Genomic DNA, 288,358 nt, shown 5'->3' on the forward strand with positions numbered 1-288,358 from the left:
TAGAATTTAATGTGGAAAATCAAAGGCTTAATGAGAACCAAGATTCTCCCAAAGAAGAGTAAGGTAGGAGATATTTTATCACATATCACCAGATTTTAGTACCTATTAAAACCTAAAATAAAAGCCATTAACTATTAGCACAAATAGGGCAAAATAGAGACTCCAGAAATACTCATGCATACATAGAAACTTGATATATGACAGATGACTGTGGGAAAGGAAGGTCTATTCATTAAATGGTGCTGATATTATAACCAAACTCTATAGAAAAAATTAAGTTTGTTTCTTAATTAAAAATGAAAAAAATATACTTTTTAAAGATTTATTACAAGTTTAAATATAAAGGGAAATTAAAACAGAAGAAAATAATGAATAATAATTTCATGACCTCAGGGTGGGTAGGAATTTATTAATTCCAGAAGGTGCTAACTATAGAAGAAAAGATGGCTAAATTAGAACACATTAAAAATTAAAAATGTTCTCCACAGGGCACCACAAAGACACTGAAAACATAAGCCACAAAGCAGGAGAAAATATGTACAATGCATAAAATTGATAAATGTTTGGTATCAGCATATATAAATAACTCATAAATCAAAAGAAAAAATTTAAACAAACCTTTAGAAAAATCTGCAAAACATATGAAGAGGCATTTTATAGAAGAAGAAATGACTGCTTAGTGAACATATGAAAAAAATACATATATTTTTTAGATAGAGAGAAAGCACAATAAGGGGAAGGGGCAGAGGGAGAGAGAGAATCTTTTTTTCTTAATGTTTTTATTTATTTATTTATTCATGAGAGTCAGAGAGAGAGGCAGAGGCAGAGAGAGAAGCAGGCTCCCTGCCTAGCAGTGAGCCCCGATGTGGGACTCGATCCCAGGACCCTGGGATCATGACCTGAGCCAAAGGCAGACGCTTAACCATCTGAGCCACCCAGGCACCCGGGAGAGAGAGAATCTTAAGCAGACTCCATGCTCAGTGTGGAGCCCAATGTGGGGCTCCATCTCATGACTCTGAGATCATGACCTGGACTGAAATCAGGAGTCAGACACTTAACCGACTGAGCCACCCAGGTGACCCTGAAAATATTTTTAATTGTATTAGTAGATAAATGCAGATTAATATAACACATTCTTACTCTCATGGCCCAGAGTGACAAAAATTTTAAAGTCTGAAAATACCAAGTGTTGATAATGATGTAAAGCAATAAGAAATCATTTGGTATATGTGTGAGCTGAATTAGGTCAATAACATTTTAAAACAATTACTCACTACCTACACATGGACTTACACTAAGACTCAACAAATTTACTTCTCGCCATAAACTAGAGAAAATTCTACAAATGAGAATATTCTGCATACAGAATATCCTGTACCAAGAGACATGCATAAGAATTACCATGCTTGTAATATTAAAAACCAAAAGGTGTGAGTAAAATCTTCATTGACAAGAAGTTAAAGAATTCCTCCGGCCTGACTACCTTCAAACTAAGACATTGGCTTTTCCTACCTTCAGATGTGAATTGGCACAATGGATTATCTAGTGCTTCAAGTGGGCCAGCCTTTAGACTGGAACCATATCATCTACTCCCCAGGATCTCCAACTTGCTAACTCACTCTGAGGATCATGAGACTTAACTTGTCAGCCTCCATAATCACATAAGCCAGTTCCTTTCTCTCTCTTTCTCTATCTGGTTTGTTTTTCTGGGCAACCTGACTAATACAGTTATTAAAGGTATCTGTTTGATGGTATTGGAGAGATAATAAGTAGTGAGGAATTACTAGACCAGAAATGGGTAAAAGGGGGAGGACCAGAAATTTTAACCCAGATTTGGGGTTACTTGATGTTGCTGGAAGGGGTAATTGAGAGGGCAAGACAAAAGAAAAAATGAAACTATTAAAAGGAGACAAAGAGGGGGAAAAATTAAATCATGTTCAAAGAATAGCTCAATCTAGAGCTCTATACTATGTGAAAATATCCTTTGGGAATTAATTTAAATAAAGATAATTTCAGTCAAGTAAAAACTGAGAAAATTATTATCATTAGATACATAATACAGAAAATAATGGTGTTCTTCAGGTTAAAACGAAAGTTCAGAAATTCAAGAAGGAAAGAAATAAAACAGATAAATCTGAATAAATACTAAATAATAATGAAATATCTTGAGTTTTAAACATTCACAGAACTGGAACACATGGAAATAATGTCAAATAATTCAAATGGAGGACAATCGAGTTACACCTTTTTAATGTCCCTTGCATCATCTGGAAAGAGAGTAAATTACTAATTAATATTAGATTTTGATAAATCAAGAATGCAGGTTATAATTGCCAAGGTAATAATTACAGAAATTGAAAAAAAAAGTACACCAAACTAACTGGAAAAAAAAGGAATAAGAAAAAAATAATACAGAAGATGGCAAGAAAAAGAGAAACTTAAGAGAGGAGAGACAAAAAGAAAGCCCACACAAAGATATTATATTTAAACTCAAATATATCTGTGATCATACTGCATAGAAATTGGTTAAAAGAGACTTAAAGGACAAACTTTGTCAGACCAGATTTTTAAAATCCCCAATATATGCTACTTACATAAGACACATCTAACATATAAATTTATAGAAAATATAAAAGCAAAAGATAAGAAAAAAATGGATCATGTATAAACAACTAACGTAAGAGAGCTGGCGTAACTATATTAATATCAACCAAGTAGAATTTAAGAAATAGGGGCACCTGGGTGGCTCAGTTGGTTAAGCGTCTTCCTCTGGGTCAGGTCATGATCCCAAGGTCTTGGGTTCAAGCCTCATGTTGGGCTCCCTGTTCAGCAGGGAGTCTGCTTCTCCCTCTCCCTCTGCCCCACCTCCCCCAGTCATGTTCTCTCTCCCTTGCTGTGTCTCTCTCAAGTAAATTAACAAAATCTTAAAAAGCAAATAGGAAACAAAGAGGACACTTCACAGTAATAAAATAATAGTAAAATTATCAAGAAATATAAAAATTATTATTATTTTTTTTTAGAGAGAGAGATTAAGAGAGCATGTTAGGAAAAACAGAGGGAGAAGGAGAGAAAATCTTAAGCAGGCTCCATGCCCAGCATGGAGCCCAATGTGGGGCTTGATCTCATTACACTGAGATCATAACCTGAGCCAAAATCAGGAGTCAGACATGTAACTGACTGAGCCAGCCAGGTGCCCTAAGAAATAGAAAAATTCTAAAACTGTGTTCAGTTAATAACATAGGATCACAATTTATGAAGTGAAAATGAACAAAAATACAAAGAGAAATGTAAAAATCCACAATTGCCAAGGGAGATTTTTAATAGAGCTCTCTGAGTAACTGAGATAAATAGATAAGTAAGTAAATAAAAATAGATTGTATAAACAATGTGTTTATTCTAGTAATACATTTAAAAGGAGAAAAAATAGAATAAATTCAACCATCAATGTATTTTACTACATTAACAGAAAAAGAAGAAAAATTAAATGTTTATCTCAATAGATTAAGAAAATGTGGTACAATTTAACATTCATTTATGATGCAAATTCTTTGCAAATTAAGAATAGGTGGGTCCTTTATAAATTTTATAAAAGATGTCTACAAAAATCATAGAGTACACATCATACTTGACGAAATTTTTAAAGTGTTCTTTTAGAGGTCAGAATCAAGACAAGAGTACTTGCTATCACCCTTTGCATTCAACATTATACTGGAGGCTCTTGGCAATTAATTAAAGCAGTAAAAAGAAACTACAGGAAATAAGCATTGGAAAGAAGAAATAAAACTATCATTATTTTATGCTTATGTACATAGAAGATCAAAACAATATTCAGATATAATGTTAGAATTAATAATTGAGTTCACCCTAAACAATTAGATGCAGTCATGCTAAATGTAGTGGATTGCTCAGTTAGTATGCCTAAAGCAGAAATATGTGTTCTTCCACTGTTTGACACTATCTAGTTCTTTGGATGTCATAACAAAATTCACACTTTACCCTTTTTCACCCTGCTTTGCACCTGGGAAGGCCCAACTTTAGAGATTGCATCAGTAAGTTACCCTGTCCAATGCATCACAATTAGGTTAACCAATGGTAAACACCAGTAGAAAATCAGAAGGTGGGAAGAGAGTGAAGTTTAGGTATTTATTCTCCCAAATCTATGTGTATTTCTCCATCTCCTCTTTTCTCAGAGAGGCAGTGGCTACTTTTCTCTATTGAAGGCCATGGCTACTATTGACATCAGTCTCCCTGAATAACTATGTTAACTATTTTCGTTGGATAATTATTTCCATTGTGATATGCTGAATTTGAAATGTGACTATATCAAGCAGGTAATTGGATATATGGCTTTGAATCTCAGGTATGACATAAGAAGTATAGAAAAAAAATATGAACATCATCAGTTTAATGATGGTAGCTAAAGTCAGTGGGGTGATGGAGGACACTCACAGAAAGTGTATACCATGAGAAGAAAAGAAGGCTAATGAGTTTCCTTGGGGGAAAACCTCATTCGGTGTTTAAGTGATAGTCTCAGGAGGCACGATATGCAAGGGAGATTAAAAAGGCATGGCCACAGTAGAACAAGAAGAACCAGTGCTGATAGATGCCAGAGAAGATTTCTAAACTAAGAGGGTTATATGTATTATAAAATGTTATAAGATCAAGAAAGGTAAGAACTCAAAGATATTCAATAAATTTAAAAGTAAGGAAGAACTAGTGACCTTGGTAAGAACAATTTCAATGAATTAGGGGAGCCAGAATATTGCCAGGTGAACCGGAGAGATCCTGGGCCCTGCAGCCTTGACCCAACCAGACCCAAAGGAGTTGCTGAAGGTTCTTGGTCTTGTCATGAGAATGAATTCAAGGACAGACGTGCAGCACAGCAGAGGAGTAACACAAGTGGGAAACTTTATTAAAGTGAAAAGTAAACTGTTGAGAGTGGGCAAGCTTAAAAGGGATAGACAGCTGTGCACCCTGGGAGTTGGGTTTCTATCTTTTATTGACAGTTGTTAACTAGAGGGCAGAATATTCATCGTCTCAGGTGGGAAGTAGGGTTTCATGCTTTTTCTTCCTAATTTGGTCAGGGGATTCCTGTCATGGCCTTTGCCATCTTGGGCCTGTCTTGTTTGATCTGACTTCTTGTGGAGTGCTGCCAAGACAGGCCTCTGACCTTCCCGATAGCTGGCCATGACTTCCTCATTGCTGACCTCCAGGTATCCTGTTAGAACCTAACTAGCCCCCTACACTAGCAAGAATACAGATCCTAATAGTTGTCAGGAGCAAATAGATGGTGAAGAAATAAAAACTAGGCATGTTTATTTCATGAACCTTCTTTGTGAACGGGAAGAGAAAAGAGGATTGAAAGATTTATTGGGGATGAGAGGAGGATAAAAAATATGTGGGGGAGGAAAATGAATTTTCCTTTACCCTTCTAGTTTCTTGGCTGAGACCCTCTTGTAATAAAAGACAGATTGGCTGGAGAAAAACAAACAAGTTTAATGACATGTATACATCCTGTATATGTGGGAGACACCCAGGAAAAACTAAGTAATGACCCCAAACGGCTCAAGCCATCACATTAAATACCATCTTCAGTTAAAGATAAAAGATGCTGGAGGGTGGGGGAGCCATTGGTCTATATTTTGACTTTCAACTTCTTTCCCTGTTCTTTACTATTATTTTATTACCTAGATCTCTGAGTTTATTTGAATATCCCTTGCTAAATCAGTTTAAGAGTGTATTTGTTAACTTTAAATTTTTGGTGAAGTAATCCTAAATTCCCCATCCTAAGCCAGAAAAGACAGGAGAGGAGAAAGATTCTACAATCCTTCCACAAATTCTATCATTTATAACTGTGGAAAACGATATCTCCTTTTATGAAATGAACTCTTAAATTATGCCTGTAATCCACCTGTAATCTAATGATTCATTATAACAGAAACCAGGCATCTATGGTGTTAAAAAGAAAACTATTCTGATGATTGTTAAAATGGTAAGGAAGACTTTCTTCAAAACTATTGCAATAGGGGACAACTCTACTGCAATAAGGAAGAAAAAGATTGTAATAAAACTCCAAATACAACAAAGACAACTGGATATTTATAGCCAAGGAGCAGCGTAGGGGGTCAGTGAATGGAAAATAATTTAAGAGCAGGTTTCAAAGGGATTCTTGCTAAACAGACAACAGGATTCTTGCTGAAGTCAGGCAAAGGCAAAGGTGATCTAATATCAAGGGTAGAGGACGAGGAACTTGAGCAGATATCAAGGGTAATCAAATATCAAGGGTGGAGGGATTCTTGCTACACTGACTGAGTAGTATCCTTTATTAAAGGCAGGCTGAAGTTAAAGCCTAGATGAGAAAAGGGCTCAAAGGAGCCTAACCAAAGTTTGGTCAGGAGGAAGTTTTGTCAATGATTGATTATGGTAAGATAAACTTGTTGGGTTGAGGCACCTGGGTGGCCCAATTGTTTAAGCATCCGACTCTTGGTTTTGGCTCGGGTCATGATCTCAGGGTCATGAGATTGAGCCCCATGTGGGGCTCCATGCTCAGTACAGAGTCCGCTTGAGATTCTCTGCAGAGATTCTTTCCCTCTGTTCCTACCCATGCTTGCTCACGTGTGCACATATGTTCTCCCTCTGTCTAAAATAAATAAATAAATAAAATCTTTAGGATTAACTTGTTGGGTTGACTTGAATCTGATAAAAACATATTTGCTAATGAAAGCCAAACATTATTTATTTTTTTATGATTGAACAATGTAAAAAATTATCTTATGTATTGAGGACTCTAGCATTATGCCGGAGGGAGTTTATCTTACCAAAGAAACAAGAAAATAAAACAAATTAATGTACCATCTAATGCAATTGCCTTTTATTATTTACTAGGCTAAACAGAACTATGCGAAAAATAATTAAGAAATACATTGTCTCTGGTAAGAAATTTCTCCTGTCATATTAGTTACTTAAATAAGCTCTTTGTACGTGAACTTGTTCAGTGAAATATTTAGTCAAAGCTATAACTATAACTTTCTTGCTTGCTTATTATTTATTTTTACAGAAAACAAAACAGAAATAAACTAAGAAAGTAAGGCACAAAAGAAAAAATAAAAACTCCAGTCAACGAAAATGAACTTTTTTATTCTTTAGAATGTTATTCTTTCCAATATATTGTTTGGTAGTATGGAATATGCAAATCAGCTCTTTCAATAATTTCATATTGACGTGCATATCCTACTATTTAAAATCAATGAGAAAGAGGACCTCAAAAACAAAGTAGCAACAGAGCTTAATAGGTTTTTCTATTTTTCTAGTTCTTACACTTACTACACATTTTATAACCTATTTATTTGCCTGACAAATGCTAAAAGCATAAAAAAGAGTCATAGTATTTTTTTATAACATTGCAAGGTGGACATCATTGTTCTTAAATCTTTTTTATATGATAGCCACTAAGTGCTCTTAAATAGGAAGATAATAGGAACTTAATTAATCTTTCCGGTTCTGATTAAGGAAACAGCCATTCATTAAAGTCAGATTAGCTCTGACCTCTATAAGTATTTTGCTGCTTAGTCATATTCAATCTTTTATGTACATCAGTGTAAACAAACCAGCTAGTAAAAAATATTAAGGGATCTTTTACAGGAAACCCAGCAGAATCTGTCAGCTTTTTATATTTTCCCAGTTAAAAAAAAAAAAAATCCCGTCTGGTACTTTCCATTTCTTTTCTTCATGGAGACTACATTGCATTTCACAGAATTAAACCAGATGGGTGGTAAAAGGAATTTATCACCAAGTTTAACTAGTGCATTTCATCAAAGTCTTTCAATTTATACATGGAAATTTTATGATGTGTTTCTTCTTCAAACTCGTCTGTAAATTAGCATGGGCCCTGAGGCCCGAAGTTTGAAAAAAGTTAGGTCAGATTTAAAAAGCATCAGGCTGTGGAGAGATAAGAACCATAAAGTAAAGCCAAAGCATTAATCTATACTCATGCCTTCAACTGGCATTAACTGTACTGGCTCATAAATGGTCATGATTATGCACAGAGATATGTAGAGAAGGTCATAGACTGAGAAAAGATAACAAAATAATAATCTTATCTGAATAACTAGCCTAAAGCCTTCTTAATCATTATTGTCACAGCTTTTTCATGTAAGCAGATAATTTAAGTAGTTAGGGTCTTTATCCAGTTCTTGAGACCTGGTCTTTTCTCTCCATTGCTAGTTACTGACTTTTTCTCTTCCTCTAAGTTTCCTTGCAGTCACTTCTGGAATTAATATTTATAGCCCTGATGGCATGAGTGTTCTGATGACATTCAATTTTCAATCTTCATTTTATTGCAGGGTGCAGCTTTAGAGGGTGTGGAGAGTGTCAGGTTATGGTTAACTCTGTCAGGAATTTCTATTCATAGATTTTCTTTAAAATTAGGATGTGAGAAGGACATTGATAATAAAATGCATTGTTTCCTTCATATTTGACGATGATACTGTGACTGGTATTATCATTCCAAGGTTTGGGGTATGGCTGAAAACCAGGAACCTTTTGTAGCAGTTTTTTCTACCCTGTTTGAATGTTAAAGAGAGCCCTTTGGTCTGCCGCTGCTGTTATATTTCACTAAGCCTGATTCAGCTTGGAACTGTTGCCTATTTCTTTTTCAGAAATTAATTCAGAACATGGAAGGCTTTTGGAATTAACCTATGTGGGTGCATACATGTTAATAATGTATAAGTGAGAAGCCTCTGGTTATAAGTAACAGAATATGACTCAGGCTACATTAAAATAAATTTATTATCAGGACACTAGGAATCACAAAGAATTTTTTTTTTAATTCTGATCATCTATATAGTGATGAGGATAACCCAGATTGAAAGGAACTGAAGATGAGTCTTGTTCACATCGATATTGTAAAGACGGATGTTCAATGGCCTCTTGTTTTTTTGCCATGGTGCTTGAGATTCAAATTCTAGGGAGGGAGAGAATTTGATTGACATCTTTGGAGGGACAGCTCCACCAAAACACCTTGGGGTTGCGAAGGGTGGTAACTCAGGATTAACTGATACCAGAAGAAAATAAAAGGTATGATCTTTGGGCTAGTGGTCTTATTACATTACTGCTACTGGTCTCACATGGGAAAAGGAGTAAAATGCACTTAAGAAATAATACAGTGAACAAGCATTGAAATCTGAACTGACTTTTTCCCATGTGAGATACATATTATGATATAAGAATACTGAAAGGGGTTTGGGGACCTATAATTTACAATAACATTCCCAATTATTATGATACTTAATGCATATCATATTGAAAATGCCAAAACACTTGTGGGAAAATAAACTATTTATTTGAGTCCTAAAATTTTTAAAGACAAAGCTGTATGCATTTTGACATTTTCCCATTTAAAATTGGGCAATGCTACACAATGGGTATTTGTGCCACTGTAGTCATGAAACTGGTGTATCTTTCCATTGTGACTCATTGTGTTTTTCTGTGATGAGAACATACGCAGTGTTAGGCAGCTGAATTAAATTTTTTTCTTCTTTATTTTTATAGCTACCAAATGTCCATAAAGAATCTTCTTAAATGCTCTGATAGAATAAATACTAATAAAAATAATAATGGTAATGAATAACATATGTAGTGTTGACTGTATGCCAAAATTTTGGAAGTACTGTTGTTGCAGGATTTTTTCTCTGTTGGTGCCCATGGTTCTTGGTCATGCTGCTTGGAAGAATGAAGAGGTAGACCAGACTGAGCGATTGGCAGCGAAGCAACATTTATTGTGCAATAGCAAAGTGATAGTACAAAGCTCCCAAGGGGGGAGGGGACCCCAGGGGGTTGCCACCAGAGTTTCTAAGTCTAGGGGTTTTTAAGGGCTTGTTGGTGGGCAGTTTTAATCCGATTAACCTTCCCTGCAGCTGTAATCCAATCAAATTTTTGTTGGCTATCTATCATATGGGAAAGGGTGGAGGACTCCTTCCAGGGTAGTGTAAAATCCTCCTAAGGGTGGTTTCCTCTTGGGGGGCGGGGCGGGGGAGGGGGGCTTGTCCCTGCCTGCCTGCCTTCCAACTATCCTTCATCATTGTCTCATTGAATCTTCACAACAATCAAATGAAGTAGATCAGAGTGTCTCAACCTCACCATTACTGATATTTTGGACCAGATAATTCTTTGTTGGGTTGGGGAAGGTGGAGGTTATCTGATGCATTAAGATATTTAACAATATTCATGGTCTCTACCATCTAGGTGCCATAGATGTAGATAAGCCAAAAAGATCTCTAGGCATTACTAAGTGTGCCAGTCGAGACCAATGAAATAGATGTTACTGTAGTCTGCCTCTAGAAAAATCTGCTAATCCAGAAAAGTTTATTTCATTAAATTGACTGCAGCAAGGGAGAATACCACTTCAACAGTAGTATCTCAACAGATAGAAATTAGGTAAATTTATTTTCAGAGTTTTCTTGGTTAGGCTCCAGAAGTTAACAGTAAACCTTTTAAAGGAGGGAATTGATTAGGACTGGGTAAGTTCACAGAAAATAGTTCAGGATTGGAGGATACAGAAGGTGTTAAGGTGAGTCTTGATGAGTAAATTGTTTTATTAAAAAGAGAACTGCTTCCTGAAATGAGCAAACTGTTTGCCCAGGTATATTGGTTTCCAATAATTTCCTAACATAAGCAGTAAAGTTATATATAGGTTTGATGTTTCATCTTCCTGGGCAAGAATTTCCTGGTGCAAATTGTTAAATTATATTGATATAGGTGGTCTCAGTTTTCAGTCCCACCAGTTTAGTTACGCTGATGCAAACGGTCTCAATTTGCAGACCCTCATTTTAATCCTTCTTTAGCCTAAACTGCAGGATAGATAATTAACACGTGGGGCATGATTATTCCAGATCTGTACTGCTGTTTGAGGCATTATCACCATGTATCATGTTTTGGAGAGTGTTTGTTTTAGTCTCTGTTATTAACTATTTCTGTCCTCTCCTTCTCTCTCTGTCTCAATGATCATTTGATGGAAAAAATTGTGTGCAACATTTTGATCACTGTAATTATAGTGGACTGAATGTTTGTGTGCCCCCCCATTCATATATTGTTCTCCCTAATCCCTAATGTGATGGTATTAGGAGGTGGGGTCTTTGGGTGATAATTACATTTAAGTTAAATTATGCTGGGGGAATTTCATGATGGGATTAGAGAATCTGCCAGCACCTTGATTTTGGATTACCTAGTCTCCAGAACTGTGAGAAATAAATGTTATTTAAACCATCCAGTATTTTGTAATAGCAGTGTGAGCTAAAACAGTAATATCTACAAAATTTAAGAAAGGATTATGACTACAGTTTGTTGTGTACTTTCAATTAGCAGACTAACACGTCCAAATTAATCTAAGACAATGGATCCAATTCCCAGTTTGAATAGCACAGAAGAAAAGAGTTTGGAGATATTAGCCAAATTACCTTTTTCTTGATTTCTTTATTTTCTAGATCTTTGTAGTAATGTTAAAGATGTTAGAATGACTCTAGGGATTAAGTACAACATTCTTTGACTAAAATCACACATATTTTACCTTGAAAGTACAATATTATGTTTAGGACTCCTCTTTTTTGAAACATGACTGTACAATCTCATGAGTCTCAAGGGCAAGAAAATATATAGTATTAGTAACATTGTCTATATTCTATGCTATTCTCACATAGGATTCCCCACCCCCAATTTTGAGACCTCTTATAAACATTAAAGGGTCTGGAAGACAAAAGACAGAAGAAATTGACACTAAATTTTGATTTTTGAGTCTTAAATTGAGACTAAAATATTATCCTTCTTCAGTTGTCTTAAGATCTTTTTTTTTTGCCAAGAGGGAAAGTTGATGGGCCAAAGTGAACTCTAGGTAAAATCAGAGATTGAACTGAATGCACATACCAGTTTGCTGAGAAAACAAATCACTGTCCTATTTGTGGAGTTTGGCCAATGGGGCTTTTGTGGAACAAATATAACAGCACTTAATGAGGTGGGGGGCAAAAAATCATCTGATTTCACCCAAAATACCTTTATGGGATTGCTGAATCATATTATATGAATAGAGTACCACTGAAGAGTGGATTGGCACATAGGTGGTGAGATGTATAGTTCAGAGATTATCAGGTCAAAGTAGAACATGAGATGTAGCTTGAGTTATGAGACTTCCTTGTAAAGTCTGTAAGTGAGACAATTTCCACATATATACCATTTTCCTAAGGAGACTTTCTAATCTCTATTTCTGTGCAAGTCAGTTATAAAGGCTGCAAAGTCTAGTAGGTGCCCAAGTATAATTTTGGTTGGAGACATCACCCTCTCTTTTCAAGAGTGGCCTGATAAGAGATTTTAGAATTTTGGATGTCTGGCCTATTGTGGTATTTTCACACAAAAATCGTATTTCACAGAAAATGAGGAGAGAAAATCACATTTGCTTCAGAATATACACCTGAATTATGTCCAAATGTGTTCAATAATCTATACTTTTCCAATGGATTTATCCTTTTTTTTTTTCTCATACAACTATATTGGAATGTAATGTAATCGTAGGAGTATCTTTGGGATTAACCTCCAAATGTTCTTGCCTAACATCTATAACTTTTCTTTTTTTTTTTTTTTCCTCTCAAGATTTTATTTAAATTCAAGTTAGTTCACATACAGTATAGTATTAGTTTCAGGGGTAGAATTTAGTGATTCATCAGTTGCATATAACACCCAGTGCTCATTACATCAAGTGCCTTCCTTAATGCCCATCACCCAGTTACCCCATCTCCCCACCCCCCTCCCCTCCAACAATCCCTATATTTAAGAGTCTCTTATGGTTTGCCTCCCTCTCTATCTGCATCTTATTTTATTTTTCCTTCTCTTTCCCTATATTCATCTGTTTTGTTTCTTAAATTTCACATATGAGTGAAATCACATGGTATTTGTCTTTCTCTGACTGACTTATTTTGCTTATATCTATAGCTTTTCCAAACCCCTCTGGTTTCCTTTACTACTTGATGTCTTTTAGGTCATGCTCAGGGTCTTCCTGATGTGGGAAACAAAGGCAGAAGAAAATTACTAAATTTCCTTACTACCTACAGCCCATTGACAAGTCCTTGAAACAGACAGAGTGACATTCCTCTAGGGACTCAACTGCCTTGATGTTGATACTTTACTAAGGGCAAAAGGCAATCTTAGCTCAACCCCTGGACCCTGTTGAGTCTAATTTAACATATAAAAAATTCCTTTGGAAACTTCCTTTATCTCTAAACCCCCCAAGGTACTTGTTGACAATCATCCCCCAAGCATATGGCCCACTGATATACATCTGAAGGGTCTCATAACTATCATAACTAAGGTTTTATTAGACAGTAATAAATGACCTTTTCCCAACAATAGCTAGCCCCCTCAAGGTCCTGGAAACCTTGCTTCCAAAATTCCTTAGAGACTTATGCTATCCCAAACCCCCTCCCAACTTGAAAGTGGGCCGGCCACTCCTCATGACCTCCAGTGCAGCTCTTTCTGCCCCATGCTTTAATAAAACCAGCTTTTTGCACCAAAGATGTCTCAAGAATTCTTTATTGGCCTTTGGCTTCAAACCCTAATGTTCTTTCCTACATCACTCCTGATCTGCCTTTCCATATATAACCTGAGTTATGTTTAGCTCTCCCTTTCATTCTCAAAACTTTTCTAGTTTGAATAATAAAATATATGTTCGTCTTCTCTACCTCTCATTTAAATACCTCTCAGTCTTCCATCTGGTTCTCTTTATTTTTATCAGCCCAGCTCAAATCAAAGCCACCAATATTTTTTGCTCAGATCACTGAAGTAAACTATTTGGTTTCTTTACTGCTCCTGCCTCCTTCTCCACTGCCCCCAACAACATCCCACTCCACTCTAAGGGATACCTTATCTATTCTGCATCCAGAGAGATCTTTTCAGATTGCAAGTCTGGTTATGGGCCTACCTATTTCCCCTGGTTTATCTGAAAAACCTCTCCCTGTACTCTATGCTAGCATTATCTGACCAAACTCCTTTTCTTTCACCAATACATAGTAATCTCTTCCATAAAAAGTATTTTCATATTCTCTCCCTCCTCCTCTCGCTCTGATTCATATCTCATCCATCATATCTAAACCCAAGAGTCTTTCTCACAGGGTCAATTTTCTATTACTTCCTGTGGTAGGCTGAATAATAGAGTCCCAAATATGTCTACATCCTAATCTCCGGACTCTGTGAATGTTTACCTTATATGACAAAAGACACTGTAAATGTGAAGGAATTGAAGATCATGAAATGGAAAGATTATCTGGGATCATTCATGTGAGTTTGATATAATAGCAGTGGTTCTTCTAAGAGGAACAAAGGAGGAATCAGAGTCACAGTGGAAGGCGATTTGATGACAGAAGCAGAGATTAGAGTGACTGGCTTTGAAAAGGGACGAAGAGGCTGTATCCAAGGAACACAGGAGGAGACCACAAGAAACTAAAAAAGGCGGGGAAACAAATTCTCTCATTAGAGCCCTCAGAAGGAAACAACCTTGCTGAAACTGAATTTAGCCCAAGTGAAATTTATTTTGGACTTCTGACCTCCAGAACCATAACAGAATAATTTTGTTGTTGTTGTTTTAAGCCACTAAATTTGTAGTAACCTGTTACAACAGTAATATACCTTGGTACATTAGATCTTAACTAATGGTATCACCTGATTCTCCTTTGTCACACTCACAAAATCAGCACTTTTACATTTGATTTTTTATTTTTAGCTCTTTGTTTCATAAATTGTAAGCTATATATATCATAAACTCTTAAAAACTTGCTTTTATATCTTCAGTGTCCAGGAGAATTCCTGGCATATAGCATACATAAAATAAATATTTTCGTTATGAATGGATACATTGATAACTTTTACTTCTTAGACAAACAAGAAGTTTCATAATAACATTAAACATCTCAATTATTGTACATCTTTTTTTTTCTGCTTTTTAAGCAATGGTTGTTTCTTTAGAGACAGATATGAAGTACAACTATTTCCAGCTATCAGAACTGTTCTCTTCCATTCTCTTTCAATATATAACTCAAGGGAAGCAGAATTTATCACCCTCAAATAAGAATAAGGCATGAAGATTATTTTGACCTGATTTTTTTTTTAAATGGTTTTTGGAAAGAGTAATTTTTTTAAGGTGATACGGGTTTTTTTTTTAAGATTGATTGATTGATTGATTTGACAGAGAGAGACACACCGAGAGAGAGAACACAAGCAGGGGAAGTGGGAGAGGGAGAAGCAGGCTTCCCATGGAGCAGGGAGCCGGATGCAGGGCTCCATCCCAGGACCCCGGGACCACGATCTGAGCTGCAGGCAGACGCTTAACGACTAAGCCACCCAAATGCCCCTTGACCTGATTTTTTTTAAGAAAGAGCAGTCACAGGAGAAGCTGTGAAAATCACATCAAAATTACCCTTTTGTAAGAGAACCGAATCCTTTTTTACTGTGCTTTCCTGGTAACTTCTCATAACTGGTCTCACCCCGTCCCAACATCTTTTTTTGTCTTTAGCAGAAGATGGTACTCAAAGTGATGACTTGGGCCATTTGAGGGAGTTAGTCAGTTTTCCTGGGGTATGTACATTATTAAACTTCTGTGGGTTTTTCTCCTGCTAATCTATCTTTTATTACAGGGGGAATCTCAGCCAAGAACATACAATGATAAAGGGAAGATTCATTTTCCTCCCCTACAATGATAATGGAGTGTTTCATCTCATCCTTATGGGTATTACAGACAAAACTAATAGGTCACTCAAAGAAGGTACTTCCTAAATTTTACGAAACGAAAAATTAGTTTTACTTTCAGAAAACTACATACAAATGTGCTTCGGTTATTACAAAATGTATACTCCAAAAAGTAGTAAATAAAATATTTGTTAACAAATAATTCTTGCTTTGAAGAATCATATGGAGTTCTTTTATAAAATTGAATATTTATCTTTCTTCTGCTTTGCAAATACTATCATCATTCTTGGTGACTTCCTTTTAAAAATATACTATGCTTAAAATGCACATAAACTACAGATGAAAGCAGGAAGTTTCAGAGTACTTGCTTATGAAAATGAGCTCATTTTCTCTAAAGTTTTCAATGGGACATTATTTTACAAAGCCATCTCCTCTAACACATTTAAAATTCTGTGCTTGATTTAAAAATCCCAATTTATACAATTTCATAAAAAGCATATTTTGTATATAAAGACTAAATATTTTAGTGTTATTTGTTAATATTTTGCTTTAGATAGTTCCATCTGTTTATATTACCATTGTTTTAGAATTGATTGACCTTTCATTTTGCCATAATCTTTAATGAATTGATTATGATAAAGAAAAACCTCAGATTATTATTTTATGGAATGGGTAGGGCTGTCTTCTATTTTTTTAATTACAATATTTGAAATATTGCAGAAACACCAAAATAGCCCAATAACAGCACTTATAGAGTTCAGGAAAGCCTGATAACTATGGTTCATGCACTTTCAATTTTCAATTTTCCTCTGAGAGATTGAGGTCTGCTCAATGGTGTGTATTGAATTGAATCTCTTCTCTGCTATCAGGTATATCTAATTTTTGCTTTTAAAAGATGCTTCTTGGCTAGATGATTATTAAACATAAGTATATGCCAAGCGATCCATTCGAAGATTTAAAATGAGGGTTCTTATGTTAAATTACACTTATAAAAGAAATAAGGGCTCACTTTCTAATATAAGGAAATTGAGTACTGTTTTTCTTCTAAGTTTTAATTTTTCTGTTTTACTCTTCAAGGCATTTCAACTTAATGATTTGTTAACCAGAGGCTTGACAATATGGTTACATTATTAAATTTAGAGAAAACACTACATGTGATACTCACAAGAGTGATCCTATCACTAGGTTGCTCATTAGTACCAATGTTTTATTTTTAAGGTGATTATACCATAATGTTTGATGTCACTGGATTTCATATCATGCTATTTTTGGAGACATTGATAATATTCTTAAATTTACCATCTTCTCATAATATAAAAATTCTTTAACTGCTTCAATGTATTAAAAATAATAGGCCCAAAATGGAGAGACTATTCTAAACTCCACATCACCAGAGATTTAACTAACTGACAGTTTTGGCTGTCCCAGAAATGGAATGTTAAACCAATCAATCAGGAATCACCTTATCAGCATTAGTTAGGTCATCTGCCTGATCAACCCCTGCCATCTCTTTTAAGGAAAGTAAACTTGCAATTATCAATTTGCCTTTTTGTCTACTACAAGGTCTTTGTTCCTGCTTTCTTCTACCTGTAAGATCTCTTGCTTTGTATAGCTCTTCAGGGCTTCTCTCTACCTGCTAGATTGGATGCTGCCATGAATTGCTAAATAAGCCAATATGATCCGTTAAATTTCGTTTTCTGACAAATGGAAGACAGATACATCTAAGAAAGGATTATGATGGATATTTAAAGCAAGGCTTATTATTTGGGGGTCGGTTGACCTTTCATATATGTAATGTAAGTAGTTTGTCAAGCCTTTGAAACTATCGTCAAATTTCTATGTGCGTGTACATTTCTCTGGAGAAAGAATCCATAGTCACCCCAAATGTTAAGAACAGTGCTAAGTTAGTGATCTTTATAGCTTAAAAGAAAATAAAGGTGACCACAGATATAATGTAAAAAGAATTTGATTTCGACTGATAGCAGAGAAGCTTTGGTTTTATTTGCTATGCTAAGTGATTTCACATAAGAGATATTTTGAAGTTTAAGAAAAGTGGAATCTTTTAATAAGAATCGAATTTTAGCTTAATGAACTCAATGAATTCCATGCCTAAATGTAATATGCATTTTTGAACAGTGAGTGTTACATTTTCATTAGTAGGAGTTATTTCAGTTGATCAGAAGATCTGGCACCTGCAAACTCTTGCTTTTTCTGATTCCCATCTTTCCAACACCCCTGTCTTTTCTTCACACAGCAGTCAAAGGGGGGTTGTAAAAACCTTCACTTAAAGCCCTCCAGTTGCCTCCCATTCCAATTACAACAAAATCTAAATGTTTATATATGGTTTGCAAAGCTATGTGTGATCCCTGCCTACTTCTTTAATTTCATTACATACAGATTGTCCTGTTGTCCTTTATGCTTCAGTCATAGGAGCCTTTGCCAGTTTCCAGAGCTTGTTCTTTTTTTGGAGCCTTTGCATCATTTATTTTCTCTGCCTAAAATGCTCCTTCTCTAGATCTTTGCATGGTTTACTCAGTGTTCAGGTGCCTCTGTGAACATTGTCTCCCAGGAGAGGCTTTTCTTGACTACCAAATGTGAAGTTCTTTCTTGGTTTTCTCCATCACTTCATTTTGATTTGTTCTCTTCCTACTACTTAGTATGAGTCATTAATAGCTTACATATTTGTTTGTTTGCTCATTGTCTGCTTGTGGACACTTGAATGTAAAGTTCATGAGAGCAAGAGTGTCATCTTTCTTGTTTACTGCTGTATCTTCAGTGCTTGGAACTTGCCTGAAATATGGGGAAAACTCTATGAAGTATTTATGAAGTAAATTAAATAAAATTTCATTAAATAAAGGTTTATATTTGTCTCCTAATTGGTATAGTTACAGGAGCTTGGTGACAGGGAATGAGAAATAGCCTTTGACGATAAAGTGCTCAGCTATGGTCATACCAGATGAGCACCACTCTGCAGGTATTCCTACCTTATATCTTTATTTTTCTCTTCATTCGGATGTCTGTAAAAAAATGAAAACAAATAGGAGTCATTTACTTTTCTCTGAATGACCTCGAAAAGGCACTGATACATGATGCCTCTTAGTCTCCCCTTTACTTTCTCTCTATGTGGACGTAGGCCTGGTTTTCCAATTTGTTGTTTGACAAATGACTGAAAATCTTGCAATTTGATGAATAACCAATACTTATTCAGATTTGAAGATTGATATTTTGTACTCATTGTACAAAGGTTGATAAACTTTTTTAAGAATTTTATTTATTTATTTGAGAGAAAGAGAGAGAGCATGCAATTGGGGGAGGAGCGGAGGGATGGGGACAAGCAGACACCACACGGACTGTGGAGCTTGACTTGATGCTCGATCTCACCACCCTGAGATCATGACCTGAGCCAAAATCAAGAGTCAGATGCTCCACCAACTGAGCCACCCAGGTGCCCCTCGTTTATGATCTTTTAAATAAAGACCTAGGAGTTTATATCAGAAGACTGGCTTTTCAGCACAGCATAGATGATACTGGAAGCTCCTGCATATCAAGCCAACTTGCTACAGAGGGACTCTGGAAGAACATGAGGGTGTAAACTAAAAAAACGTTTTAAATTTGGCACCAACAGGGAGCACTGCTATAATCTGAGGAGGGATGGACGTAGAGGAGCTGCCATAGATGTACATGTCTGTAAATCTGGGTTTGACCACATGGCACTGTGTGTCAGCAAGAAGGAAGATCATCACTAAAGACATCTATGCCCTCCAGTTTGCTCTTTCAGTTTGCTGTTTACAAACAGGCTTAATTGCCATTGGTTCTTTTTTTTTAATTATGTTATGTTAATCACCATACATTACATCATTAGTTTTTGATGTAGTATTCCAGGATTCATTGTTTGTGCATAACACCCAGTGCTCCATGCAGTTCGTGCCCTCTTTAATACCCATCACCAGGCTAACCCATCCCCCACCCCCTCCCCTCTAGAACCTTCAGGTTGTTTCTCAGAGTCCATAGTCTCTTATGGTTCATCTCCCCCTCCGATTTCCTCCCTTCATTCTTCCTAGCAAGCCTCTTATTATCATACAGCCAGCCACAACCTCAAAGAGAAGATGTGAGACTTCGAGCTAGTAGGCTCAGTAGACACAAAAAAATGCTCTCTTTCTATATAACATCCACATATCAGATTTGTACTCTGCATTAATAAATAGGCTTATTAATTATGTATTTCATTATGCAAATTCCAAAATTGTTTTTAAGATAGCTGCTCAGTGAAAAAAATTATGTAGATAATATTGCATTAGAGACTAAAGTGTGGTGGTAAAAAGATATTGAATTATCTTATTCTGAATAATGGTATTTATAAGAATGTATATGAAAGAATGTTTTAGGAAAGTAAATATGAATCCCTAGTATATCCTTCCAAAACACTGAAGAGTATATAGGCCTTAAGTCAAAGCACAAAAACTGAAGTAAACGGTAAGGAAGTATGGAAAGCTAAAGCAAGATGACAGAAATAAGACAAACTATTATAAAAGGTAATAATTTTTTATTACAATGGACAAGTAGGTAAGAACAAAGAGAAGAAGAAATACAAAAATGTAAATGAACATTTAGCTAGAAAAGTTAGAAAAAGACTAAATATGTAAAAGGAAACAGGAGAGAAACATTGATGAAAGTAAAAAAATGAATTACAAAAGATGATTGTATCATAAACTTACTAACTAAATTCAAAAAGTAATATATTATTTTTCAATAGCCAAATTACCATTAACATTTATTTAAGGAATAAAGAAATAAAACACTTAGAAGTCCTGAAGTAGATAATGGCATAATTGTGGGTGAGGTTAAAAATAATAAGCTATATGTCAAATACAGTTATATGTTATAATAAAGATAAAATGATTATCAAACAAGGACCCTGTTATCAAGAATGAGACTGGGGCACCTGGGTGGGTCAGTCAGTTGAGCGTCCACTTCTTGATCTCAGCTCAGGTCTTGATCTCAGGGTTGTGAGTTTGAGCCCTACGCTGGGCTCCATACTGGGTATGGAACCTATTTAAAAAAAAAAAAAATTATTAGGCTGTATCAGATTTACATAGGTTGTAAATGCAGGCTATCTGAAGTGGTGACATCTAAGCTGATGCCTAAAAAGTGGGGGAGGGGAGTAAGGTCACAGGCAAAGGAAACAGCATATTCAAAGGCCCTGAGATGGGCAAAAACTTGGAGTGTTTGGAAACAATTAGCCATGTTTAGTAAATTTGAGAAGATTCAAGATTATATTTATAATAATATCACTTTTCATCAGTTTTGATACTAATATGTATATGACAAATGATAGAATTATGTTAGGATTACTTTTGATAAGGACATGCCTATGGAGATTTGTTTTATGTGTGAAATTCATCTGCCATATGTGTTTCAGCAATACAGATAAAGGGAAAAAGTAGAAAACCATCTCTCTAATCATGTGTTCCTGCTCATACTTTTACAGCAGTGGATTTTAATTTTTTGTCTCAGGTCTCCTTTCCATTCTTAGAAATTATGCTGTGAATCATTGAATACATGCTCTACAATTGTTCTTTCTATGTTGAACCTGTTTTTCTATGAAGAATGCAGTCTTATCTTTATCTGGACAATTTAATTTTTCCCCTAGTTTTTCTGATGTGCACTCTTTTTTTTTTTTGCTATAATTCCTTGTCTAGAAAATCAAATTTTATTATTTTACATCACCACATAACCTGCTATTTATTTTTCACTTATCATGATACTCAGCTGCAAAGAAAAATGAATTCCTAGTCTAAATTTCAGTTTATTATATATGAAATTCTATTCACTTGAAGGGGATACTGAGGTTATTCTGTCTTTGGTCATTTGTTGCCAAGTAAATCAACAGAACTGGTATCACAGTTTTTCTAAGTCTCAGAAGGCTTTCCATTACTTCTTTGATACAAACATCAGGAAAACCATATTTGTAAAAGATGGATGTCACATATACATGGCTGGCTTTGTACTTCTCCACAGAGTCACTGACTACCACTGTCATTTAGGATTAATGATTGAGTATTTCCAATAAGCTCTTTTCCTTGATCTTATTTATGGCTTTATAGAACACTTTATGTTCCTTTATTTTTGTGACTCAAGGTTACTCTTATCGCACTGAGTGTTAAACCCATTGTCCTACTTCAGGGTTTTAGGATTTTGTTTGTTTCCTCATCTGGGCTAGAATTCCTCTCTTGCCATACGTTTTCTGGCTTCATTTCTGGTTAACGCTCACTACATTCTAAAGTTGTATCGATCACTACATTCTAAAGCTGTATTCCCTTGAATTGTTTCACCACTTCTAGTAGGGAGACAACCTTACAATTATAGTAAATATAGTACATACAATGCATAAATGCATATAGTACTTTTTAACTGCCTTAAGAAGAAAGCCAAGCATTTGTATGACCAGCAGGGCACTGTAAGAATTCCAAATATAAGAGCACATGGTTGGTGCTCACTTGAAACATACGTATTTATGCAAATTCTTCTGTACTTTTGTTAACCTAAACTTTTTTCTGCCTGTATGCAGACACAATACTTTCATTTTTCGTTACATACTTCTGCTAAAATGGCAAATGTTCATAAATAGCAATAATTTGTCCCAGCCATTTTTCAACAGAAGCTTGTTTTAGCGAACAATGTCATATCGAAAGACCCTTGACCACACTCTTTCAAAATGAGCTATTCATGTCTTTTTGTATTTCGTGCTGACTGTAATAGTTTTGTTCAATGGAGAAGTATGTTTTAAATATGCTAAAATATGGGGCGCCTGGGTGGCTCAGTCGTTAAGCGTCTGCCTTCGGCTGAGGTCATGATCCCAGGGTCCTGGGATCGAGCCCCGCATCGGGCTCCCTGCTCCGCGGGAAGCCTGCCTCTCCCTCTCCCACTCCCCCTGCTTGTGCTCCCCCTCTCACTGTGTCTCTCTCTGTCAAATAAATAAAATCTTTAAAAAAAATTAAAAAAATAAATATGCTAAAATGTGTAGAATTAGTATCTCATAATAGTCGTATTTTCCAAATATGAGATAGAAACTGCAGAGTTGTAGAGGAAATCTGTAATAAAACTGCTTTTTACATTCGTTATTATTTGTAATTAGCCGGTAGTGATGTATGGGTTTGTATACTTCTTTTATTTATATTTATGTCCTTTTCCTGGGTTTCTCTTATAAAGTCAACTGTAACTGCTTGAAAGAAAATAAGGAATGCTTTAATATTTGTGCACTTTCAGTATTCATCGACCTGAAAAGAATCATGATATAGTGGAGAGAACATGACCTTTAGAGATAATCAAAGGCAGATTTGAATCCTGGCTTTTTCCCTTTTGATATGTGTGTGTGCATGTGTGTGTGTAATGTTAAAAGCATTTTTATTTTTATTTTTTTATTTTTTTTAGTTTATTTTTTTAAAGATTTTATTTATTTATTTATTTGAGAGAGAGAGAATGAGAGATAGAGAGCACGAGAGGGAAGAGGGTCAGAGGGAGAAGCAGACTCCCTGCCGAGCAGGGAGCCCGATGCGGACTCGATCCCAGGACTCCAGGATCATGACCTGAGCTGAAGGCAGTCGCTTAACGACTGAGCCACCCAGGCGCCCCGTTAAAAGCATTTTTTCCAATTTTATTTATTTACTTGAGAGAATGAGAGAGAGAGAGAGCGAGCATGAAAGGGGGTTGGGTCAGAGGGAGAAGCAGGCCACTGAGCCACCCAGGCGCCCCTGTTAAAAGCACTTTTAATGATGGAATTTAAGTCACTGTTGTCAGGGAAATATTTTTTTATCAGAAAATACTATAAGCTCTTCTTATATCATACAATTCATCAAACTGCCTCAAAAACCCTTTAAAAATACTCAAGTGTGTGTTTTCAGCATTGGTTTCCATTTTTTTCTTTCCCGTCTCTTCTTTTTTTGTCATCAAGATTTTTTTTTAATTTAATTTTATTATGTTATGTTAATCACCATACATTACATCATTAGTTTTTGATGCAATGTTCCATGATTCATTGTTTGTGCATAACACCCCGTGCACCATGCAGTATGTGCCCTCTTTAATACCCATCACCAGGCTAACCCATCCCCCACCCCCCTCCCCTCTAGAACTCTCAGTTTGTTTTTCGGAGTCCATCGTCTCTCATGGTTCGTCTCCACCTCCGATTTCCCCCCCTTTTCATTTTTCGCTTCCTATTATCTTCTTCTTCTTTTTTTTTTTAACATATAATGTATTATTTGTTTCAGAGGTACAGGTCTGTGATTCAAGTGTTACACAATTCACAGTGCTCACCGTAGCACATACCTTCCCCAATGTCCATCACCCACCCACCCCATCCCTCCCACCCCCCACCACTCCAGCAACCCTCAGTTTGTTTCCTGAGATTAAGAGTCTCTTATGGTTTGTCTCCCTCTCTGGTTTCATCTTGTTTCATTTTTCCCTCCCTTCCCCTATGATCCTCTGTCTTATTTCTCAAATTCCTCATATCAGTGAGATCATATGATATATGTCTTTCTCTGATTGACTTACTTCGCTTAGCATAATCCCCTCTAGTTCCATCCACATCATTGTAAATGGCAAGATTTCTTTCTTTTTTTGATGGCTGCATAATATTCCATTGTGTGTGTGTGTGTGTGTGTGTGTGTGTGTGTGTGTGTGTGTGTGTGTGTGTATACCACTTCTTCTTTATCCATTCATCTGTTGATGGACATCTTGGCTTTTTCCATAGTTTGGCTATTGTGGACATTGCTGCTATAAACATCAGGGTGCACGTACCCCTTCGGATCACTACATTTGTATCTTTGGGGTAAATAACACAGTAGTGCAATTGCTTGGTCGTATGGTAGCTCTATTTTCAACTGTTTGAGGAACCTCCATACTGTTTTGCAGAGTGGCTGCACCAGCTTGCATTCCCACCGACAGTGTAGGAGGGTTCCCCTTTCTTCGCATCCCCGCCAACATCTGTCATTTCCTGACTTGTTAATTTTAGCCATTCTGACTGGTGTGAGGTGGTATCTCATTGAGGTTTTGATTTGGATTTCCCTGATGTCAAGTGATGTTGAGCACTTTTTCATGTGTCTGTTGGCCATTTGGATGTCTTCTTTGGAAAAAATGTCTGTTCATGTCTTCTGCCCATTTCTTGATTGGATCATTTGTTCTTTGGGTGTTGAGTTTGATAAGTACTTTATAGATTTTGGATACTAGCCCTATATCTGATATGTCATTTGCAAATATCTTCTCCAATTCTGTCCATTGTCTTTTGGTTTTGTTGAATGTTTCCTTTGCTGTGCAAAAGCTTTTTATCTTGATGAGGTCCCAATAGTTCATTTTTGTCCTTGCTTCCTTTGCCTTTGGCAATGTTTCTAGGAAGAAGTTCCTGCAGCTGAGGTCAAAGAGGTTGCTGCCTGTGTTCTTCTCTAGGATTTTGATGGACTCCTGTCTCACATTTAGGTCTTTCAACCATTTTGAGTCAAAGATTGTTGAAAGAGACTTAGTGTTGTTTGCACTTTTAATATACCTCCTTTTACAAATGTCACTCAGTCTCTTTTCAAGCAGCCTAACTTCTTTCTGCTACCATTTCAAGATATATTTTTGAATTTCAGTTCCTAAATATAGACTTCCTTGATCTCCACTTAGTTTCTCTTGTGAATGCTCATAGACCTTATCCAAGACACCTTGATTCTATTTCAGGTATAAAAAAGGAAGCTCTTAAAATGTTTGATAGCACTCTAGTAGTTGGCCTTGTGTTGCTTAACTGCCCATCATATGCTTGTTCTTCTCCAATTGTTTTTATCTTCTTTCTTAATTTAAAGCTTTCCTTGTGTTATTCTTTATGCCTGGGACTCTCTTCGTTTTTCATTGCTTTCATCTGCCATTTCTAAGTCATCCTTAGACATCCTTTTCCCTGGGAACTTCAGTGTTCTTTGCATGATTCAGCTGAATTAGATGTTCTTCCTATCGTGCACCCAGCTCCTTCTACTTAGTTAGCACAAATAACCCCATGTGAGCATTTGTCACATTACAAATGTACTTGTTCATTTATCTGGTTGTCTTCTTCACCATAATGTAAGCTTTACTAGGGAAAAAAATATCTTGTTTACTATTGCGAGCTTGAATGCCTGGCATAGTTTCAAGCTCGCATACTATTGCGAGTTTGAAACCCTGGCATAAGGTACACATGAATATTATATAAGCATCCAATATATATCTTTTAAATAAAAGAATAATTTCTATTTAATAAAGTGATGACTTTTTATATTCCTATTTGGGACATGTTTTGTTGTTGTTTTTTTAATTAAATTATTCCCATTTAGATCTTTATTTTTTTAATTCAAATTCAATTAGCCAACATATAGTACATCATTGGTTTCAGATGTAGAGTTCAGTTATTCATCAGCGTTGCATATAACACCCAGTGCTCATCACATCATGTGCCCTCCTTAAAGCCCGTCAGCCAGTTACCCCATCCCCCCACCCACCTCCCCTCCGGCAACCCTCAGTTTGTTTCCCTCTGGATCTTTTTTTTCTTTTTTTTAAGATTTTATTTATTCATTTTAAGAGACAGCACGAGCAGCGGGAGCAGTAGAGGGAGAGGGAGAAGCAGGGAGCTGGATGCAGGGCTTGATCCCAGGACCTTGGGATCATGACCAGAGCCGAAGGCAGACACTTAACTGGCTGAGCCACCCGGGCACCCTGGGACATGTTTTTATTTACACTATTTTATTGCAAGTTCCTTGAAGTCAAGGAAGTTTTAAAATTCTTGACTTACCATGCTCAATTGACATCTTTTGATGATTTATTTATGTTCAAGGGGTTTATAAATATTATTTTTGTAGTTATGAAAAACACTATCTTATATCTTATAATCTTTTGAATTATGAGAAAATATCAGTGCTTTTTATTTTTTATTTTTATTTATTTTTTATTTTTTTGATATTCAGTGTTTTTGAAATGGGTATATAAGAACGTGTCTTTTAGATTCTGTGATAACATTCTGAGCAGTTGGTATATAAAGAGAGAGAGTAGACTCCATGACTAAACCTCATTTTTTTAAACAGGGAAAGAATAAAGATGTTTGTTTGATAATATTGATGCCTAAATTAAAGTGAGGAAATCTTTCAATTATTTGGAAGATTTAATTTAAAAAGTCAGAGAGGGGTGGTCTGGGTGGCTCAGCTGGTTAAGTGTCTGACTCAATTTCTGCTCTGGTATGATCTCAGGGTCCTGAGATCGAACCCTGCCTGGGGCTCCACACTCAGCCAGGGAGTCTGCTTCTCTCCTTCTCCCTCTGCCCCTACCCTGCCCACCTGCACTCTCTCTCTCTCCCAAATAAATAAATCTTAAAAATATTAAAAATCATATAGATTAATGTGTATTTTTATTGCTTAAATAAAACTGGATTTATAAGTAAATATTAAACTTTAGAGCACCCAAAATTAGAAGTTCAGGGGCACCTGGGTGGCTCAGTCAGTTAAGCCTCTGACTCTTGATCTTGGCCCAGGTCTTGATCTCAGGATCTTGAGTTCAAGCCCCAGGCTGGCGTGGAGCTTACTTAAAAAAAAAATAAAAAGTGTATAACTGGATTCTAGTCCTGGCTCTACCAGTAAATGTAAATTCCATGGCAAGGCACTTATTTAATTGTTTTATATATAAGCAAGAATGATATCAAAATAGATTTTTAAAATCCTTTTCAGTCTAAAATTATGATTCAATGTAAGAGATCTAAATATGAGCATGCAATGAACTCTTAAATCACACAGTTTAATTTTAACTGTGTTTCAATTTCAGTTGACTAAACTCCTATTTGGTGGTTAGAGGAAAGAGGTGGATTATAATTATTAAAAGCATAATAAATGTTAAATAATAATTGATTTAATTATAATTGTATGCATTTTAATGACAAATTATTTCTCATATCAATTTATTTATTCTTATTTTGTTTATTTATTCTTATTTTATTTTTACTGCTCCTTTCACATGCCTGAGTAGAAATGTTAGATTAAATTAGTTATCACCGGGTACCTGGGTAGCTCAGTTGGTTAGGCGGCTGCCTTCGGCTCAGGTCATGATCCTGGAGTCCCAGGATCGAGTCCCACATCGGGCTCCCTGCTCAGTGAGGAGTCTGCTTCTCCCTCTGACCCTCTTCCCTCTCGTGCTCTCTATTTCTCATTCTCTCTCTCAAATAAATAAATAAAATCTTTAAAAAAAATAAATTAGTTATCACCTGCAGAGTATAAAAGCTTTAATAAATAAGATTACCTGGAGCTTACTTATTTATTGGACCATTCTAGATTTTTATAAAATCTGCATAGTGACTGCGCAAGAAGAATCCTTTATTCTTCATTCCCCCATGGTGTGTGTGTGTGTGTGCGTGTATGCGCACGCACGCGTGTGTGTGTGTGTGTGTATGTGTGTGTATACACACAATTTCTTTAAACCCCAGCTATTATACCCTACAATACCCTATTATCATGAAACAGTGAGAGAACAAAATATGGTAGGAACAATATTCTCTGAAAAGCAATTTAATAACAGGAATGCCACTTCTGAGATCTTACAAATTCTAACAGTAGTTATATCCATTTTTGCTAATGTAATCAATTAAACAAGAGAAATTGAATTATTCAGGTTTATTCAATTTCAAGTAAGGAAGAAAAACAAAAATTTTGATGCTGAAATGTTTCCTAGTAACTTGTATTAAATGTAACCTGGTCTTTTTGAAGATGGCATCTTGATGATATAACAGAAAACTCTTTATTTCTCCATCTGTATATATCATAAAACATTTTACAAGCTATGGACCAAATATGTTTTCAGTGGATCATTGAGGGCAGGTAATTCCTGTTCAGTTGTGTAATAGTTTATTTTATCTCTGTTTCAAATAGAAATAATCTAGTGAATTATTCACTCCATGTTAACTTCCCCTGTTGAAGACTATCAACAATCTCAAAAAAAAAAAAAAAAACAACCTTTTTGTGATACTATTCCTCTGGAAAGGTTTCTGCTGAGTGACTTCGTTTTCACTTGGAAAAACAGTAATTCACAGATTCTAAGGTAAAATACACCATGATGCACTTGGTAAGTAATGTCAAAATATTTGCCCTACTAAGAAGCCTCTCTTATTTGCCTCTCAGAACTGAGCCAGGGATCAATAAACTCTGTGATCAGCTCCAGGGCGTTCACTCAAAAGAATTAGTAGCAGAAGTAGCTTCAAGAGTCAATATAACTGCCTAGAATCTGAGTGTGAAGTACAGAAAGATTTAACACAACTTTTTTGTCACTTTGAAATTTTTTTCAGTACCTGATTATCGCAATTATCATAAAATTCTCAGCTTATTTTATTAAGTCATATAGATAACTCATCCTCAAACTCACTACAGATTTTAACTTTTTCTTGATTTATGAAAATATTAGAGATGGATGTTAGGGAAATTAATGTTTAGTAACATTAATTGCTTACTAAAATAAGGTAAAATTTTGTATTGAGTTATAATTCCAAAATAAATTTGTAGACTTTAAGTGCCTAATTTGATTAGCTTTTACAAACGTAAACACTCATGTAGCCATGTTCCAAAGATCAAGATACGGAACATTTCTCTTACCGTGACATTCCCTCATGCTTCTTTCTAGTCAGTAGTACACTCTAGGACCCAAGCAATGATTGTCAGAACAATGAATTTTCTCAAATTGCATATATAGCTGAAATCATGCTATGCACTTTTCATGTACATGTACTGACTTATATTGGTCAACTTGATGTTTTGAGATTTATCCACATTGTTGCTATATCAGCAATTGTCTCTTTTTATTTGTGGAATATCATCCTATTAGTTGATAACACCCACTGTTTAATCATATTTCTCTCTATAGATGTTTTGAGTTGTTTCAGTTTTTGCTCATTACAAAGAAAGCTTATATAATTGTTCTTGTACAAATTTTTTTGTGGAAATACTTTCATTCTGTTTAGTATAAACCTGTGAGTGGAATTTCTGAAACATAGTGTGGTCATATGACATAATTTGGAATTTGATTAGGTTTTTTTAAAGGGTCATATAAACTGAGAAATATTAAAACTACGAAGTCAAAATAACCAGCGTTTGTTTATGTTCCTATCTATATTGAAATCCATGGGTATTACATATTCGACAGTGAAATTGAGGTAGTTTTATGGGTAGAGCAATTGTAATTTAAACAAATTACAGGAAATTAGAGTTCATGGCAATGATCAGAGCATTGACTTTGGGTGAAGCCAAATACTTATTTGCAGGGACATGAAAGCAATTTGCTTTCAGATGGTATTAGATTAACATACTTATGTGCTATTGAGAAGTTACTTGATGTTGATCAGCCCACTTTTAACTCCCTGAGTTTTGGTTTCATTGTGTTTTTAATTGAGAACCCTAATAACCACAGTGCAGGGTCACTGTCATGCTTTGAGATGAAATATGTAGAGTTTGTAGCAAATTCTAATTAGTAGTATTTATTATAAAGTATGTGAAGAATACACAGCTTGCTGGTTCTCAAAGTTGGAAGCAGTTCCAAAGTGGAAGCGAATGAAGGGACAGGACCTTTTAACAAACCACATGAAAGTTCATCCAGCACGTTGGAAAGAGAAGGGTTTGGAATTAGTTTACCTTCCTCAGGAAGGCATGTGAGTATCCTCTGAATGTGTATAAGTCTGAGTAACAGGTCAGGTAATTTTATTTGGGAGTACAAGCGATAATATCCAACCCTGTGTTCAAATTGAGCATTTGTTAACCTTGCTGTATATTAAATATAGGGGAACAGCACAAAGAGATGAACTCTTTACAGTAACAAATCCATGGGTACACACTGAATTGTATGTGTACATGAAAACATGTAAATTTTGCAATTAAATGTGAAGATTCATAATGCAGACCTTATAGAGTACAAATAAAAATTTAAAAAAAGAAAAAAGCTAGGTTCCTTTTATTCAAGATCTGGAAACATTGTTTAAGAACAGAGGTTCATACTATATTTTGATGACTACTTATATCTTTTCCCAATAGTTTTGTAATGAGAATCTGACATTGAAAGTAATGTAAAATTTTAATACAAATTTTGATTATGTGGATTATATAGTTGGACTTATATAATGATACTCAGCATGTTTTCAAAGTAAAAATTGCTCCTTCTAGCCCTCCTTTTTATTTCTTCTCACCAGAAACTCCTTATGAGGTCAACAGTGGCACAATTGCCCACTTGTTTATTTTAAAACAAACGAACAAACATAACCATAATGAAAAAAATCCAGAATAGTTCATTTAGTATAACGAGACTAAAAATTGATCATCTGATTTATTATTTTTAATTATAAAGTTTATTTTATACTTTCAAAGGTACAAATTCACCTTTCTTATTTCTTCCTCAAAATTATTTCTGACTGAAAAACGTGTTATGCTAGAAAGATCACCTAGCTATCCATACACATGGTTTCAGTTCTCCTGTTGACTTCTGGGAGCTCAGAAAAGCCTGTTAGCATATGTATGCTTCAAATTTTTGTTTCCTTTTTCTAAATGACTAATTTAAAACATTGTGCCACTGGGGTGTAAAGATAATGTTTTCCAAAGCATTTTAGAGTCTTAAATCTGAAAATTTCATGGACAGGAAAATGGTTTTGTATAACCACAGCTTTAATGCTTTTTTCCTAGGAGAAATTACCAAATTATTATTCTTTCATCAAGAACTAAATATATTCTTTTATATCTCCAAAGCTGGTCCCTATGGACAAGGACAATTGAACATAGTTAAAAAAGAAGCAGCATTTAATTTATTTTCAGCTGGCAACCACAAGAATGGGTTCTTTCTCTTATTTATTTTTATTTAATCTATGAGGCTGATGGCTCCCTCGTGAGAGGATAATATGAATTCAGCAATCAGGACATTATTTTAACATTCCTTACGTGCCATATTAAGTTTCTACATAGCCTTCCCTTGTATGAGGCAGAAGACAAAACAAAAAATGTTTTGCAGCATGGTCTTTGAATGTTCATTTATTCTTCAGATACATCCGAGGCTCCAAGATGACCTGCAAATATAACCAGTCAGATAATACATGTTCCAGAGACGTTAAGTGGCGCTATCTGGCACTGTGTTGCATGCAGAATTCTACAGCTATTTTACTGCATTTCATGATGTTAGAGAATACCAAAAGAACTTGCAGGTATAACCAACACAAATAGACAATGAATGTAATGAAAAAGCAAGGAATGATCTTCATCTTGTTTTGTCTTCACTGGTGTTATCCTCATTTTGTTTATGATGAATTACCATAGGCATATTTTAGTGAATTAATGGAATTATTGAATTAGTCTTTGATGTATCATTTTCATGCGCCTTTTCCCACTGTACTGTCTACAAGTGAATTACGTCTTTCCAGACAACTTAGCAAAACAAGCTATGAGTATTCATGCATTATGAGATTGGATGATAAAAATGGCTAATTATAGGAGAATCCCATGGAATGTGCTGCTTTGTCATTGTTTTTGTAATTCTGTCCTTTTATGTATTGATGACAATCTAAACTATTACCTTGTTACTAATCCGAGATTTGAAGTCAGCATGTAAGATTCAAAATAATTATGATGGCCCGTTTTTGATGCATGCAGTATACAAGGTTTCACTAATGCTTGGTGGAATTACATCTTAAAAGAATATAATAAAAAATGGCCTTGCACAAATATTCTATTTGATTTTTTAGAAAAGCAATTACTATGACTGTCTGGGTGGCTCAGCCATCTAAGCGTCTGCCTTGGGCTCAGGTCATGATCTCAGGGTCCTGGGATCCAGCCCCACATTGGGCTCCCTGCTCAGCAGGGAGCTTGCTTCTCCCTCTGCCCCTCCCCCCAGTTTGTGCTCTTTCTCTCTCACTTACTCTCTCTCTCTCAAATAAATAAATACAATCTTAAAAAAAAAAAAAACTTCTAGCCCTCTCCCTCTGCCCCTCCCCTCCCTCTCCCCACCGCAGGTGCGTGCTCTCTGTCTCTCTCTGAAATAAATAATCTTAAGAAAGATATCACACTGAAGAAAGGATGGAAATGGAGAAGACGAAAGGTTTCTAGCTGGCTTATCTGTTGGTTGGTACACAGAAGAGAGATGTAACCACTATTTTATCTGAATGTAGCTTCAAGATATGAGATGTGTACAGCTGAGATAACGTGCCAAGTGTAATAAAACCACACAACTGACTCTGATTTTACTGTGTTAGCATCAAATTTTACATCCTAACCATTTGTAAAGACATAACTTTTAGATATCCTCTCAAACTTAGCTATGTATTTTTTCTTTCAAGTAAGTTTTCTGTCCAATGTAGGGCTTGATTTCAAAACCCCAAGATCAAGAGTCGCATGCTCTATGGACTGAGCCAGCCAGGCAGCCCTTAGTCATGTATTTCTAGCATGTACTGTTAAGATGTCCCACGTGACCGGCGAACACAATGCTAATCTGTGAAGCTGTTTAAAATCATGCATTTATGTTATATGCAACTAATGAATCGTTGAACACTACAACAAAAACTTATAATGTACTATATGCTGTCTAACTGAACATAATAAAAAAAATCATGCATTTATTGGTAGATGTTACTTTTATTCTGAATAGCAATTAGAGTGAGAGAACAAATAGTTAATGACCAAGCTGCCATGTTTTATTATGCCTACATTTTTGTTTGCAGAAATATAGCTTAAATAATTTTGAGGAGATGCTGAATTCATTTGTAGAAATGTAAAACTAGACTTCAGGAGTCTGTTTTGACTCATTTTGAACTTTTAATCACACACACAATAATACATTTTAAAAATAATTGCTTTGTATTTTAAAAAGGAATTTTAGTAGATAATTTCCTAAATTGCCAAAAAAATTCGGTAACTTTCTGCCACCGAGATATCATCATGACTAATTGGAAATGGATTAAAATGAAGTCATATTAATTTATATAACTCATATACCCTCACCTTACCAGTCTACTACTTTAATGCAAGGTTTCACTGACTTTCCTTCAAGGCTATCATTCTGCTTAGTTGCTGAAAATCCAGTCTTTTTTCCAGATGCCTATTCCTTTTCGGAAAAGATTTGAGAAATCCCTGGGACAGTGTTTCTCAAATTTAGCATGTATTGCCGTCACCCAAACAGCTAGATTGCTGAGTCCCTTCCCCAGAGTTTCAGTTTGGTAAGTCTGTGCCAGGGCTCAAGAATTTGCATTTCTAATGTTCCAAACTGATGCTGATGCTGTTATTCTAGGGCCCACACTTTGAAAACCATTACCTAAAGGAATGCCTATAATTACATGGCCCATTTTGTCTTTCTTTTGATCACCACATTAGTGAACTAGCTGATTACAATATTCTGATGTTTGACCTCTTGCCAGAAAGAAAACACTTGAGACAGGTTTCTGCAGCTGCTTCCCTGGGGCTGATGCTGCTCGACTCAGTATCACTTCATCCTCCTTAGGAACATTGTAATTTTGGACTCTATTTCATTTATGTCCACTCTGACTTCATTATTTTCTTCACACACACAAAAGAAGAAAATTACAGACCACTCTCCCTGATGAACACAGATGGTGCCATTTGCAACAGCATGGATGATTGTTTCCATGGACATTAAGTATTGTGTCATCTCACTTATATGTGGAATACAAAAATACCAAACTCACAGAAACAAAGCAGATTAGTATTTGCCAGAGGCAAGGGCAGGGGTTAGATGAAATGACTGAAGGTGGTCAAAAGATACAAATGTATGGTGTTAAGATCAGTATGTTTTGGGGATACCATGTACAGCATAATGAATATGATTAACAGTACTGTATTATGTATTCGAAAGTTGCTTGTAGAGTAGATCTTGAAAGATCTTATCACAAGAAAAAGAATTTAGTAGCTATGTGAGTGATGGATATTAACTAAACTCGTTGTGGCAATAATTTTACAATATATACATTTATCAAATCATTATATCATGTACTTTCAACTAATACAAAATTGTATATCAATTATATCTCAATAAAAATGGAAGAAAGAAAATAGAGTTATCAGATATATATATCACATGAAATGTTCAGAAAATTGAGAGGTAAACCTAAGAAGAGTGAGCAATAAGCAAATATATCTTCAAACCACGAGGCAAATTTGAAAAAGAACAGAACAAAACTTTTAAAAGTAAAAATTTAGAAACAAATTAAGTACAACACAATGATGGGTTAATTGATAGATCATGTACATATGAAAACAATTGTAAACTAGAAGAACTACTGGAAGAATCTCCGTAGTATGCAGACGAGATAGAAAATAAAATGTAAAATATGACAGAGAGGTTAATGGATTTGATGAATAGATCTGCTTAATATATTATTAAGAATTGTATTTGGCCTTTTGTGACAGAGATCTAAAATAAATGTTTTAAGCAGGTTAGGGGTATATTTTCTATCACATAAAATAAGACAAGAGGTAGAAAGTCCAAGGCAGAGATGGCTGCTTCTTACTGTTATCAGAAATCCAGACTCTCTGTCCTGTTATCTTTTGCATTTGGTTGAAAGTCAGTGACCAAACCTTTTCCCATCATGGCTACTTGCCAAGTATCAAGACAACAAAATAAGGTAGTAAGAAGTGTCAAAGGCAAATGGCCTTCCAGTTAATTCTGACCTCTCTTTAAAGGAAGCCTCAACCCCAAATTTCTACCTATATTCTCTTTAAACCTAATCAAATTTGCTGAAATTTCACAGAAAATTGAAGAGTGGGGTTTTCAAACAGTCTTCAATTAAATCAAGATTCTTTTGGAACAAGAGACTAAAAGTATGAATATTGGTTAGAAATCTAGCAGTCTCTATTTCTAGTAAGTGTAGTAAAATATCTAGAGCTATCCCAGAGATAAAAACTAGAGACAACTTCCAAACCAGTAGAGGGAGGGAAATGTTCTATTGTTGAAAACAGTATCCCTACTCCAATGAATTATCTTGGAAATTTTGCCAAAATCAATTAACAAGAAAAGTAAGAGTTATTTTAGGAAGGTCAATTCTGTTCCACTGATCTATATATCTATCCTTATGTCAGTACCATAGTATCTTGATTACTATAGTTTTGTAATAAGTTTTAAATCAAGAAGGCAAGCCCTCTAATTTTGTTATATTTCAGGACTATTTTAACTTTTCTGGGTCCTCCACCTTTCCATGTACATTTTAGTATCAGACTATGAATTTCAATAAAAACATCTGCAACTATTCTGGTAGGAACTGCATTAAATCTTTTTGGGGCGAATTGCCATCTTAATAATATTGAGTCTTTCAATCTATGAACACAAAAATGATCCTCCTTTCCTTTAGATCCTTTTTATATTGTATTTCATTGTATAAACTTTCACTTCTTCTATATATTGATCAGTATCCTGCAACCTTGCTCAGCTTGTTTATTACTTCTAGTGTGTGTATTTCTAGACAGATATTTCTTTGGATTTTCTAAATACAGAGACATGTCATTTGTGAATAAAAACTATTTTAATCCTTCTTTTACAACCTATATAACTTTTTAAAAAGATATCTATATTTCTTTTTTCTCCTGATTGTCTTGGATAGAATATTCAGTAAAATGCAGAAGGAATGAAAATGGTGAAAGTTGATATCCTTGCCTTGTTCTCAATCTTAGGAAGACACCATTCATTATTGTACCATTAAGTATGATGTACAGGATTTTTGTAGGTATTTTTATCAGATTGAAGAACTTCCCTTCTATATCTAGTTTGTTGAGAGTTTTGTTCCCCTATTTTAAAGAAATGAAGAATAGGTGTAGTTCTGTTTCTTTGAGAGTATTCTCATTGATAGAAGCAGACAAGGTCTTTTTCTACATTTTTTGTCTTTAAGAATGAGTAAAACTTTCCAAGAGCCACCCCAGCACACCTTTTCTAGTGATAGCTCAGGATATTGCTTACAATTAAGCAAAATCCACTCTCTGAGATGGGATCAGTTTGGTAGGAAACACATGGCCTCATGGGCTGATGTTGGATACCTATTGTCCAGGCTAATGACTCTGAGGTCCAGGTAGCCATCTCTTAAAGATTCTTTCTCTCTGTTTGCTTGCTGCCCTTATTTTTGGTTTAAGCCTAAGTCTAACTTCACGTTACACTTAAAAGATAGCCGCCAGTGGCCATGATGGCTACCGGCGTCCCTTTTCATGTTCTGTTGGCAAAAAAGAGAGGAAAAAGAGAGAAAGAGATGGAGAGAGAGACAGAGAAATGGAGTTAATATATTTAATAAATAGCTTTGCTGTTTGAACTGTTTTTATTTTTATTTTATTTTATTTAAAAGATTTTATTTATTTATTTGATAGAGAGAGTGAGAGAGCACAAGCAGGAGGAACAGTAGAGGGAGAGGGAGAAGCAGACTCTCTGCTGGGCAGGGAGCCTGATGCGGGCTCAATCCCAGGACCCGGGATCATGACCTGAGCCAAAGGCAGACGCTTAACCATCTGAGCCACTCCACAGATTCAGGCGCCCCTGAACTGTTTTTAAACAGTCATTATTTGCAAATGTGAATCTTGAGAAACACTTGGATGTAAACATGATTGGGTGTGATGACGGCCACAAGCAGAGGGTGTTTCTGACTTTAGGATTGTCTAGTCAGGTATGATGTAAAGACAGGGAGAAGTAAGCTGCATGAATGGGGGAGGGGCTTTGGAGAACCTGAAATAACTCTTGTTAGAAATGGGAGAGGGAACTGAATAAAGTTATGGCTTGAAAAGGGGTGTTTTTATAAATGAATGAAAGAATGAACCTGCTAAATTGTTGCCAGTTTCTTTGAAAATGTTCTAATGTCCTGATAGAAGTTTTCAAACTAATTTCCATGATTTCATTGATTTGAAAGACGTATTCTGACCTAAAATCTCATCCATTTCAGTTTTAGGATCAATACTACGGACTGCTTGTTGAAAATAGTTGCTATGAGTAATGTGGTGTCGAACATGATAAGGTTTCTGAAATTGCTAGATTCTATCGAGATTTGTGCCCTAAGGCTAAGGACCGAAACCTTAAATTATTTTCAGAATTTGATGGGTATCAGTGCAGGGCAGGAAGTACTGATGTGATGTGACCTTAGTGTTCTTGTCCTCTGAAAGGACTATAACTGCTCCAGAAACTTCTGTTTGTAGTAGAATTGGAAGTTCATGCAGTAATCTAAACTAGCGGCAAGGATGAACTTAAAAACCTAAATTATAGTAGGAGTTAATGCACACTTTAAATCAGAGATTAAAGATGACACTTATTATTTTTTAATATTAAGCATTATTTCTATGTAGGAATTGAGAAGAAATTAGTCTTTAACGGGCCCAAGAATGTGCATCACCTTGACCATCTGTGCACTACTCTCCTCAATCAAGGGTGAGGGAATATTTCTTGTCAGAATTTCATATTCTATTCCCTAGTCACTTAGCAACACTTTGGATTTTTATTATAATTGAGTGTGAGCCAGCTGGATTTTAGGTATAGTGTTAAAATGAAACAATTTGAAGACTGGTTATGGAGAAGATGTCAGTTGGCTAAGGATCATTTCAATTTAAGTGGCTTTGCCCAAAGAAATCTGAGTAGAATCCTGACGTTCATAAGCAAAATCACTTATAATCTTTTTTAAGACCTCACATTTGTGAATTACACTTAAGCACACACATAATTGCAAAATCATGTTAAAATAAATGTACCATGATGCAAATTTTCTAATAGACTGTCTGGATGGAAGAAGGAGATTTTTCTTTGTTATTGTGAATTGAGATTAATGGTATCGTAGAGTAGTCATGACTCAAACATCCCACGTTGCCACCATATAAGAATCAGTATATGCATTGTTGCATTTAACCAGGATGCTCCCCTTCTGTAGACATTTTGTTATAAAACCAGGTGGATTTTTTCAGTGTTGAACACTTGTTTCTGCTCACAACCCTTCCTTTCTAAGTCATGCCCTTTCCCCAGCTCCTCAGGAAGAAATACTAATGCTGTGTCTCTTCTCTTGTACTTTCACACATACAGAGCTCTGAAATAGTCCTCTGTTTCCTCAGACTATATAACTTCAAATGTAAGTTACCTGATTTTTCAAATTTCACTGAAGTTCTATCTCTATCATTGAGCAAACTTTGCCCTGGTGTTATCACTCCATGAACTGTTTGTATTGAGTAAATACATATAATAATTTTGAATGTCATAGATCTGGACCTTTTCAGAATTTGCTATTCTATTCTTTACTCAAAATTTTCTTCTAGATAAGAATCATTTTATAGACCTCTTAACTTTATATGCAAGACTTTATTAAATGTCCTCTTTTAGCATATAAACATAAGATTTTATTTTTATTTTCATGAGTTACTGATACCATGAAAACCAGAGAGAGCAAGAGGACTGGATGGAAAGCTAGATAGTGCATGGCAGGCCAGGCTTGCTCTCCAGCTGTGGGCTCCTATGTCATATTAGCCTAATGATTCATTTATTTCAACAGCTTCCAGCAATATTAAAAATTGTTACATGTCATGAACTTTTGGAGTGGTTAGCATTTTTTTAAAGATTTATTTATTTATTTGAGAGAGAGAGAGAGAGTGTGTGTGTGTGTGTGTGTGTGCATGTGTGCACGTGATCAGGGGGAGGGGCAGAGGGAGAATGAGATCTCCAAGCAGACTCCTTGCTGAGCATGGAGCCCAACCTGGGGATCGATCCCACGACCCATGAGATCATGACCTGAGCTAAAACCAAGAGTCCATGCTCAACTGAATGAGCCACCCAGGTGTCCCTGGTTTGCAATTTTTTTAAATATGCCAATTCTATACCAAAGTCATAGTTTTCTTAAAGGTTTTTAGAGCTACTGATACACATACTAACCTGTTTAACATCCTCAGACATAAAAATGAGACTGTCAAGTCAAGGTTTTAGGACTTATCCTCAGGCCTGTTTCAACCTTTAACTTAATTTGATCTAGACTTTAGAATAATATTGTTCTACTCTTACCTTGAGTCCAAAGGGAAACAACATGATAAAGTGGAAAAAGTATGGAGTTAAATATATGTTTAAATTTTAGGTTCTTACTTACTTTTTGGTTGTCTTTGCCTGTAATTTGTCTTTTCCCTGTAAAATGTAAATAGTGAATTTAAAAAGTCATATTTAGGATTAAATGAGATAGTGTTTCATTTTTGAGTGATTATATATTTTCCTATCTGCTTGTTCTAGAAGAGATATCAAGTAGCATATAATGCTACATACTTGTACTATAAATTAAAAGCAGAGCAAAACAAGATTGCAGTGAAATGGAACTAAGGATCTAGTAAGATATTTACAAAAATGATATATATGTTTTCTAAGTTGAAGCATACATGTGTCACAACCTGCAAGCAGTCAATTTGAAAAAAGAGAAACTTTATAATTTACATAATTTAGTACATTTATGAGAGAAACCAATTTTTGAGAAAACAGAACATCACTAGGTGGCATGATCATTTCTCTTGGTAGAAATGAATGCACAGTGTGATAATGACATAATGAATAAACAACTTGAACAATATCTTTATAATTGACCAAATTAAAAATCTCATAAGACTAAATTTACAATATAAGTAGATGTCATTATTTAAAAGGACAATTAAAGAAAACTATTTTTTTCTTTAAAAATTTTTTTTCAGTAGTATCAACTTCTTTTTTTGTTTTTTTTTAATTTAAATTCAATTAGCTGATATATAGTACATCATTAGTTTTTGATGTAGTGTTCAATGATTCATTAGTTGCTTATAACACCCAGTGCTCATCACATCATGTGCCCTCCTTAATGCCCATCACGCAGTTACTCCATCACCCCAACCACCTCCCTTCTGTAGCCCTTGGTTTGTTTCCTGCTGTCCAGAGTCTCTCATGGTTTGTCTTCCTCTCTGTTTTTTTCCCATTCACTTTTCCTTCCCATCCCCTATGATCCTCTGTGCTATTTCTTATATTTCACATATTAGTGAAACCATATGATAATTGTCCTTCTATGAGTGACTTATTTCACTTAGCATACTACCCTCCAGCTCCAAACATGTCAATGTAAATAGTAGGTATTCATCCTTTCTGATGGCTGAGTAATATTCCATTGTATATATGAACCACATCTTCTTTATCTATCATCTGTTGAAGGACATCTCACCTCCTTCCTCACTTTGGCTATTGTGGACAGTGCTGCTATGAACATTGGGGGTGCAGATACCCCTTCTTTTCACCACATCTGTAGTGAATATCCAGTAGTGGAATTTCTGTATTGTAGGGTAACTCTATTTTTAACTTCCTGAGGAACCTCCATATTGGTTTCCAGAGTGGCTGTACCATCTTGCATTCTCACCAACAGTGTAAGAGGGTTCCCCTTTCTCCGCATCCTCGTCAACATTTGTTGTTCCCCGTCTTGTTAATTTTAGCCATTCTAGCTGGTGTAAGGTGGTATCTCATTGTGGTTTTGATTTGTATTTTCCTGATGGCAAGTGATGCGGGGCATTTTTTCATGTGCCTGTTGGCCATTTGTATGTCTTATTTGGAGAAGAGTCTGTTCGTGTCTTTTGCTCATTTCTTGACTGGATTATTTGTTTTTTGAGAAAACTATTTTACATGGGGCTAACAACATGCATTTTTGATATATGTGAAAGTTTCTGCTTTCAGTTGGAAAAATAGAGTGGATGTTTTCTATGACACAATCTGTTTCTTTGAATACCCAACTCTCCATGCACTTCCTTCCTTCTCAAAGGCATCCTCTCTAAGGCAAACAAAGTTCCATCTGCTTACTGTATCCGTGATCTCTGGTAGATGTGTAATCTGTTGCCTTAAATCTAATATAGTTATTAGTTTAGGAACAAGTCATTTGCTCTTAGCATGCTCAATATAAAAATATGATATAGACCAGGGGTCAGTAAACTTCATTTGTAAAGGGCCAGATGGTATATATTTTCAGCTTTCTGGCCATACTCTCTCTGTTACAACTATTTAATTGCCACTGAAGGGTGAAAACAACCAGAGACAAAAATGAATGTGCATGTTATGTTCCAATAAGACTTTACTTGCGGAACCAGGTAGCAAACCAGATTTGGCCTGCGGACCATATTTTTACATCTCAGCACATACACAAAATAATCATGAGATACTTATTTGCAGAAAAGGAGAATGAAGAACACATGGTAATTATAGATCTATAGCAATGACCAAATCTTAGCTGTATGTGAGGATAAAATCAAGTTGTTTGGTTAGCTACTTGGAAACCCATAGCTCTCTGGGAGGTTCTTCTTTGACTATTTTCTTCCATGTTCATATCTTTTTTTTAAATTTTTTATTGTTATGTTAATCACCATACATTACATCATTAGTTTTGGATGTAGTGTTCCATGATTCATTGTTTGTGCATAACACCCAGTGCTCCACGCAGAACGTGCCCTCTTTAGTACCCATCACCAGGCTGACCCATCCTCCCACCCCCCTCCACTCTAAAACCCTCAGTTTCTTTTTCAGAGTCCATCGTCTCTCATAGTTCATCTCCCCCTCCGATTCCACCCCCTTCATTCTTCCCCTCCTGCTATCTTCTTCTTCTTTTTTTTTCTTAACATATATTGCATTATTTGTTTCAGAGGTATCGATCTGTGATTCAACAGTCTTGCACAATTCACAGCACTCGCCATAGCACATACCCTCCCCAACGTCTATCACCCAGCCACCCCATCCCTCCCACCCCGCCTTCCATGCTCATATCTTAAGTGAATGTTGTCAAGAATGCTTTTCTCAGGGACTATACGATTTTTGTAGCCATCCTGGAGGTGCAGTTTGTTTGTGTGTGGAGGTGTTACAGGGAAGGGCTGTTATTCTTGGTAACTCTACAAGTTAACAATTACTGTCTTTTGCAAGGCAAGATTGGTTTTCTGTCAAAGTGATCTTCTGAAAACTTAGTTTTAGGATGATGTGCATATAGTCAAAGCTAGAGATCTTGCCCAGATGTAGTGTTTGTGTCTGAAGACAGTGATCTTTTCTTATTGATTGTGATTTATTTCTTCCCCTCCATCCCAGTCCTTCTTCTTCCACAAACAGTAGCAGATTTTGGGGGGTCATCTGATAAAAATGGCTTGGGTGTGGTGGCAGCATAGTATTCTCATCTTTGACTGTAGGCTTGTATCTTTGTGTGGTGAAGTAGCTATTTTATTCTTGCAAAGCTATCATTAAGAAAGCCTCTATCACACAAGCATACCTAGAGCAAAGGGAATAGAAAATACAGCATTTATCCTGGGTAGTGATGTATCCAGCTAAAAATCGGGGGGGGGTATTTTTAATTTTTTATTGGGCAAAATGATTAGTAGAGAATGAGTAGTTGCTGTCACAGTGTTCTATTCTTTGTAAGTATGGCTTCATCTAGAATATATTTCAGAATACAGAAAGACAGATATGATATATAAAGTTTATGTAACATGAATATTGTTTCTATTAGCTAGGATTTTGATTGTTAGTGAGTTCAAAATCATACTCACTAATGGATACCTAAAGTTATTCTATATTACTAGTTGAACAGACACATACACGTCAACAAATAAGCTAAAAGTAGGTTACTTTCATGGTATTTATTTTGCTTTTTTTTCCCCAAAGATTTTATTTATTTATTTGACAAAGAAAGAGAGAGAGAGCACAAGCAGGGGGAGCAGCAGAGGGAGAGGGAGAAGCAGGCTCCCCACTGATCAGGGAGCCAGATGCATGGGCTAGATCCCAGGACCCTGGGATCATGACCTGAGCCTTCCCGACTGAGCCACCCAGGTGCCCCAACATGAAGCACTTTAAAGTTCTTGGCAAACACTCACTAGGTGCTCAGTAGTCATTGGCTACTGTTATTCAGTAAAAGACACTTGCCCTTGGAATGTGCATGTAATAAAGAATCGCTCTGATGGATTGAGCAGTTCCATAATTGCGAGAGGGTGGGAGAGAACAAAGTGCCCACTTATACATTTATTGCTATAATAACTAGAATAAAATTGCCTGTGTTTTGCTGGAGGAGTCCCCTACCCAGTGGCAGTGTTTTTAATGGAAGACAGCTGCCTCACAAACATGGGTACCACAGTACAAGTTGTCTCTTCTTTTAGTCTTAGGTGAGCTGAGGGCACAATCACAGAAAGTCTTGATTCTTTTTACATAATTGTTTGGCTCTGTTCCAGTTTATAAAGGATAAACAATTAACACTCTAAAGTTCTTTTCCATTCAACATTGCTGATTGGTTTTGTTCAGAAAGATTTTTAGGTCCAGGGGTAATCCAGTATCAGCTGAACCTAAAGAGAATCTGCATAAATTATTGTTGGTTCATAACCCTAGGGGCTTCTGAGGCAAAATCTGAAATAGACCCTTGTTCACAGAGTGCAAGGAGAGACTGAAGAAAGAGGTAAAGTGCTCCAGATTGGTGGGTGACAGGTTTAATAAGCAAAGGAACTTACATAGGAGGCTGGTCTTGGGTGGCTACAGGAAGAGTAGATCTCTGCACTCATAGGCCAGAATCTTAAAAACGTTTACATAGAAACCTCAACTGAGTTCAGTCACATATTCAGTGAAGATGGTCTCAAAAATACCTTACTCTCTTAAGGTGATGTCCTTAAAGCAGCTCCTAGTGTGGGAACAGTGGGCAGAATGTACAATCCGGGAATAGGGGTGGGGGTGAGAAGCTTCTGATTGCTCGGGTCCAGCTCAGAGGTCAACTGGCAGTCCTCTGGATGACCTCTTCCAACAAGTATCCATCTAAAGAGTACATCACTTTGGGCAATATTATTTTATAACAATTCTGGGTATGCTTTTGGGAAATACATACCAAGGAATACAAGTAAGCTATCGTATTGTAATAGACTATAGTATTTTTAAACCTATCACATATTTAAAAATATATAACAAGATTTATTTTGGTTTTGGAATACTTGATATATAGCCCCTCTCTGCCAATTGTTAGAAAATAAATTTTTAGTTTTATTTTCAGATTATATCTACTTCTAGAAAATATATATGTTTTCTATTATTACCCTGAGTTAGCCAGACTTTGAACTTAAGGGCATAGTCCTCCAGACTGCCAAGTTTGCCCAAGACAGAAATTTGGAGGATTTCTAAACCATACTCAGTTTTAATAATTCACTAGAAAGACAGAACTCAATGTAAATGATTGTATTATGGTCTTATTTATTATAGGAAAAGGGTATATTAAAATCAGCTAAGAAAAGAGATGGATAGTTCAGAGTCTAGAAAATTTCCAAACACAAAGCATTTTTTATCCTCAAGATACATTACTTTTGATATTGATAAGTGATAACACACACAGTATTGTCAGCCCAGGAAGCTCACTGAACTTCAGTGTCCAAAGTTTTTATTGGGACTTCATTATTGAGGCATGATTGATTGATTAATTGTCCACATAGTAGAACTCAATCTCTAGCCTCCCTCACCTCCCAGAGACAAGGTGATATCACATAATCCAGAGCCCCCCACTTAAATCATATAGTTGGTTATTTCAGTATGTCCAGCTTCCATCCTAAAACTATCACATTGGCCAGCCTCACCTTCAGTCATCTCATTAGCATAAAATATCAGGTGTGCTCTGAGGGGACCAGCATGAAGAAAAAAATGTACTCTTATCACTGGAGAAATCCAAGGTTTTAGAGTTTACCTCCCAAAAGTCAGAAGAAAAGGTTTTCTTATTTTCTGACTTTTCCTTAAGTAAAGCCAAATTCTTTACTATACCATTATCTATACACAATGATTTGCATGTAGATGACTCTGTATTGATCTGTAACTTATAAGAGGACACCCTTACACAAATTAGGCAAAATATGGTTAATATACAACTTTTAAGAAATAAGGAAGAGATTAAGAATCTGTTTTACACTTCTAGAATTTTTACCTACTCTATCTAATTGATGTTCCTGGCAAATCTGATTCTGCATAGTAGTATGATGCAGTTTCTGAGTACTGACAATGATCATGTCATAATTTTTGAGCTTGTGCAGACTGGGATATAAATATCATTTCTAGCCACAGTTGTTAAGGTCTAGGAAGGATCAATATGAAAGATCAAAAATAGCTATTGTTCCTGGGAGATTCCATAGTAAGGTAAAACAGTGATCTGTGTGGAAAAGCAGTAACTAAATATATCCTGTTCCTCAGTCAATATTCAACCAGTAATTCCAGATTACCTCCTGACCAGGAAAACAGCTGGCATTGTATTTGGATGGAATATCCATAAAAGAAGTAAATCAATGTTTTATAAGAAGTAGAGGTCACCATTTCAGAGTTGGTCCAGATTGTAGGAGATATGTGTGAAGAGCATGGTATCAATAATTAGAGCTTTCTTGTGTGATTTCTCAGAATACTTTAATGGATTTAAGTTTTTAAATGAACTGAACACTGAAAATATTAGTAGCCCACAGTCAAAATATTCTTTGAAAACTATAACTGAATGGTTTCTAAATGTGGGATGAGAGACCCTTTCAGGAATCGATAGAGGTCTGTACCTCTATGACTTCATTTACCAGATTTGTGCTTCAACTAGCTGATATTTCAGCATCTGCCCTCTGTACCAAGATGGATAGCCTAGCTCAAGTTCCCAGTTCCCAGAACTCTTTTTTTTTCTTTCTAAGAGAATGTGTAAGAGAATATGTATCTGGGTGAAGATAGATCAACTGCAGCACATCATTTGGACAGGCTGTACAGGTTACTGGTTGAATGATTGGAAGGAACATTGGTTTGTTGGTGTCAAAGGAAATCCCCAAGCCTTCACCCAGGGTCTGGATTGCGATGTGATTGTAGGTGAGGTTCATTCTACCAGCCATGAACCAGATGAAATCTATGTCATGATAGAGACTATCCTCTGGCGCTCTTAAGATTGAATTATTTGGATGACCACACAACCTGCAGCCCAATTGGATCACCCTGGGCAAACAACTGGATAGGATCCACCTACTAGAACCAGATGTGGTTGCCTGGTTCAAGCCAAGGTATCCAGATGGTGTCATCTCTAAACCTAAAAATCTATAGAAGCACTTCCTTACAGAGCTAAGCATCTATAATCATGGCTCTGTGGCCTGCACCTGAAGAGTAATATTTGTACAGTAGCCTTTTTCCTTATTTAAATAAAAGTTTGTATTGTGAATAAAAAGTATATAAAGTCAGAAAACACTTCAAATATTCCAAAACTTAAAGGCAATTATACTTACCAGAGACGATAGAGCATCAGTATTTTGCAGTATTGGGTTAAAATCTCTTGTCTATAAAAATAAAAATGTTAAAAATAAAACTAAGATCCACACAAGCATCTTTTTCACTTCCTCCTTTACTAGATGTAAACACTATCCTGATGTTTGGTAAGATCCTTCCCATGAGTATTTTTGCATTTTACTTAAACTAAATTTAGTTGATCCTCATTCTTCATGGGGTATATCTTTGCAAATTTGCCCACTAGCTAAAATTTATTTGTATTGCCAAAACCAATGCTCATGGCACTTTTTGTGGTCATTCACAGGCTTGCACAGGGCCACAGAAAATTCAAGTTGCCCAGTGCACCGGTTTCTAGCTGAGGTTGAACAAGGCGATGCTCAGACTTCGTGTTGCAGCTCTTATACTTTAAGTAACTAGCCTTTTTGCAATTTATTTAGTGCCACATTTTTTACATCTTTGTTCTTTTTTACATTTTTGGTGAGTTTGCTGTTTAAAACGGCTCACAAGCATAGTACTGAAGTGCTATCTATTGTTCGCAAGTGTAAGAAAGTTGTGATGTGCCTTATGAAGAAAATATGTGTGTTCAATGAGTTCCATTCAGGCATGAGTTATAGTGCTGTTGGCCAGGAGTTCAGTGCTAATGAATCAAAAGCATGGAATATTCAGAAAAGGGAAGAGGATATTTACTGAATGTACATGAGACCACTTTGGAAAGTGCCAAAGTAACATGCATAGTGTGTAATAAAGCTAAAGAAAAAATTGAAATGTAGCTGAATTTATGGATTTATGAGATGGCAATCAAGTTTTAAAAAGTGTCGTGGATAGTATTGTTGTGACGCTGAAAGCCAATGAAATTATGGTCACGTTACCCAGGGTGAGAAAAACGACAAACTCTTCTCAGCTAGTGCTGCTGGCTCGCATGTTTCAAAAGGCGATATGACATGAAAAACATTAAACTTGCAGGTGAGTCAAGTGAGGCAGAACAAACAATACTACCAGGAACATCATTTTACAAGTCTCCTCACACACACACACGTGCGTGGATTTGTCCAGGATAGATAGAAATGGAATTCCCAGGTCATAGAGTTACGTACATCTTCCACTTAAGAAGTCATATTAATCGCTCATTTACATAATAATGATGTGTAACAAATCATTGCAGAATTGAGTAGCCTGTAACAGAAGACATTCATTTTTCACTTATATGTTTGCCAGTTGGTTGCTGTTCAGCTGATCTAGGCCACATTTGGCTGGACTTTGCTGTAAGCTGAGGCTTGGGTGAGACTCGTCTCTTATATCCTCCTTGCTCCAGCCGCTGCCTTAGGCATGCTTTTCTTATGGCAAGAGATAGGAGCACACCCATTTGAAGTCTCTGCTCATCTCACATTTGCTAACTTCTCATTGACTCTAGCAAATCATTAGCTATGCCCAATATCAAAGTTATGGTTGGAGGGGAAGGGGGGATAAATATTTGTGTAACATTAATCTGGTCTATCACATTAATTAGTCCCGTGTTTCTATTCAAAAGAATGTGAATATATCAATTTACATTTTCAATTTGTAATTTATAACAGCAAGCACATGAGTTTCTTTTGCCTACATCTGTGCCAATAATAACAGTTATCAGCATTTTAATTTTCACTCATATTCTGTTATTAGATAATGCATGGTATTTTAGTTTAGCTGTTTTCCTGGGCAGTGTGAGAGTGAGGGGGCTTCCTTGGCAGTCTTGCGAGAGACGCCTTTCCAGCATTTGCACAGTAGACAGAGCTGCATATTAATTTTAGGAGTGGCAGAATTTCAAAGAACCTTATTATGTAGACTAGGTAAATCAGGGATCTAAAACGACTGTGGTCTGATGTGCGATTTGGGATGAGGATCCTGGATATATGCAATTAAGAACCTTGAACTCTCAGAATCCCATACTTGGGGCAAATCTTATCGGAACTCAAAGGGAGTATTTCTAGACCTGTGTTGTTGTTGTTTTTTTTTAAGAGCATTATATGCTAAATAAGCTGTAGGATCTAGCAAACATTACTAGCAGGAAATGTGAGAATATGTCTGAGAATCTGAATGAGGATTTTAAGAGGCCTGGATCAAAAAAAAAAAAAAAAAAGTAGATATGGAGGAGTTTGTTAATAATCCCAGCTGGGCTATGTTGAGATTTTCCCCTAAATTATGAGTTTGTTCATTTGGGGGCTCTTTCCTGTGACATAGGATTTAAGTTCTGGAATGGATCCAGATTGCTCTAATACACCACTTAGATGAATCTTGGAGACTTTATAAAAGTGAAGGCACATACTAAATGATTCCAGAACTGCTATGACAGACTTGGAAGGAAGAGGTAAAATAATCAGAGAAGTAAGCATGCTAGAATGGGTCTACTCTACAGGACCCCAAACTCCCCAACTGATTATATTCCATAAGAGGGCTGGAGGATAGTCCATTTACCAAGTCAATAAGGAGAGGTGCACACACTATTGAGAAGTTCATTAGGTGTTGCCCTCTGTAGGCCAAGGTGATGGTAGGAAAATCTATTAAAGAACTGGGTTTTCTAGTAACAATAGAGATAATAGGATTTCAGAATTGTGGGGCTTAGTGGAAGCACTTAACTATTAGAAGCAATGTTAAGTGTAATTACCTTAATAATTAAGTAGAATGGTTGAATAGTAGCAAAGGAGCCTTATCTATAGCATCTTTGGAGCTGGTTAAGAGAATCAGGTATCCAATATATGGGCATCCAGCAAGGAGTCTGTACCTGTATCTGTATCTGTCTACATTTATATACCCGATATCGTTCTATATTTTTATATTTCTCTATATCCATCCATATGTGTGTGTGTGTGTGTGTGGGTGTATGTTCTTTTTTTTTAAGATTTTATTTATTTATTTGTCAGAGAAAGAGAGACAGAGAGAGAGAGTACAGGCAGAGGGAGAAGCAAGCTCCCTGCTGAACGAGGAGCCCGAGGTGGGACTCGATCCCAGGACTCTGGGATCATAACCTGAGTGAAGGCGGACGTTTTAACCGACTGAACCATCCAGGCGTCCCTATACACACATGTGTTCTTGATCATATATGTATATATACACACACACAGAAAGCTTACCTCAGCCTTTGGCTCATCCATTCTTGGTCTTTCCTGTATGTACAGAATAAATGAATACAGGAAAAGATGGAAGAGAAAGCACCTAGACTTGTGAAGGTTATTGGACATAAGGTCTGAGTTGATACCTATTCACAGGTAATTAGTATAATCATAGCCACATGCTACCTGTGGGTATTTGGGGGTCAGGAAATATTTGGAGTTCTAATAGAAGTCCATCAAAAGGGTCCATTGTATTTTTGGCACACCAGTTGTTCTTCCAGGTCACAATAGTATAATTGCAATAGATATACTTAGCATTTGGCCAGAGTCTTCACATGGGTTCTTCAACCAGTCAAGTAAATACCGATGCAATAGAAAAAAAGCAAAGTAGAAGCATTGATATTTCCCTCCATCGTGGCAGAGGAAATGACCATCGAAAACATTGGTTCTATCATATACTACACAACTCTGAAACTGCCACCAGACAGTGCAGTTAAACAGCCTCCTTTAGGTGTAGCTGAGGTGCCAGCTTGAAGATGATACCCTGTGAGAATGGGACATTATCCTTCAAGGCACAGTGGTCATTTTATGTTGTTGCGTCCCTAAGTAGATTACATGGGTCTGGAAACCAGGTCATAGAAGTAGGAATTTCCCTACTCATTATTACTTCCAAAGACCAGAATAGGTGATTTGTATTCCTATCCCTGAAACTTTGGGCTCATGACTCTGGTGGATCTGGGTTCCAAAGAGGTGATACTTTCTCCAGGCATCAGAAGGGAAAATAAGAATCCCACCAAAATTAAGGCCTTAGCTTCTGTCCATTCATGTAGAGTTTCTGTGGGAGTGAACCATCAATCACAGAAAGGAGTTATTACACTGTCGGAGACAATTGAGTTTGGTAGTCATGAGAGGTAAGATACTGCCTCATAATGGGGACAAGGGAGGAATATTTTGGTACTTAGGTTGTCCCCTGGGTCCTCTTCTGGTAGTCTCCTGTTCTATTAGTTTATTCTGTTTTTTTTTTTTTTTTCACATCAGAAAATCTCATTATGAACTCAAAGGCACACACACATGCATGCACACACCAAATTAAATTTCTAAGCAAGTTTCTTCAATATTACTATTTTAAATGATTATACTCTTTTTTGAGGGCCAAGAAAACTTCTCACTTATCAATAATTGCAGTTGACATTTGAATAAATAGCTACAAATGTTTTAGTTCTTTCCTGGGGTACTTAGAATTAGTGTACTTTAAATTTTCACAAAAAGAGCCCATGAGCATGTCTAAGTAAAATAAATCCATCTTGCAGGTGAAAACACATACAGTAAGTCAAACTAAATCAAACTTGCTAGGCCTCTGAATCAAAATAAGAAGAAAAAGATCCTTGTTTGAGGAGAGGAGCAGGGTAAAAAAGATAAGGGAAGTCAACAGAAACTGAACTGGGACAATGTTTTTCCCTGATTGCCAAAGAACTTAAATTTCTGAAGATGGGAAAAAAAATACTTTAAAACTCGGGGATTTTTTTTGCAGGCATAGCCTATTTTAACCTATTAGTTATTATTTAAAATTCAGACTTAAAATATTTACTTAGACCTGCATTGTTCTAATTATCACTATAAAGTTTGAAATAGTATTCATTACAAATTCAACACAACTTCCCTTTCTCCCTTTCTTCTGTTTAATTTTCTATTGAAATATAATCTTAACTTTCAGATGCAGAATAATATTATTAATTTTGACCACAATTTTTCCTCAAAGAAATTGTCTTGTTATTGATATTGAAATTTAACAATGATTATTTTAGAATTCATCCTGTTTTATGGGCTTTTTAATATGCATTTTTGGTAATCACCACTACTTTTGTACCCTGATTTCTCCATTCTTGAATTGTATATCTGATTAAAAGGATTACATCTTTAAGCATTTTTTTTTCTACTGACAAGTCTTCATGTGTGTGTGTGTGTGTGTGTGTGTATCTTTTCTTGTGCTTGTATAGGAAGGGCAATTTGCTGAACATAAAATTTTTGAGTCTTAGCCTTCTGAGTAGCAGTTATTCCCAGAGATAGCAGAGGCAGAGGGTTATTATAAAAGTTATTTATATTAATATACATTCTTCTTTATTATGACCTTTATACTTGTTGAGAAGAATGAAGGCAAAATGTTTTCTTGTTTTGTTTTTGTTGTTCTGGCTATAGGATTTTTTTAAACCTTTGAAATTAAAATTTCACAGCAGGACATGTTGAGGTTCACCAATTAATGTTGCCAACATGCAAAATAACTTTTCTTGCTTTAGCAATTGCTTTATGAATCCTTAACAAAATTCTAGTACCATAGATGACATGCCTTGTTATCTTTTGGAGATCACAAGTTAAAAGTCTTATACTAGCTTTCCTACCACCATACAATAATTCTATTACATAAGAAAGTATTTTCTAATTATTCATATAGACACCTTAAATTTATGTGTATTTTCCTGCTCATCCTTGTAATGGAAAGACTAGGCTTATCTGGCACGGGGATAAGTTTGTAAATCCTAATCAGTGAAGGAGAAGAGACTACAATGAAGGAGAAAAAAGTTTAGATTTGTCATTATGGGACTTTGCTGGTTCAGCACTAAAAGCAGCCCTAGCAGAGAAGAAATGCACCCACGTAGAGGAAGCCACATCACTTAGCTTTGGCATTGCAATAAAGAAAACTTCTTCTCAATTTCAAGTGGTAACCAGCAGTTTGTTGGGGTGATGCTCTCATTTTGCCTAATATAACCTCCCTTGTTAGAAGTCAGTAATAGTAATGTTTTGTGTTTGGCACAGCCATCTAAACCAGTGGCCTTTAACCTATGATGCCCTTTCTAGAAAAGCTGGTTCTACCCAAATGCACCTTCTGACTATCCCACATTTGTCTTTGTTTTTCAGATTAGCGAGAATTATTGAGATTTTGTGAAGCTATGGTTTCTGCCATTTAACACATAGACAAGCTCTTCCTTCCCCGACAGAAAGTTATTATATTCAAGTTGCCCTTCCTTCATTAGCGTCAATTAAAAAATACATATAGCTCAAATTATTTGATTTTTCCAGGAAGTGGTTGCTATCTATTGCTGTTTTCTAGAACAAATGATTCTCCCCCCATGATTTCACTATTCAATTGGTATTCCAATAGAAGTGTTAGAAAAGACAAGATTAACACCTTTGCAGAAATTTGCATTATACTCAGAAATTCACTTCTAAAACCATCAGACTGAGTGGTGGTTCTTTTCTTCAATTGTCCTTGTGAAATTACTTTGTGCCAGGGAACAGACATACCTATGATGATTTTCGTTGAAGTAGAAGTCAGTAAGTAATTTCAACCACCAGCTAATTAACCTGCAATGCTGAACTTAAACTGTCAGCTAATTAGGCTGTGGGTCTGAGCTGTAGATTATTGAAAGGATCTGGAGGGCAACAGGCCAAAAGGAAATGTATCATCCTTCTGTTACAGTGAGGGCTTTGGGGATGGGGGTAGGGTCCGGTACTCTTTTCTTAACAAAAATACAGTTAAATAAACTGAAGGTAAGTGTTAATTATGATTTGGTTTATAAATATATTTATTTAAAATCAGGAGTTATTCGCATTTCTTTTCATATAAATCCTTTATCTATATCCTTTACCTACCTTTCTACTGGGTTAATTGTTTCATTCCTTATTGATGGATGTATAGAGGTTCTGAAAATTGATATCACCTCTATGGGCAAATATATTTTCCTAGACTGTTGCTTGTCAACATTTTTTGGAGTCTTTTCTGTACAGTTTTTAAACTTTCTCATCGCTCAAATTATCTGTTGTTTCCTTTATGGCATATGCTTTCTTTTTCTTTTTTAAAAACTTTATTTTATTTATTTTTAAAGTAAATTCTACCTCCAACATGGGGCTCAAACTTATGATTCCGGGATCGAGAGTTGCATGCTCTGCTGACTGAGCCAGCCAGGTGCCCCTGTGCTTTCTTTTTCTTCATTAGGAAAGTTTCTCTACCTCAAGGGTCATATGTTGTTTTACTTCATTTTCTTTAAGTTGTTATAAAAATTTGTTTTTCACATTTAGGTCTTTGATCCATCTGGAATTTACTTTTAGTGCTGGAGATAGTGATCTAGTTTTATTTGTTTTTCCCCTAAGGAAAGTCAATTTTAAAAAAACATGATGTACCATATATCTGTTTTCTCTCATATGATATCAACCTGTCCTATACAAAATACCCACAAATACACAGGTCTGTGTAGTGAAGATTTTGGCCGTGACCAAAAAGAGTTTAGCTTTGGTCCTGGGCTTCTTGAAGGTAACTGTAGGTTAGTGATAGGAATAGGTTTTATATTTTTTGTTTTTATTTATGTTGGACCCCTCGGGCCACACCTGATAGTTTATGCCAACGAGATATCGAATCCTCATTTGATATGAACCCAAATCACTGGGGAGAGATGCTGCTGGATGCTGAATTTAACCAATGGACAATCAATTAATGAACAGTGCCAACATAAGTCAGACACACATGCTCATGTGAGCTTTCTGGTTGACAATATTTTGTTAGTATTGTCACACATCCATGACCTCACACGGAAAGGACCTCAAGTTCCATATATAGACCTCCTCCTGGACTCTGCTCTATGCATCTTTCTTTGGCTGGTTCTTATTTGTACCCTTTCCCTGTGATAAACCCTGTAACCATGAATATCATGGCTTTCAGTAAGTTTTCTGAAATCTTCCAGCAAATTACCTAACAGGAAAGTAGTTTTGGGAAACCCCCAAACTTGTTGTTGGTGTCAGAAGTGAGGACAGTCGTGTGGGGACTGTATCTCCAAACCTCGAAGTTTGTCTAATTCTGGCTATGGTCTTTTTCTGGACCTTGTCTTCTGCTTCAATATCTACTATTCTATTTCTGCACCAACATCAAACTGATGTAATCAGTTTAAGCTTGATAAAATTAAATATAAAACACTTTGATATATGATAGAATTATTCATCCACTCTGTTCTTTTTTTCGAAATGGTTTTAACTATTTATATACATGTAATCTTCTAAATAAAATTTAGAATCAGTTGGCAAACTAAAAAATAAAGCTTTTGTTTGTGTTTGTGTGTGTGTGCGGTAGAATTACATTGAAATTACAAATTAATTTGATAAACCAACTAACTCCTAATTGCCACATAAAACTTGGAAATTAATTTGACCTTTATAATGTTGAAACTCACCATCTATAAAGTGTTATTTATAAAGTGTACATTTATATATCTACATATAAATGTTAATTAACTCAACAAATACATATTGTGTATGTCATACTTTTTAGGCATGTTCTATACCCTGAGGAATAAAGAGGTGAATGGCACAAACTGAAGGTTTATTTTTGGCAGGAGAGAGTAAACACATAAATATGTAAAATAATTTCAGGTGATGGATTAGTGCTATGAAGAAAAGTAAAACAAGATAAACAGATAGTAGCTGACAAAGAGAGTGAGCCTTTTATAGATACTATGCTTGGGAAGGATCCTTCCAATAAATTGGTATTTGATTAGAGTTCGGAATAAACTCAGGGCATACTTCTATGTGGAAGAAAGAGCAAAATCAAAGACTTTGAGATAAGAAAGAGTCTGTTATGACCCTGAGACACACAGGGTGGCTAGTGTGGCTGAAGCCAAGTAAGTGAGCAAGGTGAGAGATGAGTTGGGGAAGGCAGGGACTCAGTGGTGAAGGGCCGAGTTACAACGTTATCTTAACTAATTTAAGAGCCCATTGGGGATTTGGGGATGGAAGAAGGATGTGATCTGCATATTGTTTAAAAAAGAAAACATGATTCTGAAAAATAGGTGACAGAAAAATGAGACCTACAAACTCATTTTTATATAAATGAATAATTAATACAAATTAAAATATTTTATCTGTAATGAACTTATAAATATCTTCTTCATATTTCTCAGCTTTGCCACACATCTCCCTTCAACAACCCATTCATTCTTTAACTTATTCATCCATTCACTTGTTTAAAAAAAAAACTGAAGCTTTGCTCTGGTCTGGCACTGTGCTGGATGCTAGAAAATCAACAGAAAACAAGAGCGATATGACAGATTTGGAGAAAATAACAAATAAGTATTTGTAGTACCAATGAAAGGAGCTATAACAATACAAATTAAAATGATACTGAACAAATACCAAAAGGAAGAATAGGTTACTACATTTTTATTTTATTAACCTCTCTTTGTTCTACTCAAACTCTGTATTCTACTCTGGATGGAAATTGAACTTTCTCCCATTCAGTCTTAGGTTATCCAAATACCCCAAGCATTCTGCCTTTATTTTGAATTCCCTGCTTTGTCTACTTCAATCTGTTTGGGAGGCTTTGGAGCATTATTAAAAGGATTTAACTGTGTGTTTGCAGTTTATTAGAGAGAAAGTGTTAATTTGCTTCTTAGCATTTTTAATTAGCTCTGGAAACCTCTAAGCATCTTTGCAGTAATTCCAGAGAAACTCAGGCTTTGTAGTGAGTAGAATGATCTTCTAATTACCCTTTCAGATTTTCTGGCCTGATCTGCCTCTTAAGGTAAAAACAGAAAATGAAAAAAAAAAAATCAGGGTTCTCCTTTGCCTGTTTGCATTTACAGGTTTGCTTTATTCCATTCAAGAGAGAATTCTCTTGATAGTAAAGATTATATCACCCCAACAGATGCCTTCATCCATCTGATCTCCGAGGCTTGCATTTTTTTTTTTTTTGTAAAAGTGATTGTTTTTTGAAACACTGAGGATTATTCATTAGAGAGGCTACACATCTTCAATAGTTTATGAGTTTATTCTCTCTGTGTTTGAGCAAAACAGAAGTTTTATAACAATAAGGTGATTATCCTTAACTAAATCATCTTAAATATGATGTTCAATTTGTAATGTTTATTTGGAAGCATTTATTATGTTAAAGAAATATTGTTAAAATAGGGTATAACTGTGGCTCTTGAGTTTACATAGAGTGAACAAAGATTTTGCTTAACTTATTATTATTAACTTTTTGTTATTCCCTTAATGAAGGGAACCAGTAATATAGTGCACACAGCTGATACAAAGGAGAATTCAGAGCAGAAGCATATATTGGGAATAAGAAATTCTGGAATGCATTCACAAACACATGCAAAATAGATATCTGCGAGGCAATAATCAATGGTATTCCATAGGACACAATTAATTTGAAGTTCTGTAATCAAACATAATCTGCATTATTATCAGTTTGTTCCAATTTATAGAGTCATAAAGTAGCTGATGACAATTATATGCAGAGATAATGAAAAGGCGGTCTGGTTAGTACTCCATTCGCCATATTTTATATTTTTCAAAATCTTCCACACCCACCCAATCCCCATTTTGTGATTATAATAATCTCCAAAAAATGACTCTTGATCACAAAATAAGTCTTGTCACGTAAGATTTGGCCTGATTAATTGCATAGGTATAGAAAAGTGTCAATTTACCACATAGGGCCTCTTTAAGTTTGCTTTGTGAAATCTAGAGCCATACCGTATTGGACAATTACTAAGACCACAAAATTAACCTCTATCCGAAGGTTTTCATAAGGAATCCCATACTGGACAGCTAAAGCCCCTATTATTTGGTATCCTGAAACTAGAAAATAAGCCCAAGAGAAGGCCTCTGCCACATTTTACCTGCTTATCAGTAAATTACTCTCTTCTAAAGTCTGTAAGTAAAACCAACTAAGTTACTTGAAAGTGACTTATCATACATACATGATTAGAGGAGCATGATTCTCAAATATGACATTCCGGGTCAAGTCTACTACTATTTTTAAAATTTTTAAAATTTAAAAAATTCTGGTGAAAGGAAAACAGATTTTTATTGATTGTTGCAAATAACTATATTGCATGAAAAGTAAATACTTAAAAGGTTTTAAATTTTGGAGAATTGGATACAATTGTAGTTTATAAAAGCAGGATCTAGGGGCACCTGGGTACTGTCAGTTAAGTGGCTGACTCTTGGTTTCTGCTCAGGTCATGGTCTCAGGGTCCTAGGATAGAGCTCCACTTCAGGCTCTGTACCCAGTGGGGAGTCTGCTTGAGATTCTCTTTCTCCCTCTCCATCTGCCCCTCTCTCTGATCGCACTTTCTCTCTCTCAAATAAATAAATTAATAAATCTTTATTAAAAAAGGCCGAATCTAATAAGATGTCATGAGTTAAAGAATAGCTTAAGAATTAACAGAAAGGGCTTTCTTAACTAATCTGGAAAATAAAACATTGAAATTACATCAAATATGTCAAACAAATTACCACAATAAAATTTTCCTCATCAGGTCCTATGTAAAAAATTACATTCCATTTGGTCTTTGGTTAGCAATCTCATGAAACTATTTCTTGAATTAAAAAGGAGGAGGGTTGGTGTCCTGGAAATCCTGACTTGGCATATTTGTATGGACTGAGTACCATCTAAGCAGTGCATCTAAGCAATGTCAACTCAAACCCTGTACCAGAAGTCTATTCTCTGAAAGGTAAACAGTTTAAAGTTCTTGGTCCAGTTGTTTACCATGGGGAAATAGTGTTATTTGAGAGAAGCAACTCCACAAAAAATTAAAAGAATTGCTCCTGTGATGATTTATTTATAGCCCATTTTTGCACATTTTAGTTAGCTAACCAGAAAATACATAACACAAAAATTAGTTAAGAGCCTGAGATATTGCCAGTCAGATTTGCATTTGAATCACAGCTTTGTTAGGTGTATGCGAGGGAGTATTAAGTTTAATAGCAATACAGGTAAAATGATAACACACTGACTAGCACATAGTGATATCTCAATACACATTAAATATTGAACATATAATTGTGTTGGTGAAGCCAGTGTGTTAAGAACACTGAGGCTCTAGAATAGTAGCTTAAGAACAGATAGACATTGGCTGGGGTATGATGTCTTAAACAATTATTAATATAGTAGAAATATCTTTAAATGTATACCTGTATTAAAAGCAAAGAGTGAGCATAACTTTTTTTCTCACCCTTCGGTGTAAAGGACATAAAACCAGCATTTAATTCCTTATGAGTGTTTTTTGAATCAATTTTACAAGAAATCTGGAGTTTGGTGGTATTTTTTATTATTATTTTTAAAGATTTTATTTATTTATTTGTTAGAGAGAGAGCACAAGCAGGGGGAGTGGCAGGCAGAGGGAGAAGCAGGCTGCACAAGGAGCCTGATTCAGGACTTGAACCCAGGACCTTGATCATGACCTGAGCTGAAAGCCCAACTGAGCCACCCAGGTACCCCTATTATTTTCTTTTTTTTTCTTTCCTTTTATTTATTTATTTGAGAGAGAGAATGAGATAGAGCATGAGAGGGGGGAGGGTCAGAAGGAGAAGCAGACTCCCTGCTCAGCACGGAGCCCAATGCGGGACTCGATCCTGGGACTCCAGGATCATGACCTGAGCCGAAGGCAGTTGCTTAATGAACTGAGACACCCAGGCACCCGAGGCACCCCTATTATTTTCTATTTTATTTGTTTTTTTTTCTTGTTGACTGTTATATGAAGTTGGTAATACAAAGTCACTCCTATACTTTTCTAGTTATTTTCAAACAAAAATGATCAATTTGTGTAAATACCATTCTGTCACGTAAAAAAAAAGAATCATTCTCAAGGCTGAGTCACATTTGGGAGATGACTGTCAAAATTAAAAATATAATTGATAGTCAGGGAAAAGAGAATATTTTTTAATAATTATACTAACCCCTATAAAACACATTTCTTGAATATATTATTTTAACCTTTTGATCTTGATTTTATTTTCAGACTTTTATGTTTCTAGATGAACACAATAAATTGGTTGTTTTCACTCACTTGATTGTTGTAATTATTCAATCCCCTGTCAAATTAATTTGGCTAAACTTACATCGATTTCCTCAGCTGGCATAGTCAAGACAGTATTTCGGGAGACTATCTTTTAGTGTTTTATTTAGGGAAAAATCATCTTATGAATGTAAAAATATAAGAAAAAGCCATACTGGGAAAGACCATCTTAAAATATGTCCATGGCTGGAGGCCAGTGTTTACCTGAATTGGCCGCTGGTGTCATATGGTTTAGGTGACTTGTTGCAGATGCACAGGAGCTGGGATATTAGAACATGTCCATATTTTATACAAAAACATCTCTCTGTGTGTATAATTCCATTTAATAATTTAAAAAATAGACTGTTCATCTTATTCTAAACTGTCCATCTTATTCTAAACTGAACCTGGAATGATATAGTATCTTATGACATTTGTAACCTAAAGTTACAATTTGCTTATCATTTAGAGCAAGGGATAACTAATCTTGAGCATTTTTTAGAATAAAGTCATCTTCTCCCTTTTTTCTCACTAAATTTTGTTCAAGTATGGAGACAAACTGGAAACTAACTCTGGGGTGTGCTATGACAAACGTATAAGTTTAATCTTACTAACTTTGGAAAAGGGCCATCATCTGAGACTTGAGATTATGACGGTAGCATTTATATTTACCGAAGAATAACAAGTCCATTTTTCACTGGCTAGTATTTGACAAGGCATGCAGTGTGGTCTTTGTGGTTGGCTAAATAACAGCCCTCCAAAAATGCCCATGTCTTTGTCTTCAGGTCCTATGAATGTTAACTTCCATGACAAAAGGGACTTTTTCAGATATGACTAAGTGAAGGATCTTGAGAGGGGACTTTATCCTGACTTACCAAGGTGGGTCTCTGGTAATCACGAGGGTCTTCACGGAGGCAGGAGACTAAGAAAAAGAGATGTGATGATGCAAGCAGTTTGGAGAGATGCAGTGCCTTGAGCCAAATGCAGTGCAGAGCATCTAGAAGCTGGAAGAGGCAAGGAATCCAATTCTCCCATAGAGCCTCCACAAGGAACACAGTTCTGCTGACAGTTTACGTTTAACCGAGCGAGACCAGTTTTGGACTTCTGACCTCCCGAACATATGGTAATAAATTTGTCCTGTTTTAAATCACTAAATTTGTGGTTATTTGTTGAAGCAGCAATACGGTCTTTTTGATAGAACTCTGTTTTTCATTCAGTGAGTGGTTGAATTGTGTCTTTCCCTGGGTTTAATATAGCCACTGCTGTGTTAAGAGTTGTAAATTTCTTATCAGTCAGATTTTTGAGCTATAACTATAGCCCATCCTTTCCTAGTTTATATTTGATAATTCAAGCTATTTTAATTCAATTTAATTAAAAAATTTTATCCATCCATTTATTTGAGAGAGAGCTTGGGAGTGGGGACGGTATCTAGGGGAGAGCAGAGGGGGAGCAAGAGGGAGAGAGAGACTCTCAAGCAGATTCCACACTCAGCACGGAGACTGACTGGTGAATCCCATGACCACAAGATCATGACCAGAACCTCAACCAAGAGTCTGTTGCCCAACCGACTGAGCCACTCAGGCACCCCTCAAGCTATTTTTGTAATTCTTTTTTAAAGTGAAAAAGTATTTAATATTTATGAATTCATTTACAAGTAACAATGATAAGCTCACTCCATATTAACATAAATATCTTTTATATGGAAAGTAACTGTACCTTCCCCCAAAAAATATTAGTGAGAAGGGTGATATTGTTTTTATTTATTTTTTATTTTTTTATTAACATAATGTATTATTTGTTTCAGAGGTACAGGTCTGTGATTCATCAATCTTACACAATTCACAGTACTCACCATAGCACATACCCTCCACAATGTTCATCACCCAGCCACCCCACCCCTCTCAACCCCTTCACTCCAGTTCAAGCTATTTTTTAAATAAACACAATGCTTAGCACTTAGTACTGATAAGTCTGAGGGACTTGAACTCATGACCCTGAGATCAAGACCTGAGCTGAGTTCAACAGTTGGATGCTTAACGAACTGAGCCACGCAGGCACCCCTAGTAACTAATGTCTCAATAAGAATAATCGCTTTCTAAGATGATGAGAATCAGACTTATTCAAATGCTCTTTCTGGTCTACAAAGAATGCATCACTCACTCTTCAGGCTCTTCTCTTGATAAATTTATTTCTCCCATGTAGCCTGTACATTGCAGTTTGTCAGGAATACAGTGTATACAGTGAATACATGGCAAAGTCATTTTAGCAACTTAAATTAAGTGTTCACTTGCAGTTCTCTTCTCTGCTACTGTGTTATCTTCTGCATTATAAGGGCAGAAAGAGGTACACTTGGGTGCCTGGGTGACTCAGTCTGTTAAGCATCTGCCTTCAGCTCAGGTCATGATCCTAGAGTCCTAGGATTGAGCCCCATATCGGGCTCCCTGCTCAGCGGGGAGTCTGCTTCTCCCTCTCCCTCTGCTGCTCCCCCTGCTTGTGCTCTCTTTCTCTCTCTGTCAAATAAATAAGTAAAATCTAAAAAAGAAGAAGAAGAAGAAGAAGAAGAAGAAGAAGAAGAAGAAGAAGAAGAAGAAGAAGAAGAAAGAGGTACACTTAAACACTGCGGAGATACAAACTAGAGGGGAATTACTTTTATTAAATTGTGAAGGCTTTTGAAGAAGGTTAAAAGTGGAAGACGATAACCAACAGGAAATACAAGCTAGCTGTGTCCTCAGATGTCTCACAGATGTTATTATCTTATTAAACTTCCCGAGGGAAAGATCTGGCCATAGACATTACCATATAAGTAAATTTGGCCACTCTATAATTTCTTTAAAAGGAGGGACTTTGAGGGAGCAATCTCTGGTGGGCTTGGTGGGGTCTCTAGGACTTATCTTTCAGTTGAGGCTTGCATGGCAAAAACATTGACTTTACTTAGATTTTATGTTTACTTGGGGTGACCAGGATGGAAAGTTCTGAAGAGTAGGCAAAAAATAAAACCAACACTTCCTAAACTAACTTGGGGTGTAACCTAGATCAAACACCTGCAATTGAGAATGGAGTGCCCCATTAGATGTAAATTCAGATTTAGCAGCCTCATATAACTAGTTTTAGAACCAAAACAGATCTTTTTTACCAGAGGTATACAGAACAAAATAGTGTGGTATCAGTCAAATCTTGGTGGCTTGAGATACTTCTGTCTTTCCAAGGTGACTTTGTCTTACACTTTTTTGAAAATTCTGTTTTAATTCTCAGAGCAAATTTACTTTCCTTATTTTTATTTCTTTGAAGGGAACACATGACAGCTTTTATATACCAGCTGCAAATTTGTTTTGGGTCACTAACATAGTGAAGTAATTAATCCAATTATTTATCACCATCTAGTGTTTAAAACCAGTAGAAGTTGGCTTGGTCACCAATGATACTACATCTCAGATATATTTTTCTTCCAGGAATGACTCAGGGAAGATTGTATTGACAAGTAAATAAGGTAGCATCTACAAAATAAGCTGCTGGCATTCAAATCTGATATATCCAATTACTGAAAATACCTCAACATCTCTCCAAACTGCTTCTCTCCCGTCCCCAGTACCATGACATAGCTCAGGCCTCATTATTTCTTGTCTGGATTAATGCAACAACCTCCTAATTGGCATTCTCTGTCATCAATCTTGTCCCTTCTCTTCTAATCTAACCTTCTTTATGGTCACCAGTGATCTTTCTTATACAGAAAATGCAACAGCATCACTTCTTTGCTTAAAACTCTCCAATGCCTATGACAGCCTTCAAGACTGAGTCATGTTCTTTAATCCCTAGGTCCCATAAGAAGTCTGATGGATCTCTCTCTGACTTCAGAACATACTATTCTTAAAGCTCTTAATTACTTTCAGTTTTTGGAAAATACCCTGCTCTGTTATTGTTTTCTTGACCTTCACACTTGCATAACCCACTGTCTGGAATGCCCTTTACATTCAGTCCCTCAGGATTCATCCGTTATAGCACCTCTCTCTCATTTCCAACTCTTCTCTTCCTTAAGGTTTGCCTTTCCCAGAGTTCTTATCACAATGTATTATGTTTAATTACCTTTCTACCTATTAAATTTGATTACATGACTTTTTGTCATAGAAGTTTTATCTTCAGCCTCAAGAAAGCACAGGGCTCATATTATTTATTTTGGGATTAATAAGGAGAATAGGAATATACAGGATTTCTGGAAATGTGTCAAAACCACAAAATCAGAGTAACCTCCTATATGTCAGATGCCTATACCCTTATAAACATTCTTCTTTCTCAAGTTTCTAACAAAGTAGCACAGGGTAGTTAGGAGAGATGGACTCAGAAAAATAATGCATCCCAATATTTTATTTTTATTTTTTTAATATATATATTTTTAAGTTTTTATTTTAATTCTGGTTAGTTAACATACAGTGTAATATTAATTTCAGGCGTACAATGTAGTGATTCAACACTTCCATACATCACCCGGTGCTCATCACAACAAGGGCTCTCCTTAATCCCCATCATCTATTAAACACATTCCTCTACCCACCTCCCTTCTGGTAACTATCAGTTTGTTCTGTATAATTAAGAGTCTGTTTCTTGATTTCTCTTTCTCTCTCTCTCTCTTTTTTCCCTTTTGCATCCCAATATTTTAGTGGTTTAATATAATAGGAACTTATTTCTTACCCATACAATTAGTTGAGTGGTCAAGACAGAGGCATAGCTTTCCTTCATGTTGTGATTTGGTAACTAAAGCATCTTATATTTGGTGACTATGTCATCTCCTAAGAACACATAATTATTTGCATGCAGCTGGTAGATGGGGAAAGAAATGGAGGAACTACATATTAGATTTCATTGTGCCAGAAATTGTCGTACATCACTACCAACCACATTCCATTAGAGAGAATTCCATATAGCCATATGTAACTACAAAGAAGGGTGAAAAAATTCTAGCTATATGCTAAGGGATTGGAGACGGATTTCAGTGGATGGCATAGATGTCTCTTATAAGAGGACCAACAGTGAGTACCCATCTACCCTATTCCTCTTGTGTTGGCCCTTTTTCTTAATATATGCAAATAAAGTAACATGGGCTTTTATCCCATGGGCTTGTTCAAAGCCCAGGCTTTCCTTAATGGTTCCTAGAATCCACACATTCTTGTTTTATAAATGCTTACCCTCTCTTGTTGCTACCTATTGCATTTTGTTCTGCAAGTTTGCTTCAGGTTCATTTATCAGTCACTTCAAATTCTCTTATTCTTCCTGGTTTCCTTTACCTGGGTGTGAATAAGGATTGTATGCCATCTCCCAAGTCACCATTAAACAATGTGTTATGTGATAACAAAAAATTTGTGAAATTTTTGCTATAATGAAAGGAAATTAGAGCATAGAAGAGTAACCAGTTTGAACAAGCATCCTCATGACTTTTCCTAAAATTTCTCAGGCACATTCATCTTTACTGGTGGCCAATTATCTAGGTCCCTACCTCATTTTATGGCCCTGTGAAAAACTTCTCAAATGCCTTCCTCATCCCCAAGGCCCTTTATCTATTCAGAGCTCTCCAAGGCAACAAACTAGAAAACATAAACATAAAACTCAAAATTCATTTTCTCCAATGCAATGATCAATTGAGCTCAACCTGTTTTCTTAAAATTATTGTGCAAATGAAACAAAATCCTGCCGTATTACAGAATGCTGAATCACTCTAGTGAGTGTTTTTGTTTTTGTTTTGTTTCAATAGCAGTTACTTTTTCCTACTTTTAGCTCCGGTGGTTTATTGTGAACCTCAATAGTGATTTGAGTTAGAAGAGGGATTTGCTCTACTGGCCACGCAGTTATCTTTGTCTACTGCTCTTCCATATCTGAGATAGATAATGAACTCCCAGAAGTAAGTCAGATGCTTGAGAAATGTTGCTCAGGTCAGCAATTTGATCTGATTGATTTACCCTTCTCTTTGAAATTCTTGCATTTATATTTTGAAAAGTAAGATTTATATTGGTTTAATTTGGTGCTAATCAGAGGAGTATGTCTCTGTGAGTTCTCATCATTTCTTTCAGAACTTAGGACTCTCTCCCATGCCCTGCTTTTATATGTTTACTTTCCAGCCAGTGAAACATTCCCCAGTACAGACCTTAGCAGCTTCTGTAGTGGAAGTGCTTCAACTCCTAAGCAAAGCACATGGTATATGAAATAGAAAATTAACCAAGAAATGGAGAAACAATGGCAGCAATTGAAATACAATTGTTGGGGACACTTTCCTTACAATTATATCTGACAGGCATGGAAAATTCATAGTCCATCCATATATTCTCACATATTCAGAGAAACAATATCAAGACTATACAACACAGGCATTTTTTTTCTCTATCAACTAATTCAATAATATCTGGGGTTGCTTTGAGATTGGGAAAATGGATTATCATAGACATCTTCATCTCTTTGGTCATCAGGATTAATTGTGCTATTCTGATATGCCATCCTATCTGGCACCAGAGAGAAGAATGCCTTGTCAGAAATATAAAAGTAAAATGTGTGTGTGTGTGTGTGTGTGTGTGTGTGTTGTATATATTGTATAATTTAGAAAACAAGATTTTTTTTTCCACAGTAGAAGGGAACCGGGAATCATAGTCATAAATGTCCTTAGAAAAATATCCTTTAAGTTATTCTCTCTTCCCTTTACCATGCCTATCACATTCCTTTGCTTCTCTACTTATATTTGGAATTATCTACATCCATGTCCATGTGTGCATGTGCACAAGCATGAATATTTGTGCCAGAGGAACTACTATATCAGTTAATGCTTTTCTATAATTTCAAGCATTTAGCTTTGCTAGATAATACACTGAGACATGGTGATTCAAATTTAGGCCTTTTCCCCACCTTAATTTAGTCTAAGTCTTTCATGCCTTTTTAAAAAAAATTACAGCCCTATCCCTGCTTACTTTCTTCTCTCCCTCATCTCTCTCCCCACCATTTTTACCCCCAAGAGAGGGAAGAAGATAAATAGTAAGGACTGGGCAAAATCTACTGTTGAATGATCATGGTTCTCACAATCTTTTTGCTTTTCTAATATTTTCTGATTCTTTACTCAAGTGGTAGGGATAAAATATGCTTTCAAGAAACATCTTTGGAATAAAGATGTCTATGTCTAAAAGTCCATGATTAGATTTTTATCACTACGTATTAATAAACCTACAGAGACAAATACCTAATAACAGGGGTTAATGGTTTTAACTTAATATTGGGAATAATTATCTCATAAAACTCTTATTTGTGTAATAATTCTTAATACTAAAGTGCATTATGATAAAAGTCATTTATGAGGTTAAGAACTAATTTAATTATTTCATCATTTTATTGTAATGTTTTTAATAATATTAGAAATAATTGTGTTTTTTTGAGGAATAAAAACTGTTGGAAAGAAAATTATCTTTTCCTTTACAAACTTTTTTAAACAAATATTGTACCCTTGGACTATTTCAAAGACAATATTGAAAAGCTATTTTTTAAAACAAAGACATACAGATAAATTCTCTTTATAGGTGTTATTAGGAAACAACAAAGTTTTCTTTTTAACACAAACGTTCAACAAAGAAAGAATCTTAAAGGACTATGATACTTTATACATGCTTGTGCCAGTGATGTAAAGTTTGTGGATTTCAGGAATCAGAGTGTTGAGTGTTGCATGTGGGGTGGTAGGAAATGTGGTGTATATGTGAGTGTGGTGAGTAGTATGTAGAATGTGGTTTGTGTTGTGTGCATGTGTGATATGGATGGATATGTGGTATGTTATGGGTGTGGGTTTTATGTGTGTGGTGTTTGACTATGTGTATGTGGATGGTATTTATGTGTTTGGCATGTGTGTTCCTGGGCATGCTGTGCTAGTGAGTATATATACACATGTCCTATGTATATGTCCTCTAGTGTACTTAATATCCTTAGCTGTTTCTCATTTTTGATAAAATATTACCACATTATATTTGCATGTTTGTGATAGGAAGAGAAATAATTATAATCAAAAGATTGGAGTATTGGAAATAAGGATGAAATGTGAATAGCACATTATTGCCTCTCCTCTTGACTAATGGAATGAGTGTATCTATGTCCTGATGCCCAGTCATGTCCCAAGCCATTTTTCTCCTGGATACACTGTATTTATTCTATGCTGTCCTGCCCAGCCACCTCTCACTCATGTCTAGTTTTCCCTACAATCCAGATTGTACACTATGTTGTTGTTGTTTTTTAAAGATTTTATTTATTTATTTATTTGAGAGAGAGAGAGAGAGAGAGAGAGAAAGAGAGAGAGAGACAGAGTGTGTGAGTGGGGGCGGGGTAGGGAGGCAGAGAGAGAGAGAGAGAGAGAGAGAGAGAGAGAGAAAATCTCAAGGCCGGCACCGGGCTCAATCTCATGACCCTGAGATCATGACCTGAGCTGGACACTTAACTGACTGAACCATCCAGGCGCCCCTGCACATTATGTTTAACAGATGAAAACAGAAAACTGAAGGTATAGGAAGACATTTAATACTTACAAGCACAAAACTAAAAAAATCCCCCAAAATACTGAACAAGTGTGATGTACCATGAGGACAGGAGTTAGAGTGAGGCAAAAGACACATAAATAAAACTTATTAAAGATAAAAATGAACTGTGCTGATATCAGGTAGAATATACTTCCACACTGTTTTTAAAAATAAACACGAAGAAGTAAATTACATAATGCTTTTGGCAGCTGACTTAGGGAAACAGGGAGGCTTAAAGTAAAAACAGATTGAATTTTACAATGAGCTAATTATTAGTGAAAGGAAATAACAGCTGTGCAGTAACACCTTCCATAAAAGTTTCCCCCTCAAGGAAGAAAGGAGGAATGATGATATATCAAAAACAATCAGGAGTAGTAAATTTAAGTTAATAAATATGCCCCCTTTAAAAGTCTTGAGAGCAGGTGTCTTTAAGCTGACCATAATTTGTTCCAGGTTTTCCAGCTCATATCACCTTCCCTGAATTAATAAAAATAAATTAAAAAGCTGAGTAATAGAAATGTTGGATATAAAATGATCATTGGTTTATTAGGTGTTAAGGTGACAATTATTAAAACTCAACAAAATTCTAAACTTTACAAAGAAGCTTTCCTATTTGTTGGGAAGGGGAGTTAACATCTAGAATCTAATTCTGATTTTTGTCAAAGAGTCCACCCGAGCTCAGTTCACTGTAGACATAAACATATTTTTATTTCTGCTTCAGTAATGACGACTAGGCCAGTGGATATAAAACTGGAATCATTACTATTTGGTGGAGAAAGAACACCAGTTGAGGCATTTCTATTCCATCCCATCCTTTGATCTTTTTAATGTGAACGATATACCTACTATTAGATTTCCAAACTCTACTACCGTGAGTACAATTAGGTCACATTTCCAGTATCACACAGCTTGATACTCTGCCTTAGACGCTTCCACTGTTCAGCCATGACTTCCCATTGTAGTTAGACAGTGTCATGTGGCTAGAATTGGCAGTCTTTGTGAATGAATGTAATGGTTCATTTCAGGGTCAAAGCCTTTAATTACTGCAGGGAGACATTCCAGGACTGTTTTTCTCTTCCACATAGATTGGAGAGAATGTGTGTTCCAGATAGAGCAGCTAGAAAGTGTTGGGGACTTCATTAACCTGTATTGCTGAGTAGCAACAAAGAGAACAGTTGCTCTGGATTGTTGCTCAGAGCCTCAGCCAACTTGGCATAAACTAAAAATAAACTTTTATTGTACTAACTCACTAAGATTTGGGGGTTATTTATGACCTCAGCATGTCTTCTAGGTTATCCCAATTTGTAAATGTTCCCAGTCCCCCATCTTGACTAGGGGGAACTCCAGGCATTTTCTAGGACTTCCAAGGACGTCTAGAGTTTCATACATTTTTTTGTCTGTTCTGGTTTTATCTAACCACACGTGATGGGATGGGAGTCCTTGAGGGCAGATCCTTCAACTTCTGCTCTACTGCAAATCTTGAGAATGAGTTTTCTCAATATATTCACCCCTATCTTTTGACCTGGGTTTGTCAAGCGCCCTGATACCTGTGGTTCAGGTAGGGAGTTTGAGAACAGATGCCACTACTTCTACCACCACACCAAAAGTGGAGAAATAAATTTGTCCAGGTTTATGCCTTATAGTCCCACATTTTATGGATTAAAGCAAAAGAGACCTAAAAGGAAGCTATTTTGGTCACTTTCTCGTACTTACTGGCTTTAATGTAACTGAGGATTTTAGTTGAATTGCCCAGGCACTAGTTGTTCCATAAAATGAGAATGCTCCTCCTGCCCCCAACTATCAGTTGAGGAATATACTCAAGTGGCTTGTGGGCATTAAGTATTGCAGTTAATGGAAATGGCTCTTTGAATTCACACAGAAAGCTGTCGTCTGAGACCATTTTTCTGAGTCCTACAGTACTCAAAACAAGCATCCATACTTGGGATCACCTTAACCTATACAAGCTTTTCCTTAAAGTTGGTTTAAAGATTCTGTCCCCAGGCTCTCACCTGTGTGCAGAACATTTTTACTCAAGTTTTTCAGCTGCTCTTTGGGGGCTTCCAGTGATAATTGATACATCAGTACTACCTTTCTTGGAGCCCTTCATATGAGACTGATGCACGCCTACTGCGCTAAGGAGGCACCCTTCTTGGAGCCCTTAATAAGAATAATGTTCCCCTGGGTGCCAGTTTGATGACCATCCTCATTTTATAGTTTGCCAAACTGTAGGGGGTGGGAAAATGACTCTTTCATGTCTGTGATTCACTTGCCTCCAGGAGGCTGAAGCAAAATTATTGTTCCCAGAGTACCACATAATCTCCGGTGGCAAGAACTTTCTTGAGTTTGGGTCCAGGCCAAGATCATATGTATGATGTTTCAGGCCTGACCACAGCTAATTATAAAGCCTTTGTCTAACAGGCTTCAGGAGGGAAAACTGCCTTCCCCAACTCAGACTCGGTTCATAGCAAGTGCAGTGCAGTCTCCTCAGGGAGCTGCAGCAAGGGCCCAGGCTGTGTGCCCCACCTCGGGTCTGCCATGCTTATACAGAAGTGAGCATTTCTATCTCAAGCAACTGATTTCCAAAGCCTTCTTTATCAGGAGGCCTTGACCGAGGCACTTTGCAGCAACTCTGCCTAGACCTCTCTGTTGTGTGGCCTTAAGACATTGTTCTCCATTCTGATTTTGTACTTTGCCACTCCTAGGCCTCCCTCTTTGCAGTCTCCCCAGCTTCTCCAGCTCCATAAAGCAGCAGGAACCTTTTGGTCAAGGTTCTTCTGCAGTGACATTTTCCATGCCTGCTCTGAATGTCATCAAATTGACCTATACCTGATGGTGTTCTGTGGGGAAAGAAAATGGAACATTTTTTTTTTTCTTTGCCTTTTACCTGCACCGTCACAATAAATGTGTATAGTTCTTGATCGTTACTTTTTGCTTTTGGTTTATCCCAATTGTCTTAATTAGCCACCTTGACACCTAGCAGGTCAGCCAACTTTTTCAGATGTTTTCTTCCAACCTTTCTTCTTTAGAGATACAAAATTATTAGTCTGGTTGTGTTGGGGCAGAGGAGGATTGAATGCTCTGTCCCTTCACATTCCTTTATCCCCTTCCTGTTGTTGGTGGTTTTTTTCCCCAAAACAAACATGAACAAAAAGAGCCAATAGTTATATCCCTCATTAGCAAAAACACAACATTTCTACAAAATAAGAGGCTGCAAATAGCTATAGCTATTATATATTAAAAGGCCCTTACCTGTCAATCAGCTCTTACTATTTTTTCAGAAAATTAGTTTTAATGTTGCTATCTGTTGTAAATTCAGTACTGTTCACTATTTCTTTGTGAACTTCATCAATTGATCATTTAAATTTGGGTGGCTATTTTCCATCAAAAGAGTCTGTCTCTATAATTACTGGGCAAAATTATTTTTTTTTTATCATTAGCTAAAATCAGCTCTACCTTTTTAGGACTCCCTATAAATAGATGCATACATTAACAAATTCAGGTGAGAATAAATGATAGGTTTAAAAGATATAAAACCTGTGAACACAGTCTGTTGCAACCAAAAATTTTGGGGGGTGAGCTTATATTCATAGCCAAGGGAAGCTCTTAGAAATAGCAGGGTTAAGTTAGAAGGCATGTCTCTGGGGATGTGATTGCTCGGTTGCCATGTTACTAATGTCCATTACATAGTTTATATTATGTTACTATTTTAAAAATGAATAAATGAAAGAAGGAATAAGTACATATTCAGATGTCTGATAGCCTAAGGTGAATGCTCCTCTTAGCATTAAGAAATCTTTCCTTGACATGAAAATCATTCCCTATTGTTCCTCTGAAAGGAATACTAAAGAATATTAAAAAATAAAACACCATTTCCATATCAAGCAATGTGGTTATTCTATGGAGCCTTATGTTTAAAAAACATTATGAAACATTATTTGTCATGGAATATTATTTGAAAATTGGTTCAAAAAAGGGCAAAACAGGGGTGCTTGGGTGGCTCAGTCAGTTGAGCATCTGACTCTTGGTCTCAGTTCCGGTCTTGATCTCAGGGTCATGAGTTCAGGCACTGTGTTAGGCTCCACACTGGGTGTAGAGCTTACTTAAAAAAAAAAAAAATCAGAAAAAAGGTCAATACAATGAGATTTAAAGATCTATGGAAATGCATCTTGATGGTCTGAATTACACTCTAAGTATTTTTACAGAAGCAAGTTAAGATTATTGACAGAAGAAAAAATATATTAAAAGTTGTACCATAGGGACTCATATTCAAATAGACTATTTACCTTCAAATGTCAATTATGACAGGAAACACATGCTTAACTAAACACATTTCTCACCTGAGTATTAATTACCTTCTCTAAAGATATGCAACAGACTAAAATTTCTACTGAAGATTTACTCTAAAACAACATGTTTGCCTTTAATTTGGACATTTTATAAATACAGACATATTACAAATTGTATTGTTAAACATGTATGTCATGGTTTATTATTCTAAAAGAGAAATGAAAACAGTTGACATGAAGATTACTAGCATAGCATAAGAGTGTATCTAAAACCTAGAAAAAAGAGATTAATAGGTAAAATGAAGAATAAAAGCAAAAAAATGAACTTTCTTGCAGGTAATGGTAACATAACTAAGAGATCACTAAAGATACAAACTATATAATTTAAATGCAGTCATGAGGATCAAAATCAGCCTATCACACTGACACACAGAACATGCACACACACAAATACAGTAAAATCAATATATAAAGGCAAACATAATTCAATGAAAAGATTCACTACTTTATGGAATAGCATGAGTGTTGTGGCAAGTCTCTTTGAGAATGTTCATTTTATTAAAAAATCAATCCTTTGTAAAAATTATTCACAGTTTATATGGAACAAATTATGGATTATATGAAATGATGTTGTATAAGTAATATGTTTTTAGCTTAAAATTCTAAGTTTGATAATCTAATCATTTGCTTGCCTTTGGAGTTTGAGTACCTTGCCAGATAGACCATATTATTTTCTTTATCAAAATAATCTCATAATTTACTATGATCAATTTATTTGTTTCTTTAACTTTTTTGTATAAAAATTTACAAATAGACATGAATTTTGTGATAAGGAAGCAATCGTAGAAGCTGAGAGGTAGGAGTCATCTTTGTTTAGCTGATGTTCAAGACAAATATTTTAGCTATTACAGAATTGCTATGCTCCATTTTAGGTGCCTTTGGTTTCACTTCTATCCAAGACATTAGGTCACAAGTTCTATCCCTGGGTAATAGTTCAGTGACAAAATTTGCATACGCCCCAAGTGATTATCTGAAGGCACAGTCCAATAATAATCACCCATACCCATGTTTCCTGCTTCAGGCCTTCCTGTTGATATTAAGTGCTAGGGTGCTATGAAATCCTCTGGTTTCATAGTAAGAAACTATAGGACAATTTTAGCACTCAGTGAAGCAAACTATCGATCAAAAGGAAATTTGAAAGCTAGCAAATAAGTCTTTTACTCCTTCCCCCAATAGACTATTCAGAGAAGTAACCATATATATAGTCTGAAGGACAAGAGTTCAGAAATTTAAGCAATTAGTTGCACTTGATACTAAACAGTATTCAGTTTGGTAAAACTCCCTTCCGTGGTCATTCTCTTTTCTCTTTTGTTTCTCTTTCTTCTCATTTCTGTTATTTGGCACTGCAAGCCCTGATATGGTAGAGCAGAAAAGGCTCTGTCATGTGCTACTGACATAAAAACTAAGGCTGTGATGGTTGGAATCAAGATGAGCCTAGAAAGCAGCCCCTTTGGATGAGATTGGAGCCAAATTTTTCAGTAACCTGACAATTAGGATCTTCTCTCCAGTGCCAAATGAGGTGGTAATAATATTTTGCATATAGTGGCTTCACAGTTATCAAGGTTTTACTTTGCGGCTAACTGGGTCTGTTTACAGGTGCAGGGTGGGATGTTACAAAATGGTACGACGTGGTAACTGGAAGGTATCGGAGGAATGATAATTAAGACACATAGATCAGGGTGGCTGCTATTGTAAATACTGGAAGCTTTGGAAAAAATAAAAAAGTGGGTCCAGGGCAGCCAAATGTCAATTCTAAGATCTTATAAAAACTGTGGGCTACAGTGGAATATTTGAAAGGCAAGCGCCAGAAAATAAGGCCAAGTGTCTAACGGTAAAGCTGGCAGAAACTATCATTGGAGACCAACTACATATGTCCTAGATCTGAGATAGGAACAACTGGGTTCATGAGCCTGAAAATCTAGCACCTCATGTAAAACCTATCAGAAGAAAGAAGAAAAAGTTGTGCTTAAGATAGGAAGGATTAAGAGGAAAATCCTGAAACTGCCCTTTTCCACCCCAGACAATACAGTAATTAGAAACAGCATTGCAGAAAGGAGGGAATTCAGAGATTAGTGTCACCATAACACTTAAAGGTGGAGGTCCCTATCATATCCCTGTTTAATCTATTTTTTAATTTATTTTGGCCAGGAGAAACTAGATGGATCGTGAAAAAGAGAGGCGGACTGCCACAAAGTTAAGCAGATGGTGGCCCCAACTGCAGCTGCTATGTTGAATTTTTTTTTTTTTTAAGATTTTTTTATTTATTTTTTAACAGAGAGAGAGACAGCGAGAGAGGGAACACAAGCAGGGATTGTGGGAGAGGGGTAAGCAGGCTTCCCACTGAGCGGGGGGCCCACGTGGGACTGGATCCCAGGACCCTGGGATCATGACCTGAGCTGAAGGCAGACGCTTAATGACTGAGCCCCCCAGGCGCCCTGCTATGTTGAATTTGAGATCTTTACCAGAGCAGATAAAACACAAACTTCTAGTTCTTCATATTTGCCATTGATGAGGCAAGTAATTTTTTCTCAAACTCCATCAGTAGGGAGGATCAAACACAATTTGCATTTACATGGCAATAGCAGCAATCTACAGTCAATATTATTCATGGATAGTTTGCTCATAAATTACCTAGCAAAAAAACAGGGATTACGGTGAGTGCTAAATAGAGTGACTGTTTTCTTATTTTCTTTTCAAAATATAACATTTTCTGATTATTTCATGATGCCATGAAAAGTCCTGGTCTGTCATTGCTTTGATGGAAAATATTACATTAACAATTTTGGATTTCCATGGAACTTCTATAGTTGTAGCCACATAAAAGACCCGGAATAAAATTGAATTTTAACTACCTTGAAGCACTTTTGTGTTTTGCTTCAAGAATTTCGTCAAAGATTTCATTCTCATTCAGAAACACTTTTCTTGTCAGAATTAATCAAAGACCTTTATGTATATTTTTAACTCTATCACTGCGGTAATCATTGACCTTCTTAAAAAACCTATTGCTGCTAAAGGTATACACGTGTTGGTATGATTAAAAAGTGGTCTTTACCAGTTACACTTAGCACTGTAGAGCAGTAACCTATTAATTAATTAATTAATCAACAATCTAATTATTTATTTTTATAAGTATTATTTTTAGCAATAATCAGTGTACTAAAGATTCTCCAGATTTATTTGTCCAAAAGTTCAAGCCTAAAACCAATTAAATAATGAGTTACCCCCTAAACTATACTTCTTTTTTTAAAGTTTGCGTTTTGGTTGAAAGGAACATCAACATACACCAGGGGGAGGTGGGGGGAGAAACAAAAGGCAGAATCGTTCAGCCTAAAGGCATGAATGTATAGAAAAGCATGGTGAATAAAAAGGAGATGTGAAATGTAAAATATTTCAGTTAAATTCTTGGCCCTATCTATGGAACTTGGGAAAATCACTTCAACTCTATGAAAGTTGGCTTTCTAGTCTTTAAATAAAGATATGCCTACATAATAACTTAGTTATATGGAATTTTAAAAAAGCGTGTGGGATGCATAACAAATTGAAAACTTCTTCAGACACTCTAACGTGGCCATGGTGACTGGAACTTTTTTTTTTTTAATTTTAGACATTAACTAGCTGTAGCTATCATGGTTTTTGATTATTATTTTCACTTCTAACACCAGATGTGTAGAATGCCTGTGTGGGATGTAAATTATAGATGACATGTTTTTATCATGATAGCACTCTCAGTATAAGCAGTTGCTTATTCAACTGACATTCTCTCTTTCCTTACTAGTTAGAACTCTAACTAATTTCATAGAGTGAAATTAGTTTCATTAGGTGAAAATGTGCTAATTAAAAATATTTACCTTCTCACATTAATTTGAGGCCACAGAAGGCCATTATGATGCAGTTTTGGCCAATGGACTTCAAGAAGTTGCTGGGTTAGACTTCCAGGAAAGTTTTTATGAAAAGAAATACAACATGTTTGCCTCCTTTATTTGCTCTTCATCCTTTCCCTTTTATACTTTTTCTGTTTTGAAATGAAAACCAGATATCTGGAAATGTGACTGCCATGAGCCAAAAGTGATCGAGCAGGACAAAGGAAGGGGCACAGGTGCCTGGGAACGTGGATGAGCTTCCATACCAATGTGCACTGTCCAACCATGACCTTCTTGTTGTACAAAACAAATAGACTTATTTTTTCTAAGCCACTGTTTATAATGTTTTTTATTAATTTGTGGCTTAACATATCTTAATTAATAATAATGTATATGTAGTATAGCATTTGACTAGGCAATACATCATTGACCCTATGAGAATAAGCATGTATGGGAAATCATTCTTTAAGGCAATTTATGAAAAGGATTATTAAATTTGAGTGAGTTAAATTTGATTTAAGGGTAACTTATATAAGTGTATTGAAAAAGTAATTTAGACAATTGATGTCTATACACATAAAATGCAGAGAGATATAAATAGTTGTTAGGAAAGAATGTCTACCTTGAATTTAACATTAATCTAATTTCTTTTCTGCCTTAACCCTCCTTGTTCTCTTTATTACTCCCACTGTCCTTTCACGATCATCATTTTTATGTTATATTGTTTTTCAGTCTGTAGTTTGAAGGAGAAGAATATATTCTTTGCTGAATAAGGGATTTTTGCTCTAATATATACATTTATATTAATATATGTTAATGTATGCATAATATACAACATTTTATGCTCCTTTTACAGTATATATATATATTTCTCCTGCTTGTTGATACTAGTACTTTACACCCCAAGGCAATGAGGCTTTTTCAGGTCAAACTTTTCTTCTATTAGAAGGTGAAAAATTTAGATTCTTAATCACTCACAGTGATAGTCAAATGACCCCAGCCTGGGACATTTCTGGTATTTCCAATACCTGGTTGTGATCATTGTTCTAGGGCTGGTGAATTAATATAACTTAGGGCAGTAAGAAACTGTCCTTAGGAGTTTCTATACTGGAGATGGATGATTTTTCTTGTGTTGTGTTGCTAGACTTATTTCAGCCCAGGGCTGTTTGTAGGCATGATTCTAGCTCTATGGAGAAAACCAAATGGAAAATATGAGATTGACAAAGAGACACATGGATCTCAAAAACATAGAGGTTTCATAGGGTCCATGTCTCTCTATTCAGTGGTCGCTGCCACTAACACCATTTTGAAATAGTCAATTCCAAAGTTACTTGAGTTGGGTTTTAGTTGTTTTAAGACAAAAACAACTCCTCTTTCTTTAATTGGAATTGTTTCTTTTTTAGTTGTCTTTGGTCTCTTTCTATGCTTTGTGAAGCTGAAATTGCGCTCACTTTTACATGGGAAAAGTAACTGCTACATAAACACACGCAAAAAATTCCTCTCTACATGGAAGTAAGAGGCATTTTTGTCTAATCTTGAAGAAATAAGATTCCATTTAGGAAATAGGCCATTTAGAAAGCTCTCTACCCAGCATAACCTCAGAGAGGGTGTCTAAAAGGTTCTTCATGTTTGATGTACCTTTAAGATCAAATGGGGCTTTCTGATATGAGACTGGAATTGTTAAACTAGTCTCATTATTATTTAAACTATCTTCATGTTCATTTTTATCATTGTAATAAATTAAAAATAACCAGGAATGATGTTATATAGTTTGTAAAAATTGCTCTAATCCGCCCACCAAGCTTGCATCATTTGAAAAATGATGAAACTGAAGGATAAGCAATATAAATTATAGTCACAGTGTCACATTGCTAGTAAGAAAGCAGCAGAGCACAAAACTGAACCCAGGGCAGTCCAATCTTAAGACTGAGCATTTTCAGGTCACCTAAAAAATGAGAGGTGGAGAGGGAATGACCCTGATTTTCCATATCTCTGCCACAGAATATTTGTTTGGCAAGTTGACCACGTTTCACAGACTAGTCTTTCAGTTTTCTTAGAGTGTAATCTCTTAATAGTTCCACCGTATGGAGTTTGTTCATCTGGCTTATTTGCAGTTCATAATCTTGTTGATTTTTCTCCATCAACTTCCCCATTAAATTCCTCAGAACATCAGCTTCCTTTGAAGACATAAAATCCCACGGGCTTTATGAAGCTATCAAGCAATGTTTAGACTCAGGTTTGAAGCTGCCCCACATTTGTTTTATCCTCACTGTTTATTGATACTTTTGGATAATTCAGCCAATTTGCTTTTAAATGTGGGATTTTTTTGGAAAATAATTACTTGTCATATACGTCTTATTGCTTCATACGTATATACGTCAGATACTTCATCATTAATGAAAACAGGCAAGACTTTCTTTTTTTGTTTTCCTGATAAATGCAGTTTTAAGCAGTGATGTTCAGGCATAGTAAGTGCTGATCATATAATAGCTTCACTGAAGTAACTATAGAAAAGACGCTCTTTCTGCAGTATTGTGATAGATGTTGACAGGAAAATGATCATGAGCCGATATAATGCAAGGTTCATCACAGTGCTCTTTTGAGCTTGACAAGAAGAGGACATGCTTTATAGTAGAGGTGACAATAAAAATTGGGTATTGGCAATATGACATTGAAAGCTAAAATATGAATCAGTCTTTATTGTAGCAAAAATGAAAAGAATATTAACTCCTTTCAGAAGGGAAGTTAGCCTCAGTCTACTTTAGCACTTTAACTGAGGCAAATCATACATATGGAATTTATCTGATACAATTGGTTAACTTTAGGCACTGTATAAAAAGTATTCATGTGAAATATGCTGATCTTAATTTACCAATTTTTATTTTAATGGTATTACTGCTACAACTTTAAATTTCATTAATATCTTTGACTATGGTAAAACTTACAGGATCCCACAGTCTCAAACTATAGTCAATTCCTTCAAATAAATGTTTTATTAAATTGAAACATTCAAATGTCCATTATTTAGTGCTACACATATATTTCTCTCAAACAGATTATATATTTTGTTTAAATGTCTCAGCTTCTAAATTCTTAAATTTCATTTTTTAAAATGTTTTCTAGGGAAAAGAAACTTATTCTAATTTTTTTCTTCAACATATTTTTTTGTTAAAATAATACACCTACATGCTCTCACTTTCCATCCGTGGCTGGTAGTACAGATAAATCAGATTCTAATTTAAATATTGTCAATGAAATTTTACTACTTTGCCTTATCATTTAACTTAGTTTTATTAACTAGGATTGAATTTTCTAGAGATTTTTTTTTTTCCTTTGCAGATCTAGACTGGCTAAATCAGGAATCATTAAGTCATGAGGAAGGAATGGACTGGGACATTATTATTACCCTTTAGAAGGACATATAGAAGTGGCAGGGTCAAATAAGTTTCACTATGCCTTTTCATTAAAACTGGTCATTATTCATTGGGTAATCTATAACACCATGACCCGTTCCGGGCAGTCATTATTTTAGATTTGTGAAGGTCATTTTATAATGTATTATCAACTTACACTATATCTTCAGATGTGAAGGGAGACATAAAAAGGAAAAGAGTCATCAAAAGTTTTCCTAATGTGTCAAAGACATTTTCATTTTAATATTAGGCCATCTTTAACAGAGAGTGCCTCTTCAGTATTAACTCTGAGATGTTTAATTTGGCTTTTAATCACTGCACTATGTAATTTCTCACATAAATAATTTATCATTGCACTGAGAAACAATAAAGATGGATATATACTATATAATGAGAGATATTTTGATATCCATTTTTCTTTTCAGCAAGCCAAAACATAATCTTTCTCAGATAGTCATCCAGTTAAGCTCTGCTGGAACAGTCCCCTCTTTATGAAAGACTTCCTTCTTGCTTCTAATATTAAGTAACTGCAGAATAACATATTAGTGAATTGAAAAAAAAAAAAACTAAACCTAGCCTACTCTCAAGAAAATGTAGAATCAAAGGAAGGATTCCTGTGTTGTTGTATTTGTACTATTTGAAAGAATTGACGCTGTTTGTAATCTGAAAAGAGCAAGCTGAGTCGTAGAAGTTGACATAGCTTATATAGAGTCAAACTACTAAATGTGGGGAGCATGTAGTCTTATGTGTCATTTGTCTAGGCAGGAAACTTTGGAGATGGCTCAGGATCCTGTCCACAAGGTACTCTCAGGTCTTGCAGCACTCTGTGTGTCATCTGTCTATTCTTGCAAGCTCAGAAATCATTCTGCTGCTTTGCAGTCAGGCAGGAGGACAGAAATCCCCAGGAAGGCTGTCCAAGGCCCTGTCTCAGAAGCACATCAAACAGCATTTTCTGTTTCCGGAATATTGTTCCTTCCCTGGTTATCTACCTAGAAAATGAGGTTACCTTCCTTTATTTTGGAAATTTGTACAGAATAGCTTTCTGCATGAATGGGGACAAGACTATTGGGAGAAAGAAATATAGGGATAATTGTTAATATTTTAAAATATTCTCTGGAAAATGGTCCCTCTTGTTAAGATGCTACAATAGTTCACAGGGGATAGTATACAAAGCTTTTTATGATCTGGCTTCTAGCTACCTGTTCAGCCCTGTTACTCCCCATATCTAAGCAGTTCTAAACTTCACTCTACTTATTTTTAAGATTCATGTCTAATATTAATGACTCAGACTTTTTCTTACTGAAAATATTTTTTTTCCACAAAACTTACAGTGTTTTGTTTTTGTTTTTTTTTCCACAGTACATAAAGGGTATGCTTTAGTGCACGGATTCTGTTACATAGCTATTTCTCCCTAAAATAAGAGTATCTGTTTCTCTCCAAATAGGATACCCTTGAGGGCAGTTAACTTGCAGTAAACTTTCCAGTGCCTACTATTTCTTTCAAATAGAAAACATAGTACCTTTTGATTGTCCTTTGCATGCCATGGCGATAGCCCTCAATCAGGAAGAGCTGCTGCTTTACTTTCCTGGAACTTCAATACATGTGTTTTGAACAAATGTTACTATGGTACTCAGTATTATGCAAATAGTTTTATTTCCAAAGCCCTTTTTTAAAACCTCCTATACACTGATTTTTCTACAACTTTTATCCTTGTTGTTCATACTCTTCTTCCTGAAATTCTCTCTTCTCTTAGTTTGCCTGGTGCTATGTTACCTTTTTTTGTGATTGCTGCAATGTTTTGGCCCATAGCAATACCTCTTTTTTTTCCGACACAAATGCAGTCACTCTCTAGGATTCTACTTGGTCTAAGATACTCTCTCTAGAGGACCTTTTCCATTTATAGAACATCCACCATCAGCTTTAGTAATCTCCTAATTTTTGTTTCTTGCATGACTTCTTTCTTGAATATCAGAATTAGTTTTATAATTGCTTGCAGATTTTTTTTCACAGAGATGGCTAATGGATGCCTTTAAATATGAGATAAAATGAACCAACCCTTTTTCCCTATTGGAGTGTTCTTTTCCTATTCAGCCAGAGTGAATATTTAAGCAGTTTTGCCAAGTCCTTCTTTTCTTTTTTACTCACACTCCAACATTCACAAATCATTTTATATTGTGTTTTATAAACTCTTTAGAACCTTTACCTCGCTTTACATTTCTACCCTTCCCATTCCGCTTTAGGTCACTGATTTTTATGCTAATTTTGTGTCCTAATATTTCCCCATCTTTCTCGTCTTCTCTGTCTCTCTCACTAATTTGTCCATCATAAACTGATACTTTTTCTAGAGCATATATTCTATCAAGTAAGTATCTTCATTTGAAATTTTTGATGATTTTTCATTACGTATTTAGTAGCATTCAAATTTCTTCACTGGCATGATCTTCCATAATCTGACAGCAAACTTTGTTTCCTTATTTTTCTTTCAAGCTTTTCCTCATGACAAATAAGTAGTCCAGCAAATGTGGGCCATTAATCCTTTGTCAAATAAACAACATATTTCCCCAGAAACTGGGAAGAGAGAACTAAGCCAGAAGTACAGATTTAGAATTCATAAAAATGTAGACAAGAGTTAATATAATAAAATTATATGAACAAAATGTGTATATGAAATGAAATAAGAACTCTAAGGCAGAACATGGTAGGATAACATTTGATTGAGGGGTGGTAATGGTGGTGCTGCTGAGGGAGAGCACAGCAGTAGGAAACTAAGAAGTAATGTTATTTCAGGGGCCAGGTGAAGGGAGAATAATAAGATATCATTATTTCAGAGATCTTTCTTGATGAGAACCTAACAATGTATTGGATTTGGAGGTAGAAAAATATAGGTTAATTGGGCTAAACAATTTCAGTGTTTTTTTCTTAAATATAAACTTATATTCTGTAGATTTGAAAGGTGGTATCTTATAGCTAGTGAAGTAGCTTGTCTGTAAAAGGAGAGGAGATATTAGGGGATAGAGTACATAATAGGAGATATGGGGTCCATGGAGAGCTATAGAGGATCTGCAAGACTGGGAGATTTTCTTATCCCACTGGGGAAGAAGTGAGTCTCTAACTCACTTAGGGAGAAGTTAAACATACAAGAGAAAGCAGAGTGCGTAGCTAAGGGAGCATGTCCCTGTGATACAGATCTGTATCCAGAACACGGGTGGGAGGATTTGCCTCAAACAGAAGACAAGATTCCTTGGTGTCCAGAAGAAGAGATGATGATGGATAGAGATGTAAATATGTAGTATTTATACAGAATGAGTGATTAAATCTATGGTTTATAGTCTGTTTTCAGTGAAATCTGGAACACATTCTTCCATGAGAAAGTTGTTTTTTTTTAAAGATTTTATTTATTTATTTGACATAGAGAGAGACAGCAAGAGGGGGAACACAAGCAGGGGGAGTGGGAAAGGGAGAAGCAGGCTTCCCGCGGAGCAGGGAGCCCGATGCGGGGCTCGATCCCAGAACCCTGAGACCATGACCTGAGCCAAAGGCAGTCGCTTAACCAACTGAGCCACTCAGGCGCCCGCGAGAAAGTTTAAGAATTGTAAGAGTTTCACAGTTTCAATCATGCCCCCAACTACCTGAAAGGATGGCTCAAGCCTGCGGGATGGTCTAGAACTCACTCCTCAAATGCTCACAATAGTCAGACTAAAATATCATTATTCTTTGAAGTTTTAAACAGACAGTTGAATCTAAAATGTTAAATAAATATTACAAGCTAAAAGAATATTTGACTAAAAATATTAATTTTTACAAAATAGCATTTAAATTAAAAAGGGTAATAAAAATAAATAGAACAGTGTACACTAATGAACAGTACATCAGGATGACACCCTTGTGAAGTGTGTAGCTTCCATTACAAAAAGCAAAAATAGAATTACAAGGAGAAATTGAAAAAAAATGCATAACTATAATAAAGTTTCAATACTTTTTTTATTAAATGGAGGATTAAGAAAGGCAAAAACTAATAAAAATATAGAATATGTTGGCAAATTTTATCTAAAAGATGTATAGAGAAATCTGCCTGCAATAAATCCAGAATATACATTGATTTTAACATTTATAATATTTATAAAACATCACACAACATTTACAAAAATTGACCATATTGTAGGTTGCAAAGCAAGTTTCAACAAATTTCCAAATGATATTGTGCAGTCCATAATATCTGGCCACAAACAAAAATGTTTTAAATAATATAAAATCTCATATATTTCTATCTACTCACACATGACTCATGGGTTAAGAAGAAATTATTGTGCAGCCACTATGGAAAACAGTATGGAGATTCCTCAAAAAGTTAAAAATAGAACTATTATAGGATCCAGCAATTCCACTTCTGGGTATTTATCTGAAGAAAATGAAAAAAAAACTAATTTGAAAACATATATGATCCCTCATTTTCATTGCAACATTATTTAGAATAGACAAGATATGGAAACAACCTAAGTGTTCATTGATGTATGAATGGATAAAGAAGATGTGATACACACACACACACACACACACACACACACACACACGACTACTATTCAGCTATAAAAATAGAATAAAATCTTATTAACAACATGAATTGATCTTGAAGGGATTATGCTACGTGAAATAAATCAGAGAAAGACAAATATCATATGATCTCACTTATACATGGAATCTAAAAAAAAAAATAAAAACAAAACAAATAAACTCATAGATATGGAGAACAAATTGGTGGTTGCCAGAGATGAGGGTAAGATGAAATGGGTAAAGAGGTTCAAACCGTACAAACTTCTAGCTATAAAATAAATATGTCACGAGGATGTAATGTATACTACAATGACTATAGTTAACAATACTGCATTGCATATTTGAAAGTTGTTAAGATAGTAGATCTTAAAAGTCCTCATCACAAGAAAATAACCCATAAGTGTATCATGAGTAAATGTTAACTAATCTTTCTTTTTTTTAATATCTTGCTTTTTTAAGTAATCTCCACATACAACATGGGGCTTGAACTCATGACCCCAAGGTCAAGAGTCACATGCTTTACAGACTGAGCTAACCAGACACCCCAAATGTTAATTAATCTTATTGTGGTGATCATTTTACAATATGTACAAATATTGAATCATTACAGCTGAAACTAATATAATATTATATATCAATTATATCCCAATAAAAAAGAAGAAATTGTGGTGGAAATAATACAATATCTACAACTAAATGAAATAAATTCACCAAATATCAAAATTCTGGAATGAAATGAAAGTAGTAATTAGAAATAAATTTATAGCATTAACATGACTTAGTTTTAAAAAGTTTGAAAATAAATGAATTTAGCATTCATCTCAAGAAATTAGACACATTTTAACAGAATAAATATAAAGAAAGTAGGAGGAAAAAATAAATTCTCAATGAGATTGATACCAGGAATCATTGGAGAGGATAATCAAAACGAAAAGCTGGTTCTTAACAAAAAAAGTAATAAAATTGACTTGCTTCTAGTAAGAATGATTAAGAGAAAAATCAGAAAAATAATCATGAAAAAATTATATTTAAAAAGATGATATGGTCTTTCATATTAAGAAAATAAATCACAAGAATATATGATTCCTTAATAAACTAATAATCATAGAAGTTGAATTAGTAAATAAATCTATTTGCACCAATGACTCATGTTCCAGCTAGTATTATATGTGGGTTTGCAAAGTTGTTAAGGAAAAAAGAGAAGAAAATCACTTCAACACAATTGCTAAGGCCAAAATAAACTTGATCAAAACTATCAGACTCTCTAAACTAGGAGAGGACATATCAAATAGGAAACTTTTAGATCTATCTTTGTGTTAGTATATGCTGCTATAACAAATTACTACAAATTTAGCAGTTTAACATAATTTAGTATCTAAAATTTCTATAGGTCACAAATCCAATATGGATCTCACTTGGCTAAAATCAAAGTGTCTCAGGACTACCTTCCTTTTCTGGAGGCTCTAGAAGAGAATCTGTTCCCTTGCCCTTTTCTGCTTCTAGAAGTTCATCCACATACTTTGGGTCCTAGTCTCCCTCCTCCATTTACAAAGCCTGAAGGTTCCTTCTTTCTGACCATTCTCCCATAGTCACATTTCCCTCTGGCCATAACTGAGAAAGTTCCTCCACTTTTAAGGACCCATTTGATTACTATATGGAACACGAATCTCACAAAAATAATGTTGAATGAAAGAAGCCAAACGTGAAAGGGTAAATAGTCTGTTTCCATATATATTAAGTTGAAAACCAGGCAAAACTAATTTATACTGTTTAGAATCAGAACACTGGTTATCTTCAAAAAGAAAATTAAGGTTAGTGAGAGACTGATTATGACAAGACCTTTTCAGTACCACTTTTCAGTACTTCTTCCTGATCTGGATGGTTGTTACACACTTGTGCTCATTGTAGAAATGCATCTTGCTATTCAATAAGGCTGTGTATACTTTTCTGCATACATGTTTTTATTCAATAAAATTTTATTTAAAGTAAAAAAAGAACCCATTTGATTAGATTGAGCCTACTTGGATAATCCATTTCAAGATCCTTAACCTAGTCACACTTGCAAAGAGACTTCGGTATGAAGTAACATATTCATATGTTCTAAGGATTAGGATGTGGATATCTTTGAAGGGGGGACATTATTCTGCCTACACAATCTAATTTTTGTGGTTGTGTGCAAACTTCCTTTAAAAATGTCATCAGTCCTTATTCAACTTTGTGAGTATGCGTGTGTATCATAAATATATTGGGTTCAATATATGCTTAGGAATGCAAGCATACGATGACATAAGAAAACCTATAACTGTAATGCACCAAACCAATAGACTAAAGAAAAAAAGCCATAAATAATAATCTCTTATTCTTGGCACAGAATTTTAAGAACTTTTCAAAGAAATCAACAGTCATTTCATTTAAGAAAAAAAAAAGAAAGGAAATATTCCTGGCAAACCAGGAATAGAAGGTAATTTTATTTCATATAACATGTTTACAAAAAGTCTTGTAATATGTGTGTCAGATACCTCTGGTGCTCTGCATTGTATCCCCTTGATGACAACCCTAGTCTCACTGGAGATGGGGTAGACAGAAAGGTTTTTTTCCTAATGTTGTAAATATTGGTGGGCTTGGAAAATATGAATCAACAGGATTCTCAGTGTGTAGTTTAGTAAAGAGAAGAGACTCCATTAAGAGTGTAGGGTAAAGGAATCTTTATTAAGTTCTGAGACATAATTTTTGAAGTTTGTTATAGAGCAAAGGTCATAGATCAGTAGACAGATAAATACTTTTTGTTAAGAAGATTTAACAAAAAGCCTAAATGAATTTTAGTCACTTGGTGACTTCTTCTGCAAATATTTGAATTTTGGTCTTAATCATGGATATGGAATGAAAAAATGTTTTCATTCTCTTACATGAATTATGTAATGCAACCCAATTGCTACTCATAAAGCCATTTAGTAACATTAACCAGATTTATTCTGTGGGATGTTGGATTTTTTTTTTTGATAAGTCTAAAAGTTCTTCAAAGTAGACTAAAAATAGTGAAAGACGAGAGAGAGAGAGAGAGAGAGAGAGAGAATGATCTGTGGTTATTTCTCCAGGGAGTCAGAAGAAACAAAGAAACTAGAAGCAAGAAGAGAGGATAAGAAGGAAGAAAGAGGAAAACAGAGAAAAATGAAAAATAAAAGAACTTTTAGGCAAAGGTTTCTGATCATTGTAGAGGATAATTATGCTCAAAGATGCCATATTCTACCCCCACATGCTCACTGCGTAGGAAATTTTTCTTGTCCATATGTTCTCCCTACTAATTCTTCCCGCAAAGGAAATCTAGGCATAGTTCTTTAGTTGTGGACAGTGGATAACATGGGCTTTGTCAGTCCATTCTTCAGTGAACAAAGAGACTACTATACCCTTTCAGGTAAAAAAAGTATTAAAAAAATCTAGATATATTATTTTCTGTGTGTCTCTTACAAAGAAAGCTAAATGGTAACTGACTTGTAAAGGATGACAGATCTCTGCAAATAAATTGCCAGAAAAAGAAACAGAGTGGCTATTAGGAAGCATAAAGCAATGAAGATCTGCTCAAAGGTGAAACAGTACAACAAAAGCAAGAGAAGTCTTGGGAGAAAATGTCATACTGTAGTAAGATTGGTTAAAGGGGATGAATTAGAAGAAAAAGAAAAAAAAAATGAAAAGACTGCCACCACAACACCATGATTTTTTTTAGGTTTGTTTTAGGTTATATAGGACATAATGACCGTGGCTTTTTGTATGATAAAAAAATTTTGACTTAGTGTAATGGATACTCTTATCCGTTCTACAAATATTTGTTGAGCACTGCACTATTTTCTAGGGCATGAAAAATATAATGATGAAGCAGACAAGATCTGAATTCTCATAAGTTTCAATTTAGCAATGGGTTTTATTCGTAAGTAACACAGAGAGGCAATGTAACATAGTAGTTGAGATAGACCCAGTTTTGAATACCAAATCTGTCAATTATTAGTTTTATGACAATGAGCAAGTTACTCAACTTCTCCAAACCTGTCAACTTATTTGTAAAATAGGGATAATACTATTTAGCTCACCGGGTTGTTATGAGTATTAAAACTGAGTGATGAATATATAGCAGTTCACAAAGTACCTGAAGCTTAACATTCAGCTTATTATTATTGAAATTTTCATTATTATGATCTAGTGCATATTGTGATGACTGAACCTTATTGAACAAGCCAGGAGCATTTTAGGCATAATTCAAAGGTGACTAATTGTATTCACATTTGTTGGGGCTGTGTGGAGGGGAGATAAAGGATACATTTTTATAAGCCTAGAAAGGAAGACAAAAGAAATTTCAACTGAGCTTTTGATTTCAAAGACAGAGAGAGGTCTTAAGATTTCTTTTTAATATGGAGTCAAGCATCCCCTTTTGTATAAGCTAAATAAGTAAATAGGAGTTATGGGCCTCTTATGTCAGTATTTTACTTATTTTTTAGCTGGTGTTATACAAGTTAATGAAATATCAAATTATTCTTGTATTTTGGCTTACAAAATAACAAATAATTTTTCAAAATAAATTTTGAATTGCTGAAATACAATAAAGAACTGTGATTGACTGGAAATTTAGAATTATCCAGAATTTATTCATATTCTATAGTGACATAGTCACAGATTTGCTATTATTATTATTATTAATGATATTTGTAAAAAAAAACTATAACAAGACTTCATATAAAATCCAGTCTTATTTGACTTAATTGAAGATATTGACAAAATCAAAAGTATTCAAAAAGAAATTAAACTTTCAGTATAAAACTGCTTATTATTTTCTCTCCATAAAATAAAAAATTATCTAAAAATCTTTCAATTCCTCTCTCTGAGGATCTTGCTCTTTCAAAGGATTAACTTGAGATATAGGGCATTATTTTCTTCCTTCCTAATGAGACCAGTGCCTCAGGGTAAATATAGAAGCCTAAAACACTGTGTCAGTTTTATGTACAGATAAATTACATTAATCACCTCCTTAAGAGCTTTCATTTGAACTCTGTTTACCGAATAGAACTGCCTATCTTCAAAAAAATTTTTTTAGTTTATTTTTAAACTCTCAAATATTTGTACTTCTTGTTTAATGAACAAGTGTAAGTCCTTTTAATAAATTAGCTAGTTAATGCCCATTTAAGTTACATCTATTTCTAGACGTTCCACCATATGCTTGTGGGTATAATTTAAGTTAAATACTTCAAGATTATTTTTCTTTAAAATAAAAATGGAAGCCATATTTTTAAAAGTTAAATAAAAGCATTTTTTATATGCCCCATTGCTGCTAAATATCTCAGAAGTTGTATGATGTAGTGTCTATGAACCCCTGGGTTCAGATAACAGAAGCAACATTAATTCAAATATAATTATTGCCATCATCAAATCAAGTCTTTCAAATTTAATTAATCTATTTGAAATGTAAGACAATATTATGCTATTTTAGATATTCCTGGGGGTTTCAGAAGGGAGATCATATTGTTACATAAATAATTATTCATTTTCTCTTGGAGGACTTTCCCCAAATGTCTTCATTACAATGTCAAGCAGCAGGGGAGAAGGCTTGGTGCTTCCCAAGTATAAAATCTCAGGAGAAGCTCACACCTGGGGAGGGGTAAAAATCAAGGAAGCAGAATGGATAAATTATTCATCTTTCAAGGAAACACATAGGGTATCCAGTTTTTGACTGTAGGATAAATTTTATAAAAGAGATTAAGAGAATTTACTATAATGAAATACACCTGATTCACTCAGTAAATACTAATTACAGCCTTGTATGAAATAATATAAGAAGAGGGAAGAGATTGGAAGCTAAATGTGACTAAAAATATTCCTAGTGAGAAAGAAGTATGTATCCAGAATTTCTGATATTCCTAACTCAACTACAGGAGAACATACGGTTAGAATTAGGGTTAATCATTAGAGAGTTGACATGTTGGTTTAGGGTAGGGTCAGTGGAAATCAGGAGAAGTAGAATTACTTAGAGGCATATTTTAAAGCGAAAAGAACTCTCCTTTAAATGATTAATAGAAAGTAGATATAAAAATAACATACACTTATTTTGTTGTGTACAACTATCCTACAAGACTTTTATTGTTACTATTATCTTTTCACATATGAAGAAGCTGGAGGTTAAATAGTTATGTGCTGTATTCAGGGAAGTTTTCCATAACATACACTTTTTTATTGAATAGTTTCTCTGATTTCACTTTTATATTTTCATGCATTTATTCTTTCATTCAAAACACCTTTTATGCCCCACACCCCATAACACAAGCTGGATAGACAGACATGCTGGGAGACAATCTTAATAAATAAATATAGACTACTGTAAGTACTTTGGTTTAAGCAACAGAGATGATAGTGGCGATGACATTTTATGACGGAGAGAGTTAAAAATCTGCTTGAGAAAGAAAAAAATGATTTGATGTTAGTTTTTGAAAGACATGATTTATTATTAGTGTAAAATTAAAGAGGATTTTTGCTGTGCAGGATTAAACAGTTTGGAGTGAGGAAGGAGCTCTAATTCTGAGTAGAGGACAAATCAGCACATCTTTGTCACCTGAAATGAGCTCTTGTCATTGATCTTTTATGATTTCCCTTTTGGAATGGAAGCTATAAACAGTTGCTTTAAGGTACATTTTGGTAATCACTGGGGACTCTATTTTAGTTCTGATTCAGCCACCAATCTGGGTGTTAGCTACATCCCTAGTAAAAAGAGAAATAGTAGGTAGTTCAGGACATAAAGATATAGTAGTCTAACACCATAAATGCAAGTATATATGTGTGTGGGGGGGTATGTGTGCTTGCGTAGAAGTGTGTAGTGTGTAGAAGTGCGTAGAAGTTTGTGTATGTGTGTGCATGCGTGGTGTGTGTTGTGTATTTTTTCACTGGGACGTTAGGGGGGGTGTGGTGTGGGTTAACAGAGAAGTCTGTAGTAAACAGGAAAAAAAAAAACCCGGAAGCTGACATCAGGAATATGTATCTAGATCCATCCAAGTTTGCACTATCAGGAATACTTAGTGCAAACTATCTAAACTTTCTGGATCCTAGTTTCCTCTTTTCATGATCTCTGTGGTGACAAAGTGCCTAAAGCCCTACTCAAGTCAAGTCAAATAATGAAAGGTAACATAGACTTGTCACTGCTTTTCATGTTAGTCAGTTTTCTGTTATCAGTTAACATTATCTTTTATGTTAGTAGAAGTTTTTTGTGAATAATTCACTTTTAAAACATTTGGAGGGCGCCTGGGTGGCTTAGTTGGTTGGGCGACTGCCTTCGGCTCAGGTCATGATCCTGGGTCCCAGGATCGAGTCCCGCATCGGGCTCCGGGCTCAGCAGAGAGTCTGCTTCTCCCTCTGACCCTCTTCCCTCTCGTGCTCTCTGTCTCTCATTCTCTCTCAAATAAATAAATAAAATCTTAAAAAAAAAAATTTGGAAAAATTTTAAGAACAAAAACACAACATCATATAATTAGCTTTAGTATAATCAGCCTATAAGTTATAAACTCTAATTTGAATATTGCTTTAACCTGTCTTGTTTTAGTATGCACCTTGGATAAATATTATAGCCTTCCTGTTTCTTGGTTTTATCTTCAAAACTGTAGCTACATTTATTGATCTCTTGCTATGTGCTAAGGATTGCTCTAGGAAATATACATTTATTTACTAATTTACTCCTTAAAATAAATACGTATCATTATCATTCTCATTTTATGAATGAAAAACTAAGGCCATAGAGGTTTAGGAACTTAGCCAAGTTGCATAGCTGGTATATGGTGAAGCCCTAAAGGGTCTTAATTTCTCCCTAAATTAAGTAAGTTTCCTTTCTTTAGGGCTTCAAACTGAGGGTTCTAGAGGGGAGGAGGGTGGGGGGATGGGTTAGCCTGGTGATGGGTATTAAAGAGGGCACGTACTGCATGGAGCACTGGGTGTTCTACGCAAACAAGGAATCATGGAACACTACCTCAAAAACTAATGATGTAATGTATGCTGATTGACATAACATAACAATAAAAAAAACAACAAAAAAATACTTGTAAATCATTCACAACCTCTAATAAAATGTTAAAGTAATAGTAAACATACTTCGTGAACACATTGTTCAAATTCTTTTTTCTATGAAATGAAAATTTCTGCAATGGTGAATCCCCTCTTCTATTCATCATGACCTCTGACATAAGATAATTTTACACACACACACACACACACATGCATAATCTAATATCATACATATTATATGTAAACTAGTATATATATATAATTATACACATATAATCAATGTAAGAACTTCCTATAAAAATAACAGTAGTTAAACATTACATTGCATGAATGGCTGCTTTGTTTATTTTAGAAAATGTCTTCAAGGCAGTTTTAAAATTTGGTTTGTTGTGTTATGATTAAACATGATTGCTCATATCTATGCAGAACAGAGTAGTAACTCCTGGACAGATAATTAAAGTTAAGATATTCTTTCTTGAGGGTGGCACCCTAAATTATAATTATGATGATTTAATTGAGCATCAAATATACTCATGGTGCACATAAAGCATAAAGCAGGTATGCAGCTGTTTTTCCTTTGTAATGCATACCGACCCAAATCCTATCTTCTGTACCGTTGCTTTAATGACTAAAAACCTGGTTTTTCCTGTTTTCCTCATGTACTACAATTTACCCCTGTGACCAATCTTTTTAATTATGAGGAACACTGTGGTCGACACGATTTGGTTCCATATGATAATATCCATTTTATCCCTTGAAAAATTCCTGGCAAATGGCATTACCACAGATACCAGGTTATGTGGATAATTAAAGTTATCTATCCTTTGCTTTTGATTTTGGACATTTGTATTAGGCAAAAGAACCATTTTGAGAAACAATAACTGAGCTTTGATATAATGGAAGTCTTCAAGTTATTAAAATATTTTGTTCATTCCATTGCAATTGCCATAAAATAAAATGCTTTTGTGTAGTGGAATATGTTTATCGTTATTTGAAATGAAAATAAGAAGTAGCTGGGCACGGGAGTCAATTTAGGGGAGCATAGGTAAACACCTAAAGTTTCGGAACTGCCAAAAAGGGTAATCTACTGCAACTAGCTTGGTGATTACTTCTCCGGCTATTCCTCCTGGACAGATGCTACATCATTAGGAATACAAGTGGGTCAATGTTTAATAGTTTAGAACTGTTTCATCTTCAGGAGACTACTTCACTCCTTGTAGTAATTGTGTTAGAGTTTTCTGTATGGAGCTATGGATAGATTTAATTCAAAAACTGATAAAGATAGTGGCTTTAAGTAAATGATAAACTTGAGACAAAATATTTTTTCATAGATTTTCAAGGTCAAGAATGACATATCTGATATATTCATCGTGCATTAAACAGCTAATATTATTTTCATCATCAAAAGTAAAAAGTAAATCTTAAATTAGCATGTATCATATATTACTTATAAAAGTATAATATGTATGAACACTGTAAAGGCAAAATACAGAGAACATGTAATTAAACTATATACAGGTACAGTGGTCTACTCTCATTTATAGTCTAAAGTGGGAGCTTTGATCATAAAATGGAAACCACTATTTACCTTGAAACAACAGGCATAAACAACTGGGACCATCTTGGACAAACTGGGATGCATGGTCCCATAATTATACAAAAACATATTTAAGATGTAATTAACAGAAGCATGAGTGCTATGAAATACTTATGCTGATGAAAATGACTTTTGTATTTATTATTTATTTATTTATTTGAGAGAGAGAGAGAGAGAGAGAGTGCGTGAAGGGGAGGTACAGAGGGAGAAGGAGAGAGAGACCCTCAAGCAGGCTTCACACCTAGGACTGAACCCAATGTGGACTCAATCTCATGACCCTGAGATCATGACCAGAGCTGAAATCAAGAGTTGGGCGCTCAAGTGACTGAGCCACCCAGGCGCCCCGAAATTTATCTAATTTCAAACCTGAGTCCTTTTGTTTCTTTATTACTTCTTCCCTTTAGACATTTACTAATTTTAATTGTAACTTCAGATTCACATTTTATATAATATGAAATGCGCCCATACCAAAAAAGCACTATCAGGAATATAAATAGTAAAAAGCAGAAATCAGATACCAATTAGTTCATTTCTACAAAACCAGTGTGCTATTTATGAGATAAGGCACAGTCAATAAAATTGATATGTATTAGCTACAAAACTCATGATTTCCATTTTTAAAATTTTAAGACAATTAGCTAATATTTTTGGTCATGTTATATATCCTAAAGAAATTTTTCTGATTCCTTTTATGTTTGACAATAATTTTCGTATTAATGGTAGTAGGGCCTTTGCTAGTGATCCATTAACAAATTACAGTCATTAAAAAGATCATTTTAGTACACCATTTGGTAAGGTTCATACTTTTTATTCTCTGATATATTTTAGTAATCAAATATTTACATATAAATGACAATAAATGAAAGAAGGCAAAATATGGCAGTCACTTTTACTTTCTTTCCCCCTTAATAAATGTTGAGTTCTGAAATAATTGAATAGAAAATATGAGGGTCATGTAAAGTACACAGCTGAATGTTACTAATAAATCATTAATAATGTTTGAGTAACACATATGGGACACATGAGACTTTTGTTATTTCATGGTGTGTTTAAATGGAAGGTGATATAAAAGGAAAATAGAATAATTCCTCAACATCATCTTATATTTGTATACTTTAGAAAATGATATCTTTCAAATAGTGAAGCTTTGGTTTTATAAGTTTATCTAACTAGATCTTAAAAACATTAAAATTTTATATCCCTGAGATTTCCATTTGTTTTTTTCTGATATTTCCAATTCAAATCCAGAGTTCAGTTCTATTATAAAGTCATTAACAAATGTTTTTTTAGATATTAGAAGAAACATTAATTTTTCATTTGGCACAGATATTTTTATATGTAATCTCTAGTTATCTGAGAATTTCCGGAAACATCTGGACACTTGGATGCTTAACCAATGTGGGCCAAAAGCCAGTAGGAAGAGTATAATTATATAATGTACTTTGTTTTGTGAAGTTATTGCATAGGAACTTAGGGACACATATCCAGGATTCTATGCTCAAACAAAACATACTCAGAGCTGAACAGTTAATTTGGCTTCGTGCAAACCCTTTAAATTATAATTTGTCCCAAATACTTAATTAAAGCAAATTGCAAGATTGGAATGAAACCCATTGGAATGAAAAAGGCAGCTCATTAACTGATGTTATACTCAAGCCAGTATAATCTTTTAAATGCGTAGTTATTATTCTCCTAACCATAACTTGAACATGAATATTGTCTCATTAAATCCTATATAGGATGAGTCCTTAGTGAATAGTAGCCAGTTACACTGAGTTAATTAAAACAGTGTTTTCTGATTGAGCAAAAAATGTTTATTTGATTTCCTTTATGTACTACAATAGACTTCAATTATTGTTCTTAGATATTCGAGAAACTGTCTTCTTTGTTGGATGACTAGTACTCTCATTCACTAAAAAAGGGAATATAGAGAGCAGATTTGCCAAGAAAGAAGTAGTGAGTGTCACCAACTGAGGAGGGTATGAAATTTTACTTTACTTGCAAGGTAACAACTTAGCCATAATGTGTAGCTGGTGACCAAAGGCATGAGACACCCAAAGCAGAGACAAAAGACATCCTTACCCACAGCAAAAGCAATGACCAGTGCCAGCAAGTTTGTCTTTGCTTTCTGACCCCCAATTCCTGTAGGGTGACACAGAGTGACAGATGACACCCTACACATGCAGAGGATTGACTTATAGGAGAGGAACTCAGGGTCAGGAGCCCCATATTTTTTCCAGCTTTATCGAGAAATAATTGACAGGTAAAAATTGTATGCATTTGTGATGTACAATACGATATTTTGATACATGTCTACACTATGAAATAATTACTACAACCAAGTTAATTAACATCACCTCACATAGTTGTGTGTGTGTGTGTGTGTGTGTGTGTGTGTAGTGAGGCCATTTGAAATCTATTCTCTTAGCAAATTTCAAGTATGAAATACAGTATTGTTAATTATAGTCATCATGCTGTACGTTAGATCTTAGAATTTATTAACTCTGCAGAGCTGAAATTTTGTATTCTTTGACCAACATCTCCTCATTTTCCCCACCAACCAGGCCCTGGCAACCACCATTCCACTCTCCACTTCTTTGAGTTTGATTTTTTTAGATTCCACATGTAAATGAGATCATGCAGTATTTGTCTTTCCGTGCTTGGTTTATTTCACTTAGCATAATGCCCTCCAGGTTCACCCATGTTTGGGGGCTAGCATAGACATTTGTGCAAGGAGGAACAAGCAAATCCTCTTCCCTGCAAGGAAAGAACATGTATTTTTCTTAGTCTTGACTATTTAGTCGCCTATGGGACTAACTATGGAATTACTCAGTGTCAGGAAAAGAGTAAGTCTTGTAGTAGGACAGCCTTAGCAAAAGTGTGCAGGGATACCCAGGACCCTTCTCCTTAGTAGACAACATTTCCACTTTAATTTTTCATGAGTTTAATTTTTTGTGAGTGATCAGTTTAATTTTTTGCTTAGTCTCTTAAGCTGAAATACTAATCTGAACCTTTGTCATACAATACCACCCTGGAGAAACACTATCACATGCATTTAAGAAATTAATAAACATAATAATGAAAACAATTAGACTTCTGAAGTTTACTCTCTCAAATTGCTCCTTCCCCCAATATAGCACTTAGCTCTTTCTTTATAGGTTATGTTTAACTGTTGAAACATTTAAGCTCGTGTTCGTTCAGGTCCTCAGAGAAGCAAAAACTCAGGACAGGATTCAGTGTGCAAGGATTTTATTAGAGGAAACACCCATGAGAGGAAATGGGGAAGAAGTAGAGAGGCTGGGATAGCTATCCGGTCATGAAGCAAGTCTGACCACAAGTGAAAAAGAAAGGAAAAGAAGTCTGGCTGGAAAAGTCTTAGACTACTTAGAGATCAAGTCCTGTCTGCCAAGGCCATGAGGACTCCTCTAGCCAAAGTTGGCATGGAGAGGAACCCCTTGTCTCCCAAGAAAGAACCAGTTGTGCTCAGTCATTGGCTGGGAGCAGCCCATGGGAGGTATGGCCTCTGGTCAAGTACAGCTAGAGATTCCAGAGCAGTCTCTGGCACCCTAGGTCAACTGCTCCCTGTAGTTGGAGGTCTCCAAGAGGCAATCTCATGGCTGCTACAGTCTTTTCCTGAATTGGATATTATTTCATTGCTGCTCCATCCTGATGAAATGGACACTCACATTTCTGTATAGTTTTATACCAGTATTTGGACTTTAAAACATTTGCTCCAACTTATATAGCTATTGGAAATGCATGCAGATGGAACCTCTAATAGTTAAATATATTGACATTCTTATTGAGGAATAAAAAATTGGTCTCCTTAAAAAATCCTCACAACATAAGAAAATCAAGAGTTTAAAATTGTTCACTGTAAGTGTATAAAACATTTTACAGATATATACTATTAGCATTTTTATTGAAAAAAATGCTAATATGATTTAAAGGTAGAATGTATTTTTGTATGTATAGTTATTTTTACAAAGTGCCTGTAATGACTTCTGTTACATAGGCATTCAATATCTATTTGTTGGTAAATGACTGATAATCCATTAGATTTTAGTTTTTTCTTCTTTTAAATCAATAAACTCATGATTATGCATTTGAAGGATGAATTACAGTACTGTGAATATACTACTTTCATGATTTACAAATAATTTTCATTATATTCATTTACAGATTACATATTAATTTGATATGTAAGTCATTTGTGTATGTATGTGTATTTTCCTTGTGTGTTTTCATATAACTGACTTGCCCATTTCAAACAAGCATCTTGAGTTGGTTTTTGTATGAAGTATTATAGATAAAACTGAGAAAATTGAAGTTTTATTTATAGATTGGTAGATCATACTCATCAATATAATGTTATAATAACTAAATCAAATTTAGAGATTTTTGAAGGTATTTTCTCTTTCCAAAATGATTAATGTTGTCCCAAGTGTCTCCACTCATTGGATCAAAGCCTTTCATTTCTTTAGAGAAAGGGCAGATACAGCCTAGGAAATAGAAGTCAGTTTGAATTTGCAATGCCTTTTAAAACTCAAAAGGGAGAGTAGTGACTTGAAATTAACCTCAACTCACTGGAATAGAAAATAGTTCTACTTTGAAATCTGAAAGTTCTTGGGGTAAAATACCCAGTCAGAGCATGAATGTCTAGAGCAGAGTTTATTAATGCTAATTACACTTATAGATAGATGTGAGGTCTAACTTGAAGTTGGTTTCCATTCCCTCCCCCCCCCGCAAGAAACCAGTCAAATTCTTGCCTATGCCTGAAGAGCAGGCTGAAGAGTTTCAGAGGTCAGAAGGCTAGAAATCCTACTCCCTGTCCATCACATGTGAACTGAAAAACTGGAGGGCTGAGAATAAAGATTCTTGGATAGCTTTGGGTCTTTCAAAACAGATGTGGTTTCTGTCTTTTTACCCACTAAGAAGTCTGTGACCAGGGTAATTGGAAGAGTGCCCATGATAACAAAGAATCTTCTCAATGGAACAGATTTGAGAAGAGGGCGTGAGACCGCCATGCTGAGAGATAGCACCTCTACCACCCTCCCCTGCCTCTGTATCCCCATAATGTGATGTGGTGTGGAGAACATCAAAAAGCTCCAGTGAGTCCCCAGAGTGCTGAGAAGCTAGTGGACTAGAAGAGATTTAGGAATTTTATGAAAAGTTTGAAGAGTAAGCAGATCTTTTGTCTGGAGGTCTTGTGTTGCACATAGATATTGACAACAGCAAATGCCTGCATATGTCATAGGCCAACCAGAGTGAGCTACCTAAATGGAAAGCAGTGAGTCTAAAGTACTTTATGTAGAATTGAATTGACATTATGATGTGTAAACTGCTGCACTACCCCATGTATCCATGTGCCCCCCAGAGGAGAAGGCAAGGAGAAGGTGAATGAGGAAAAACTCTGAAAGGCTTAGTATTAGTCCAGAAAAACTAAATTAATGTGAGAAAGATTAAGTTTGAACTGGTAGTGATCACATTACCATGAACGTCAAGTTCATGCTTATTCAGAACATAAGTTATTGTTGTTAGACCAAGTTCATTTCATAATAGCAAAATTACATATGCACATATCCAAGTTATTGTGATACAGTTTAGACTTGCCTGTTAACTTCATTTTTCATTTATTTATATTTGCTGCTTGATTTTGGCTCCTGGATAGTGTGTCCTGTCTCTTCAAAATCCATTTTTTTTCCTTTACTCTTTTTTTTTTTAAAGATTTATCTATTTATTTGAGAGAGGGGATGGGGGGAACAGAGGGAGAGAATCTTCAAGCAGACTCCGCACTGAGTGGGGAGCCCATCATGGACTCAGTGTTATGACCCATGAAACCATGATCTGAACTGAAACCAAGAGTCCGACACTCAACCGACTGAGCCACCCAGGTGCCCCTTCTTCACTCTTTCTAATGTGGTATATAATGACCAGAATATGTTTAGTACATATAAATGTTGTAACTGTTTGAACAGGTTAGAGGAAAAACTCTTTGTTATGATAATTTTCCTTTTCGCCTGCTCTGAATATATAATATGGTCTAGGAGTTTTAGTGGAACTACTTGACGTTAGCTATTTTCTGTGATATTTCATAGATGCGGTGCTAGTTTGTGTGCAATTTGAATTGCACTGTGTGTGTGAGTGTGTGTGTGTGTATGTGTGTGTGTGTGTGAGATAGAGAGAGAGAGAAAGAGGGCATGTAAAAAATAGGACTACTTTGAGAGTACCAAGAGAATGAGAATGGGACACACTATCTTATTTTTTCAGTCTCATTTGATATTTATATGAATTTTTGTGAATACATTTTTGCACTAAAATCTACTTGCCAGTCCTAGAATTGGAGAAAATCATTGATTGCAAGAATGGCAGTGACTTTGGTAGATGGAAGTGAGTGTGGCCTCCCAGAGGTCAATGTAGGTTTGTAGGATACAGTGAAACTATGATAAGGGCAAACTTTAAGACATACTTTAAGCTCTTTATAATTTTCTGGGATTATATTAAATGCTTGTTAAAATCTTTAAGAGGAAAAAGAATATAAATGGAATCTAACAAGAGTTCTGAAAATGTTCATTTTGAAAATGAAAATAAGTATAATTTCTATGTAGATATCAGGAAAGTAAGTGCATGCAAAATGACTTTATTTCTACCTCAAATCTTTAATTAAAAAAACTTGTTGTACTAGAAAAAGCAATGTCAAACAAGTTTAGTAAGAATCTTGGGTTATGTATTTGTTTTGGATATGCACCTTGAGTCAGGGGTCTAAAAGAGAGAAATGTGAATTAGCCCATTGCATAAACCATAAGAAAAAAAAAACTAAAAAAAGGGGTTTTCTCAGGGAATGCTGCCCCACTAGCAGAGGAAAAGACATTGGACACCTGATTATGGCACATTCTCAATATTCTTCTGTAAGAGAGAAGGAGGCAAACAGAAGGCCTTGGAAAGCTGACATTCTCAAATCCAGATGCTTTAGGTTATTTGTGAATCATAGAATGGATCATCTGTGGTCAGGTCAGATGTCATATCACTTACTAGACAGTGGAAAAAACATCTTGTTCTAATATTAACATTGACTATTCTAACATATAAGGTGGTAATAGAAAGAGGGAAAATAGCATGATCTTTACTAAACTGAATCCTGAATAAGTAATTGCAGAAAAGAATATTTAAGTTCAAGCACGGCTATTGTTTCATACTTCTTTCAAATCTTGGGATGACTTTTAGGATGTGTAGAGAAAGAGGAAGTTGTGGACTGATCAATGAGAAAGGAAAGCCAGGGAAAACTGAGGTCACTATAGAAATACCAGAAAACAACCTGGTGACAAATACAGATGAGCTAGCTCTTGACACAATATGTCATAGGCCAAATTTGTCCTTTGGGAAAAGAGAATGGAAGGCAAGCCTTGAAGTGCAGACATCAGAGGAAACCAGCATCCCAAAGATAATGTAAGCCTTCTCAGTAACCTTTTATAAAGAGGATGGGAATTATATATGCAAAAAAACAAATGTTCCCAAGTACTTAATTCATTGAAATGAGGTGTACTGCTAAAGATCATTAGTTGTAAGTTGGGGAATGATTTAAGTGATCTAGGGCCTTCAGGAAAAGGTTCATGACAGAGAAAAGCTCTAGCCCTCATCTCCTAGGGATTTGTGGGACAAGGGATAATGGTTCAAATGGAATAAAAGGGATTTTGGGCTCAGTGACACCACAGTGTGGTCAACAGTTAATGTTTTGTTGTTATTGTTCCAAGCAATATAAATGCAATAGAAATATGCTCTGACTAGTTATAAACCCAGGAAATGACTTGGGAAATCAAATGCAGAGAGAGCATGTTTGGAGCTGGTGTTAGAGATAATGAGTCTTATTTATGTTGACTCCTTTAAAAATCATAGCACTGATCACTACTGAGTTTTCCTTGTTTATTTTTCTTTATTGTTTCTCTCTACCCAATAAAAAATAAATGCCATGTGGTCAGAAATCTTACTGGGTTGTTTATTGCTGCATTTCTAGCATCCAGAACATTGGACATATTATATGCTAAATAAGTACTTGAATATTTGGTATGTTCAATGAAAGAAAGAATAAATGAATAAAATCACTTTGCCGAGAGAATGTGATACCTCGGTCTTGTATGTATCCTGTTTAAAGGGAGCTATTCTGATATAAGAAAGATGCAGACAAGAATTTGTTTATCAGGGACACTTGGGTGGCTGAGTCATTAAGCATCTGTCTTTGGCTCAGGTCATGATCCCAGGGTCCTGGGATCGAGCCCCGCATTGGGTTCCCTGCTCAGCGGGAAGCCTGCTTCTCACTCTCCCACTCCCCCCTGCTTATGTTCCCTCTCTCGCTGTGTCTCTCTCTGTCAAATAAATAAAATCTTTAAAAAAAAGAATTCGTTTATCAGTTCTAACAATTTTTTCGTAGAGGCTTTTGGATTTTCTACAGAGAGTATCATGTCATCTGTGAATAGTTAAAGTTTGATTTCTTCCTTGCCTATTTGGATGCCTTTTATTTCTCTTTGTTGTCTGATTGCTGAGGCTAGGACTTCCAGTACTATGTTAAATTAAACTATGTATCCAAAACCTATAAAGAACTTATTAAACTCAACACCCAAAGAACAAATAATCCAATCAAGAAATGGGCAGAAGACATGAACAGACATTTTTCCAAAGAAGACATCCAAATGGTCAACAGATACATGAAAAAGTGCTCAACATCGCTCGGCATCAGGGAAATCCAAATGAAAACCTCAATGAGATACCACCTCACACCAGTCAGAATGGCTAAAATTAACAAGTCAGGAAAGGACAGATGTTGGCAGGGATGTGGAGAAAGCGGAACCCTCCTACACTGTCGGTGGGAATGCAAGCTGGTGCAGCCACTCTGGAAAACAGTATGGAGGTTCCTCAAACAGTTGAAAATAGTGCTACCCTGTGACCCAGCAATTGCACTACTGGGTATTTACCCCAAAGATACAAATGTAGGGATCCGAAGAGGTACGTGCTCCCCGATGTTTATAGCAGCAATGTCCACAATAGCCAAACTATGGAAAGAGCCAAGATGTCCATTGACAGATGAATGGATAAAGAAGATGTGGTATATATATATATGATGGAATATTATGCAGCCATCAAAAGGAATGATATCTTGCCATTTGCAACGAGGTGGATGGAACTGGAGGGTGTTATGCTTAGTGAAATAAGTCAATCAGAGAAGGACATGTATCATATGACCTCACTGATATGAGGAATTCTTAATCTCAGGAAACAACCTGAGGGTTGCTGGAGTGGTGGGAGGTGGGAAGGATGGGGTGGCTGGGTGATAGACATTGGGGAGGGTATGTGCTATGGTGAGCACTGTGAATTGTGTAAGACTGTTAAATCACAGACCTTTACCTCTGAAACAAATAATACATTATATGTTAAAAAAAAAAAAGAAGAAGAAGAAGAAGATAGCAGGAAGGGAAAAATGAAGGGGGAGAAATCAGAGGGGTGATGAACCATGAGAGACTATGGACTCTGAGAAACAAACTGAGGGTTCTAGAGGGGAGGGTGCTGGGAGGTTGGGTTAGCCTGGTGACGGGCATTAAGGAGGGCACGTACTGCATGGAGCACTGGGTGTTATACGCAAATAATGAATCATGGAACACTACATCAAAAACTAATGATGTAATTTATGCTGATTAACATAACATAATAAAAAAAAGAAAAAATTAAACTATGTTAAGTAACAGTGGTGAGAGCAGATATTCCTGTCTTGTTCCTGACTTTAGAGGAAAAGCTCTCAGTTTTTCCCCATCGAGGATGATATTAGCTGTGGGTCTTTCAGTATATAGTCTTTATGGTATTGAGGTGTGTTCCTGCTGTCCATACTTTGTTGAGGGTTTTTATCAAGAATGGATGCTGTACTTTGTCAAATGTTTTTCCTGCATCTATTGAGAGGATCATATGACTCTTATCCTTCTTTTTATTAATGTGGTGTATCACATCGATTGATTTGCAAATATTGAACCCCCCAATCAGCCCAGGAATAAATCCTACTTGATCGTGGTGAATAATTCTTTTAATGTCCTGTTGCATTCAATTTGCTAGTATCTTGTTGAGAATTTTTGCATACATGTTCATAAAGGATATTGACCTGTAATTCTTCTTTTTAGTGGGGTCTTTGTCTGGTTTTGGAATTCTATTTGGCCTCATAGAATGAGTTTGAAAGTTTTCCTTCCATTTCTGTTTTTTTTTTTTAATAGTTTGAGAAGAGTAAGTATTAAGTCTTCTTTAAATGGTTGATATAATTCCCCTGGGAAGCCATCTGGCCCTGGAGACTTTTGTTTATTGGGAGATTTTGATTATTCATTCAATTTCTTTGCTGGTTATGGGTCTGTTCAAATTTTCTATTTCCTCCTGTTTTAGATGTGGTAGCTTATATGTTTCTAGGAATTTACCCATTTCTTACAGATTGCCCAATTTTTTGACAAATCATTTTTCATAATATTCTCTTATAATTGTATTTCTGTGATATTGGTTGTAATCTCTCTTCTTTCCTTCATGATTTTATTTATTTGCATCCTTTCAAAGAATCCTTAAGTTTAAATATGTGCTGTCCAAGATGGCTACTTTAAATAGAAGATAATTTGAGTTTTATGAATAACTACTCAAAGTAGTCATTGGTCTGAAATCTTCATGCATGAATTGTTACTTAGCAAATACGAGTTCTGTTGAATCAGTAAAATAATTGAAGCACATACTCTCACAAACTGGGAGAAAATAGACCACAAATCATATCTCCTCTAACTGTGTGAAATTAGTTGAGTTATTTACCCTCTTAGCACCTGAAAATCTTGATCACAAAATAGGTATAATGCTAAAACATACTTAGGATGACTGTGATTGAATGAGGTAATAAATTTTAAGGGCTTAGACCAGTTGCTATTATTGTTATAACCATGATCATTGTTATTATTACCACTAATTGGGTTGATTATTCCAACTATAAGAAAATTAAACTTATTATGACTTAATATTTACTGTAGTTGATTTAAAAAATAAATCGAGGAACAAAAATATATCCCTTATCCATTCAACCCAGCACTATCTGTTTAAAACTGAAGCAAACATAAGAAACATCTGGTGCCAAGATCACAGGGAACAAGGGCAATCTTCTCTCTTGCTTCCTTTCACCCTTTATGGTTTAGCAAATGGCTTTTTAGGATTGTTTATTTTAGATTTCTGGCCTGCAATAAAAGTTTATTTATGTACTGATGGCGTTTGGAGGAACTCAGAAACAATCAGCATTGTGCAAGTCAGAAGCATCTTAGATTTATGGCCAGAGAAGTGTGCCTGCTAGTAAAATATAATACCTTATTCACAAATTATGTATCTAGGCTTGCTGGGCAACACACCACACCACACCACAGCAGTAAAGAATCTTCTTGTAGTTTCTGGAATTGTATCATTTTACTTAACATCTATGAGCATTAGTTTTCTTCTCTGAAAATGAGGATAATATCAGTTCCTCATATGCTTGACCTGAGAAATGAAAGAGTTAAACTCTAAATCAAGTAGAGCAGTGCTGGAAATGTAACAAATAATATTAACTTAATTATTAATTATTAAAATATCATATTCATATTTGTGTCTTGTATGATATAAGCAGGCTTCAGCCTTGGCTGACTGGTACAGTTCTTGGCATTTCTTTCTTAACCTGGCTGCATATTGGAAGGGGCTCTCCAAACTCAACTCCCTTAGGTTTGCAAAATTAATGACACTTGAGGTTTTCACCCAAACTTCCATTCTACCACATTAATTAGTAATGGCACCAATGCTACATTGCCTCCCTTGCTGAGGTCTTAGGATTTTCACTAATTTAACTATAACAGGGTTGAATATCTCAGGTTGATGAAAACATTGGGAGGAAGAACAGAGAGTGATTTTAGACATTTTTCATACCAGTGTAACCTTGTGGAAATTCTGATTTTCCTAGTAGCAGAGGTGTTCCCATACTTTTGCCCTCCCTGTCTTTTACTGTTTTTTTTTTTTTTTTTTTTTTTACCTGAGTGAACATTTCAGTAAGTTTCTTGGAGTTGGAATTGATGGTGGCAGGCAATAGGATTATCTAGCATACACTCAAGTAATAATAGGTGGTCCTTGGACTGTTTCTAAGAGAGGTAAGAGGGACTAATTCATGTGCTTTGGGGCTTTATAAAAAGTAAAGACTGTGGGTTAACAATAGCGACCTTAAATGTGAACAAGAAAATGGAGATATACACAGAATTGAGTGGCTGGCACTAAAATGAAGAACCATGGGGGAAAGGACATACATATTTAAAGTGAGATATGCTGATATATTGTTACTTGTCATGTGATACACATTTTCTTTCCCATTTCCTTCCTAAATAGTATATCTTACTTCAACTGATAAGCACCTCAAAGATCTAGAACTACTGAGTGGGGGAGGCAAATTTGCCACATCTACAGTTTTTCAGACAGCAGGAAATTATGTAATAAATAACTATCAAAGTCTCTTTGATTTTCATGATTTCAGCAGAAATAACTATATTCTCTTGATAAGTCCTAGGCAAATGTGGAAAACTCCTGGTTCACAAACAGAAGGAAATGTTTATTTTTATGTCAAATTGTTGGTCACCAAACATTGAACTATCATATTCTAAATCCTGTAATCTATGTGCACTAACTCTGCGATAAGGGGTAAAATACTGGGGAACATTTTAAAGTCCCAAAGTCTAGAACACACCATAAAGCATAAAGTCAGATTTTCTGGATATCAGTTGAGGTGTTAGTATTTTTTTAAAGCTCACCTGGTGATTCCAGTGTGCAACAAGGGGCATTTTGTCATTGTTCATTGTCTCCAAAGAAGCTGCATGTTTTGAAAGATTTCTGGAAAATAAGATTGTTGTATCTCTTATGTGAACTTCATATTCTCAGCCAAATTGGTCAAAAACACAATTCACAATTTTTCATTATTTAGTTGTACCAGGAAATTGACCTGAGAAACTATTATAATAAAGTAGCACAGTTTGTATTTGTATCTTTTATCTTCATATTAAAATAACCCAGGGTGAAATCTATGATGTATAGAATTATTGTGTTAGCTAAAAAGATAGCGATTCAAAGTATTGAGAAATTTATATGTAAATTTGCATTCTGACTTTTAATAAAACTTTCCTCATATATTTATATTCAGAATCAATCTTATTTAGCACTCCTTTATATTTTGGGAAAAGCCATTTATTGTTTATGGTTGTCTTTAATGGAGATACATAATCCACTTAATTCTTTTATGGCATTGATAATTGTAAATACAGAGAACATCAACATGTCAAGTATTTATAATACATCTGGAAGAAGCTGCCAGTCTCTGAAAATTATGGCTCGTTATTAGCTTTGCACAACATAATGAGGTGGAATTTTAGTGAAATGGAGATACTAATTTTATTTTCATGAAATACAAGCCATGTGAGGTATACACCTATATATACTAGGTATATACCCAAAGGATACAAACATTGTGATCTGAAAGGGCACCTGCACCCCAATGTTTACAGCAGCCAAACTATGGAAAGAGCTCAGATATCCATCAACAAATGAATGAATAAAAAAGATGTGGTAGATAATATACAGCCATCAAAGAGGATGATATCTTACCATTTACAATAACGTGGATGGAACCGGAGGGCATTATACTAAACAAAATAAGTCAGTCAGAGAAAGATAATTATCATATGGTTTCACTCATATGTGGAATTTAAGAAATAAAACAAAAGATCATAGGGGAAGGGAGGGAAAAATAAAATAAGAAGAAATCAGAGAGGGAGACAAACAATAAGAGACTCTAAACTATAGGAAACAAATAGGGTTGCTGGAGGGGAGAGTGTTGGGGTAGTTGGGTGATGGGCATTTAAGGAGGGCATAGGATGTGATGAGCACTGGGTGTTATATGCAGTGGATGAATAACAACTCTACATCTGAAATTAATACACTGTATTTTAACTAATTGAGTTTAAATAAAATAAGTTGAAAAAAGTTTATTGACAATTTGTATGCATCACATCTTACCAACAATTAGTTATTATACTTCTGCTTAGAATGATATTAATTGATCACTTATTTAATTATTTAATAATTAATAACATAATTATTGATAATAACATCCATTTCTCTGATGATGAGTAATGAAGTTGAGCAACTTTTAATATCTTTACTGATCATTTGTTTTTTGGTCACTTTTTGAGAATTATCTGTTCAAATATTTTGATTACTTAAAAAAAATTGGCCTGGGCGCCTGGGTTGCTCAGTTGGTTAGACGACTGCCTTCGGCTCAGGTCATGATCCTGGAGTCCCGGGATCGAGTCCTGCATCGGGCTCCCTGCTCAGTGGGGAGTCTGCTCCTCCCTCTGACCCTACCCCCTCTTGTGCTCTCTGTCTCTCACTCTCTCTCTCTCAAATAAATAAAATAAAACCTTTAAAAAAAATTGAGCTGTATGACTTTCTTATTGATGCATAGGGATTTTTAATATAATCTGTGTAAAATTCCTTTTCCACGTATATTTAGGGCAAATATTTGCTCTGTGGTTTGCCTTTTTACACTTCTCAGTGTTTCTTTTGGTAAACAGAAGGTCTTCATTTCATGTTGTCTAATGTATCAATTCCTCTCATTGTTATTAATGCTTTTGATGCCCTCTTTAGGAAATGACTATGGGCAAGATCATAAAGATATTCTACTGTATATATCTTTTAAGAACATTATTAATTGTACCTCCCATATTTAAATTTATGATGGACCTGGGATATTTTTGGTTATGGTGAGGATCATAATTAATTTTTTTTCGTGTGGGAATCCAACTGATTCACCATCTTCTATTGAAAATCCCACCCTGGGGCACCTGGGTGGCTCAGTCAGTTAAGTGTCTACCTTCAGCTCAGGTCATGATCCCAGGGTCCTGGGATTGAGCCCTATGTCAGGCTCCTTTCTTAGCTTGGAGTGTGCTTCTCTTTCTCTCTGTTCCTCTCCTCCACTCGTGCTCTCTCTCTCTCTTAAATAAATAAACAAAATCTTTAAAAAAAAGAAAAAAGAAAATCCCACCTTTTCCCACATTTATACAGTATAAGCTTTATCACAGTACATGCGACTGGGCTTAAGCCGAGGCTCTATTCTGTTCTATAGATCTACAGAACTAGTTTTCAGCCAGTGCTGCACCTTATTTACTATAGCTTTAATAAATCTTTAGATCTAGTCATGCAGTCCTACTGTCCTCTTTTCTTCAAGATTAATGTGCCTATTCTCTAATTTTTTCATGCCGTGTAAGTTTTGGAATCAACTTATCAATTACCTTTCCGAAATCATTCTTGAAATTTTGATGATGATATAAAATAAGCCTAAAGATCACCTTGCAGAGAATCGACAGCTCATAATCATGCTCATGGTCTATTCTTCCATACTTAGTTTCTTAATTTGTCTTGATCATACATTTTAGTTTTCTAAGTAAAAGTCTCACACTCTGTGGTACTTTTTCCTAGGTGTCTGATTTATCATGCAATTGAAAACAGCTGGCATGAGCGACAAACCATATAAGACTCTTAATCATAGGAAACAAACTGAGGGTTTCTGGAGGGGCAGGGGGTGGGGGGATGGGGTAACTGGGTGATGGACATTAAAGAGGGCACAAGATGTAATGAGCACTGGGTATTATATAAGAGTAATGAATCACTGACCTCTACCTCTGAAACTAATAATACATTATATGTTAATTAATTGAATTTAAATAAAAAATAAAATAAAACAAAATTAAATTAAATTTAAAAAAAGAAAATAACTCCCATGTTAAATTATATTTTCTATTACTACTGGCTTAGAGAAATAGAACTGATTCGTTTACTGATTGTGCTTCCAGCAAGCTTGCTATTCATTTCTTTTTTTTTAAATTTTTTATTGTTATGTTAATCACCATATATTACATCATTAGTTTTTGGTGCAGTGTTCCATGATTCATTGTTTGTTCATAACACCCAGTGCTCCATGCAGAATGTGCCCTCTTTAATACCCATCACCAGGCTAACCCATCCCCCTACCCTCCTCCCCTCTAGAACCCTCAGTTTGTTTTTCAGAGTCCATCATCTCTCATGGTTCCTCTCCCCCTCTGACTTACTATTCATTTCTTAATTCTTGTAATGTTTACAGATTCTTCTATATCTACAATTTCTCTTTTGCAAGTAAAGATACCTTTAAATTTTTTTCTAGCCCTCAAAGATTTTTTTCCCTTTATTACACTGGCTAAGACCTCTAGTCCTTAGTTTCATGGAATTATTTAGTTCAGGTATCCTCTTGTTTCAAAACCTGAGAAAAAACTTTTCATAAATTACAGTTAAAAACAATATTTGCGGTAAGTTTACCATAGGTATCATTTATCCTATTAGAGAACTTTCCTTCTTTCTAAATGGTTAAGTATTTTTAGCAAATGTGGGTTTTTTTTTTGCATGTATTAAATTATCATATATTTATTTTGTTTTCTATGTAATGTTGATAAATTAATTTTTATTTATTTTTCAAGTGTACTACATGATGATTTAGTAATATACGTATACATCTCAAAATAATTACCCAAATCAGGTTAATTAATCATCTATCCCTTCACATAGCTGTGTTTATTTAATTTTGTGTGTGTGGTGAGAACATTTAAGATTTACTCTTCTAACAAATTTCAAGTATACAATACTGTATTATTAACTATAATCACAATGCTGTATTAGATCCTAAGAACTTAGTCATTTTATAACTGAAATTTTGTACCCTTTGACCAGTATCCCCTCCATTCCCCTGGCCCCAGCAACCAATGCTCTACTCTCTGATTCTAGGAGTTTGACATTTTTAGATTCCTCATGTAAGTGAAATCATATAGTATTTGTCTTTCTGTGTCAGGCTTATTTCACTTATCATAATGTCCTCCAAGATCATCCACATTTTTGCAATATATAATACTTTATTGTATATAACCTAATTGTGATACATATAACCTAAATGTTCATTTAAGGATGAATGGATAAGAAAATGTAATGTCCTTAAGAATTTGTTTGTTTTCATATTTTTTCTAAATGATCTATCCTTAGCAGTAGTGATGGTCAAAATTCTTTTCTTTCTTAAAAATTGTTGTCTAAAACAAAACTGATGAAAGTAAGTAGGGGAAGGGAAGGAGCCAATATTTATGGTCCCATCTTTCTTGCACATTTTATTTTATCTTTTGCATTTGTATATAGTTATTTCATATTCTGTCCCTAAAAGTTCTAATATAGTAAATATCTGAGGAGGAGACACTAGATCATTTGCTTCTTCTTTATGATTACTTTCAGTAATTAAAATTTTTCCTTGTGTATTTGATAAATTTTTATTTTGGTATTGTAATCTCTGGAAATCCAGAAGTCCTAAATTGTGGATTTTTTTTTTCAAGAGAGAATATTGTTTATTTCTGTTGAAAGACAGGGGATACCTGTCAGTTGCATATAACACCTAGTGCTCATTACTAGAATTTAAATAAAAACCATAAACAAAAAAAAGAGAAAAAATATTAAAAAATAAAATGTGACCCAAAAATTGAACAGAATGTTTAGGATGAAGACTCAAAGTGAATACTGCTTTTGTCACGCTGAGCGGTATGGTATGTTCAGTTACTTTTTGTTTATTTGAATGATAAGTAAAAGCTTAATTGGCATATACTTTGAACTCCAAATCTAAAAGAATAACCAACAGAGCATTTAAGAAAACACATCTGTGGCATTTAGCAAGTAGATGCTAAAATTTAAGAGGGAAGGAAGCATTTTCTTTTAGATTTGGGAATTTGGGGGGTTATTATGATTCTTTTACTAATATGTTTAAAGATCTTGAATGAGTTAATCTCTGGAACATTACTCCTTAGGAGAGAAAAATCTTTAAAATAAAATGATTTTAAAGGTTCTTTTGAATATTAAGAACAGAAAACTGTTTACATAGCTAGATCATCTCATTTAATCTAAATTGTGACTATTTAGAGAAGGTCATGTGATTGGAGCTGATAAAGTCTAATTTTATTAACTGAGCACACACAATTGTTTCTTACCAGTTAGAAATTCTTCCTCTGTGATATTGTGGGTACCCGATGTATCCTATTTATATTTTCAACAACCCCAGTTCTATAGATTGTATGTTTGTGTTCCCCCAAAATCATAATTTGAAATCTAACCTCCAAGGTGTTGACGTTAGGAGGCAAATGGGAAATAAATCAGTACAAAGTTCAGATATCAATAAGAAAATCAGTGGGGTTGAGCTGGGTGCAGATACTTCAGGAATAGAATTAGTGCCCTTAAAAAAGCAGCCCAGGAAACCTCCCCACCCCCTTCTGCCGTGTAAAGTCGCAATGAGGAGACAGTGGCCAAGCTCTCACAAGACAGGGAATGTGTTGTCACCTTGATCTTAGACCTTCCAGCTCCCAGAACCGTGAAAAAAAAAAAAAAAATCGGTTGCTCATAAGCCATCCGGTCTATGGTATTTTGTTATAGCCACCAGAATGACCTATAACACCTACCCATGTCAGTTCCTTATAATGAAATTTGAAAATAACTTTAACAAAGAGAATGGTATGTTGTTAGGAGGAGAAAAGTGGACAAAAAGCAGATGGAAGTACTGAAGAACAGATGTTTAAAATGAAGTTTGGAGCAAAAAAAGGAAAGATGCAAAAATGGACACTACACTGTGGAATGTGCTCTAGTGATCCTTCTGTGGATCACTGTGGCAAAGGCAAATAGAGCCCTGGGCAGGAGCCACATGAGGAACAGCCACATGAATGATATGAATAAGGGCCAAGGGATTTTAGTCAAGGTGACTATGGAATGTCCTCGCTGGCTCAAAAGAGATTATAGTTCAGATGAGGCTTTAAGAAAATAGTAAGAAGGGAAAAATGAATGGGGGGAAATTGGAGGGGAAGACGAACCATGAGAGACTATGGACTCAGAAACAAACTGAGGGTTCTAGAGGGGAGGGGGTGGGGGGATGGGTTAGCCCAGTGATGGGTATTAAAGAGGGCACGTATTGCATGGAGCACTGGGTGTTATACACAAACAACGAATCATGGAACACTACATCAAAAACTAATAATGTCATGTATGGTGATTAACATAACATAAAATAAAATTAAAAACAACAATAAGAAAAAAATAATTTTTTTTCCATCAGGAAGACTGAACATATCAATCAGAAGGAAATAAAGTCAAAGCATCAGCTTAAGCCTCAGAAGCTATATAAGTGTATGCATAGAATGTGGGACTAAGCAGTAAAAGATGAGAAATAAAGAGTAAGCTGAGGCTAACCAGAACACATTTTAAGGAGCTTGGAATTTATTATGAAGATTTAAAATTTAGATGATAATTTGACTATTACTGTTAACTCTCCCTTTTCTTCTAGTAAAACCTCCCAGGGGGGAGGGGTGGTCGAAGCTACAATGGATAAGTCTATCACCCAAATAGCTAAAAGTTGGATCAGGGTAGACACAATACCATACAGGATAGTAATCTTTAGACTGCGCTGAGCTAAATATTTCTGAGAAGTATAGATTCAGGACATTAAAAGGCTGAGTTGGTCATAAGATAGAAAGAAGCATAAAACCAAGAGACAACCAACAGAATGGGAGAAGATATTTGCAGATGACATATCAGATAAAAGGCTAGTATCCAAAATCTATAAAGAACTTATCAGACTCAACAACCAAAGAACAAATAACCCAATCAAGAAATGGGCAGAACATATGAGCAGACATTTTTCCAAAGAAGACATCCAAATGGCCAACAGACACATGAAAAAGTGCTCAACATCACTCAGCATCAGGGAAATCCAAACAAAACCTCAATGAGATACCACCTCACACCAGTCAGAATGGCTAAAATTAACAAGTCAGGAAACGACAGATGTTGGCGGGGATGTGGAGAAAGGGGAACCCTCCTACACTGTTGGTGGGAATGCAAGCTGGTGCAACCACTCTGGAAAACAGTATGGAGGTTCCTTAAACAGTTTGAAATTAGAGCTACCATCCGATCCAGCAATTGCACTACTGGGTATTTACCACAAAGATATAAATGTAGGGATCCGAAGGGGTACATGCACCCCAATGTTTATAGCAGCAATGTCCACAATAGCTAAACTATGGAAAGAGCCTAGATGTCCATCAACAGATGAATGGATAAAGAAGATGTGGTGTGTGTGTGTGTGTGTGTGTGTATATATATATATATATATGTGTGTGTGTATATATATACACACACATACATATATACAATGGAATATTATGTAGCCATCAAAAAAAATGAAACCTTGCCATTTGCAATGACGTGAATGGAACTAGAGGGTATTATGCTAAGTGAAATAAGTCAATCAGAGAAAGACAAGTATCATATGATCTCGCTGATATGAGGAATTTGAGAAACAAGACAGAGGATCATAGGAGAAGGGAGGGAAAAATGAAACAAGACGAAACCAGAGAGGGAGACAAAACATAAGAAACTCTTAATCTCAGGAAACAAAGTGAGGGTTGCTGGAGTGGAGGGGGGTGGGAGGGATGGGGTGGCTGGGTGATGGACACTGGGGAGGGTACGTGCTATGGTGAGCACTGTGAATTGTGTAAGACTGATGAATCACAGACCTGTACCTCTGAAACAAATAACACATTATATGTTAAAAATTTTTAATTAAAAAAAAGAAAGAAGCAGATTACAGAGTGTAGCTAAAGAAAGGTAACTGGGAAGCATAGGGAGCCTCTTCCGTGGGCTTCTGCTGGTGAAGGCCCAGAAGATAACTTGATTTCTGCACTTCCCAAGACACCAGTATTCTGTTCTATTTTTATAGGATCTTTATCCTCATAAGTTTTTATTTGAACTAGTCAGATTGGGTTTCTATTCTTGGCCACTAAGGGATTTCTGACTGGAATAGTCAAAATATAATTATTAAAAAACAAATAAGGAAATCATATAATTACCTCTAAGCTTTGAAAAGATAATTCTGGATTCTCATGTGTATTTATTAAATTAAGGTTTAAAAATTGTGCAGACTATCTCCAACTCTTGACTGCCTAGTGTTTATGTGACAGAACTTGCTCCCCTTGTTTTGGCTGTCAACTCTTCCAGAATGTTTATCTCTGTTTTTCATCTTCAATGAGATTCAAAAGTTATTTTGATACTCATGCCTTTGACAACCACTTTTCTTTTTTTTTAAAGATTTTATTTATTTGAGAGAGAGAGAATGAGAGATAGAGAGCACGAGAGGGAAGAGGGTTAGAGGGAGAAGCAGACTCCCCGCTGAGCAGGGAGCCCGATGCGGGACTCGATTCCGGGACTCCAGGATCATGACCTGAGCTGAAGGCAGTCGCTTAACCAACTGAGCCACCCAGGCGCCCAACAACCACTTTTCAAAATCTTATTTTTTAATGCTATTCACTGTTCTTGATGTTGAACAACAAAAAGATCAAACAAGTAAAAAGTGAAAGAAATTAAACAAAAATCTCTGCCTTCAGAGAGCTGCCACTTGAAAGAGAGAATGTTTGAAAAAGATTCATTTTAACAAAATAAATGTTTTTACAAACAAAGGAAATATTTTAATCCTCTGAAATTAGATATGGGTTTATTATTCTTCACGAGAACTGGCATAAAATGGTTTTGGTCGTCTTTAAGGCTAGCTTTATATCATCTGGCAAAATACAAGGATTTTTTCAGTATTGCTCACTTCCTTTGAAGATGAATGGTTAGAGAAAATAATTTCAAGTAAATACTAAATCTTGTAATAATTTAAGGAAATTTTAGCTGTAACTTCACATCATTATGAAAATGAAACAAAATGATTATTTGAAATTTCAATTTTATTCAGTCAAATGGCCTTGATATTACCAAATCTTAAGTCAGTCACAAAATACATCATCTAGCCATTCCATAAGTCAGTCAAGTGAACACTTTAAATCAATGTGATATAAAACACTGGTCACAATTAAATTCTAAGTATTTGAAGTCCTTTTATCAATTGTGAAAAGTGAGTCATCACTGACATGAACCATGAGAGACTATGGACTCTGAGAAACAAACAGGGTTTTAGAGGGGAGGGGGTTGGGTGGATGGGTTGGCCCGGTGATGGGTATTAAGGAGGGCACGTATTGCATGGAGCACTGGGTGTTATAAGCAAACAATGAATCATGGAACACTACATCAAAAACTAATGATGTAATGTATGGTGATTAACATAACATAATAAAATAAAATTTAAAAAAAAGTTTTTGGAAGCTTTACTCCAAGAGTATTCTTTTTAGTTGGTTTAAATATCAGAATTTTTTAGAGATATGTGATACTAGGAAGATTTGGTAGGGGAAAAAATGATATTTACTAGCTCCCTTCTAAACCTTTCCAAATGTTTTTATATGTCCACATCATTGATTTTTAATGAATCCCAAAAAGATTTATTTTAGATATCAGTTCATTTCAATCTAGGATAGATTCAAACCAATTTTTCAAACAATGACATTTAGCCTAAAAATCAGTGATCGTTATTGTCATGTAAGTTTAATTCCAGTTTTGAACATTCTTGTATCAAGATATCCATGAGGATAGTTATTACAATCACTAACTGAATTCTTTCCTCTTATATACTCACCAGATTTCTCTAAAACGGTATTAATTCAGCAAGCTTTTATATTAATTCTATGTCAAGTATATGCTATTGATTTTTGGTGACATAATGCCATTCAAAAGCTATGTGCACTTCTTTTATTTTCTTCTAGAATTCTTATATTACTCAGAAACTTCTTAGGCTAAGTATTCGACTCTCCAGTGTCAGGCACCTAGCTCAGTTCATGTAAGCTCATTCTTGTTTGGCATTAATTAGAAGTTTCACCAGGTATTTTGCAACTCCCTTCAACACCAGCTCTTCATTTCTTTGTGAATATCCGTTGCTTTTTATAAGCTTGTATTACCTTTCACAGAGACATTGATTGATCTTTTACAATGTGAGAGTGAAATGCAACCTTTCTGTAAAAACAATGTGTCTTTTCTTGTACTCCGAGGTGATTAATCGGAGCTTTTGTTTTGCTTACAAGATGAATATTATACTTTCATGGAAGTGCTGGAATATTACATGAATATACTTATATTTACCTTATAAACTTTTCATTGAATAAGTGACAAAATCAATTTTATGTTTGCTATTTCAACTACTGATTTTTGAGAAAGTAGAAAATGTATAGGATGCAAAATTTGGCCATCTCTACACGTAGGTACAAGATTTCCCCCCCCAATCTATTAGACACCAGTATGATAAGTTACAAATTCCCTTCACCAAATCTATTGCATTTCAACTTATGATCACACATTTTTTGGATTAATTGATAACTGGTATATTCTATTTTTGAATAATTTCTAAATCAGAACATAATAACTGGTATGTTACAAGAGAAAATAACTTAGTAACACTGATTTATGTTTGTAGCTAAAATGATAAACTTCTATATTTTTTGCTAGGCCTTTAGTGTGGGTTATTGAGTGAATCTAATCAGGAGTTTAGCAGGTTTGAGGAATGCTGTTGCTATGGTTACTCTAATATACCATACTCTCAAATTCTACTGGTGTTACCTGGTGTTTAGAATGGTGGCTTGTGTGTCAGAAGATTTCTCTGGATGTGTGCTCTCTCCTCTGTTTTAGGTCTTCCCTTTGTACTTGTGCCTCAGAGAAAATATTTCTTTCATTTCTCTTTTTTTCTCTTAGCTGTAGACTGCTGGTGGGGTGGGGAGTGTTCTTTGTTGTTCAGCTTCAGCCTCAGACTTAAGCAACTGTGGCTTCTGGATCCTCAGGGGTAGGGTCTTTCTGGAATTCTCCTTCTCTGGGTATATAGGACTCCACATTCTGCACCCAGGATGCACACCTAGCCCTACCACAGGGACAGAGTTTTGTTTTGTTTTGTTTTGTTTATTCCTGTTCTCTTTTCTTAGCTGTAAGGAGTGTTCACTTGTGCCCCATGATAACATGGTTTATTGCTCCTCCTCCAATGGATTAAGACTGTTGTTCCGTAGGAAAGATAGGGAAGGAAGAGAATGGAGCTTTGTACCTGCCCTGAGGGATTGCAGTTCCTTCTATTGCCTGCCCACAAATATTCCCAGGATTCCTGCCTTCTCCCTCTCTCTCATGAGCATGAGATGATGATAGTGGAAAAGGTCCTGAGAGTCCTGAGGATTCACTTTGTGTCTGTGGCTCGCAGGGGTTCTAAATCTTCGTGATAGTCCGGCTCAGTCTTCAGTAATTTGTTAAAAATTTTAAATGGCATTTTACGTTTCATTTGATGTCTACTCCATTGTGGTAATCTGAGTAATGACCCCTACCCAAACGATATCTACATCCTAATTTTTGGAATCTGGGAATGTTACTTTATATGAATAAAAAAGTACTTTGAAGATGTGATTAAGGATGTTGAGATAAGGAGATTATCCTCAATTATTTGGGCCATAAATGTAATCACATGCATCCTTAGAGGAGAAAAGCAGAGGGAGGTTTACCACAGACAGAAGAGGAGAAGGCAGTGTGACCACAAAGGTGTGGATTGAAGTGATGTGGCAAGCAGCTAGAAGAGGAAAGGAACAAATTCTTTCTGGCTCTAAAGCCTCCAGAGAGAGTACTACCCTACCAGTATCTTGATTTCGGCTCATTGAAACTGATTTCAGACTTCTGGCCCACAAAATAGAATACGTTTCTGTTGTTTTAAGACATCAGATTTGAGGGAATTTGTTACAACAGTTCTAGGAAACTAATACCCATGGAAGCAAGTGATCATGCCCCATCTCTTCTTATCTCTTCTTATCTTTCCTTACATTTAAGATTAGCTGGTTGCCCTCTGACTTTGGCCCTCTGATTGTTTCAATAAAGTTATACCTTTATGGATCATCTAGCATTCTTGCTGTTGTAAAGACAGGAGCAACACTCAGACTTTTTCCTTTCTAGGTCTGGGTTTGTCGACCACAGTGTTATTGTCATTTTGGGTTGGATAGTCCTGTCTTTGGGGGAGGGGTGCTGCTCTGTGTATTGTAAAATATTTAGCAGCATTCCCTGGACTCTATCTACTATATCCCAGTGGTACGGACTCAATTATGACAACCCAAAGTGTCTCTGCACATGTCCAAATGTCCTGTGGGGGGACTAGGTTCCTCCCCACTTGATAACTACTATTCTAAGTAGAAGCTGAAAGTACTGTACCCTTTTGTGGCTGTTTTCTTTCATTCAATATTGTGTTTGTGAGATTGATCCCTGAGAATACACTAATTTATTGATTCCATTGTTGATGGAAACTTGGATAATTTCTTATTTTTGCTATTATACATAGTGCTATGAAATTCTAGTATTTGCCTTTTGCTAAACAGGCATGTGCATTTTCTCGAGTGTATGTGGGGAGTCGCCAGACCAGATGGCATGCAGTCTTATAACTGTAGTGGACACTACTGAACAGATTTCCAAAGCACTTTTCTAAGTTTACCCCCACCCCTTGCAGGTTATTAGAGTTCTGGTTACTCCATATCCTTCTTGACAGTATTTCCTATACTCTTTTATTTTATCCACTCTAGTGAGTATAGTATTGTGATGTCATTTGCATTTCCCTAGTGACCAGTGCATTTGAGCACCTACGTGATAGAAGCTGGACAAAATTGCCACATAATATATGATTTCACTTATATGATATTCTGGAAAAAGCAATATGAACAGAAAACAATCAAGTCTGTGGTTGCCAGAGCCTGGGAGTGTTCAGTGGGTTCAATTACAAAAGAGCATAAGAAAATTTCTTGGGGGTGAGGAAGTGGATCTGTATATTGATTGTGATGGTGCTTATAAGACTGCATGCATCTTTCAAAAGTCACAAGTCGTTCTTGTCAAGAGAGGATTCAACTAGGATTTAAATTCCAGATTCTTCTGCCATTTGTTTATCTATTAGTCATTTTACTAGTTATTCATCTAGCCATCCAGCCATCTGATTTTTTCCATGATTTGTCCTGTTCTATACACAATTTCAAGAACAGGGACTGTATCTTTGCATTATAATACCTAGCAGAATTTGCAGTACACATCAAGGAAAGGTAAATGTTTGCTGTGGAGGATGAAAATAATCTAGGTTTATGGAAATATGTTTATTGAAAACTGTACATCACTTAAATTATGTAAACTTTTTAGAAATCAAGCAGGAAAACATCTGTTCTGGTACGGGGCTTATTTAGCATAGTTTCTTTACATTTTCATTTAAAAACTTGCTAAATTACAGGCCACTTTCTTGTGAGAGTGATAGCTATTGTTATCAACAACACTGTTTATTTATGTTCTTAAAAACTCATGTTTAAGCATGTTAAGCAAACAAGGCATATCTGGCAGCTGCAAAGTAACAAACCCAAATATCTCCCAACAATAATGCTTAGTAATGTGCACAGAGGTACATTTAACTACGTGGTTATCCATGCTGAGTGCTTAAACTGAACCAGCTGTGATAAAAAAAAAGGACTTATCATTTATAACTCAAGCTCAGCAGTCTCCCTAAAAAGTGTGTCTTCTATCAAAAATGCTTATGAGGCCAATATATATAAAAAAAAAAATCCTTCCATAGACTCTACAAAATGCTGGCTATGGTAATTAATTTCTGCAGCATTTTAAGGAAATCTAAAAAATTTAATAGGCCTATAAACATATTACGGCCAAACGATATGACCATACATTTTGAGAAAGTACTTTTTGAGAGGTATTAGTCCTCGAGTTTATGAAAATGACTTGTCAGACTTGGATACTATGAACGAAAACAACAGGATAATTTTATTTTTGGTTGGCTGGTTTTACAAATGCTAATTTGGTTTTTGAACAAAGCCTATTTTAATATCCAACAAAGTTACAACTAACTGGTCAATTTTAAAAAGTGGATAAAATTCATATAGTCATAAGTGGTAATATAGCGTAGTAATTAATAGCATGTACTTTAGAATCCCAGCTCTATCACCAACACTGTGTGGCCTTAGATAGGTTACTTTGTTACTTGGTGTCCTGTGTCTCCACATCCCCAACAGTAAAATGGGCATGATAATAGAACCAGTCTCAGTAGTGTTGTTATGAGGATTAAATGAGTTAATATTTTAAAATGTATTATTCATATATATTATCTCTATATATAATTTCTCTTTCAACCTAAATATGCTATAGAAATAATTTAAAACATAAAAATGTGAGTATATTTATTTTTGTTATTATCTAATTGTTATCTGAATTAAAATTTTCTATTTTTTATTATAAAAGTGATTTATAGCAAAAAAAGAAAATGCAGAACAATTCCAGGTAAAGGTAAAATAAATCATCAAAAATTCCGATACAGATAACCACTATATAACATTTTTGTGTTATTTTCCTTTTCTCTGTGCATACATTATTACGTATTTTAGATCATATAATGATATATATTTTTTTAGTACTTTTAAATGATATATATATGGCACCTGGGTGGCTCAGTTGGTTAAGCAACTGCGTTCAGCTCAGGTCATGATCCTGGAGTCCCTGGATTGAGTCCTGCATCAGGCTCCCTGCTCAGCAGGGAGTCTGCTTCTCCCTCTAACCCTCCCCCCGCTCATGTGCTCTCTCTCTCTCAAATAAATAAAATCTTAAAAAAAAATAAAAAAATAAATGATATATATATTTTTAGTACTTTTAAAATTGAAGTATAATCAACATACAATGTTATATCAGTTTCAGATATAGTATCATGACTCAGCAATTCTATATATTTTTCAAGGCTCATCATGGTAAGTATACTCATACATCTCGCCACCACCTGCCCTCTGGCAACCACCAGTATGTACTCTGCATTTAAGAATCTGTTTTTTTCATTTGCCTCCTTTTTTCTTTGTGCATTTGTGTTGTTTCTTAAATTCTACATATACCCGAAATTACATGGTATCTGTCTTTCTCTGACTGACTTATTTTACTTAGCATTATATCCTCTAGGTCCATCCATTTTGTTGCAGATGGCAAGATTTCATTCTTTTTTTATGGATGAGTAATAATGCATTGTATATATATATATATATATATATATATATATATATATATAAAATCTTTTTTTAAGTTTTTACCTAAATTCCAGTTAGTTTACATACAGTGTAATATTAGTTTCAGGTATATAATACAGTGATTTAGCACTTCCAATTCCCAGCGCTCAATACAATGAGTGCACTCCTTAATCCCCATCATCCACTTAACCCATCTCCCACTCATCATCCCTTTGGCAACCATCAATTTGTTCTCTATAGCCAGGAATCTGTTTCTTGGTCTCTCTCTCTCTCTTTTTTCCCTTTGCTCATTTGTTCTGCTTCTTAAATTCCACATATAAGTGAAATGATATGGTATTTGTCTTTCTCTCACTGACTTATTTTGCTTAGCATAATACTCTATCTCCATCCATGTCATTGCAAATGTATATGCCATGTCTTCCTTATACATTCATCTCTGGATAGACACTTGGGTTGTTTCCATGTCTTGGCTAGTATAAATAATGTTGCAATAAGCAGCGGGATGCATATATCTTTTCAAATTAGTGTTTTCATTTTCTTTGGGTAAATACCCGCTATGAAAATAACAGGATAATTTTATTTTTGGTTGGTTGGTTTTACAAATCAACACACCAGTGGAATTACTGGATCATATGATAATTCTACTAGTAATATTTTGAGGAACCTCCTACTGTTTTCCACAGTGACTGAACCAATTTGCATCCCCACCAACAGTGCATGAGGGTTCTTTTTTCTCCACATCCTTGCCAATGTTTGTTATTTCTTGTGTTTCTTTTTTTATTATTATTATTTTAGCCATTTTGACTGGTGTGAGGTGGTTGTGGTTTTGATTTGCATTTCCCTGATGATGAGTGTTGCTGAGCATTTTTCATGTGTCTATTGGCCATCTGTATGTCTTCTCTGGAAAAATGTCTGTTCATGTCTTCTGCCCATTTTTCAATTGGATTATTTGTTTTTGTTGTCATTTGTTTGTTTTTTGGTGTTGTGTTGTATAAGTTCTTTATACATTTTGCATATTTTGATGTACAATTTTGTGTTCTGCTTTATGTTGCTTTAAATATCATCCAATCCCTTGATAAGCAACATGTTAATGAAAACATACATTTCATTATAAGAATGCATCATGATTTACTTGATTATTTCTATTTGAGGGCATATAAAGTTTTATTTCAATCTATTACATATAATAAAAGCTTTGTGCCTATATCTCATTTCAGATATTAAATTATTTCATTAGAATAGATTATGAGTCAAATACAGATTCTTTCCTCAATATCTTAATCATAGGTGAACTCATACTGAGATACCTCCACTTTTACTATTTATTGGGTCTACAAATGTGGAAGGAATCCTAAGATTCCCTAAAAGAATAATAAAATTTGAGAAAGAAGCTGGTAAAATCACAAAGTGTTTCCTCAAATGTGGTTCTTGGATAAACTGATTTCTAAAATTAACATCTATTGACATCTCTTTGTGGTAATTTGGGAACAGAAAGTACAATGTAGCCTACCAAAAATAAGACTTTGTCATAACCATGATACAAGACATTTTACAACTGACTATTCAGGTTAGGTTGTTGAATTTGAAAATGGATTCTAAGGAAATTGACAGTTATATATACATAAACCTTTCTTGTATATATGGAAAGTAGATATCTGATTGCACTATCAAAATAAATTCCACATTTTACAACCATAAAAGATGTAGGGAAACTCTCAAGTAATCAGTTCTGGCATTAAGAACATTTTTACAGGGGTGCCTGGGTGGCTCAGTCAGTTGAGCGGCTGCCTTTGGCTCAGGTCATGATCCCAGGGTCCTGGGATCAAGCCCCATGTCCAGCTCCCTGCTCAGCGGAAAGCCTGCTTCTCCCTCTCCCTCTGCCTGCCACTCTGCCTACTTGTGCTCTCTCTCTTTCAAATAAATAAATAAAATCTTTAAAAAAAAAAAAGAACATTTTTACAGCCTGAAAAAATTGTAACAACATTTGTAATTATTCTAAGTAATTATGGGGCTTCAGTGTCAAGAATACATCATTGGCCTAGATAGTGTGACTGGTGACAACAATACTTGCCCTACATTGGAAGTGCTGAATGTCCTAAAAAGGTCATCATCCCAAACCCTTCAAGTTATATTCCACGGTTGTAATCTATGTGAGATCTCAGATTGTGTTGCTTGCAAATGTACCAAAGTGAGGTTGAGGATTAATTATCATCTTATTAAGGTCCAGAAGATAGCCTCCAATTCTTAAAATCTGTTGATTTGTCATTTCTGACATGATCCTAACAAGTTTATACTTGTGGAATACCTCTTAGACTCTTTCTTTGTGATGATTGTATATTCATTGTGTTAGGTAAATCAAGCTATGGTGTCATTTAGGCAGGGCAGAAGCCTGCTGGGTAGGGAAAAGTCAAAGACAGTTTCAAGAAGAAAACTGAATATGATGTAAGTATCTGTCACAACCATGTAAATCAATTATGAAAGAATAATCTCAGAACTAGTTCTCCAGTTGACTATTTAAATCTACAAAAAAATCTGGTTAATTTTTTATTTCTGCTTTCTGATAACTTATCAGTATACAAATTTATTTCTCATGATCAAAATTATTAAACAAAAATTTTGAGCAGAAAATGGTACTTTAAAAAAAATGATACAAATTGGGGGAGGAGCAAGATGGTGGAGGAGTAGGAGACCTAAATTTCATCTGGTCCCAGGAATTCACCTAGATAAGGAGCAAACCATTCTGAACACCTACGAACTCAACAGGAGATCCAAGAAAAGAATAGCAGCAACTCTCTGAACAGAAAAGTGACCACTTTCTGGAAAGTAGGACATGTGGAGAAGTGAATCCAAGGCAATATTCGGGAAGATAGACGGCAGGGGAGGGGGCCTCCGTCAGCCGCTACTGGCGAGTTATAGAGCAGCAGAGCACAAAATCAGAACTTTCAGAAGTCTGTTCTGCTGCCGGACATCACTCCAGTGGCTAAGTGGGGGGTGGAACCCTCTCTGGGACAGTGTGGTCTCAGAACCTTCGGGGTCACAGAAAGACCCGGGATACCTGAGTGCGGCAGAGCCCCCAGATATCGGAGCATGGAAGCCAGCTGCAGAGACGAAGCTGAGGAGTGGGCTTTCAGCTCAGGGTTGCCATACTGTGATCCACAGCACAGTGGGGCCATTCCTCCTCCAGCAGGGACCCAACAAGTGGCAGATCTGGGGAGACTCCTCTATCCTCCCCCGGGAGGGGCAGCACAGGAGGGCACCACAGGGATCTGCTGTATTTGGAGACTCCACACAAGATCGTGTGCCAGAGATAGAAATATTCAGTCACAGCCCGGGTGAGCACGGAGTGTGGCCGGAGACCAGGGAGATGGGAGTGATTGATTGCTTTTCTCTGGGGGCGCACTGAGGAGTGGGCCTCAAGTTCTAGGCTCCTCAGGGTGGAGATTGGGAGGCCATCATTTCATTCTCATCCTCCAAAGCTGTACGGAAAGCTTGCAGAGAACAAAAGCTCCCGAGAGCAAACCTGAGCAGATTACTTAGCCTGACCCGGGCAAGGGCGGGGCAATTCCGCCTCCAGCAAAGACATTTGGGAACCATGGCAACAGGTCCTTCCCCAAGAAGATCAGCAAGAACAGCCAGCCAAGACCAAGTTTACTGATCAGTGAGAATAGCAGAACTCCAGAGCTAGGGGAATACTGCACATAGAATTCATGGCTTTTTCCCCCATAATTCTTTAAGTCTTTCAAAGTTAATTTTTTTAATTTTCTTTTTTCTCATTTTTAATTTTTCTTTTTCCCTTTTTCAACCAACATCTTATCAATCCCTTTTTTAAAAATCTTTTTTGTTTTTCATTTTTAGAATCAACAGTTTATCCCTTCAGTAGTAGTTAACGTTATTTTTGGTATATATTATATAAGTGGTCCTCTCTTTAAAATTTTGGGATACAGTTTCTTCTAACAGACCAAAATATAACATAAATCTCTAATGTGTGGCTTTGTTCTAGTCTCTTGCCTGATCAAATTCTATCCTCCCACTTTTTTTTTTTAATTCTCTTCTTTTTTCAACCAACTTCTTACCAATTCCTTTAATAAAACCTTTTATAATTTTCATCTTTACACTCATATTCCATCTCTTCATCATATTTACCCTTATTTTTGTACATATATAAGCTTTTCTTTCTTTAAAATTTTGGGAGGCTGTTTCTTCTAACACACCAAAATACACCCCAAATCTACTGTGTGGTATGATCTATTCACCAGCCTGATCATATTTGATCATATTCTTTTTTTATCTTTATCTTTTTCTTTTTTTTTTCTTTTTTCTTTCTTTCCTTTTCTTTTCCCCCCAGTTTCAGGTCTCTTCTGATTTGTTTAGTGTATATTTTTCTGGGGTCATTGTTATCCTGTTAGCATTTTGTACTCTCATTCATCTATTATCCTCTGGGCAAAATAACAAGACGGAAAAAAATCACCTCAAAAAAAAGAACAAGAGGCAGTACCGACTGCCAGGGACCTAATTAATACAGACATTAGTAAGATGTCAGAATTAGAATTCAGAATGACGATTATAAAGATACTAGCTGTGCTTGAAAGAAACATAGATGAAATTAGAGAAAACCTTTCTGGAGAAATAAAAGACCTAAAATTTAACCAAGTGGAAATCAAAAAGGCTACTAATGAGGTGCAATAAAAAATGGAGGCTCTAACTGCTAGGATAAATGATGCAGAAGAGAGAATTAGTGATATAGAAGACCAAATGATGGAAAATACAGAAGCTGAGAAAATGAGAGATAAACAACTACTGGATCATGAGGGCAGAATTCGAGACATAAGTGATACCATAAGATGAAACAATATTAGAATAATTGGGATCCCAGAAGAAGAAGAAGAAAGAGAGAGGGGGGCAGAAGGTATATTAGAGCAAATTATAGCAGAGAATTTCCCTAATTTGGAGAAGGAAACAGGCATCAGAATCCAGGAGGCACAGAGACCCCCCTCAAAATCAATAAAAATAGGTCAACACCCTGACATCTAATAGTAAAACTTATGAGTCTCAGAAACAAAGAGAAAATCCTGAAAGCAGCTTGGGACAAGAGATCTGTAACCTACAATGGTAGAAACATTATTGGCAACAGACCTATCCACAGAGACCTGGCAGGCCAGAAAGGACTGGCATGATATTTTCAGAGCACTAAATGAGAAAAATATGCAGCCAAGAATACTATATCCAGCTAGGCTGTCATTGAAAATTGAAGGAGAGATAAAAAGCTTCCAGGACAAACAAAACTAAAGGAATTTGCAAACACAAAACCAGCCCTACAAGAAATCTTGAAAGGGGTCCTCTAAACAAAGAGAGAACCGAAAAGTAACATAGACCAGAAAGGAACACAGACAATATACAGTAATAGTCACCTTAAAGGCAATAAAATGGCACTAAATTCAATAGTTACCCTGAATGTAAATGGGCTAAATGCCCCAATCAAAAGACACAGGCTATCAGATTGGATAAAAAAACAAGACCCATCGATATGCTGTCTGCAAGACTCATTTTAGACCAAAAGACACCTTTAGATTGAAAGTGAGGGGGTGGAAAACCATTTACCATGCTAATGGACACCAAAAGAAAGCTGGGGTGGTAATCCTCATATCAGACAAATTAGATTTTAAAACTAAGACTATAATAAGAGATGAGGAAGGATTCTATATCAAACTTAAAGGGTCTATCCAACAAGAAGATCTAACAAATGTAAATATCTATGCCCCTAACATGGGAGCAACCAATTATATAAGCCAATTAATAACAAAAACAAAGAAACACATCAACAACAATACAATAATAGTAGGGGACTTTAACACCCCTCCTCACTGAAATGGATAGATCATGTAAGCAAAAATCAGCAAGGAAATAAAGACTTTAAATGACACACTGGACCAAATGGACTTCACAGATATATTCAGAACATTCCATCCCAAAGCAACAGAATACACAATCTTCTCTATTGCCCATGGAACATTCTCCAGAATAGATCACATCCTAGGTCACAAATCAGGTCTCAACCAGTACCAAAAGATTGGGATTATTCCCTACATATTTTTGGACCACAATGCTTTGAAACTAGAACTCAATCACAAGAGGAAAGTCGGAAAGAACTCAAATACATGGAGATTAAAGAGCATCCTACTAAAGAATGAATGGGTCAACCAGGAAATTAAAGAAGAATTAAAAAAATTCATGGAAACCAATGAAAAGGAAAACACAACTGTTCAAAATCTTTGGGATGTAGCAAAGGCAGTCCTAAAAGGAAAGTATATAACAACACAAGCCTTTCTCAAGAAACAAGAAAGGTTTCAAATACACAACCTAACCCTACACCTAAAGGAGCTGGAGAAAGAACAGCAAATAAAGCCTAAACCCAGCAGAAGAAGAGAAATAATAAAGATCAGAGCAGAAACCAATGAAATAGAAACCAAAAGAACAGTAGAACAGATCAACGAAACTAGGAGCTGGTTCTTTGAAAGAATTAATAAGATTGATAAACCCCTGGCTAGACTTACCAAAAAGAAAAGAGAAATGACTCAAATAAATAAAATCATGAATGAAAGAGGAGTGATCACAACCAACACCAAAGAAATACAAACAATTATAAGAACATATTATTAGCAACTATATGGCAGCAAATTAGATAATCTGGAAAAAATGAATGCATTCCTAGAGACGTATAAACTACAAAAACTGAACCAGGAATAAATAGAAAACCTGAACAGACCTATAACCACTAAGGAAATTGAAGCAGTCATCAAAAATCTCCCAACAAACAAGAGCCCAGAGCCAGATGGCTTCCCAGGGGAATTCTACCAAACATTTAAAGAAGAATTAATACCTATTCTTCTGAAACTCTTCCAAAAAATAGAAATGGAAGGAAAACTTCCAAACTCATTTTATGAGGCCACCATTACCTGGATCCCAAAACCAGACAAAGACCCCATCTAAAGGGAGAATTACAGACCAATATCCCTGATGAACATGGGTGCAAAAACTCTCACCAAAATACTAGCCAATAGGATCCAACAGTACATTAAAAGGATTATTCACCACGACCAAGTGGGATTTATTCCTGGGCTGCAAGTTTGGTTCAACATCTGCAAATCAATCAATGTGATACGATACATTAATAAAAGAAAGAATAAGAACCATATGATCCTCTCAATAGATGCAAAAAAGGCATTTGACAAACCACAGCAAACTTTCTTGATCAAAACTCTTCAGAGTATAGGGATAGAGGGGTATGTACCCTCTAAACCTAAATATCATAAAAGCCATCTATGAAAAACCCACAGCGAATATCATTCTCATGGGGAAAAACTGAGAGCTATCCCCCTAAGGTCAGGAACACGGCAGGGATGTTCACTATCACCACTGCTATTCAACATAGTACTAGAAGTCCTAGCCACAGCAATCAGACAACAAAAAGTAATAAAAGTCATCCAAATCAGCAAAGAAGAAGTCAAACTCTCACTCTTTGCAGATGATAAGATACTTTATGTGGAAAACCCTGCTAGAACTCATACAGGAATTCAGTAAAATGACAGGATAGAAAATCAATGCACAGAAATTGGTGGCATTCCTATACAGCAACAAAAAGACAGAAGAAAGAGAAATTAAGGACCCAAAACCATAAGATACCTAGGAATAAATCTGACCAAAGAGGCAAAGAATCTGTTCTCAGAAAACTATAAGATACTCATGAAAGAAATTGAGGAAGACACAAAGAAATGGGAAAACTTTCCATGCTCATAGATTGGAAGAACAAATATTATGAAGATGTCAATACTACCTAGAGCAATCTACACATTTAACGCAATCCCTATCAAAATACCATCCACTTTTTTCAAAGAAATGGAACAAATAATTCTAAAATTTGTGTGGAACCAGAAAAGACCCCGAATAACCAGAGGAATGTTGAAAAAGAAAAGCAAAGCTGGTGACATCACAGTTCCAGACTTAAAGCTCTATTACAAAGCTGTCATCATCAAAAGACAGTATGGTACTGGCACAAAAACAGGCACATAGATCAATGGAACAGAATAGAGAGCCTAGAAATGGACCCTCAACCCTATGGGCAACTCATCTTTGACAAGGCAGGAAAGAATGTCCAGTGGAAAAAAGACAGTCTCTTCAACAAATGGTGTTGGGAAAATTGGACAGCCACATGCAGAAGAATGAAACTGGACCGTTTCCTTACAAGACAAACAAAAATAGACACAAAATGGTTTAAAGACCTAAACGTGAGACAGGAGTCCATCAAAATCTTCAAAATCATCAAAAAGGAGAACACAGGCAGCAACCTCTTCGACCTCAGCCACAGCAACTTCTTCCTAGAAACCATGCCAAAGGCAAGGGAAGCAAGGGCAAAAATGAACTATTGGGACTTTATCAAGATAAAAAGCTTTTGCACAGCAAAAGAAACAGTCAACAAAACCAAAAGACAACCGACAGAATGGGAGAAGATATTTGTAAATGACATATCAGATAAAGGACTAGTATCTGAAATCAGTAAAGAATTTATCAAAGTCAACACCCAAAGAACAGATGATCTAATCAAGAAATTGGCAGAAGACATGAACAGATATTTTTCCAAAGAAGACATCCAAATGGCCAACATACACATGAAAAAGTGCTCAACATCGCCCGGCATCAGGAAAATACAAATCAAAACCTCAGTGAGATACCACCTCACACCAGTCAGAATAGCTAAAATTAACAAGTCAGGAAATGACAGATGTTGGCAGGGATGCGGAGAAAGGGGAACCCTCCTACAGTGTTGGTAGGAATGTAAGCTGATGCAGTCACTCAGGAAAAGAGTATGGAGGTTCCTCAAAAAGTTGAAAATAGAGCTACCCTATGACCAAACAATTACATTACTGTGTATTTACCCCAAAGATACAAATGTAGTGATCCGAAGTGGTACGTGCACCCCAATGATTATAGCACCAATGTCCACAATGGCCAAGCTACGGAAAGAGCCAAGATGTCCATCGACAGATGAATGGATAAAGAAGATATATATATATATATATATATATATACCATGGAATATTATGCAGCCATGAAAAGAATGAAATCCTGCCATTTGCAATGACGTGGATGAAACTGGAAAGTATTATGCTGAGCTAAATAAGTCAATCAGAGAAAGACATGTATCATTTGACTTCACTGATATGAGGAATTCTTAATCTCAGGAAACAGACTGAGGGTTGCTGGAGTGGTGGGGGGTCAGAGGGATGGGGTGGCTGGGTGATAGACACTGGTGAGGGAATGTGCTATGGTGAGCACTGTGAAATGTATAAGACTGTTGAATCATGGACCTGTACCTCTGAAACAAATAATACATTATATGTTAAAAAAAATAAGATAGTAGGAGAGGTAAAATGAAGGGGTGGGAAATCGGAGGGGGAGATGAACCATGAGAGACTATGGACTATGAGAAAAAACCTGAGGGTTCTAGAAGGGAGGGAGTGGGGGGATGTGTTAGCCTGGTGATGGGTATTAAAGAGGGCAAGTATTGAATGGAGCACTGGGTGTTACATGCAAACAATGAATCATGGAACACTACATCAAATGCTAATGATGTAATGTATGGTGATTAACATAACATAATAAAATTTTTAAAAAGTGATATAAATTATTAATGGATCTCCTTGGTGAAATACCATTGTAAAAAAGATTTGAGAGTACAACATTTAAAATTATGATACTTTTAATTCACTGATTCAAAAATATTTTTGGCTTAATTTGAGATAAGTATTTTTCTATTCATTTCTAAGCAGAATGAAATTCCATAATTTAAGAAGTTACTGCTTCAATCTATTAGCAAGTTTGCTTAGAGCTAACCTAGGTCACCAATATGGCCTGCACAACTCATATATTCCAAGACACAAATAACAACCCCATAAATCACATACTACGACACTCTCATCACTGTCCGTGATAATGCTAAAGGTCATTTTATCTATAAGTAATACTAAAATATTCTTAAAAGGTTGGTTAAAAAAATGTTCTTAAATGCCATTTACAGTGAGGAATTTTTCTATTCTATAAAATCTCTACTGATACATTTTTCCACTTCTGGACCAATTTAATCAATTTATATTTATTGATCACTGCAGGTAATGCACTAAGCTTTGGGAATACAGAGATAAGACAGACATTATGCCTTCATTGAGGAACGTGCAGTCTAATAGAAGAATTTTAATGGAGTGGCTAATGCAAGGAGAGTTGTATAAGCAGAAGGCAGGTATTCTTTGCCTGGAACAAGGAGTTAGGGTTTTTCTGGAGGACTGAAATTCTGAGATAAATTTCAAAGGATGATCCTAGAAAAGAAAGAAAGGATGGTTATTTCAAGAAGAAGAAACAGCATAGGCACAAGCAAGGTACACAACATTTCATAGAGTGTTATGACACTACAATTTAATGGTGTTTGAACACAGGTTGTGTGGTGGAAGTGGCAAGAGATGATGCTCATTGTTGAGCAGAAGAAAAGTGGGTGGAGGACATTGAAGGACAAGGTGCAGAGCTTGAGCTCCGTGTTGCACGATAAGTAAGTACTGAAAACATTTAATAGATGAGTTAGATTCTATTGCTAGCCTGAAAAAGAAATTTGAAAAGAACAATCATGGAAAGAGAGATAGCGGTCAGGAAAATATTTAATACCCACATGAAACATGATGAAGGTGAGTGCTAATATGAGGGCAAGTGAGGAGAAGATGAACTTGAGAAATATTTAGAAGACAAAATTGACAAGAGTTTGCATTTCTTTGATTGTGGATGTCTTATTGGGCAGACTCAATGCAAAAAAAAAATGTAAATGCAAGAATTTAAAGAAATTAAAACTAATATAGTGAGACAATAACATTTGCAATGTTTCTAAATATGTGGGTCCTAAACCTGGCTGCACATAAGAATTACCTGGGGAGATTAAAAAAATTTGAGTCTTTATTCCCTCCTAAGACTAATTATATAAGAATCCCTAGTGATGGGATTCAAGCATGTGTATTTTTAAAAAGCTTCCCTAGTGATTCTAATGTGTATGCAGTATTGAGCACCACTGTCATCTAAATCATTTTCCAGATGTGCTTTTGACTTATAAAACAAAAGAAGAGTAAGGGGAAATGAAAATAGTATTAAGAACTAACTGCATCCTGGGGCGTCTGGGTGGCTTAGTCGTTAAGCGTCTGCCTTTGGCTCAGATCATGATCCCAGGGTCCTGGGATCGAGCCCCGCATCGGGTTCCCTGATCCTCAGAAAGCCTGCTTTTCCCTCTCCCACTCCCCCTGTTTGTGTTCCCTCTCTTGCTGTGTCTCTCTCTGTCAAATAAATAAATAGAATTAAAAAAAAAAAAAGAACTAACTGCATCCTGTAGTTATTGTAAAAGAATGTGAAACCCAGTGCATATTTTATATTACACAATTTTATGAGGTAGACATTATTTTCCAAATTATGTAGTTAGGGAAACCAAAATTTGGGACATTGTAGTGAATTTCACAAGGTCATCCAGGTATTCAGCAGAACAGGCTGGACATGAACCAAAATCTGTCTGATTCCACATTCCACATACTAAAATTGCCTCTCTGCTAAATCTAAAGCCAGGTAATTACATTACAGTTTATTCTGGTAATTATTTTTTTAGGTATACATATTTTGAAGTGTTCTTTTTTTCTCCCTGTAGGATTTTGGTAAATTCTATGTAAATATTTAATAAGCTGATCCAGCATATTTACAGCAAATAGAAAAGTAGTCTTGGGGGAAACAAAGTTTGGCTGACAAGGGAGTTAGTAAAAGTGAATGTCAACTCATGGATTTTTCTTTTTTTTTTTCAGAAAAAAATAAATACAGAAAAGTTCAAAGAAGAACATAGAAAATACCTGGTTCAAATCATCCAGAATTAATTGTCACTGACATTGTCAATTTTGTGCCATAATTCCAAAAGAATGAAAGCTCTGTGAAATAAGGTATTTTTTTTTCTGTTTTTTCACTGATTTCTTTAGAGTCGGGGAACAATGACTTATGTACAATATATGGTATACTGAACATTCTGTATTAAATGTCCCCAGGGAAGTGTGCTTCATATTATCAAAACTCCATTTTTAGATTTCCCTAATGTAATAGAAATTTCTCTAGAGTATATTGTGGAATAAATCTTCTTTACCATCTGTTGGCTTTTCTGCTACAGAAATATGGATTATAGTTTATGTTGAATTTCCTTTGTCTTTCATATGTATTTCTTTATGTTTAAGTGCTTAATCAATTTGTCATTTTTCATCCATATTCAGTATGGTTTTTAAAGTCTTTTTTTATAATAACTCAGTTTTCTCTGCCATTGTACTAATCCTTGCTGTTTTTAATTAACTTATTAACTCTTTAGTGGTATTTCCTTGGTTCTCAATATGTTTTCTTAAGTTTAAAATTTTACTTTTTAATATTATTTTGCTTTATTATCTCATCTTTAAGACCTCATGTTTTTATTTCATTGAACTGCATTTCCTTGGGTTCCTTAAATTTTCCTGTTATGATTTTTGTATGTATGTATCTTTTGTTTCTTTCTTCTTCCTTTTGTACACTGTAGTGTTTTAAAAATTTTCTGCTTTATATCTTTTCATCTTGTTTGTGTTTGGGTGTTTTTATTCATATGTATTTTTTCATAATCTTTTGACTTTCTTTACATTATATCTCAGTCTGATTTTTCCCTCAGTTTTATTGTGAGGGCTAGGAATTTTGTGCACTTTGACATTTCTGTAGCTAAACTAAATGGTAAGATGGGAGGGATCTGTTTAGTGATGATGTGTTCAGTTTTGTTATAATACGTGGACTCTGCTCTCCTCTCTTACTAGGTTAATTATTTTTACACAACTGTGGATTCCACAGATTTATATGTTATATTCCATACCCTTACAGTGTGGATTGCTTTGCCAAGATTTAATTTCCTTTTTAGAAAATAAACTCAATGTCTGCTTTTCCAAACTTCACCGTTTTCTCCCCAGCAGCCGGTTTCAAAAGTCCAAACATCTATAGATTTCCATGTAATTGGTTTATCCTAAAATTTTGGAATATTCCTGAAACTTCATAGATTTAGTCATCTCAACAGTGTGTCAATGCATGTAGGGATGAAATCTTCCTCTGGTTCTTTGTGCCAGTCCAAAAGTATTTCCTCATTTCTTTGAGGAAATTAACTATACTTTGCATCTTTTGTTGTTGGTTTGGTTTGGTTTGGTTTGGTAGCTGTTTGTATAAACATTTTCCATACCTCTTTAGTCTCTCTCTCTCTCTCTCTTTTTTTTTTTCAAACTATCTGTGTTCCATTTGGGAAGAAGAAAATTCTGAGACTTTTACTTTTCAATTTAATTTTTCTTCAGAGATGTGAACCTATATTACTAGTTTTAAGAGAAAGAACTAATTGAGACTGAGAGGTTAAGCTGTTGAAGAGTACAGGAGGCTACAAAAATTCTGTATGAGCAGGAAATCAGATTAATAAATGTAAATGGATAGGAATAACTTCATACTGGATGTGAATGTAAGTAACTTTCTAGGAGGGGGTAAGAAATGTGAGTAATTTCATGTTTTAAAAATAAGATAAAAAACTTGGTGAGGAGAAAAATCAGGTTTTAGTGGGTGATAGAATGAATTGAAAAAAAGTAAACTGAGAGAAAATAGTACATACTACTTTTCCAGAAACTTCTTGATGTAGCTTCTATCTTTCTGTCTTCTATCTCACCTGTCTATGCAAGCAATACAAACTTTGTTCCTTTTTGTTTGTCTGATTGCCTCTCCTCCCACCCTTCTCTCTCTATTCACTGTTAGCCTGTTAGATGCTATCTGGGGATTAGGAGGGCCAACAGCCTCTCTGCAAGTTGAAGTAATATTTAGTGAGGTTGAAGTATTGCACCATAAACTCAATTATTCAAATGAGTAGAGGGGTTGCATTAGCGCAGCTAAGAAAAAAATAATTTGTTTGCATTTGGCACATGTCTATGATATTGTTCAATGAAACAGTTACTCTCCAAAGTGTAATTTTCCTAGATTATACAACAAACTATTTATTTATTTATTTATTTATTTATTTATTTATTTATTTATTTATTCATTTGAGACACAGAGATACAGAAAGAGAGAGAGCATGAGCAGGGGGAGAGGCAGAGGGAGAGGGAGAAGCAGGCTCCCTGCTGAGCCAGGAGCCCAGTGGGGGTACCCTGGGATCATGACCTGAGCCGAAGGCAGACACTTAACCATCTGAGCCACCCAGGCGCCCCTACTATGAACTCTTTTTACCTGGACATAAGCTCAATAATGATAAGGTAAGATTAAAAGTAAATTTAATTGTTCTTGGAATTATTAAGAAAGTCAGATATAAAACATCTTCACCTAAAAAATATATTCAAGAGATGTTGGAAGCTAGATAAATTTAGCTTTACATATTAAAAAGAGATAGTACAATTTATTAATGTGAGGGATATAGCAAACATACTCTGTCTTTGGTAAGTGTTAAATATTTCTTGTATTTTTTATCATAGGTAAAACTAATGTAATCACTTGTTTTCTGTGATAATATGTGTGGAAAAGTAAGAATCGCATTTATCTCAACTATATGTCAGAATTCAGAAGACTGAACAATGATCAAGTGCATTCATTTATTTCCTGTTACTGTTGTCTGAATTCTGACTTTATCCTACTCTTAGGTTGATTGAAATTATGATTAAGAAAAGTGAGGCATCATTGCTTAGTCTTGTGGCCCTGCATTTTTTTTTTTTTTAATACCCTGCAGTGGATCTTTGCACCTAATTTGTGAAGGGCTGATTTCCACAGGAGCATCTTTGTTTTCTACATTTTTATTCCAGCATTTGGATAAGCTGCAAGGCATTTAGTATGATCTCAAAGCCATTCATCCATTGAAACCCCTGTTGTGACAAACAATGAGAAGAGGGAGCTGTTTCTTAAGCTTAAGTCACACATATAAACTACTTGTCCTAAATTTTTCATTTGAGTACAACTTGAATGATTCATTTAAAAATATTTTGTCAGTTTAAATTAATTCTCTGAGTCATATACTAGTGGAGTCTGCTTTAAAAATACTGTATTAAAAAAAAGAACACAGAAACACTGTTTTTCACAAGCTATCTGTTGCACACACTATGAAATAACTCATTTTTGTGTCTCTATGGACACTAAATGATGTACAAAGGTAATAGATTGAATATTTGTGATTGAGATGATTTTACATGGTGTCAGGAACTATCAATACTTACCTTCTTTGTCCGGATACTGTATACATCAATGACATGGAATAAATGAAGAAATAATTGAAATAGTTTTGCTGAAAATTAGAGATGAAATGCTTTATCAGATAAATGTGGAGTAAATAGCGTTTTTAAAGTATTTGAGTATTCATTTACCATATTTCTCACATACCTCCGTATAAAATGTGTTTTATGATGAGGGAATACTTTGCGAATCAAAGAGGTTAATAAGCTTTGTGTGTAGGCTGTATGAAGAAAGTGGTAGAAATTTATTTCAGAGAAGAAACTCGAGAAGATCACAAAAAGCTTGGAATTATATGCTACAAAGTTTTATCATATTTCTTTTTTAGCAAATGGAGATTCACTAAACAGTTTCAGAACAGGAGTCCCTTCTATGGTTAAATTTACATTTTTTTGATAGCTCTTAAGATGATAGCATTGAGGACTAATATTGCTTTGTAGTGAGCCCAAAGGCAAAGAAACTAAGATATGACTGTAACCTTCGAGGTGAATTAATGAGGAGCATAGGCAAGGAGGACACTAATCAAGGAGGGTTAAAGAAATAGAATCAAATGGACTTATTAACCATTAACTGGATAAGAGGCGTCTAGAATAACGTCCAGATTTTTGGTCTAGGTAATAAAAGAATGTTATTGCTGTTAACCCTGATGAAAAATGGAAAGGTACCTATGGAAAATCATGTGGAGATATTTAGTGGTTTGCTATATAGATCTGAAACATAAGGGCAGATTTTGAAGTGAAAACCAGCCTTGAAAACCACTCACCTATGGGTAGGTAGTAGCTAAACCCTGTGTGTTGTTGAAAAGGCATATAGAGGGGTGCCTGGGTGGCTCAGTCAGTTAAGCATCTGCCTCCGACTCATGTCATAATCCCAGGGTCCCGAGTTCGAGTCCTGCATCGGGCTCCCTGCTCAGTGGGGAGTCTGCTTCTCCCTCTGTCCTGCTGCTCCTCCTGCTTGTCCTTGCTCTCTCTCTCTCTCTCTCTCTCTCTTTCTCTGACAAGTAAATAAATAAAATCTTAAAAAAAAGGAAGAAAAAGGCATATAGAGCAAAAAACCCCAAAACAGTACAAAAAAAAAAAAAACACCTAAATATGGACTCCTTGATAATTGAATCATAAATAGGAACACAGTTGGATTTATGAAATGCTAGATTTATCCCTCCCTCCCATTCTACATGTCCATTTCCATTTAATGGTTACCTGCCATACTATGCGAGTTCCAAAATGCCAGTCTCCTTCTTTGCCCTCTGCTAAGGACCACATTGCTCTAGTTTCAATTGTGAAGGTATTTGTTTCCTTTCATTCTGTGAATAGTGCTTCCCTGGGAGCCTCTTCATAATTTTGATAGAAAGAGTCCTTGTCCCAATGCACTGATTAATATTTCCCTGAAGTTCTTCTCTTATTCATAAAGTGAGCTATATATAAGACTCTATGGAGTCTTTTTCAGTGCCATTTAGCAAAAAGTGATACACGGTATCACATAGGGTAACTTACGTTGCTGTAACAAATCTCAGTGACTTAAAGAGGAAATGTTTATTTCCTGCTCATGTTTCCTGCTGGTGCCCTGCCCCACATCATCTTCACAGCAGAACCTGGTGATGGCTCTCATACATCAATTTCTATCCACTTTTATTGTCCAAAGCAAGTCACATAGCTAAGCTTGATGTCAGCGGGCCAGGGATCTCTCCTTCCACAAGAAAGGGGCTATAAATACATCAAACAATACAATCTCCATATATAATCTATGCTTATTTCTGTTATTACATTATTAAAAATATCTCAACCACATCTCTTTTTCTACCTATTTTGTCCCTCTGACTAACTTCCTCTCTTCTTAAGAACAGACCATCCAGTGATTTTTTTTTTTTTTTAAAGAGAATGCTATATATTTCCTCACTATCTACAACTCTATTATGGCTTTATATTCTGGTAATTTTTTCCTTCAGTATACTACTAAAGTTTAAAGGCCCTGCCTCTTCGTAGAGAGAGCAAACAAAATCACATCACAAGTCATTGGTTGGAATTTCAGCACTGATTCACTTTAGTTAAGTTTACTTACAAGAGAGATAGAATTTCTCCAAGCTAGGGTCTGCCTAACCTTTTAAAAGATCATTGTCACAATGCCAATTCAACTTTTCCACGGTTCAGTTGTTTGTGTTGTTGTTGTTGTTTACTGTGTGTGTGTGTGTGTGTGTGTGTGTGTAAGACAATTTTTAGTATGTACATGGTGCTTAAAACGCCCCTGCTAGGTTTCGCATGCAAGTGATATTCATGACTGCCCTTTGCTTTTTTTTAATCTCTTTTGTATGTGAATATAAATATCCTTCCTACTTCACAATTTCCTCTTAAGTATAAAAATAACATCAGTGTTCATCTCCTATTAGGTAACAAAATTGGCAAATTGATACTATTTTGTCATGCTATGGAGATAATGAGATCAAATATTCTTATGTTTATTCCTCAAGACAGAAAATATTTAAATTAATCAAAATATATTTAAAAAATATCATTGACTCTGCTAATTCAGTAAATTTCTAATTAAGTAAATACTTATTTATATACTACCCCAAAAATGATATTGTTGCATTATTAGTTTGAATTTAGTGACCTTTTTTTGGTCTAATTCATAATTTGTCTATTAACAACTGCATGGTCCTTTCCTGGCCTAGCCCACTCTCCCTTATAACTTAATTTAAATGGCTTGCCTTTCTGCCTTTATGTTATCAAATTCCCAACTGATTTCCCTTCCTTTTTTCAAAACCTGTCTCTAAACAAATGACTTCCTCCCTAACTAAAATGGAAGACCTACTTCCTATTTCAGCACTGAAATAGTTCTGTATTTACAAATAACCGCATTCCCTTCAGCCTCATGAGTCAAAATATTCTTATTCCTCTCTAAAGCCTTTATTCTGTGCCTTGATCACAGTTCTGACTCTCCACCTATGATATCATGATTTCTGCCTCAGATATCTCTCACAGTTCTTCTCTTATTGCCTATATTTTATTTTTGCAAGCCCACTATTTTTGATGATCCTTTGTTTTATATTTATCCCTACTTCCTTAACTTCACCACCAGATCTCAATGAACATGAGTCAAGTAATCAAAGTCGGAAGTTGATATTAAAATATATGGGTTAAAAAATAAAATAAAATATATGGGTTAGACAACTGCCAATATAGTCTTTTAATATAAAGAAGATATGATGAAAGATACAATATTGCAAGGATAATTAATATAAAAGTTTTTGTATATTCTATTTGTATATGCTTCATAGAAACTATAATCTATGTAGTTTCTAAAAAATATATGTACTACCATTAAAATTTTTTTAAAGATTTATTTATTTTAGAGAATGAGAGAAAGGGAGAGAACACGTGTGCATGAGCAGGAGGGAGGGGCAGAAGGAGAGGGAGAGAATCTTAAGCAGACTCCCCACTGAGTGTGGAGCCCTCACACAGGGTTCAGTCTCTCAACCCTGATATCACGACCTGAGCTGAAACCAAGAGTTGGACGCTTAACTGATTAAGCCACCCAGGGGCTCCTATCATTAAAACATTTTTTTTTAATATACCATTACAGCTAAAAAATATTTTATTATACTTTGACAATGTAATATTGCCAAAGCAATATTGATACAGTGTTTTGGAAACAATTTGACTACAGCAACAATTCCATGTATTCTCTAATAATTTAAGGCATTGTATTATAAAACTTAATACATGGTCTTCCATGTCAAAAACAACTTATATTCTAGCTTCACCAGGAAGGATTATTATTTGATTTCCTATTTGAATTAATTTTTAATAAAGATATGTAGCTCAGAGTCTGATATTATGAGATGATTATTTAGATCTTATAAAAGAATAAGATATTTTATTAAGAAAATTAATTTACTGTGCAGTACATAATTTTTTAAGCTCAATTATTTCTCCAGACTCCATGAAAATACTAAAGCCAAAGTATTCATGGGATTCTGAATGGCACAGGAACTGATTATTCATCACATTTCAGGTTATTACAAAAGGATGGGTATGTTGGATGGTTGAAAAGAGATGTTTTGTGTTCATTGGAGGTACAAGTTATTACGTTGAACAGAGGATAGTTAAGGACATGTTCCTTGTTTATTCAGCAAATGTTATTAAGATGACAAGTGCCAGGTGTTGAAGATATAAGAAAAAAACAGCTTCAAATTGTGTGATGTTAGCTGATGCAAGGTAAACCACAAAATCACAGTGGTCGATACAATAGAAGTTTATATTAGTTTTTCCTCTAGTGAGAAGTCCAAAACTATGTTTCTAAACTTCAAGAGGCACTTTTCTTACTGCAGCGTTTAGGGAACCCATTTTCTTCCAGCATTCAAGTCACCGTTGTCATAAGCACAGAGGATGACAAGGAGAAACTCTATATGGACAAGGCCTTGAAAATGTGTCTATCATTTGTACCCACAGGCCATTAGTTAAAACTTAGAGCTACACCAATTACAAGAAAGGCTGAGATATATTGTCTAATTGTGTGCCCAAGAAGTAAAGAAAATAGGTTTTGTGAATGACTAGCCTATATCTGCCACAAAGATGAATAATACATAGTATCTTAACTTTAAGGAACTCAATCTGTTTGGATAAGCTGGCAGATGAACATAGGACAAAGGGGTAAGAACTTTAATAAATATACATAAACGAAGTTATTACAACAGAGAGAAGATTTAATTAGCTGCTGGGGAGTCTGGAAGGTCTGGCGGGGTGGAGTTATTTGAAAGAGGCTGTAGAGAAGGTGATTCTTGAACCGAGTTTTGGGGAAAAACACATGTTCACCAATCAGATGATAACAGGGACAAGAGAACTTTAAATCAGTGAAAACTTAAGAAAAGGCATTGGGGTCATGGCATTGTACATTAGGATACATGGAACTGTCTGTATGTTTGCAATAATATGCAGAGCAGCTTTCTGCTTGGAATTATTTTTTTGCTTATAAATAACATTGCTGCTCTTATTTAGTTTGGGGTAAATTCACTTGACATGTTTTTGTCATCTTTTGTTTTTAACTATTCTCAGTTATTTAAATGAAATAATGGTAAACAGAATATAGCTGGAATTTATCATTTCAATTTAAACCCAAGATTTTTTCTTATGAAGTTTAAAAAATTGCTCTAATATTTAAATTAGATTGATGCTCTAATATTTAAATTAATTGCAATATAATACCTTGCTTTGTATTTTTTACATTCTGAAAATTTCCATTTTTTATGTTTGTAAGAACCAAATTAAATTTTCTTTAATGTTTACTGGTGACTTGAAAAATGGTGGTTATCTGTAAACAATCAAATTCATTTTTATTATATATATATAAATTATCAAAGGACGAACAAAATTATATCATTTTACTTTCCCTTACATGAGATAAATAATTTAGCATCCCTTTCGTAGTTTTATGATCTACAACTTAATTGATTAAATTAAGATGGTATTAATGATTAGGTATTTAAACATATCATTACACTGACCACTAATATAATATTTAAAAATATTATTTGGCTTTTTATTTTTTATTATTTTTAAATTTTTATTGTTATGTTAATCACCATACATTACATCATTAGTTTTTGATGTAGTGTTCCATGATTCATTGTTTGTGCATAACACCCAGTGCTCCATGCAGAACGTGCCCTCTTTAATACCCATCACCAGGCTGACCCATCCCTCCACCCCCTCCCCTCTAGAACCCTCAGTTTGTTTTTCAGAGTCCATCATCTCTCATGGTTCATCTCCCCCTCCGATTTAGCCCCCTTCATTCTTCCCCTCCTGCTATTTTTTTTTAAGATTTTATTTATTTATTTGACAGAGAGACACAGTGAGAGGAGGAACACAAGCAGGGGGAGTGGGAGAGGGAGAAGAAGGCTTCCTGCAGAGCAGAGAGCCTGATGCGGGACTCCATTCCAGGACCCTGGGATCATGACCTGAGCCAAAGGCAGACGCTTAACAACTGAGCCACCAAGGCACCCCAAAATATTCTTTGGCTTCTTAACTTAATTTAAATTTATGGTGATCTTTATACAATTTGTTATACCTGTTTCTACATATTAGTGTGTTCTATGTTTATTTCACCTCTTGTATACTTCTATTTTCCAATCCTCTAGTTCCTAACTTTACTTGCCCATCTTTAATACTTTTAATATTTTTAGGAATAACATTTAAAATGTTAGTTTTGGGATATAAACATAAAAATCAAAGTTTAAGATTCCATCCTCACTCTAAAAACTTAAAAAGTTTTCTAGATATTATCTACTTTCCTTAGCTTTTTAAGCTTTTTTCCTTCATTTTTACACACCTCATGTTCAGTGTCTTCTCCAAAATCAGTATCACATAGTATCAAATAAAATAACTTTTTAATATCTGAATCATCACTTTCCTTTTGGATAGCAGCCATGAATATATAAACATTGAACATTATATCAAAAACTAATGATGTACTATACTTTGGCTAATTGAATTTAAATAAAAAGACTTTAAAAGTAAAAAAATTAAAAAATTAAAAAAATTAAAAATTAAAAAAAAAAAAACAACATTAAACATGTAGCATAAAAACAGAGGGCAGTACCTAAGCTAGAATAGAAAGAAACTCACTAATTGCAGGTATGTTTTCTGTTAAAGGTAGTTTACCAGTCATTACCCACAGCTTTATTTACTTATTCAGCCTGCTGCTGCCAGAGCTTTTATACTGAAATAAAATGGTATTGTGGGACAACTTTCTTCTGCTATTAGCCCTTTTTTTTTTTTTAACTGAATTTTGTCTCTTTAAAGATTCAGTCCAAAGTTTCTTCTGGAGACTTTCATCTGAATTTCAATAAACTGAGTTTGTAAGCCAAATGCAAAGTAAAACTGTGATCCATTTTTTGGCACACTTCTGATGTGAATTATTCAGAGTGTCTCCAGATCAAACACTTCCCGGTGAACTTCCTCTTTGGAGATATTCTTTTGAATACAAAATGGCCTTACCTCATTGGGTTTAAATACAAATAAATTTGAATCTTTTGAAGACTAAGATATTGTAGCAATATTCTCCAGTTAGGATCAAGTTACACAACTTTAGCATTTAATTTTGCGCTTCATTCCAATGTACAACTGGGCAGATTCCAATAGCAAAGAATGCCATTTTCAGTAGTACCAAGAAGATACTTACACAATCTCCCAAAGTAAAGCTTCCTTATTTTCTCAGCTTATTAATGGAATGTATATTTAAACTTCCATGCCTCTGAGTGTCATATTATAACTTTGTTTTACTCAAATCTAATAACAGGTAAATAATCATCTTCCAGGAAATAACAAATAATTGCTTGGTATTTGTGGTACCTGAGTTCCTACCCACAGTGTTTTTTTGATGTATCAGTATCATGTGTTAACATTCACATTTTGAAGTGATAACCTTTAGCTGGAACAAAGATGGGACTTCAATATTTTTCTGTATTACAGGAACAGAAAGATGTGTTATTATCTTTATGTAGAAAATAAAGCTTTTTGTTAAGAAGGGCAGAACATTCATGTTTTTGTTTTTTAAGATTTTATTCACTTCTTTATTTGAGAGAGAGAGAGACAGAGAGACAGAGAGAGAGCATGTGCGCACAGTGTGGGGGGAGGAACAGAGGGAGGGGGACAAGTAGACTCCTCACTGAGTGCAGAGCCTGACACTGGGCTTGATCTCACAATTCTGAGATCATGACCTGAGCTGAAATCAAGAGTCAGATGCTTGGGGCGCCTGGGTGGCTCAGTCGTTAAGCGTCTGCCTTCGGCTCCTCCCAGATCCCAGGGTCCTGAGATCAAGCTCCGCAGGAAACCTGCTTCTCTCTCTCCCACTCCCCCTGCTTGTGTTCCCTCTCTCGCTGTGTCTCTCTCTGTCAAATAAATAAATAAAATCTTTAAAAAAAAAAAAAAGTCAGACCCTTAACAAACTGAGCCTCCTGGAACACTCCTGTTTTCTTATTGAGAGTCCTGGTTTCATATGCAATCCAAGCTGAATTTCCATTTTCTGCTATTATTTCATTATTGCAAATAAGTTACAATGGCAGCCAAATAAAGCCTTTGTTAGTTCAATTTGAATCAGACTAGAATAACTGATATATTTTGTTGTGTATCTACATTGTATATAACTAGTTTCCACTCCAGAGAATAAAACTGCAGGTCGCAGGTGCTTTATCACCAAAGCTTTAATTATTAGATATATTATAAAACTATTAAGGTTATCACTATCTCTCACTATCAGAGTAAGGTGTAGAACCAATTTCTTGAAGGTAAAACGAAGAGAGAGCCAATATTATCTCCTAAATGGGAGGTAAACTGTCTCTTCTCTGAAGTAGCTTGCTACTCTATGCGTACAAACTTAGAATGGCCACTCATGAGACTGGTGCTTGGTGCCAAAAAAGCCAGATCTTCGTGCTGAAAAACTGTATCATGACATCAATAAAAACATATGTATGTGTGCTTTTCTTCAGCATCATTCCTTTAATTATGATATTGGCCATGTATATGACCCACTGCTGTGTAGTCTCCCATAGCTTCTCATAGGCAAGGGCAAAGAAGGCATGAAATTTGTCTTCAATATGAAAGTCTTCATCAGAATGTCATCTATATAGTTCTATTTTGACATCAAAGAAACAAGTGTACTGCTATAGAGGGTTGTTGGGTTGAGCTGGAATTCAATTACCAAATTCTTGTCTGTGCAATATATGTATACATTCTTCACAGCTGTGCATTTGTTGAAAGGACCCAAGAGACATACTTGGGTATTAGCCTTAAGTGACGGAATATTTGCCACCCAAGGAAGTCTTGGTTTTCTCCTCTGATTCATTAGATAGCATCAAGACCCTTTTGCTTATAATCTGCACAGAATATTTACCCAACGTTCTACTTGTTGCCGCAAAGAACTACACAAAGGCTCTCACTTTCCACCATATTTACTCAGACACATGTATTTCCAATTTTAATTTTGACTTGGTTAATTAATTTGTTCACTAAAGAATATTATTAAGTGTTCCATCTTTCAAATTGAGACTAATAGTATATTTTCCAAAATATTGTGTATATTTAATTGTTTTTCCTTTGGATGCTTACAGAGACAATAGTTTATTTCAGTATAGAATCTTTGGAGAATTACCCTTTCTACTCTAGACATTTTAGATACTGATAATACTGTTTTGACCATCTTCTGGAATTTGATGATGTAGATAAAAATTCTAAAGCTATTATGATTCTGCTTTTGTGTCATACATATACTTTCGGGAGGTTGATGCAAGATTTTGTTGTTTAGCCCCAATATCATAATTGCAGGAATATTTTCTTCTCTTTTAACTTTGCTTATCAAATTTGTTTGGATTATTCTGGCTTTTTCTTTGGGAAAACTTTTCAACTTGAATATTTGTTCTCTAATCTGTCTTTATCCTTCATAATATTTTCACCACTCTTTGTTTTTTCAGATGATATCAATAAGCCATTATAACTGTTTTGTTAAAAACTCATATTTGAATGAAGAATATTTACAAGTCTAATCTTGGAGGTATCTGCATTTCCTTCCTTCATTTTTATTACATACAAACACTTGCAGATTCCTTAGAATCTTTGATAAGATTGATTAATGATGTGTGCGTCTGTTTCTGGTATTTGGCAGTATTTATTGAAGAAAAAAGATCATTTACCTCTCTGTACGGGTAAAAGATCTATCTGAATCTCCCAGTGACTCAAAGAATACACCAAGGTTGAATTTTGAAGAAAAGACACTGCAATCTGGTTGCTCCTACAAAGATCAAGGCTTTTGCAGCTTTAGGGCAAACTTTAAGCACCTCTGACCTTCTGCTGGTCATTTCCCTCCCTGTTTAGTTACTGTTTGCTCTAAGGAACCTGCTGTCCTGTCCTGACAAAGTTAGAATTTGGCCCTCTATGGGCACTTGGCAATTAACTATCAATGATAGTGGCTGGAAGGAGGACATTTCTTCAAAATTCATCTCCTAAAAGTCAATTGCCTGAATGGCTGCTTCGTCTTTTGATAAAACTAATTTGCTAAATTTAATTAACATATAGATTTACTAACATTATACCATTAACAATTAATAGGGTAATTTGGATATATGACAACAGTTTCTCTCTCTTCCTTCTGGTCTCCTGTCTTTTTGGAATCAATAACCAGATATTTAGAGGTGAAAAAAAAAGTAAGGTCAACGGAAACTTCACAGAAACCTTCAGTATCCCATTGAATTACTCTGTAAACTAATGTAAATTACAATATACTTTATACTTAATATGAGTTACAGGAAATTTTATAAATAATTTAAAATAACAAGTAAGTTAATTAAATTGGCTATCGGGCAATTGGTTTTCTATGAATTGGCTATGGCTAATTGCGTTTTGCTAAATTAGCTAGATTTAAGAGTGGCTCAACTCACTAACCCCGAATTTGTCATCATGTTCTGTTGGCTTCTGCTTCTCCCACAGGAAAGACCCACACATCCTGATTGGCAAACATCGCCCAGTTAGAGAAGTTCAGTGATTTTAGCTGAGACCAAATTGTAGTCACATACCAGTCTGTATTTTTTTGTTTAAGATAAAAATCTAATGGGCAACACTTTGTTCCATTTCTGATTATTTTTCCATTCTTGAAGAACATTGTTAAATCTTCATTTGGATACTGGAATATCCAAAATTCTTATAATTAAAATTCATTCTGTATTTTTTCCACTTAGATATTTACATGGACATATTAATAGCAAATGAAGAAATAGAATATTTCCTCTTTTAGAGTACCACCTCTATTTAAGGTACTAACTTTTCACATATTATAACATTTGCATTTATCTTAATTTTTCTTCATGTTCTTCATTATGTTCTATTAAACATAATGTATTCTTTGTTTGAAAAATGTTCAGACAAGACAAAATATATGTTCATATTTTGAACCTAAGGGTGTGCGTTAAAATTTAATGAAAATGTAAAATTTACCCCTGAGAGAAGATACTATTTGATTAAATATTAGTTGGCAAATTTGCTGTACTAAAATATTAGTTGATTAACATAGTCTCAAAATGGTGATTGCTGTTAGGTGGACGAAAACATTATGACATTTTGAAAGGCTGCCTTATATTTGCTACTGTTACCAGGACAACCTGTCACTATTTATGGTCCCTGGAGTTGACAAGTTAATTAATGAAGGAAAAAGATCAGAATGGATTGTATAACTTAGGAGATTTCATTATCTTCATAAGCTAATAAGCTTCAAAGAAACATGCTCCCTGATTTCTCATGCTCATCCCAAAGAAATACATTTATTTTTTAAATCCAAGGTTAGTAAAATCACACACACACAAACATACAAACACATAAATACACAAACATACAATTTCTTCCAGTTTTTATTTATGTTAAGCTAAATTCTGGAAATAGTATCTGGAAATCCTCTCTGTCTTCTAACATGAGAAGTTACTTTATTACCTTATAAGTTTGCTTTTCAGTACAGTATGTCGGCTCTGACTGCCATAACAAAATAAAGACTGGGTGACTTAATAAAGAGACATTTATTTTTTCACAGGTCTGGAGGCTGTAAGCCCAAGATCAATCTTATTCAGCATGGTTAGGTTCCAGTGAGGCTTTCTTCCTGACTTGCAAATGGCAGGTTTCTCACCATGTCCTCACATGATTGAGAAAGAGAGCAAACTCACTAGTATCTCTTCTTATAAGGGCACTAATTCCATCATGAGCACCATATTCTTATGAACTTATCTATCCCTAATTACCTTCCAGAGGCCCCATCTCCAAATATTGAGGGTTGGGCTTCTGCATGTGAATTTTGGGGGACACAAACACTCAGTCCATAACAAGTACCTACCTTAAGTAATGTAATATTTAAATTAGATATAAATAGATAGTCTGACACTACATCCTTGTCCATATCAGCACTGACCAATAGAACTTACGTGATGATGGAAATATGCTATATCTGCACTGTCCAATAAGATAACCGTAGCTAGTCACACATAGCCACTGAGCACTTGCAATGAGGCTAAAAAATGCATTTCAATTTTGTGTAATTTAAACATCTTTGTGTGTCGCTAGTGACTACCCTATTGGATAGCACACTCTTAGTCCATTCTCTGACCAACATCAATATGTCAGATATATAAGTACAGCTCTAGATATATATAAAAATAGGTACTACAGACAAAATATGGCATTTAATGTATAAAAATAATTTTAATGTTACTGGATGAGTTAAAACAGGAAGAAAATGATATCTAATTGTGTGGAATAAAAGCTATAATAGCAGTAGGGTAAGCATTAATGCAAATACTAATTTTGAAAATATGTGTCTATAGCATATCAAAAAAAATGAAAATGTAACCTAATAAATACTGTGAAATATGTTTAAAAGTATGAGAACAATGTCTTGCAACAACAATTATTTTGATTATTTATTAGCATTTATGCATTCATGTGTATGTACAGATATTCATTTGTACATGTAAAGCACAGTTAAAATACCAGCTCATTATAGAAGCATGACGATATCTCTACATTTATAGAAGCAGGATGAAGGTTACTTTTTGGGTTAACGTCAATTTATCTTTGAGTTGAACGATGTTATAAACAAGGAGTTTTTAATAATCCTAAAATTTGTAAAGTTATGCATGCATTTTATGCTAATTAAATCATTTGAAAATATGGAGGAACTTACAAATAAATGTCAGGCATAACATTATCCCCTGAGACTGTAACAATGAATAAGATTTACCTCTTGGATTCAAACATCATAGGCTAGCTGAGGAAATACACATGTAAACAAGGAGTTCACTAATATAGAATCGCAAGTGAAATGATAATTCTATATCCAGGGTTCAGTGGTGGTACAAATAAAGGGGATTGGTATATTCTATGCATGAGATATGGGAGTGGCTCCCGGAGAAAGAGTTGTAAACTTACTTCTTTTACCAGTCACTGATGAAGTATTCCTACTGTCATTCCCAGGCAGAATTAAGTTACCCCTATGTTTTAATCATACACTTAGTAAAATTGTTTTCATTCTGTGGTATATATTATTGTCTGTTTTCTTGTTTGAAAAATAAATTCCTTGAAGTAGCATAGCATTTCCTTATCTGTTTGTGTACATCCAGCACCTAAGATTGTTGAAAAGTGTTAATGTTTGAAATATATAAGACATTCAAGTGAATTATTTATATATATATATAAATACACATATATATATTCAACATGCATACTTAGTAAAATATATTTTTATTTTATTCTCATAAAACATCATTAATTCAGAATAGCAGACAAAGCATTAAAATATGACATGAAAATAATTAAATACATTTAAATTACACTGTTTTATATTTTTGTTACTTAAAATTTTGAAGGATTTTCATATTGTTTATGAGATTTATTATAGTAAGTGTGATCCTACTAAACTGTATTCTGAGGGAAATACTTTTATTCTATTCTCCCTATAGAAAAAAATGGCTTTATCTTCATAAAATTCAATATGTGGATGGTCATTTATCTCACGACAGACTTCAAAATTATGTGAAATAAGGAAGAATGTTCTTCATCAAACATTATGAAGATAAGTAAGTTTTACAGATAAGAATGTACTTATTAGAGACCTCATATATACAGATGGATCTATGGAAAAAATTAATAAAACCACCACCCAAACAAACAAAACAAACGCTTTTAGAAAATGCATGGAATTGAGAGACTATGGATTCTGAGAAAAAAAACTGAGGGCTTTAAGGGGGAAGGGAGTGGGGGGATGGGTTAGCCCGGTGATGGGTATTAAGGAGGGCACGTACTGCATGGAGCATTGGGTGTTATACGCAAACGATGAATCATGGAACACTACATCAAAAATCAATGATGTAATGTATGGTGACTAAGATAACAAAATAAAGTTTTACAAAAACAAATATTTTTCTCTATTAAAGAAAAAGAAAATGCATGGAATAACCAAGGACTACATATAAAAATAAAGTCCGTAAGTTTCATGTGCAGTAAAGTTGTACTCAGTGAAAGCATTTTCATCTTTTTAAAGGTAGGCATTTTAATATTAGCTTGAAATCTATGTTTAAACCTAGTACTACGATTTTTTTTAGTAATTCTATCATGAACTTGCTTATTCTTCAGTACTTCATTCAGTACTCAGATGTAGCAAGAGAACTTGGAAACCTTGTTACTGAGGTGGAAAGGTGAGACACTGGTTCTTGAATTACCTTTGAAATAAAAAATATCTGTAATCAAGAGTAAATATGCAAACTGGTTTTGTTCAGCTATTGAATATAAGCAATTGACCATTTAAAATCTCAGTATCTCAGCATTTTAATTTTTGTCTTTTTATAGACCCATGTGAAACACATTTTCTTGTCATTAGCTAACAGCCTAAACAATTTTACCATTGTTCATTTTGAGTTACAGGCACATAAAATACACATCAGATAACACGGTGCAGGTGCTCAAACTGTAAATATGGAAAGTCCCTTAAATAAAAAATGAACACAGCCGACTACAAAAGCTTTTTATACAACCTTTCTTCAAGGTAATCAGGTCTTCCTATGCCATGTGCTATGGCAATAAAAAACTTAACTGGTATCCCTTGTCTAGAATTCTAAGAAAACTGCAGCTGTTCATCAAGAGCATTTTAGTTTTTACCAGAGCTGTCGCTGTAATACACATAATTCATGTGGTACATTGGAGCTGTCCATCTGCTGGGTGCTGTATTCACGGCTGACTAATCATCTGTAATAGAATTCCTGTCTAGTTGTTTGTGCATAACACCATATTCTAATGACTCCAGATCATTTATCCTGCATGGATTTAGAGCAAAGCATCATGCTACTTCCTCTGGAAAAATGCTCTGAAAACAATATTAGAAAGTAATTTCACTAGAAGCAGAAACAAAACCCTGCACATTTCAAAACATTTATCTTAGTATCAATCAGTTATCAAACTACTAATATGGATTTACATAACTTTAGAATTATATGAAGTTGTGTTCCTGAGGTCTTCCAATATAACTTGATTTGGTGGGTAATAAAAAATGGCAAGCCCTGGGGCGCCTGGGTGCCTCAGTCGGTTAAGCGACTGCCTTCGGCTCAGGTCGTGATCCTGGAGTCCTGGGATCGAGTCCCGCATCGGGCTCCCTGCTCGGCAGGGAGTCTGCTTCTCCCTCTGACCCTCCCTGCTCTCATGTGCTCTCTTTCCATTTCTCATTGTCGCTCTCTCAAATAAATAAATTAATTAATTTAAAAAAAAATGGCAAGCCCTAACATTTACTGAGTGCTCATTATGAGTCAAGGACATTCTAAGAACATATAGGTATCAGTTTATGCAAGACTTACGACAATTTTTTTTATTTCAGAAGTATTATATTGATTATAACAATTATACTAATTTAGACCATTAATGCAATTATCCTAATTAGTATGCCACTATTATTAAATTTTAAGAGGAAATAGCAACTGGAAAAGAGATACAATTATTTGCCCTATCTAATTATTCACTCATACAGCAAGTGCTTAATTTTAATTCACAGATTCATACTCCAGCCACTTTGATGTATGCTTAGATAACAATAATTGACAAGTTTAACTTGTACTCTTTTGATCTTAAGTAGTAAAGCAATTGTAATATGATAGCAGGAGTACAGGATGGTGTCTATGCACACAAATGTACTGTATTGGAGATCATGTGTTTGTTTTTGTTGACTCAGTGTCTATTTCTGCTTGGTAACAACATCTTACTTTAGGGGAACCGCCCCCCCTTAGCACACAGTTTACACAGTTTTAAAGCAAACACACCTATCCTCCAAAGTCAGGAATAAACATGTAAAGTATATCAGCCTGTTAGAACATTCCATTCTTCTGGTCACAGTGATTAGTTTAAATGTATAAGCCAAGTCAAGCCAACAAGACATAGTTTTTGGCTGATGTAAAATCAAGAGGAAAGAAAAGTTCATTTTTCCTTTGTTCAGGAAAATAAGATGAGACTAAGCTGGAACTGTTGGGGTCCTTACTACTGAGTGAGCTGCAGAGGAAAACAGCCTCCACAGAAGAAAGATATGAACATAACAGGGACAGAAATACCAAGTCCTGGTAATGTTACTTGAAAGATTGGATCCAACTGTGCCCTAAGCCACCTCTGTATCTGAATATTAAGTTATATCAGCAGGAGAAAAAAAACACAAAACAGCAACAAAAACCCCAACCTTTATTTCCCTGAAACAGTTTAATCTGGTTCTCTGCCCCTTGCAGCCAAATGTCCTGATAATTACACATAAACATAGCCAGGGCCTGGAGACTTGGGAAAGACATTGAACCTTACACATGAAAACATGTAATTAAGCAGATGGAAAAGAGAGGGAAGAATTCAGAAGAAAGGAAAGGGGTGCACAAAAGAATCATGTTTTTGAAAACTCAGGTGGGGGAAAGAGAATAAACCCTACTCATCCAATCTTTTATAATTATGCTGTACCGTCTACATTCTGTGTTATTTGGGTGCTGGCTAAAGAATAATAATCAAGATAAAAAAAAGTCGTTATTCTTACTCAGCTCAACATTTATCAGGTGAGCCTGAGCTCATGCTATACATTTACAAACATTGAAACAATCTGAATTTCATTCTTACTCTAGCTTAGAATTTGAGAGAATAAAGGAAACAAATTAAGCCAGACACAAATTTCAAATTCTAAATTCTGTTTTGAAGGTTAGTTGTGTGGATCTGATCTTCAGAAAATAGTTATTGGCCACAAACACAATCAGTGACTCAGCCAGACAAAAAAACAAACTTCCTGATTCCCAGTTGTCATTTTTTTCCACATCATAATTCATAAACATATTAGAGTTTATAAATATCATTCATTTATTTATTATTTAGAAAATGCCCCCAATAACTCAGAACCTCAGATATTTTGTTTGCTTGACAATTATCCCCAAATCTCTTTGCACTAAATGAACAAAAATGTGGATCCACCTTTCTGATGAGAGAGGGAGAGATCTCACCTCCCTCTCTCATTTCTCTGTCTCTTTCTCTCGCTTGCATATATTCCTCCCTTGCATGTTTCTTCTTTTCCCAACATTTAAATCAACTAGAGTATTTTCTTGCTTTCAAGTAAAATTTAAAGTATCCATTTAAGCCATCCACGGGACTGTGGAGCTAATCATACGATATAAAAATTGCCATTTCCTCTTCAGTTGATCTTGATATCCTGATTATATAGATATATCAGTAATTTTAATTGGTGATACAATGACGTAAGTCCAGTAAAAGTCTAAAATAAAATTTAGGAAACTGAGCAAACCTACACTAATAACAATAACTTATTAAGTTATTTAAAAAGAACACAATTTTGTCCCAATTGACAAGGAATCCCTGGGACATTCAGAAAAATTGTCATTAAATGAGTTAAATTTGTGACAAACCCCCAAAAATGTGACTTCTGGGAAAGAATTGTTTAAAATGTAAACAAATTTGCTTTACCAGCAGTTTTCTAGAAATATCCAAAGAGCACTAGTTGAAACAAACCTCTCCTATATATTTTTATGAGTTTTCCAGAACTCCATTTAGCAACCTTTATGCTTAGAATATGGAAGACAACTTAGGCTTGCCAAGATATTATTTCGCTTTTGTTTAATGTATGCTTCACAATTTTAAAAATCGGTGAGAGATCTAGCATTCATGTTTCAACAGTACTTTAGAAAAGGCCCTAGTTAGCCCAACATCGACATTTTTTCTTATTACTTTCCAAAAGTAGCACCCATGTTCATGTTTACCTCCTTCAGTATTTTCAGGCTGCGGATAGTTTCCTACACTGCATTAATTCATTTTAAGAATTACATTATAGTTAATATGGTGTTAACATTAATATGAGTCGTGTGGCTTCTATGGAAAACAAAATAAAACAAAACTTCTCTGCCAGTTTGCTCTTTCATTATAGCTCTCCTTGCACGTTTGCTCTGCTCTATCAGATAGAATCATATGAAATAGCAAGATTCTGCTCAGGAGGACCTTCTCTTCTCATTCTATGATCTCTCCCCGAGGGTGTAGTCTCACCATAGCTTCCAACCTTCCAGCTTCTTCACGTGTTTAGATCTCTGATCTTAGCCTCTCTACTAAGACAAAGACTTAACCATCCTGTCCTCTGGTGGACTGTACAAAGCACCTCAAATGTGAAATCTGCAAAGTGAAACTTAATGATCTTTCTCGTCGAGATTCATTCCTCATCCAAATAAATGGCAGCGTCGCTCATCTATTCTGCACTGCCAGAAACCTAGGGGTTACCACTGATACTTGCTTCCCATACCTACTCTGGTCAATGTCTCGCATTTAATTACTCAAGTATCTCTCAAATCCAATTAGTTTCACCTCTGTTGTCATTACTCTAGACCAAAGCTGTCATCAAATCCCACCAAGATGACTTCTTGAAATACCCTTTGTTTGGATAACACTGAATACTCCTGTCTCCTCAAATCCAACCTCTACCCTCCATGTCAAATTTTGCCTTAAAAAAGGCAAATGGCATTTGCCACTTTTAGGAGAAATAAAGCAAAATCTTTACACAGTGCTGGCCTGGTTGCTTCAGTTCTTTTTCTTTCTTTCCAGTTACCGTGCAAGATTGTACATTCCATAGTATCAGAATAATATCACCCATGACATGAAAATCTTATAATATAATATAAATTCTTCCCCTCTAGAGGTGGCATCTATGTTTTCACCCATTGGATCCGGTCAGACCTCTGACCTTGATCTTAGGCTGTTGGTTACTGTGGCAGATTCTATACAACGACCACAATCTCTGATGCTGCTTGCTCCCACCCTCATAGCCAAAAGAGTAAATCAAAACTAATATTGCTTCCTGTGGGTAGAACTGGTAGAGATTACAGTCACCAACATGAAGGCTGTAGAGATGATGCCCCCTCCCTTTTTTTTTTTAAGATTTTATTTATTTATTTGACAGAGAGAGACACAGCGAGAGCAGGAACACAAGCAGGGGGAGTGGGAGAGGGAGAAGCAGGCTTCCGTGGAGCAGAGGGCCCGATGTGGGGCTCGATCCCAGGACCCTGGGAACATGACCTGAGCTGAAGGCAGACGCTTAACGACTGAGCCACCCAGGCGCCCATGACGGTTCCTTTTATGTATCATTTTACATCATTAATCAGTCCTCCGCAGAAGCTGGATGATCCTGCAGAATGACTATAAACCCTCACAGACTCACATAAGTAGTAGACCTGATTGCAGATGCTGCACTGGGCTTGATATTGTGGCTAGAGCAGATTGATATGGGCTTATGTACATAATATGCCACTGATCTGGTAAATTTTTATTCTTTACTATTCCTATTAGAAAAAATACAGAAGCTTTGTTTATATTGGAACACTAAAAATATTTATTTATATTTTTTTTCCTCAAGGGTAAGTTGTTTTTCTTGCTCTCTATCAGAAGCAGATCATGTGAACAATTCCAAAGGACATTTTGTTGATAACCTCAAGCTTATTAGACAGAACTAACAGGAGGCAGCAAGTTCAGTGGAGGTCTTGGTAAGATGCATGCACTCCTAAAATAAGAAAATAACTCTAAGGGGATTCAGGGACCTGGCATTTCTGTGAAATTTCTAGGGGTCCATTGGTCAGGAGCCTAAGGGAATATGTCCTTCAAATTAGAAGATAAACTGCACTTGCACCTCCTGCCGTAAAAAAGGCAACCTTGACCAATTGACTTAAAAATGCAGGTCCATGTTAAATTTCTGACTTTCTAGATACATCTTATTTTACCCAAATTTTGCTTTTGTCCTTTTCACTTTTCTAACATGCTGAGGAATTTACTTATTTTACCATATTGAATATTGCCTGTTTTCTCCAGCCAGAGCATAAGGTCTCCAAGGACAGGGATCCTTAAAATGTATCTCAGATACTTATATCAGTGCTGGAATATAATAAGTACTTAACGAATATTGGTCAAGTAAACAAATTAATGACTTCTATATCTTAAAATTATTATTTTTTTTAAAGATTTTATTTATTTATTTGAGAGAGAGAGAATGAGAGACAGAGAGCACCAGAGGGAAGAGGGTCAGAGGGAGAAGCAGACCCCCTGCTGAGCAAGGAGCCCGATGCGGGACTCGATCCCGGGACTCCAGGATCATGACCTGAGCCGAAGGCAGTCGCTTAACCAACTGAGCCACCCAGGCGCCCCTTAAAATTATTATTATTGTTTGTCTAGCTAAGTACATGAAACTAACCTCACCCAGCATTACCAAGTTGGAGGAATTTAGTTTATCTGTACTAGTGAAGAATAGACAGTGTACGTTCCTTTATAAATAAATTTTAAATTTAGTAATAGAAAACAGAGGGTCAATTAAATGGGCAATTAGATTCTGATATCAAAAGTGTTGACATTATACAGCTTTTTGACAAAGGTGATTGATATTTCATTAATATTTAAAATTTTATTTTCCAACTTTGAACCAGGATGCTCAGATATTAGTATAAGTATTTCACCAATGAAATTTCCCCAACCATACATTAAGCATGTAGAACTTTGCTTATCATTATCTACCTCCAATCATAACAGCATGCAACCAGGCTTAAGGGTTAACATGCTTCAATCTTACTTGCTCCTTGCTTGCTAAGTAAGTCCCTTGTTCTGTCGCAGAACTAACTTATTTTCTTTGAGATTTGCAGACCACTGGCCTTGAGGATGTAGGACCAAACTTTCCCAGAGGATAAGGCCTGACCACATTCAAAAAACAGCTGCCACACATTAAGGAGAGCACGGGATGTAAGGAGCACTGGATGTTCCCTGCAACGGATGAAAAACTGAACTCTACATCTGAAGCTAATGATACACTATGCTATATATTAACTAATTGAATTTAAATAAAATAAGTTAAAAATTAAAAAGAAAAAACAGCTGCCACAGCTGCCAGCAAGTCTGTTCAGGGTCATGTGCCACATATGTCCACATATGACTAACCACCTGGGCACCTTCTTCTGCACATAACAACCCCCCCCACCACCAGCACCTTTTCCCCTTTAAAACCCTCCGGCTTCCTCTGGATGAAGAAGATGCAATTTGAGGCATTAGTTCACCACCTTGTCAGGTTGCTGGCTTCCTGAATAAAGCAACCTTTCCCTTGCTACCATCTCTTGTCTCTCAAGTATTGATATTTGAGCAGCAAGCAGTTGAACCTGAGCGCGGAACCGGTCCTCTGCCCCGTAGCACAACGATCAACCCTTAACCACTGACACTTTGTGCTCTACCAATCTTCTTGGCCACCACTTTTCTTCCTTTCTAGAGAAACTTATCTTCTATAGACAGATTTATTTTTTGGTGAGCACTGGTCATTTCTAAGGCTTTAAAAAAATAGATTAGTGATCTTTTTCTCTTTAAGAGTTAGCCTGAGTTTGGAAACAAATGACATATTCTGCACTGGAAAATTCGAGAAGCACAAACAACGAATCATGGAACAGAAGCATAACTTTATAGTTTTAAAAATTTTCTCATTTCTCCCAGTCCCAGAAAGGGCTGACAGTTTCTTTAGGTTAATGATTGAAGAAAAATCTTCAGCTAATTGCTTCTTGGCCTTTTGGCTAAGATCAAGTGTAGAAAAATCTCCAGCTAAGAACCCACGACAACACACTCAATTGATTTTTTCATTTCTTGGGAGGGAAAGTGGATCACACACTGTGTTTCTCACCTCTGATTCTTAATTTTTTTCCTCTGCCAACCAGTTTCTGCTTCTACTTCTCCCTCTCCCCCCATTTTCCTTTCCCTTTCTCCTCATGTTTTTCCTTCATCTGCTCTGCTCCTCAATCTGCAATTTTTTGGCTTAATAACAAAAATCTCACTACTGCTTTGCAGAAAAATATTTCATTGTTGAAAATCATTTAAGAAACAGTTCCCTTTATGACATTCCTGAAATAATTGTTCATTCATATTAACGTTTTAAAGACTTTGACTTGTGTATTTGATTTTTTTGTAACTCAGTTTGTTTTTTTTAAAGATTCATGTATTTATTTGACAGAGAGAGAGATAGCATGAGCAGGAGAAGAAGAGAGAGAGAATCTCAAGCAGACTCCCTCTGAGGATGGAGCCTGACATGGGGCTTGATCTCACAACCCGGAAATCATGACCTGAGCCAAAATCAAGAGTTGGATGCTTAACCAACTGAGCCACCCAGGTTCTCCATGTTTATGCCCTCACTGTTTATAAATATTTTTACTTGTTCCCCATTTTTTCACATAATGTATCCTACATATGTTCATGCATACAAAATAACACATCTGTGCTTCTTAAAATATACTAAAACATGGCTAATAATTTATATAAAATATTTATATCTATATTTTAATATATAAAATTATATATTTTATTTACTATTAAATATAAAATATTTTAGACTTAGAAATAATCTAAAAATACAAGTAGAAATTAGAACAGTCCATACATACTTTTCGTGAGGTTGTTTTTCTCAACATTTTTAGTTTCAATGCCAATAATCAAGATTTCAATTGATTATTGGGTGCCTGGGTGGCTCATTTGTTAAGTGTCTGCCTTCGGCTCAGGTCATGATCCTAGGGTCCTGGGATCGAGCCCCACATCGGGCTCCCTGCTCCACGGGAAGCCTGCTTCTCCCTCTCCCACTCCCCCTGCTTGTGTTCCCTCTCTCGCTGTGTCTTTCTCTGTCAAATAAATAAATAAATAAAATCTTTAAAAAAATAAAAAAATAATTGGTTATTATCCACTTGATGCTTTAGAATTTATTGGACATTTAAGTTAGTTTTAAATTAAAATATATGATATTTTCCTTTATGAACAGATGATATCATATCTAAAAATTTGTATTCATACATCTTTGTATACTTTTAAAATTATTCCCTAAACATATAGTAAGTAAATTGATACACATTTTCTACTATGGCATAATCATGATATAACCTTGAAAATAATGTTATTTGACCAAGTTACTAGAGCCACATTCTAACTTAATTTTTTATTATATGAAACAAAAGTTATGAAAATTAGTCCTATATTTGTCATAAAATAAGAGTTGTTTTTAAGGCACCCATGAATTGCTATAATATAAGCCATCTGAATAATTAATAACACATGAACAAGACATCTACCTAGAATTGATATTAAATGTAACCTGAGAAAACAAAGGATTACAGTGTAACAAATCTAAGTAGAAGATGGAGCAATTGACAACACTCAAATAAGGATAGAATATGTAATCCATACAATAATATATGTATGGACATTCTGCTACTGTGTTACAGTTACATTTTCATTAGTCATTTTTGTTCTACCTCAGAAACTTACTATCCTGAAGAAACATGATGTAGACAAAATATAAACTAATAAATTAATGTTTGGCTATAACATGCCAACAACAAATCCAATCCCTCACAGTGAACTTTCCAAAGTCAGAGATCCTGTACAATAAATGATCACAAATATTTTTTTCTATACCTCTAAGTCTCCTAACAGCTTGATTCAAAGATCTTACATGAAAAAAAAAAGTGAGAGTCAGATAGCCTTTACCCTTTATCTTACATCTTATTGTGTCTTAATTTCTGTTTCATTTCACTCTGAAATACTTCACCTGAAATAATTCATACTAGCAGCAATTTATTAAGTAATCTCTGAATCTGTATCCTATTTGGATGTGTAATATAAATGAAGACAGGAACACACCCATATGAATAAAACCTGTTAATTTGTTTATGGATCGACAGTTCCCAAGTATATATCAGAAATCTGTATGATATTCCTGGACTTACTTTTACGTTTAGAATTCAGAATTGGATGAAAGATGGGTATAATTACATGGAGCCAGATGGCTCTCTTGTGACTACATATTTACAGATGCTCTTGCAGGTTGTTTATTCCAACAAAATTTGGAATAATTCAACCTCACATGAGGCCTTTCTGATTTTTTTAACTGAAAAACATAGGAAACTACTTCTGTTTACTTAAAATAAGACATCTTTGAGCATAGAGCGTGTATATTTATAGTTATTACACATCAAATGTTTTCTGGAAAAATTTAAGTAGGACTATATTTTTGTGTTACTGCTTGTTCCTATTCTTATTGATTAATCTGTTACTACACACTTGTGAGTCTGTTCTATGCAATTAAACTGAAATATGAATTGGTAAGTAGGATCAAACTATATAGTTTCTGATTGTGTGGTTAAACATGAAGGTTTTCACGGTGGGATCAACTTGTGCATAGTAGGTCTAAATTTCAAATAACTTTGCTATTGGCTTACATAATTAAAATAAAATAAAAATCTTGAAGCTGGTGGGTGGCTGTCAGTTAAGTGTCCGACTATTGATTTCAGCTTAGGTCATGATCTCATAGGTCATGAGATGGAGCCCGTGTTGGGCTTTGCGCTTAGCACATAGTCTGCTTGGGACTCTCTCTCCCTCTGCATCTGCCCTACCTCCTGCTCATGCTGTGTCGCTCTCTCTCTCTAAAAAAATAAATGAACAAATGAATGAATGAATGAATGAATGAATGAATAAATAAATAAATAAATAAATAAATAAACTGTTAATGTTTTGTTTAGGAATATATCTTCTTTAATGAGAGTTTGGGGTTAAATTTTATTTTTCTGATTATTTTTGGGTTATGTTAACACTTTAATCATCTTATATTCATTAAGTTTGATTACATATGTAGCAAACTTTAATGTTCCTTAGCTTTAATGTTCCCAGGTGGCAAGGGGATATGACCAGGAATTATAAAATATGCACAAGAAATATAGCTTCCTCAAAATCTAATATTGTTTCCTCTCTTTAAGGATTTACCATTAAAAAAAAAACAACCTACATTCTATATGAAATTTTTTGTAGATCCTGGCCTTTAGGTTTATATGCAAGAGAGTTTGTATGTCTGATTTCACACTGACACAAAATATGACTAAAAGTTATGCTGACACAAAAACATGACTAAATGAATTACATTTTATTTCAGTCACTCTTTTTGATTTCACTTCACCCAACCATTTTAGTTTTCAATGGGAGAAAATATTGACTTTGTGAAAGGGGAAGTGAAATATGAAGGGTATGTTAATCTCAATGGTAATTGTTGATGATCCCTATCTCTCTCCTGTTCTAGGTACTTTCAACTTTCCTAGTCGGCCCATACAGACGTAACTCAGAAGTTGCTTTAGGAAATAGCCATTTCAGAGATACATGTTGGCAGTACAGGATACAGAGTACCTCGGTCTTGTAACTTGATTAATTTACACTGGGTCAACTGATAATAAGGATGAAGTAATATACATAATCTCAACATCAATGGTTGGGGGAACCTGGGTGGCTCAGTCAGTTAAGCATCTGCCTTCAGCTCAGGTCATGATCCCGCTGTCCTGGGATCAAGCCCCGGGCTCCTTGCTCAGTGGGGAGCCTGCTTCTCCCTCTGCCCGCAGCTCCCCCTACTTGTGCTCCCTCTCTCTCTGACAAATAAAGAAAATCTTCCAAAAAACCCCCAAATATCAATGGTTGATTTTATGTTACTCTTAAAATCACCTGCCTCCTTTCTTATTCTGCTTCTGCTTCCTTTTTTTTCTTTCTTTTTTTTTTTTCAGTAAGCTCTACGCCCAGCATGGGGCTTGAATTCATGAACATGGTATCAAGAGTTAAATACTTAACGGACTGAGCCAGCCAGGCACCTCCTCCCTCCTTTCTTTAGTCCCTCTTTCGGCTCTGTTTTAAACTTCCACCTGGGATTTCCCAAGTCCCTCTGTACCAATTATTCTGTAGCAGCCTTCAGTTTGCTGACTTCTAGGCCCACATTAATCCTGGGCCTCTAGCTCCTTGAAGAATGAGAGCATTAAAATTAGTAAAGTAGGTTGGTCCCCTAAATTATCTTTTTTTTAAAGATTTTATTTATTTTATTTGAGAGAGAGAATGAGCTAGAGAGAGAGCACATGAGAGGGGGCAGGGTCAGAGGGAGAAGCAGACTCCCTGCTGAGCAGGGAGCCCGATGTGGGACTCAATCCTGGGACTCCGGGATCATGACCTGAGCCGAAGGGAGTCGCTTAACCAACTGAGCCACCCAGGCGCCCCCCCTAAATTATCTTTTAATGTGTCCGTCCAGTTGTAATCTGTGCACATAACCATAAAGCTAGTCAATTTTCCTCAAAGTGTAGGAAAACTATATTTTGCTCTCATCATCAAAACTGAGAATAAAAAGTTTACTTTCTATTAAAATAATTGGTGTTACTCTGACCTATCAGTATTTTTTCCCACTCTCCATATGTTTTTGCATCTGTTTTTTTTTTTTTTTTTTTTTTTGGAGCTAGTGTGTTTTTCCTCAATTATGACAAGTTACTTATTTTTAAAAAACAAAGGGACACTCTATATCTTTTTCTACTATTCAGTTTTATGTGCCTAAACTGTTACTAATGTATTTTTTTTCTGTATTTTTAAGACACATACCTCAAATGGAATGTATTTGAATGCAGACAAGGAAACCCTCTCTTCTCTATTCTAAGACAGTCCAGATGTAGCTATGTAATCTCCTTTTTCCTTGCATACACCTGCCTTTTTCGTCTTCATTAGGTCATATATGAAAGAAAAATTTTGTTTCATTTTGTTTCTTGAGATCAATTCTGGTCAAAGATTAGCAGAATGGAGATTAGAATATGTAAATATTAAATAATTTTTTAGAGTATGAATAAATTTCATTCTCTTTGTATCCTTTCAGAGTATGGGTCATTTTACCGGCCATGAACATTTTTCAATATTTGTAGTCTTTCCTATTAATCACTTAAATTATTTTATAGACCAAAAGACAATAATAGAAAATATAAAAAAGTCTGCTCTGATATTTGGCCATCCTTATAAATAACAGGTCCTATTTCAAAGTAGATAAAAAAAATCTAATGGGATATAAAATTATATACCAAAATTGAACATTCATTTATTCAAAATAATTAACAGCTTTTTAAAAAAAATTATTTATTTATTTGACAGAGAGAGAGAGCACAAGCAGGGAGAGTGGCAGGCAGAGGGAGAAGGAGAAGCAGGCTCCCAGCTCAGCAGGGAACCTGATGCAGGACTCAATCCCAGGACCCTGGGATCAGTCCTGGGATCATGACCTGAGCTGAAGGCAGACGCTTAACCGACTGAACCACCCAGGTGCCCCAATTAATGGCTTTTTATTTGGTACCTAGAATGCACTAGATGTGATTGTGACCAATTTTCTTTCCAGTGGTGGGAGTGTTTTTAACTGAATCATGACTGCCATTTAATAGTAAACGTTGTATCATATTTTAATTTTTGGCCCTTTAAAATAATTAACAGTGAGCTAGAAGATAGAATAGGACTTTTATGATGGAGGCACTTGTATCAACTAAGTATTTAATGAGTGCTTGAGCCAGCACTCCTGTATCTCTGAAATACATTGAAGTATACAGACTTTCTAATTTTGTTTTTCGACATGTTAAATATTTTTGAACATAATATTTTATAGGTGAATATTTTAAAATATAACTTTTACTAATAACATACTTAATTTTCACCAAAGTTTGGATGTGTATGTCATTTTCAGATTTTGCTGCTACAGAAGTATTATTATAATACTTGGTCCTACACAAAAATGATGTTGTGTAAAGTTAATTAGTTTCTGAGTCTATCTGGATTATTATCAATCTTCCATGAATTACTGTTTATAAGGTCTCTCTTTTTTCCCAGATTCCGCCAATGCAAAAGAGTCAATCTAACAAATATCATGTTAGATTTTGACATTTATACATAAATATCTAAAACTTTCAGGTAGCAAATTAATGTCTTTTTAAAAGCCCAGTTTATAATATTTTCTGTTTTCAGATTCAATTACAGATAGACCTTGTGGTAGGTTAAAATATAGCATTAGAAAATTGAGGTTTGGTCTTATTATTTTTATAGAAAGAATAAGAGGAATCCTATTTTCTTCATTCTTGGAAGGTAGGCTTTGTGTTCTAAGTCTAAGTTTGGTAAATCACTAAGAGTTATTGTTTTGTTGCATTTAAAATTTTAGGGCCCCCAACTATAAACGGTCAGATACTCAAATGAAAGTTGCCACATTTTTTGCTTGTTTTTGTTTTGGGCAGGTGTTTACCAAGGAAAATAAAGTTTTTAGTGTTTTCAGAATTTGTCTAATGCCGTGGATGCAGACGTACTGGAAATGAGAATGTCTAAGGGGTATGGTGAGGGAAGCTTGCCAATAGACGAGAGGTCCACCTAGGTGAAGACCCCTGAGCTCTTACACAACCAAACTTGTGAAAAATACTTGCATTCTGAAGCTGAGCATCACACTTGTATCCAGGCTGGACTAACACCAGATGTCTTTTCTGAATCATTAAGACTGCTTGAGAACCTTGAGACTCTAGATCAGTCCTAGCTGGGGAGGACGTTCCACTAACTCTTGAACATTGGAGGTGTTTAAGTCCCTGTCCACTCGGAAGGAATGGCTTCAAAGTAGTTTTATTAGAGTGAGGCAAATAAAAAAAAAATGTGTGATTGAGTGGTAATTACTTCTGATACATCTCTTGATATGTTTTACATATGATAATATTGGCAATAATACTCCTAGAGAAAGTTGAATATCTGTGGGCCCTACCTGCTGTTCACCCCAGGGTTTTTGTTGTTGTTGTTATTGTTGTTTGTATTTTTTTTTAAAGATTGTATTTATTTTTTTGAGAGAGGGTGAGAGCACAGGTGGGGTGAGGGGCCGCGGGAGAAGCAGACTTCCCGCTGAGCAGAGAGCCTCATGCAGAGCTCAATCCCCAATCAATCATGACCTGAGCTGAAGGCAGATACTTAAGCAACTGAGTCACCCAGTCGCCCCCACCCAAAGGGTTTATGTGAGATCTCCTTGTTAAACTTTTACTCTAAAAATAACCCCCCTTAGTATTTTAATAATCTCCTTTCTCCTTAGAAAATTTTCTCAACCCTACTGCAAAGGAAATTTAAGATAAAATGTAAATTTTATCATCCTACATAACTATGAGTTTCTTTGGAAACTCTGATGACTATTCTCTTACTGATATTTATCTTTTTACTCTAATGCTGTAATAAATCTCTTCTTGGGTCTCTTAGTGTTTGAGGAAACAACATTCTAGCTTACCTGTTCTAGAGCTAATGCTTTTGGACTCCAGCAAAAATTTGCTGGTCAATCTCTGGCACCATAAGAAATATATTTTTCTCGTTTTCCTGTTTTAGTATGTCATAAGTTATTTTTCATTTTATCTTAAATATCTGTCCAACTTTTTTAAACCTTATTCTTTTATAGCCTCTGCCTTGATTAGATTCCTTCATTGTATTCTGTTCTTCCCTTATCATTATAGATCTCTTTGTAGTCAACTCTGTGGGACAGCTATCTTTCATTCTGTTATTGTTCTATTCATTTTATCTCTGTCCAGAGAATATCTGTGTGAGGTAACCTGCTTTTCTATTAAATATACATAAGGAGCATTCATGTGGATTCAGCAGAAGTCTGTCTACTACAAAAAGATTACGGATAATTCACATGCATTTGGAGAGTGGATTATCCATCACATTTCCTGGAACATGATGGGTTTAATAAATTATGACTCCACGTCTCAAATTTTTAAGTTCATGGGCTGAGCTTTACATCAATATAAATATCTGGCACCAAGTTATAAAAAAATGTTTCTGTTAGTGACATCACTAAATCACTCACTTCAACAAATCTCTTAAGTCATATTCTTTATGTTTGAAAGTTCTGAGGATTTTTCCTTCTTCTTCTTCTTCTTCTTTTTACTATGAACATTTAATTTTAAAGGGGATTTTTCATCAGGAAATAAAGACTTGTACTTCAAATAAACTTTGTAGCTACTACTTTACAGAGTTTTATTCATTGCTAGTAAATGTAATGCAGTGATAGAGTGGTATATGACACATTAAGGGTAGATATACTCAGATAATACTTTCTATTTGGGAAATGAAACTCTGGAGTCTTAACTAAAAAAAAGAACAGAAACGTTTTGTCCTTTGATTTCAATTTTATGGATCCTAAACAAGGGGAAATTGAGAAGTGGTTGTCAGGAAAAAGGAATTTGAAGCCTCACTTTAGAATAAGCAAGTAAATACCAGTGTATCAAATACAGCAGAATGTTATGACTTTACTAGATTGTTTCCTAATGAATTTTATATTTCAGCCTCTCCATATTCTGTAGTTTTGTTTATTATTTTGATAAGGAATGCTACTTTGATTAAATGTTTTAGTTTGTTTATTAACATGCTCATTCCTCAAAAAGTGACAACACTCGGGTATCAGTCTATGTTACTGGGAATATAAAGGCAAATAGGCCACAATTCTAGCTCTTAAATGTGTTTCCAATGTAATAAAAGTCAGTGACCAATAAGCCTTTACAACATACTATAAATTCTATGACAGAAGAATGCAAAGTTTTATTAATAGTATAGAAATGGGCGAGCCAATCCAAATTTTAGATTATAGAATACTTCCTAGAAGAGTTGATATTTGGGCTGAGTTTTGAAGGATGATGTAATATATTATTCAACAAATGCCTTTTTAATGTAGTATAAGTGAAGCACCACCATGTTATTACTTTCACTTGGATATATTCTCGTCTGAAGGTACCTTGTCTTCTTTTAGGTACCATAATAAGGCACCATTGCCCCCTGGTGGAATTTACTTTACACTGTTGGCTTGAGGTTTATGGAGAAAGTAACTAAACTGAGAGCCTACTACAATGCATCAATTTCATTTCATTTCAATTTCTAAATTCTGAACTGGTTTCCTTTGGCAAGATAGTGTTGTCTGATTTTCCCTATATGGGTTAGTCTGAAAGGTTAAATTATCTTTCCATCATTATTCTTAAAGCTGCATACCCAAGAGACCCAACAAACAGCAGGGTCAGGTTACTTTGATAATAGTTCAGATGTTCTCATCTTAGACCAGGCATGCCTAGAGATCAATGGGTGAATAAATATCAAATAAAGATTTCCTGCTTTTGTTACAATTCCCAATGTAAGGAAAAGAATTAGTTATTCATGTTTCAAAGGTTTAATAATTTCCAAATGTATTAGATTGTCGGCAATGTTTTTAGCTGCTAATCTAACAAGCAGTGGTTCTCAGCCAAGGAGTGGCTTTTATCCCCTTTCCCCTAAGGTAGTGAGAGACAACTTGCTAATGTCTAAGGATGTTTTTGGTTGTGACAGCTGGGAGGGTGTGTGCTACTATCACCTAGTGGGTAGAGACTAGGGATGCTGCTAATCATCCTGCAATGCATAAGACAGCTCCTCAGAACAAAGACTTATCTGACTCTAAACTTCAATAAGGCTATATTTGAGCAAACCTGAAACAAAGTTTCAGTGTAAAGTGTAAAGCTTTTCTTTTGTGTTTCAAAAACAACCTCCCTGCACTTTATTTTGCTCATCTAACATCATTAGCATAAATACATTTACATCCTTTTAATCAGTAAAAATTCAGTTTATAAGTTATAGCATATTTAGAATTTGTAAGACGAACAAAGCAAATTTACCAAAGAAACCGGTATGATTTTTTGACCTTATCATGAAAGTTGAAGTAAATTTTAGTCAAAGATTTTGACTAAAAAGTCAAAAGTTTTCCATTAACCCACAGTTTTTTGCTACATAATCCATAATACCGTAAGACTCTTTGCTGGTTGCCTAATGTGAGAATAGACAACTTTGTAGATACTGCTTTGTAAACATTCATGTGAGTACAGATTGTGTAGATAACAATACATAGCACTACCAGACACAAATAATCCTTACTGAGGTAACTGTTTTTACAGGGTCCTCCCTTTGTACATTACTTATCTTTTCTGGATATCAAAAAACCCAAATAAAATAGTCATTTGAGGTCCATCTTGTATAATAACAATAATTTTCATGGTTACTTTATTTGAGACTTGTTGGAAGAGAAATAGTTTTTTTTATTTTTAATTTTATGTTTTATTTATTTTTATTTTTATTTTTATTTATTTATATTATTATTATTTTCATCATGATAAGTGTACTCTTTAATTCCCATCACCTATTTCACCCATCCCCCGAACCAACTCCTCTCTGGTAATCATCAGTTTGTTCTCTATAGCTAAGATTCTGTTTCTAGGTTCTTCTCTCTCTCTCTCTTCCTCCCCCCCCAGTCCTTGCTCACTTGTTTTGTTTCTTAAATTCCACATATGAGTGAGATCATATAGTATTTGTCCTTCTCTGACTCATTTATTTTGCTTAGCATTATATTCTCAAGCTCTCTCCATGTCATTGCACTGGACACTTTTTAAAAACTGCAAGGAAGACTTTGTTCAACACTATTGCAATAAGAGTCAAGACTACTGCAGTAGGGGAGGAAGATTAAACTCAGTTCTGCTGAAACAAAAAAATCAGAGAATTTTTAAACATTGGGGTGAACTAATGGAAAAGTACTGAAGGACATTAGGAAGGAGGTTGGTGAATATGATTAGACCATCTGTGTTTGTTAATTGTCTCTTATTGAAATTAGGTTCCTACCCTCCCCCAGAAACTGGGAAATTGGCATGCTATCTCCTCTGATGATTACATTTCAAAGGATGGCTCCCACTTCTTGAGAAAGGCATTTTCTGGGTTATGGAGGGCTTATATCTCAAAAGGGCAAGGAAATAATTTATAATTGCAAGTTTTCTAAAGTAAATGCTCTAAGAAAAGAGAGATCAGGAGCCTATAGTCAGGAAGAAACCTGTTTACATTTAGTTAAGGTGATGAAACATGAAAGCTCTTGGTCAGACTTTAGGAAAACAAAATTATTACTTAGGAAAAATTGAATGAACAGTATGGAATCCTGCTAATTACAAAATGATATATTCAAAATTATATAAAGAAGACTTTTAATTTGAATACCAGTACCCTTTTTTGAATGTTTAAAATGTTCAATATATGTAATTTTTTAACATAAGAAATACACATTTTATAAAAGGAAAAGATATCTACAGAGAGAAATGTTAAGTCTTTGACGAGAGATGAAGTAAACTTTAATTTGAATGCCTACATTTTTCATTATTTGCATTCGGGTAACAGTTTCACTGAACCATCTTCATGTTCTCAGGCTTTTTTTATTCCAGCCTGTTGTAAAATGGAAGGTTGTTAACAACCTGTTGTTGTAGTAGGCGGAATTCTAAGATGGTCCCCATGACCCTGATGTATTCATGCTATACATTCTTTTTCCCTTGAGCCTGGATGGGACTTGTGACTAATGAAACCCTTTCTCTTTTGGCTATATTATATCGTATAGCAAAGATAATGGAATAGTCAATCCCATGATTACATTTAATTTTACATTTTTAAAGACTCCAATGTTGTGGGCTGAAGAAAGATTTTTCTGTTGACCTTAATAAAGTTAACTAAATGAGAGTATTACATAGTTAGGATCTAAGGATGGTCTCTAAAGCTGAGAACAGTCCTGGCCAACAACCAGCAAGAAAACAGGGACCTCATTCCTATACCGCAGGAACTGAATTCTACCAATAACCAGTTCCAATTCTGAGCTTACCTTGGAAGAGAACACTAAGCCTCAGGTGAGATCATAACCACGGTTGACATCTTGACATCTTGACAGTCTGATGAGACCCTGAAGAGAGAACCCATGTAACCCATGTTCTGATACACAGAAACTAAGAAACCATAAATTTGTGTTGTTTTAAGCTACTAAGATCATGATAATCTCTACGCAACAATAGAAAATGAATACATCTAGTACAATTTTGACTGCACAATGTCTTTTCAGTCTCCACGTACTGAATATCGATGTTCAGATTTTAAACATCATTGTCTTTATTAGCTGTTTTTCTAACAACAGATATTTTCTCCAGTGAGGTCCACGAAATGTATCCTTCAGTGGTTATAATGCAAGGAAGGACATTCCTTTCTCTTTTCATGGCCACATCTAATTAGCATTTCTGTCTGTGTCTCTGGCCCAGATGATTCTGTTCAGCATTCTAGCCACACAAGTGTGGTGATAGGAGTCTTTTTGGATGTGTTTTTCTGACAGGAATAACTTACACATTGTGGACAAACCTAAAAATGGATTTCCCCTTTGGACAGAAACACAGGTCCAATTATAATTCATATGAGATGATATTAAATGTTCAATCAAACATTTCAGTGACTCAGGATTTCCTTGTTCAAATAGTTTATGGTAAAGTCATGAGTTAAAAAATACAAGTTTCATAAGAAAGAAAATGATTTAATATTAAAGCAGTTTCATATTTTATATTAAAAATGTATTTTGGATTATTTTTTAAAAGATTTTATTTATTTCTTTGACATAGAGAGATAGCGAGAGAGGGAACACAAGCAGGGGGAGTGGGAGAGGGAGAAGCAGGCTTCCCGCTGAGCGGGGAGCCCGATGCGGGGCTCGATCCCAGGACCCTGACACCATGACCTGAGCCGAAGGCAGTCGCTTAACCAACTGAGCCACTCAGGCACCCTGTATTTTGGATTATTAAAATGCTTTCTATTTCTCTCAAAAGAGGATGAGGAGACGAGGCTGAAATTTTCTCTTTTGGGGAAATAGTCTTCTATTCACCTGCAATTATGTGAATTACATTATATTTGCCAGGAAAATCAGGACAGTTTCAAACATAAGAAATGATTTGAGAATGGACCAAGGTACGTAATTTTATCTGATATTTGGAACCACTTGCTGAATAATGCTGAATTTGGCTACTAAACTGAAAAGGAAAGCCACTTTCTTAGCCATGTGTCTCCATCTTGGTTCTACCTCCATTCTGTTTACTATCCTCCAAGTTTATAGTTGATGGAATTAACATCTGACACATTGAATAAATCAATCATGTCAACTTGAGCTTTGTCCCCAATGTTTTAATGACATAATCCAGCACACTCCAGAGACGTTATTTCTGTACTTTGTAGAGTTATGTATTTCCCTGTTACATAAGAGCCAGCCTTAGAGGGTTTAAAATGACCTCCTCAAGGGATGGCTGGGTGGCTCAGTCAGTTAAGCATCTGCCTTTGGCTCAGGTCATGATCCCAGGGTCCTGGGATCCAGCCCTGCGTCTGGCTCCTTGCATCTCCCACTCCCTCTGCCTGATTTTCTGCCTACTTGTGCTCTCTCTCTCTCTCTTTCAAATAAATAAAATCTTCAAGAAATAAAATAAAATAAAATAACCCCTTCACATAAGGGAATTTGTATACATGCCACTGCTCTTTCTCAATTCTTGTTTAGGTGTAAAGAAATAAACAAAATATTCAGGTATATTACACACATATTATATATATAATTTAATGTATGAATAAATTTACACACACATATAGATTATCTTTAAAAGAAAATATGACATTTACATAGATATCCTTCAAATTATTCATGCTGGGGATAGCACATTCTTTTTAAAATGAAAAACACTGTGAGATAGTAGAAAATCACATAAGTTGGAATAATTGGATTTTATTTGTTATTTCATTTTTGTCACTAGCTTGCTATATGATTTGGGGTTATTATCTGATAAATCTGGGTCTTAAATATCTCCAGTTCTAAAACAAGGGGGGTTAAATAAGACCAGAATGTGTCCCCTATATTTCCTGTGGAAAATATACTCTCCTTGAGATGGTAACAGTGTTCTGTAGTGAAGAAAAAAGTGTCCTGTGGTGAAGTTTGGAAATGTTGAGTTAAAGTAAAGAGCTTTCTTTAGTACAAGATAGTTTAAAGTCCTTAAATTGCTAATGTGCAATTGAAACTCTGAGAGAATTTTACTATTCAGTGATTCTCCAATTCATTTTACCAATTTATTTTAACACATTCTTTTTGCATAAAAACAAATAAAATCCAGTGGGGTCAGGGTTGTCTGGAACATATCGTGGGAAAAATTGCTCCAGAAATCTTATTAGTTAAATAAATATTATACCCTAAAAATAACTATAATACAAACATATCATCTACACAGGAAATGAATTCTTGCATGTAAAATAAAAGATAAACTGTGTGTATTCAGAAAATATTTTAATGTTTTTAAACATAAATGATATCTGCCATGATTATTCTAATTTACATTTTAGTGTGTTGGGATATATGTTTCCACTAAGGTAGGACCTAAGCCTTTAAAATTTCTTAGTTAAGGAAGGATTCTCTAACAGTTCTGAGTTCTTCTTAAGCATATATATGTGCAAATGCAAATAATGGAAAATGTAGGTCTTCAAATTAAGGTTTATATACATATAGCTTTTCCATTTAACAAGCACAATTGAACATGTTGATTTTCAATGATTGTTTAATGAGCATTGATACTAGGGGAATCATTAGCTTGAAAATTATATAATTCTTCAGAAATGTAGCTGCCTTTCACAACAGAGCCAACTACCTAAGAAATTCTTAAGAAATGTTAATTGATGAGGAAAAAATGAATAAGGGACATTTATAGCAATCTATTTTTTTAGTTAGTACACTTTGCTTTTGAGAGCAAGTTCCAGATTTACAGGAAAATTAGGAAGAAAGTTCCAGATTTACAGGAAAATTAGGAAGAAAGTACAAAGTTCTTACCTGATCTCTTTCACCCTGTTTCTTCTTTTATTAACATCTTGCATTGGTGTGGCACATTGTTACAATTGATGAACAAATATTGGTACATTATTATTAGCTAATTTACATAGTTTATATTAGGATCACTCTTTGTGTTGTAGTTCCATGGGTTTTGTGCCAAATGCATAATACCATTCATCCACCATTACACTAACTCTACAATTCAACCATCAGACTGATCTTTTTAAATTATAAGACAAATTATGCCAGTGCTCTGTTCATAACCCTTCAATATTCTTCTACTTTATCAGACTAGAAATTAAAAGAGATAATTTAAAATGATTCAGTGACATAAATAGGTGAAATTAAAAATGTGAAAAAATTATGCCCTACAAAGACGAGGAATAACAAAAAGAATGCTTGAATATCTCTTAAGGTATACTTTAAAGGAAAAACTAATATTGGGACATTTTTAATGATAAAGGAATGATCATCCACTATCCATCAGTACACTTGCAGTAATATATTTTTTCCCCAACATGATTTTTTTGGTTCATGTATATTTTTTATTTTTTAAATTTTATTTTATTATGTTTATTATGTTATTATTTTCATTGTTGGGTCTTTTTTTAATTTTTTTATGTTATGTTAATGTTAATCACCATACATTACATCATTAGTTTTTGATCTAGTGTTCCATGATTCATTGTTTGCGTATAACACCCACTGCTCCATGCAGTATGTGCCCTCTTTAATACCCATCACCAGGCTAACCCATCCCCCCACCCCCTCCCCTCTAGAAAATTCAGTTTGTTTCTCAGAGTCCATAGTCTCTCATGGTTCATCTCTCCCTCCAATTATCCCCCTTCATTTTTCCCTTCCTACTATCTTCTTCTTTTTTTTTTTTTTAACATATAATGTATTTGTTTCAGAGGTACAGGTCTGTGATTCAACAGTCTTACACAATTCACAGCCCTCACCATAGCAAATACCCTCCCCAATATCTATCACCCAGCCACCCCATCCCTCCCCCCACCCCCCACCACTCCAGCAACACTCAGTTTCTTTTCTGAGATTAAGAATTCCTCATATCAGTGAGATCATATGAACATGTCTTTCTCTGATTGACTTATTTCGTTCTATACATGAACCAATTATGCTGAGCGAAATTGGTTCATGTATATTACCTTGCTTTTTATTCCCCCACATACAGAATTAAGACAGCTGACCGGTGTCAAATTGGGTGTGGAACACAGCCAAGCTCACTGACTTTGGGAGGACCAAACCCACTGGTATCAGATTCATGCTAATACCACCATGATTAAGGAATGAAATTACCATCCAGAGACAAATCTTATTCTTCAAAAAGTGACCACAAATATGCATAGCTATTGATGTAGTTATTTTTACTCATAACATGACAGTTAAAAATCTCCAACTAATATTTTTCATGTAAAGGATATGCAGACTTTTCAGGATTTTGAAATCCATATCATACTACTTCACATAGCCCCAAATTTCAGTCAATGGCCATTATTAGACAATGAGTCTTTAGAGTTCTTATGTTATCAAGTTACATTTACATGACAGACACTAGAAGATATTCTTGTGTTGTAGCAGAGAACTAGGAAAGGCAGGGATTTTAGAATAGAGCAAGAAAACATGAAAACAACCAAATGCTATTATAGAACAGATGTACAATAGGATCAAGCTTTAGAATAGGAGTATCTGCAAATGTGTAATACACTCCATTTAGAATAAAGTTGTGTGTAGTAATGATTTTGTGTAAGGGATTTGCAGTATAACACAGTATCTTTTTTAATGATCACTGATCATTTGTATCAAGTCTCACACTTGATACAAATTGGTTAAGTGGCCCATTCAGGGCATTTGGTACAGAAATAAAAATTTGGCTTAATCTTTTCCTTTTACACACTTCTGTTGTCCTTTACTGTATAGTGTTTGTAGTAGAACTCTAAAAATAAATAATGTCTTGAAGGAGGATAAAATTTAACATGGTAGAAAAATATATGTATATATCCACAGTCCAAGGCAGACTATGTTAAATGCCTTGAGAGACAACATGCTGTGGTTTACAAAGAGAATATCAAGAGAAATTGATTCCAGCATTGAAAATACAGTGTTCCTCTGGACCTCACATAATAAAAACAAACTTTTGCTGAGAATGACATAGGTTTACAGGTTTGTGCTGTTACATTTATTACTAATGATAAGTTTTATGGTTGGAAAATTGCAGCAACATTTTAAGAATAAATTTTAACACTATGATTTTTAAAATAACCTACAAGAATAACTCCATTAATCATTGAAAATTGAACTCATACTATTAATAAATTCCACTGATTCACATTTAGAAGAGATTGAAGAAAATAGAGTTAGTAGTAGTTCTACTGAGCATACACATTATAGCTGTAACAAAAACACAAATAAAAATAATAATTCTTAGGAACATTTTCTTTTCTTTCTTTTTTTTTTTAAAGGTTTTTTTATTTATTTAACAGAGAGAGACACAGCGAGAGAGGGAACACAAGCAGGGAGAGTGGGAGAGGGAGAAGCAGGCTCCCCGCTGAGCAGGGAGCCCAATACGGGGCTCGATCCCAGAGTCCTGGGATTGTGACCTGAGCCGAAGGCAGACACTTAACGACTGAGCCACCCAGACCCCCAGGAACCTTTTTCCTAAAGAACATCTTGATTTCTATCCACCACAGTTGTTTCTCTCACCTGAAGAAACTGTTTTATTTGAAGGGTTTTGGCTAAGTTTCTTAAACTGTTCTTTTTGAAAAATTCAAATAACAACTTTGCTACTCAGAGAGGCACTAGCAGAGACCGACTTGTAAAGGCATTACTGGGATTGTAACTATGGGGCACTGAAGGGCACGGGGATTTTTCTAGAAGGTGATGACTGCGTAATACTTTGAAACGCTTGTCCATGTGCATTCTGGAACTATTGCTAGCATTACAGACTGAACTTAGAACTGATTGAAATCTTTAAGCAAAGGAACCGAAAACAAGTGGAGCCTCTTTACTGATAAGTGCAGCGATAAGAGCTCTTCAGGACTTCCAGCCACTGCCCTAAAGAAGAGAGTCCGACAAGAGGTGCTGCTGGAGTCAAACCAAGATGGTGCATGCAAGTTTATACACGCTGGTACATAAAAGGTAGACAAGATGGATACCTTGTTATTTGATGATTCTAAAAGCCTCACTTACTCATCAGGCAAAAATAAACCTTATAAAAAAGATACAACTTCTAGGATAATCTGTAGGACCTACAAATATTGTTTTGCTTCTTTTTCTCTCGTGTTTCCAAATAGGTTGCAAGAATTTTTATTTTTCTAGCTTACTTAATCTAGTAAAGAGGTTGAAAAGGTCCTGTGTCTACTTTGACAGCTTCAATGGTAAACTGACCCTTCAAATTACCATAATATTTCTTGTAAATTATTTGTCTGACCATAACACTATAACCTGCATAATATTATTATATAGAAAATTTATAATTCAAAACACAGATATTCAGTAGGTATTTCTAACTGTAGTTTGAAAGGTGACCAAACTATGGAAATTACTATAAAATTAATGTTTTAAGAACACAATAATTTTTGTCTCACTGAAACTGGCTCTCAGTCGAAGTATTTAAATGTTAACATCAATGTTCATATTCATGTTGTTTTATTTTAAAAGGTTATGTTAATATATTCTAGTAAATGATAGGCCTTGAATCTGGGCCTTATTTAAAGTGTTCATTTGAGGAGCACCTGGGTGGCTCAGATGGTAAAGTGTCTGCTTTCGGGTCAGGTCATGATCTCCAGGTCCTGGGGATCGAGCCCCACGTTAGGATCCTGGCTCAGCAGGGAGTCTGCTTCTCCCCCTCCCTCTGCCTCTTCTCCTGCTCATGCTCTCTCTCTCTCTCTCTCTGACTCTTTCTCAAATGAATAAATATAATCTTTTTAGAAAATTTTTAAAATTGCGTGTCCATTTGATCAATAAATATTTGTGAATGCCTCTCCTTTTCTAGATGCTAAGGTTGCAGAGTTAAAAAGTATTTTCTCCTTTTTTCGGTTTATAGCTAGCAGGAGAAGTCAAATATATGTATGCATAATTTGCAATTTAATGTGATAAATATAATAATATATGCAAATTTCGGGAGATTTTGGAACAGAGAAGAGAGAACAATTTCTCTGACTCTTGCAGAAAGAGAAGACTTTTTTGAGATAGAATAGCAATTACTTTGGGCCTTAAAAATCTAAGAAGGACTTTAACCAAAGAAAAGAAAATTTGTATGCATTGATCACAGCATTTTTTTAAAATGGGGGAGAACAAAAATGACCATAACATACAATCTTTTCTATTATTATTTTTTGGGGACACAAAAATATCAAAGTCTATTTGTTATGACAGAATATAAGTTTTAGAGTAGTTCTGCGTTTTTTACAAATATAAAAACATACGATTAAATGTTTAACCTTTGGTTTTCAAGTTTAGAATCTAAAAGTATTGCTAAATGTGTCATGTTGTTAAGATTTAACCTTACAGGGCGCCTGGGTGGCTCAGCTGGTTAAGCAACTGCCTTTGGCTCAGGTCATGATCCTGGAGTCCCAGGATCGAGTCCCGCATTGCGCTCCCTGCTCAGCAGGGAGTCTGCTTCTCCCTCTGACCCTCCCCCCTCTCATGCTCTCTCTCTCTACATCATTCTCTTTCTCAAATTAAATAAATAAAATCTTAAAAAAAAAAGATTTAACTTTACAATAATTGTGTCCATTCAAATTGTGATTGTTAGAAGACCTTTACAACTGGTGATGTGCTAAAATTATATTCTATTAAGTCATTATTTGGACTTTATAAATGGTCCAAAAATACAATAAATATTGGGGAGTTTATTTTGAACACAATGAAGGTATTATAGAATTTGAGAAAAAAAATATGTATATGCAAAGGTTGTCATTAAAAAGAGGTGGAAAGAAACATTTAAATTCTATAGAATTGTGAAGAATTATTTTATTTGAAAATTTAGCAATTTTAATACTATAATCACAATGCATTTCTAGCATCTGTTTTGATAAAAAGATACAATATATATGTGATTAATATCTGCCTTTTAAAAAGATTTTAGAGTAGTTTAATCATGTTTTTGTTAATATTCAAAACAACTTTTATAAATATATAAAAATAAATTCAAGCATAATCTTAAATCATGACTGCAAATTATATTTGTTTGGAAATTGGTGACTTCAGAATTAATACATTTTTTTTACCATATACAATACATCTCTATCAATATTAGCTCAACTGTATATTAGTGAACTATACTTTTAAATCTGTTGTAAAGTAAATATGGAAGGTAAAGAATTATTATTCTAGTCTTACTTTTGTCATATTATCATCATACTATGTGAATTGAATTTGGACAAACTGAAATTAAAGTTGAAAATGCCTTATAAATATTTGACAAAAAAGCAAAAAAGCAAGAAATATATAATAATAATTCTTAAAAATTAAAACTCATTAAAAAGTTTTTATCATTTTTCTTATTATATAGTTGACTTAAAACTAATATATGCCAAATTATATCTGGAATAAAGAAATTTTATGACCAAATGGTTAAACTAAGTAAAATGGATTACCAATGATGAATTTTAGGAGGGAAAAAGTCTGCAACCATTTCTGTAGAGGTAGAGAGAGAAGAAATAACAGAAATTTGAGTCTTAAAAGTAGCTGCAATACCTAGGAAGGATAATCTGAAACAGCAAATAACTCGAGTTCTGGACTTCATAAAGAGAATTTTTAAGATATTTTGGGAAAATAAATAAATCTATTTTAAATAAGATATTAAAATAAGTTTGAAACTCACTAAAAAAATCTAAATATGGTTCAATAAAAGTTCTACAAAGAATAAAAAAGTTACTAGAACTTTTTAGAATTTTATATGATTATATTATTATTTTTCTTTTTATAAAAGTAAAATCTATTCTTTGTGAAAGATCAAAAATTATGGTGAAGAACAAGAGAATAAGATGTATTTATTTAAAATTTTAATATCTTCTGCTATAACTTTATTTTTGCAAAAGTAACACTGGTTCCCTGTGATATCATACAAAGATAAAATATACATGCAAAACTATACATAAGTGGAAGATATACATAAGTGAAAGCTAAACTTAAAAAAAAGTACTAATTGCATCACTTACAGATAATCCTTGTTAGTTCTTTGTGTACAGTGTTCTAGTATTTTTTGAGTTAAATTTGATGTTTACTTGCAATTATCATTTACACCAGGTTCTCAGATTCTTAGTCTCTTTCTCATTATGACAATTATTTTTCGCGTTAATTCTGTGGCATTAATTACACTCACATTATTATTCAACTGTGACCACTAGCTTGTCTAAAATTATCTTTTCAGTCCATAAAGAATTTTGTACTCTTTAAACAAAAAATTCCCATACCCACTCCCCCTCAGACCCTGGCAAACTCTAAACTGCTTTCCATGTTCCTATTCTAGATATTTCCTATGAGTCGAATCATACAATATTTCTTATTTTGTGTCTAGCTTACTTCACATAGCATAATATCTTCAAAGTTCATCCAGTTGTAGCCTGTGTCAGAATTTAATACCCTTTTAAGACTGAATAATATTTCATTGTGTGTAACCATATTGTTCACCCATTCATCTATTCATGGACATTTGGGTTGCTTCCATCTTTTGACTACTGTAAATTATGCTGCCATGAACTGTGAACATTGATATACAAATATCTGTTCCAGTCCCTGCTTTTTTTTTCTTTCTTATGTTATGTTAATCACCATACCTTACTTTAAATTCTTTTGGTTTTCACTGAGGAGTAGATGTGCTGGGTCACATGGTAATTCTATGTTCAACTTTTTGAGATATTATCAAATTCTTTTCACAATGGCTGTACCATTTTACATTCCTACTAGCAAGGTGTGAGTTTTCAGTTTTCTCTACAACCTCATCATCTTTATTACTTTCTGTTGTTCTTGCTATTGCTACCCTGCTAGGTATGATGTGTCATTTCATTGTGGTTTTGATTTGCATTTCCCTAATAACTAATAAATTGAGCAATTTTTCATGTGCTTGTTGGTTGTTATATATCTTCTTTTGGAAAATGTCACAGGTGATATTGCTCTATTGATTTATATTGGTAAAGCTTTAATTAGTTTTTTAAAAAATGACTGTTACAGTAATTCACAAATAGTGATCTGGTAGTTTCCCTTCTTTTTTTATGCTTAAATAGCATTCACTCAGAGTAATTATTGAAAGATATGAAGTTAGTGCCATTATATTACTGTTTCTGTCACTGTTTCTGCAGATTGTCTCTTTTCCTTTCTCGTCTTTGTTACTTTTGGGCTCTCTCTCCTCTGAAAGGATTTCCTTTAATATCTCTTGCAGGGCTGGTTTAGTGTTCACAAATTCCTTTAGTCTTTGGTAGTCTTGGAAGCTATCTTTCCTTCTATTCTGAATGACAGCCTTGCTGGATAAAGTATTCTTGGTTGCATATTTTTCTCATTTAGTATGCTGAATATATCATGCCAGTCCTTTCTGGCCTGCCAGGTCTCTGTGGATGGGTCTGCTGCCAGCCTTATGTATCTACCCTTGTAGGTTAAGGACCTCTTGTTCTGAGCAGCTTTCAAGATTGTCTCTTTATCTTTGAAATTTGCAAGCTTCACTATTATACATCAAGGTGTTGACCTATTTTTATTGATTTTGAGGGGAGTTCTCTGTGCCTCCTGGACTTGAATGACAGATGAATGGATAAAGAGGATGTTGTATATATATACAATGAAATGTTACTTGGTCATCAAAAAGAATGAATTCTTGCTATTTGCAACAACTAGGATGGAACTGGAAGGTATTATGCTAAGTGAAATAAATCAATCAGAGAAAGACAATTATGATATGATTTCACTAATATGTGGGATTTAAGAAACAAAACAGAGGATCGTAGGGAAGGGAGGGAGTAATAAAATAAGATGAAATCAGAGAGGGAGACAAATCATAAGAGACTCTTAACCGTAGGAAACAAACTAAGGGTTCCTGGGGGAGGTGGGAGGGGAAGATGGGGTAATTGTGTGATGGGTATTAAGGAAGACACTTGAAGTAATGAGCATTGGATGTTATATGCAACTGATGAAGCACTCAATTTTACTTCTGAAAGTAATAATACAGTATATGTTAATTAAGTTGAATTTAAATAAATAATAAAAAATTAAAAAATAAAATAGCATTCAGGTAATCTGCTTTTTAAAGATTTATTAGAGTAAACTCATGACCATGTAATTTCTTGGAGTGGGTATATTTTTGAAAATTTACTGTACTTATTCCATAAAAGTTTTCTGTTTAGACTTCTTATTAGTTCTTTGGTGAACTTTCTTAAATTACATTTCCAAGAAAAATGTTAATCATACAGATTTTCATATTTATATGCATAGTGGAGATGCCAGAAACATAAGACAGTCATCACTGAAAATATTTTGCTTTTATATTTGAATTTGGAGTTATACAAATATTATGCATAATTGAAAAACAAGATTGAAATTAAATGTTCACTTTTAAAAACTCTAAAAATTGAGAGCAAAATATAGTGAAAGAATCTTACCTTATATTAAGTTGGGTGGCACAATAATTTTAAAAGAACTATTTTCAGAGATTTAAAATAAACTAACTGTACCTCAATCTTAGTGGGATATACAGTAGAAACAAGAAAAAAATTCCAAAATGTAAAAACATCATATTTAATAATCATGATGTTTTGAGACTATTAATATGGTTATTTTGAGACTGTTGTGTATATATTTGGGGATAAAACTAATGAATAATTAAATTAATGTTATTAAGAACAGATTTTCAGCATTTTGAAAGATATAGATTCAAGATCAATGGAGTTAAACACTTTATATAGTCCCACTTTTGTATTAAATCTTGGTATAAACTCATGGTATATTTAATCTTTAACAATATTTCATAGATCTTTCAAAAAAAATACCTAGAAACAATGATGAACCTGGTAGCATTGAGTGGTCAGAATAGGGTCTCAAAATACTGGTTTACACTAAAAGAAACCAGGGTTCCTTGAATAAACTGTTAATTCTAGGTATGGGGTAGGAGATGAACAAGATGAGCTTGGAATATATATTAAAATTTTATATTACATATATAATTATATATATATATATTACATATAAAATTAAAATTATATATGTAAAAATTCACGTCAAAAGGATTCAGGAGCCAATTGCCCCCAAATTGAGCAATTTAAATATATATTTATATAAGAATATTTATACATGAATATCTATAATATACTTATTTACATACAAATATATACACACATATGTTTATACATATACATGCATTTAGTTATACTTGGCATTATTGAAACACATAAAATGTTTAAATCCATGATTAGATAATGACATTCTAAAAGGAAGAAAAATTAAAGAAATGAAACTTCATTTGGAAGATTCTAGGGAAACACTATGCAATTTTGGCACTAGTAAAAAGGGATTAAACATTTTCCTGCCTTTTCTATGCAATTGGTACTTGAGATTAAAAAATTAGCTTGTAAGGAGAAGTGTCTTCTTATTAAAATGTTATAACATATAAACAAAGAAGAAATAATAGAACCTTGCCATAATGAAATTCCTAATGATTTAATATATCTGGGCAGTATTATAAACAGATGGCAACAGCATGAAAACAGAGAGACAACCAGACATTCTGGACCTATTGTCAGAAGTACATAACAGAACATAACACAGAATCTTACCAAAGAAGAAAGAACTAAAACCTGGTCAAGACTTTAGATCCAATTACCAATTTACAGGAAATACAAAAGATAGATAAACAAGTTTAATCACATTAAGAGGGCGCTATCAGCAAAATCCATGTAGTGGGAAACTGTATTAGAGAAATAATCCATTCTCTTCAACAAATACAAAGAAAGAAAAGGGAATTTATAAGATTCTAAGAACAGCATTTTTAAATTAAGAAAAGGGAACAATATCAATGAATCCAAAAAAGTAAAAAATAGACAAAATTATCCTGAGAATGATCAAATATTAAAGATAAATAATATTAGAGATAAATAATATTATGTATGTGAAAAGAATATAACTTTTCCTAGGGAAGTAAAAACATTTAAAGCAAATGTTGTATAGGAAATTAATACAAAAATGCTGAATACTAGACAAATTTATATACTTGAAAAATATGAAAAATTCACTTGTCTACACTTTCTTAGCACAGGATATTTTCAGTTTTTCAGTGACTGCAAATTTGAAAGGTGAAAAATAGCATTTCATCTTTAATGTGTATTTCTCTTGCTACAGAAGAGGAAGTCTTCATACATATGTATCATCCCCTTTTACTTAATTTTTTATGAATTGCCTATTTACATACTTTACCAAGTTTTATTTGTAATAACTTTTTATGGATTAAGGCTGTTCTCATTTATTACAGATATTGCAAATATTTTGTTCCACTTTCTCAGTTGCCTTATAAGAGGCTCACAAATTTAGTAATCTTCCACTTATTGATTCAAAGAAAAATGTACTTTATTTCTTTATAGTTTATCTCCCTTTCCTTTGGAGCTGACACAGAGGAGTATAAAAAGCACCCTAACTAAATTTGAATGTTAATCAGTTCACTTAGTGTGATATAATCATGTTCTCTTTAGTTAAACACAGTCTTTCATGGTTTACATCTCTAGAGTGGGGCTATATAAGACCCAATGAGATAAATTTTTAGGCCAACTGAGGGGAAATATAAATCAATTCTTACAGTTTCTTTTCTTCGTGGTGGTCCTTTAGGCCACTTAAATGGTAATTCTTAGAGTGTAATGGTGGTGAGGTGGGATGGAGAGGGAGGAGACATTTCAGAAAGAGGGGGAAATCTGTTGGCCTTTGTATCCTTCAATTCTAAAATCCTCTGTGCTGGTCAGGTAGGTGCAGAGCAGGGGTTCTTATCCAGTGTAGAAACAGGGGAGTTGGGTATCAAATGATTGATCCAGGTTCCTTTGGGGCGGGCAACAGCATATTAACCAGCCACTTTTTACTTTAAGTGCTTGAAGAACAGAGTTCTAGTTAAATCACATGTGCAGGTGGACCAGGGAAAAATGAAACACACTGCCTAAACTTAACCCGTGCTAACTCAGAAACAGTTCTGCATAGCAACAAATACAGAATGACAGCCGAATGGGCAGGTCTCTTATAAGTGACTTTTTTTTCCAGAACCCCGTTCAGGAAATTATATATTACTGCTTATATGAACTAATATAAGCAGTTAATATTACCAATAATATTCACATAAACTCATAAAAGCAACTTACACTAACATTGTTTTTAATGTTTATGATATATGTTGCAAATATAGTTAACATCAATGTTAATATATAAGATATTCAGCTCCATTACAAATAACTGAAGTCATGACACAGTTTTTATTTGAAATCTAGACCTCCAAGTAAAACTACCCTGAACTTTCCCCTCCTACTTGCTTCCCTCAGAAATATGTATTTTTGTTTAATTATATGGGTAACTATGACTCCAATTAATCCTTTGAAATCAACATAAAATTCCCTGAAACTAGCAAAGCATGAAAGGAATGTGTGTATAGGTTTATATGTATATGTTGTGTGTGTAGTATCCATGTATATGTGTGCGTATGTGTGTATAGTGTACATGTTTTTTGTGCATGTTTGTGAATATGTGCAATTGTGTATATTACCTCAAATCCAGTATTAACTTGACTTCCTTGAGTGAATATTATAAACCAACAGATATATCTTTTTGCCAATATCTTTGCTCAAAGAACCTGAGGCCAAATGAGCATTTGCTAAAATCAAAGTGTATCACAGTTACATGCAAAGACTAATCCTCATCTGATATTTAAACCTCAGTGGGACTGATACTCTATCAGTCAACAGCTGCACATGGATAATGTATTTTCAACATAAAATTCTTAACATATGAAAATAATTTCACAAAATCACTTGGTAGATAGTCACTGAAAAAAAAGTCTTTTATTGTTAAACACATTAATTTATGTTAATTGACATTGTAATACTTCACTAAATTTTTTAGAAGTTATTTTTCTGAGACTAAACTGTTAATATTGCCGACTAATGGCAGAGTTTTATTTTCACTTGTGTGTCTTGTTATAATATGAGAATAAATACCATAAAGAAAATCTGTCATAAGGAAATTAAGTTCACTCTGTTTAATATTTTTCTATTTTAGTATCTTTAGGTTTATTTAGTTTTCCTATGAAAAAAATAATCTACTTGAAGTTCAACCAAAAAATATTGCAATACAAATTTAAGTGTTTACTTCCACTTACATAGGGCATAACATTTTTCTAGTACTGTTTTTAGAAATATAGTTAGACAAATCCTTCATTTGGTGATCCCTCCAGAAGACAGGGCTCAAAATGAGCTGCAAGTTAAGTTAATGAGTGAATTTATCCCAGTTTTAGCAAATATTCTTAAAACTATTAAAAGCGGGGAGTATGCGTTACTCTGTTGCATAATTATCGGTGTAGGGAAAAATTCAATCTTCAAATGTCAACTAAAATCTACTCTATCTAAAGCACATTAGAATGTATATTATAATACTTTTAAAGCTATTTTAAGGTCATTTTACAAAGTCTAAACTCATATGTCAAGACATAGGAAAAAGTCTGGTGAGTTTATGCAAGTTTTATGTAAGAGGGAAAGGCAAGATTGGAAGAGCTCTGGAAGGGTTAAATACAGAGATAAAGATAAGTGTATCTCCCAGTGCTTGGGAGTTGATCCCTCTATTGTTAGGGTTATAGCCATGTGAGGTCATGTTCACATGGCAAAACAGATTTTGAACCAATGTTTTTTCCCCATCTGTGAGAAACTGGTAGCATTTACCATTAAAATGCTGAATTTAGCATAAATTGCAAATGCCCCATTCTTCACGCTCTATGTGAAACGCAAGAAAGCCCCAATGCCAAATATGCTCTAACAATAGCTCTGGTAAAGTGCTTCTTGCAACAGCTATAGACAGCCAATACAAATGATATCCACAATGTCAATCAGACAGAAAGTTGAATAAAAATCCACCACTGTGACAGGTATGCATGTTACACTACCAGTTTAAGTAATGAATAGCAGTCAGTCAGGGAAAAAATGTGGTTCTTTAAACCTGGCTAGAGCCAAACCTAGGCTTCTTCCTGGCTGGTGCTCTGGGGCCAAGGGCTGAAGAGATCCATGCAGTCCTAGGAGGGAGAGGCCAACTACAACAAAAGCAACAACAAAAACATGCATCAAATAATAACTAGTATTTCTGTGCATTTCATCATCAGTAGCTTTGAAACCATTCTTTATATTCTTTACTAATAAGTAAGTGATTGACTAGATTTACTCTGGAATGTCTTGGTTTAAAAGATACTCGATTCTCACAAAAGAAATACTTGTGTCTGAATTATAATGGCACATCTTGAAAATCCTATATTAACCATGTTGCACAATGTCTTCAGATTGTTTATTTGACTGTTGGGTTTGATACATACTAGTTAAGAAGAAAAAGTATATATGGAACGTCCATTTCATATGTAATTTTTTTTTTACTTTTCTCTTTATGAGGAGGATCACTTCAGTTCGCACACTTTGAATGTCTGCTATGTGCCCAGGGCTGTGTGGCAATTTGGAATACAATGACAACTATATGGTCCTGACATCTAGGAAGTTATTTTCTAGTGGAATCAACAGTGGATTTCAACACAATGTATCAAATGTAGTGGGTGCTATAGGATCACAAGGGAGAGAAGCATTTGATAATGTATCTATATGGGAGGAGGTTTGAGGGAACAGCAGAGGCCCCAGCAGGTATCAAAAAAAGTTTATAGATGATGTTTTGCTTACTTGAGTTTCATTAGATAAATAGGAGAGAGACTGATAGTGGTTGTGGGTGCGGGCTAATGAAATGCCAGAATTTTTTTTAGGCCTCCCTTTCATGACTTTTGACGCTATCTAAGCAATGTCCACTCTCACATACTTGTAATTCAATTCTACATCTCCTATTAGCACGATACTACTGACATAGTGTTTATCTTGAAGAATGTTGATACATTTTCTCTGCAACCCAACTGCTTCTCAAAAAATGTATCAGAAGTCTGGATTATTGTTTCTCACATTATCTCTTAAATTCATCCTGAATTTACATGTCATTTTTGTAAGGAATGTATTATATATCTGTTGTGTTTTAATATAAGTCATTGAAGCAAAATATAATGTTATTAAATAATCAAAATTTTATACATCCCAAGTTCATGAAAATACATTTGAATAGGCATTTATTTGAAAGGTAAAATATTTCATTGGAGAGCAGGATTCATTAAAGACGTTATGTGTATTTTCATTTTCTGAATAGTCATATTCAAAATATCAATAACATACATAATTAATGATACTGTTATTAATGTTGATGCCATATTAGTTGATTATATATGTGTAAAGAAATATGGTATTTCTTATAAAATATTTACATAATTTCTCATTTATTTACTAAATTTGATATTTGGGATTAAATGGGCACTTAATATTAAGTGATGGAATTAATAAATTGACACAGTAGAGCTGCCTTAAAGAAATTTATCTTGTTTGGAATTAAAAGGAAAAAGATTAATTGTTTTTAGTTATATACAGATTTTTAAATACAGGTTTTAATTCACAATATTTGAAGCAGATTTGATTAGCCTATACATATTACTAAATGATTATGTAGAAGGTACCACCTATTTTTAGCGAGTGGAGGACAATAAAAACATTAAGAAAACACTCATTTTGTTTTAACTTATCTCTACTTCCTGAGATGCTTGGAAATCTCTGATTTTTCAACAGTGCTTTGTAGTTTTCATTGGACAAGTCTTTCAACTCCTTGGTTAAGTTCATTCTTAAGTTCTTGGGTTTTTTTGTTTTTCTGATGCTATCTATTGTAAATGAAATTGTGTTTGTAATTTCCTTGTTAGATTGTTCACTTTCCCATGCAAGTACATACATAGAAAACAGTCTCTGAATATTTCTTTTATTTATATGTTGCAAGAAAAATCTTCCAATTACTTCAAAAAATTTTTTTCATTGTGGCAAAATACACATAACACAAAATTTACCACCTTAACCATTTTTAAATGTACAGTCCTTTGGTATTAAATACAATCACAATGTTGTATGGCAATTGACCCAGCTTGGCTGCAATTTGTCATCAAAGTCTCCCCCTAGAAATTGCAAGACTTCAAAAGACTCCAGAGTTCCACAGCAGTTATAATATACAGATTTGGCCAGTGCAAACGTTGTCTAGGTGGGAGACATATTCCTAGGACTTCCTACTCTGCCATCTTCCCAGAATTCTCTTTCTTCCAATTACTTTTGAATTTTATTTTGAAATTTATTGAAAACCTAGCATATTACTGGTACTGTGATAGATGCTAGGGACTAAAAGTTGATTATGGCTTCCTTGCTCTCAAGAAGCTCAAGATACAGTGTATATATGTATGTGGCAAAAGGATGGGTGCCATATCATTTATCCTCTAAGAAAAGTATCATTTGAAGTCTACTATAGTGAATTTAGGACTGACACAATTGTTAAGTGTTTTGGAAAGGTGGGGGTAATCTGAAGGTGAGAGCAAGCACATTGCATAAAAATGAGGAAGATAGCTGGGTTGAACCTTCATCCACCAAACATACCGAATACCCAAAATATTATAGACACTTTGCTAAGTGCTCGGTTTATACCCTGCTGTAGTCTAGTAAACACCTTGACGGTAACTTTTTGCACCCAATTCCACTTCTGAACACTAATTTCAATTCTGACACCAACTAATGATTCTGAGACTCAATTCTAATGTAGAAAGGAGAGATTTTTCCCATACCACCAGGCAATTCTACAGTATCAACTGGGTGTTCTACAATCTAATTCAATTCTGACACTCTCCGTCTGGAGAAAGTTTCAGATCCCATAGGTTAAGGACTCAGTCAAAAGACTGTCCACTGTCCCCCCTTCAGACATCAATCACCAGTCCAGGTTCTCATTGGTGCTTCTGACCCACTGGCTATAGATGAGAATTTTCAATACCTCCTCTTTGGGTTTGATTAATTTACTAGAGCAGCTCACAGAACTCAGAGGAACACTTTACTTACTAGATTACTGATTTATTATAAGAGGAACTCAGGATCAACCACCTGGAAGAGATGCATAGGGCAAGGGAGAGGGAAAGGGGCATGGAGCTTCCATTCCCTGTCCAGTGTGCCACTCTCCCAGCACCGCCATGTCTTCATTAACCTGGAGGCTCTCTTATGCCTGTCCTTTGGGATTTTGTGAAGGTTGTGTTACATAGGCATAATTGATGAAATCATTGGCCATTGATGATTGATTCAATTTCTACAATCTCTAGTCCCTCTCCCTCTCTGAAAGTGATAGTGTGGGACTAAAAGTTCCAGCCCTCTAATCACAAGGTTGGTTTTCCTGGCAGACAGCCCCAATCTTTTGGTTACCTAGGGGCTTTCCAAAAGTCACCTCATTAATATAACAAAAGATGCCTTTATTGCTTTCATCACTTAGAAAGTTCCAAGGGTTTTAGGAGTTCTTTGAAAACCAAATACATATTTATTAAAAAATCACATCACAAAGGGTGAGTCGAATTTTATCAAGTTGATACATATAAAAGGGAAGAAGAGCATGCCGGGTAAAGGATACTGCTGGGTTAAAGGCATGAAGGCACCAAAGTGTCCACATTTCTATTCATTATTAGCTGACCAGTGTTAAAGATGCTGCAAGCTACAAGCCATTGAACTTTATCATTTAACATCTTCAGCCTTAAGACAAATTATTCTAATTTAGGGAATAGTCATTTTATGTATATTTATATTTCATTCTTCAAGTAAAGACACTGTTTTTTTAAATGAATTGAGATGATTTGACCTAAATTAAAGATATTTGCCAAATTGCCTAAGAGTTTTATTTTATTTTCTTATTTGCTTTTGCTTCTCTCAAATTCCTCCTTGTTTTCCCTACTCCAAATCTGCAATCACCTGGTGGCCTTTCTTTATTATAATGTCATAGCTTTTGTGAACAAATGAAGGAGAGATTCACAAAATAGTCTGTGCACTACTAAATCTGAAATTAGATTGAAATAAATGAGAAATTTGTAATTTAGAAAAATACATTTAAAGAATTAAAATTACTCATCCCTGAACAATCAGAGAATACTCCTAGAACTACTGGGAAAATTCTTACACTTTACCTGTCTTTTGGCATGTGCATTTTAGAACTAATTTGCATCAGCGAAAGCTAGGGATTTACAGATGACTGATGCCTGTGAAAATGAGATTGCTCCCCTGAACCTGCTTTAATTAAAATGCTGTAAGTAAGGGAACATTTTAATGTGCCAATATCCATGTTTGGTTAGTGCTGGCTTTCTAGAAATGTGACTTTAGTTTGCATCTCAAAGAGCTCAGGTGCACAGGTTCTGCACTGTTTATGCACTTGGCTATTTAACACTCTAGGTAATGTCTTATTGAATAATGTTGCATAAATGAAGACCAACATGACCAAGGTGCTTAATTACACATCTTTTCCTGTTTTTTTGTTGCCTCTTTTTTTAAACATTATATAAAGTACTTAAATTGGTACTGATAAACTTATATACCAAGGAACTTCAAACTGAATATAGCCTAGACTTGCAGACCCAGAAAACTTATATTTTAAATGAGTCTTCTATATACCAAGGAACTTCGAACTGAATATAGCCTAGACTTGCAGACCCAGAAAACTTATATTTTAAATGAGTCTTCATCTTTTTCTCACAGGAATCAGACTCATAAACATCATGTCATCTTACTCATGGTAACTGGAAAGTTATTTACCCATAGGTGATTTTCCCTGCAGTTTCAGATTATAATAACGTTCATAGGCAGTTTGATCAAAGTAACCTAGTAATAACCAAGAAGGAACATTTTATAACCTGTGATAATTATTTGGGGACAAAATCAATAAACACTGTAGGCCTCTATGCACATTTAGTCATCTTAACACATTATTAGTACCTCTGCAACTATGTGAACTCTTTTTTGGCTAAAATATATACTCATGTCCTCTCTCCATCACAATTAAATTATACACATATTTCTCCGTATAAATATATAGTGTATAAAGCATAAATAAATAAATAAATGAGATACTGAGTCTAAATAATTTCAAAAGTGGTAGTTTAAATTTTCTCTGAAATGTGAAAATAAAAAGATAGAAATATATCTATAGTACCATTTCTCCTTATTTTGTTTTTCATTTCTATGATTAGATTTTTCCATAGAATACCCATGCACGTCATCATTGTTTAAAAAAGCAAGTAATGCTTTTATGACTGGGTGGCTCAGTTGTTAAGCGTCTGCCTTCGGCTCAGGTCATGATCCCAGGGTCCTGGGATGGAGTCCCCCATCGGGCTTCCTGTTCAGCGGGAAGCCTGCTTCTCCCTCTCCCACTCCCCCTGCTTGTGTTCCCTCTCTCGCTGTGTCTCTCTCTTTGTCAAATAAAAAAATAAAATCTTTAAAAAAATTGTAAAATTAAAAAATTAAAAACCAAGTAATATATATTACGTACTTTGTGTCTAGGACTGTTCTAAATGCTTCAGTATATTAGTTTTTAGAACCCACAGAATGAGCCAAGAGGGTACATATTTTAATTGTTCTTATTTTAAGGATAAGAAACACGAGGCACTTGGAAGTTATGTAAGTTCTCTATGGACATGATTCATCAATAGTTAAGCCAAGATGTGAATCTAGACAGTGGTTCCAAAGCCCCTCCTTTTGCCTTATTCTTATGTTTTATGAATCAATTATTTTTCTATTTATTTATTCTTCTACTTGCCCCCCCCAAAAAATAAGTGCCAGAGGCAGAATATGTGTCAAGAGTCCATACCCTTAGTCATCTTGCTCCAGTGGCTACTAGGTTTGACAAGGAAATAAAGGTTGTAATGAAAGGTCAGAATTAGAATGGGAATATATACTAAATCAGGGAGTGGAACTCCTAGAGATGGCTCCTTAGCGAGCTCTACCTACTCTCCCTGTCTCTCTTTGTCTCTGTCTCTCTCTGTATTTTATTGTGCAACATAAAACACATAAGAAATGAACAAACTCTTTCTATATACATGCATATGTATGTGTGTGTGTATATATATATATATAAGTAGAATTACATTGTGAACAACAGAGGGCAATTAATTAAACATTTATGGCACTGAAGAGGCCTACTGCTTCCCTGTGATCAAACTTGCTCATTCTGACTTTTGTCACTGTTTTTGTGGTTTATTAGCTGTTATCTACATTCCTAAGCAATATAGTTTAATTGTTTTGTTTTAAACCTTATTTGAATAATTATTATTTTAATATGTGTGTTACTTTAAATTTTTATTTTACTTATTTTATTTTACTTATAATTTATATTTTACTTATACTTTACTTATTTATTTTACTTATATTTATATACATATACAAATTTTTATGAGTCTATAATATTCTTTTCATCATATTTTCATTCCGTTGTATCAAGACTATTATATATTTGAAATCAATAGAAGGAATGTCATCTTTTTTTTGTCTAGAATGGTTTAAATAGTACTATCTATATTTGTTTCTTAAATAATTGAAAAGACCTTGTGCATTGAATGTTATGGGGAAAAGTACTACAAAAACTATTCTCATCTTTGTTGTTGTTGTTGTTTATTTTATATCTACTTTTGAGTGGATCAATTTTTATTTTCTAGAATATTACACATTTTTTTTCATAGTCATAAGAAATTCCAAACATTCATCTGTTAAATGTTTTTGCCTACCCTCTATTTGTGGTTTTTACATTTTTCCTTCTTAATTTGTGTTCTTGGGGCTGAAATCTCTTTTAAACTCTTTGATTAAATTATTAAGAGTACAGGTTTTAGATATATTAACCTAATTTAGTATTTTATACTTTATTATTTAGCCTACTTTTAGTTCCTGTTACTTTTAAAACTGAATGTTTTTATTTTGTTAACATCAATATCTTTTAAAATTCCTGATAATATTGCTTAATAAGTGACATCTGCAAACTTTGGTTAACTTGTGAATAAAACTTTGATTACACTCCATAATATTGATAGCATTATTTTGAATATTGTTAATTTGTTTTTATTCTATGATTGCAATCTCTAAGTTCATTCTGGCAATAAAATTATTTGGGAAATATTTTTAAAGTTCTATATGAAATAATTTATTCATTTATTTTGTATTTATTTGTATTGCCACTCAGAAAATGCATCCTTTACACTTTCTATTTTGAAAATTATTAATCCATATTTCTATATTTATTAAATCTTATTTTTAATCTTCTCTTTTAAAAAAATTTGTGGTGTTGAAAGCAAAAAGAGAATATTCAAACATTATTTAAAGTGAATTTATATTAATTAAAGCAGAACTATCTTACTTTAGTGGAGTAAGAGTTGGTCAATCTTAGTAATATATTTGTCTAAATCATTAAGCTTTTGAGCCTGAGGAATATAATTCAAAAAATTACAATATAATATTAAAACCAGAATGTATCTATGTAAAACATTATTTTGATATAAAAATCATTCTAAACCATTTCTATCAAGTAATCTTTTCTCTTTCACAATCTTATAGGCCTGAAAAAAAAACCAGAAAAACTGATATACACATACTTTCATGTCTGCTCTGTATATCACCTTACTACCAAATTACCTCTTTTCAGTATTATTTGTTTTATTAAAAAATATCTATTTATCTTTAGGAAAAAATTTAACCTCTAATGTATTTTTAAAATAAGTAAAAATGAATCTCAGTCTTATAAAACACTATAGAATTCTACTTAAAATACCCTTCACTCAATGGCAACAGTATCAGAGGATATATACTTTCCCAGAAGTTTAAAAGTATGACAACAGGAGGAATAAGATATACAACTGGAAATTTATAAAATATAAATTCTCTTTGGCAACTGCATTTTATCATAAAGATAAATAACCTTCCATTTCCTTCACAGAATTTTTTAAATGATGAAAGGAAAAGTTAGATTTGCTTTCACTTGAGGTACATTTGGTGATCAAGTTAAAGATTCAAAGTTCCTATAATATGACAAGTACCTTTTAAGGGATGTATTATCATTATTATTATTATTTAACTTCCAGTTCTCTTTAAGCACATGCAACAGAAATTTGTTGAGTAAATATTTATTCGATACTAAGAATGTGCCTGACTTTGAGCCAGAAAGGGGAATAAAAATGCCTATGTATTTGAGAATTAAATTTAGCAGGGAGGAGTTATTTTAAAATATAATAAGATTTAGAAAGCTAGTAAAACAACAAATGTATAAATGAGAAATAGAAAAGTAAGTTTGTTCTTTTTGTGCAAATTTCTATTTTCACATATTGTTTATTCAAAATGGAAAATAAAAGAAGTGATATTCCAAGTCATCATGTATGTTTTAAAGACTCAACTCTCAGTCCTATTTAAGAAGTTATTTACCTCTATTTTTCACAAAGAAATATAAAAGAGAAAATAAAAAACATAGCATGTTTGCATCTTGAGCTTTCACAAAAAATAAAATATTTATATGCAATAAAATAAAATAAAATAAAATGTAATAATATATAATTTTCTACAAATTAGCAGTGATGAGTTATAAGTTAAAAGTGCATTGTTTTATAGCAATTTGTGTTTAATGAGATTTAATATTGTATTCTTTAATATTTAAAAAAGTACTCCTCGTATTGTAAATATTTTTTAAAATATGAGTGTAAAGAAAACTAATAAAGCATATCATACAACATATCACCAAGAGATGATCCCAGTTAATATGTTAGAATATGTATTTGCAGTTTATTATGTGTTAAGTTTGTATGTAGAAGAGGGAGAGATAGAGGAAAAGAAAGATAGATTTGAATGTATTAGTTTATAACCAATGATGTGCAATGGTAATGAGAATATTATAGCATCTCTGTAAACCAGGGAAAGAGGGATTAAAATATAAGAACTTTAATGTTTCTCATTTATATAGGGTACATGAGATGCAATTAATAAAGAATGAACAAAAAATAATTAAAATATCTACTGACATTATATGTTAAAAAAAAAAAGAAGATAGTATTAAGGGAAAAATGAAGGGGGGGAATCGGAGGGGGAGATGAACCATGAGAGACTATGGACTCTGAGAAACAAACTGAGGGTTCTAGAGGGGAGGGGGTGGGGGGATGGGTTAGCCTGGTAATGGGTATTAAAGAGGGCACTTACTGAATGGAGCACTGGGTGTTATACGTAAACAATGAATCATGGAACACTACATCAAAAACTAATGTATGGTGATTAACATAACATAATAAAATAAAATTAAAAAAAAAATCTACTGACCAAGGAAAATTCAAGGCCTTGAGAAAGTAAGTGTATGGATAATCCTATCATTGAAACTCCATGCTTGAAAGGTCAAGGGTAAAGAGACCAACAGGACATTTCCATTTGAAAGTAGGGAAAAATTGTGAAAGACTTGAAATGAACTGAGAAATTCCTGATTATCTTCCCATCTTGATTATCTTGCTCTATGGGGATATACACTTTTCATTGACTTTGAGATTTTTTGCAACTCTGTAATTGTAGATAACCTGCATTAGTGTAAGTCATTTTTTTCCATAGATGAATAAATTGTGTGTTGGAATGTAACCGATTATTTCCTTATGGATGTAGAAAAAGTTTAAAGTTTTGGGGGCACCGAGGTGGCTCAGTCAGTTGAGCGTCTGACTCTTGGTTTTGGCTCAGATCATGATCTCAGGTCCTAGGATTGAGCCCCGTGTTGGGCTCCATGCTCAGCATTGAGAGGGCTTGTCCCTCTCCCTCCCCATCTGCTCCTCTCCTGACATGTACTCTCTCTCTCTCTCAAATAAATAAATGAAAACTTAAAAAAAATAGCTTTAACTTTTTACTTTTCTTTTAAAATTTATTTCAACATTTCATATCTGGACTATATAATTCTCAATTTTTTTCCTTTGAACTAGTTATGAGGTCTTACAAATTCTCTCATTAATTAATGAGTTATATAGAATCTTGGCAAGCAATTTATTTTCCTCTAAGAGTCATAATATTATCTTCCTTAAAAATCCTTTAACTGTTTTGGGTGTTATTAACTGAGATGTCCAGTGAATTTAGCAGATGCTAAGTAAATGTCTTCCTGGAGAAATACACTATATGGGCAGCTTAGGCTCAGACATGACTTAAGGCTTCCAGAGATTTCCAAGCACAAATAGAGCTTTAATTTCACTGATATTTTGTTTCACTAGCACTTTCCTCCCTCCTCTACTGATTTTGTTTTATTTCTGCTTCTGCTTTGCTTATATCTTACAAGTGATTCCCCAGTTATGATAGCAGTGTTTGTGAATTTATTTTTTATTTTTTATTATGTTATGTTAATCACCATACATTACATCATTAGTTTTTGATGTAGTGTTCCATGATTCATTGTTTTCGTATAACACCCAGTGGTTTTATAGTCTAATATTTTGGTTATCTCTAAATGCATTTATAGATGTATAGAGATCTATTATCTATTGAGTTAGAGATGACAAATGATTTGGTTTGTCAATTCCTGTCATTATTAATTCTGTGCATATTTGTCTATTTTGAACACACATCAACCCACTGGAAAGCAGAATAATTCTTTGATATCAAGACCAATGAATTTTTACATCTGTGTCTTTTGACCTGTGGCTAAATTTGTATAATTGAAGCTAACTCTGTGTGTCTATGCTGTGATCCTGAAAGGACTTTCCTTGTATAATTATATAATATTACCTATTATCAGAGAATATCAATTAGTTTATAAAGGATTTTTTTTCTATTTGGCTTCTAGAGATAGCTAAGCACTTACATACATTAAATATTCCTAATATTACCAGAAAATAAGGAAATTGAATTTCTAATACTTTAAATGTATTTGAAAATTATTTTTATACAAGCTCAGAAACTTTTTAAGAACCCAAGTATATATGATTTGAGGTAAATCTTAAGTAAATGAGACTAGTTTAATAATCTTAGCTTAATAAAAACTTTTATATTTCTTTTGATTTATCAGTGTTAATTATACTACAAGTATACATTTTATTCTATTTTCATTTACTTTTCCCAAAGCATAGAGAGGTTTACTGATAAAACAACTAACACAATTATTTGCTCAATTAAGTTGAACCATTATTTTTAACAAACTTTTTAATTTTAAAGTTAATTATGTTTTAGAGTATGTCATATTGAAGATAATTTTTGAGATCTTTGGGCAATTTAAATTTTTTGGACTGATATTGAGTAAATTATTATCAATAGTCACCAGATACCTACATATTTTCTAATTAATATAAAATAATGAAACATTCATTATAAGCATGATTTTAAGGTTATATAATTTTATTCACATATTTATGTTGTGGAGAATTTGTAACTTTGACTCGTGTCAATGAATGTGATCATTTTCCACTTTAAGAAGCTGCAAATGGATGTTTTTAGCTATAGAATGTTGTGTTATGTATACTTATGTACTCTACTAGAAAACCAAATGCTTATGAATGATGAAAGATCTAATTTATCTAACCTCCAGTTTTGTCTGTGAGATAAAAGTTACTTCATCTGATTAAAAGTTGTAATCCATTTAGTGCTTGATATTCCACTAGGAACATTAGTGAAAGAGAAATACGACCGTAAATGTACTTTTGCTTTTTAAGAAAAAGGAATAGTTTTGTCCTAAGGTGGTGTTTCTAAGTGTTTTTTCTTTTTCTTTTTGGTCCTTCAGTCTTTCACAACTCTTAATTATTGAGAATTGAGGATCCCGAAGGGTTTTGTGTTGTTGCTGTTGTTGTTTACATGGGTATAAGTTTATGTACTATATTAGAAATAAAAGCTGAGAAATGTTAAAATGTACTTTTAGATTAATTAATTTGAAGATAGGAATAATTAACACATTGCATGTAAACAGAAAGAACATCATATTATTAATATAAATGTAATTTTGCTCTCGAAGATCCCTTAAGAACTGTCATCAAATAAAATGTCAGATTGTTCCAGAATGTGAAAAAAACATAATAATGAAGGACAAATATGGAAAGTGATATTTTTCCCTTGTTTATACCTAAATCTAAAAACAAACTATGAAGTATGTCAAAATATTAGCAAATTTTTCTTAATTTTAATGAGCTTATTATTTTGGTTTATTGATTAATAGCTTTGCCTATAATTGGTGGAAGAGATTCTATGTCTTACTAGAATAATGTTCTATTCTTTATGTTGAATATAGTATACCACTGGTTATTTATTTTTTTTAAAAAAGAGCCAGGTTTCCTCACTTATGAAAAAGAGAGGTTCCTACAAGTTACCTTCTGTGTGTATTTGTCACTTAAAAATATTATTGAGTATTGTTCCTCAGTCTAAGTTAAGACCTCCAAGTCTCTTAACAAATTTTTTGTTTTTGGCTTTCAAATATCTGATCTTAATTTGGAAAAAAAAATCTGCAGAACTTTCAGGATATCTTTTACATATCTTTGAAGTTTCCCAGAGGGTCCCTGGAAAATGACAAATTTTTCCTGTCTCGTAGGAAGCGATACCAGAAATAATTTGATTTGTTAGATTATTTGCAAGGGAAGAGTTAAGTAAAAAGAATGGAATGCACATCTTAATTTAAATTTGTATAGGTAAAATGTTAATATGCATATTTCATAAATGATATGCCTGAAGGGAAGTTTCTATAAGTTTGTCAATGCACTCATTATCTATACTATGTTTTCACCTAAAGGAAAACATTGATCAAGACCTTATGATATAATCTGTTGTTTTTCTTTATTTGTTGGAGTCCTGGAGATGCTTTGCCTGATACTAGGCATAGTATAGTATACCTATACATAAAGGTATAGTGTTTTGTTATAATTTTTCTTATTATTTATAAATTTCTACTTGATCACAACCTTACTCCTTTAATTTGAATGTAGCATTGATACAGGTTCTTGTCTAGAAGAGTCAAAGAATGAATCTCACGGACACAAAAGGGTGTAGTGATAGTTTTTTAAGTGAAGGTGAGAACAGAAAGAAGAAAAAAAGCTCTCTGAGTGAGAGTGAGAGGGGTCCAGAATGGGTTGCCACTGTGAGCTATTATTGGCAGGCTTTTATTGAGAACTGACTGGGAAGCTTGTGGCCTTGAGATTCTTGTGCCATCTTGGTTTGAGCTAGGACTATTGATAACATCCTTAATGGCTTATTTCTTCTTTGAAGTCTGGTCATTTTCTGTGGTTACAATATAGCTGCCATAAAAAAAAAAAAAAAAAACCCTAACATTCAGGACCAAGTGGTCTGGTTTATTCCCTTCTCTTGTTCTGCTTTGTCTCATCTCCTCCTGGAGCCTGGTCAGGGGCCTCCTATCTCTCCCTGCCTATACCTTAATCCTTTCCCCGCTCAGCATCTTCTAGGCTAGTGGTTCTCAATTCGGAAAGCACATTCAGCTTTTCTGTGTAGTTTAAAAGTACCTTTGAAACTGCTATAGAAATGTAAAGATGGGTGGAAATTAAGATGAACGCACTAATGCTTCAGCAAGACTTGACTTTAAACTGAACAAATTTTTCTCTTTCTCACTCTTGAAGCCTCCCCCGACCCTTCCCTTGTTTTCTGTAGAATCCTTTGTTCCAGGAACTCGGTGTCAGTGTTGACATCTTGCTGACCTCAATGTCTACTTAGTAAGGAGACTTGGATGGCGGGTGGCAGGGCTGGTCATGAGACCACCTTGAACATGACGCGGCTGGCCAGAAGTACCAGATTCTTATCAAAATGATCCAGATCTTGTGTTTTCCTATAAAACCCATCAGCCTTTTACCCCCGTGGGTCTGCAGTTTTGAAAGCATTAGCCTCCTGTAGCCTCCTTTGCCTGGCAAAGTAAAAGTACTATTATTTCATCTTTATCCCCAAACTCTGTCTTCATGTTTTATTTCAGCTCCAGAGCACAGAGGTAGGCTTTTGACACCTGTGTCTCGGGCCTTCTCCAGAGTTACTCAGTCTCTATACCTGATATTCTTTTTATATGTTTTGGTATCTCTCAGAATGTTTTTTATTTCTCATTAATTTTTATTAAAATGATGTTCATTTATTCTTATAAGTCAGATGTGTAACACTCCTTGTTTTCATTGAAAATAAGCTTATTCATTATTTTTAGAGATATTTGTCTGAATTTGGGGAGGGGAATAGTTTTATTATCTTTATTCCTTATGCCACAGAAACAGATTTCCTTGTCAGTTGCATTAATCTTATTATGAGTCATAACCAGATTTCTCACATTTGAAATTTATCATTAGAAAAAAAATCATAGAAAAAACGATATGATTTTTGTCTCTGGCACAAATGGTATTTGTTTTACTCTGCTATGTGCTAGATACCCTGCTATCATCTGCTGACCAGTTTTATCTTTAACAAAGAAGGATAATCCCCCCCCAAAAAAAGACAGTACCAGGTACTTAAAACTATTGACACTTCAAAAATGGACTGCTCTTTGTAGCTTCTGAGCTGATGTTGTTCAGATAATATTTAGCCTGTATCAGTAGACTGAATTAGAATTTTCAAGATTCCTTTTAATCAAGAAGAGAGTTACATTGGGTTCATGCTAAATCCAGATGCAACATGAGAGGAGTTAAATACATAAGACTGATTAAACCAAAGAAGGGAATTTTATTGTGGTTATTTGCTTAGAATATTGTTGATATTGTCTTAATGTTCTATTTTCCATTAATATAAGAAAGTTATTTTTCTTTTAACCTATCCCATTTCAATGTAGTGACTTTGCTTTTTTGTAAACCGAGATGACTCACCCTGACACCTGAGAAATCATAAACACTTATTAAATCATCTTATTTTTCATAGCAAAATAGTTATGTTCATAGGTTCAGCAAGCATCTGTCTTTCTCTTTTCCATGATATAATTGGATAAATTGATCATGCAACTGAGGTCTTACTGGAGTATCATATTTGAAAATGATGTTTCTTTAATCAGTTTTGACAAGCACTATTGAGGAACCAAGTTTAGCTATACTTAAGGAGCAAATGTCTATAAAGTCCTCCTGGAAAAGTTATCCTGGTGCCTTGTTTATGTGCTCCAGCCTGACAGGTGGTAAGGAAGTTCATTTCTTGGACCAGGAAATTTAGAATATTTTGGGAACCTCTAAAATAGAGTGATTCACCCAAATTTAAAGGTAAATTAGGTAAAATTTGGTGGAATTTCTGGATTTGGCTTCTGGTCTCATTATTGCAAATAATAGAGAGTTTTTATAAATCCAATCTGAGATTCCTTATGGAAACTTTCAGAAAGAAGGTGATTTTATGGATTTATTAATTGTTCAATACTTTATGACTCTAGATTTGGAAAACAAACTCAAGGAGGTCTATACGATTGATCAATACTTTTGCTGTACTTATGTAAATATCAGTACAAATCAAATGAGATCAGCATGATTTTTGGAAAAAAATTGTCTATTTGAGATTATTATAACAACAGGGGAGAGTGGATGCTGTAAAGAAGGAAAAAAAAAGGTCAAAGATTTTGAAATAGACAAAAGAATTCCTGATTTGTTTTTTTTTCTGCTGGGTCATCTGACTCCCAGAGGTTTGGCATCTTTCTTTGCCCCTGAGTTATTTCACAATCACTTATTTATGAGCTATATTACTATTAGTTGTTGAAAACCAAGAGTGCAGATGATTTTTTCCATAGAAATATAGATTGTATCTGATTCAATGCCCTGAGGCTATTGACCAGATTCATGAATTTTTGCATCGATTTGTAAAATTCATTCCAGAATTCCTTATCTGACTGTACAAGTGCTTTACTCAATTCTACTCTGAACCAGTTAAAATACTAATGACTTAAATAAAATCTTTGATACATTTACATTTGTATGAGCGTCATTGTGATGAACAGACTGTAAGATGCCCTCCCACCCCCACAAACTCTTAGCGTCCACACCACCATGTAATCCCCTCACACAGAGGGCAGGCAGTATGTGTGAATTGTTTCTAACCGACAGAATGTGACACTCTTTTGGGGGACATAGGGACGTCATTCCCTTTAGTGATGTTATTATATATAAAACTTTATCATAGCAGACTGCAGTGGAAGATTATCCTTGTTGGTTTGATGAAGCAGCTATGTTGAGGAAGTTCTTGTGGCAAGAAACTGAGTAGAGTCACAAGGAACTATGAGTAATTTCTAGGACCTGAAGGTGGCTTTTAGCCATAGCCAGCAAAGAGCTGGAGTCCTCAGTCATTCAAACCTAAAGGAGTTTCTTCTTTCAATAACTTGGATGCTTAGAAGTGGAGTTTTCCCCAGGCCAGTCCCTGGTGAAAACTCAACCCAGCCAATATCTTGACAGAAATCTGTGAGACACCAAGCAGAGGATCCAGCCACAGTATGCCAAGACTTCCAACTCAGAAACTGTGGGATGATAAAGGTGTGTGTTATTTTAAGTCACAAAATTTGTGGTAATTGGTTATATATGCAGCAATATAGAACAACTGATGTAGTCATGATTTTACTTTTTGTTTTTAGTTATTCTTTACTAATGTGAATTAGTGGAATTAAGTTGCAGTTGCCATGGTATAAGTATTTAAAAGGAACAGAAAATATATGGTAGCTCAATTATTTCTGCACTGCAAACCAGATGTCTTAAGGTTGCATGATGCTCCTGTTTTACTAAGAAGGTGACTGACAAGACCAGAATTAGAAACCACAGGCATATGTGGCTACACCAAACAGTGAGCAACAAAATTTAGGTAGATCATAGCAATTTTGAGAAGAAATTTTCAAGGGACTTATTTTCTTTTTCAACATGTGGTTGAAAAATATATATCCTTGGCCAGGAAGGAAGAGAGCCATAACCAATTGGTCATATCATATATGGACTTTAGCAAAAATAATACAGAAACTGCTGAAGGCTAAAGTAACTCATAAATTATATTCTTCTACTGGGAATAACAAGGACCCGATACATACCTTACTCTCTTTCAGCTTTTCTTTTAAGAGAAGGTATACAAAACACACGGAAGAAAAGACAGATATATTTTTTAAAAGTTAGTACCAGGGATTTTGTTCTATAAAAGGATTGTTGTTCTGTATTTAAACTAATCATGTTGTTGTAGCATTTAAAATAGAGTAACAAATATTGGATAATAAAACATTTTTAAATAAAATATAGGCAATATAAAATGATTACCTCTAACATATGATATCATATCTTTCAACATGAGGAAAATATATAAAAGTTGTGGGAAAATAAAAACATACTAATTGACTTCAATGAGAGAGAGTAAATGGAATTTGACTTATACTCTCAACAGGTCACTAGAAAAACGTGTAAAGAAGAATATAGGGGTATTAAAACTAAAGCAAAATATCTAAGTCACTAGGTGAAGTTGATAAGGCTTTATCCTCACTCTAATAATTCCATGATTCCTAAAATCTCCCTAGCATGGAGTCAAGCTTTTGTGGCATTGATTTTTTTTCTTTTTTTTTAAATTTTATTATGTTATGTTAATCACCATATATTATATCATTAGTTTTTGATGTAATGTTCCCTGATTCATTGTTTGCATATAACACCCAGTGCTCCATTCAGTATGTGCCCTCTTTAATACCCATCACCAGGCTAACCCATCCCCTCACCCCCTCCCCTCAGTTTGTTTCTCAGAGTCCACAGTCTCTCATGATTCCTCTCCCCCTCCAATTCCCCCCCTTCATTTTTCCCTTTTTAAAAAAGTCTCTGTGGTCTGTATGGTTTCAGAGGACAATAAGCATTAAAAGTAAGAAAGCTGTGAGAAATAGTTATAGGTAATTAAATAATCTGTTGGAATGACAAAGGGAGAAAACTGAAGTCACCATACAAAGCTGAGACTTAAACTATTCAAGACAGTGTGTAGAACATTTTCTTTTCCAGCAGACATATGGTTCACTTCAATTATTTTTTTTTTTAACATTTTGTCTCCTCATGATGAATATTAAGTCTTGGTAGTAGAACATCTTTGCAAATTTACCAAATAAATATTCAGGAATAGATATGCTAACATGTTATTTGCTCTTCTGTGTTTTTATACATGTATAGTTTTTGTGCTTATAATACCAATAATGATTTTTTTAATCATAAAATAATTAACATAAGTACTAGATACTTCTGTCAACGCTTGAGTATTTCCTTTCTGCCCACTGACATTTAGTATTGGTGTCAAACTGATCACTTTTCCTGGCTCTCTCTTCACTTCTTCACTTTATATTTCATGGCTTAACACTTCTTCCCCCACACAACATAAATAGGGCATTTACTTCAGGTAACTAACACTTCAGCCTGACCTGACGTCTTTCTTGTTAAATGAAATTGTTAAAAGATTGCAGTTTTTCTGAGTGCAGAGCAACACTGGTTTGCTCACTAGATATTTATTGAATTAAGAAAACCATCTCATGCTCCTGCATCTTGCTTGGTTAGGCACAGTGGTAGAACAGACAATTTTATCTTCCCTAATCTCTTTCTCATCCAGCATGTCCTTTGTCATACAGAGCCTGTTCTCACATATGGTCGAGACAAAGCTCATGCAACCATAAAGTTGGAACTAAATGTCTGAAATAGTTTTCTAAATTGTGTAATTTTGCTCCAAAATATCTTGCTTCCTTCCTGGACTGTTGACAGTCACCATTTTCTTCTTTTCTTCATTTGATTTTTAAACATAAGAATGATTTTCATCATAGATTATTGATCTTTCTCTTATCTATCCTAATAATGTATATTCCTAACCATCCTTATCTCAGGAGCCAGATTTCTGAGTCCCAGAGAGGGACAAGAAGGCTATATCTTGATGATGGAAATTGCAACCCTCGTGATAACTTGCAAAGTATGACCAGGTAGGTGAATGTCTCTTCACTGAGCCTGGGCCATTTTGGATAGAAATGGTTAAGGATTATATCAAACTTTACACAATGCTTGAAACAATGTAAGTAACCTAACTCTTCTAGCTGCCAAAATTCACAAAGGATAAAATAAATTTATATAACTTATGGTTTCTTTCTTTCCTTTTGTTCCTGAGTTATTATCGCAACTTTGTCACAAAATGTGATTTGAGAAAACAAATGTCAGTGTTGTTTCAGACAAAAGATCAGAGTGCTAAGCTTTGTTTTTATGACAAATAAAAGGTGGAACTAAAAGGAGAATTCTGGAAAAATGAATTCTCCAAGAATCAGAAATGTTCTGTCAATTAAGAAAGGGAGAGAAGAACACTAATGCATATAAGCAGACACTGTAACTGTGCTTATGCGAGTGTTACCTGATCTAGTGTCTCTTCAACATGATCATAATATGTAGTGGATATTATTATTCCCATTTTTTAACAAAGAAAAATGTCTCAACTCTGAAGAGAAATGCATGTTCATATCTATTTTGCTTAAAAAATGGTACAAAGAGAATGTATGACATTCAAATGTAAAGGTATAGGAATAGTTCTCCAAAGAATAATGAAAAATAGAAATAAAGAAATATTACTATATTTTTGAAAATTTTTATTTTGGAAATTTTACACAAATACAGAATTTTTGAGTATAATATAAAATACCCATTATCCTCATCAACAATTATGAGTACATCAATTTGTTTATATCACTTTCCATGTCTCCTCCTGGATTATTTTACATCATATCCAGTGAATCATCACTTCAACTGAAAAAACTTAGTAGGTATCCCTAGATAAAATGCACTCTTAAAAAACAGCCACAATACCATTATAAACCTAAAATAATACTCATTTTTTTTCAGATGAACACATATAGAAGTTATATTCTTAAAAAGGCTTTGTCCTGAGACACAGAAGTACATGTAAGCAATAGTTTTGAATTTTCAAGCACACATGTCAATTCTTCCCAAATTAATCGACAGATTTAACATGGTGACAAACAAAATTACAAAGCATTTTTTAGAAAGGAGTATTATAATTCATTGGTAGTAATAAGCGTTTCCTAACCACCAGGAGTGACAAAGGTTAGAGAGAATGATCACCTCAGGCCTGGAGCAAATGAACAGAAAGGAACACAGGTGGGAGCATTAATTCCCTTATCCTTTCTCAGGACAATGATTCAATCCCAAACAAGATACAAATGTATGTACTTTCTAACACAACAACCCTATCCTCCAAACTTTCACCCTAGGTAATAGACAAGTAACCCCCAGAGGGTTATGCTCTAGGATGTGTATAAGTCTGCTCAGGCTGCTGTAACAAATACCACAGACTAGGAATGTAAGCCACAGAAATTTCTCAGTTTTGGAGGCTTTAAGTCCAAGATTGAAGTATCCACACAGTTGGTTCCTTCTGAGACCTCTCTCTCCTTGGCTTGTGTATGGCTGTCTTCTCCCTGGGTCTTTGTATGGTCTCCCCCTGCACAGGTCTATCTTTTTTTTTTAATTTTATTATGTTGTTAATAATACTCATTTTTTATGTGTTCAAATATCAACTTTTCATGTTTTTTTAATTTTTAAATTTTAAATATTTTAAAAATTATGGTAAAAGGTACATAAAATAAAATTTGCCATGTTAAGCATTTTGAAACGTATAACTCAATGGCATTAAGTACATTTATATTGTTATGCAACTGTTACTACTATCCATCTCTGAAACTTTTTCATCAAATATCTATTTTTTAAAACTATTTCAATCATCACACAATTTCTATATATTGTGACTTGGAAAATGGCTCTTACATATCATTTCATGTTTCAAGTTTCCATCTTTTTTTGATTACTTGGCATATTTTATTGAGAAAACAATTCATAAATCTAATAACAGTAGTCTGAACACTGATGATTCTAGTCACAAACTAGTTTCTTATGACTTGGTATGTTTAGAGTTTTGATCATATTCACATTCAAATCTTTTCGACAAGACTGCTTCATATAAAATTGTGCATACTTCCATTCAAGGGTGTGTTTAATTTTATATGCCAACTTGACTGGGCCACAGAGTGCCCAGATATCTAATCAATATTAACCTGGATTGGTCTGTGAGGGTATTTTTAGATAAGATTATGGTAAACTAAGTAAAGCAAATTGCCCTCTCCAGGGTAGTTGAAATTTGTCCAGTTCACTGAAAGCCTGAATACAACAACCCCTCCCCCCACCTCACCCCATGAATAAGAGGCAATTCCTCCTTTCTGACTGGTTGAACTGGAATATTGATCTCTTCATGTCTCCAAACTTGAACAAAAACAACTCTTCCTGGATTTCATGCCTACTGGCTTTCAGACGAATTTATACAATCCTCCCCTGATTCTCAGGCTTTAGGACTCAAACTAGAGCTGCACTGTTGGATCTCTCCTGAGATCTTGGGATTTCTCAACCTCCATAATCATGTGAGCTAATTTCTTATAATAAATCTTTTTCTCTATATAGATCCTGTTGGTTCTTTTTCTCTAGAGGATGCTGACAAATACAAGGGGATATATATATGTCTGGCTGCCTTTGTTTTTGTGACATTTCTACTAATGATCATTGGCAGATATGCTATTTAAATAAGGATTCCAAAATGATAATATTTGAATTCTTATTTATTAAAGAACTCATACAACTCAGTAGCAAAATAAAAACAAACAACAGGATTGAAAAATGGGCAGAGGAACTGAATAGACAGTTTTCCAAAGAAGACACACAAATGGCCAACAGGTACATGAAAAGTTGTTCAACATCACTAATCATCAGGGAGATGAAAGCCAAAACCACAGTGAGATATCACATCACACCTGTGAAAATGGCTGGAATCAAAAAGACAATCGATAACAAGTGTTGGCATAGATGTGGAAAAAGGGGAACCTTCTTACACTGTTGGTAGAAATGTAAACTGGTGCAGCCAGTCTGGAAAACAGTATAGAGGGTCCTCAGAACATTAAAAATAGAAGTACCTTATGATCCAGCAATCTTAGTTCTGGCATACATCCAAAAGAAATAAAAATAGGATCTCAAAGACGTGTCTGTATTCCCATGTTCACTGCAGCATTATTTACCATAGCCAGGATATAGAAACCACCTAAGTGTTCATCAATGGATGAATGGATAAAGGTGATGTAAGATATCTACGTTATCTAGATGAGTTATGAAAAAAAAATCTGCCATTTGCACATCATTGGTGGATCTTGAGGGCCTTATGCTAAGTGAAATAAGCCAGACAAGAGAAAGAAAGATACTATGTGTTATCATTTATATGCAGAATTGCAACAAAACATCCCAAATCATAGAAATAGAGTAGAAAAGTGGTTGCCAGGGGCTGTCGGGTGGGGGAAATAGGGAAAGGTTGATAAAAGGGTAAAAACTTTCAATGTTAAGAAAAAATAAATAAATAAATAAATAAGGGATGCCTGGGTGGCTCAGTCGTGAAGTGCCTACCTTTGGCTCAGGCCATGATCCCAGGATCCTGGGATCGAGCCCCACATCGGGCTCCCTGCTGGGCAGGAGGCCTGCTTCTCCCTCTCCCACTCCCCCTGATTGTGTTCCCTCTCTCACTATGTCTCTCTCTGTCAAATAAATAAATAAAATCTTTAAAAAAAAGAAAAAAAGAAGTATATAAGGAGATTAGCTTCTATCACCCTTTATTTCTTTCTTTTACTCCCCCAGAAAAAGTCATGTAAATATTTTTATTTTTTTTATTTTTTAGTGTGTCATTAATATCATGCTACACATTCTATCTTGATTTTTTCACTACAATATGTTGTGAAGAACACAGCATAGTATTATGAAAAAGTTGTAATTTATCTGTAAAATTTTCATGGAAAGGTTTTTGAGGAACTAATATGTTTGAAATTGATCTTCAGAACCGACAACTGTTCACAGAAAAAAAAATGAAAAAGTCAAAATTTAGGAGAGTAGAGATCGATTAAGAAGCTACTAGGTTTATCTAGATGAACATGTGAAAAATTTGAAATGGCTAGAGATGGTTAGAGATGAAAAAGCACAAAGTTAGAGTAGATGGTTTTGGTAAACTCCTAAGATGTGGGTAACAAGAGGGCTTTACCTGAAATAATTTCAATGTTGCAAAACAAGGTGACTGAAAGAATTATGGTGACATCAAGATGAGTAAGAACTGCATAGAACAGTATTAATTGAAATTGGGATCTTATACAATCAACAATCAATTTTTAGTCTATTTTTTGATATGTCTGCCATATTGTCTAGTGGTTTGTGAAAATGAAAGATAAGACTTGGAGAGAGGTCAGACCTGGAGACGTACAAATTCATTTGATTTACATAAAAGGGAGTGATCAATCTAAGAGACTGGAGAAAATGCCAATGAAAATAGTTTAAAGCATGGAGTAGACAGACACAAAAAAAGAGAGAGAAACAAACAAGCCTAAAAACAAAAACAAATCAACAAAGAAGCTTTATTTTTTTTAAAGATTTTATTTATTTATTTGACAGAGAGAGAGTGCACAAGTAGGCAGAGAGACAGGCAGAGGGAGAGGGAGAAGCAGACTCCCCGCTGAGCAGGGAGCCCGATGTGGGACTCGATTCCAGGACCCTGGGATCATGACCTGAGCCGAAGGCAGCCGCTTAACCAACTGAGCCACCCAGGCGCCCCAAGAAACTTTATTTTTTAAAAAGATTTATTTATTTATTTGCGAGAGAGCGCGCGCGTGCGCACGAAGGTGGGGATGGGGTGGGGGGAGGGGCAGAGGGAGAAGGCGAGATCCTAAGCAGACACCATGCTGAGCCCCAAGCCTTATGCAGGGCTCGATCTCAGAACCCAGGACCTGAACCAAAGCTAAGAGCCAGCCGTTCAACCGACTCTGCCACCCAGGTGCCCAGCAAAGCTTTAATTGAATGCAAGTAAGGAGAAAGACAGAAGCAAGTATTAGACTTGCAGATTTGATCAATATTTGAACGCAATAAACAATAAATTAATTTTTAAATTATATTTAGTCTATAGAGATCAAGTGGCCACTTTTTTGATATCAGTAGTATTTGCATCAGTCTGGTAGTAAAATTCAGAAAACATAGTTACTTGTGTGAATATAGAGAATTTACTTCTCAATTAAATGAGCTTATGGTACTTAAAATCCACAATGTTAAAGAACATATTTATACAATGAATATTCTCACTTTATTTTTGTTTCCACATGAGTCTTATGGGGGTACAAACTGTGCCTACCCACATATGGAAAATCTTGGTAATATACACTAGAATAATGGGAAAAAGCTAATTTGAAACAGAAGGAATATGACACTCTAAGTTTTTTACCTATGCTCCACAGGGAGTGTAAAGTTGTAGCTGAATCAGTTAGGAATTTGTTACCTAGACATAAAATGCACAACTAAAAAGTACCTTTTAGAGTACAAATGCTGCAGAGAAATTTGCAGCTAAATATATTACTAGTTTTCTCCCTGCACTTAATTCTGGAACTATATTTCCTTCTAGATAGATATACCATGTTTAGGTTAAATCATAATCATAAATATATGGACTATTTAACTTGATACTTTAAAAATATTTTATTTTTATGTTTACATAATCATCATAATTCCATGACATCAATAAGAAAATAATGCCTTACAATGATTTAAATATAACTTAACTTGATATCCAAGATATCCCATATATTTCTGTGACTAAATTCATCCCATAGAATATCAGGGTAACATGGCTCAATTTCCTAATTTATTGTCTTTAATAATAAATCCCACCTGTGCTTCACTTTCATAATTATCATGAACCCTTTCCAGAGCCTTGAGAATCTTTTCTCAAATGAGTTTTGCATATACAACTATTTACTCTAATTATGGGGTTTGTTCCAGTGAATGGTATCTTTTAAGATTTGTAGTACTGCCATAAAGCATGAGAAATGCAGATCATAAAGCTTCTCCTTGTTTATAAGAAAGGGAGTGCTAATATAAAAAAAGGATTTATAATAACTATATTTTTAATACTAATTTTATCTGCTATGTGTAAGTATCCACTTGCTAATTCAAAGTTTTTCAGTGTAAATTAGAGTTGTTGAACGAAAAATATACTGTATCCTTTCTTTGAAGGAAAAATAAATAATTGGTGAGGCTAAAAATGTAATATAGAAAAAGAAAGCAGAAGGAATACCTTGAATAGTCGAAAAGTGCCTGAACTGATATCCAGTATGAGGACTAAATAAACCAGTCTCTTTGGTAGAGTGTCTTCAGGTCATTTGTATAATATTCATTTATTGAAGCTGAACCTCTAGATGGAGAAATAAATCTTGTTTTATATATCTGCTGTAATGCACTAATGTTGAATATGTTTAATGTCTAAAATGCAAATAAGTCTGTAGATTAGAAGTCAACTACTTGTCGAAAACATAAAAACAAGTGAGCATTGCACAGACTGATATATATATTATGTATATATAATCTAGTATGTAGAATTTTAAAATAACTGTCCCCAAAATGCCTAATAAAGCACATGTCCCCAAATCAGACCATAATAGAATTTAAAATATTCCATTTTGTTATATTAGAATCTTGGATACGTTGAAAATTCCTCCATATCTGTGTCTATTTCCTTATATTTCAAATGAGGTAAACAGTATCTGATTCTGCTACTCTGCACAGTATTTGAACAATTTCATTTAAAAATCTTAGTAGTTTCAAGGTATCAAGAAGTAAATTTTGCAGCATTTAATACAACTACTGGTTATTTTAAATATAGCCATTTTGTTTATTTCCTAAGTTGCATTTTTCATATTTCCTAACTCATAACAAATTTTTAGTATATGCACACATAGATTTTGGACACAAAAAACTTGTGATAGTAGAAAGGTCCAGTTTGAAGGAATTATCCCTTCAAATATTTCTTTGTAGATGTATTTTTTTCCATTTCTTTTAAAGTTCCCAGCGGTAAAATTTTCACAGGCTTCAGCTACCAACACAGTTACTGGAAAAGATATGTAAAACATTTATCCTTAATGGACTATGGATGGAACATTGATCTTAAAGTCTCTGAGGAAAACAAATAATAGGGTTCATGTAATTTAATTGGTTCCAAAGTTGATATCAGAATGCATAACACACTATTTTTAATAAATATCATGTGAATTAGAGTTTTAAAAGAAACTTACTTTATATTTTAAAATTTTATCCCACTGAACGATGTATACTTTTATTTTAGTTTCTATCTCTGAACTTAGATTCTGCTTCTTTTCATTAAAGAATATCAATATATAATTAATATTAATATATTAATATATAACATCACATTATATATTAATAATATTAATATATAGTATATATAATTCTACTTAAAGTAGAATTTCTTCTATAGAAAGATCATTGGACCTAAAGGATGTATATTGCCCTTTAATGAATAAAGACAAAATGACCAACATTCTGCTCAACTTGACCTAACTTTAGACAGGTTTCTTTCTGACTCTAGGTCCCTGACCTCATTTTTCCACGATCCTTTTCTTTGGAAAACTTGCAATTTTTTTTCTGTGCCCTTACAAGATTTCACCCTTTCTAAAAACTTCTTCCCAGTGTTACAACCCAAGACTGTCTTTCTCAAGGACCTGGGGCCATCCCTTTGAAGTGTAATCATCAAGGGGGATAGTGCCCTATCTCTCAGTTTCTGGGGGAGGGTAGGAGTCTAACTTCAGTGGATATCTTGCTTTAAGCTGTAAAACTACTTCCTTCTTAAAACTCTCCTGCCTTTTATTTCAGTGGAACTGGTTCTATCCTTGTCTAAGCTCTCTTTATTGCTGGCATTGGTATTGAAATAAAATCAAGTTCGGCTATTCATCTTGCTTGGTATGATGGTTTCTTTCACAGTAGGATCAGCTAATAAAATGCTGGACATTTTCCTTTACACATTTTTTTACTATAAAGATGCCCATAGTTTGAATTTTTGAGTACAACTTATGTCCTACCAAAGCAGAAATTAAAAATGTGAATATGAACCTTGACAAATCTGTGTCCAAATTTTTGGTTTAAGCCCTCTGTTAAAAATAATAGAAAAGAGATGTACAGGGAAAATAAATATAGATTTCTAAACAAAGACAACAACTATGATCACTCATGTTTTTCTAAATATACATTTGTCTATTTAATAAATAACTGTATATATGTGAGGGCATAAACTTGAAGTCCTTTGGCTCCTGAAGTCACCTTTTCACTTAATATACAGTCATACACATTAAGACAGTTAAATGGAATTTTACAGGAGCAGACAAAATGAATAATACAGATCACAACATTTTACAAATTTCAACACATGGTGTTAGAATTTGGAAACAGATTGTGAACAATGAGGAATTACCTGGGTCTTGAACTATGATAATCAATTAGAGAAGCAGAAAAAGGGGGAAAGTATACTCAAGAAGAATACGAATCAATAAAAATCTTTCAATCAAAGCTGACCACAGTGCATTTTATGGACTATCTAGAAGGAGGAAAGGAAACAAGGAAAGATTTGGGAGGCCTTCAAGAAAGTGTTTTTTATAAGAATATAAGAACCAGTAGATAAGAACCAGTAGATTTGTGGTGCCTATGGAATCAGACTTGTTGTAATGAGAGCTGGACACTTGACTGGGAAGAATAGGAGAGCATCAAATGGGTGAAGATCCCAAGTGCAGGCTAATGGGATTTGCCTATTGCCTATATGATTCTGATATAATATGAGGAAATCAATTTCAATAAAAAGCAAACCAAATTATTTTAATTTCTCACATGGGTATTTGTATATTAACCACAAATATTTAATCTCAATGGCTTCCTGTTTCAAATAAAAGAAGTGTTAGTAAATTATTCTTAGTAAGGCAGAATTTGCATAAACCCAGAGATTCACACTTTTTTAAAGCAATTATAGAGATACTTTTTATTAATAGATGATTTATACTAACCTATATGATCCAATTTAAAATATAGCTAGGAATTAAAAATGTAGATGGACTACTTAAGATGATCACTGCAGTTAGTGTTCTCTACATAGGTCAGTAAATGATAGAGATTTGAAATTATTAATGCCAATAATTCAGAATGAAACCCTCTAACATTAGTTCTTAGTAGACATCCACATTTTTTTTCAGAGAGAGAGAGATGGGTTTGGGGGGCTGAGGGAGAGACAGAGAGAGAGAGAGAGAGAGAGAGAGAATATTAAGCAGGCTCCATGTTCAGCATGGAGCCCAATGCAGGGCTTGATGTCGTGACCCTGAGATCATGACCTGAGCTGAAATCAAGAGTCAGATACTTAACTGACTGAGTCACTCAGGCACCCTCACATCCACATTTTTAAATGCTTATTCAAACTGATGCAACACCTCCAGCCTCTGGAATTCATGTATAGAATTCCTCTGTAAGTTTACTTTATCAACCCTATTGAGGTCCTAAGGTCTAGTCTTAGTAAATAACCCCACCAAACAGCCACTGTAGCATTGGAGGTCATGACACCATGGTTCTTGTCCATCCCAGAAGCTTACACACCGATCTGGTTGAAAATAGGCTCAAAATTTCTTGCTAAAAACACTGAATTACTATGATCACTTAATTTCCTGGACTACCAGAACCCAAACAGTTATCCTATAGACTTTTCCTGAAATTGACTCTAGTACACATTCCTCAATATCTGCCCAAACCATTTTATTGCTTGTGCTGGAATTCATGATATATCATTAGTATATGTTTTTAAATCTTTGACTTCTTTCCAACTGTTTATTTCAGCTTAGTGTACTACTCAAACATGCTTGTCCCCAGAGCACACTCGTTTCTCCCAAATTATTTAAAGTGGGGTTTGTATTTACTTTGCATCTCAAGGCCACTTCGTAAATATTTCTTCTTATTTCTTCAACGATTTCTTCTCACTTGGAAAACAAATGTTATTAGACTTTAACACCATTGTTCCTGTCCACTACTGATTTGGGGGTCACCCCGCCCCACATTTTTAAAATAATTACCGATTCTATTCATGGCATTTCACTCCTTAATATTATTCCTGTCATTATTTACAATCACCTTAATATTCCTATTCAAGATTGGTTCAAAATAGTCAACATTCTGGTCTTTCGGATCTTTGTGCTCCTCCATTCAATCATGTTTTCCTCCTCTAAGCTAAACTAACAATTCCCATGGTCTTAATCTACACTATAAGGTCACTAATAACTACACCATCTCCAGAACCTCACCTTCAAGCATCTCAGTGTCTAACCAGTATCTTTCACCTTTCCAGATCACTGATCCACCATATTTCTATGCCATGCTGAAAGAATCTAGACACCAGTTATCAGCAAGTTCCCCGGGCTAGGTGTTTTGACAATAGTCACACTACAGAGAGGAGAAGTTGAATACACCATTCCATAGAGTTTTTCTTATTCAGTAAACATGCTGTGTGGGGCATAAGGATTTCTCTTACTAGAGTGAAGGACATGGAAGAAGCTCACATTTTTTTATCTTTAAAAAGAAAACAGGGTACTTAAGTTGGTAACTTAAAGTAGGGAGCATATACTATATTTCTGCTTCTAGATTTGTGTGGAGGCAGAAAAAATGAAGCTGGTCAACGTCTCTTGCCTGTGTCTAGTCCAAATATGTCTGTACTAGAACTTGGTCCTTATACATTATATATAACAGAGCTCAGCATGTGAACCTGATCAGGAGGTGACATCTGAACCTGTTCTGGGTCCTAGACGAGAATGTCAATAGAATTCCTTGGGGTTTGTAGACAAAGCCACCTTTTAGCAAGTAACTATTCTATGGAGAAATAGTTTCTGACTTTTTACTGGGCTGTTTTTGAGACTAGAGTATTGAAGAAAAGGTACGTGATCATGCTACCTAAGTTGCACATCCTGAAAAAGATCTATCTAGCCACCATGCCATGCATGTCTAGCAGTCCTTTGCCATTCCATCATCAAGTGTAGGTATTATTTATGCATGAGATTAGACTGAGGCAGAACTTGATAGCATAAAATCATGAAGAAATTGCTGTCGCACTTCCAACTCAAACTATATCTTTTGCATCAAGAGGTATTCTTGGGGTGCCTGGGTGGCTCAGTTGGTTAAGCAGCTGCCTTCGGCTCAGGTCATGATCCTGGGGTCCTGGGATCGAGCCCCACGTCTGGCTCCTTGCTCAGCGGAAAGCTTGCTTCTCCCTTTCCCTCTGCCTGCCACTCTGCCTACTTATGCTCTCTCTCTATCTCTCTGTCAAATAAATAAATAAAATCTTAAAAAAAAAGATATTCTTTGTGTCCTGACTGAAAATTAAAACTCCAATTTCATAGTATGCTGTTCCTGTCAATTGTGTAAATACACATACAAATATATTTGTGAGTATATACATAAATATGTGTACATATACATCCTCATAGATGTAGTATATATTTGTAATCATTGAGGAGATGAGCATATTTTTGTGTGTATGAATTTTGTCTTTTCTTCATTTTATATGTCTTTTGAATTTTTTATACTTACATATTACTTTAGATTTATTTTTATGTGAGGAATATTAATGCTTTATTCGTTAATATCATGCAAGATTTTTTCCCAATTACTCCTTTTCTTGGACATTGCCCTTTTGTTTATTTGTTTTTTGGTCACGCAGAAGTTTCTGTTTTATTTTTATATAATATAGACTGGCAATAAAACATTGCACCTAGATTTTGGGGCCAGAATTCAAAAGTTTCCCAACATTTAGGATATAATGAAATATATAATTTTATATATTTTTATATTTTTTATATAATATATAATTTTTTAATTTTTTTATAATTTCAAATCTATCTTAACATTTAGATCTTTGATCCGATTTGTTGCATGTAGGGGTCTAAGCAGTTTATTTTGATTCAGGTGTCATTGTGGCCAAATGGCTATGCTGTTGTTTTCAGGCTTTTAGTAAAAAGATAATTTTCTTCAGTGATTTGAAATGCTACCCTTATGTACAGTAAATTTCCATGTCCTTGTATTTGATGTTTTAGTTTGTTCCAAATATATAACTTTTCATAGGTCACCAACATATTGTCTTAATTACAGAGACTTTACAGAATGTTATTCTAGTTCCCAACATTTAATTTTATTTTCAGTATTTTACAGTTATCATAGAATGTTTATATTTTTCATATGAGCTTTAGAACAAGTGTGTCTACTTCCAGAAAAAAATAGTTGGTATTTTTATTAGTGGTGTTATTGTCATCATTATTATTTCAACACTACTGAATCAATATAAAGGTTTTTCTGAATCAAAATTTTTCTGGATGTGTTTGACTACTTTGTGACTGGAGTAATCAAATTTAGAATATAAAAACTTCATAGTCTTGCAATAATTTAGTGTGGTAACATAATTCTTAATATTGCCAGATCGTCATAATATAAGCCATTTCTACCCCCTACCATATTATCTTGGGAGACAGAAAACAAAATATGAATTGAGATTAAATTTGTTTCCAATCAAGAACTTCTCAAGACACAAGAAATATATTTTATTCTAGTTAGTAGAACATTAAAGAATCTACCTTGTCTATGCAGACTTAATATTTTTTAATATTCTAAAATATGAATAACACTATGCCTTAAGAAATTCAAGGATAATATGGTTTCTGATATAAAAGTACTTGAGGGAAAACAAAATATTTCAAAAATGTTAAGTATTATTACTACTCTAAATTCTTCAAACACTGTGTCTTTCTAATTTATTAATGAAATGATACACTATTGAAATCATTTCATTTTTAATAATGCCTCACAAAATATGAATGTCTTTGCTTTTATTAGGTTATCATTCAAACTATCAGGCACAGCTGTTCACAGATGAGTGACCAAGAAGGAATCTGACTCCATTTTTCAATGTTTACCTGTTGAGAACATTTAAACATCATCCTTTCCTCATCCCCTGTGTCCACATCTGGGTGAGCTAATAAGAAAGCCTGGTGCTTTCTCCTGTAGAAACCGCAGGAAACTGGAACCACATAAGCCCCCACCTCACCCCTACTGCACCCTTAAACACGATAAAAACTCCTGAGCCAGTCTCTTTTTCTAGTACTCTCCAGACACTTCAGACTTCCTTGAGATCCCTGCCCTGTGCCACTATTTTTTTTTAAGATTTTATTTATTCATTTAGGAAGAGAGAGGGAGAGAAGAGAGCAGGAGCAGGGGAAAGGGTAGAGGGAGAAGGAGAGAGAGAATCTCAAGCAGGCTCCACGTCCAGTGTGGAGTCTGACTTGGGGCTCAGTCTCAGGACCCTGACATCATGACCTGAGCTGAAATCAAGAGGGATGCTTAACTGACTGAGTCACCCAGGCACCTCCCCTGTGTCACTACTCTTGACATGTCAATCAAATCTTAATGAAAGTCCTCCCTACTTTTGCAGGGTGACCATAATGGCTTGACTCCTGCAGGAACTTATTGATTAAGGAAGACAACACAACAACTGTATGGTTCTTGATCAGAAAATTGGTCAATTTTCTCCTTTAATTACTTCAGTCTCATATGATATTTTAAAAGTACTTCACATTCTACCTAATGTCATGTTTAATCTATAGTGGGGAGGTAAATAGGCCCCAATAAAGTAGGCTAAGATTAAAAAGATCTGTCCAATTCAGAAAACATGAAGATGATATTTTTCTACTCATTTTAAATACATGGAATATTAAATATATCTGCTTGGCATAAACTACCCTAATTGATTTAAATAACTAAACTAACATCAAATGCTTGATAAGAAAATGCTAGAAATAAGACACACCTAATAATAAACATTTCACTTACATAATGATTTCCTTCATAAAATGTTTTTATCTTCATAATTCAAAGTAAGTAATGATTATCTCTATGATATATATCTCGTGCTACAAGAAAACTTACCAAATATAATGGCCTCCTTTTTTATGGAAATATTTCTTTTTGAGGTTTATGGAATGGTAATGATAGGAACTAAGGTATAAGGTTCTTTTATAAAACTTTCAATATCTTTGAAAATGGCTAATATCTTTAGGACATTTGAGTATTGGAATAATAGTGTCCCTTTGTATATAAAAACCTGTAAATTGCTGCTCTCAGAATATTTTCAGATTTTTGAGTAGATGGAATATGTCTTTATGGCTTAAAAATTTCTTCTCATGGAAATGTCAGTTGTAGCATCCACTGATTAATAAAGCTTGGAATAATAAACAGTCCAAAAGGTAAGTATCTAGAATTCAAGTATTCTTGGGGGAAAGGATTTTCAACTTAAATGCCAAATAACTTTCTTTTAAATATAATGCTTCACTGTTAATCATTTATAATTTTTATTTTGTTTTAAAAGACAGATACATAAATTCTACAGTATGAAAAAATTCTCTAACTTCACAGGACACAACAAGCTTTTTCATCACAGTGGAGGAAAAAAATCTTTCTTTTCTTATTCTTCATCAAGAAATACCAGAATTCTGGGGCACCTGGGTGGCTCAGTCGTTAAGCGTCTGCCTTCGGCTCAGGTCATGATCCCAGGGTCCTGGGATCGAGCCCTGCATCGGGCTCCCTGCTCGGCAGGAAGCCTGCTTCTCCCTCTCCCACTCCCCCTGCTTGTGTTCCCTCTCTCGCTGTGTCTCTCTCTGTCAAATAAATAAAATCTTAAAAAAAAAAAAAAGAAAGAAATACCAGAATTCTTACAATCTCCAGGAGATGGATAGCTTCTAGTTCTAGTTAACTGCTCTACTTTCCAAGCACAAGTTATAGAAACTTGAACATAAGTATCCCTCATTGGGCTCTCATCACAAACAGGCAGAAAGATAGCTTTACGGTTAAAAAAAAAAAAAAAGTTTTGAAGTTCTTTAACATATGTTTACTGAGCAGATAGTGGTTCCTGTTAAGGTGAGTATTTGTGTTCGTCTCAAATTCATATGTTTAACAGATGAACATAGGGAAAGGGGAAAAAAAAAGAGAGGGAAGCAAACCTTAAGAGACTTTTAACGATAGAGAACAAACTGAGGGTTTCTGGAGGAGAGGTGGGTGGGGGGAGGGGAATGGGCTAAATGGGTGATGGGTATTAAGGAGGGCACTTGTGACAAGCACTGAGTGTTGTATGTAAGTGATGACTCACTGAATTCTACGCCTGCAGCTAAGAGTACACTGCATGTTAACTAACTAGAATTTAAATAAAAACTTGAAAAAGAAGGAAAAATTCATATGTTTAAATCCTAACTTGCAATATGATGGTACCTGGAGGTGGACAACCTCGGGAAGAGATAAGGTCATGAGGGCGCAGCCTGCATGAATGGAATTAATGCCCCTATAGAAGAGAACCCAAAGCATGCCTCTCTTACCCCTTCAACCATGAGACAGCAAGAAGATGGCCCTCTATGACCCAGGAAGTGGATTCTCACCAGATACTGAGTCTGCCAGTGCCTTAATGCTGGAATTCCCAGCTTTTAGAACTGTTGAGAAAAAAAGTTTCTCTTGTTTGTAAGCCACCTAGTCTAAGGTGTTTTTGTTGTAGAAACCCAAATAAGCTAAGACAGTAATTGCTAACAGAAGCTGTGCTGTTACAACAAATATCTAAAAATGTGGAAGTGGCTGTGGAACTGGGTAACAGACAGAAACTGGCAGAGTTTTGAAGTGCCTGCTGGGAAAAACATCACCATGAACAGAGAGAGTTAAGGGTGATTCTGTGAAGGAAGCCGAAGTTAAAGATTTGGAAAATTCTCAGCCTATCCATATTGCAAAAAGATGAGGACACTAAGGGTATGACCAAGTTATTGTTTAATAAGGAGATTAGGGCGCCTGGGTAGCTCAGTCATTAAGCGTCTGCCTTCAGCTCAGGTCATGATCCCAGGTTCCTGGGATCGAGTCCCACATCGGGCTCCCTGCTCCGCCGGAAGCCTGCTTCTCCCTCTCCCACTCCCCCTGCTTGTGTTCCTGCTCTCGCTATCTCTCTCTGTCAAATAAATAAAATCTTAAAAAAAAAAAATGAGATTAATATGAATCTCAACAGAAGTCGGAGGTTATTTTCCAAGAAGAGGGACGAATGACCCCAAAGAGAGATATCTCACCCCAGTGAGAGATAAAGTGGTTTCAAAGGGGGAGCATCTTCAGGTGGGCCAGGGTAACCCCATCCAGTGCCCCAGGGGAAGAACCCCTGCAGAGAGTTGTGACATAGGCTGTGCCGAGCAGAGCTAACCGGGCATCGATGCCTCCGCCAAGATTTCAAAGGACAAGGTTACCGGTGAAAGCGGGGACTCCAGACACCAGTCTAGACTGAGAGAGTGGCGGGCATGAGACCCCTGGCTGTACAGCCACGAGATCCAGCAGAGAAACACCATGGGAGCAAGGCCCGGCCAGGGTACTCCTGCAGGTCCCTCCCACTGAACTATAGGGGTGATGTTGCCATTCCAACCGGTCTAGAAGTCAGATCTTCAAACCAAAGAGGATTATTGCCAAGCCTTAAGTCATATTGTCGTTGCCTTGATAGGTTGTGGACTCAGTGGGACTTGTGACTCTTTTCTTTCTTCGCTTTCCCTTTTGGAATGGGAATGTTTATCCTACACTATCCCACTATTGTATTTTGGAAACACATAACATATGTAGAAGTTTCCTAGTCTATGTTTTTGTTGTTGTTAAAGCAGCTGAAACAAACTAAGACAGTAATATTAATTTAAATGAGTCTAATATTCCACTTTCCACTCTGGCTTACCAGTCCAGAAAATGGAATCAATTATTTTTTTTTTAATTATCAGACGTTTCTTTTTCTAGTGAGTTGACACACAAACTATTTTCCATTTCACAGATGACAAAAATACACACAAAAACACAAATTCTTCTGCTGACTATTCACAGTGAAGTTGTGAATGATAGGAGTATTTTGCAGAAGCTTGGTTCATAGTTTCTAAATCTTTATCCATGCAAGTCCAGGGTAAACATTTATTTGAGATCTATCTAGAACAATTGGACATGGTAGCAACCTAATAAATTAGAATTAAGGAAATAGTTAAAGAAAAGGAAGACAATATATAAAGGTAATGGGCTAAAGAATACATAAATACAATTCATCCTATTTTGTTTTTTTTGTAACCCTAAGGATACTGTAAGTCAAATCCGCAACATACATTTAATAATGCAACTTAGGGTCATTGTAATAAGACTAGATTAAAAAAAAGGCAACGAGTAAAACATCTCAATTATCTTTTAAGATTATAATTGTGATAAAGTAATTTCTTATGTTCAAAAAAGGTTACTTTTCTCATCAAACATATTTTAGTTCATTTTTTAATAAACTTTATTTTTTGGTGAAGTTTTAGGTTCCACAGAAAAATTAATTCAAAGGTAGAGAGATTCATATTTTATTTTTAAATAATATTTGGGCTACTGATTAACCAGTAAAACTATTATGATCATATACATTATATATTCTATATATAAACAGTTGTGCTATTATAAAACTCCATTGCAAGCAAACTTTTGTTTGGTAATATTGTTCCATACCACTCTAATTTTATTAATGGACTATTGGACCACCATAAGAACGTCTTATGCTGAACACTGAAGCAATATTCCTGGAGTCTTAAATAATCCATTGTCTTATGCAACAGTTAGGACAAGCTTTACAAGCAGACATTAATGGTACAACGTATGTTCATCTACATTGAAAAAGTGAGATATATTTTAGAGCAAAAACATTTACTGCTAATGATTTGAAAACATTGCATTATATTTAGTTAGTAGAAATTATAAGCATAACCATGGAAATTTTAAGATACTAAGCATTTTTCTTATTGGAAAATTCTAAGATACTTTTTGGAATCAGATTTATTTAAAAATAGGCCTTGTGATTTGTTATCTAGAAGTAAATATTATAAAATGATTTTCTGTTTTCTTTAAACTATTTTGATGTTGTATTACAATGGTATATTAAAAAATAACATATGCAGAGCCTTATATATCATGAACTATACCAGAAGCTTAATTTATATATTTTTGGTTTAATCATTAAAAATCTTGTGAGTAAGCATTATTAAACATGTTTCTTCAGATGAAGAAATTGAGATAAATATAAACTAAATAATTATCCCAGTTAACACAGCTGCTAAAGAACAGAAATGGGAATTGAATCTTATCTATATAATTTTTAACTTTATGTTCTTTATTCATAAACTACTAAAAAAAGATAAAACAGTGGCTCTTCCTCAGTTCATACACTGAAAATTTAAAAATGAGTTTCATAGTGTTTTGTGTTACTCTGTAGAATTTGGATGGATCCTGTCTAAAATTTGGTATTATGTCCAGGGTTATGATGTTCTACACACCAAGAGAATGTAATAGAAAGTATATTTTTACTTACACAAGAGACTCCAGGGAGAACTGGAAGGACACAAGCAGGCCGAGGCTGGTTTGGGCAAAACAGAGGGAGTGTGTTGGGTTTTTATAGTGGCTAGGAAGTAGGACTGGAGAAAAGTTCCCCAAAGGAAGTAGGTTTAAATTTCCAGCCAAAAAATGAGACACATGAGAGCTTTCTTATCAGTCTGTCCTGTGGGATCAAGGAGGAAGGGAAGGGTGAGGCTTAGACATGAGTCAGCAGTAATCAAAACTGGAGTCAGTCTCTTTATTACAACTCATACAACATTCCTTGGAATGTTCAGTATCTTTCCTATAGGCACAAAGTGCTGAAAAATAATCTTTACTTAAAAGACAGTTTAGATCCCCACGACTTGTGAGAAGACACAATTCGGACAAATTCCCAAATTGTCAATGAGATAATCCAAAATATTTAATTCAGACAAATCGCGTATCATTGTTAGAATGCAGAAAAGAGTTCCTCCAAAATACCTATAACTTTGAAGAATATCTTCACAAAATTATATAGGTGTAAGTTGAGTGAGGAGGAGTTTAGTCACTGCATATTGAAGAAAAGCCATAAGCTTCCATTAATAATTTTTGTTTGGGAGCACCATCTGGCTTTAAGGATAGACTGTGAAGCATTCTTGGAAGATGAATCTTTCTCCTGCTTTTGCCATGCCATGCTTCATCTCTTGATACAGCCTACAGGGTAGAGAAATGTCCCTTTATTGAAGAGCAGATGGGAGTGCAGCTTTTTTTTTTATTCTCTAAATTTTTTATTGTTATGTTAATCACCATACATTACATCATTAGATTTTCATGTAGTGTTCCATAATTCATTGTTTGTGCATAACACACAGTGCTCTACACAGAACGTGCCCTCTTTAATACCCATCACCAGGCTAACCCATCCCCCCACCCCCTCCCCTCTAGAACCCTCAGTATGTTTTTTAGAGTCCCTCGTCTCTCATTGTTCGTCTCCCCCTCTGATTTACCCCCCTTCATTCTTCCCCTCCTGCTATCTTCTTTTTTTTTCTTAACATATATTGCATTATTTCTTTCAGAGCTACATATCTGTGATTCAACAGTCTTGCACAATTCACAGTGCTCACCATAGCACATACCCTCCCCAATGTTTATCACACAGACACCCCATCCCTCCCACTCCCCCGCCACTCCAGCAACCCTCAGTTTGTTTCCTGAGATTAAGATTTCCTCATATCAGTGAGGTCATATGATACATGTCTTTCTCTGATTGACTTATTTCACTCAGCATAGCACCCTCCAGTTCCATCCACGTCGTTGCAAATGGCAAGATCTCATTCCTTTCGATGGCTGCATAGTATTCTATTGTGTATATATACCACATCTTCTTTATCCATTCATGTGTTGATGGACATCTTGGCTCTTTAATTGTAGGGCTATTCTGGACATTGCTGCTCTAAACATTGGGCTGCATGTACCCCTTCGGATCCCTACATTTGTATCTTTGTGGTAAATACCCAGTAGGGCAATTGCTGGATCGTATGGTAGCTCTATTTTCAACTGTTTGAGGAACCTCCATACTGTTTTCCAGAGTGGCTGCACCAGCTTGCATTCCCACCAACAGTGTAGGAGGGTTCCCCTTTCTCCACATCCCCGCCAACATCTGTCATTTCCTGACTTGTTAATTTTAGCCATTCTTTTTTTTTTTTAAGATTTTATTTATTTATTTGAGAGAGAGAGAGAATGAGAGATAGAGAGCATGAGAGGCAAGAGGTTCAGAGGGAGAAGCAGACTCCCTGCTCAGCAGGGAGCCCGATGTGGGACTCGATCCCGGGACTCCAGGATCATGATCTGAGCCGAAGGCAGTCGATGAACCAACTGAGCCACCCAGGCGCCCCAATTTTAGCCATTCTGACCGGTGTGAGGTGGTATCTCATTGAGGTTTTGATTTGGATTTTCCTGATGCTGAGCGATGTTGAGCACTTTTTCTAGTGTCTCTTGGCCATTTGGATGTCTTCTTTGGAAAAATATCTGTTCATGTTTTCTGCCCATTTCTTGATTGGATTTATTTCTTCTTTGGGTGTTGAGTTTGATAAGTTCTTTATAGATTTTGGATATTAGCCCTTTATCTGATATGTCATTTGCAAATATTTTTTCCCATTCTCTCAGTTGTCTTTTGGTTTTGTTGACTGTTTCTTTTGTTGTATAAAAGCCTTTTATCTTGATGAAATCCCAATAGTTCATTTTGCCCTTCCTTCCCTTGCCCTTGGCGATTTTTCTAGGAAAATGTTAGTGGCTGAGGTCGAAGAGGTTGCTGCCTGTGTTCTCCTTTAGGACTTTGATGGACTCCTGTCTCACATTTAGGTTTTTCAACCATTTGGAGTCTATTTTTGTGTGTGGTGTAAGGAAATGGTCCAGTTTCATTCTTCTGCATGTGGCTGTCCAATTTTCCCAACACCATTTGTTGAAGAGACTGTCTTTTTTCCATTGGACATTCTTTCCTGCTTTGTCAAAGATGAGGTGACCATAGAGTTGAGGGTCCCTTTCTGGGCTCTCGATTCTGTTCCATTGATCTATGTGTCTGTTTTTGTGCCAGTACCATACTGTCTTGATGATGACAGCTTTGTAATAGAGCTGGAAGTCCGGAATTGTGATGCCGCCAGCTTTGCTTTTCTTTTTCAACATTCCTCTGGCTATTCGGGGTCTCTTCTGGTTCCATACAAATTTTAGGATTATTTGTTCCATTTCTTTGAAAAAAGAGGATGGTATTTTGATGGGGATTGCATTGAATGTGTAGATTGCTCTAGGTAGCATTGACATCTTCACAATGTTTCCTCTTCCAATCCATGAACATGGAACATTTTTCCATTTCTTTGTGTCTTCCTGAATTTCTTTCATGAGTATTTTATAGTTTTCTGAGTACAGATCCTTTGCCTCTTTGGTGAGATTTATTCCTAGGTATCTTATGGTTTTGGGTGCAATTGTAAATGGGATTGATTCCTTAATTTCTCTCTCTTGTCTTGTTGTTGGGGTATAGGACTGCCACTGATTTCTGTGCATTGATTTTCTATCCTGACACTTTACTGAATTCCTGTATGAGTTCTAGCAGTTTTGGGGTGGAGTCTTTTGGGTTTTCCACATAAAGTGTCATATCGTCTGCAAAGAGTGAGAGTTTGACTTCCTCTTTGCTGATTTGGATGCTTTTGATTTATTTTTCTTGTCTGATTGCTGAGGCTAGGACTTCTTTTTTTAATTTTTTTATTGTTATGTTAATCACCATACATCATTAGTTTTTGATGTAGTGTTCCATGATTATTTGTTTGTGCATAACACCCAGTACCCCATGCAGAATATGCCCTCTTTAATACCCATCACCAGGCTAACACATCCCCCCACCCCCCTCCCCTCTAGACCCTTCAGTGTGTTTCTCAGAGTCCATAGTCTCTCATGGTTCGTCTCCCCCTCCGACTTACTCCTCTTCATTTTCCGCTCCTGCTATCTTCTTCTTTTTCTTTTTTCGTAAAATATGTTGCATTATTCGTTTCAGAAGTATAAATCTGTGATTCAACAGTCTTGCACAATTCACAGCACTCACCATAGCACATACCCTACCCAATGTCTATCACCCAGCCACCCCATCCCTCCCACCCCCCACCATCCCAGCAACCCTCAGTTTGTTTCCTGAGATTAAGAATTCCTCATATCAGTGAGGTCATATGATACATGTCTTTCTCTGATTGACTTATTTCACTCAGCATACCACCCTCCAGTTCCACCCACGTCATTGCAAATAGCAAGATCTCATTCCTTTTGATGGTTGCATAATATTCCATTGTGTATATATACCACATCTTCTTTATCCATTCATCTGTCGATGGACATCTTGGCTCTTTCCACAGTTTGGCTATTGTGGACATTGCTGCTATAAACATTGGGGTGCGTGTACCCCTTCGGATCCCTACATTTGTATCTTTGTGGTAAATACCCAGTGGTGCAATTGCTGGGTCATAGGGTAGCTCTATTTTCAACTGTTTGAACCTCCATACTGTTTTGCAGTGTGGCTGCAACAGCTTGCATTCCCACCAACAGTGTAGGAGGGTTCCCCTTTCTCCACATCCCCGCCAACATCTGTCATTTCCTGACTTGTTAATTTTAGCTATTCTGACTGGTTTGAGGTGGTTTCTCATTGAGGTTTTGATTTGGATTTCCCTGATGCCGAGCGATGTTGAGCACTTTTTCATGTGTCTGTTGGCCATTTGGATGTCTTCTTTGGAAAAATGTCTGTTCATGTCTTCTGCCCATTTCTCGATTGGATTATTTGTTCTTTGGGTGTTGAGTTTGATAAGTTCTTTATAGATTTTGGATACTGTGGCTAGGACTTCTCATACTATGTTGAATAGCAGTGGTGATAGTGGACATTCCTGCCACGTTTCTGACCTTAGGGGAAAAGCTCTCAGTTTTTCCCCAGTGAGAATGATATTCGCTGTAGGTTTTTCGTAGATGGCTTTTATGATATTGAGGTACGTACCCTCTATCCATATACTCTGGACAGTTTTGATCAAGAAAGGATGCTGTACTTTGACAAATAGTTTTCTGCATCTATTGAGAGGATCATATGATTCTTGTTCTTTCTTTTGTTAATGTATTGTATCACGTTGATTGATTTGCAGACGTTGAACCAAACTTGCAGCCCAGGGATAATAAATCCCACTTGGTCGTGGTGAATAATCCTTTTAATGTACTGTTGGATCCTATTGGCTAGTGTTTTGGTGAGAATTTTTGCATCCATATTCATCAAGGATATTGTTCTGTAATTCTCCTTTTGGATGGGGTCTTTGTCTGGTTTGGGGATCAAGGTAATGCTGGCCTCATAAAATGATTTGGGAAGTTTTCCTTCCATTTCTGTTTTTTGGAACAGTTTCAGGAGAATAGGTATTAATTCTTCTTAAATGTTTGGTAGAATTCCCTTGGGAAGCCATCTGGCCCTGGGCTTTTGTTTGTTGGGAGATTTTTGATGACTGCTTCAATTTCCTTAGTAGTTATAGGTCTGTTCAGGTTTTCTATTTCTTCCTGGTTCAATTTTGGTAGTTGATACATCTCTAGAAATGCATCCATTTCTTCCAGGTTATCTAATTTGCTGGCATAGAGTTGCTCATAATATGTTCTTATAATTGTTTGTATTTCTTTGGTGTTGGTTGTGATCACTACTCTTTCAGTCATGATTTTGTTGATTTGGGTCATTTCTCTTTTCTTTTTGATAAGTCTGGCCAGGGGTTTATCAATCTTGTTAATTCTTTCAAAGAACCAGCTCCTAGTTTCGTTGATCTCTACTGTTCTTTTGGTTTCTATTTCATTGATTTCTGCTCTGATCTCTATTATTTCTCTTCTCTTGCTGTGTTTAGGCTTTACTTGCTGTTTTTTCTCTAGCTCCTTTAGGTGTAGGGTTAGGTTGTGTATTTAAGATCTTTCTTGTTTCTTGAGAAAGGTTTCTATTGCTATATACTCTCCTCTTAGGACTGCCTTTGATGAATCCCAAAGATTTTGAACAGTTGTTATCATTTTCAATGGTTTCCATGAATTTTTTTAAATTTTTCTTTAATTTCCCAGTTGACCCTTTTATTCTTTAGTAGGATGATCTTTAGCCTCCATGTATTTATGTTCTTTCCAAATTTCCTCTTGTGATTGAGTTCTAGTTTCAAATAATTGTGGTCTGAAAATATGCAGGGAATAACCGCAATCTTTTGGTACTGGTTGAGACGTGATCTGTGACCTAGGATGTGATCTATTCTGGAGAATGTTCCATGGGCACTAGAGAAGAATGTGTATTCTGTTGCTTTGGGATGGAATGTTCTGAATATGTCTGTGAAGTCCATTTGGTGCAGTGTGTCATTTAAAGTCTTTATTTCCTTGTTGATCTTTTGCTTAGATGACCTGTCCATTTCAGTCAGGGTGTGTTAAGATCCCCCACTATTATTGTATTGTTGTCAATGTGTTTCTTTGCTTTTGTTATTAATTGCCTTATGTAATTGGCTGCTCCCATGTTAGGGGCATGGATATTTACATTGTTAGATCTTCTTATTGGATAGACCCTTTAAGTAGGATATAGTGTCCTTCCTCATCTCTTATTACAGTCTTTGGTTGAAAATCTAATTTGTTTGATATAAGGATTGCCACCCCAGCTTTCTTTTGGTGTCCATTAGCATGGTAAATGGTTTTCCACCCCCTCACTTTCAATCTGGGGGTGTCTTTTGGTCTAAAATGAGTCTCTTGCAGACAGCATAACGATGGGTCTTGTTTTTTAATCCAATCTGATAGCCTGTGTCTTTATTGGGGCATTTAAACAATTTACATTCAGGGTAATATTGAAATATATGAATTTAGTGCCATTGTATTGACTGTAAGGTGACTGTTACTGTATATTGTCTGTGTTCCTTTCTGGTCTATGCTGCTTTTAGGCTCTCTCTTTGCTTAGAGGACCCCTTTCAATATTTCTTGTAAGGCTGGTTTCATGTTTGCAAATTCCTTTGTTTTTGTTTGTCCTGGAAGCTTTTTACCTCTCCTTCAATTTTCAATGACAGCCTAGCTGGATATAGTATTCTTGGCTGCATATTTTTCTCATTTAAAGCTCTGAATATATCATGCCAGTCCTTTCCAGCCTGCCAGGTCTCTGTGGATAGGTCTGTTGTGAATCTAACGTTTCTACCATTATAGGTTACACATCTCTTCTCCTGAGCTGCTTTTAAGATTTTCTCTTTGTCTCTGAGACTCATAAGTTTTAGTATTAGATGTCGGGGTGTTGACCTATTTTTATTGATTTTGAGAGGGGTTCTCTGTGCCTCCTGGATTTTGATGCCTGTTTCCTTCCCCACCTTAGGAAGTTCTCTGCTATAATTTGCTCCAATATACCTTCTGCCCCTCTCTCTCTTTCTTCTTTTTCTTGGATCCCCAGAAACATTATTCTAATGTTGTTTCATCTTATCGTATCGCTTATCTCTCGAATTCTGCCCTCGTGATCTAGTAGTTGTTTATCTCTCTTTTTCTCAACTTCTTTATTTTCCTTCATTTGGTCTTCTATATCGCTGATTCTCTCTTCTGCCTCATTTATCCTAGCAGTTAGTGCCCCCATTTTTTATTGCACCTCATTAATAGCCTTTTTGATTTCGACTTGGTTAGATTTCAGTTCTTTTATGTCTCCAGAAAGGGTTTCTCTAATAACTTCCATGTTTTTTCAAACCCAGCTAGTATCTTTAAAATCATGATTCTGAACTCTATGTCCGACATCGTACTAATGTCCATATTTAGTACATCCCTGGCATACGGTACTATCTCTTGTTCTTTTTGTTGATGTGATTTTTTTCGTCTTGTCATTTTTCCAGAGGAGAATAGATGAATGAGAGAACAAAAGGCTAACAGGTTAACAACGTCCCCAGAAAATATACTCTAAACAAATCAGAAAAGACCTGAAACCAGGGGAAAAGAAAGGGAAAGAAAGAAAAAAGAAAGAGGGAAAAAAAGAAAAAGAAAAAGATAAAAACAAACAAAAACAGAACAAAACAAAAAAACAGAATATGATCAAATATGATCAGGCTGGTGCATAGAACAGTGCCACACACTAAATTTTGGGTGTATTTTGGTCTGTTAGAAAAAGTGCCTCCTAAAATTTTAAAGAAAGAAAGACTTAAATATGTACAAAATAAGGGTTGATATGTTGAAGGTATGGAATATAACTGTAAAGATGAAAATTATAAAAAATTTTAAAAAAGGAATTGATAAGAAGCTGTTTGAAAAAAGAAAGAAGAGGATTAAAAAAAATAAAGAAAGGAAAAGGGGAGAGAATGTGATCAGGCAGGAGACTAGAATAAAGCCATACACTAGAGATTTAGGGTATATTTTCATAGGTTAGAAGAAACTGTATCTCAAAATTTTAAAGAGAGAACAACTTATATATATATTCCAAAAATAAGGGTAACTACTATGAAGGGATAGAATATGACTTTAAGAGTGAAAAATAATTTTTTTTAAAAAGGTATTGATAAGATGTTGATTGAAAAAGGGAAAAAGAACAATTAAAAAAAAACACAGTTAAAAAAATTAAATTTGAAAGACTAATGAATCATGATAAAAAAGCTGTGAATTCTATGTGCAGTATTCCTCAACGCTGGAGTTCTCCCATCTCATTGACTGGTAAACTTGGTCTTGACCAGCTGTTCTTGCTGATCTTCTGGGGGAGGGTCCCGTTGCGTGGTTCCCAAATGTCTTTTCCAGAGGTGAATTGCCCCGACCTTGCTGGGCCGGGCTAAGCAATCTGCTTGGGTTTGCTCTCGGGAGCTTTCATTCCGTGCAAGCTTTCCACACAGCTTTGGAGGACGAGAGCAAAAATGGCCGCCTCTCAATATCTGCACTGGAGGAGCTGAGAACTCGGGGCCCTGCTCCTCAGTGAGCCCCCAGGGAAAAGCATTCGGTCACTCCCGTCTCCCCGGTCTCCGGCCGCACTCTGTGCTTACCCGGCCTGTGACCAAGCGTTTCTATCTCTGGCACCCGACCCCATGTGGAGCCTCCAAACCTAGCCGATTCCTGCGGTGCGCTCCCGCACCACTCCTCCCGGGGAAGGGGAGTATCCCCAGATCTGCCTCTTCTTGGGTCCATGCTAGAGGAACAGTGGCCCGACTGTCACTGATCACAGTTTATGGCCACCCCGAGCTGAGAGTTCGCGCCTCGGCTCCCTCTCTGCAACCGGCTTCCCTGCTCTGATACACAGGAGCTCTGTCGCACTCAGGCACCCTGGTCTTTCTGTGACCCCGAGGGTCCTGAGACCACACTGTCCTGCGAGGGTTCCAACCCCCCTTAGCCACTGGAGCGACATCCCTCAGCAGAGCAGACTTCTACAAATTCTGATTCTGTGCTCAGTTGCTCTATCACTTGCCAGAAGCGGCCAACAGAGGCCCCCTCCCCCGCCATCTACACTCCCAAATACTGCCTCGGATTCACTTCTCCGCACGTCCTACCTTCCAGAAAGTGGTTGCTTTTCTGTTCAGAGTTGTTGCTATTCTTTTCTTTGACCTTCTGTTGAGTTCGTAAGGTTTGATCCCTATCCAGCTGAATTCCTTAGACCAGACGAAATCCAGGGCTCCTACGCCTCCGCCATCTTGCTTCCTTCCTCTCTCTTACTTAATTCTTAAAGCAAGTTTGTGAAATAATACTTCCATTGAATGGATGAAGGAACTAAGGCACAGAAGGTTTAAATAATTTGCCAAAGCCACTTAGCTGGTAAATGGGAGTTGGGAGTGCAGCTTTAATGCTGGTATTTGTTAAGCAGCTGGTTGGAAAGATAGTCTCTTTCCCGATTAACTATGGACTCAACAAATGAGTCTCAGATGTGATTTGTATTAGTCTGCTAGGGCTGTCATTACCACCTACCACAGACTGGGTGGATTAAAGGACAAAAATCAAGGTATCAGCAGGGTTGATGTTTTTCTGAGGCTTCTCTTGTTGGCTGGTTAATGGCTCTCTTTTCCCTTTGTCTTCACACGATCTTTCTTCTGTCCTTGTCTGTATCTAAATTTCTGCTTCTTAATCCCTCCCCCCCCCACACCAGCTATGTATTCCTTTATATCATTTTGTCTAGGTTTGCTAGAAACTCATTTAATGGTGGTTGTGGTAGAAGACATCACTATCTTCACTGTGCATCGGGAAGGAATGCTTGTAAATATCCTAAGCTTTACTTATGTTATAAACTTGAAAAATATTGTATTTTTTTCCTTAGCTGAATGTATATTGAAGATGATCAAATACATTGCCTGAATGCATGCCTTCTATTTTCCTCACTCTGTTAGTTCAGTGACATTAATTCAGTTTCTGAAGTTTATCTTAAAGCATTTTTGTTTTCCTGTGATAAATCTTATTTGGACTTGATTAATCCAGATTGTTATATTAATATCCTAACATGCATTTAAAAATGGTTACTTTGATATTTTAAAAATCTTTCCTTATTTCTTTTTTAGATTTGGTGATCAATTGAAGCACATATAATTATTTGAGAAACTAGTAATCTTTTCCCCTGTATTAAATATTTACATATGTGTTGTTTTTTCTTGGAGATTTTACAGGACTTGCCCAAATTACACTCTGGGCTGGGTACCTTTTACAAATAAATTTTTGATTACCAAATTGATTTTTAATATGTTTATTGGTCTGATCATACTTTCTACTACTTTTATGGCAATGTTCTTAATTTTAAGTTTATGAAAAACCATCCATTGTGAAATAATTTTAAAATTATCAGTGTACAACTACATACTCTTCTTATTTTCAGAACCTATGCCATACATTTTATATTGTTACCTAAGGTTTTTATCTTTTTCCTTAGAGTCACCAGATGTTTATCTGTTGTTTTTATTTTCCAAAAACATGTATCAGTATATTTATTATTCCTTACTGCTTCACTGTTTTCTTTCTTAACTATGAAATGTGTTGTCCATTTTAGCTTTTTCTTCAAGTCATTTGTTAGCTTAATATTTTTTCTAATATGATAGTTTTTTAAGTTAATATTTGCTAGTCTGTCTTCATAGAGTTTTCTAATATAAAATCATATTTTCTCCAGAGTGTCATTTAGTCAATAAACTTTAGGCTTTGATACGTATGGACTGCTTTTACCACAGCTCACATTAAATTTACTGTAATTTCACTTTTGGGTTAACCCTAGAGTTGTTAAGAAGGATTATCTGTTAACTTTCCAAATGAGAATATTTTATTTCTAAATGTAATTTTTTAAAAATTATTTAAAATAATGCTTTGTAATCAGTGCACATGGAGAAATTTTGCTTTTTGGAAATTATTGAGACTTTACTTGGGCAAAATATATGGCATTTTTGGCAATTTTATAACATGTAAGACCTGGAGCAACCTATTTTTACAAATTTCATCATATTATCATATTCTTCCCAGTATATGTGTGTGTGTACATATATTATATATCCAGTATATATATACATATATAATATATGTACACATATATATTTTGGTTTTTTTGTTTTTTATTTTAGTTTGGTTTTTTCTTTGTAAATGTGATTCTATACTTTCTATTTTTGAAGAATTTCTGGATCTGCTGATGCATCTTTTATGTTTTGTTTTCATTATTTTTGATTTATTAGTTTTTTTCTCATAACACCTTATTGGTCATTTCTTTCGATTATAGGTATAGGTATTATAGACATCTATGTTCCATCGTCACTTTTGATCCAGTTTTCATTGCTTTTTGTAAGACAAAAGGCAAAATAGTAAAATGAAACATTAAATAATTGTGAAAGAAATATGTTTTACTTGTTCAACAAGTTACTAATTCTTTTTTGTTTCATTTTTGAAAATTAGTCCAAAAAATTCCTCTAATAAATATCTTATGAATACAACAGAGCAGAGAGCAGAAAACATTACTGGGAATATTTTTAGAGAACTTACAATTATAAAAGAATACCACAGATTTTAAAATATGAATTGATTTTGAGAACACCAAAATAATTTCTTTCTCAAGTTTGCTTGAGTCTCCTGTGGTAAATCACTTTTGAAAGTGAAGGCTTCTGTGTAATCTTCCCTATCATTCTCATGCTGCAGAATATTTTTAAAGAATGTATGTCAATGAGACTTTTATCCTGGGATTCGCCAATAGTGGGGGAAAAAGAGTCTCTCCTCTCATCTTTGGTATACATTTGGATGCAGTCAGAATTTACATCTTAATCAGGCATCACCCCTAGGTGAACCTTTAAGAATTTATCATGTGAGTCTCTTCTAATGGAAAGGATATTTTATTTTTACTTCTCTTGCTTTTCCTGGAATTGAATATGTGCATGAAAATGTTTTTCTAGGAGGAGTGCTTTATTATATTTGCCACAATAAAATGGGCACATAAAAACAAAACCAACAACAAACTGCAAAAATAACAAAACAAAAAATAAAAGCATTGCCTCATTAGATGGTCTTTTATATCCAATGTGATAATACACACAGTAACTAACTTAAGACTCTCTCCTGTGGTTTTCTTCCCACTTCCTTCTTTTTCAATATTTCATTTCCCCACATACATACAATAAGAGCTACTCATTTTGTTTGGTCGGTAGGACTGGCTTTTTGCCTAACAATTGCTCTGGAATGGGCAAAAGGATGAGGTGACAGTCAGACTTTCAACCTATTTTCCACTTTAGTCCTGCTGTTTGGCTTTATGAATCCATTCAATCTTTGATTAGTGGTAATTTCTTCATGTTTCTGGAAATAGTTGATTGATACCTGATTTCTCTAACATGACCACTTAGTATTACTTTGTGTGATTGTATGAGTATTTCAAGGGAGAGATGGCAAACAGGGAAGTAGAGGGAGTAAACTGCTTCTATCTAGTTAATAGTTTAATGTGACATAACAATTTGTTTTATTTCTTCTTTAAAGGCGATGATGAGTCTCAGGTAAAAGATCACATAGGAAAAAACCTCTGAGTTTAAGAATATGTGATTTCTCATCAATACTAATGGAAACGGTAAGAAATACTCCATTCTTAAGATACACTGAATTTAACCAGAATTTAGTAAGATTCAATGGTATAGAACAGTACAGTAAAATCAAGCATAAATATGTTTTAAGTTTTCACCTGGATCATGCCTAGAATGACCCATCATCATCCAAAACATTTAACATGATGAACTATATTGTTTTCCTGTATGTATTACTTCCTTAAATAAAACTGGGTTCTTTAAATAAGTGTATCGAGAATACATGATTGAATATACAACTATATTCTCTGCTATAATCTGCACCTCCAGTTACCCCAACATCTGAGCTCATTCTTTTTATTATTAAAAAAATATACTCAGCCAGTTCTCAACAAGACAAACCTGAAGTTATCCAGTTCCTGCATCCTGTTCTATATCTGTACGATGTACTGCCCTGTCTCCATCCAGCAACATTTTTGAGATTCTGGGAATTATAAACACTCTGGAATGAACTGCCCCACTGTTTTCTCTAAGCCCTGGTTCTGCTGAGAGGTTTTTCTTGTTACTTTCCATACAAAATGGGCTGTAGAAAATTTTGTCTTCCTGTGCAGAGTTTTCACAACTTTCTTCTTGGGGCGCAGTTCTGGAAGAATACGTGTTGCTTCATGGGAAAACAATCACAAGGATTAATACATATTTCAATATGAAAACATCCATTCCTTTCTATGAGAATAGGTATCAGCTTATTCATTATATTGGATATAATAAACCCTCTTTCTAAAATAATCTCTCTCAATCATTTGCTCACTGAGAATTTTGGTGTTATTTGTTAGTGTATATTAAACTGACTATGTGCCCAAGCCTCTTGCTGGATTTGTGTGTGTGTATGTGTGTATACAAAACATACACATGTATGTATATTCTGTTGTATATATACATTAGTGTGTATGTGTCTAGAGATATTGATAGATTTGATATGAAGACTGGCAATATAAAACAATTTATCTTGATCTTTAACTCCAATTCAGATTTCTATTTTTCTAGTCTGACATTTAATGAGTCCCAGCACAAGTGCTCAGTGTCTATATAATGAAAAGTTATTATTCTTTTTTTTTAAAAAAAGGATTTTATTTACTTATTTGACAGAGAGAGAACACAAGCAGGGGGATCAGCAGGCAGGGGGAGATGGAGAAGCACGCTCCCCACTGAGCAAGGAGGACTCAATCCCAGGACCCTGGGATCATGACCTGAGCCCAAGGTGACGCTTAACCAACTGAGCCATGCAGATAAATAAAAAAAAGCTATTTATTCTTGACCAAGAAACTAAAGCTAATTGTGCTTAGTCATCTTCTTCACTAAAAAATGAGAAGGTAAAAAATTTCCTTTAAATAAAAGTAAACAAATGACATATTAAGTAGTTCTAAATTTTTATGTATTATTTCATTCTAGAAAAAAAAATATTCTGAAAAGAATGGTGTATTTTGAACTGTGAAGAGTTTTGTCCAATCTAATTAAGAAACTCAAAGAAAGCACAAAAGTGGAAAATGGAATTAATGGTGTACTTAAGCAATAATTAAGGTCTTCTTTCTAATTTATGGAATAATGTATCATATTCATATGTGCCATCTTGCATGAATTACAGGGGTTTTTTTTAGAGATTTATTTTTATTTATTTATTTTAGAGAGAGAGAGCAAGCTCACGGACAGGAGGAGGGGCAGAAGGAGAGGGGTAAAGGTAGAGGGGCTGGGGAAGAGGATCCCAAGCAGACTTCACATTGAGCACGGAGCCTGACCTGGGGCTCGATGCCAGGACTCTGAGATCATGACCTGAGCTGAAACCAACAGCTGGATGCTTAACTGACTGAGCTACCCAGGCACCCCTAATTACAGGGTATTTTTAAAAATGTAAAATATTGTGACTTCTCCCTAACCATTTCTAAAACAGTAAGAAAAATATTCTTAAGAAATAGAATGGTGAAAGAATATATTACTCTTATATATTATTAAAAGAGTACTGACAGGGCACCTGGGTGGCTCAGTTGGTTAGGCATCTGCCTTCTGCTAAGGGAGTGACCTCAGGGTCCTGGGATGAGCCCCGCATCAGGCTCCCTGCTGGACGGGGAGACTGCTTCCCCCTTCTCCCTCTGCTTTGCCCCACTCATGCTCTCTCTCTCTCAAATAAATAAATAAAATCTTAAAAAAAAAATAAGAGGAGTAATGACCATCAACACACACTCTAAATAAGTTGGTGTGCCTGATTTGGCTAGTTGTCCCACTACACTGGCTCTGCGTTACTTACATGACCACCCATTTCATGGCTTTCCCTTCCACCTGGTGTGGCCACGTGACTGGTGATGGCAAACTGAATATTGGCCAGATGAGACATGTGAATTCCGGTTTGTACTCTTAAATGGAAGAAACAGGTCTTTTCTGCTACTTGAATCCCTTCTGGATGACTGTAATATCAATCAGGTGATGAGCCATTCTGACCTTGTAGTATAGAAGGAAGAACAAAAAGTACAAGAATTCTGTCCCTTCCATATTCAACTTATTTAATATATATTTAGTTAAAATTAATGAAAATGTTGTGTAATACAAGTAATTTAATACATTTTCCATAATGCATTTATACTGATTTCCATCAAACTGATTAAAGAAAAAATTGTATCCTTAAAATTTACAACATTCCACTTTAGAGATGGATTTCAGTATTTTCATTATTTTTTCTGGTGTTTTTACTATTTTGCTATATACAATAATAATCACGCAATAGGTTACAAATATGGAAAATAAGTTAAATGCAAATAAAAATATGCACGTGGCTATGGATGAGAGAAAAAAAGTAAAATATTCATGAAACAATGGAAATGCTTTCAGTAAGATATTTAGTCTTCATACATATTTTAAAGTCTTGTGAAAGCTTGGGAATAATTTCATTCAGAACTTTTTTTGGTTTTGTCATGAGTACTAATGTAGTCATCACACAGAAGGGAAAACACCCAACCGAGTTTTAATCAAGGAAACAAGTCAGGAAAAAAGTGGTATTTAAATAGTAGAAGTGATTCTAGAATCAAGCAATCAAGTGATGGAAAAGCAGGCAAATTAAAGACAGAACCAGAAATAAAATTTGAAGCACATTTTAAATGGGTAATTTTGTTGTACAAATTCATTTAGAAGACAATTTATTCTTTCAAGCATTTAAATCTGTTATATTTACATCAATAGATACCATGCCTTTAAGAACACATTGTTACCCATTGTTTCATCATTTCTACTAGTCTCGAGCTTCTCATCTCCATTTTAACATTCTTGTTTACCTTATTAGTTAGTTTATGAGTAAGACGGGGGGAAATAATTATTCTTATAAAAGTAATTTATATAGAGCTCCTAGAGAAAAAAAGAAAGAATATTTGCCATTGAACCATTTGATCTTAAATTCTAGATACTGTTTTAACCAAAGAATGATTGTTATCACGTCTTGGTTAGACCTCTACTTCATAGCTGGAAAGTATTTGTTATATATTCAATTGGGGAAGGGCATGTCCATTGATTTGATAAATTTTGATGATGCTTTTTCCTTCAATTTCTTCATTTCAAATGTATTAAAGGTTAAGATGAGAAGATATATGATAGACTTTAATTTATAAGTAATAGTGTGCAAAATTTCAGAAGATGGAAATGTCAAAATCCACAAATGGGAAGAGAGTGAAGGGAGTTACTGCTTTGTGTTATATTTTCACCTTCATGCATGCTCTATAGTGGTATTTATGACATATAGCTATACTAAACTAAAATACATTTTTGAATAAATATAAAACATTTTAAATGGTAATGAAACATGTATAAGTTAACTGACAACATTCTTTACTTCCTTGGCAATATATGAAATAATGGTTACAATGAAAAGAATTTTGAATTAGATGAAATATAGCATATCTTGGATTTATTAATGATATTTGGCAGATATTTGGTATCCGCACTTATTTTTGATCTGCTTGATGTTGATGTATCACTTATTTTAAGACCCTCTAGAAATTTATTTATCTTTTTCATATAAAATATATTTTAAATGTATTGAATGCATTGAATGCAACTTTATTAATATGTCTATCGCCATATGTTGATTGCATTATTCAAATTCTTTCTCCAGTTATTTTTCTCTAGTAAATCAGTTGGATTCTGAAAATGATATTAATATTGTCATTCTTGCTTTCTATTTTATTGTGTTTGCCTGAGTATCTATTATCTGACATAGTTCAGCATTTCAACATTCAGAGTGTTTTAAGAGTTCCCCTTTTATAATGCACAATAAAGTTGATTTAACTCAATTTTAAAACCTGTTTTTAAAAGTGCAAATTAATTTACATTTAGTCGGTATGAGTTTACTCTTTTCATCTTAGTTCATTTTTAAAATTATGCTTTTATTTTGTTGCATTCTTTTTTTTAAGATTTTATTTATTTATTCATGAGAGACAGAGAGAGAGAGAGAGAGAGGCAGAGGGAGAAGCAGGCTCCCAAGGAGCAGGGAGCCCGATGCGGGACTCGATCCCAGGACCCTGGGATCATGACCTGAGCCGAAGGCAGACGCTTAATGACTGAGCCACCCAGGCACCCTATTGCATTCTTTTTTACCTTTTGCTTATTTTTACTGGTTTATTTTTTTATTCACCCTCACTTTTACTCCAGTTACTTTGGAAGGTCCTTTAAGACTTTCCATTTGTCAAGTGTGTGTTTTTTTTTTTTAAACATTCTCAATGTCAATAATCAATGTATATGTTTCCACCATAGGTAAATATATAAATTGTGTCCTACGATAAAATCTTCTATGTTTCCATGCTTCCCTTTCCCAGAATATGGCATGGTAGAGATAATGCTTTTGTTTTCTTCTTCCTCAAGCCAGTATACAAATTCTAGATTTTGCCATAATATTTTGATAATTTTATTTATGGGCTATTATTAGTTTTCCCCTTGCAATTTGACTCTTTTATTTCAAGGAAATATTTTCAAATAGTAATTCAAGTCTTCAACCCAGAAGAAATAAATATATCCATTATTTACTTTCTTTGTTCTCTTCCTCAGAAGGAGCCTCTGGGCTCTGCAATCTCTGCATTAAAGATCCTTATCTTTGCAGACCTTGTCAAAACACTCTTTTTCTGGAATCAGGAATATATATTTGGCAGGTCATTTCAGGTAAGGCTTCCAAACAGTAAGGTGCTAGCTACCCTACTCCAATAGGGTGAAAAGCCTTCTGAGGGCTCACATTTTCCAGCAATAGAGCTAATTTTTACTTTAGGCTCTTCCTTCTATTCCTGCCTCAGACCTTGCCTTACATGAGAACAAAATCCTTTCTGTGTGGACTTCTTTACAAATCATGACTTACCCCTTTTCCAGTTCTGTCTTCTTGCACCGGTACAGTCATTTCTCACGATTTGGAAGGAAAAATACGGTGAAAGAGTGTAAGCAAATTGGAGATCTCAACAGACAATAATCAGGTTAATAAAATTGTATTAAATAATGTTTTTAATATTAGAAAATGTGTTTTATTTAACATCTATATTCAGTATTCTTATATTCTGTTGCTCAAAGTATAACGAGGCACAGGAGTTTTGAAGAAAAATTTTTGAATATCTTTCAAAAGATTTAGCATTTTACCATGCAAATGCATTAATTTCACTGTTAAATTTACAGCAAAAATATCAATGCAATGCAAGTAGACTTTGATATTTTTGTAATAAGTTTAAAAAATACCTATGATTCTCATAGCACAAAAATTATAGCCTCTCTATGTGTCATCAGCTCCTTTTTACTTTCCCCCTGATGCAAATAATTTATATTTTCTGAACCCCACTTTCCCAATGTTATGTGAAATTCAGATAAAAAAATAACATTTTAATATATTCAAACACTTTCATTGAAAATCTCATGGATTAGACTCTTAAAATTAAAATGTATCTTTTTATTGATTATAATCTCTTTGATTGTTGCTATCTCAATGAACCATTGTGCACTCATAGTTATAGTAATGAATTACTAACATTAATACTGGTAACTGTCACAATTGTTCTAACCTGAGCAATCTTCCATGAAAATACATGGAAAAATATGCAGGTTTTATTTTTATTTTTTTTAAAGATTTTATTTATTTTTTTGAGAGAGAGAGAATGAGAGATAGCATGAGAGGGAAGAGGGTCAGAGGGAGAAGCAGACTCCCTGTTGAGCAGGGAGCCCGATGTGGGACTCGATCCCGGGACTCCAGGATAATGACCTGAGCCGAAGGCAGTCGCTTAACCAACTGAGCCACCCAGGCGCCCCAAATATGCAGGTTTTAAAAATGAACTAGGAAGCATCAGATTCTGGGTAATTTAGTTGCTCCATGAATTATTTTTAAGATTCTATCTTGTGGAAAACCCACTAAAATGAATCAAACTACTAATGTGTGTACATAAAATTAGTAAACTTAACATTTCCATTTTCCTTGTCATAAATACGTTTTAAAATACACATTTTAAATAATGCATTATAAATGATGATTCTTAAATGCATATACTGAATTCAAATTCATTGTGAAAGGTCATCTCTGAATATTCTCACAGCAGGTTCATTCTAAATTAATAGTGTTATGAATAAGTCCATACAATCAATGTTATTCTCTTAAATTAAAAAAAGCAAATATAATAAAAAAGCATTATATAAAAGGGTAAAGATGCTTCAACTTTCTTCTTTGTCAGAGTAGAAAATGATACACTTATACATGATATAATATAAAAGTCTAAATTACATGGCTGCTGGGAGATAAAAAAACACAATAGTTAATTTTTTAAATTTTTAAAAATATGAATTTACATTTTAAAGGAGTATTCATTAAACATATGGTAGAATTTCTATTTGTATTCTGACTTTAAATGGAAGTGTTAATAACAGGGTGGTTGAGGATTTGCAGTTGATATTAAGCCATTGGTTGTTTTGATTGATTTGATTCTGAGTAAAAGCAATATTTGTTTCTTGTTTTTATCATGCACAGCAAAAGCAGGCAAGGGCCCCTGGGTGGCTCAGTTGGTTAAGCAACTGCCTTCGGCTCAGGTCATGATCCTGGAGTCTCAGGATCGAGTCCCACATCAGGCTCCCTGCTCAGCAGGGAGTCTGCTTCTCCCTCTGACGCCCCCATGTGCTCTCTCGCTCATTCTCTCTCTCTCAAATAAACAAATAAATAAAATCTTAAAAAAAAAAGAAAAAGCAGGCAATAATGAGTCACATGAATGTCTTCCTGATTTATTTACATAACCACAGTTAATATAGCTGGTTAGTTGTGCTAGTCGACCTGATTGCCATTTAATGTTTCTGTTCTCTTTTCCAAAGGATTAAACCATATGGTGAGAAAATGCATTTTACTCTGAAACCAAGCAGCTGGAAAATACCCCAGATTGTGAGGCTGCATCAAGTACTGGTCAAAGGGTTGAGACTGCAGAACTCTGTCCTGCTCCTCACTCAGGGCTCTCCCAGACTAGTGCTGTTTTTCAAGCATAAACTCTCCAGCCTACTCAGCAAGTCCAAAGTCAGTCTTGACATGTTTGAGCTGGATTTCCTCACCATCTGCAAACTCTGAAAATTACATTTCTCACAAAAGAGACTTCCTTCCCAATGGATTGGGTCCTGGAATTTTGGGAGTTGCTATTCACAGGGCATTGGGCAAAAATCTTTGTCAAATATGTTAGCACAAATTTCCTTTTAAAGTAGAATGATATTTAGGGGTGCCTGTGGAGTCATTCAGTATAGCGTCTGCCTTCAGCTCGGGTCATGATCTCAGGGTCCTGGGGTCTAGCCCTGCTGGGGAATCTCTGCTCCGAGGGGAGTCTGCTTCTCCCTCTCCCTCTGTGCTCTCTTGCTTTTGCTCTCTCTCAAGCAAATAAATAAAAATCTTTTAAAAAATAAAGTAGGATGATGTTTAGAAAATAGTACAAGTATTAAGATTTAATTATGTAATGAAAAGTGATAACTTTCTTTTAATTAAATTTCATGAAGTATCCATCATATGAAGTTAATGGTAATAGCCATTGTGTGAGATACAAAGAAGAACATGAAACAAGAAATAAGAGAAAAAAGAGAATATTTCTTTTGTGAACACATACTTATGTCAAGTAATTATTCCTTCATTTAATTCTTGTGTAGACTTAAACAAGTGGGTTATGATTTTTGACAGTTTACTCATTTCCAAAACGCTGATAGTAAGATGCAAACTCTCAGGCTGCCATGAGAAATGGGCACACATGAAATATCCAACAGAGATCTCTGCAGACCTCAGAGGAAGCCTGTAGAACATGAAGGTCTGCCAGTGGAGGTGTACTTCCTACGGTGTTTAAGAGCAGACTTGTTGAGACCAACAGGACAAGAGACACAGTCTTATTGACACTGTTAGTCCCCCGACACTAACTAGAAGGGAACAGAGGTTGAATAAGAAAGTACACAGACAGCACTCTATTGCAGCAGTTAAGGAAGTGAGGGGTACTGAATTTTGATCCAAAGTTCCTGATACTTGTAAACCAGTGAGCAGGAAATCTGCAGTCAACTTAGGAGCATTTGATCCTGTTTCATTTGGGTATGAAGGGAAAATACCCACCAGCCTGGAACACTGCCATCATTTCTCTTATTATGGGTTTACAGGAAAACCCAGGAAGCCCTCATTATAGTCAAACCTAAGTAATAATGATATATGAATCAAAACGGATCTAAACAAAAAGAGAAAAACAAACATAAAATACTGAAACACTTATTTAAAAATACCAGGTAATTTTAAACTAATAAAAGGTATACTGTTTCCTTGAACAAGAATTATCAGGATTATAGAGACTTAAGTCCTCCCAAATTACCCATTTCTTAAGGGCTCATTTAATGGGCATGAAAATTAAAAAAAATTTTTAGGATACAGAAAACTTCAAAGTTTCTGAAAAGTAAGAATAGTTCAGATAGCTCATTTTGCAGTAACACTAAGAAAAAAAATGAACTGTCAAAAGAGAAGGAAAAAAAAAGTAAAAAAGTCTATTATACAAACTTGCCATATAGCATAGTGGCTCATCTATATATTTAGCTCAATAATAATTTAAAAAACCTACAACAGTTTCTGAACTGCAGAAGCAGATTTGAATTGTTCTCTGTAACAAATACATTTGTAATAATAGCAAAGAAAGTAATAAAATTAGAAAGACTAGCTATCAACGTATATTAAATAAGGTATATACAATTTAATTAAAATAATATAACATTATTAAATAAATAGTTCAATGTAAAATAAGAATCTATAAGTATACTCAAATTCATATATAATAAAAGCCTTACTGCTTATTAGTGGGAGAAAGATGGATTGTTTTATAAACATTGTTTGTAGAACTTGCCTTTCAAAGAAAAAAGGCAAATTTAGAAGACTTGAGAGAAAGATGGATAAATTTACCTGTATATAAATAACAAATTATTATATAGTAAAAAAAATACCATGAGTGATGTATAAAAACAAGGAAACTGGAAGATTATTATAACACATATAACAAAATGATACATTTTAATATTGTAACAGGCCCTATGACTCATTAAGAAAAATAAGCCAAGGGAAAATAGCCAAAGAAGGAACAGCAAAGGCACAATGAAGAAAATACAGATGGTCCTGAAACATTTGTAAAGAATTTTAGTCCCGGGGCGCCTGGGTGGCTCAGTCGGTTAAGCGACTGCCTTCGGCTCAGGTCATGATCCCAGGGTCCTGGGATCGAGCCCCGCATCGGGCTCCCTGCTCGGCGGGAAGCCTGCTTCTCCCTCTCCCACTCCCCCTGCTTGTGTTCCCTCTCTCTCTGTCTCTCTCTCTCTCTGTCAATTAAATAAATAAAATCTTTAAAAAAAAAAAAAAGAATTTTAGTCCCATTCAAAATAATATAAATGCTAATAAAAAAGCAATTAAAGAACCATCTTCCTATTATAAAAGACTGGCAAATACAAAAGAGTTACTAATACTTTTACGGTGAGGTTGAGTGTACAGAAACATCTGAGGGCAATTTGGTAATGTTTACCAAAAATGTTAAATGCTTACACACTTTCATACATAATAATTCCATTTATGATAATTTATTCTGTAGCCTTACCCACATACGTATACAAAGAAATATGAACACAGCTATTCCTTGTTTTAATAGTGAAATATATGTATGTACTATATATATGTAGTATAATTGTATATGTAAGGTTTGGAAAAATCCAGCACAGAGGTATTGTCTAATGGCTGAGAAGCCATGAACTAATGGGTCTCTTCAATTTTTTGGCCCTGTGGGCCCGGGGGATGGGAAAAGGAGAAAGGGCTATGGGTGAAAATGTACTAAATAAAAATGCAGAAAACAGATTTAGCCACTGTCCCTGATAAGGAGGCCTCACGGAGGCACTGGGCTAGGATGCAAACATGCATATGAGCTTTGGCCAGGGTGTGAGCAGGGGCTGAGGTTTCGACTGTAAGTCCCTCCAGAAAAGCTAAAATGCACTGGTTTTGCACAGTCTGGTGGTGGGGAGAGGAGAGCAGCTTCCCTTCATGAAACTTACCAGGCAAAGCCTTGTAATTGGCTATGGTTAGACATGAAAGATCACACACAAAATTTGGGCTTGGAGCCAGACTCCCAAGATATATTTTGCCTTACATTAGTTTGAAGACAATAATACTAACATTCATGTGACATATTTTTAAAATGTCTCCTTGAAGTTTCAAGTTATGTTTTTGTAATTACTTATGTTTAATTTATGTGGTCTTAAATGTGGATTTTAATTATACACTATTTTAAAATGATGCTGACAGTTTTTGTTTTTTTTTTACCAGACACAGTGTGGTAATGTTGCAATCTTACACTGATCTAACAAGCAAATTAAGCAAAATAAGTACATAATAAATGTGGTTGGCTGTTATTATACTAGGACTTTAATACTAATAAATGTGTATGCAAGTATAAAATTAACTTTGGGTTTATTCACTTGAAGATCAAAAATGACATGATTTTTAGAGCATCACAAATAAATTTTGGGAATATCTTCAGAATGAGTCTATTTAAAAGTATAAGACTTCAGCATTCCGGTGTTTACACACTTTTACAATGTTAACATTTAAATGAATTTGCAACCTCTGGGATAGAACAAAGATCTGGAAGATACGTTGAAACCTATTATTGAAGATTCTTCACCCATTTTGATGCATTCCATTGACCTAGGGGATGGGTTTTGACAAGAGTCACTGTTCATTCATGGCCCCAAACCCCTCATTCTACAAAGAATGTTAGAATCTTCTTAGGACAAGTTGAATATTTATGTTATTAGTTAAAATCTGGAGTTCAGATTTTTGCTAAAATTCTGAATGTAAGGAGGACATTTTCTCTATAATGAGTAATCAAGAGCCCAGAGCAGAGGTAGGGCAGGCTGAGTATTGGGTCCTCTTTCTGCATGTACTTACACTCTAGCTTTGGCTTTCAGTTGTTTGTAACACCTGAAATAAACAAGCGAACAACAACAACAACAAAAAACAGTGACAAAAAAGAAAGGCAATATTTAGGGAGCGACTCTAAGCACTCCAAATGAGGTAAAATAGGAAAAAAAAAATTCAAGGGCTTAGCTGGTTTTACTCCATCTTACCAAGACCCAACTCCTATGTCCAAAGTTGACCAGCTAACCCTCTCGGTTGGCAGTGTCTCAATTTTGACAGTTAGGTAAGAGTGAGAAAAAAATTTTGTTGGAGGCTTCTGAAAGCAGGTGATTTCCCCATGATCTAAATGCATATCATCTGACTTTGTAAAAATCAATAGTAAACGATCATCAAATTGTTATTGTAACTTACGTTTGACAGTCTGTGAATTCCTTGTCTGATAAATATCCTGGGAAAAGGGGTAAAATCAAATACTGAGATATATGAGTCTTTCCCATTAGGAGAGCATCATTGATAGGGAACATCTATGCTGAACACGTGTTTTCCTCTCATACATATCGATTGGTGGAATGGAGTATGAGATCAGTTGCCATGATCAGGAGTATTTAGTCATCAACTATGAATAGACAAAAACCTGTGTGTAAAAGATCTAGCTCAAAGTTCAAAGTTAGTTCTAGTTCTTAGTTACCATTTGAAGTTGTAAATGAGTTGTTATTGACCTTAGTTGGCAACATTCATCAAGACTTTCTAGGAAGGCAAGCCTGGCTCCATCCTCACCCCACATGATGAATAATACTTGATAATTAGTATCAGAGACAGTGCTACATTCACCATCCTAGGGTGACAATAGCACAAAGACAATTTCACTTGTATTACACAATATTTTAATTTTCTTACCCTTTCTTTTTTTTCTTTGCAATAGTCCACTAGAGATGAGAATGTGTGTTTAAGATACCCAAAGTTTAAATTCAAGAAGAAATTAAAATTTTTTTTTTAATTTCAAGTTTTATTTTATTATTTTTTCAAAGATTTTATTTATTTTTTAACAGAGAGACAGACAGGGAGAGAGAGAACACAAACAGGAAGAGTGGGAGAGGGAAAAGCAGTCCTCCTACCAAGCAGGGAGCCCAATGCGGGACTCGATCCCAGGACCCCCGGGGATCATGACCTGAGCCGAAGGCAGACGCTTAATGACTGAGCCAGCCAGGCACCCGAAATTAAGAAATTTATATATGTATTCAATCATGTCTTTTTTTTTTTGAACCATCTGGTTTTCAAAAATTCAAATAATTTAAAAATAACTTGGCCTTAGTTTTCAGTCCTTTCTAAAAGACAAGAACAATACCTCATCAAAACATCAAGGAAAATGTGCTTGCCATTTATCTTTCCTGGCAGAATTTGTTCTTTTCCTAGTACATTGAGGCACTTATAGGATGTTGAAAAATAAAGCTATACAAAATATATATATAAAATATAATTATAAAGTAATTAAAAGGAAGGGCATAAGATATCTTTTGAAATAAGTAGAATAAAGAAACTTTTTAAACTTAATTTTTTTGTGCAAAATAATTCAAATTGCTACTTTCTCTTTGTGTTGATACAGTAATGCTGCTATTTTTCTCAAAGGCACTAAATCCAGAAGGATCTATGTGCCCTTCTTTCCATGTTCAGTATCACAGATACAGCATTACCATCCATTACATCATCTAAGTTAGGACTCTGATGTCATTATTCCCATTACTTTTTTATATTATAAATCCACCATCCTTTATGTTTAACTGGCAAAATGAATTTTAGTCCCTCCTTTATACTAATAGTCAATTCTTGATTTTAAGACACACTTATATCACATTTATTAAAATTGCTTCTTTGATTGCAATTTTTACCTTGTCTATTGTTTTCTTAGGACAATTTAAGAATCCTTATTTATATAAGACCAATCTTATGTAAACACAGATCTGAGTGTCTCAATTCTTTTGAGTCTACCACATCACATACAACCATAATAAATATACTTTACTTTCTTCCACTGACCACTGAATATAGGACAACTTTATAGCACAGCATTTAATTTTATTATTCTATTGTGGCAAGGACTCTCCAGATTCCATCTTTTACCTACTGTAGTCTGAACACAAACTAAAATCCTTCCATTCTTTACAACATCTACCTTAGATAACTCATTTATCTCACACATTTTTTCCTTTGTGCAAGTGTGCCTTTTTAAAATTGAATGCCTATCTCCTCATCACCACCTGTAACATGCCACTTATTTTATGAATTAATAAAGCCAGAACCATTCAGAAAAGCAACAGATATAAAAATATTACAAATAACTGATTAAGGGCGCCTGGGTGGCTCAGTCGTTAAGCGTCTGCCTTCGGCTCAGGTCATGATCCCAGGGTCCTGGGATCGAGTCCACATCAGGCTCCCTGCTCAGCGGGAAGCCTGCTTCTCCCTCTCTCACTCCCCCTGCTTGTGTTCCTGCTCTCGCTGTCTCTCTCTGTCAAATAAATAAATAAATAAAAATCTTAAAAAAAAACAAATAACTGATTAATATTGTATTTGTTTCTTCTTATTGCCATAGCAAATTACTGCAACTTTAGCAACTTAAAAGAGGATAAACTTATTATCTCACAGTTCTGTAGTTCGGAAGTCTAAGTTTACTCAGCTGACCCCGAGCTCCAGGTTCTACAAAGCTGAGATCAAGCTGTGGGCAAGGATGAATTGCTTTCTGGAGTCTCAGCATGAATCTGCTTCCAAGCTTATTTAGACTGTTGAAGAATTTGGTACCATTGATTGTAGGACTAAGGTTCATATTCCTTTGCTGGCTTCTGGTCAGAGAGATTTTCAGCATCCTGATGCCACCATGTTCCTATTCTTGTGGGCACTTCCTCCATCTTCAAAGCCAGCAACTGCAGGCTGGTTTTCCTCGGCTCTGAATCTCTTCGCTCTGTCCATTTGCTTCATCTCTCCTATTTTTCAAGCCTGAGAAAGCTCTCCACATCTTTAGGAGTGCATGTGGTTAGATTGGGTCAACCCAGATAATATAAGATAATCTCCCGCCTCAAGGCTCATAACCTTAATCATATTTTCAAATTCCATCTTGCTATATATACTACACATTTATAGGTTCCATGGATATCTTCGGGAGGCCCTTATTTTCACTACAACAATTATATTCAAGAAAAAATATTTTTAAAAAATATTCAAAAGTAGAAAGAAAAGAGTTAATAGACTACACACTAATATACACACATATATATTTGTATGTATAAGTAAATCTTTGTTAATGATGGTCTTTATTTCTGACTCTCACTTGGTATTTCTATATGTGTTATTCCAGCAAATGAATTTAATGGGTTAGTCCATGCTTTAATGGAAAATTTTAAAAGTGTTCTGGTTGAAAAAGTTTGTGTTTTTAAAAATTCCTGTTAATACCACTTCATATTTGTTCCTCTAGTTTATTTTCTTTAAATCATATTATTTATTTATTCTTTATTATTTTTCAGACTTTTGATCATCCATCATGCTCTCCCTTCTTCTAATAGTTTCTTCCTAACCTTCACCTATTTTTCCAGGCATCTGACTCCTAGTCTTTGTTTATAAATTTTTCCTGTTCCTTTTAGCTTTCCCAGTACTGTTGAAGCTACACATAGTTCCACTAGCTTATTCAAAAACATCAATTCTGTATTTTAAAAATTATAGCACTATGCTATCCAAATCACTCTAAGGCTTGCTTTTATGTATTAAATTATTTTCTCCATTCTTGGCATTTCCTACTATGTTTCAATGTTTTATACATTCACTATTCAACAACTGTTGATTGGTGAATTTGAAAGAAAAAAAAAAGCACGCATGAGTAGCTTGGCCCCTATTTTTCTTGCTTATTCTGGAGAGAGGTCACTTTGCTGTTGACATACCATAAGCTTAGTCCCATCTCTGCAGTCCAGGCCTCAGGATATATAGCTGGCCCTGTGAGTCAGCAGAAATCTCAGTTTGACTCTGAAATTGTGCACTTGGAAAGCCACTTCTCCCATAGGTAGAATTCCTTCTCTATCATCTCTAATTCCGTTGATATTTGACTCCCATTAACCACATTTTTTTTTGTTTTATTTTCCCATTTAGTTACGAATCTATGCAGGGAAAATGGCACTATTTCTTAGATCTCTACACACCCCAAAATGTACCAAAATTCATTGTGGAGGAGAGACAGAACATACATTCTTTAGTACCTTTTGTGTAAACAGGCATTAAAATAGCGATTGCATGTGAATTAGATCATTAAATTCTAAAAGTGACATTAGGAGTTAATTATTGTCTATATTTTAATGACGAGGATAAAGATAATTTCAGAGGTTTGGCAACAGTCACAGACATAGGAAAAACTAGACTCAGGTGGGAAGCCATCTCTGCTTGACACAGAAGACCATGCTATTTTTATTTCATCTTCTTCAGGAATTTACACATATTTTTATTCTGATGTTTGTACAATAAGTAGGTACTATATTATTCATACAAAATCACTTTATTATTATTTGTAACTCACTTTACATTCATACAGCAGTTTCTCATTAGTTTTCTTCTCATAGACATTATCTAGCAATTCCCTTTAGATTTGTGTATTGATCAAAGTTATTTTAGTTGTAAACAGCAAAACTAAGTCTGGACATTTTAACCATAAAATGCAACTTTTGGGGTAAAAATGAAATAGTTGGCAAGATCAAAGGAACTTTTGAAAGCTAAGCCTTCTGAAGGACAGGTAGCAGATTAGTTCTTAGGCAATAAGAATATTTATGAATCTCTTTTCAAGAGATCTCTCAATAACAAGATTTAGATTCAAGCACTCCTGGATTTTATTTTTCTTTTTCACATTTTAAAATTCTTGAACAGAGCATAATAGCCCAAATTTGAGTCATACATTTATTTGCCTCTTGACTTATGAACCATGGACGTGGAAAGCAAAATCTTGTGTGCAACTTGCCCAGTGGAGATCTACTCATATGGATGGAATACCAATTCCACTGTAAGCCATATAATCACTTCAAGTACAACCTACACTGAACAAAATACCTGCATGAATTATAAACTGGTTATTACTTCAGACATATATAGCTTTTAAAACCTCATTCTTCACTTAAGTATTTACTGATATGAGAAAACAGTGCTATTTGAAAATAAATTTAACCCATAATAGAAAGGATGCAGTGTTATAAATTTGTAAAAGGAGAGTAACATTCCTAGATTTATGGAACTAAATCAGATTGTCTACTTATGTCTTTAGAGAAGTTTATTTTCTACATTTGATTTTCCTGTTAAATATTTATTGTGGCTTCAATATTACTCTAGAATGACACTATAATTTATGGAAAACTCATTATCTAAGACAGTACACATGACAAACCAAAGAAATTGACCACCTACTTCAGATTTTCTGAATGTATTTTATTGTCCAAAGTCATGGTTTTGTCACTTGACATGATAAGTCAAGTCTTATAATCTGATAAGAAATATACCTTAGGGTACTCCATAAAGTGAAAGGACAAGCAAAAGTATTAGTCAAGGAAATATATAATGGTAATGACAATATTTTATTTCTTATCACATTAAAGTCTATCTTTTTTTATCTGTTATACCAACATCCAACATCTTACACTGGCTATCTGGGTAAAGTAAATGGCATTATAAACTTTTTGATATAAACATATATAGGAGCTTTGCTATATATAGTAAATATGCTTTCCTTAAAGAATATTTCACATTCTTTATACTATGCCATGTTTTTCATCTTGCTGATAATTACTGCATTAACGGAGAATAAAATATGTTTATCTAAAATTCTGTATCTTCTTTTGAGTCATTATTTGAAAATACAGGCTGCTGAAATGATAGATTTTTCAATAAATTGTGCTAGGAAAACTGAAAAAGAAATAAAATAGTCCAACTTTGCACCATTCACAAAAATAAATTCCAGTTGAGTGGGCTGAACATCCAAATATGAAAGGCAAGGCATTAGTGTTTTGAGATGATAAATGGAGAATATCTTTATTACTACTGATTAAGGAAGGGTTTTTAAAATGAGATAAATTACACTAATTAAGTAGGATTTTGTGTAACAAATATGTAAATTTTAGCTGCTAAGAGATAAAATTATTTCTTTTCTTGAAGAAAAGAAAGAAAATACAGGCAAAATTAGAAAACTACACAAAAATTTCTGGAAAGCCAAAGACATTTTTCTATGTGACACAGAATGTCTTAATTACTACTATTGTCTTTCAAAATTCAGGCATTTTTTAAAATTATTTATTTATTTGAGAGAGAGAAAGAATGGGGAGGTGGGGTAGAGGGTAAGGGAGAGAGAAACTCTTAGCAGACTCCTAGCTAAGTGTGGAGCAGGACATGCAGCTCAATCTCATGACCCTGAGATCATGACCTAAGCCAAAACCAAGAGTTGTGCACTTCATAGAATGTGCCACCCAGGCTCTCCTCATGCCTTTTATAATAGAGAATTATTGGGAATTTAGCTATCTCACAGACACTTACTATTTATTTTATTTGACAAGTACTATATAGCATTTACTCCATGCCAGTTGCAATTCTGTTTCTTAAGTATGAGGTTAATAGTTTTATTAGCATATCTATTCTATAGGTGAGGATACTAAAGCAAAGAATTTATTTAAGTCATTTGCCCATGGGCCAAAGAAAGGCATAGCACTTATACAGATATATAAGATGCAAATTAAACTATGCCTGAAAACTGGAAAAAGCTAAATGGAGTAAAGGTTAAACACTTTTGTTCTATTCATTTATATTTATTCCTCTTTAGGCCAATTACCTTATTAACTTACATAATATTTTTAGCATTATAGTGAATTGTTATCCTTAATGAGATATTCCACTAACTATAAATTGATATATAATGGTATTAAAACTATTAAATTTTTATTATAATAAATGGTATAAAACTGATGCATTTTTATAGTAAATTTATAATTTCTCTACTTCTGATGCTAGAAAAAGTACTGTCATTAAAATATACAACTGAAAAAATAAATGTTACATGTTTAAGTGCCACTTTAGTTAAAAATTCTCTTGCATGCATTTTTCATTGATCTCAAACTCACCATTATTTTTCCTTGTTTTTAAGTGTCTCTTCATTTTTTTCTTTAATGTATGCAACTATATCCCTAGATATAGTTTTGCTCCTTCTTTTTTCTTCTAAAAGAGATAAACAATGTTTATTTTCAAATCCATTTATGTGTAAGGACCAAGAAATGTAATGCAATGTATTTAAAATGTTCCTATTTAGTTGTATTACTAAGAAACTGCATTTATATTTCTCATAAGCACCATAAACTTTCTACACTTTACAATGTTTATTCATAAAATTTGTCCAATGTCTGATGACAATGTGACTACATATCTTTCATATCTGGGGTTTTGTTCTATTAGGCACACTTAAACAAGTCTTTTAAAAATAAATAAAATAAAATAAAATAAAATAAAATAAAATAAAATAAAATAAAATAAATAAAATAATAAAAAGTTTGGCCATCCCTTGGGATGTACATCAGGCAGCACATTATATAAAACCAGCAAATTCCTGTGTGCTACAGTTAGAATAATATTCTCTTGAAACTTTAATACCTTCTTTAATTAAGCATTGTCTTATGAATCTGTTTTTCTCCTCGTCACTAGAATTTGATATCCTTTTTAAGAATACAATTTCAATTCCAACCCTGCAATTAATAACATGTTAGAACAAAGCTCAATAGATGTCAGACTTAAAAAACTTAGACACCCTGAAATGTCTAACTAAATAAAGCTAGCATAATTTACCAACAGAAATACTGAATTTTAATTTTGCCAAGAGGTAGCTTTAGGGCATCATTTAATCCAATAGACTGCCATCCAAACAACTATCAAATCAAAGGCTATTAACTAATACTCAGTAGGAAACTGAAGGTTTGAAAAGTTTCCTAAAACAGCCCTGAGGTGAAGATTGATGATTATTTTATCTAAACAAATATGAGTGAGATTTATTTTCTTTAGAGTCTTTGTGACCAGAACATCAAAGGCTATGGATTTCTTACTCTGTAATCTGTTTTCAGTATGAAAAAGATATAGTGAGAAAAACTTCTAGAGAGAAAATTTTACTGCCCTTGAGATTCTATTACATTTCCAGATACAGAAATTTCTACCCAGGACTCATTATGTAAATGTACTCATTATGTAAATCACTGAATTAAGACATATATATGCCCTTATTTTACCAAAAAAAAAAATAAACTCTTTCTATTCAATAAGCAATCTTGAATGAAAACAATAAAAATCAGAAGTTAACAATGTTATTATGTATTAAGATGCATTTTAATGAACCATAAAGTTATGATTTGTTATTGCCATGGAACAGTTTTCCTGAAGACTTGTGGGATAAGGCAGAACTGGTTACTTAAGCATACTTTGAGCATGAATTCTTCAATATCTACTTCGATTTTTAAAAATGGTTTAGTACCTTTAAAGCCCCAAGTAGTGCTCCAGACAATGATGGTACCTCTGGCAGATTCTGTTGATGCCCCCCTGATATCCCCTTTGTCCTTACAATTTCTAGCCATTTTTGTTTTGCTTCCAACTGCCACCACCTATGTCCTTCTGCCCTTGGGCTTTTCTGGCTGACAAAGCCTACTCTGCTTGTGGACAAGGCATGTAGCAATTGTCAGGAGTTTACTCCCATCCCTTAGAAGCATTCCACAAATGACTGACAGAACCCAGATTAGAAAGTAATCTATTAAAGGCAATAAAATTCTACTAGAGTCTGGACCAAAATACCCTTAAATTTCTCCTCCGTTTGACTAAACTTTAGACAAGTATCTTTTTCTAATTTTAGGCCCCTCACATCCCTTTTCATAGTATATTTATTTTAGTAAATATGTCAGGCAAAATACCATTAGATTTCACTCATATGTGGAATTTAAGAAACAAAAAGGATGAATATAGGGGAAGGGGGATAAAAGAGAGGGAAGAAAACCATGAGACTCTTAACTATAAGAGCGCCTGTGTGGTGCAGTCTGTTAAGCATCCAACTCTTGGTTTTGGCTCAGGTCATGATCTCAGGTCGTGATCTTGGCGCCGTGATCTCAGGGTTGTAAGACTGAGCCCCCTTCAGGGCTCTGTGCTCCACACTCAGCAAGGAGTCTGCTTGAGATTCTCTCTCCCTCTCCCTCTGTCCATCTCCCACCCATTTTCTCTCTCTCTCTCAAATAAATGAATTAATCTTAAGAAAAAGAGAGAGATTCTTAGCTATAGAGAACAAACTGAGGGCACTGGAGGGGAGGTTGGCAGAGGATGGGCTAAATGGTTGATGGGTCTTAAAGAGGGCACTTGTTATGATGAGCACTGGGTGTTATATGTAAGTGATGAATCACTAAATTCTACTCCTGAAACCAATATTACACTATATGTTAACTAACTAGAATTTAAATAAAAAAAATTTGAAGAAACAAATAGAAAATATGTAATTGTAAATCCTCCCTCTGCCTCTTTGAGATGTAATTTTTTTCAATGTATATACATATATAATATGCATATGTATATAAGATTAGCTTTATATCAACTACATTAGTTGTGGGCCTCTATATTTGTGGATTTACATATGTGTTTTTAAAATTCTTTCCAACTCTCTCCATATTCCAAATGATATAAACTGAATAAGTATTATATTTTTAATCAGAAAAAAACCCTAGATGTTAGATATTCCAAAAAATACAATTTTTATAAAAAAGAAGGAAATTAACAATCATAGATATTTTTAGAGTTGGAGTTTTTTATAATATCAAAACAAATTTGCACTATTTAATAGCTTTTTATGTTAAAAAAAGACATGTTAGTATTTTAAAATTACGGACAGATTTTTTTTGATTAAGCACACAATTATTACCCAATGATAACTCAAATAAGTAAGGATATAAGGGTCAGGGTCATAGCATGGCAGGAAATAGAACTAATTATCATCCCAGCATGAAATTGTTTCAAATGATGCTTTTTAAGTTAGAAAGTATTTTTAAGAGTATTTTAAAGTTTTTTTATAAAGTATCATAAACAAGGAAATAACAGCCAAAAGCCGATACTGTGCTTTCTTTGTATATTTTAATATGCTTAGAATAAAAAACTATTCTGTTTAGCTGATCAAAGCTGTTTTTGGTTTCTTTTAAGGTGGCAGAGCTTCACCTGTGAATTTTTATAGAAGCCTGGGGAAACACTCAGCAGGATCTAACTTTTTGTTATGGGTAAAAACATTTTCCCTCTATGTGAAAGTTTGTTCTTTATTTGGCAGAAGGAATCCCCCGGTGAGGTGAATTTTAGCAGAAAAAACTATAATAAAATATACATTTTGAGAATGGAAGGCATCAAAGTATGGAGTGCACAATTGAAGATTTTATTCATCATCTATATTATCCAAAATAGTGCCCTCTTTTTGGGGTACATAGGATTTTGCAAAAGTGTACTTGAATATGAAACATTTAGCTGTCTTTATTTTATAGTGGTGTTTATGGATCTTACATCATATTGAGTTTTAAACTGATTGCATCCTCCTTTTGTTTAATTAGTGTACAGTAATATCTACTACATATTCAGTCATATAAGTCTGATATAATAAAATCTCCAGACACAATTCACACACAAGTTACAAAAGATGTGCTTTCAAATTTGATAACAGGCTTTTTTGCTTCTACTTTCAAATGAAACATTAGTTTTAAGAATAAAGAAAAAGAATAAATAGTTTGTCAGATGTCTAAAGAAGTAAGTATTTATATTATTGTTATGGGTGATTTATATCCCCCCCAAACTCATATGTTGAAGTCCTAACTCCCATTATCTCAGAATCTGACCTTGTTTGTAAATAAGGTCATTGCAAGTTTATTAGTCAAGATATCATGGTGGAGTATGATGCCCCCCCCCACATACACACTCCTATATGACTGATGTCCTTATAGAAAGGGAGAATTTGGACACAAATGAAGGGATGATGCCATGTGAAGATCGGAATTATGTTGCCACAAGCCAGGAAAGATTGGGGCAAACCACTAGAATCTAGGAGACAGGTATGGAACAGATCCTTTCCTAGTGCCTTGAGAGGGAGTATGGCCCTGCTCACCCCCTGGTCTCAGACTTCCAGCCTCTAGAACTGTGAAATGATACATTTCTGTTGTTTGAGCAGCTCAGTTGCAGTACTTTGTGACAGCAGCCCCAGCAAGCTCATTCAATTACAAATAGAATAAAGTAAATGGCCGGGAAAAGTGTTTTAAAAATTTCAAGATTTACAAATATTAAATAAAGTAGAAGTCACTATAGATAGAGCAAGTTTGCTATGTGTATTTAATCCATGACAGTTCTGACTGATACATAACTCTTTTCAAAGTAGTATACTTGGACAGATGTGATAGTATGTAATTACATCTAGACAGTGACTTTTTTTAAGATTTTTATTTTTAAATAATCTCCATACCCAACGTGGGACTTGAACTCACAATCCTAAGATGAAGGGTCCCATGAACCAACCAGGTGCCCTTAGACAATAGCTTTATGAGTCCCATAAAATTATATCTTTCAAGGAAAAAAAGGCTCAAAGACATTACCCAACTTTCCAAAAATATGATAGATTTTAAACTTTGCATCATTTTATTGGTGTGACTCAGCACATAATTAGTAGGCCTTTTACTACAACTTTCTTCCCTGATGATTAAGAATGAAGTTTCTAGTTTCTTCCATGTCAATGAGTAGCAATTATGTTAAAAATAAAAAAAAGTGCTGATCAAGGCATGAGTCAATCATCTTCAAAGAAATTTAAGAAAAATAAATATATTTATGAAAAATGAGCAGTTCATACTCAGCACACATGAAGATGAATTATTCTGTGTTATGTGAAGTATCACCACAGGGAATAATTTCACTGAATTGTGAGAATGGTGGGGAGAAGTATGGTGCCCCCTGCAGACCCCTGGTATATCTATAATTTAATAAAATAAAATATTGATGGGGATCTCAGGTCTCTTAGTGTTAAGATATTGCTGTTCTAATCAGTACATCATATCACACTCATTTAAAATCCAATTTGCCAGAGAAAATGTCTCACCAATAGTCATCTACATTTACTTGACAAGATATTGATAGAAACTTCTCAAATCCTCTATTTTTAAATGCATTAAGACTTCATTTATAAATGTCATATTATAAATATGACATTCATCATAGATGATGAATTTGAAGAGTTCAAATAATTCTGAGACAAAAGGAAACTAACAATACTTGATGTCTCTCCTGATAGAATATTTTTAATAATTACAATGTAGGATATGGCCACTCATTTGATCAATCTAGCTACACCATTGTTTTTAATATTCATATGTATTTGTATCTGGAATTCAGTCTAAAAACTATAGGTGAGTTAGCAGGGTAGGAGTAAAAGCTAAAAATGCCACCACAGTATGCCCCAAATTACAAAAAATGATTTTTTCCTTTTTATGTTCTCTTTATAAATAATATTTCCTTGTATCCTACTTTTTTGTCACAAAGAAGTTAGTGCTGAATGAAGGAGAGGTTTATTCTTGTTTACCGGCCCTCTGGTTCAACATTCCTTTGACGATCAGCAAGATCCTGCTTCTACAACTTTCCATTCCCTGTCAAATATAGAAGCTTCTGGTTAGTTGCAAATCGGCGCTCAACTTATAATTTTAACTTATGATGGACAGTATCCACTGAAAATCATTCAAAAGTATTTTTATAACTAAATGACCATTATCTTAGTTTAGTCTGCTATAAAAACATACCATAGACTGGGCAGCTTAAGTAATAAACATTTATTTCTCACAGTTTTGGAGGCTAGGAAGTCCAAGATTGAAGTGCCTGCCAAGTGAAAGCACTTTCTTCTCTCTTCCTCTCTTCTTCTTCTTAGGGACTCCACTCCCACGATCTCATTTACTCAATTACCTACAAATACAATGTTACACTGGGGATTTGGTATTTAACATATGAATGTGGGGAAACATCACCTTTCAGTCTATAATAGAGATGGTAAATACACTTTTAAAATGTTCCTTATTGAGAATGATACTAGTAACATAATTTCTTTAGAGAAATTGTGACTCAAAACCAAAGATTACTATTTTCCAGGATATGTAAAAAATTTTCCTGCAAATAAACCCACAAAATATGAAAAAGATACCCAACTACTCTTCTTATAAAGAAAGTGAAATAGTATAGGTATAGGAAGATTTTAAATATTTATACAGAAAAACTTAAACAAATGCCAATAAGTTGTTTTAAATCTTGAATTCAGTCAACTAAAGTCTCATTTAGGAGACAAGAAAATGTGATTTAACTAAACTCAAGGTACAAACCTTTGTACACACCTCCTTTTCAGGATACTCCTTTTATCTTCTCTCTTTTTATATTTAACTATTTTTTTCTCAATCTAAAAGAATGCATTTTATTCTTACATTAATTAATGGATAGCTTTTGGGATCCTTACTAATTTCTGAAGTAACATATATCGCTAAATCTGTTTCACAGATGTCTAATTTTAAATAACGTTCAAAGAGCAAACAATGGCTCTACATAACCATGTTTTTCATAGGTGTCCTTATTTTATACTGTAATTTAATAAAAGAGAAACATACACTCATATAAAATGTAAGAAATGTATTAGTTCAATAAAATATTAAAATGTGAAATTAAAATCATACTAGAATATTCATATTTAATATAACTATATTTACTACATGTAAAACAATGAGAGATATGAATATATTGTGTATGTATATGCTTAAGAGTTCTAAATAAAAAGTTTTGTTGGTTTTATTTATTTGGTATTTTCTCTATTTGCGCTTTTTAATTGAGGTTACAGTACATTCAGCCAGTGAAAGGTGCAAATCCTAACTGTACAGCTGGATGAGCATTTATACTGTAATCACCATCCAGATCATGATATAGAATACTTATTTCAACAAAGAGCATTACCTCATGCTCAATTTCAGTCCATAACCAACTCTGTCCTTAGAAACCTCTGTTCTGATTTTTACCATTATCAATTAGTTTTGCCCATTCACAAACATAACTCTTAAGTAGGACAGAGAAAATTGTGCTTTGTCAAGCTGTCTTCATAAAACAACTTAATACCAGTTATACCTAACCACAGACTGGAATTTCCCTAGTAAAATGCATTGTTGTGTTATTCCAGCAATAACACTGATACTGTCAAAATATGACTTGAAGTGTCAGAGCAAGACACATACATAACAACATTTCTGCTCCTTGTATCACTGTAACCTGTACATGAGAAGAAAAAGGACAAAAGTACCTCTACAAAAACCTTCCGTAGGACATGGGCAAATGGCTACTGTTGGAAAATATTCAACTGTAAATAAGTTTACCTTGTGAATTTAATGGAATACTACCTCAGAGAGGAGACTTCCTTGACTTCATCCTTTGAGGAGCCTTCTGAACCGTTTCCATGTCCTGCCTTCTCACTGACATGGGTAAATCTAGTTATTCACTCACAGAAACTTCAAGAAAAAACAAGGAGCCTGCATTTATAACTGCTTTATGTTTGTATATTCTGGATCAGTGTTTTTATAGAGTCAAGACTGGAGTTTTAACGTACAACAGAAATAGAACATTTGGCCTTGGAACTACTCAGAGGAAGCTGAGATCCTTACTTTAAGTAGGATGTCCTTAAAGGAAGGGAGACTGGAAGTGCCCCACCATCTGTTTAGGGAAGCAACAAAGAAATATCCTGGTTGATGCTTACTCTGAGTTTTTGGTAGATGAAAAAGATAAGTCTTTCTTGAAAATTAAAGTTAAAAAAAAAGTTTGTAAAGGCAGTCCTAGCGAAGAAAATAGCATTAAAATATGAGCTTAAGACATAGGAAAATGAAAAAGCAAATAAAAAAATGAAAAAACAAAGACTGAAATCATACTATAGCAATATATTTTTGAATATTATAAATAGATAAATATTCAGACTAAAACAACTCTGTTATATAATTACTCTTAATCCTTATGACTGTGAATATATTGAGATACCATGTTCTAATTATGTTATATTACATGACAAAGGGATTTTGCATATAAAATTACAAATCAGTTGACTGAGTTTTTTCTTTTTTTTTTAAAGGATTATCTGAATGAGCCTACTATATAATCACATGCCTTTAAAAGAAGAATTTTCTTTGGATGGAATCAGCAGAGACAGATTTCAAGTGTGAGAAAGAGCTGATATGTCATTGCTGGTTTGAAGATGTAGGGAGCTATAAAAGTAGGAAGGAAAAATGAAGGGGGGGTAATTGGAGGGGGAGATGAGCCATGAGAGACTATGGACTCTGAGAAACAGAGGGTTCTAGAGGGAAGGGGTGGGGGATGGGTTAGCCTGGTGATGGGTATTAAAGAGGGCACGTATTGAGTGGAGCACTGGGTGTTATGCACAAACAATGAATCATGGAACACTACATCAAAAACTAATGAGTAATGTATGGTGATGAACATAACATAATAAAAAAAAAGAAAAAAAAAGAAGGAATGTGCGTGGCCCCTCGAGGGTGAGAGTGGCCTACAGCTGATAATCATCAAGGAATTAGGATCCTCAGTTTCATCAGGATTGAATTCTTCCAAATACCTGAATGAGGTTGGAAGCAGAATATTCTCAGAGCCTCCTATGAAAAGTCCAATTGGACCAACACTTTGAGTGTGGCTTTTGAAGACTGTAAGCAGAGAATTCAATAGATCATGTCTACACTTCTGACCTGTACAATTGTGAGATAATAACTGGGTATTGTTTCATGTTCCTAAGTTTGTGGTAGTTTGTTTTATAGCAGTAGAAAACTAGTACAACAGTAAAAGAGTTTAGTGTTATTAATAATAATAATAATAATAACAATGATAAACAGCAAAAACAAAAATAGTCTAGCAGGGTATTAAACAGGCACAATGATAATTTGCTCCAGACAACTTGGAATAATAAAAAATAATTAATAGACCATAATTATATTTAATAATACTAAAGAAATGAAGGAAAGAACATAGATTATAACAGGAGAAAAAGTTCACCATGGCAAAGGAAGGGCTCATTTGACAAAAGAATTAAGTTGAACAACTAGAAGGAAAACAAGTTGTAATCTTTAATATTTAACAGCCATTAGCAAAAAAAAAAAAAGTAGCCATTAGCTAATTGAAAGTTAGTCAAAAAACTTTAAAAGACAGAATTGGCAGGCACAAAGTCAAAGTGGGAGAAATCATCTGGAGTGAAAAAGATGTGTAAGATCAAACAAGGACAAAAATAATGCTATTAGTTTGAGAAGACTTAAAGGAGGTCATGGAAGAGAGGTATTAAATAATACATCTGTGATGATTCATTTTAATGTGTCAACCTGACTGGGATAAGGGATGCCCAGATAGCTGGCAAATTATTATTTCTGCTTGTGTCTGTAAGGGTGCTTCCAGAAGAGATTAGCATTTGAAATGGAACAGTGACTAAAGAAGATTGCCCTCACCATTGCAGGTGGGCATCATCCTGCTGGCTGAGGGCCTCAATAGAACAAAAACTCAGAGAAAGGATGAATAGCTCTTTTTGCTTGAGCTGAGATATACATCTCCTCCTGCCCCTGGACACTGGCACTCCTTCTTGGGTCTTTGAAGTCAGATCTTGACTTCCACCATCCAGCCCCCAGTTCCAGTGTTTTTGGACTTGGACATACACCATCAGCAACTCTGGTTCATAGGCCTTCAGATTCTGAATTACACCACTGTCTTCCTCAATCTCCAGTTTACAGATGACAGATTGTGGGACTTCTCCAACCCCATAATCACATGAACAATTTCCCATAATAAATCTTTTCACATATATATATATATATATATATATATATATATACACATAAATATATATATATAATCTATCATCTATTGATCTATCATCTATCTATTATCTATCTATCTATCATCAATCATCTCCTATTGGTTCTGTTTCTTTGGAAAACATTGACTAATATGACATCCACATAAAGGTGTTAAAAACAAATGCTGGTATAGAATCAGTGCTCTATAAATATTTTTTACAAGGATAAAATTTAAATTATTTAAGATCCAATTTCAATTTTTGTGTTTATGTTAGATTATCTAAGTGGCTAGGGACAGAAGAATAAAAAATTTAATACATATTTTGTAAAATGCTCCATAGACCCTGTGCAAAACTAATATTCAATTAAATAATTTTGAAATGAACTGAAATAATAACAAATAGAGTTAAGAGCCTTCAAAATTTGGAGGATATTATATCATATTTAACAAGAATGAAGGATTGCTCTGAGGTCTTAAATATTTATCCAAGATTATATTGCTAGATTCTCAACCATAAATTAACTCTTCAGCTTGAAGAAAAGATTTTCAGACAAGCTAAAATAGATATTTAAAATGAAAACAAAAAAGCTTCCATTGACTAGGATGACTGAGTTTATATTTGTGTCAGTCAATTCAAAATCAAATAATTTCCAAACCACGAAGTCTTAAACAGGAAAGTTGTTACCACAAACAATCTAGAAATTTTATGCATTCATTGAACATTTTCTGGGAGTAGTTTGATATGATATGTATTATGAAGTAAATAGGCAAGAATACCTCACAAATGTATTGTTTATTTTGCTTGTTTTTATTGTCTTCCATTTATTTCTCTACATTAGGGAGGGGGAAAATAACTTTTCATTAATGAATAAAATGCATTTGCCCCTGATAGTTGGATTAAAAAAAATAACTTACAAATCCTGAATTCACTGGTTTATGAAAAGAGAATAAGTGAAGATTTTCTGAGGGGCAAGTTAGCTTAATAAAGAATATTATTATACTGTGCTTTCCCTAAGGAAGAGTTTGTCAGTAGTAACCTGAAATCACTCTCCTCAGATAGAATTCCTCAGTAGCAGGAAAGGACTTCACTCTTTATAGATTTAGAAAGATATATTGTAAGAAACTTCTCATTGTAAAAAATCTAAACAGAATAATCAATCAATTACTAATTCAAATGGATAGTGAACATTGTCAGTTACTATTGAAAAGTAGTTATTGACCTAATAAATCTATATAAATTTTTCCAAATTTCCTAAAATACGTCTAACTGTGGCCTTGTATGACAACAGTTCACTTTTGCAAGAATAATTACTATTTCTCTCTGACTTTTAAAAAACATTTCTTGTATTTTGAGAAGTATATTTTTATATGCTTAAAGCCAAGTTTCTGTCTCAGTTAATTTAATAACTTACATGAGTTGCACTGAGTGTATGATATCGAGTTATGCTGGACTTTTCATCTGGGACTTCCTATGGAAAAAACACTGTTAAATAGTACTGGCATATGACTATCAGACCTTCTCTTTTCTATGTTCAAACCACTCTTTCTTTATTTGGTAAGCTGAATTGGAATGAAAGAACATGAGTTGAATATTTCCTACTGTGCTGGCATGTATAATTCATGACCAAATTCTTCAAAAAGAAATAGATAAGAAGTACTGAAAGCTATAAATGAAATATTTTTCTACTTAACAGAGACACAGCATAAAGATCTTTTAAGTCTTGTCTGCATTGATACCAGGAAGAATTATGAAAAATAACAAGCCACTAAAAAAGAATCAAAGAAAGGGGAACAAAAGAGAAAGAGAGGCAGAGAAAAGTAAACAGAAAATAGATAACTCTTCATATGAATTGCAGAAAGTTTTCTCCCAAGTAATATATGAAAATGTTCACAAGTTTTGGCTCAAGACGTTTTAGTCTGTTATTTACTGCTTCCTTTTCTGTTATGAATGTGAGGTGAGAGATCAAGTTTTTAAAAGAGGACTTTCCAAAATAAGCTTTTAAAAAACCGAATTAAGGATGAGGGGTCAGTTTATTCATTGACTTTATTATTTATTCATTTAATAATTCCACAAATCTTTATTGAGTGACCAGTGTTTAGCTAACCTTGTGATAGTTGTTAGGGGTATAGGTTTTATAAGTGGAGTAACTGTATGAATAAATTATCCTCTGGTAGGACACTTTGAGCATGAAAGGGGTTACTGATACACAAGATGTTGAAGAAACAGTTAAACGAGACTGTCTCTGGAAAAGCAAGGTATATAAACATCCTGCTTGTAAGACTTGCTCTTTTGACTTTTTTCAGTTATATCACTGTACTACAAAATGAACATAAGGCTGTAAAGCGAAATGACACATTTTTAATGTGAGCAGCTCCAGTAGAGTAGAAGCGTGGATAGGATGGAAATGACCAAGGCATAGGAGGTCATGGAAAAGGTTTTAGAGGAAGTAGCCTAAAACTGGGGAAAGAGTTAAATTGCCATTGTGTAGTAATGAAATATTAGGATTAGTGAAACACTAAAAATAAATCTGAATCCCCCAACCAAATAAATCACCCAGAATAGGAAGAGATTATACAATACCTTCACAAGAAATAAATGAAACTTTGTGGTTTGTGCTCCTGAAGTCATATAGTAGGTAGAAAGAAATGCCTCGTCTGCACTGTAGGTTTGAATTATTATGAAAACCTGCTAACTTACCGCTGAAAAATTTTGTTATCCTGATAAAGTGATCCAATTTGGATTAGTAATAAAAGCCACAAGACAGTGTTTTTGATTATAAATATAATAGACAGTAGTGCTGCACCACCATTCTCTAAAATAGAGACCCTGTTATCTGAAAACAAGTTTAAGGCACACTTTGCTATTTCTCTTGGACAACGCCTCATTTTCAGTTCCAGTCAGACAGTTAAACAAGGACATCTGCCATCTTCTTCTACCCTTAAGAGGATGTTTAGAAATTCTTTTTTTTTTTTAAGATTTATTTATTTTAGAGAGAGTGCAAGTGTGAGCTGGGGGAGGAGCAGAGGGAGACGGAGAGAGAATCTTCCAGCAGACTCCCACTGAGCACAGAGCCCCATGCAGGGCCATCCCTCGACCCATGAGATCATGACCTGAGTCCAAACCAAGAGTAGGATGCTTAGCCAACTGAGCCACCCAGGCGCCCCTGGAAACTCTTAAAAGAGAAAAAAAAGTCCCAATAATGCATGGATAGTGCCCTGTCCTGTTAGTATTATAAGCTTCAGGTTATTTTGAAGAATCACGAGATAATATATTAATATCTTTTACCAATTAAGATTAGAAAAAATACGTTTACATATATACACATACGTCATTTACATAACATATACATATAATCCATCTAATGTTTTAAAGAAACAGTTCTTGCAAAAATGTTCTCCTAAAATTCTAAATATAGATTTCAATAATCATAACTGTTCTCTCAATATTTTCATTTAGTATATATAGTATTTTATATAACTTAATGGTGATAATAAATAAAAATAAGTTAACATTGAGATTGAAGGAATGGATATTTCTTGGAAAATCAATTCTAGTTGTACAGAAGAAAAGTTTAAGATGCTTCACACCAGGCAGAACAACTAGTTACCCAAAAAGCCTTGATTCCATATCCATTTCATGATTCATATGCCTATTCCAGCACTCCACTGAATTCTGATTCTTCCTTGCCTGTGGGGATGGTGTTGGGGCTACGGTTGGACATAACATGTTCTCATTGGGCCATAGGAGAAAACAGACCTGGCTCTCACTTGTTCTATTCTATTCTTAGTGTGTGTGTGCAATACTCATTAAACATTTGTTAAGCACCAGAAGTTCTTGATTTATTAATTAACCATTCCCATGTTCACTGATATTCTTAGTAAACATTGTGGGTGCTATATTTAGTTGCTTATCATTTTAAGCTGAAGGGGTATGTTCCACTTAGAAAAATTTTAGGTATTATAAAGCAAAGCAAATGTAAATATTTTAGAATTCAAAGTACCTTTCTTTTGTCCCTCAAATTACATTGATTTAGAAGTTCATTTGTTCATTCAATAAATACTTATTGGAAAGGGTGGTATATAATAAACACAAACACAGGTTTTAGAATTATAAAGACATGGGTTTGATTTTCATCTCCCCGACTTAGTAGATATCTGACTTAGGTAGCTTATATAATCTCTTTGAACTTCAGTTTTCACATCTGAAAAATGAAAGTAATGATGGTTATCTCATGAGACTATGAGAACTAAGTTAGAATACATGCCTAGAATATAATGCATAACGTCTAAAAAACAGTGGATGTTGAATATCTTTTTTTTTTGCCATCAGACTTTCATCTTTATTGTGACAATGAAGATAATGATACATGACATTATGTAGCCCTTACTATATCCAGACCCTAATTGTAACCTCTTGACATGTGTTAACCTATTTTTTTTACTTTAAATTTTTTTATTATGTTAATCACCATACATTACATCATTAGTTTTTGATGTATTGTTCCATGATTCATTGTTTGTACATAACACCAAGTGGTCCACGCAGAATGTGCCCTCTTTAATACCCATCACCAGGCTAACCCATCCCTCCACCCCCCCCTCTAGAACCCTCAGTTTGTTTTTCAGAGTCCATTGTCTCTCATGGTTCGTCTCCCCCTCCAATTTACTCCCCTTCATTTTTCCCATCCTGCTATCTTCTTCTTCTTCTATTTTTTCTTTACATATATTGCATTATTTGTTTCAGAGGTACAGATCTGTGATTCAACAGTCTTGCAAAATTCACAGCGCTCACCTTAGCACGTACCCTCCCCAATGTCCATCACCCAGCCACCCCGTCCCTCCCACACCCCTGCCACTACAACATCCCTCAGTTTGTTTCCTGAGATTAAGAATTCCTCATATCAGTGAGGTCATATGATACATGTCTTTCTCTGATTGACTTATTTCACTAAGCATAACACCCTCCAGTTCCATCCACGTCATTGCAAATGGCAAGATCTCATTCCTTTTGATGGCTGCATAATATTCTATTGTGTATATATACCACATCTTCTTTATCCATTCATCTGTTGATGGACATCTTGGCTCTTACCACAGTTTGGCTATTGTGGACATTGCTGCTATAAATATTGGGGTGCACGTACCCCTTCGGATCCCTACATTTGTATCTTTGGGGTAAATACCCAGTAGTGCAATTGCTAGATCGTATGGTAGCTCTAATTTCAACTTTTTGAGGAACCTCCATACTGTTTTCCAGAGTGGCTGCACCAGCTTGCATTCCCACCAACAGTGTAGGAGGGTTCCCATTTCTCCACATCCCCACCAACATCTGTTGTTTCCTGACTTGTTAATTTTAGCCATTCTGACAGGTGTGAGGTGCTATCTCATTGAGGTTTTGATTTGGATTTCCCAGATGCCAAGCGATGTTGAGGACTTTTTCTTGTGTCTGTTGACCATTTAGATATCTTCTTTGAAAAAATGTCTGTTCATGTCTTCTGCCCATTTCTTGATTGGATTATTTGTTCTTTGGGTATTGAGTTTGATAAGTTCTTTATAGATTTTGGATACTAGCCCTTTATCTGATATGTCATTTGCAAATATTTTCTCCCATTCTGTCGGTTGTCTTTTGGCTTTGTGGACTGTTACTTTTGCTGTGCAAAAGCTTTTTATCTTGATGAAATCCCTATAGTTCATTCTTGCCATGGTTTCCCTTGCCTTTGATGAGGTTTCTAGGAAGAAGTTGCTGCAGCTGAGGTCGAAGAGGTTGCTACCTGTGTTCTCCTCTAGGATTTTGATAGACACCTCACATTTAGGTCTTTCAAACATTGTGAGTCTATTTTTGTGTGTGGTGTAAGGAAATGGTCCAGTTTCATTCTTCTGCATGTGGCTGTCCAATTTTCCCAACACCATTTGTTGAAGAGACTGTCTTTTTTCCATTGGACATTCTTTCCTGCTTTGTCAAAGGTGAGTTGACCATAGAGTTGAGGGTCCCTTTCTGGGCTCTCTATTCTGTTCCATTGATCTATGTGTCTGTTTTTGTGTCAGTACCATACTGTCTTGATGATGACAGCTTTGTAATAGAGCTGGAAGTCCGGAATTGTGATGCCGCCAGCTTTGCTTTTCTTTTTCAACATTCCTCTGGCTATTCGGGGTCTTTTCTGGTTCCATACAAATTTTAGGATTATTTGTTCCATTTCTTTGAAAAAAGAGGATGGTATTTTGATGGGGATTGCATTGAATGTGTAGATTGCTCTAGGTAACATTGACATCTTCACAATGTTTCCTCTTCCAATCCATGAACATGGAACGTTTTTCCATTTCTTTGTGTCTTCCTCAATTTCTTTCATGAGTATTTTATAGTTTTCTGAGTACAGATCCTTTGCCTCTTTGGTTAAATTTATTCCTAGGTATCTTATGGTTTTGGGTGCAATTGTAAATGGGATCGAATCCTTGATTTGTCTCTTTTCTCTCTTGTTGTTGGTGTATAGGAATGCCACTGATTTCTGTGCATTGATTTTCTATCCTGCCACTTTACTGAAGTCCTGTATGCGTTCTAGGAGTTTTGGAGTGGAATCTTTTGGGCTTTCCACATAAAGTGTCATATCATCTGCAAAGAGTGAGAGTTTGACTTCCTCTTTGCCGATTTAGATACCTTTGATTTCTTTTTGTTGTCTGATTGCTGTGGCTAGGACTTCTAATATTATGTTGAATAGCAGTGGCGATAGTGGACATCGCTGTCGCGTTAATGATCTTAGGGGGAAAGCTCTCCACTTTACCCCGTGAGAATGATATTCGCTGTAGGTTTTTCATAGATGGCTTTTATGATATTAAGGTATGTACCCTCTATCCCTATACTCTGAAGAGTTTTAATCAAGAAAGGATGCTGTAATTTGTCAAATGCTTTTTCTGCATTTATTGAGAGGATCATATGATTCTTGTTCTTTCTTTTGTTAATATATTGTATCACGTTGATTGATTTGTGGCTGTTGAACAAACCTTGCAGCCCAGGGATAAATCCCACTTGGTCATGGTGAATAATCCTTTTAATATACTGTTGGATCCTATTGGCTAGTATTTTGGTGAGAATTTTTGCATCCATGTTCATCAAGGATATTGGTCTGTAATTCTCCTTTTGATGGGGTCTTTCTCTGGTTTGGGGATCAAGGTAATGGTGGCCTCATAAAATGAGTTTGGAAGTTTTCCTTCCATTTCTATTTTTTGGAACAGTTTCAGGAGAATAGGTATTAATTCTTCTTTAAATGTTTGGTAGAATTGCCCTGGGAAGCCATCTGGCCCTGGGCTTTTGTTTCTTGGGAGATTTTTGATGACTTCTTCAATTTCCTTAGTGGTTATAGGTCTGTTTAGGTTTTCTATTTCTTCCTGGTTCAATTTTGGTAGTTGATACATCTCTAGGAATGCCTCCATTTCTTCCAGGTTATATATTTTGCTGGCATAGAGTTGCTCATAATATGTTCTTATAATTGTTTGTATTTCTTTGGTGTTGGTTGTGATCTCTCCTCTTTCAGTCATGATTTTGTTGATTTGGGTTATTTCTCTTTTCTTTTTGATAAGTCTGGCCAGCGGTTTATCAATCTTGTTAATTCTTTCAAAGAACCAGCTCCTAGTTTTGTTGATCTCCTCTACTGTTCTTTTGGTTTCTATTTCATTGATTTTTTCTCTGATCTTTATGATTTCTCTTCTCCTGCTGGGTTTAGGCTTTATTTGCTGTTTTTTTCACTAGCTCCTTTAGGTGTAGGGTTAGGTTGTGTATTTGAAACATTTCTTGTTTCTTGAGAAAGGCTTGTATTGCTATATACTTTCCTCTTAGGACCGCTTTGCTGTATCCCAAAGATTTTGAACAGTTGTGTTTTCCTTTTCATTGTTTTCCATGAATTTTTTAAATTCTTCTTTAATTTCCTGGTTGACCCATTCATTCTTTAGTAGGATGCCCTTTAGCCTCCATATATTTCAGTTCTTTCCGACTTTCCTCTTGTGATTGAGTTCTAGTTTGAAAGCACTGTGGTCTGAAAATATGCAGGGAATAATCCCAATCTTTTGGTACCAGTTGAGACCTGATCTGTGACCTAGGATGTGATCTATTCTGGAGAATGTTCCATGGGCACTAGAGAAGAATGTGTATTCCATTGCTTTGGGATGGAATGTTCTGAATATGTCTGTGAAGTCCATTTGGTCCAGTGTGTCATTTAAAGTCTTTATTTCCTTGTGATCTTTTGCTTAGATGATCTGTCCATTTCAGTCAGGGGGGTGTTAAAGTCTCCCACTATTATTGTATTGTTGTCAATGTGTTTCTTTGCTTTTGTTATTAACTGCCTTATGTAATTGGCTGCTCCAATGTTAGGGGCATAGATATTTACAATTGTTAGATCTTCTTGTTTGATAAACCCTTTAAGTAGGATATAGTGTCCTTCCTCATCTCTTATTACAGTCTTTGGGTGAAAATCTAATTTGTCTGTTATAAGGATTGCCACCCCAGCTTTCTTTTGGTGTCCATTAGCATGGTAAATGGTTTTCCACTCCATTACTTTCAAACTGGGGGTGTCTTTGAGTCTACAATGAGTCTCTTGCAGACAGCATAGCGATGGGTCTTGTTTTTTAATCCAATCTGATAGCTTTTGTCTTTTTATTGGGGCATTTAGCCCATTTACATCAGGGTAACTATTGAAAGATATAAATTTAGTGCCACTGTATTGCTTGTAAGGTGACTGTTACTGTGTACTTCTGTATTCCTTTCTGGTCTATGCCACTTTTAGGCTCTCTCATTGCTTAGAGGACCCCTTTCAATATTTCTTGTAGGGCTGGTTTCGTGTTTGCAAATTCCTTTAGTTTTGTTTGTCCTGGAAGCTTTATATCTTTCCTATTTTCAATGACAGCCTAGCTGGATATAGTATTCTTGGCTGCATATTTTTCTCATTTAGCACTCTGAAAATATCATGCCAGTCCTTTCTGGCCTGCCAGGTCTCTGTGGATAGGTCTGTTGCCAATCTAATATTTCTACCATTAGAGGTTACATATCTCTTCTCCTGAGCTGCTTTCAAGATTTTCTCTTTGTCTCCAAGACTCGTAAATTTTACTATTAGATGTCGGGGTGTTGACCTATTTTGATTGATTTTGAGAGGGGTTCTCAGTGCCTCCTGGATTTTGATGCTTGTTTCCGTCCCCACATTAGGGAAGTTCTCTGCTATAATTTGCTCCTATATACCTTCTGCCCCTCTATCTCTTTCTTCTTCTACTGGGATCCCAATTATTCTAATGTTTCGTCTTATGGTATCACTTATCTCTCGAATTCTGCCCTCGTGATCCAGTAGTTGTTTATCTCTCTTTTTCTCTGCTTCTTTGTTTTCCATCATTTGGTCTTCTATATCGCTGATTCTCTCTTCTGCCTCATTTATCCTAGCAGTTAGTGCCCCCATTTTTTTATTGCAACACATTAATAGCCTTTTTGATTTTGAATTGGTTAGATTTTAGTTCTTTTATTTCTCTAGGAAGGGTTTCTGTAATAACTTCCATGCTTTTTTGAAGCCCAGCTAGTATCTTTAAAATCATGATTCTGAACTCTAGGTCCGACATCATACTAATGTCCATATTGAGTAGGTCCCTGGCAGAGGGTACTACTTCTTGTTCTTTTTGTTTAGGTGATTTTTTTTCATCTTCTCATTTTGTCCAGAGGAGAATAGATGAATGAGAGAACAAAATGCTAACAGGTTAACAACGTCCCCAGAAAATATACTCTAAACAAATCAGAAAAGACCTGAAACCGGGGGGGGGGGGGGGGGGAAGGGAAAGAAAGAAAAAGATAAAAACAAAGAAAAATAGAACAAAACAAAAATAACAAAATATGGTCAAATATGATCAGGCTAGTGCATAGATAAGTGCCACACACTAGATTTTGGGTGTATTTTGATCTGTTAGAAGAATGTGCCTCCTAAAATTGTAAAGAAAGAAAGACTTATATATGTACAAAATAAGGTTGATACAATGAAGGGATGTAATATGACTGTAAAGATGAAAATTATAAACGATTTTATAAAGGAATTGATAAGAAGTTGTTTGAAAAAAGAAAGAAGATTTAAAAAAAAGGGAGAGTATGTGATCAGGCAGGAGACTAGAAGAAAGCCATACACTAGTGATTTAGGGTATATTTTGATCTGTTAGAAGAAACTGTATCTCAAAATTTTAAAGAGAGAACAACTTATATATATATATATATATATATATATATATATATATATATATGCCAAAAATAAGGGTAACTACTATGAAGGGATAGAATATGACTCTAAAAATGAAAAATAAAAAATTTTTTTAAAGAAGGGATTGATAAGATGTTGGTTGAAAAAGGGAAAAAGAAAAAATAAAAAAAAAATAGTTAAAAAAATTAACTTTGAAAGACTAATGAATCATGGTAAAAAAGGCATGAATTCTATGTGCAGTATTCCCCTAGCGCTGGAGTTCTCCTGTTCTCATTGATCGGTACACTTGGTCTTGGCTGGCTGTTCGTGTTGATCTTCTGGGGGAGGGGCCTGTTGCCTTGGTTCCCAAATGTCTTTGCCAGAGGCGGAATTGCCCTGCCCTTGTCTGTCCGGGCTAAGTAATCTGCTCGGGTTCGCTCCTGGGAGCTTTTGTTCCCTGCAAGCTTTCCGTATGGCTTTGGAGTTCGAGAGTAACAATGGTGGCCTCCAGTCTCTGCCCCAGAGGAGCCGAGAACTCGGGGCCCCGCTCCTCAGTGCGCCCCCGGAGAAAAGCAGTCACTCCTGTCTCCCTGGTCTCTGGCCGCACTCCGTGCTCACCCGGCCTGTGACCGAGCGTTTCTATGTCTGGCACCGGACCCCGTGTGGAGTCTCCAAACCCATCAGATCCCTGCAGTGCACTCTCGCGCTGCTCCTCCCAGAGGAGGAAAAGGAGTCTCCCTGGATCTGCCACTTGTTGGGTCCCTGCTGGAGGAGCAGTGGCCCGACTGGGCCGCGGACCACGGTTTAGGGCAACCCCGAGCTGAGAGCCTGTGCCTCGGCTCCGTCTCTGCAGCCGACTTCCCCGCTCCGATACCTGGGAGCTCTGCCGCACTCAGGCACCCCCGGTCTTTCTGTGACCCCGAGGGTCCTGAGACCACACTGTCCCGCGAGGGTTTCACTCCCGGCTTAGCCACTGGAGCGACGTCCCTCAGCAGATCCGACTTCTAAAAGGTCCGATTTTGTGCTCCGCGGCTCTATCACTTGCCAGAAACGGCCAATGGAGGCCCCCCCCGCCATCTATCCTCCCCAATATCACCTCGGATTCACTTCTCCGCATGTCCTACCTTCCAGAAAGTGGTCGCTTTTCTGTTCAGAGAGTTGTTGCTATTCTTTTCTTTGATCTCCTGTTGAGTTTTTAGGTGTGCAGAATGGTTTGATCTCTATTCAGCTGAATTCCTGAGACCAGAAGAAATCCAGGTCTCCTACTCTGCCATCTTGCTCCGCCCCCTGAATATCTTTTATTACCTGTGTGAAATTCAGCTAGGAAAAAGGAATACCTAGAGGAAAATACATGCCGGCAATAGCACAAAGGCCAGGAGGAGAGAGATAAAAGTATGAAGTTGTACAATTTTATACTGTAGCAAAATGCTATAAACATCTTTTAAGTGTAGTCTTTGATAAGTTGAAAATATATAACAGAAGTCCTAAAACAAGTAATAAAATCAGGTAAAGATAATAAGCTAATAATGAAGAAAAATGAATCATAAATAATATTCACATCATCTAAAAGGAAGTAGAACCAAAAGGGGAAAAAAATGATTGAATAAATAGAATGGAAGTAGATTTAAACACAACCAAATCAATACTCACATTAAAAGTAAGTTAAACACCGATCAAATATTGCAACTAAAATCAAAGATTGCCGGGTTGGATGATAACACAGCACGAAGCAACTATAAGTTGTGCACAAGAAATCTGTGAGGTAAAAAAGACATCAGCAGCTTACAGTAAAAAAATTTGAAAATATGTCATACTAATACTAATAAAAAGAATGAAGACAGGCTATGTTAATATCAGAAAGGTGGATTTCAGAAAGAGAAAGAATATGACTAAAAATAGACACTTGTAATAATAATAATTAAAAATGCAATTAAAAAGAACATAAATCAAAACCAAAAACATCTATTAACAAAGCTGAAAGAAATAAAAAAGTTACAAAAGAACAAAAAGTAAAAGATAAAATAGGTAAGGGATTATCAGAGATCTCAGCACTTGCTCTCAAAAATTGATAGTTCAAATAAAAAATTGGTAAGAATATAGTAGACCTGACCAATACTATCAATCAACTTTTCTTAGTATTTATAGAACACTCTATTCAACAATAGCAGGATGCACAATTATTTAACATGCAATTTGATCATTTACCAAAATATACCACATTATGGGCTGCAAACTAGTCTCTATAAAGCATTATATCATACAAAGTACGTTTTCTTATGATGAATGAAATTATACATCAATAACAAATATATTTTAAAAATCTCAACTTTTTTTAAACTAAATTTTTAAAAATAACCTAAGTGTCAAAGGAAGAATTACAAAGTCTATTAGAAAATATGTGAACTGAATGAAAACAAAGGAAATAAACTGTGAGAAGCAGCAAAAGCAGTGCTGAATAGAAATGAATAGCATTAAACACTAATATTAGAACAGAAGAATAATCAGATTCCGTCCTAAGAATATAATAAGAAATACAAATTAAACACAAAGTAAACGGAAGAAAGGAAATAATAAAGATATTAGATGTAACCAATAACATAGAAGATACAAAATGCCAGTGTCTCTCACTCTCAGCCACTGTTTCTCACTCTTAGTTTGGGCTGAAGAATTATTTGTTGGGTGTACTGTTCTGCATATTGTGGGATGTTTAGAAACATCCCTGCTTCTACCCACTAGATGCCATTTAGGTGTGACAAAAAAGAGGAGCATCTCCAAGCATCCAGAAACACTGCCAAATGTCCCCTAAGAGGAAAAATTGCCTCCCTTCTCTGTCAGTGAGAACCACTACTCATATCAGACCAAAAATAAATAAGTAAATAAATAACTTTATTACCATTATCAAAAAAGGTAAATGACATCACATATGTGATAATTAAAGGATAATAAGTTAATATCCAACACTAATTTATTTTAGTATTTTTTATTACCATATAATGTATTATTTGTTTCAGTGGTACAGGTCTGTGATTCATCAGTCTTACACAATTCACAGCGCTCACCATAGCACATACCCTCCCCAATGTCCATCACCCAGCCACCCCATCCCTCCAACCCCCCTCCACTCCAGCAACCCTCAATTGGTTTCCTGAGATTAAGAGTCTCTTATGGTTTGTCTCCCTCTTTGGTTTCAACTTGTTTGATTTTTCCCTCCTTTCCCCTATGGTCCTCTGTCTTATTCTCAAATTCCTCATATCAGTGAGATCATATGATACTTGTCTTTCTCTGATTGACTTATTTTGCTTAGCATAATACCCTCTAGTTCTATCCACGTCGCTACAAATGGCAAGATTTCATTTTTAATGGTTGCATAATATTCCATTCCAACACTAATTTATAACAATAAATTTGGTAAATTAGATAAAATGGAAGATCCTTGAATGGTACCAACTGTCAAAGCTCATACAAGAAGTAAAAGATAACTCAATAACCCTATAACTGTAAAACAAACAAAAACAAAAATCTGGAATTGGAGTTTAAAATATACCTACAAAAATCTTGAGTCCCACATTGCTTCACTTGAGGATTCTTCCAAGCACAAAAGGAAGAAACTAATTTCCTATAAATTATTTCAGAAAATAAGAGATGAAACAACCACTACTATATTCTATGAGGAAGCATTATCCTCATATCAAAAGTAAAAGTGAAGAAAAATCAAGAAAAGAAAACTACAGACAAAAATCCCTCATAAACAGATGCAATAATTCTTGACCAAATTTTAGCATATTGATCCAAAAATATAAATATATTTTTTATATTACTAATTGTAATATAAAATTAGTCATTACTAATTGAGGTTTATCCCAAGAATGCAAAATCCTTTTTTTAACTTCCCAGAATTTGCTTTGTGACTATATGAATCTTTGTTAAGCTGGCACCAAAGTTTGACTTTTTTCTCTCTCAAGGGAAAACCCATTCCCTTCAGAAATTTTATTTCCTAATCAATACATTCTAAAATCTGTCTCAACTTCTGGTTCCAAGGAACAAAAACTGTGATACTATTCATCATCAAATTATTTCCTACACAATCCTCTATATTTGAGGTTAATAAGGGTCTGAAAGATGTAATTTGTCATACTCTCACAGTAAGTTCTGATATTCAAAAGTAGGGGGGTGCTTGGGTGGCTCAGTTGGTTGATATTCAAAAGTAGGATTTCTGATTTCAATGCCTAATCACTCCATTGCCTTACTATTTCATTATTTTTGAATTATGAAGCTGTTTGTTCCAAGATTATAGTGTTAGACTATAATGAATGAATGGGCATCTTCAGCAAATTGACTGACTTATCAAGTACAAGTGTATCAATAACTCTATGTCCTATTACAAAATGAAGACTCTATTTTTTATTTCTTAACATTTTTCTATAGGAATATGTCTTCACTCATAAATTCATATAATAATTGTATGTGTGTGAGTAGTAGTTATTTTTTAGATTTTTTAAATTATTTATTTTAGAGAGAGAGAAAGTGAGCACATGTGGGAGGGGCAGAGAGAGAGAGAGAGAGAGAGAATCTCAAGCAGACTCTGAGCTGAGCATGGAGCCTGATGTGGGGCTCGATCCCAGGACCTCAAGATCATGACCTGAGCTGAAACCAAGAGTTGGACGCTTAACCTACTATGCCACCCTGGTGCCCCAGTAGTAGCTTTTAAAGTATTTGCATATATAAGATTTTTATATTATCTTAAGACACAAAACGAATATGGAAATAATTATCCAGGATTTTCTGGCAGTAATGCTTTTCAGAAATAAGTTATTTTAATTTTTAAGATATTTTTGTGGAAGTATTTAATAACTCCTATATATTACATATGCATGTATAAGTCTTTTCCTGTTTTGTTTTACTTGGAATAAGGATCAATGACTATAAACTCTAGATTGTGGTCATTGCCTTTTGGTCTGGTTTTGCTCTTTTTATCTGTAGATTAAATCTTCCATATCCACATCCATATGGAAGAGGTTCTAGTGTATAACCCCATGTTAAGCATATCAAGACCTCTGAAGAGTCTGAACTTTACCCTGTTTGCAAGCTGGCAAGCTAGACTGTTAGAGTTTCATGCAAGCTGACAGAAGACAGAAGACTCCTGGGTCAGAGGTAAAGTCTACAAGCAGCAGGGGCTTCATGTTCATGCCAGTTTCCTATGGCCCCCAACCAAGTCCCTGGTGAGCCTGGAGAAATGTGTGCACACATTTGATTTGTGACATTGTAGGTGAACCCTAAAATTAGGAAATTCTAGTCTTTTATAATTGGATGTAAGCAAACCTGCCCAACATTTGCTCCAGAAACAAAAAATTATCTTTATTGTACTGTAACAATAGTAAACAAACCAACCTTCTGTGGCAAAGAAAAACTCTCTCTCCCGAGGCTGTTTGTTTTACAAACATCTTTGGAAAAGTAGTCTGCAACAGAGGGACGTCAGTGCCTCTGCTGACAAGATGGACAGAAATATGAGAGTCCCATGGAGAACTACCTCCCACAGTGCAAATTCGCAACCAGTCTCCTGTGGTTTCCCAGGACAGAGACAAGACTGTCTTCATTCCATATTTCCTGGCTTTCTAGCTCATCGATTGGGTTGGGAATTTGTAATCTCATATTTTTAATTTGCTTTTACCTAATGATACCTATAGAGGATGAACTCCCCAAATTTAAATTCCCCAGAATAAATCTGCCAATTGTTTTTTTTTTCTAATTTAGATATCTGCTGGAAAGTACATAAAGAAAAAGGGAATGCTCCTTGTGAGAGTTAGGAAAATAATCCTTTCTTCCTTAAAAAAAATAATAATTCAGGCCCTGCCATAAAGGAATTGATTTTCTTATTTGCACATCCTTTGTGTTTTTGAACCATGTTAGAGCTCTGAGATAGCAACTTTCCAGTTTTTCATTCTGGTAATTTTGTACTATTTACTATAGAGCAGCAAAGATAAGGAAATAGTTCAGATAATAGGGTCAACTGTAAGTTTGAGTTTTGAATTTTTATTTTATGTTTCTTCATGTAAATTTCAGTAGAGAATTAGAACAAGAAATATTTTAGGAACTACTACTTGGATCCATTTTATATAGGGATTCTATCTGTAGATTTCTGTGTGTGTATAAATTAGAGCAAATGTACTCTGTAAAGCTACATTATTATAAGGTAGAAGTCAAAATAAAACCAGATCACTTGGGGCCCCATCAAAGAAAAAAAATTTAATTATTAGGGGTTTTCACCACCATAGCTGAAGTGACAAAACTTGTTATATTTCCATGTTCCTTTTAAAATATTAAAAATCACAGAAAATCACAGCTATCCAGATTTCTTCTCAAAACTACATTTCTCAAAGAAGCACAGAAACTTTTTTTCCAGGCTGGTAGCTCTAATTCTGAGTTTCAAATATATCCTGATCTTATGCAAAATTTAGGTCTTAAGCAACAAACCTGAGGTAACTTTATTATAAATCCACTAAATCCTGCCTGATCACTATGTCTTAAAAACATGATTTACCAGACCTCTGAAAGATCCCAGTAGGTGCCAGGGTACTGTTTACTCTTACATGGAAGCTGGTTTATTTTTTCCCATAAGACTTATTTTAGGGGCCATCTCAGAGTAATATTTTTCTTGAGGTATAAATTACATACAATAACCTAAGTATGATTTAATTATACAATATATGTTTGGGCATATTTATACACTCATAAAACCATCACCACAATTGAAAAAATAAATACATCCATCATGTCCAAAAGTTTCTTTCTGACTCTTTATAATTCTTCTGCCAGCCCTATACCTGCTACACCCACCCTCACCCCATCCAGAGACAGCCAATTATCTGCTTTTTATCATTATAAAACAGTTTGCTGGAGCACCTAGGTGGCTCAGTTGGTAGGCGACTGCCTTTGGTTCAGGTCATGATTCTGGAGTCCTGGGATCGAGTCCTGCATCAGGCTCCCTGTTCGGCAGGGAGTCTGCTTCTCCCTCTAACCCTCCTCCCTCCCATGCTCTCTCTCTCTATCTCATTCTCTCTCTCAAATAAATAAATAAAATCATTAAAATAAATAAAATAAAATAGTTTGCTTTTTCAGAAGTTTGTATAAATGTAATCCCACAGTATGTATTCTTTCTCTGGTCTGTCTCTGCTCACTCGACATAAGTATCTTGTGGTTTTTCCAGGTTGTATGTATCACAGCTCATTACATTTTATTTTTGAGTAGCATTCATTTTATAAACATACTATAACTTTTTTTATCCATTTTACCTATTCATGGGTAGTTGTGTTGTTTCCAGTTTAGGGTTGTTACAAATCAAACAGCTATGGACACTTGCATACAAGTATGGATCTATGCTTTCCTTGGCATGGAATGGCTGGGTGGTTTTATGCATAAGTTTACCTTTTCAAGAAACTGAACAGTTTTATAAAGCAATTGTATCATTTTACATCCCCACCAGCAGTGTATGACAATCCCAGTTCGTCCACACCCTCACCTCAGCAACCCTTGGTATGGTCATTAATTTTACTTTCATTCAAGCTAATAAGTTTGCAGCAGTAACTCATATATTTTTAATTTCATTTCCCCAATAACTAATGATGCTGAGAAACTTTTCATATGCTTATTTCCTTTCATATATCTACTATAATGAAGTGATTGTTCAAATTTTTTGCCCATTTGTATCATTTGTTTTTTTTATTTTTGAGTTGAGAGAGTTCTTTCTATATTCCACTCAACATTCTTTGCTACATATGTGATTTGCAAATCTTTCCTCCCAGGCTATGTGTTGTCTCTCCATTATTTAATAGTATTTTTTGAAGAGTGGAAATTCTTAATTACGATGAAATTGATTTTATCATTTTTAAAAAAAATTACAAAGAGTGTCTTATTATTACATCTATGACATTTTTGTCCAACCCAAGATCACAAAGATTTTTTTTTCTCTTTTTTTCTAGATGTTTATGGTTTTAGCTTTCCCTTTATAATCTGGCCCATTTTGAGTTGATTTTCCTCATAGTGCAATGTACAGAAGTTAATTTTGTCTCAAAAGGATATACAATCGATCTAGCACCATATTTTGAAAGACCATGTTTTCTTTATTGAATTGCCTTTGCAATTTTGTCAAAAATTAACTGAATCATGTATTTTTCATATTTATATTTTTATCAGATTGAAGAGATTAACTAGTGCTTCTTCTAAAATCAAGAATGGATATTGGATTTTGTCAAATGCTTTTTATGGATCTACAGAGATGGTCATATGATCATATTTTCTTTTTCATTTTGTTAAGGTGATTTTGTTTCTTTTGGCTAAATACTTTTCTATTTCTCTTTTGTTATCTTTCTTAAGTCATGGGTTATTTATAAGTTTGTTACTTAGTTTCTAAATATTTAGTCAATTCCTGGAGATCTTTCTGTTATTGATTTCTAATTGAATTCTGTTATGGCCAGAAAGCATATTTTGAATAGTTTTATTCTCTGGATGATTTTATCAACTGGAGGATCAACTGGAGAAAAAAAATATAAGAAAAAAGCCACTTATATTCCACAAAGTAGTTTAGTGCATTTCATATTAAAGAGAGCTCATTGCCGTCATTAGGCAAAAACCAATTATAACCCAATTTAACAAGTAGATACATTTATAGAATACAGAAAAAGTAATACAATAATCTTTAAGAGTTTGAAATGGTTTTCTATTTCACATACAACAAAAAAAATATGAATTAAAACTACATGGAGATACCATTTTTATTCTTTGCAAAATTATGATTGGAAGCAACCTATTTATCCCTCAGAAAAAGCATGGTTAAACAAAACATTGTGTTATCATAAACTAGGAGAGATATAGGCAAAAAATAATGCTGAATCTCTTTTTATAAATACACAAAGACTTCCAATATACACTAAATGAAGAAATCAAAATGAAAATCTATATTTATCGAGGCACCTGGGTGGCTCAATGGGTTAAGTGTCCACCTCTTGATTTCAGCTTGGTCATGATTTCAGGTTGGGAGATTGAGCCCCACATTGGGCTCCATGCTGGGTGTGAAACTTGCTTAAGATTCTCTCTCTCCCTCTCCCTCTGCGACTCCCTGCCACTCATGCTCTGTTTCAAAAAAAAAAAAAAATCTGTATTTATTAATACAATATATGTATTAAAAGATCACATACTGGGGCACCTGGGCAGCTCACTCATTAAACGTCTTCTTTCTGCTCAGGTAGTGATCCCAGGGTCCTGGGATCGAGCCCTGCATCGCGATCCAGCCCTGCATCAGGATCCCTGCTCAGTGGGGAGCCTGCTTCTCCCTCTCCCACTCTGCCTGCTTGTGTTCCCTCTCTCACTGTCTCTCTCTCTGTCAAATAAATACATAAAATCTGTAAAAAAAAAAAAAGATCATATACTATATTTGCCTGTTTATCATTAAATATACTAAGTATTTCCGGAATATTTTTTTAAAAAATCTGACAATATTAATTGCCTCCAATGAAGAGAGTTATTTCTTGGGAAGGACAGATGTAAAAGTCACACTTTTCACTGTATATATCATTAATTCTGAATTATATTCTGAATCATACAAATATATTATCTATATACAAAATTGTTAATGACAAAGAATACATATGTATTGCTATAAATAATTAATTTTTACAATAAAAATGTTTTCTAAATCAAATATTTATTACTTATATGTATATACAATCCTATATATGTGAACAATTTCTAAAATATACACAAGACACTGGCAACATCAGTTGCCTCAATGGCTTCAATAAATATATTTATAACATTTCAATGTGGAATTGTGTAAATAGCTTAAATATTTTTAATACACTGAAGTATTAACATTTAAGTATTAAGAAATGAGATAAAGTTGCAAGGGCCCAGATTAGATATGAAGCCACTGTTCAATTAGTGTAGTTTTCTTGAGCACTGTGCTTTTGTGGTGTGAGATAGGTAGTGGTTGAGATTGTTTTGTGACTTAGGATCTATGTGTGTCATTTTGAAAATTATCTGTTTTTCTGAATTGATACATTTGTCTGGGCAAATGTGTCATTAAGGATTATAATAATCCTTATAGACATATGCTATTTTTTTATGTTTCAAGTTTTTATTTAAATTCTAGTTAGTTAACATATAGTGTAATATTAGTTTCAGGAGTAGAATTTAGTGATTCATCACTTACATATAACACCTAGTGCTCATCCCAACAGGTACCCTCCTTAATACCCAACACACATTGAGCCCATTCCTCACCCACCTCCCCTCCAGCAACCCTCCTCAGTTTGTTCTCTATAGTTAAGAGTCTTATGGTTTACTCCCTCTTTTTTTTCCCTTTCCCCTATGTTCTTCTGTTTAGTTTCTTAAAGTCATATGGTATTTGTCTTTCTCTGACTACTTTTTTGGCTTAGCATGATACACTCTAGCTCTATCTGCATCATTGCAAATGGTAAGATTTCATTCTTTTTTATGACTAAGTAATATTCTGGTATAGCCACTCTGGAAAACAGTATGTAGGTTCCTCAAAAAGTTAAAAATAGAACTACCCTGTGACCCAGCAATTGCACTACTCAGCATTTACCCAAAGGATACAAAAATACTGATTCAAAAGGGCACATGCACCCTGATGTTTATAGCAGCATTATCAACAATAGCCAAATTATGGAAAGAGCCCAAATGTCCATTGATTGATGAAAGGATAAAGAAGAGGTGGTATATATATGTATATATATAATGCAATATTACTCAGCCATCAAAAAGAATGAAATCTCGCCATTTGAAATAACATGGATGGAGCTAGAGTGCATTATGCTAAGCAAAATAAATCAGTCAAGAAAGACAAATACCCTATAATTTCACTCATACATGGAATTTAGGAAACAAAACTAAAGACCACAGGGGTAAAAAAAAAAAAAAAAGAGGCCAACCATAAAACAGACTCTTAACTATAGAGAACAAACAGGGTTGCTGGAAGGGAGGTGGGTGGTGAATGGGTTAAATGGTTGATAGGTTGAGGAGGACACTTACTAGGATGAGCACTGGGTGTTATATGTAAGTGATGAATCACTAAATTCTACTCCTGAAATTAATATTATTTAAATAAAAACTTGAAATATAAAAAAAAGTACTAAATCTTTTGGGATTGGCTTCTTTTTTCCATTCAGCATAATCTTCTTGAGATCCATCCAAATAGTTGTGTGTATCAATAATTCCTCCCTCTTTATTGCCAAGTAGTACTTCATAGTATGTATGTACCACAGTTTAGCACTTCCCTGTGAATGAGTCCAATTTTTGGCTTTTACAAATAAAGTTGTTATGAACATTTGTGCATAGGTTTTTGTGGGGTCATAAGTTTTTATTTCTCTGACATAAATGCCCTAGAGTGCAAATGTTGGATTTTATGATAACTGTATGCAGATTTTGTTAAAGAAACTGATGAATTTTTCTAGCCTGTAAAAGTTATGTTTTTTTATTCAGTTATTTTCATTTCTTCAATAATGATTAAAGCCCTATAAAATTAAACCTAAGTTTACTATTAAGATTTTTATTCTCAGAAATTAGGATAGTCAACTGTTTAAATTAGAATATAGGCAGATGATCAATGAATACTTTGTTTAGTTCTAAGCCATCTATTTACAATATTTTAGTATTCAATCTCTTTTTAAACAAAACAGAACTAAATCTAAAATTATTCACTCTAATTCTTCTGAAGGCAGTGTTTTGTAAGTGGCTTCCATAAATTTCATAGTTTAGATTTTAATTGTAGTCATCAATGATTATCTTCTTTCTTTCTTTTTTTTTGTAATACTATTTTTAAAGATAATAGTTTTCAGAAAGTCAGTTCTTGGCACTTGGCACTAATGGAAAAAGTGACAAACTAAATGTAATAGAACATAAACAAAATGACAATAATGAGTAACCAAACAGGAATTAATTGGCAAGGAAAGTCAATTTCAAATTAAAAAAATAGTTTTGCCTCATTGATTTTCATAGTTTATTGAACAGTTAACCACTGCTTGTTTTATATCCCTTTGGGTAGATGTTCCCCAACCTATACTAAAATTATGGTTAGACTTCCTCCTCAAACAAGGACAGCCACAATAAGTCCAAGCAGGCATTAAAACTAAGTTAAGTTTTTCGGTATTTCTTTCCAGGGTAACTTTTAAAGAGAAAATAAATAAATAAAGATTTCTGAAAAGCTGTAGGGTTAAGGCCACAGAGTTCAATTATCAGCTCTATGTACATATCAGGGACATTTGTGACAATTCAAATGAATGATGGTTTCTTTCATCATTTTTATTAGTGTGTGATGACACCTACTTAGAGAGGGACAGTTTTTAATAAACATTCATTTTCAGACACAAATTTTCATATATGCCCCAAAAGTATCTTAAAAAGGCAAAATTGCCTCCAAGTTGTCTCATAGTCTTTGTTGCATTGTGGGGCAATCTTAAGTTCTTTTATGAGAAAAAAAATATTGATCTTATCTGCTGGCAACTCCACAATGTACTTTGTGTATATTTATTTACTACTTCTCAATATGTAGAATTATTTGGTATATAATTTATATTACTCTTCTCTCTATGTCTACTTTTAAAAGCATATGTGTCTATGTTAGCAAAATTGTAGAACTTGTAATTTAGTGTCTTATTAGAGTTTTTACTTTTGGAGTAGATGAATTTTGAGACATGTTAAAGTTTCCTAGGAAATTATTTCATTGAGAGATTTACTGTTTTTAATCTACATGCTTTAAGTTATCTCTGTGGTTTATTATATCATATATATATATGCTTCATTAAAATTAAAATTCATTATTATTGAAGTTCTAGTTCAACAATTATAGAGCTATATTATGAAATCATTCCTTAAACAATGTTTCAATAAAAAACCTCTCTAATTAAAATGA

This window comes from Eumetopias jubatus, unplaced genomic scaffold, assembly GCF_037043125.1.
Source record: "Eumetopias jubatus isolate StellerSeaLion01/CBP00866 unplaced genomic scaffold, mEumJub1_p1.0 scaffold_7, whole genome shotgun sequence".
Taxonomy (NCBI): domain Eukaryota; kingdom Metazoa; phylum Chordata; class Mammalia; order Carnivora; family Otariidae; genus Eumetopias; species Eumetopias jubatus.